General features: G+C 39.0%; 2 protein-coding genes and 1 non-coding gene across 4 annotated transcripts; 2 read left to right on the top strand and 1 right to left on the bottom strand.

Annotated features, from left to right (window-relative positions):
* Positions 1–15,267: 15,267 nt before the first annotated feature.
* On the bottom strand, positions 15,268–52,630 carry MIOS (meiosis regulator for oocyte development). The gene is made up of 12 exons (XM_070424321.1): positions 52,510–52,630; positions 51,345–51,493; positions 41,925–43,266; positions 41,498–41,596; positions 33,203–33,457; positions 29,574–29,743; positions 26,279–26,344; positions 24,862–25,020; positions 21,330–21,482; positions 19,897–20,101; positions 16,309–16,438; positions 15,268–15,501 (listed from the first exon to the last, which is right to left on the bottom strand). Exons 3-12 carry the CDS (start codon positions 43,216–43,218, stop codon positions 15,405–15,407), a joined length of 2,628 nt encoding a protein of 875 aa, XP_070280422.1. The 5' UTR covers positions 43,219–43,266; positions 51,345–51,493; positions 52,510–52,630; the 3' UTR covers positions 15,268–15,404.
* LOC139017071 (U6 spliceosomal RNA) lies at positions 32,039–32,145 on the top strand. Its single transcript, XR_011472760.1, has one exon. It is a non-coding gene; the product is annotated as a U6 spliceosomal RNA (small nuclear RNA).
* Positions 52,631–59,036: 6,406 nt separating the features above from the next.
* COL28A1 (collagen type XXVIII alpha 1 chain) lies at positions 59,037–202,127 on the top strand. 2 transcript variants are annotated; one of them, XM_070425131.1, is made up of 35 exons: positions 59,037–59,223; positions 66,185–66,344; positions 67,245–67,801; positions 75,887–75,907; positions 77,753–77,809; positions 79,284–79,337; positions 81,210–81,251; positions 84,935–84,961; positions 89,515–89,559; positions 92,967–93,011; positions 94,065–94,118; positions 108,983–109,051; positions 110,132–110,200; positions 115,356–115,424; positions 118,148–118,216; positions 121,416–121,484; positions 125,526–125,594; positions 126,623–126,691; positions 128,325–128,396; positions 129,134–129,202; positions 131,443–131,514; positions 136,711–136,779; positions 137,409–137,477; positions 140,100–140,168; positions 140,826–140,894; positions 153,402–153,470; positions 155,464–155,532; positions 179,445–179,513; positions 180,025–180,105; positions 180,195–180,230; positions 185,872–185,908; positions 187,998–188,546; positions 190,066–190,223; positions 199,483–199,684; positions 201,428–202,127. In XM_070425131.1, exons 2-35 carry the CDS (start codon positions 66,221–66,223, stop codon positions 201,598–201,600), a joined length of 3,441 nt encoding a protein of 1,146 aa, XP_070281232.1. In that variant the 5' UTR covers positions 59,037–59,223; positions 66,185–66,220; the 3' UTR covers positions 201,601–202,127. The 2 variants fall into 2 exon arrangements, with proteins under 2 accessions (XP_070281232.1, XP_070281231.1); XM_070425130.1 differs by lacking the exon at positions 59,037–59,223 and adding an exon at positions 62,280–62,365.
* Positions 202,128–239,288: the final 37,161 nt, after the last annotated feature.

Here is a 239,288-nt window from a genome sequence, read left to right as displayed (position 1 = left end):
TTAGTCTTCTCCACTAAGGAGAGGTCCTTATAAAGAACTTATAGTTAAAAATCTATCCAATCAAGGCAGAGAGGAGAGGGAATGAAAGTTTGACCATAACGTGAAGTGGCAAAGAATAAGAGGCAAGGAGTTCAGGGTAAATTATATTGGATTCCATGGGACACAGTGATTGATAGAAGGAGCTTAGACTAAGAACCAAGGATGAGGTCAATTTGTGAGGAGGCAATAAATTCACTTCAATACAAATTTATGTAGTTGATAGGCCCTTTAGTGAAGATGTGCAAAAGGCATTGGAAATATAGGACCAGATAGAGATTTGAGAGACACCATGCCTAAAATATTTTAAGATCTATCAATTCCTTCTCTACACTTTCAAAAGCTGAAACCAAAAAGCTTTTTCCCAAATTTGGGACAAAACTCATTTGGCAGCAAAACCTGACTAAGAATGTAATGGGGCTACTTACAGTCTTTATATCACTTACTGTAAGCGCTCATGCTTCACTGAAGAAATAATATATTTGATTAGAGGGTAGGGCTCTTCAGGGGAAGCTATTATATAACATATGGTAGATCTATGACCTTTATAAAATCCAAAAATTCTGAATTCAGAAGCAAGTCTGGCCCCAAGCATTTCAAGGGAGGTATTGTATTTCCAAATCAAGGGACAGCACAAGGAGAGAAAGCCATAGAACTGGGGGATGAAAGGGGGGTCTGCACACATACGGAACAGCAGTGGGAGAGTGACTGAGCCAGGAGAAACTAGTTGGCGCCTGATACCTAGTAAGCACTCAATAGGTATTTGTTGACTGAAAGAATATCATGAAAGTCAAGGAAGGAGAGTTTCAAAGAGTAGCCAATAATGCAGAAAGCTGAAATAACCATTGGAAATAAGGACTGAGGGTAAAACACTGACATTTGTAACATATATCACATTTATAAAAAGGATTAGGCTATGAAAATGAAAAGGTAAATGAAAAAGGAGATGACAACTGACAAAAACACTCAATAGGAAATATAATAAGACATTAAATTTTGCTCCACGTGTTCTTGGGAAGCTAGGAGAAAGAAAGAACAAGAATAGGCCATAGAATTTTAATAGCCTTAAATTCATTAGGGCAATCAAGCCTTTCCCTAATATTATATTCTAAAAGCAATATCACACAGAATCTAATGTAACAGATGATGAACTACAAATGGTTGTCTTCAGTAGTAATTTTAGAGATGTTCTTCAAATGATAATTTTTATTTTCATCTGACAAAGACAACATTAAAATAACTCTGAAAGCATCTCTTCATTGGGTAAGTTCTTTGATAAACTAGTATTATTACTAAATTTATCAAATTTCAAGATTGTCTTTTAAGGTGTTAATTTAACATGTATGAAGACACTCAACAAACATTTTGTGTCAGGTCCTGGGCTAATTATTAGAGATACATATAAACAAAGTCCCTGCTCTCTGAAAATATCAATCTATGGAAGTTTAGCATAGCCTCTACAGATGTCTCAACTCAGATTTAACATTTAATTACTCTAAAGTTTTGAAGAAATCCTCCTTAAGAACAACCAAATTCTGGAGGCTCTATTTAGTGAAACTTCAATTTGGTTCTCTTCCTTATTTAATTCACATAGAATTTTATTCTGATCTGTTGCTGAAAGGAAAATAATAATCCTGGTACCACAAGTTATTCTTCCTATAAAGGTAATGTTAAGTCTAGAATACTCATAAAGCATATGTTTTAAGTTACTTTCTAATTGTGATGTTGGTTTGAGGTAAGCCACTATGTTCTTCATGACCCCATTTGACCTACAGCATAGGGTTTTGAGCTGGCTAATTAAGACCAGAGGTGTAGACTATGAACAATTTATAGTGTAATATCTTCATCTTGACAGTGAGGATGAAACTTGTTAGCACACCATTGTTCCTTCTTTACATATTATAGAAAGTCAACAGCAGGGCATGATATTCTGTAGCATTTCCTCATGTTCTTAGATATTTTGACTGAAAATAGTGGCTTTCACATATGAAAAAAAAAGCTTTCAACATGATTATTTTTGTAGGTGAGCAGGTAAAGAACAACAATCTCTGTGGATTCCATAGAATGTGATATTCATGATGAAACTTTGTAACAGTTCTCAAAAAAACTAGTATAAGTTGGGAGAAAGAAAAATATATGAGCTTTGTAATAGTTCTGGGTAATACCATAGATGACACTGAGACTTAATTAGCCCCTCTTTTTAAAAGACTGTTTTTCACAGGCATTTGAACTATAACCAAGGAAAGTTAAGCCAATTATTTTGGCCATTAAGAATCTCTCACCATAAAATGTTGTGTTAAGGTTTATTTAATAACTAGAGGCCCAATGCACAAAATTTGTGCAAGGGGCTTGGCCCTAGCAGCCCCAGCAGCTTGCCTCAGCCCTCACAGCCCTGGCTTCGTCCGGAAGGTTATCCGGAAGGACTTTCGGAAGGACATCCGGAAGGTCGTTTGGCTGTCTGGTCTAATTAGCATATTATGCTTTTATTATTATAGATAGTAGGTTTAAATGAATGGTTTCATTGAAAAACCTTAGTATCATATCACCTGAATCTTTAAAGATAATGAGCAAGAAGAAATTCTTCAACTGAATAATCACTAATTAAAAAGCTAGATAATTTAATATTATTTTACTATAGATATGTATTTTTAAATAAATGTTATTTAGATGTTAACACTAATTTTCATTGATTCAACTCCACTTCATATTCAATTATTTAAAGCCATACTGCATCAAATAAATGTAGCATTACCCTACAGAAAATCAGCCACTGTCACATTTCATTTAAACTTTACATTTTTCTTTAGCTTTTGAGAAGCTAAACATTGGGCTTCGTGAGAGAATACATTTCTCTTTAAGAGATGCATCTATTCTTTTAAGTGATCAGGATCCCATTGAGTCAATTATTTCTTCCATATGGCTCAGAAATGTTATGCCGTTAGTTGGTCATGTATTTGACCTTTTATGAGAGGCAGACAGTGGACCAGGGGCTACGTCATTTTGGAATCTCCTCAAAAATGACTAAATGTTTTCCAGATGAACATTCTGTAGACCAAGGAAGGAGCAAGGAATTAGAAATCATTGCTTCCAAACCAGGATATTTGTAGACTTCTTCTTTTGGAACCTATTGACCTAGAATTGACCCACTCAACAATTTCCTTCACTCTCAGTAGTTATGATTAAGTCATGTAAATAACTGAAGATGAGATATATTTATTTCTACCCCACTTATTTTCAAAAAAAAAAGAAGAAGATGAATTTAAGACAGCTGCAAAGGCTTTTATCCTTTCCGTTTTCTCATCAGAAATTCATAAAATGTGACTTTTCCAAATGTAAACTTGAGTTACCAGTGGAGGTAGAATGGTACAGTCAGTTGATTACTGACATTGTCACAGGAACCTTAATCTGCTAAAATTGCACTAGTATTTACCTGCTTTATCCCTTCTTAAGAAAAACTTTCAAATAACGTTTCAAGATGAATAAAATATGTTCTGTGTTGCTTTTCTTCCTTTCCCTTCTATTTTACAAGCTAAACCTATATGAGGTGAAAATTTAAGAATATATTTTAAACAATTCAGGGAAAATGCATTATCAGTATATTGGACTCAAAAACTACACCAAAGATAATGTACACAAAAATAATGCTTCCCTGTTTAATCTATGACTCAAGTTGATTCTTTCAGCACTTGTTTAAAGGAAAAATAGGCCAAAGAAATATTTGTAAATTCATCTACAATAATTGGTAAAAGATACTTGTTACATATACATCTATGTAATGTATTTGATGATTCTTTAATCAAAGCTTGAAAGGATTATAAGGCACCATATGCTTCCAGATCTGATTCCCTAAACAATCTGGAGTACATGACATTTGGCTTCTAATAATTTAAAAATAAGATCTAGAGATAAATCATCTGATAAATTATCTCATTGGAAATGAGGTTAGGAAACTGCAGGGGTTGGGTAATATGATGCATAAAGACAGCCATTTGCAGCAACAGAACACAGGGAATTATCTAAAATACATGTCAGATATGAATGATTTGAATTGATGCACTTGAACTTTAAAAATTTTTATGACTTAAAGTCATTAAGTCAATGTCATTTAGAAACAGTTATACTGCCTTCTATGTTCTAAACAGATTCTAAACACAGCTTCACGTGGCTTGTGATCACAAGATCTGGTTACAAATAGCAATAATTGTTGCAAAGCAAATTCCATGGTGGCACAGAAAAAACACCCCCTCTTCCAGCAGAGGGGAGAGTGGATTAGCTCACTCATATATAGCCTGCAGGTTATGTAATGAAGATTACAGACTTCAAAATGAAAAAGGGATGTATGCTAAAGTAAAAAAACTATTTCATAGACAGGAAAAACTTATTGAGGAGAAACTTCTAAAGCACTGAAGGGAAATTTTAGGTGCAAATATTTAAGTGTTTATGGGCTATGAAAACTGTTACTAAGATACGAATTTATTAATTTCCGTAATATTTAAGAATGTACCCAAGCAAATAAGTTTTATGCAGATAGGCCTTGGATATATTACAATATACATTGCACAATAATAGTGTATAACAAAAGGTACAAATTTATACAATATTATGTATTATATATTAAATGTGTATATACTACATATATAATTGTAACAATATGCTACAATTATATGTAATATATTACAACCTAAAAACTAGTAATTTCTATTTAGCTGGATTCAGCACACAGATGAAAGTATTACTGTTCATTTTAACCCACACATTTTATTTATTGATTGATTGATTTGAGAGAGAGAGAGAGAGAGAGATTGCAAAACATTGATTTGTTGTTCCACTTATTTATACATTCATTGGTTGTTTCTTGTATGTGCCCAGACCGGGGATCGAACCCACAACCTTGGTGTATCAGGGTGATGCTACAACTAAATGAGCTACTGGGCCAAGGCAACCCACACATTTTAGTGAGAAGTGGCCAGAGCATACCAAATTCAAACTACTTCAGGAACATTTTCATATAAGTAACCCTAGAAGGTTGCCACACACATGCATGATTATTACAACAGAGATTCCTACAATACATACCTATGATAAAGTTTAATATATAAATGATGCACAGTAAGAGATTAACAATAACTAATATTAAATAAAACAATTATCACAATATACTGTGATAAAAGCTATGTGCATGTAGTCTCTCTCATTCTCTAAGTATCTTAAGGTACTGTACTCACCCTTCCTCTTGTGATGGATAAGAGATGATAAAACTCTACATGATGAGATGAAGTAAGGCAAGAGACCCAGTCACTGGGACGTAGCGCTAGGCTACTATTGGCTGATGATACATCAGGAGGAGGACCATGTGCTTCTAGTGATCCTGGATCATCAAGCCATCAAGCTTGACAGTGGGTAACTGAAACCATAGAAAGTAAAACTGCGGATAAGGAGGGGACCACTGCAACTTTTAACTCCACAATTCCCCCTTTATAATATATTGGACAGATATACTTACTCACAAGTACCCAAAGATGTACATGCAAAGATGCTCACTGCAGCATTGTTGGTGAAAATACCCTAAATGTCTATCAATGGGCGGACATACACATATAATAACATACCATTCAGTGTTTTTTGTTTTGTTTTTTAAAGTAGGTGTATATGGGCTAAGGAGGAAAACTCTACAAGACACATATTTTAGGTGAGGGAAAAAATCAAGGAGAATTTATATAATATGACCTTAACCATGCAAAAATAGAAAGGCAAATATTGACAGACAGATAGATGCATATGGACTTTAAGACAGTTTCCCATGGGAAGTGAAGATTGGAATTTTGGGAAGTAGAACATAGAGTTGGGTGGAGGGGATTTAATGAAGCAAAGGTCTGGGGCATTTACTTGCATTTTATACACTTTGTTAACTTTTGATTTTTTTAGCATAACCCTGCATTATTTTTATAATAAAACACTAGCTTTAAAAATCATTGAAAATTCATATTTTATACATTGTACTAACAAGGGAAAATGAATCTGGTCCTGCTTACCTGTCAAGGAAACAGAAGAGCACTAAACTTCAGTCAAGAAACCTGACATCTAATTCAAGTTTAGTCCACAGCCACCGCCCTAAATGAACCTGAAGTTTCCTTCCAGTTCTAACAATTCGTGATGTTAAATATTTCATAAGTCACTTTCCAAGTCAGTGGTCAGCAAACAGCTGAACGTCGACCAGTTGGTATTTGCTGGCTGGAATACTCTGCTGCAAAGGGTTCTGAGGGGAAGTGGGTAATTGATAAGCGCCTGTGTCAGGGTAAGGAAGGTGCTCCCACCAGATCAAGAACATCTTGATCTAACCTGCTCCTTTCATAACTGAAAATAATTACTTGCCAATGGAGAATTTTAACACATAAAGGAAGTTTGTTATTGATCTACTTGTAGAGCTCTTGCTCCATGTGTGGTGTTTTGTTGTGTGTTTTTTTGTTTTGTTTTGTTTTGTTTTTTCATATCCTTGCAGTGTTTCCTCTTACCATAACCATATTCTGCCCACTTTTCAAAATACAGGTCTCACTTACCTACACCAATCATAGTTGGGTAAAAATGTTCTCTGTAGCAGTCCTCAAAGCAGCCTTTTCTAGCTTAAAGTATATGCAAACCAGGAAGAGATGAAAATTCGCAATATCATCACTAACAACTTCACTACTAGAATCTGGAAAGAATCTTAACCAAATACAAGGCAGAAGCAGCTGGACAGAAAAAAACCTAGGATGCTCCATTTCATCGCATTACCAGTCAGCTCTAAAGAAAACAATCGGGTGACCAGCAGGATGTAGTTCAGGTGGCTGTCTCAGTTCAGAGGTAGATAAAACAGCTGGTCCCAGGAAATTCTGAGGGAGCTGAGACAGGAAACAGTAACAGAAAATGTAAGCGGGGCGGACAAAATATGCCATGCTGGAAGACAAAAGTGGATGAGGAGGGAGTTTAAGTGCAGTCATGTTGAGAACCCCCAGAATGGAATCCCAGGAGCAGGGAGAGATGCTGAAACAGACGTTGTAAATGCCATCATTTTCCTGGGGTGTATCACTTCACAAAATTATAATCTGCCACTTTTTTTGTAGGCCTGTGTAGGCTCTCATTCTTTGCCATCTGCTTTAGAAATGCAGCCCATATCACCAAGACATCTAAATGATGATGTTATTACCTCACTCTCACATCTTGCTGAATAAGAACTTTTATTTCAATGTATCTGAGTATCATTTGTCAATCAAGATCTTCTAACACTTAGAATCTAACTGCTCTCCAGTAGGATTAATTCTGGCCTTTCAAAAAATGTCTAACTCTACCCTTTTACTGTTTCTCTAAAGGCAATAAGTTGGCAACTTCATTTTCACCATTGCTTGCAAGTTGTACAAATTCATAAATTTACATTTCATGCTAACATGACAGTGATTAATAAAGAGACTGGGAAGTTTGAACATCTTAGTAGGTTGTAGAAAAACAAGAATAACTTCACTCCCGTGCCTTCCATACTTCCTTCCTCAACTTAAGGCTTTCTGATGCTGGCCGACAAGAAAAAACGTAACCTTACCAGGAGTGACTAAGAGGAGATTATTTTGTGTTATTTTTAATGCCATAACTTAATTCTTTTATTTAAATGCTAATAGACTGCCCTAGCACAACCTTCTAGTGGCAGAATCAATTTCAGTAATGATGCTGATGGCTGCAATATGATCAACTGAAGCCTCCACCATTTGCTATGAAAGGAGTGGAAATGATGGGCAGTTCATTAATCATTTATCCCAAAGATGAATGTGTTCAGTTGCTGATAGGGGGCCGTAGGTGAATGCTGCCAAAATGAGAAATGTCAATTGTCAGGCCTCGTGCATAATGGTGGAGCTATTTTTAAGCGTCTTTGAAGATTAAAGTTATGCTCTTTTTCCCTACAGTCCCATCACATATGCTTGGCAATTTAGTTCTACGAGAATTCATTTTCACCCTGCTCAGATGTCTCTGCTTAAGCAAATATACACCATTCAAAGGCTAGCATATTTCAAAAGTTACTTAGAAATCTGTAGAATTCCACATATTGGGAGTGAACTTTAAAAGAATAGAGAAGTAAAAGAGGCAAACCTGGGAAGTTACTGGACAACTTTTAGGCTAATTTCCCCCACAGGGTATGTTTGACTAGCAAGGATGATACATGTTCTTAATTTCTCAGGTCTCCAGAAGAAACAGGCATAGTCTCTAATTTCCTGTAACATTTTCTGAAGACAGAGATAACACAATTAAATAGACCTAAAAATTATTCATATACCGAATTAAGTGAACAATGTTACCAAAAGAGTAGTCCAAATGACTTTGAGAATCTGTCCCAGATTAGTTATCTCCAATTTGTGTCTGATCCTTCCAGGGGAAAATAATGTGTCCTGCCTAGAGGAATATTCTCTTTGGAAGCCAGCAGCATTTTATTCACTGAATTATCTTTTCAACAAGAATTGAATGTATTTCAGAAATCTGTCTTTAAAAGAAATGGCAATTTGTCCTAAGAATCACAACTAACTATACATTCCATTTTTGAGAACTAGAGGGAAAAAGTCAGAAGAGAAAATGGATTATTTCTGCAAGTGATACAGGGTGTCCCAAAACAATGTATACACACTTTAACAGCTGATATCTCAATTGATGTTTCTTTCTTTTCAGATTTAACCCATTGGAATTAATAACTATTCAAAATGTGCATACATTTTTTGGGACACCCTATACTTCTCCCATATTTATCAAGTTGCTGAATATTTTGCTCCATAACTTATACATCTTCATCTATTAGGGGAACATTTATGTAAAGATACACACCCTTACTGTATAAATATTAAGGATACCTGCTTAATGTATACAAATTTCCAAATGACAGAGAAAAATTTTTTACATAATTAGGTAGCACAGGAACTTTGTACCATTCAAATTTTTATTATGAAATAATCAGTTATCAAATTACTTGCTTCTAAAAAGGGTATTTCGTTTTACCATGTTTGAGAGTGGCAACTGCTTTAAATGGTTATCAGCAAAATATGGGGCTGCAAGGTGATAGAAATCTGAATAAACATGGATTTTCACATTTGCTACTTCAAGCTCCAGGCTTTCTTGCATATACCCATCCCCCACATAAGTATCCATGTATAAATGGAGCTAATACTCTCTAAATAAAAATATGTAAGACCCAAATTTGCATGAATTCTTATAAAAATGCCTGTTTCATGAGACATTAATCCCTTTAAATGCTCTTCCAGACTACCCTGTCTTTGACATTATAGTTTAAGAGCCCAACTAATTAGATTTCTATATCTGGATTTCAAGTTATGAAATTATGTTAAGGCAACATGTTTTTCATAAATTGAATGATAAAAGACTATATCACTGAATTACTATTATTGCTGCTATATCTTACATTACATTAATTATCCTTTAATACTAAAGTTACCTTTTTAACAGAGTATTTCAAAACACTGCACTCTTAATAGATCAGCAAGAAAATTACATTTTTGAAAAATATATGGACAGCATCTACTTCCTCAAATTATTTCTAATTAGAAAATAATTTTTTAAAGTCTAAAATTAGAAATTTTTGGCCTGCAGAGACAAGATGCTAAAATGATACTATTTCAGTTAATTATATTATCATGGACAGATTTGAGTCTGATGAGAACTATGTGCTTATGAACCTCTTCCATTAGACATACGTCTCCTCCAGGGCAACTATGATGCCATCAGTCTTTGAAATCGTAATTTTTAAGTGTCAGGCCCCCTAGGATGCAAATAGTGGTTTGCTAAATGCTTGGACATGCATGAATGTTCAGAATTCAATGCTTAAACATAAGTAACATTAAATTATTAGAAACTAGAGACCCAGTGCACAAAATTCATGCACTCGGGGTGGGGCGGGAGGTGGAGGATGTCCCTCAGCCCAGCCTGCACCCTCTCGCAGTCCGTGAGCCCTCGGGGGATGTCCGGCTGACAGCTTAGGTCCACTCTAACCTAAGCTGTCAGTCAGACATCCTTAGCACTGCTGCAGAAACAGGAGAGGCTCCTGCCACCACTGCTGTGCTTGCCAGCAGTGAGCCCGGCTTCTGGCTGAACAGTGCTCCCCCTGTGGGAGTACACTGACCACCAGGGGGCAGCTCCTGCATTGAGCACCTGCCCTCTGGTGGTCAGTGTGTGCCATTTGGTCGATTTGCATATTACCCTTTTATTATATAGGATAAGTTGAGTAAAAGGCACTTTGAATCAAACTGGACAATAGTCGACTAAATTCTAAACACAGGACAGGTTTCTTGCCACAGGATTTAATAATGCTCTTTGTGAATGAAGGGTATTGTATTTGTTATACATGTTGTAGTGTATCAGCTTTCTTGCCTTTTAAATGTTTATGGCATTTTTGATATACTAAATCCAAGGACTTGATAAAGAAGCAAGGGTGTGCCTTGTTTCACTTTCCTCTTTTGCACTTCTATATGCAGACTGAGGTAACAAAGGATTCTTGTTTTACTCCTTTCTCTAGCAGGAAGAATTCTAGAATTAGGCATGAGCCAGCTATTTTAGATAGTAAAATAGAAAGGAAAAAAAAAATTTCTTGCATGATAAAAATGCAATCTCAAAAACAAATTAAGTCAGATGATAGCTAGTCCTATCTCCAAAAAAAATATATATATATACCATAATTTATCCAGATTTGGAAAAACAAACTCTTGGGAAATTCCCACTTCTGAGACAAATGTAGGTCCTTCATTTAAATTATACTAGAGGCCCGGTGCACAGATTTGTGTATCAGTGGGGTCCCTTGGCCTGGCCTGTGCCCTCTCACAATCTGGGATCCTTGGGGGATGTCAGACTGCCTGTTTTGGCCCGATCCCCACCTGATCCCTGCAGGCCAGGCCAAGGAACCCCACCGGTGCATTGGGCCTTTAGTCCTACTAGTCTACACTAATAAAAGAGAAACATGGTAATTAGCGTACGACCGCTACCCTTCCCTTTGGCTAATCAGCATATCCTTATGCAAATCAACTGCCAACTAAGATGGCGGTTAACCGCCAACAAAGATGGCGGTTAACCGCCAACAAAGATGGCGGCTAATTCGCATACGCCCAATGATGGGGGGCGAAAGGGGAAGGACTGAAGAAAGGTGATCCGCAACCCAGGCGGCAGGCAAGAGCTAGGGGGTGGGCAAAGGCAGCCTTTCCCCACCCCCCAGCCGGTGATCGCCATTGGAAAGACGGGCAGCAAACCCGACCCCAGGGGCCAGGGTTGCCGGCTGGCCTGCGCCCAGGATCGCCATGGCATAGGAGGGCGGGAGGGCACAGGTGCAGGCCAGGTGGCAACCCCAGACCCCACTGGGGCTGGGGTTGTGGGCTGGCCTGCACAGAGCGATCCCCATGGTGATCAGAGGGCGTGAGGGCCCGGGCGCACACCTGACTGTGTGGTCTGAGTTTGCTGCTGCTTATAAACCGAGAAAAAGTTGTAAAATGAAGTACTAATCTCTAGGGTTTAGGTCAGACCAAGGAGTAGTGCCACTCAGCCAGAAGCTGGCTCATGGCTGGCCAGTGGGGAGGTGGTGGCAGGAGCCTCTCCCACCTCCATGGCAGCATTAAGAATGTCTAACTAACAGTTTAGGCCCGATCCCTTGGGGGCCTAAGCCTTTAGTCGGACATCCCCCGAGGGCTCGCTGGCTACCAGAAGGATGTCTGACTGCAAGCTTAAGCCTGATTCCCCGGGGAGTGGGCCTAAGTCAACAGGTGGACAACCCCCAAGGGGTCCTGGACTGCAAATGGGCGCAGGCCGGGCTGAGGGACGCACCCCCCCCCCCCCCCACCGAGTGCACAAATTTTGTGCACCGGGCCTCTAGTATATAATAAAAGCCTAATATGCAAATTGTCCCCTTGACTGGGAGTTCGACTGCTCGCTATGACATGCGCTGACCACCAGGGAGCGGCACAGAACATGGTAGGCTTTGGTGATGTAGTGCTGGCAGTGGGTAGCAGTGGAGGCACTGCCGGTCCTGACGGGAGCAGGATTGCAGTGGGATGGTGGAGCAGGTGAGCAAGCAGCACCAGGCCAAGGCAAGTGTGAGCGGGGCCCAATTGCCCCACATGCGGTGACCAGTGGCGGCGGCAGGGGGCGGGACCACCGGCTCCCAGGTGCTGAGGGAGCCAGGCGGGGGCCTGATGACTCAGGCAGAGGAGGGTGCATGGGGGCCCAGGTGCTGCCCAGGGCCCAGAGGTCAGCTGGGACCTACTCTTCCATGCCAGACACTCGTGCTTCCATTGCCAGCCAGGCCTAGGGACTTCACCCATGCACGAATTTTGTGCACCGGGCCTCTAGTATGCATATAAGATCTTTGGTTAATTTCTTCCTGCCCTCTCCCCTCTCCCCTTCCCTCTGAGATTCATCGGTCCATTCCACATTTCCATGCCTGTGTATTGAGCATCTGCCCCCTGGTGGTCAGTGCACGTCATAGCTACCAGTCAAACAGTCCCTTAGGCTTTTATACAGAAAGAATTCAGTTAAAAAGTACTGACATAGCCCTAGCTGGTTTGGCTCAGTGGATAGAGCGTCAGCCTGCGAACTGAAAGGTCCCAGGTTCGATTCCAGTCAAGGGCACATGCCCGGGTTGTGGGCTCGATCCCCAGTGGGGGACTTGCAGGAGGCAGCCGGTCCATGATTCTCTCTCATCATGAATGTTTCTCTCTCTCTCTCCCTCTTCCTTCCTCTCTGAAATCAATAAAAATATATTTTTAAAAAGTACTAACATACAAATAACCAATAAAGATTAAAGTTACAATGACTATTAATCATTACATTTTATGGAGCACTTACTATGTGACAGGGATAAAGCACTTCATGTTTATTTCATCACCTAACAGTCCCATCCCTATGAAATAGGTATTTCTGTACCTTACTTTTAACATATGAGGAAATTGAAGTTCAAAGCAGTCAAGTCACTTGGCCAAAATATTAAGGTTAATATTATCATTTAAATTTCAAAGCCCATACTTTTAATATTTATAGTCAAATGAGTAACTGGAATTAAATTTAGTCATGCAATTAAATGCAAAGCTATATTCTTTGTAACTCAATAATACTTACCATGTGTAGCACTGACAATGGAAAATTACTTTTTGAATAGATGATTTTAAAGAATAATCACTCTGAAAAGCATATTAAACTGAAAAACAGGGCCTAAAAACAGTTACTTCTAAGATTAAAACTGTCATCAAATTAAGTTGATATTACTTTCCTGAATTACTTGTAGAAATCATAATTTCTAGATTAGACATGTTGACTTTAACCCAGATTTATTGAATTAAAAAAAACATTTTTATTAAACAATTCTATTGAACATATCTATGTAAAATATCTTGTTGAGTTTATAAATACAAATATCAGTGACCTAGTAATAAAAACAGAAAAATAATTTAAATCTATTTTCATGGTCCACATACACTGATACCAAAACAAACATAAGAGGCATCTTGTATGAACATTTGGGCTTTGCAGAAAATATCAGGAAATTGACACACAGACACAAATGATCTTAAAAATGTCACCCTATATAACAAGATTATTTATATAGTAGACTTTGTTATATTTACAAAAATTATAAATTAGATATAACCCTATTCTAAATATACATTCAATAATTTTATCTTGAGCTACAAAAAGTTGAAATATATAAGATAGTCTGACATTATTTAAAGCTGACTTTTCATAGTTGGGACACAGTAAACTTGAAAGGGACAATGCAATTGAAGCAATTTTTCAAAAGACTGTGTTAGTAAAATGAAATCTGGAAGATTTACTCAAGACTGAAAAAGGCCCCTTAAAAGGAATCTTCGTTAAAAAAAAAAAAAAAAAAAAATATATATATATATATATATATATATATATATATATATATGTGTGTGTGTGTGTGTGTGTGTGTGTATTTAGTTATTCCCAGTTCTCTCATTTTAAAAGAAGATTGTCATCATCTAGGTGAGACAGATATGCAATGTTTTCCTACAAAGGAGACTTTTGTATCATATCTAAAAGTAAAAAGATATTTTAATCCCCTTTTATTATTTAGGTCACACTTCAAACTAATCTAATAGATCTTAGTTTCATCAGGTAAAACTGCTAACATGAAAGCTCTTAAAATTCAAGGTAAAATTCTCCAAAACCCATACAATAATTAAGTTTTAGGGTTACTTCTTTTTATTTTTGAATACACTTTCAATTATAAAAGTCAGATCAGTCCTTTGAATATTCAGATGACAGAGAAGTAGCTACAATTCCTTTATATTTCTCTTCCATCTAGCTGTGAGAAGGGGAAAAAATAAATTTAAAATAAAGACCCTGAATTGGCCCAAATATACTTACTTTTAGAAACGTACATGTAAAGTAATATTGTCTCCAAAGTGACCTTGTTTCTCTCAACATCTCCCAGTTTACCTTAGAAAAAACAGAGTCTTCTAAAACAGGAGGGAATATGACAGCAGGACATACTGACAGATTGCTGAGTGGTTGATCACATATAATCTTGCAGACTTTGTGTTCAGTAAAATGCTCCCAAATGATGAGCATAAGATGAATTAATAGGGAGAGAAATCTTTAAAGGCAAATCAGGACACTGATAAGCAAAAACTGAAAATTTTATAACATGTTCCTCTGAAATGATGCAATTTTTTATCTTCAGAAGAGAAAATTTGTAAGATACAGTCTTAATTTTGGCTTCTCTAGGAAGAAAATAATGGTCTGTGCCAAAAGATTTCTTACTTTAAAATGAAAGTGCAAGGAAAAAAAACTCCTTGGGGGGAGGGGGTAATTACATATTTAAGTTGATAAAATTTATTCTCCAGTGTAGGGTAGAAGCTCTCCAATTCTAAATGTAAAAATCCAACGTTTAATTTTATCTGAAAGGAAACTAGGCATGGATGAGCTTAAACTATCATCTGAGTCAGTGAAATGATCATGTTATTCTCTTTTCAAAGTGTACTAATTTTACTGGAAGATAACTACTTTTAGCTCGGAAGATATAGGTTCAAGGTCTGTTCTTGGTTATTCCAGAAAACTCTGCATTTTTATAATTTCAACAAAACCCTAGAAAGTTGTTCCAAAATAAACTTTTTCAACCTACTCAACAGAATTCATGAATACTCTGATATCCATTTCAGCAGTATTTGTCTCTGTGAAGCACATCAAAATCACCCAGACATCAAATTGCTGATTTGATAGAATGATTTATTTTTCCATTATAGGAAAGTCATGAGTGACTTGTTCTGAGGTATGTTTTTGCGCTATGAAGGTCATCTATTAGAAAGCTCCACACTTGAAGGTTCTTCTGTAGGTGGTAACATTTACGGCTGGACAGTCTCTGCAGGCACCAGATTCCCTGTCGTATCCAACTGCATACATTTACACGTGCATGCAGACACAGGACACTCTGCATGGTCCCTAAAAGAATAGATCAAATAACAGTTAAAAATCTAAATTATTAATATACAGATATATACATACATAGGTACATATGTACATTTCTTTTTCTATATACCTACCTATGTCTATAATGCAATTTTTCAAAATGGCACTTGGGAAAATATAGTAATTCAAATCCAAAGACAAAAACACATTAAAAGCATTAAATTAGAAATTTATGCCACGCTGATCATGGGGAGAAAGTTACTAAAAACTTGAATGGCTTTGTTTTCTAAATATACAACAAAAGATCCATTTGCAGTTATGAAGGTGAAGGGATGTGCTCAAGTTTAAATTAAAGCCAGTGTGACAAGGTGAGTGTAACAGCTACAGCAATATAGAAGAGCGGAAGGCCACTAGCACTGCTCAGTGTAAAAAGTAAATATGGTCTTGAAAATCTCCATTGCATGAGGTACTTACTACATAACAAGCTTGTTTAGAAGATTAAGTGATATCTTTCATTTAATTTATAATTCAATTACATATTATATATAGTAGGATCTTCAGTTAACTGTGAAAAACTGTAAACATATCCTCTCCCCAAATAAAGTAAAATAATGCTATTCAAACACTTAAGCCATACATCATATTTAAACTATTATGTTTAATTTTATAGTATAAGATTACAAAGGATATCTAATAATAGAAATGATGACTCCTTTGTTAACTCGGGTGACAGGAAAGAACAAATTCATCCTTTAGCTGTATAAACCTGAAGTATTTAAAAGGCCATCGGCTTTATCTCCTCTAACTCCAAGCCTATTAAAGAAGTAATGTGATTATTACCTGAACCAACTAAGCATATGTCCAGCATGCCCACCATGCCTGCAATTGTGACACCATGTAAACCAGTTGTTAAACTGAGCTAATTTTTTGTCCTTGCTCAAGTCTACTTTTTCATCTGATTTGGCTCCTCCTATGGGTTAAAGAAAATGATCTTCAATAACTAAATCACAATATTAATTCAAATTTTCTTAAAAGGTATTTCAGAAGCTATGTCAAAATACAAATCATGTATCATACTGAAATAGTAATTTTAATGCTAGGATCTAGTTATATTGAAAAGATACTAAGTAACAGAAGTTTCTTTACATCTTTCATAGCTAATAAAACACTTGAAAAACATAAGGTATCAAACCCACTAAGAAGCAATCTGAATTAACAATTTTAGAGAAATAACTGGTAGCTTAAAAATCTTCCCACAAAAAAAATCACCAAGCCCAATTTACCTGGTGTACCAGTTAATAATGCGGATTTTATAATCAAAGAAAACACAATAATTTCAAGAGAAACATCAAAAGTGCTTATTCCAAGCAATGTCCATTGCTAGCTACACATTTCCCTGATCTTTCAGATAATTTGTGGATACCATGCCAATAGAACTTTTCTTGTTTTGAGACAAACCATTCAGAGACCCAATTTTCCAATTCTTCGTACGTTTTGAAGTGCTACTCAGAAAGTGTGTGTGCCATCGATTGGAACAAGTGGTAATCTGAAGGAGCAAGATCTGGTGAATACAGCGGGTGGGTTAATACTTCCCAGGCAAGATCTTTTAACGTGTCTTTAACTGGTTTTGCAGTGTGTAATGGTGCGTCATCATGAAGCAAAATTACTTTGCCGTGTCTTCTGGCACATTCTGGTCGTTTCACGATCAAAGCATGGTTCAAAAAGATTATTTGTTGTCGGTAGCGATCAGTATTAACAGTTTCAACTGGTTTTAGAGGCTCATAATACACCATACCTTCCTGATCCCACCAAACGTAGAGCATTGTCTTCTTTCCGAAGCAAGTTAGCCTTGCAGTCAATGTTGATGGTTGACCTGGATTAACCATGATTTTGTGCATTTGGGATTCTCAAAATAAATCCACTTTTCATCGCCAGTCACAATTCGATGCAAAAAAGACTTTCTTTCGTGCTGTTGAAGCAACATTTTATTGATGACTTTTCGGTTTTCCATTTGTCTTTTGTTCAGTTGAAGTGGCACCCATTTTCCTTCCGTTAAAATCTTTCCCATTGCTTGTAAACAATCGGAAATTGTTTGCTGAGCAACGTTTAATCTTTCTGCAAGTTGTTTTTGAGTTTGACACGCATCTTCATCCAACAATGCTTGTAATTGTTGGTCTTCAAACTTTTTCGGTTGACCTGGACGTTATCTTTCACATCGAAATCATCACTTTCAAAGCGTTTAAACCAGTGTTCTCAAGTATCTTGAGATGGAGCATGTTCACCATAAGCTTCCCGAAGTATACAATAACTTTCAGCAGCACTTTTCTTCAAAATAAAGTAATGAATTAAAATTTCCCGCAAATGCTCTTTTTTTGGCACGAAATTGCAAAAGTGTAAAAATATCTAAAATGTTAACACCTTCAGCAAATTAGACATATGAAGTTTTGAAGCTTGCTGTCAATACAACAAAACAGCATACATATCAAATCGCATATATATCAACATATGTGTAACTCCATCAACTGAAAAAAATCCACATTATTAACCAGTACACCTGTAAAAGAGAGTTGTACTAAACATTGAAGGAGCACGTAATTTTTACCTATACAAACTCTGTCAAAGAATAGGAAAAGAGAGGAAATCTCCCAAAGCACTCTATGAAGCTGGTATATTAGTAACTTTGCTAACAGAATCAGGCAAAAATAATATAAGAAAGGAAGATTAAAGACCAATCTCTCTCCTGAACAGAACATAAAAATCCTAAGTAGAACATTAGCAAACAGTATTATCACTTCTACTTATAGGTAAGTACACCAGAGGAACTTTGTACATGCTAAACAAAGACATATGCAGGAATGTTCATAGCAGCATTGTTCATAATAGTAAAAATTTGGAAACAAACAACATGTCTATACGAAGCTGAGTGGAAAAATGGTGCTATAGTCATTAATGGAATATGAAACAGGAATGAAAAAAAAATATAGCTACATTCATCAGCATAATAGACACTAAAAAACATACACGCAAACAAACCCCAATGTTGAGCAAAAAAGCCAAGTCAAAGGATATAATCCATAATTCATTTGTACGGAATTTAAGACACAGACAAAACATACATGTGATAAAACCACACAGACATGCTAGAGATTGAATTAACACAATTTAGGATAGTGGTTACCTCTAGGGAGGAGGAAAGAGGTGAGACTGGGCAGGGAGAAATAATCAAAGGCACTAGTATAGAAATGTCATCTTAAGTAGGGTAGAAGACGCATTGATGTTTGATTTATCACAGTACATGATATATACACTGCTATCTGTGTTGCAGTGCACAGTACGTTTTATTTTCTATTTATATAGTATTAGGGCCATAAAAAAGTGAAGAACATGCAATGTATAAAATGAAAATCCTAGATTAAAATTTAAATTGAAACAAGTGCATTTGAAAACATTACATATTGTCTTTATTTGTTTAAAAAAGGCATAAATTGAAAAATAATTACTCAGCCAATGATACCAGCAAATCTCTTTCACAGATGTTAATGTAACAATAAAGCAGACTACTTAAAATGAATCAGCTGCAGACTAGAATTACAAAATTTCATAACTATAAAGGATCTCCCCATCCAACACTTTATATAAAAAAGAGCTAACATAACTCTCAATTTCACACACTGAATGTCAGAGCTGTAACAAAAACAGGCATTCTGACATCATATCCAGTTCTTTATTCATTATTCATTATACCAGTGCGCCAAATATTAAAATGTTTTTAATTGAAATTTTTGCCATAGTATCATAATCAAGTTATATGAATAGCTGGAATATTTCTAGCCACTGGGTACATTATATTCAATTATCTACTCTTCTCAAATTTTTTTCTGTATGTTACCATAGCAGTAAACAACAATCCTAATATTTCTAACCATACATATAATACTTGCTAGGTAAGTGATAAATATTGCAGAAACAGCACTAAATCCTACAAGTAAAGGGATTTTACTTTTAGATTAATACTTCACGTATTTCACAGGTAGACTCTGAAGATGAAATAAGAGGAAATGTGCAAGTGCTTTGAGACTATCAAAAACTCTTTATGCATAAAAGGTAGTTATTAGTACATGAGGGCACACTGACTTTTAAATATACTACTTGAGGAAACCCCTCTTAGAAAGAGTGACAAGAAAATGAAATAACATTACTTAATATTTAAGCTCTTTTCACTTCAAATTGGCTAGAATTTGTGAGATTACCTGAGATATCCTGGACATAGATTTTATTTTTAATGTATAGATTTCATAAACCATAGGGAACAAAAGCCAGCAAGTGGCTTGCTCTTAGAAAATCAAGCTAGTATGTCTTTTATTTACATTAGATCAATTATGGAAGAACAATTTCAGCTCAGAAGAGAATATTGGAGAATTGTCATACCAGGACAGCTGGAAACAGGTGTTCCCATATTAATGAGACAAAGCGCACATCGAGGGAGGGGTTTTCGACAGCCAGGGCAACTTGTGACTTTAGATTTCGTTGGCGAGCCACTGACCCCATACTGACTAAAACCTCTGCCCTGATGAGGCACAGTTGAACAACTGTAGGAGATAGACTTGCCACAGAAATTGCAACTCACAAACACCTGGAAAACAAACAAAAGAAGTTAAAGTATAATGCAAACTTTATAAATAAAAAATTCAAAGTTTGATTCTAACAAATTAAAATAATTTTTAAACATTATTTTGAATTATAAAATAATTTATCAGCTAAGTTTGACTAACTCTTATTTAAGATTTCCACTTAGCAACTACATTGAGTACTTTCTGTTACCTTTGTTTAGTTATATTCTCCTAATGCCACTGTTATACTATATACAGAAAAACTTGGCAACATTAGATCCCAACATTTTAGAAATAATGATGACTTTAGAGTTCACATTAAATTCCAATATTTTAGAAATAATAGGGACTGAGAGACATTAAAAACGACTTCTGATCCAAAGTTCCATGATATAATCTCTTGTACAAAATTTTCTTATGAAGAAAACACTCATTTCCTAAGGTAGGAAGAAATTAAGGATCCTATAATGGTAAATAGTTAAAACTTGAGAATAATAGCAATAGTAACCGTCCATTCTGCTTTAAATTGAACTCCTACGTTCTTAACACTTATCATACAGATCAGTAACAAGTATTATTACGTAATGCCATTTTACTAATACTCAGGTTGTTTTAATAGCAGCACTAATTTCTCAGCTTTCTAAAATAAGAGAACAGCACCATCCAGTGCTCACATTGAGGATATACCTGATATTTAATGTCTGAACTTAGTGTATCTTATGTCATGTTTATGAGATAATTCATTTCATGTTTTTTAAACTAATGCTAAAAGAAAAAATTTAAAATTTCCATGTGCAATCAGACCTACAGCTATATATGTATATACTGTTAAAAAAAACCCTGCCTTATTACATATAAATAGTGCCGAAAAATAATACATAAATGGAATTTATAAGACCATAGAGTAGTTTAGATTCTGAAAGGGTTTATTAGAATATACTGGAAAACCTCAGACTGCCCTAGGATTAATTAGTTTTGCTTAAGATCCTCTAGGCCTGCTGTGGTTTGCTCTATCTCACACTAAAACTCAAGCCACTGAGGTGATTGTTAGAAAGTGGAAGGACCAAGACAAGGGAGATCAAGGACAAACTGTAGTTCAGCGTGAACTCAATATAGGCAAAAGAATGAGCTAATAATAATTTATTAAATTGAATTCTAAATGTAGCCTGTATAATATGCTATAAACACTTCTAGTTTTGGCTAGACTATGAGGTAGATGTTATTTGATTCTCTCCAAAGCAATGTACTTACCTGTGCTAAAGGCTTGGAACTGGGATCCAACTTACTCCGGTGAATATCAAATTCAGCTCGTTTGTGCCAAAACCTCCAGGCATCTAATAAATTTCTGTAATTCTCAATCCAGTACTGAACTCTTTCATCTTTAAGAACATCTAAAGGAGAACCCTAAAAAGAAAGAGTGAATTATTTGTTGTTTAAAAATTTCCTGGCTAAACCAGAAGATTCTTGGTAACATGTGAGTACAAGTCACACAGAAGAAATAGGCCTCCTTCTGCCAAAAGCTGACTCCTAATGAGGACAGAGATAAAATAATTATTGGAACCTCCATTAATTTACTTTAAGCTGGTCTCGACTAATGACAGAAATATATAATGTAGATATCATTAGACTGGCCAGGGAAGGGTAAAAAGTTTAAAAGCCCAAAAGCAAACAATTCACCTTCCTGGTTAAATGCAGTAAAAAGTGATGTGAATACTCTCTGTCCCAACAATCAAAACTTCTTGGTTCACAAAATTTGTTTACTGTCTGATCCAAATACACATCAAAGCCACTTAATCAGATATAAAATAATACTGAGCCTAGTGCTTCATATCTAGCAATGTACTGTGAACTGAGATTCTATTTTGTATGCCTATTTATCTGAAAGTTAAACCTGCCTATTCTCTCTCTTACCCTCAATTAAAACATACATTACCTTAAAAATTAAAAAGAAAAAAAAAAGGCCAAAAATGTTCTTAGTTCTTATGCCCCTAAGACATAGTACAAAGCAACAATTTCTTTCCCTTAAATTTACTTTAGATTTTTTTCTCATTAGTAATTTCAATTTCTTGCCAGTAAGTCTCTTCCTAAAGCTTTGTTTTCCCTGGCAGCTGTCACATTCCACATTTCACCTATCGTTGCTTTGTTTTCATGAATACTTACAGGCCTGTCCAACATGCATCTCCTTAACTGACAAAGAAAGGAGACTATGTCTCTGCCCCCAGTGATGCTCGGGCATCAATGTGAAGCCCAGTTTTCCTGATTCTATTTGGGAGCCAGATAGACAACTAAACTGTTAGATCTTAGCATGCATCTTACTTATGGAAAATGGAAAGATACCTGTAACACCTAATAAAGACAATCTATCTTTACACATTCCATTAAAATAGAGCATATCTTTCACCTATTAATTAGGTAGTAATTTCCATTACCAGAGTTCATTTAGCCAAAGGAAAATTGTTAGTTGACAATTTCATTTCTTAAAAAAGTAAACATCTATTCTAGTCTTAATTATGACCAACTAGCTAGAACTAAGTACTAAAGTAGAATAAAAGCCCTGTTTTGTGTGTTGTTGTTTTTTAAAGAAATCTTCATACCCGCCTCTTGTCTCTTCCATGGCAGTAAGGATAAACTAAGAAAATTTGGTCAATTCATATTCAGTAAGTGTTCTCTAGATTGCCCCCATAAAACCTAAAATCAAACTCTGACAAAATCTGCAAGGGAACAGTTCAGTGATTAAGTCTGACCAAATCAGAAGAGCGGGCAGAATACACTGGGCTTTCCACAGATCCATAGTAGCAAAATGTAAGACCAAAGTGAGCAGCAAGTAACTTGAACTTCCAAAAGTATTAACAAAAATTCTTCAGGAAAAGGTAAAAGAACCCAGAACTTTATAATGTACTGTACATATCATGCAATATTAAATTAAAAATCACCTGACATATACACAGGTAAATGTGATTCAATGTCAAAGAAAAAGGCAGTCAATAGAAACTAAACCTAAAAAATTCCATATTTTAGAGTTAGCTGACATACAGTTATTAGACACGTCTAAAGACTTAAAGAAGCCGAACCGGTTTGGCTCAGTGGATAGAGCGTCGGCCTGCGGACTCAAGGGTCCCAGGTTCGATTCCGGTCAAGGGCATGTACCTTGGTTGCGGGCACATCCCCAGTGGGAGGTGTGCAGGAGGCAGCTTATCGATGTTTCTCTCTCATCAATGTTTCTAACTCTCTATTCCTCTCCCTTCTTCTCTGTAAAAAAATCAATAAAATATATTTAAAAAAAAAAAAAAGACTTAAAGAAAAATAGTGTTTTATTAAGTGAATAGATAAGGATCTGGGCTGAAAAATGTAAACTATACAACAAGATTCTAGAACGAAAAAGTACAATAACTGAAATTAAGTATTCCCTGGAAAACTTAACATCAGAAAGTGACAGACAATGAGTACATGAATATAATTTATCCAATTTGAATAGCAGAGAAAAAAATCTGGAAGAAAAAGAACCTCAGATACATATAGGGTAATACTAAATGATTTAATATATGTATAATAGAGTCCAAGAGAAAAGAATGAGATTGAGGCTGCAAAATATGCCTGAAAACTTCCCAAATTTGATGAAAAACACTGACTTGCAGATTCAAGAAGCTCAACAAGCCACAAGCAGGAAAAAAAGAACCACATTAGGCATTAAGGTTAAACTGCTAAAAATAAAAAAGAAAACCTTGAAAACAACTCAAGGAAAAGATAAAAAATTACACAGGGGACAATAGGTAATAGCTGACTCGTCATCAGAAATAATGGGAGGCCAGAAGACTATGAAGCCATGTCTTTAAAGTGTTGAAAGGAAAACAAGAATAAAAAGGTCATTTAAACTGAGAGAATCTGTCTCCAGTATTTCTGTACTCTAAGAAATGCTAAAGAGAAGACCAAAGGAAAGGAACACCAGATAAAATTTGGATCTATTGGTCTAAACCACAGGTGGGGAACCTTTTTTATGTCAAGGGCCATTTGGATATTTATAACATCATTTGAGGGCCATACAAAATTATCAACTTAAAAATTAGCCTGCTATATTTGGTCAAACATTTAATTTGTCACTCCTAATGCCTTGGCAGGACCAGACCACCTGATCTCACAAGCCTTATACGCCAGTGGGCAAGATGTTCCCTAGCCCTGATCTAAACAGTACCAGGAATGGTAAATAAGTAATAAATAAATATACAAGCCCATGTTTTTGTTCTTCACATAATTTACACAAATGACAACTAACTGTTCAAAGCAAAAATTATAACACTCAAAGTTGGAGCTTATAACATATGTAGAAGTAAAATATATAACAAAGGACAAAGAAGGGTGTATAAGCAGAATTACACTGCTGTAACAATTGTGACATGTGAAATATGAAGCAAAGCATAAAGTGTTAGATGTGAGGTATGAAAAAGAAAGGGTGAAGCAGGAAGTCTGAATATTAGGGATGACATGTGAAGTATGAGGAGGTAAAATGTTCACTAATGAGTTAAGGATGTACATTGTTAGACCTAGAGCAACTAGGTCTAAGAGAGAGAGAGAGAGAGAGAGAGAGAGAATATGAAAAGGGACTTTGCTAAAAAGCCACTAGATGAAATAAAGTGGGACACTGAAATATTCAATTAGCCTAAGAGAAGGCAGGAAAGGAATAGAAAACAAAAGGAAGAAGAAAACCAAACAAACGGAAAATAAACAGCATGATGGTAGACTTGCTACCATCTTTTCCTTAAGACAGATGCTGCCACACTGCACTAACCTGTAACATGCAGTAACTTGCTGTTTGGACATCTCCAGTCCTATCGACGTAACTCTCCATTAAGTCCACTCCATCTTTAGTAAGGCCTGTAAGCAGAATTCCTTCCAAATTTCCAGCCTCTTTCATTTCATTGGTCAACTTTTCGATGTATCTATTTAACTGGAAAATTCAAAGTGAATTTTCTGAAGCAATCCATTTTACTATATCTCTTGTCCTTTAAAACTTCTACATTGTGGAACGATTTTATTCTTAATAGAAAATATTGTAAAACAAAAGCCCCTGCAAACATCTAGATGTATGATCTCTAAGTCTTCGCATCTAATATAAATTACAATTCAGCGTTCATGATCATTTAATTTTTTTTAAAAAAAGGGAAGGCATTTCTGTGTTTGATAATCCTATATAATAAAAGGCTAATATGCAAATCAACTGAACGGGGGAACTACCGGTCGCTATGACGCACACTGACCATTAGGGGGCAGACGCTCAATGCAGGACCTGCCCCCTGGTGGTCAGTGCACTCCCACAGGGGGAGTGCCACTCAGCCAGAAGCCCTGAGTCCAGCTCATGGCTGGCAAGTGCAGCAGTGGTGGCAGGAGCCTCTCCCGCCTCCATGGCAGCGCTAAGGCTGTCCAACTGCCAGCTTAGTGGGGAGGGGGCCTAAGCCGCCAGTCAGACATCCCCCAAAGACTCCTGGACTGTGAGAGGGCGCAGGCCAGGCTGAGGGATCCCCCCCCCCCCCCGAGTGCATGAATTTCATGCACCGGGCCTCTAATTATTCTATAAAGAGTATAGGTCTACTGTTATAAATTTAAAGAGAACTGTCCTTATTATTCTGCAAAGTTCTTGCTGCCTATTATAGTAGGATGCAATAGAATCATAGAATCTTGGTGGAAAGAGACCTTCAAGATTATAAAAAATAACCATCTCTTGTAAGGTCTTCGCAGACTTCATTCCTCCCCAAACTCTAGTCAAGATTTCTCTATATTTCCTCAGCACTTTTTTCATTATTATAGCACTTAGCACATTGTAAGACTAGCCATATATGTATTTCTCACTATATATAGCATATGTATTCAGTACCTACTTTACTGCATTAGGAAACAGAGGGATCCCTTTATAGCATCCCTAGGAGGTGAGTTTAACATCTTTATCTACTGACCAATCTCAATCCCCAAAACAGGAATAAACTAAAATATTAAGTCAGCATTATTTTAAAAAGTAAATTTACTTATAACATACATTTAAAATATTTTAATCTAATAAAGAGATTATTTACTTTGCAGAAGAATTTACACACACACACACACACACACATATATATCTAACTCACATATATATTTATAAAGATCAATTTCTCAATCCAGTAACAATAAATATTAATCACTTCAAACATGGAATTAAATCTAGTTCTTACCTGACTATCACTAAGGAATTTACAAGCAAATGCCACTCTGTCACGGACAGCAACTTTGTTTTCATACTGAAAAGAAGAGAAAAAGCAAGGAGTTACTTGTAGGTGCTATGAGTTTTAAATATTCGAAGACTAAGTATTTTATATACATAAAATATAATTATATTTTCAAAGATATTAATAAGTTATTGTGTATATATTGACAGAACCACTGATCCCCTAAAATGCCTTTTTAAAATATATGTTTTATTGATTTTTTTAGAGAGGAAGGGAGAGGGAGAGGGATAGCGAGTTAGAAACATCAATGAGAGAGAAACATCGATTCAGCTGCCTCTTGCACGCCCCCTACTGGGGATGTGCCCGCAACCCAGGTACATGCCCTTGACTGGAATCGAACCTGGGACCCTGGAGTCCGCAGGCCGACGCTCTATCCGCTGAGCCAAACCAGCTAGGGCCTAAAGTGCCTTTTTAAAAATAAAAATAATTTTTTCAATTATGGTTGATACTCAATATTGTATTAGTGTTAGGTGTATGGCATAGTGGTTAAACATTTATATACTTTATGAAGTGATCCCCCATAAGTCTAATTACCCACCTGACACCGTACATGGTTATTCCAATATTATTGAGTGTATTTCCTATGCTTTACTTTACATCCCCATGACGATTTTGTAATTATCAATTGTTACTTCATTAATCTCTTCAGTTTTTTCATCCAGTTCCCCAAGCACCTCCCATATGGCGACCATCAGTTTGTTCTCTATATGTAAGAGTGTTTATTTTGTTTTTTAGATTCCATATGAAAGCAAAATCATATGGCAGTTATCTGACTTATTTCATCTAAGATGACTTACTTAATATAACTCTCAAGAAATGCTCTGCTAAAGTTACTGTCTTATGAAGTAAAAATTTATCTCTTAAATATTGATCAATTCAGTTAAAAAAATTCTAGTTCAGTCTTATAAATCTCCAGCAGAATATAAACAATGATGTACAGTTTGTCAAGTTTAAGATGCCATGTATTCCTTCCATCACAGAAACTAGTTTGGGGGAAACCAACAAGTCTAGGAAATCTGTGAATTACCAGTGAATATACTAATATGAATATACTAGGACAGATTTAGAAAAAAAAAATCAACACATATTTCTAAATACAAAATGATAAGTTTTAAAACATACCTTTATAAATAAACACACACAATTTTGTGCCTATAGTAAAATACTATTAGGTGGTTTGTGTCAAAATTTTCAGAGGCATAGGATAAATACTTAAATTTGTGTGAACTTGTCAACACTGTAAAACAATATTTTGAAAAATGCTTACTATGACTGAGGTACAATTAATTTTGTGTTAAGTGAAAAATTGCTTAAAGGTGGAAAAAACCCTATTTCCATTAAAGTCATTCATTCTATGAATTATAGTTTTCCTCCTTTAAACAAAACACCACTTCAGTCGATACATATCTTAATACATTTTCGCAAATATAAAGTATTTTCAAGGGTTCTGCCCTAAAGAGGGGAACATGTTTGATACAAGCTGGATGTAACTTTTAGTTTCAGTTTCATGTGTTAAAATTTTTTTTTTTTTAATATATTTTATTGGTTTTTTACAGAGAGGAAGGGAGAGAGATAGAGAGTTAGAAACATCGATGGGAGAGAGACATCGATCAGCTGCCTCCTGCACATCTCCCACTGGGGATGTGCCCGCAACCCAGGTACATGCCCTTGACCGGAATCGAACCCGGGACCTTTCAGTCCGCAGGCCGACGCTCTATCCACTGAGCCAAATCGGTTTCGGCGTGTTAAAATTTTTTATCTGAAAAGAGTTATAAATATTATCTGTCCCACTTTACAGTTGAGACAAAACTAAAATCCCTAAAGTTAAGGTAAGTGTAGCAGAGCAAAAATTCAGACCTTTATCTTTTGATTTCCCAAGTCAGTACCTTTTACTAGATTACTGCAACTTAACAATTTTTAAAAAGAAAAACATTAATTATAATTATTTACACATTAAATATAATTAGGTACACTCTTGAAATAGTTTGGAAAGATGATACTCAAGGTAAAATACCCCTACCTAATAAACCAAATTTAGCTATATGAAAAGAAGGATCTTTATAATAGGTTACTTAATTTAAAATACAGAATTTAATATTTAAACAATATACTTCTCTATCAATTCAAAATTTGAACAATCCATTTCTTTTTCTAGTCCTTATCACTCTCCAGTACTTCCTGAAAGTATCATTTTATTTCTTCCAGATGCAAAATTTAAAGTCTTCTATTTAACAAAAAAGAGTACTAATAGTAAAAACAAAAAGAACCCCAATATGCTCTCGGATATTAACCTGAGTTATCAGAAAAGTCCAATTGCAAATTATTTAAAATAATGGACAAAATCTATAAACTAAGGAACTGCCAAAATGGATACTAACATTTATTAAAATTTTCATTGAGACCTCAATAAAATACATGATTTTATAAATTTTTAGGGAATAACATTTAAATCAATTATTCAAGCAATGTGTATTTTATAAAAAATGCTATAATGTCAAAAAGAAATAAACTTTCATGTCAGCAAGCTCTTCTTGGTGCTAGAAAGAAGCCCAACAGAACAAAGAAAGTTGTGGTACTGATGTGAAGTTTAAAACTCAAAAACTAAACTGATAAGCAAATCTCACTTTATTCTTTCTTTCTCAACATTGTGATAAAGAACCTATGTGGTTATTGTGGTCATAGGTGGTTAAAGCAGAGGAGGAAAAAAAAATAGCAATGAAAAGATCAAATAATGAAAAAATGAAATAGCCACTGTAAGTAGTGTGATCATATAATTTATCTTCTAAACTAGAACATGTCTGAGAATGACAAATACTAAGTCAGATAAGATGCGGTCATCTGGATCATGTGTTGATCATGTGTTGGTTCACTTAACAAAAATGAGAAACATACACACACTTTTAAAAATTATATTTCAATATAAAATTTATGTTTATATAGTTGTAGAGTTCTGGAGCTCAGTTCTTAAGCTAAAGGATAAAATTCTATTCCTTCTATGTCTGTAAATTATATTACTAAAATTATTTTAAAAATCAAGTTTAGTTTGCTATCAGCTAACTCTAGGTTGGCAGTCACATTCAAGAATAGCTGCTCCAAAGATGTTTAAGATATTTTATTTTAAATAATAGAAAATGCATCAAACTGTAACAGTATTTTTATGCAAGACATTTGAAAATTTTATCAAGCTAGATAAAAACTCCTATCTTAAAAAGAGAGCCTTATGAAACAGAAATTAGCTTACCAATACTCCATCATAAGATCCCGCTTCACTTGTCAGAAATGCAAACATGACACACAGATATGGGTTGTTTAATTGTAATCGTAGAGTGCTGCACATTTCTCTCCAAAGGGAGTTCTTCTCATCAGTATAACCCGATAAAGCCATTGCTACCACATTGAGATTCAGATCACCTGCATATTAAAAACAACCAGCTAATCAAAGTGATCTAAAGCTTAATACTGCCTTCTTTTAGTTCTTAAACCATAAACAAATAAAGGTCAGAGATTGAATTTTATATGCAAAAAAATAAGCTCACTAGAATAAGGGTTTTGATTCAGGCTGGAAAATTTGAAAAGAACTACAAGCAAAAATTTCCATTCTTTTTTTTTTTTTTTTTAATATATTTTATTGATTTCTTACAGAGAGGAAAGGAGAGAGATAGAGAGTTAGAAACATCGATGAGAGAGAAACATCAACCAGCTGCCTCCTGCACATCTCCTACTGGGGATGTGCCCGTAACCCAGGTACATGCCCTTGACTGGAATCGAACCTGGGACCTTTCATTCCGCAGGCCGACGCTCTATCCACTGAGCCAAACCGGTTTCAGCGAAAAAAATTTCCATTCTTATAAAACTTTTGTCCATATTGCAAATCCTATGAACGACAAGTACCTCTTAATTTTCAAGTCCTCATACCAGGCAGGTTCCTATAACGTATGTTACTACTCAGGAACTAACTGAAAAAAAAGTGAAGCCACCCTACCATTTCAAAGCATTGATAGTAAATATTACTATATCTTGGGACTGTAATTCTCAAAATAATTTTGTTCTCCTATTCCAGTGATAGCGAACCTTTTGAGCTCGGCCTGTCAGCATTTTGAAAAACCCTAACTTAACTCTGGTGCCGTGTCACATATAGAAATTTTTTGATATTTGCAACCATAATAAAACAAAGATTTATATTTTTGATATTTATTTTATATATTTAAATGCCATTTAACAAAGAAAAATCAACCAAAAAAATGAGTTTGCGTGTCACCTCTGATACGCGTGTCATAGGTTCGCCATCACTGTCCTATTCCTAAATACATAATGCATATATTTATGTTTTAACTACAAGGTAATAAAAACCAATATTTCAGCATTCTTATTATAGTATTATACTTTTAAATTTTCTAGGGCAAAACTATCAGTATTACCACATTTGAAAAAAAAGCATTTGTTACAAACACTCTTTTAAACATTTATTCTTGGAATTTATGTGGCTGCTGATAAGCTGCTAACCTAGAAGTCAACCCTATGGCTGTCTAGACTTCTAACAAGTTTAGCATCAAAAGAGAAAACTAAATTGACCTTTAACTTTTACTCAAGTATTTTTACATTTATCATAGCAGTTTTGTTTTCTGATCCTAATTATTTTCTTTCTTTTTCAAATAAAACAGGATTTCCCACCTTATGTCCTTAATAGCCTTGTTCTTAATTTCTATAATCACTTTCCTCAAGTACTTTGTGCTTGCTCTCTGCCTACTATTTAAAGACTTTAATAATTAATACCAAAAAAAGGGAATATCTTCTTTGAATCCTGCTTAGAACAAATTATTTCCAAATGGAAAGGAATATTAGATTCAGAGCAATCTTTCCTTTAGTTCTTAACTAAAATATTAAAATCACTAGAATGAAATTTTCCCCTACTGTTAGTAGGGGTGTTCAAATCTACCAATATTCCACATGATAGGAAAGTATCATGCTCTCAGGTCACAGCAAAATTCTAATTAGAAATGGCTTTAAATGTCAATTGTTTCCCCCATCACCAAGTCTTCTTTTATTGATTGATTGATTTAGAAAGGAGAGAGATAGAGAGAAAGAAACAAGGATTTATTGTTCCATTTACTCATGCATTCATTGGTTGCCTTTTGCATGTGCCCCGAACAGGGATTGAACCTGCAACTTTGGTGCATAAGGATGATGCTCTAACCAACCGAGCTACCTGGCCAGGGCATCACATGTCTTTTATTGCAAATTCAAATGGGGAAGACTTATAACAAGAATGAAGAAATAGATGCCAATCTGAACAAAACATTAGCTTTTTCAACTTTTAGTGTGCAAGTAAATATATTACAGTTAATTTCATGTTTTTCTCTCTGGTACAACAAAACTGTAAAGGTTTCTAAGTGGACCAGCAAACAGAAATTAAGTTTTCTGACTACTCAGAAATAATTTGCCAAGTATATTAAAAATCAGTAGCTATATACATTCTGGGCATTTTCAAGTGATATGAAAACTGATAAGAAAAAAACTGAATTTTTGGGCCCTAGTTGGGTAGCTCAGTTAGTTAGAGTTGCCCTAATATACTAAGGTTGTGGGTTCAATCCCTGTTCTGGGCACATATAGGAATCAACCAATGAATGCATAAATAAGTTGAACAATAAATCAGTATCTGTCAGTCTCTCTTTCTCTTCCCCTCTAAAAATATTAAAATAAAATTATGTGCTCACTTCGGCAGCACATATACTAAAATTGGAATGATACAGAGAAGATTAGCATGGCCCCTATGCAAGGATGACATGCAAAAATTAAAATAAAATTAATCAATAAAAATAGTTTAAAGAGAAAAACTGAATTTCTGGATTAAGATTTCTTTCTCTAAGTATTCCTTTGCAAAATATTAAACTAAAACTTTATCACATTTCACTGTTTATTCCTTTCTAAAAAATATTAAGTGGGAATTATGTTTAAATCATCAGACTCAAGTAGAAAAACTTCTGCAAATCAAAAATGTCATTTTTATAAGAATCTACAGTCTAACTAAAAATGTGTAGAGTTTCCTAAAAGTCAACCAATAACTATTCAAAAAATAAAGTCTATATATATAAAACCCTAAGCAACCAGTCAACCGAACAACCAGACAACTGGCCGGTTGCTATGACACACACTGACCACCAGGGGACAGACGCTCAACGCAGGAGCTGCCCCCTGGTGGTCAGTGTGTCCACACAGCGGGAGTGCCGCTCAGCTGACCGACAGGCACCAGATGCCAGGCTCACGGCTGGTGAGCGCAGCTGCAGTGGCGCTAGCCTCTCCCACCTCTGCGGCAGCGCTACCAAGCGGCAGCAGGCGCAGTGGGGCTGGGATGAATGGGAGAGGTACAACGCCAGGCCCAGGCTCGGGCTCCTCCCTGGCTGCCTGCCGTTTCACACAGTACTACATCCCCCGAGGGGTCCCAGATTGCGAGAGAGCACAGGCCAGGCTGAGGGACCCCACCAGTGCACAAATCCATGCACTGGGCCTCTAATATAAAATAAAATACACTCAAATGTTCACCATAAAAATGCTTGCAAACTAAAGTAGTCTTAATCTCCAAGAAAATACATTTTTAAACTGTACTTGAGCTATTTTTAAAAGAAAAAACTTTGAAAATGGACACATTTGAGCATTCCTTAAAGGACAATTAAGACACATTTTCTTTTTTACAGACTTAAACCAAGGCATAAATAAAAGGGAAGAGCTAATGTTTATAGATACAGTACTGTGCTAATTTCTCTTTCAAAAAAATTTACACGAAAATATTAACTGATTAATGTTTTGAAAGTTGTATCTTTTTTTAAAAAAGGAATCTATGAACTGCAAGTACCGTAGAATATAACCCAATACCTTTTTCTGAAGATGCCCCTTCATTCAGGATTTGGATTGCTCGTCGAATATCCAAGTTGAACAATGCCACAGCAGCGGCTCTCTCCCATTCCCCTTCTTGTACCAGGGAGTTCAAAAATGGCCCTACATCTACATCTGTTCCTTTCTTAATCCACCCACAAAGCTGTAAAGCTAAGATTCTTTCTTCATTCAAATTCTGTATATCAGTTTGCTTATCCAATCCACTCCAATTATGTCTGGTGTTTTCCACCATTCCTAAAACGAGAAACATTTTTATATTAATTGCTTTATTATTTATTATTTTTAGTGACTTTATTGAGGTTACATTGATTAATAAAATTACTTAGGTTCAAGGTGTTCAATTCTATAATACATTATCTGCATCTTGCACTGTGTTCACCACGCCATGTCATGTCTCTTTCCACACCATTTATACCCCCTTCACACCCTCTTTTACCTCCCCCGCTCTCATTTCCCTCTGTTAATAACCATATTGTTGTCTATTTATGAGATTCTTTGTGTTGTTTTTTTAATGTATTTTATTGAGTTTTTACAGAGAGGAAGGGAGAAGAATAGAGAGTTAGAAACATCAATGAGAGAGAAACATCAACCAGCTGCCTCCTGTACACTCCCAACTCTAACTAACTGAGCTACCCAACTAGGGCCTGCAACCAAGGTACATGCCCTTGACCGGAATCGAACCTGGGACCCTTCAGTCCGCAGGCTGACACTCTATCCACTGAGCCAAACTGGTTAGGGCGGTTTTTGTGTTTTTATTCTTCCTTGAAATATATTGTCAGTTTTACAGATAAATATTTCAACATCAGATTTTGAATATTCAATTTCTCAGCCATAATTTGATAGCATAAATATAAAATATGCCACAAAGAAAACATACTTTAAATATTGCTAAGTGCAACAGCATCTTGAATTATCAAAAAGAGCTTTTGGAATAAGAGTCATTGCTTGATAGTCTAAGCTGAGTCACTGCTTCAGAGAAGCCTCCCTGGTCAACTAATGTAAAATAGGGTGCCATCTGCTATTATCTTACTTACCACTGTTTTCTCTATTTCCTTTAGCACTAACATAAGCTCTCCTCTTTTTTAAAAAAATTCATTTTTTAGTCTCTTTTCTTATTAGAACAAGAGCTCCAAAAGAGCAGGCATTTTGTCTGTTTTATTTGAAAGGTATCCCTGGTGCTTGAGTTCCAACAGATGCTCACCATCTATGCCTCCTCCCCTGGTTTCTGTCTGTCTCTCTTTCTATGTATATACATATACATTTACATTTACATTTACATATACATATGTATAGATATGGAAAAATGAGATCATAAACATCAAAGTATTTTGAAAGTTTAAGGTAAGTACTAAAGCTAAAATACGATAAGAATGATTTGAAGTCCTCCTTCCCTTTAAATCAGAAGACTTTATATTCTCATTCTCTTTTCATGAGAAATCTAAATAAACTCTTGTAGCATTATTTAAATTGCAATCAAGGTTGTTGATCCTATGATACTTGGTACCAAATAAAGGTTAAATAAATGAATAGAAAATTTAAGGACTCTATTAATTGCAACTCAAATTCTTCAATGTTCTAGAAAGTTTTACCACCAAACTTCATGAAGAAGTCCCAAGATGAGTTATTTGTAAAATTTTTAAAATTTAAAAAATAGTTAACTAATACACTTGAAATTACTTATTTTTAACCTTACTATTGGGAACTATTGTCAGTATAGGTCAAGGAGTTAGAGGAAAGAAGACTTCTGAAAAGAGAACTCCTGCCCATTGAAATGAGGAAAGCATTCTGCTCCATTAGCAACCATGATGGAAGTCATATGAGACAAAAAATCACTTTTAGCTTTAAAAAGTGAAATTTTAAAAACTATGAGAAAATTTTGAATAATTAAATAAAATAAAATAGGTTACTTTTCCAAATTTATATTGTTTAGATAGAATGTAAATTTCAGGTAAAACAAACTGCAAATGTACTAAGGTATTTATTTTCATATTGCCCCTATAAATTTTGGATTACATGATGATATTTAATAAATGGTAAAATAACAATTTTAAACAAGTGAACAAAAAGCGGCCATTTATTTTTCAAATGATTTCTCAATTTCTTAGAGTTCTTATTTTACACAACTTTTGTCATGAAATAGAGATCAATATATATGAATCCAAAGAGTTCACTGCTAGAAGGTGGAAAAGTGTGTCATGTATTTTGGCTGCTCAAAGATGTTCTTACTGCTCGATAACTATGCTATAAGTAATTAGGGATATCAAATAAGCAATGTGATATTGTGGATTTTTAAGAATATAGTCATATTATGATTTTTAACATGTGTGGATTTAATATCCAGTAAACAAATATGAACTTTATTACTGAATGAAATAAATTTGTATGTGAACTTTTTAAAAATGAATTTCAAATATATGATTTTAACATCTCACTGAAAAAATTAAAATCTAGTTATGCATGTTATGCAATTCTAAATGATGAAATTCTATCCCCCAAATTTGAGATTGCCATATACTATCTAATAACAGACAAACATGGTAATTAACCGTACCTCTGACACGCTTCCCATTGGCTAATCAGGGCGATATGCAAATTAACTGCCAACCAAGATGGCGGCCAGCAGCCAGGCAGCTGAAGTGAACAGGAGGCTTGCTTGCTCCAGTGAAGGAGGAAGCCAAGGTTCCCCGCCTGCCGCTGCTGGGCTCTGAGTTGCACTCTAAGCAACTATGTTGCAATTATAGAAGCGAAACAAAACCCAGAAATCTGATTTCAGCCATCAGAGCTGGAGCAACCAGGACCGAAACAATGTTGCAATTATAGAACCCAAACAAACCCTAGATTCCTGCTTTCAGCAGCCGAGGCCTCAAGCTGGAGCCGGCCTCAGAGCTAAAGCTGGCTCTCAGCTCCAGTGACAGCCATAGAAGGTAAATAAATCCCAGAATAAAAGAAAAAAAGAAAAAAAGGAGAGGTTGGGAGCTTCAGTCGCCCGCCAGCCTGAAAACGGCCCTCAGCCCCTCACCCAGACTGGCCAGGCACCCCAGTGGGGACCCCCACACTGAAGGGGGTGTGACCAGCTGCAAACAACCATCATCCCCTCATCCAGGCTGGCCAGGAACCCCAGTGGGGACCTCCACTCTGAAGGGGGTGCGACCAGCTGCAAACAGCCATCAGCCCCTCACCAAGGCTGGCCAGGCACCCAAGCGGGACCCCCACCCTGATCCGGGACACCCTTCAGGGCAAACCAGCCGGCCCCCACGCGTGCACCAGGCCTCTATTCTATATAGTAAAAGGGTAATATGCAAACTGACCCTAACAGCAGAAAGACTGGGAATGACTGGTCACTATGACACACACTGACCACCAGGGGACAGATGCTCAATGCAGGAGCTGCCCTCTGGTGGTCAGGGCACTCTCACATGGGGAGCTCTGCTCAGCCACAAGCCAGGCTGACGGCTGCCAGTACAGCGGTGGTGGTGGGAGCCTCTCCTGTCTCCTCAGCAGCGCTAAGGATGTCCGAATGCAGTTTAGGCCTGCTCCCCGCTGGCAAGTGGACATCCCCCGAGGGCTGCCGGGCTGCCAGAGGGATGTCTGACTGCCAGTTTAGGCCCGATCCCCCGGGGAGCAGGCCTAAACCAGCAGGTGGACATCCCCTGAGGGGTCCCAGACTGCGAGAGGGCACAGGCCGGGCTGAGGGACCCCTCCCCCCTACAGTGCACAAATTTTTGTGCATCGGGCCTCTAGTATATGAATAATAGAATCAACATTTTATTGACGGTTGCAAGAGAAACAAGTTCACTTAAACATTAAAAAACATTTTTTAAAAATTTGTTTCAAGTCCTAGACAGTTTGGCTCAGTGGATAGAGCATCGGCCTGCAGACAGAGGGGTCCCAGGTTCGATTCCGGCCAAGGGTGCATGCCTGGGTTGCGGGCTCGATCCCCAGTCGGGGCGTGCAGAAGGCAGCCAATCAATGATTCTCTCTCATCATTGATGTTTCTATCTCTCTCTCCCTCTTCCTTCCTCTCTGAAATCAATAAAGAAATATATTTTAAAAAAGAAAATGTGTTTCAAATACTACACCAGCAATAAGACACTTTGCTATTTGTACATATTAATATGTTGCACTTTTACACCTATATAAAAACAAAGAAGTAAAATTATGCAGTATTTTTAAGCACATTTTGTTGTTAAAAACACTAAATCCTAGCTATTTTACCCTTTCAAGTAATTCTGAATAGGTAAGTTCTCTAGATCAGTTTTCATCATGTTGGATGAAAAGCTGACCGAAATTTATTACACAATTTTCTATCTTAAAAGGAAGAAATTATACCTATTGAGAACACTGTAAAAACTGCTCTACAAGACTGTACAAGACATTCCCTCGGAGCATGCATTCTTGTCATATTGTTGATTTCAATACTTAGTCCGTCCAATAAACTAGCCTCTTTGATCCTTTGCTTCCTTATCTCCAGTGGTCAACACCTCCAAGATTTTACCCACTTTCATGGACACTCTTCAAATTGTCCTCCAAAAGAGCCAATTTTTTTTTTTTTATCACCCAAGGATATATTTTAATTGATTTGATTTTTAGAAGAGAGGGAAAGGGAGAGAGAAACATCGACTGGTTGCCTCTTGTATGCACCCGGACTGGGGATAAAAGCGCAACTTAGGTATGTGCCCTGATCAGGAATCAAACCTGTGACCTTCCAGTGCATGGGACAATGCTCCAAACAACTGAGCCATCTGGCCAGGGCCAAAAGAGCCATTGTCTAACCCAGCCGTGGGCAAACTACGCCGGATCAGTTTGAAATGAATAAAACTAAAAAAAAAAAAAAAAAAGACCGTACCCTTTTATGTAATGATGTTTACTTTGAATTTATATTAGTTCACACAAACACTCTTTCCATGCTTTTGTTCCGGCCCTCCGGCCCAGTTTAAGAGCCCATTGTGGCCCTGGAGTCAAAAAGTTTGCCCACCCCTGGTCTAACCACAACCTCAAAGTCTTCTGAAAATCTAATTTCCTATGCTTCAACCTCATACTCTCTTGACCACTCATAGTTTTACAGTCTTTTTCTCCCATTTTCCTCTCTATCCAAGCTAGATTCCAAGGGTCAACAATTGAGTCGTTCTCTTAATTCTCTTGCCACACTGCCCTTTATTCTTTCCTCTGGTAAAACATTTCTCCACAATCTTCCCATGTTTCTCAAGACAACTCTCTCTGCTCTTCTCCCCATCTTCTCTAGACAACCTTCTTGCTCTTTTTCAACAAGCAAACCTACTATATTGAAAAAACAGGAGTCATCAGGTAGCAAAGCCCTCAGCTCTTGTCATTGAACCTTAAACAAACTGCGTACCTTTCCCCTTTCCCTCTGGCTAATATGGAGGTGTACATACTCATATCTAAAGCTTTGGATCTCTTTCTCACCCATTCCTAGAAATTTTGCTCTTCACCTCCTTATCTCCTCATCTTCAACCTCTTTCTTTGGGTTTTTTTCCCATCAGCATTTAAACATACTTAAATGAAGCCCATGTTCAAAACAAAAACAAAGCAATACAAAAGTCCTCTTTGACCCCAAATTCACCTGCTGCTACTACTACTACTGTATATATTTTTATCCTCCTTCATCTAGTCAAATTTCTTGAATTATGTAAAATGGATGACTTTACTTCTTCAACCTAATCTAAATTTCTTGCCCCCTGGATATCTCCATCTAACTATCTCGATTCAATTTATTCCTAAATAAAATTCTTACTCTTCTCAAATACGCTCTTCCTATGTGATTCCTATATAATTAATGAATACCAGTATTAAACCAGTTTCCTAAGCTAACTATGTTATCTTTTCACTTTTCCTTCTCCTCCATCCCCTTTATCCAATTAATCATTAAATTGTGTCCCAATCTCTAATTTATCCACATTTCTCTAGCTCCTCTGCCACTAACCTTGGTAAGAACACCATCATATCTTTCCTGATTACTGTGGCTTCTCTGAGGTCCCTACCATCAATCTTGATCCTCTTCAATTCATTCCTCACAGTGACAGCTATAAAACACAATCTAATTGTCACTATTCTTTAAAATATTTCCTTGGTTTCCCCTTGTTACAGGATAAATCTCCCTAAATTATTACCATGAGTTACCCATTGCTTACTTTTCTAATATCCATTCTTTCTTCACTTTCTCTCACATGCTCTGTTCCAGCAATACCTGCATATGCTATGCTCCTTCGCCTTGGGGCTCAGGCATATGCTGCTCCCTGACTGGACTTTGTCTTTGCCTTTACCTCCTCCAGGAAACCTTCTCAACACCTACAAACAGATCAGGAATTCTATATATAATTGACTGTTCTTCTTCATGTTATAACTGCCTGTTTTAGCTATCTTGTTCAGTATCCATAACTGATATCTTGTTCATAATTATGTCTCCAGTTCCTAGAACAATTCTTAGCACATAGTGAACAAGTAATAAATATTTGCTGAATGAGTGAATAAATTTACCTCATATTGTAGTAAGAATTCAAGTAACATGGAGAAAGCAATTGGCATGATGTCTAATTCATAGTAAGCACTAAATATATTTGCCACCAAAGTTTAAATATAGCTGTGTTATAATAAATTTGATTAAATTATGGTGGGCAAGATGGCTCAATGTATAGATTATGTGTTAAATTATTAACACAGAATGGTATTTTATTAATACAATGGTATTAGAGATACCATTAGAGAATGGAGTATGGCCAGATAAAAGATTGAAACCTAGGAATGCTATCTTTGACAGTCATTTCTCTACTACTTTTGGGTTGTACAAACAAAAACATATAAGCCAAACCAAACAAAAAGCTGAAGGTCTAGTCTAGCAATGAGGAAATCTTTCCAAAGGTAGTTGTTGTTTTTTTTTTTTTTTTTAGTTTGGGTAAAGACCACTTGACTTAAATCATGATACTCAGTTTGTCTCTACTGTACCAAAACCACAGATATTCCACCTTCCCTCTTGCTTTTCCTCAGAGGTAGTTGGGTGGGTTTTCCCTAAACATATCAAAATATATCAAAAACAATAATAAACCTCAGAGTAACTGAGAATGCAATGTGGCCTGATCTACTTTTTAGATAAAATACTAAAAATTTTATAAACTCCATGTTTAATTCTTTGCAGGAGTAGTTCTAAAACCATGAACCTCGGTATTCAGGTTCATTGACAGGGGTAATACAGTATATCTGTCCTTTTACTTATATTAATAAAAAGTGGAAGTTTTAAATTGAAGTCACTCATTTTATTATTTATAATAAAAATTACTTTTTTGGTGGAGAGCTAATGAGGAAGAGAAAGGGGCATCAATGTGAGAGGAAACGGCAATCGGTTGCCTTCCGTACACTCCCCAACCAGGGATCAAACCCACAACCCAGGCATGTGGCCTGTCCAGCAATCTAACCTTCCTGGCAACCTTTCAGCACACGTGACAATGCTCAATCACCTGAGCCACTCCAGCTGGACTGAACTAAAGTTGACAGTCCTTTTAAAAATTATAACAGTTTAATCAAAATACTTAACCTACTCTTAAAAATAGCACTTTACTTAGTATTATTTTTATACTATTGAAAGTCGTATTAAAATCCAAGTTGGATTTATTACTTCTGCTAACACTCTGACTAAATAATGTGAACTTTTCTAGCAGCTTGAATTAGGCCCAAATGTGATTGCTAACAAAAGCTAGACATGGAATCCTCATTTGGCGAGATGATTGTAGTATAACCTACAGTTTAATTTCAATAAAAACATTAAAGAAGTCAGTAGAAAAAAATAGTAAGTTTGGCTCTTTTGTCTTCTTTATTTTATTCTTCAATAGTCTATCAATTTCAATCCTATAGTAATTCACACATTCAATCAGCAAGGACTATTTCAGGTAAGGGTCCTTTAAGTAAGGCCATACTTGGTGTCAATTACATATAGACCTTGCCATTAGATAGCTAAGTGAAAGTAAGCAACAAAATAAAAAGGGGGCTTCTTCAATGAGAAATTTAGTTTTTATAAACGCAAAGTAGTATAATAAAATTTTAACTAACAACCAGGATCCTATAAATCATCTAATATAATACCTCTAAAAATGGGTCTTCATAAAAAACAACAATTATGTATTTAAGTCAACAATTTACAAAAATATTTACTCAAAACCCAAGAGAAAAAAAAAGTATTTATTTATACTATCCTAAAGTACACAAATGGGGAAATATAAAAGCACAAAAATTATGAACATATTGCAGAAAATAGAATTTTCTTACCCAAAGATGATTTTACAATTGATTTAATTCCTGCATAAACCAATGATCCTTTGTTGCCTGGAGATTTCTGGTCCATATCTTCTGTATACTGCTTCATGAGTATTTAAATGCATAGGAAATACTAGTAATAATACATAATAAAATATCTCAAAGCTAAATTTATTTTGATTTGAAGCCAATTCATAATAGGCGTCAGAGCAAGCAAGGTGGTTTTACTCTATTATGGAGTTATACTTTCTTCCTCCTACACAATCTGCAAAGCAGTATTTCAAGTTCTACAGTTTTAAACAATTTTAGTTTGTAATTTTAGCATTATATAACTTGTATTTGCATATAAAACATTCAGTATATTTATAGACTGACCTTTCAATAAACTTCAAGAACATTTCTACCTGATTCATCTCAAAATTCTTAACACAAAGGATATAGTGCAGAGTATACCAGAGTGACTTGAGCTGTGGATCTTCATTTCCAGCTAAAATATGGTTTCTCCACACTTGTTCTGTATCAAGTCCGTACCTTGATAAAGCCCGAAGGCGCATCTTCGTTGCTATATCTTTTTCTAAAGAATTAGCATTTTCTTCTTCTGTACATTCATACAAATGACGACCACAAGCCCACATTAAAGATGTAATTGGGCTCCAGGCAAGAGATATCCTTTCAAAAACAGTGAAGTCAGACATTGTTCGGTTGGGAGTTACAACTATCATTCGATTTTGACTTGTCGGATGCCAAGCAAAGGAAGCAATGTAATTGTCACAAGGTTGCACACTTCTTTCAATTATTGTGGGTTCAGTTTCATCCCCAATGGGAGTGGGTGTGTGTTGCATATCATATAATCTAATAATATTACTATCCCTTGTTAAAGTGGCAAGCAGACCAGTCCTAGTTGGACACCATGCAACTTTTGTTAAGGGTTTTGGTTGCTCAGTCAGAGTCAAAACTGGCTTCTCAAATTTCCTAAGATCCCATATTGCAACCTGACCTTCATAGAAGGAAGCAACACGATCATGGAAGTATGGGTCTACTGTCACCCCCTGAACAGCTTTTGTATTTACAAACATCTTTTGGCTTGTATTCCGAAGATCAAATATGGCTAGGTTACGATGCATACCAGCAAGGAGAAGTTTCTGGTCCCGTGGAAGCCAACAAAGAGAGAGACAAGCATCATTCTGTCCTAATTCATAAAGTGGTTTTGTTACTAATAATGTTGTTTCAGTTTCACCTGCTGAAAGTCTCACTTTTTCCATGGGGACTATATCAGGAGTATATTTGCTGCAGATATCCCAAATCAGCACTGAAAAATCAGCTCTATGTTTATCTAGACCAGCAGCAAGCCAGTTACTATCCAATGGATTCCATGCAAGGGTATTGCATTGTCGTGCATGTTTTGGAACAAATTCTTTTCCTATCAAATCTCTGAACTTTGAGTTGTGATCTTGACCAAGACTTGTAAGTACAACTCGACCATTTGCTTGTCCAACTGCTAGGAGACATTCAGGATCATAATTGAGATACCAAGCAACACATTTCATATAGGGTGTATCTGAATTTATTGATAGCAAAGTAGCCGCAGAGTCTTCGGATAAACGTAAAGATCCAGCTTTGAGTTCCGAATTCACAGTAGATTCCACATGATAAAGGCTCAGTTCTGAGTCACATACAACAAATCTATCAACCTGGTGTGGTGCCCACAATATATCAGGTTTGGTACCGCTCATGTTTATTGATGTGCTCAAAGTGTCCAGTCAGGTCCATTCACTGAATATCTGTTTAAAAATGAAAAGTTTAAATGTTAACAAAATATAATTCTAAGTTGAAAAAACTATTCAGAAAGTCAGGAAATACAGGTACTCTGTTTTTAAATGTATATATAGTTCTTCTATCTGCTATGAATCCAAGATAATATTTAATGATAAAAGGGGGGGGGGGGGGGGACTTCCTCCAATAAGATGACTGGTAAAAATCTGAGCACTCCACTCTGGCTTTATTTCCCAAGATCAATTATCTTAATTTCACTGTTACTAGTACCTTCAATTTAACCTCAGGGTTAAAATAACTTCAGTGTGGTGAGAAATTAATAAGTATCATCTAGTTGAAGGGGGTAACATTTTAAGGAGTTATAAATCATGTTTAGATCAGTACTATCCATTTGTACTTTCTGCAATGATAGAAATGTTCTAAGTCTGTACTGTTCAATATGGTAGCTACTAGCTACATGTGAGCCACTGAGCCCAAGAAATATGACTAGTAAAAATTTTAAATTTTATTTAATTTTAATTAATCTATATATATAAAAGCCTAAGCAACCGGTCGACCGGCCAGTAACTATGGGGCAGACGCTCAATGCAGGAGCAGAAACCATAGGCATGGAAACATGGAACAGACTGATGAATCTCAGAGGGGAGAGGGGACGGGGGAGGGCGGGAAGAGATTAACCAAAGATCTTATAAATTATGTATACTAAAGGCCTAGTGCACTGATTCGTGCACCAGTGGGGTCCCTAGGACTGGCCTGCGGGGATCGGGCCAAAACTGGCTCGATCCCCCAAGGGATCCCAGATTGTGAGAGGGCACAAGCCAGGCCGAGGGACCCCACTGGTGCACATCTGTGCACCGGGCCTCTGGTTTTAATATAAATGGCCACCATGATGCAGATTTAAAGTGCAATGCCACTAGTAAGACACAGGTCTCTTCCTCAACTTTCAACAAGAAGCAGCCCTACTGCAGAATAAACACTGGAATGTATTGAATAGAATTGAGTTCTATTCCTAGCTCTAACATATGTATATTAGCTATAAGCCTTAGAAAGGCCTTTGTGTTTGGGTCCTTTACAATATACACCTATACAATATAAGAGATGGTTTAGTTTAGGGTTTCTCAAACTTCAGTCATTCATGTACCACCTGTGTGGTTATTTAATAGTTTTCTTTAAATTGGCACATTTTAAAATCTGAAAATTTATTTTAACCTCATCATAAGGTTCATGAATTATAGGTATGATATTGCTAAGTATATTTTTCCTAACATACATTAAAATAAACATATAACTATTCAAAATACTTAACTGGCCCTAGCAAGTGTTGCTCAATGATTTGGGCATCGTCTGTGCACCAGCAATTGAAGGTTCAATTCTTGGTCACGGGCACATGTCCGAGTTGTGGCTCAATTCTTGATAGAGGGCATGCAGGAGGCAGCCAATCAATGTTGTGCTCTCACACCAATGTTTCTCTCTTTCTCTTTCTCTCTCTCCTCTCCTCTCTCTCTCTCTCCCTCCCTCCCTCCCCCTCTAAAAATCAATAAACTATTCTTTTTATCTTTTAATATATTTTTATTGATTTCAGAGAGAAAGGAAGAGGTAGAGATAGAAATATCAATGTTGACAGAGAATCATTGATCGGCTGCCTCCTGCAGGCCCCCTCCTGGGGACCGAGCCCGCAACCCAGGCATGTGCCCCTGACCGGAATCAAACCCGGGGGCCCTTCAGTCCGTGGGCTGATGCTCTGTCCACTGAGCCAAACCGGCTAGGGCTAAACTATTCTTAAAAAATTAAAAAATACTTGACTATGTTTTACCTAAAATCATCCTGTTTATGACCAGTAGTACACAAATTGCACTTTGGGAAACTGAATTAAGTAATCACTAGAGGCATTTTCAGTTTTCATTTCTATAAACTTTATCAAAATGAGATTTTTAAAAAGATATTCTAGTATCTTAAGCACAAACTAAAAATAGCTATGTTAAAATAATAGTTTAGTAATAAAAGCTACTTACACAAATATAAATGTCTGCTTCTAACCAAATCTGGCTAGAGCAAATTATAGTCTGGATTAAAAATGAAGACAATCTTCATTACAATTGGTATCTTTACATTCATGTCAGTTCTTAAAGGGTGAAGCTACAGTTCATTCATATCTCTAGATATAGAGCCTGGCACAGACTCCTAATAAAGATATACTAAATAAATTCAACTCAAACGTACTTGCTTTACTTTTTGATCTTGTAAAAGTTTCAGTCAGAAATTGTCAGTCTAAAATTTCAATAGACTCAAAATTTAGATGACTGGGAAAAACACTTTTGAGAATTTGTATGTTGGCTTATTTCCTTCCTTAACAGATCTGAAGCCCAAGATCAATCATTTCAATTACATTCCTGTCTGCATCCTCTATTTCTTCACTTCTGTGCCAGTTTGAGTTTGCCTTCAACCTTAGACCAACCCAATTATTACTGTCCTCTTCCCTCCACTCAGCTGCTGAGTGCCAAAGTTCTGCAGACTGACCCCATAAGAAATTAAGGTATACAACAATGTCTAGCTTGTGGTGTTGGTTCAGCAATTGCTTTATTCACTTTTCTTCTCTGGCTTTCATCAAATTCATCTTCATACAGTATCACAGTGATCTTTTAAAAATACAAACCTAAGCAGGTTATCCAACCCTTGCTTAAAACTCTATAATGGTTTCTAAATGCTTTTACTAGAACTCCAAATATTCAACATAATTTTTAAAACCCCACATGCTTTGACCTCTATCTATTGCTCTGGCCTCAATGTACACCATTCTCTTTGAATGTTCTAGCTACATGGTCTTTCTAGAATATAAACAGCCCCTCCATTCTTTTATTTTCATATATATATATATATATATATTTTATTGATTTCAGAGAGGGAGAGGGAGAGAGAAACATCAATGATGAGAGAGAATCATTGATCCGCTGTCTCCTACACACCCCCTACTGGGGATCAAGCCTGCAACACGGGCATGTGCCCTGACCGGGAATTGAACAGTGACCTCAACCACTGAGCCATGCTGGCCAGGCAAGCCCCTCCATTCTTCCTTTTCTTCTTGGCCAAATTAACACTTGCTCAAGCTTGACATCAACCATCCGCTATCCCACCACAGTCTACGTCAGGTTTCTTAGATACTTTCATTGAAGAGTATTCCTTCCCTTTATATCACCCCCTCTGACTCTTCTACTAGATTATAAACGCCACTAGAGGCCCGGTGCACGAGATTCGTGCATTGGTGGGGGGCATGGCCTGTGGGGATCGGCCCCCCGTGGGAGCACACTAACCACCAGGGGGCAGCTCCTGCGTTGAGCGTCTGCCCCCTGGTGGTCAGTGTGCATCATAGTGACTGGTCAACCAGTTGTTCCACCATTCGGTTGCTGGGCTTTTATTATATCGGATAAGAGCAGGTAAAATATCTTCTGCTCTCCATTTGTACCTCTAGTACCCAACACAGAACTAGGCCCTTACTAGATACAGTGGGACCTTGACTTACGAGTGTCCCGACTAACGAGTTTTTTGAGATACCAGCTGTCTCTCGGCCGATTTTTTGCATTGAGTTGACAGAGTAATTTGAGTTAACGAGCTCCTTAATGAGCTCCTTAACAAGCTCGGTCTCGGAACGAATTAAACTCACACGTCCAAGGCCCCACTATACTTAATTACTTGTTAAATGAATGTACTTGTTAAATGCTCCCTCTTGCTATCTCCAAGTTTTACCAATCTCCTCATCTTTCTACCTATTACCCTTCCAAGAAGCTGGCTCCAGCCAAAAGCAAAGTGTCCACTGTTATAACTGTTCCAATGATGGGCAGGAGCCCACAAATAGCCACCTGAAGAGAGGATCACTCTAATACACTGTCTTTCATTTATGCTGTAAATATTTATTAGGCAATTTCTATGTTCTACACACTGTTCTAAATGCTATGAACACATTACTGAACAAGGACAGATAAGGTGTCTGGCTGCTATAGACTGGATTGTGTCTCCCCAATATTCACATGCTGAAGCCCTAACCCCCCCATGAGACAGAGCTTTGAAAGAGGTGGTTAAGGTTAAATTAGGTCATAAAGGTGGAGCCCTGGTCTAATTGGTGCTCTTATATGAGAAAGAGATACCAAAACTCTCTCCCCACCATGTGAGGACACAGCAAGAAGGCAGCTTTCTGCAAGTCAAGAAGAGAGCTCTTATCTGAACTGGACCACACTGGCACCCTGATCTCAGATTTCCAGTCTCCAAAACTGTGAAAAAAGTTATTTCTGTTGTTTAAACCATTCAGTCTACGGTATTTTGTTATGACAGCCCAAGCAGACTGCATTCTAGTGCTGAAGTTATGTCCAATCTTAAAGAGAATTTAAAAATTTAGGAATGAGAAGGAAGAGAAGCACCTCATGTAATAAATAGTAGAGGAGAGAACCAAGATGGCGGCATAGGTTAACGACGAAGTTTGCTGCCTCGAACAACCACTTCAAAAATACAACTAAAAGATGGAACGGACATCATCCAGAACCACAGGAAGGCTGGCTGAGGAGAGATTCTACAACTAGAAGGAAAGAGAAATCCATACCGAGACTCAGAGGAGGCGCAGTGCAGAGGTGAAATACTAAGGTGCGGACTGCATGTGGACCGTGCCGGCGGCGCAGGGCGCGGCTGTTGTTTTCAATCGGGAGGGAGTTTCAGACTCTGAGCTCCAGATCTGGGCGAGTCTCTAGGGACCCAGACTCAAACGGGAGAAGCGGGAAGGCAGCTTTCTCTCCAAGGTTTGCAGCAGTTGCAGAGCCACTGGGGACGGAACTGAGAGCAGCCATAACTGCTCGCTCCGACCGCCCTGTAGATCCCCTGGGACCCGCCCCGCCCAAGCCCTGCACAGAGGCATTTGCCAGATAGCCTCAGGCAAAGGCTAGATTAGCACCGCCCTAGAGATTCAGCACAGAAGCTCTCCCACTGCAGACACAGCTGACTCTTATAGCCAGTTAGCCTGGAGGTCAATTCACCCCTAGTATTGCCGACAACAATTAAGGCTTAACTACAACAAGACTGCGTACAAAGACCACAAGGGGGTGCACCAAGAAAGCATAAAAAATGCAGAGACAAGAAAAAAACATGACAGAAATGAAGGATATAGAGCTAAAAAACGCACTTTTGAGGGCTTTCAATAATTTGCTAGAAACTGCCGATAAACTTGATGAGAGCCTCAAGAAATCTAATAAGACCCTCGATGTTGTGATAAAGAACCAACTAGAAATTAAGCATACACTGACTGAAATAAAGAATATTATACAGACTCCCAACAGCAGACCAGAGGAGCGCAAGAATCAAGTCAAAGATTTGAAATGCGAAGAAGCAAAAAACACCCAAACGGAAAAGCAAAATGAAAACAGAATCCGAAAATACGAAGATAGTGTAAGGAGCCTCTGGGACAGCTTCAAACGTACCAACATCAGAATTATAGGGGTACCAGAAGATGAGAGAGAGCAAGATATTGAAAACCTATTTGAAGAAATAATGACAGAAAACTTCCCCCACCTGGTGAAAGAAATGGACTTACAGGTCCAAGAAGCGCAGAGAACCCCAAACAAAAGGAATCCAAAGAGGACCACACCAAGACACATCATCATTAAAATGCCAAGAGCAAAAGACAAAGAGAGAATCTTAAAAGCAGCAAGAGAAAGAAACTCAGTTACCTACAAGGGAATACCCATACGACTATCAGCTGATTTCTCAACAGAAACTTTGCAGGCCAGAAGGGAATGGCAAGAAATATTCAAAGTGATGAATACCAAGAATCTACAACCAAGATTACTTTACCCAGCAAAGCTATCATTCAGAATTGAAGGTCAGATAAAGAGCTTTACAGATAAGGAAAAGCTAAAGGAGTTCATCACCACTAAACCAGTATTATATGAAATGCTGAAAGGTATCCTTTAAGAAGAGGAAGAAGAAGAAAAAGGTAAAGATACAAATTATGAACAACAAACATACATCTATCAACAAGTGAATCTAAGAATCAAGTGAATAAATAATCTGATGTACAGAATGAACTGGTGATTATAATGAATCAGGGACATAGAAAGGGAATGGACTGACTATTCTTGGGGGGGAAAGGGGAGTGGGAGATACGGGAAGAGACTGGACAAAAATCATGCACCTATGGATGAGGACAGTGGGTGGGGACTGAGGGCGGAGGGTGGGGTGGGACCTGGGAGGAGGGGAGTTATGGGGGGAAAAAAAAGAGGAACAAATGTAATCTGAACAATAAAGATTTAATTAAAAAAATAAAAAATAAATAAAAAAATAAATAGTAACTAAGACAACAAAAAGAAGGAACAGATACTGGCAAGAAATGGTTCATACTCATGCCTTAACAGAGGAAACCTCTAAATTGGAGGTAGCCTGAGATCTGACCCATCTCCCTATCTTACTAAAAAATAGTTGCTTAAATAAGCATATTTTTATCCACACCTCTGTCCCACAACCATACTCTTTATATCAGGGGTGAGGACTGTCCAGCCTGTGGGCTGCATAAGACCCGAGGAATCATCTGGGCTGGCCCTGCCAAGGCATTCATTAGGGGTGAGTTAATTAAATGTTTGACCAAATACAGCAGGCTAATTTTTAAGTTGATTAATTGTGCAGCCTGAGAATGATGTTATAAATATCCACATATCCTTGGCAGAAAAAAGCTTCCCCACTGCTGCTTTACATGAATGATAAATGGTAAGAAAACTTAATGCCACATGGAAAAATCCATCCTAAACAACAAATAGAAAGTATTACTATATTTTAAAAACTATTTGATTTACACGGCACTCAATGGAGAATCATCAGGATTTCTTTGATGTTATGCATGTAAAATACAGTATCATCCACAAAATCTGATTACAGTAACTCATACAGAATCAAAGAACTTGAGAGAGACTAGCAAACCCTTCTCATTTCAGACAGAAGTAAAGTGAAAACCAGATGTTTTGGTTCTTGTCCAACACCTCCCAACTCCCATTCTAGATTACTGCATAGAGAAAAAAAATCAGCTACATCATTTGCAGAGCCCGACCCAAATTGAAAATACAGCCGCCACCCCCCCTTGTTAAAAAATTAAGGTGACAGCCCTTCTAAATGATGGGCCTCATGTGACTCACTGGTTGCATACCATAAAACTGGCCCTGAGCAGAGAAGTACATCTAAAAGCACCCTCTTGCCGAAACCGGTTTGGCTCAGTGGATAGAGCGTCGGCTTGCGGACTGAAAGGTCCCAGGTTCGATTCCGGTTAAGGGCATGTACCTGGGTTGCGGGCACATCCCCAGTAGGAGATGTGCAGGAGGCAGCTGATCGATGTTTCTCTCTCATCGATGTTTCTGACTCTCTATCTCTCTCCCTTCCCCTCTGTAAAAAATCAATAAAATATATTAAAAAAATAAAAATAAAAAATAAAATAAAAGCACCCTCTTAAAAAATGTCTTTCTTTATAATCCAATACACAATATATATGGAATCTGGCTCATGAGCATAAATATGGCTCATATTCATAGGAATATGGTGGAGAACCAAGAAAACTGAACCTGAGGTCAGAAGACCTCCAGCCCACTCACTAGGTGAACCTATGACACGCGTGTCAGAGGTGACATGTGAACTCATTTTTTTGGTTGATTTTTCTTTGTTAAATGGCATTTAAATATATAAAATAAATATCAAAAATATAAGTCTTTGTTTTACTATGGTTGCAAATATCAAAAAATTTCTATATGTGACACGGCACCAGAGTTAAATTAGGGTTTTTCAAAATGCTGACACGCTGAGCTCAAAAGGTTCGCCATCACTGAGCTAGACCCTAACAAGTCCTTTAATATTCCAAGACTATCAAATGGAGACAGAACCTAGCCTATCTCCATCTCACAAAGTTGTGACAATCAAACTGACTTCTGCACATCACACAGACGATGTATCACTATGAGTCCCTTACACATCCCTAGAATTTAATGTTTTGAAGTGTTGGAGACATTGAAAAATTGGGGGCATAAGGGGTGGTGGAATCTGCAATAATTACAGCTGATAGTTAGATCCTCACCTTCCAGTTTAACAAGTCAAGCGCTCACTTCCCATCAGGGGTGTCTGAGCGAAGGAAAGCCATGTCGCTTCTGTGTCCCTCAGCAGAAGACCGATAGCAGGATTGTGCAACAGAAACATAGTGTGAATCATAGTTTTCTAGTAGCCACACTGAAAAATAAAAAGAAATAGATGAGATTAAATTTAATAATGGACTGACTATTCTTGGGGGGGGAAGGGGTGTGGGGGATGCGGGAAGAGACTGGACAATAATTGTGCACCTATGGATGAGGACAGTGGGTGGGGAGTGAGGGCGGAGGGGGGGGTGGAAACTGGGTCGAGGGGAGTTATGGGGGGAAAAAAGAGGAACCAATGTAATAATCTGAACAATAAAGATTTAATTTTAAAAAAATTTAATAATGTTTAAGTATTATCCTTTTCAATGTGTAATCAACGTAAACATTATTGAGACTTTTTCTGTTTGGGTACCAGCTTGGAAAGCCAATGTGTATTTCACACTAACAGCCTATTTCAACCGCACGTGGCTACTGGACTGTGGTCTGTAATACTAAGCGTACAAGGTAGCCAATCACGCTTTCACATGCATTTTTTTTTTGTCGTTTTCTACTTTTCTGACTATGACCAAAAAAACAACAGTAGCAGTTTCAATAAATTCCAACCACCTCCATCTTCTAGGCCCTATAGGCACTTGTATCTATATGCAAATTGCCCTTCAAGTTAGGCAAAAGGCCATCATTTGCTGGGCCGATTCGGTGGAATTTTCACGACTCCTACACGCCGAGAACAGAACTGACCGGGGATAGACGACAACCAGCGCAGGGCTGGTCGCGATTCCGGGGAGACCGGGAGTCCGAGGGCGGCTCCCACGCTCCGGCACCTGGCGGATCCTCGGGTCCTCGGCGAGGACGCAGTTCCGCACAAACCCGCCGCCGCCGAGGCTGCAGCGCGGCCCCAGCGCCGGGAAGCCCCTGCGGGAGCTCGGGCGGCCCGCCACCCCGAGGCGCCCTCCGAAGCCCCGCGCGGTTCCCGCAGCGCGAACCCGGCTCCCAGCGCCCGGGCCCCGAGGAGGCCCCCGGTCCGCCCCCGCCCGGCCTTTCACGGCGCCCCTGATCCCTCGACTCTGGCCTTCCTTTCGGGAGAACGAGACCCAGCCGGGCCGCACTCACCGACTTAGGAGACCGCGCGGGCGCCGCACAGCCGCCTCCAGCCTGGTGGCCGCGCTCCCGCCGCGGGAGCCACCCCCGACACGGGCAAGATGGCGGCGCGGCCCGTAACGTGGGCCCACCAGCCAGGACCCACGACCCCACAGCCGCGCCTCCGCGACGCGCGGCCACGCCTCGGGCTCGGAAGGGGAGTTCCCGGCCCACGAGCTCCGCCCCTTCACGAGCCCGGGAGTCGGCCCGCCCCGGAGCGGGGGGAGGGGGGAACTTCTCGGGAGACCACGCCCCCAGCGCACTAGTCCGCTCCTGCTGGCCCCGCCCCCAGCACATTGGTCCGCTCTTGGAGGCCCCGCCCCCAGCGCACTGGTCCGCTCCTGCTGGCCCCGCCCCCAGCACATTGGTCCGCTCCTGCAGGCCCCGCCTTCAGCGCCCGGATTCGCTCCTGCTGGCCCCGCCCCAATCTCTGGGGCGGGCTCCTGGCCAGGGACCTGGGCAGCTTCTCAGAATCACTGTTATTGTTTTAAGCACTTCATATGCTTTAGTTAATTTGGTATGTTAAAATTTTCATTAAAAATTTAAGTCGATCGATGTATGAGAAAGGCCCAGGTATTTCGTTCACGATTTATTCTCTCATTTTCTCATTCCACAACCAAATCTGCCTATGGTGTAGCTGGCACCAATGCTGGGGACTCCAGAATGAACCAAAAGACATGGTCTCACAGGAAGCAGGCAGAGTGATGCCTCTTTGCGGCTAAAACAGTGCTCCACGGGAGGGGCGCCCCCTTAATTTTGGGGAGTCAGGAACGTTTCTTTGAGGCCCACTCTGTTGAGAAATGAAGGATGAGTGTGGGGTTAGCCAGGAAAGGGAACAGGATTGGGTTTGGAAGAGAAGAGTCTTCTTGGGTGAAGGAAGAGCAAGTGCAAGGTCAGGGGGAGGGCAAAGCCATGGGGTAGCAGTGCAGTATGGATGTATGAGTAGAGGAGTGGGGAGAGATTAGTATGCTGTATCAGAAAGGCATTTGGAAACCAGGTCAGTGAATTTGGATGGACTTTTTCCTAAAAGCATTGGTGAAGTCATTTCATTGAAGGTTTCTAACCAGGCCAGTGGTGTGATCAGTTTGGGGGAGAAAAGGGAGAGGGACAGGGTTAGTATCCCAATGAGAGATGATGGTAACCCAGCCTACCAGTCATGTGCAGAGTGGGGATAGAGAGAATTGTGTGACCTGAGGAATGTTTACAAAGTGGGATGATTGACTGAGTGAGGGAGAGTTTTCTAGATTTCTGGCTCCCCCATTACAGCAAATGGTGCTGCACCAGTGTGACAAATCTTACATAGGTTTTCTTCAGATTTCTGGCAATCTTTGCTTGTCTGTTCATGCTTAAAAATGGATGGTGTCAGGCTACTGGTGATTGATGTAAAAGAGCTTAGTTCTGATGACCTTCAAGGAAGAACATTCTGTGGAGTACGTGACTGTCTAATCCCAGCTCCCTTTACTTCCACATGTAAAAATCAGTTTTACCTGAGAGCAAGTTTCGCTCTTAGGCATCAAGAGGAAATTGTGGTCCTGTAAACATTTGACATGGCTTAGGTAATCGTTTTACAAAGGTTGAAGATGAGATCTGAGATATTTAATAGACATATATTTTTTAATATATATAACTTTTTATTGATTGAATTTTTTTTTTAGAGAACGAGAGAGAGAAACACTAATTTAGGCATTTATTGGTTGTTTCTTGTATTTGCCCTGACCGGAGATTGAATCCGCATCCTTGATGTATCAGGATGATGCTCTAACCAGCTGAACTACCTGACCAGGGGCAAGAACTGAGATGTTTTAAAATAGTGTTTTTCAAAAGTATTCTAGCATACTCCCAAATTATATAAGTCAATGCACTTATTCATGCATTTGGGGGATTACATCTAATGTTGTCATAAGAAACTTACATAGCTGCCAAGGTTATGATTTTTAATACATTTTTTATTGTTGACACAATTAGCGATGTCCCCTATATCTCCCCACTTTTTCTTCCTCCTCTCTGCCTGTGCCCTGCCCAGGCCTTCACCTCATTATTGTCTGTGTCAATGGCTATGCATATATGCACATATATTCTGGGTTTTTTGGTATCCTCACTCGAGGATATTTTTTTCCCCATTGATTTTTAGAGAGTGAAAGGGAGTGAGGAGAGAGAGAAACATTGATGTGAGAGAGACACATCTATTGGTTGCCTCCCACATGTGCCCTCACCAGGGCTCAAACCTGCAACCGAGGTTCATGCCCTTTACTGGGAATCAAACAGGCCACCCTTCGGTGCCTGTGCTGATGCTCTATCTACTGAGCAACACTGGCTAGAGCTGCATTCATATTCTTTGATCAATCTCTCCCCCTCCTCCCCACCTTCCTCTGTTGCATCCAACAAAACTTAAATACTTTAATGATGGTTTCTAACTATTTTCATTTTTAAATTTTGTGAGTAAGCTATTCTTTAGTTACAGGGAATTCTATATTATTCTATTTTTTCTTCTTGAACTTTTATATCCGTCCTACTTACTCCCACTGGATTATTTGTTTGTTCGATAACAAACAACTAAAGAGCATATACTATGTGCCAGATACTTTACAAGATAGTTCACTTAACACTCCAAGGTTGGGTGCCCTGAGAACCATATTCTAAGATGGAGATTAGGATTAGGATACTTATTAAGAAATGTTCTTGGGATCAACACCTGCAGAAGGTGGGAGAAAGATGCAGGATTGGATGGAGTGAGAAGCTGAGCTGTGATTCAGAGTCAACAAAGGCCTCAGCCAATTCTTGGGAAACTTTAGAACTGGACTGGCCCTTCAGAGATGTCTTGAGTTGGGACAAGAGTTCCAGGCCTTTATACTACCGACTGATGTGGATATGCCATGATGTGAGCTGTCCCTAGAAGGAAATGGGACTTTGAATGAGGCCATTTTCTCAGGCAAGGCAATCCCTAAAGAAGGCTGACAAATGTTCGTCCATTTTTACTGAACAGGTAGAGTTAATGTGTTAAAAGTTCTATGCATGCCCTAACCCTGTGGTCGGCAAACCGCGGCTCGCGAACCACATGCGGCTCTTTGGCCCCTTGAGTGTGGCTCTTCCACAAAATACCACGTGCGGGCGCGCATGTACAGTGCGATTGAAACTTTGTGGCCCATGCACAGAAGTCAGTATTTTGTGGAAGAGCCACACTCAAGGGGCCAAAGAGCCGCATGTGGCTTGCGAGCCGCAGTTTGCCGAGCCGCAGTTTGCTAACCACTGCCCTAACCGGTTTGGCTCAGTGGATGGAGTGTTGGCCTGAGGACTGAAGGATCCTGGGTTCAGTTCTGGTCAGGGGCACATGCCTGGGTTGCAGGGTCCGTCCCCAGTGGGGGGCGTGCAGGAGGCAGCCGATCAATGATTCTCATCATTGATGATTCTCTCTCTCTCCCTCTCCCTCCCCCTCTGAAATCAATAAAAATATATTTTTTAAAAAGTTCTATGCATGTGTGACCTCATCTTCATGATACCTACTATTCATAATGCAAGGATTGGAGGTAGTGAGGGTCACCCTTTGCAGCTGGAAGACTGGTGAGAAAGCCCAAAGTCTATATATGGATGGAAGCACCAGGAAGCATGGTGGGGGTTGCAGCTCCAAGTCACAATCAGCTTTACTTATTTTCGTCTCCATGTCTTTAACTGCTGTGTAGACCTGTTCAGTAAAAATGGACCAGTGGGTGTTAGACTATCACCCTCACCATTCAAGAGAAATCAAACTCCTCCTCCTGTGGGGATAAGCGAATAAGGGGAGGATTAAGTACCAAAAGTTATACACTAGCAGAAGTGTCATATACACTAACAGGGCATCATATTTGTTAAAGAAAATGGAAATGTCAATCAACATTCCTGTTGGAACTACAGTCATTCATCAGTTGCAATCATTGGTTTACTAAGGATACAAGAATTTGGCAAAAATCTATGAAAGTGTTCTGTGAGAATCAATAGAGGATAATGTATATTTTGTTATTACTTGTACACTACATACCCCTTTCTATCAGTAGCATTTATAATAAACTTATGGACACATAATCACACACACTTTTTTTTTTTTTTCAGAGAGCCAATTGTTAAATACTTTTCAGAAAACCGCTGGGTACTGTCCTTCATTTCCTTCCCTTTTCTAGGCCAATTAACTGCTTCCTAAGTATTTCTCAAAATTATTCACTTCTTTCCAATCCCACTGCTGGTCTTGAGAGCCTTATTGGCTCTCTTTGGCATTTTAGTAAGGTTCCTGGTAGGTCTCTCAGTCTCTAGGCTTGCTTTCCTGGAATTAATTCTTCACAAAGTCACCAGAGTGAGTTTTCTAATATGAAAATGTAATCATGTCACTCCTCTGCTTAAAATTGTTTCATGCTTCCTCATTGCCCTCAAGATAAGTTCCAAGCCTTTTAACATGGCATAAACTTAGTTACTCTCTGGTGCCTGCACTTCCAACCTCTGTGGCACAGTATGGGCTGGTGCCCTCTCTGCAGGTCTTATTTATAGGTAGTATCACACTGCACTGCCATTGCCTTTTTTGTCTAATACTTTATTATTAAAATTTTCAAACATACAGAAAAGTTGACAGCAAATACCAGCACCTTGATTCTGCAATTAACATTGGACATATAATTGACATATCTTCCCTATCATATATTTATTCATCTACCCATCTCGCTACCCATCTTCTTTTATAATGCATTGCAAAGTAAGTTGCAGACACAAGTACAATTGGCTCCCAAACACTGCAGCATGGTACCATCAACTAGAGTTTGATATTTGATTACCTAAAAACATTTTTTTGGGTAAAATTTGCCATTGCCTTTTACTTGCCTATCTCCTCCACTGGGTTGAAGAGACTGGATCTTATTTTATTTGTTTTCTATCCAATGCCTCTCCATAGTAGAAACTAAATTAATGTTTATTAAATGAATGATTTTCAGATTACATCAGATGTTACTTCATTTCTTGATTCATATATAAAAGTAGTTTTGTCACCCCATTGATTTATCTCATTATTTTCCTACCCTGAGAATTTGCAGAAAGCAACTTACACTCTACCTGTTCAGAGGCAATTAGGAATTTTAATCTGTCAGTGATCATAGACAAGACACCATGTCTTTCTACAAAGTCCCACAAGGTGGTGCCCAAATATCTTTTTTCAAACAATAGTTCCAGACTACCCAATGTCAGTTCTCACTGATTTGTTATATCTGGCATTTCTGAATTTGATCACTTAGTATAATAGAAAATATATACTTAAATAAATGTTATATATATTAAGTAAAATTATACATGTGTAATTTCAAAATCTATAGTTCTGGATATAAACAATGAACCATGATTCTAATAGTACCTTATATTAGTGTAGGGGTTTATGTCATTAAAAGATTTTTAGCCTGGCCAGCGTGGCTGAAATAAAAGCCATATTTTTCAGACATAAGTTGTTGGCCACAGACCAACAATTGTTGTTCTCCTGCTCTGGTACAAACCTGGATGGTACAAAGGCTTAGCTTCTTCCTGCGGTATTTAGGAATAATGAAAGATGGCCAACTGACTCACAAACATCTAAACTTTATTCCCTCACTGACCCCTGGTATGACCTTCGGATGGGTCACAACATCTGCCCTCTATTTTGCTATCTGTGAAATGGACAAATCAAACAAAAGTGGTATCTAAGTTTCCCTCCAGTCCTGAGATTCAATGCTACCATTTGTCCCCAATACAAGAAAAGGTTAAATACCATCTAGTGGGCAATCAAATAAAGCACTAAGATAGAGCACAAAACTTTCTATTACCTGAAAGTAAAGCCAACTAAAAAAAAAAAAGAAAGAAAGTACTTTCCTCAATAAAAGTAGAATTCGGTCCAAGCTTAAATAGATCTAATCTTTCTCTTTTGGACAACTCAGCATGAAAAACCTGACTGCTCTATCCACTGACTGAAAATAATAATTTAAAAAAAAAAATCGAACATTCAAACCTATGACAGAACAAAACCTATCCACTTTCAGATATTTCTTAGAAAGGAAAACTGTAATTTTTTTCCAGAGGGCACTCTGTCTTTTTAGGATAAAATTATTTGCTCTTAGTAAAGAATAAATAACGCAGAATAAAATATCAATTATGAAGGAAAATCTTAGAGAAAGATTTTACTAGTCATAAGATTGGTACAATGGAAATTACCCTGTCACTGTGATTTAGGGTGTTGCATATGTGGCACAATTTTTCAAGCCCAGGACCAAGTGCCAAACAATGAAGCAAGACATATCAGGGAGTAAACAATACAGAACTAACTGAGTAGAAGGAATGCGGAAGAGCCAACTCCATCAGAATTTGGTGAGGGGTGGAGCACTGGAGTCACGCTGCTCCAGACTTAAGCAATGCCACATTTTCTATATTTGATTCCCAATGACAAGTTCCACTTCCCTATTGTCTTTGAATGCTTTTCATCCTTTCCTAAGTTCATAAATAAGACCAATAGCATTTTGGTGTTTCTTTAATTTCCTTAAGAATGACATGAGAGAATGTCCAAGTTATACTCTTAAAGACAAGAAGGATAATAAATCCCAGAAACTTCAGAGCTTTGGGGCAAATGTTATAAATTCCACTACACCAAGATTTTATACTGGAAAAAAACAAAAAACAAAACAGAAGAGGACTTCTGACAGCAAACCAAACTAGGTAAGAGGCTTCATTTTCTTCTCACTTCTTGATAAGGTTCTTTTCTATTCTCTAAAGGCAGTATGGGAAGTGGGTGAATTGGAAGAAAGACTGTGAAACATTTCACTGTACCTTGATCTCAGTCTAGACCTATGTGATACAAGTTGAAACTGACATGTTACTAGCCTTTTATTTGTTTCTGCAACATTGTGCAGATAAAACCTGCTATTATATACAAGTTATCCTAAACCTTGATTCCTTTTAAATGATCCTAGGACCCCCAAATACCATCACTACTGAAATGGAGATCTTGGCACTGGTCCCCAAACAAATAAAGCCAATATAGCCCTGGCCTGTATTTAGAACATCGGTCCTTACACTGAAGAGTCTCGGGTTTGATTCCCAGTCAAGGGCAGGTTACCTGGTTGCAGGTTCAATCCCCCGAGGCAATCAAAAATGTGTCTCTCTCACATCAATGTTTTGATGTCTCTCTCTCTCTCTCTCTCTCTCTCTCTCCCTTCCGTTTTCCTCCCTTCCACTCTCTCTAAAATTCCATGGAAATAATATTCTTGGGTGAGGATTAACAAAAATAAACAAAATTTAACTTAAAAATAAAGCCAATATAGATTCTACTTAGGTAGAGTATTAACATTTTTTTTTAATTGAAAAGGATTTGCTGTTTAGCAGTGCTCTGGAGGAGAGCAATCTGGTGTATCATGGTTCTCAAGTGAACAATGAACACTAAAAAATTACTTCCAATAATCATTCATTCAACATGTATTCATGGGGTGCTTACTCTAATCCATCTCCAGGAGTAACCGTAAAAATAGTGTACTATCTGCCTTCTATAAAGCCATGCCTCAGACCAATTGTCCAAAGAACATGGACTCCACCCAAGTTGTCTTTCTTTAGTCATCAATGCTACCCATGCTCTCTTAATTGGTCTGTGCATGCCGAATTGCACACTAATTCAAGATCATCCATTAAGATTAAGATTTTAGTCTTTAGCTTAATGTACCATTTCTCTAGGTGCAAAGCTAATTGCCAGATATAAATCGATAGAACACAAGATTTTCTTTTGTGTTATCTACCCAATTTAGTGCCCATTGGTACACCTGACAACTAGAGGTGGAAAACCTTGGGTTTAGGTGATCCTATTTGATGGATGAGCAGGCAGGACTCCAACCCTCCATCCATCAGATAAAAAGCAGAAGGGCTTTCTTCCATTCCGCCCCCACAGGGGTCACCTGTTTCCTTCTTAGAGGCACTATTCTTCTTCAAGTTGTTAAACTACTTCATGAAAAGTTAAACTACCTTCTGAAAAATGTCACTTCTTTATAGCATGATTCTTATCTCACAAAAGTGCAAAATGTGGCTATTGTCCACAGGCCATTTAAAATCTATATGTGACCCTAGCTGGTTTGGTTCAGTGGGTAGAGCGTCAGCCTGGGGACTGAAGGGTCTTAGGTTTGATTCTGGTCAAGTCAAGGGCATATGCCCTGGTTGCGGGCTCGATCCCCAGTAGTGGGTGTGCAGGAGGCAGCTGATCAATGCTTCTCTCTCATTATTGATGTGTCTATCTCTCTCTCCCTCTCCCTTCCTTTCTGAAATCAATAATATATATGAAAGTATATAAAAAATAAAATCTATATGTGTAAATATATAAATATATATGTTTGCTTCCTGGGAAATCCCATTTTACTTCTGCAATGCACCTACTGTTCCTTCTTTCTATTACCAAAGCCCCACAAAACTCCCTTCCTTTCTTAAGAACTGCTTTGTGGTGAGGAGATGATGAAAGCCCAAGCATTCACCTGGACACTTAATTTAATGATGCAAGAGTGGTTATAAGTGAGTCTCAGGGGTCAGGTAGTCCCCAGTTAAGATCCCATTCTGGCATTCTCTAGTATTAGTATAACAGTGGGCAAGTGGCCGAACTCCTTTCTACTTCAACATCCTCATCTGCAAAAGTGAATTCTTAGAGTACTTACTATAGGTAGGTGGTTGTGTTTTTGGAGGTCTAGATGCCATAATGTGTGTCAAGCACTTAGCATGGTACCTCGCTTGGTAAAGTGTTCATGCAATGGAAACCATTGTTACAATAAGCAGATGCATACATGCTAACATGTATTCCTAAGAAAGCTGATTTAAAAGAATTATAGCACGAACGATTATATTGCTTTCTCTAGTCATCTTGCTAATCTCTATCTCTGAGACTGTCCTAGAGAAGCCTCCCTGTTAGTTGTGTAGGGGTCAAGTGGCCTCTTGGCTCATATTTTGTACAACAAACATTGTTAAATGTTCATTGTTGATAAACATCGACTTAATATGGGCTGTAACCATAAGGTGGAAAATAGGAAAAAGGGAGAATGGAACCACTGCAGGGACCACCTTTCCTGGATAGAAACCTCAGAATACTGACCCTTGTAAACCTACATCTTATTTTACAGTTTGAAAGGATCTTGATCAATAATTAAATGCACTGCCTCCTTTTATAAGTGGGAAACTGAGGTCCCAATGTTACAGAGAGAACCCAGGACTAAATTTAGGTCGCTCTTCCACACTATATTGTGCAAACCTTTTATTATGAAAACTTTCAAAAATCAGAAATATAGAAAGATTGGAATAATGAGCTTGTACATGTTCATCATCCAGTTTCAATCATTATCAACCCATTGCCTCTCTTGGAAAACACTGCAGTTTTGCATCTGAATCAAGAGTCATTTATAATCCTTCACAAAGCTGTTTAGAACTACTATCTAACAGAGCACATACCCCAGGCAAAGAAATGTAAAAATAGAAAGTGAAGAACATAGCATAAGAAACGAAGGCAGACTCAGTAAGTGCCTAAAATGTAAAAAATTTTCTCAAGCTGTTTTTAAAACAGTCTGGAAAACATAGATTTGTTCCGAAAGGACACTGTTCCTTTAAATTACTTACTGATCCCACCCAAATCTTGCACCCTGGCCAAATGCCTGACCACTCTTGCTTTAACTTAGTCTAATAAACATGAATAAAAGATTGCAAAAGATCCAAAGCAAGGACCATTTTTATTTTCCACAGAACAGAGATATATTCACTAGCCAATTCTATCCCCAACGATGGTCCTTGCTTTGGCCTTTCCGTAACCAGTCTTTAGTTCCTGTTTGACAAACTTTATAAGGTAAGACATAACTGCTTTCTTTTAATCACTTGTAATCAGAGAGGACCACTGTGGAACTGTGGAAGATTAAATTGTTTACATACTTACAATGTGAAGAAAGCTTATCAAAAAATTTTATCCTCTGCTATTACTTTAAATCAATTATTAGAAAAATATGACTAATTATAAAATTTTAAAATGTAGAAATTTATCATTTATTTAAAGTTATTTAAAAATTAATTTTTAATGTACATTCTACTGCATAGCAAAATAATAATGTTAATATCTTTGGGGTATCTTCTTCTTAATTTGGAACATGTTTTTATAATTAAGTATTAACTGCAGAATACTTTAAAACTTGGCAAGTATGGCAATTTGAACAAAGTATTTATACATCATTTTATTTTTAGATAGAAACAAATGAGATGCACTGTGAATAAAATTGTTAAACTCTGCTGAAAGATAATTTCATTTATGAAAAGTATAAAATATAAAGTCTCTTGGAGTTATTGATCCTAATAGTTACTATCAAAATTTTAGGCAAAAATATGGCATTTGGTTAAGTTTAATCTTTTTTCTGCATTTATAAAATTTAGCCAATAGTAAACATAGAGGTTTATATTTCTTTCACTTAATAATGGCATCCTCCCCACCCCGAAACCTGTTTTACTTGTATGTGATATTTAAATGAGAGAAAGATGGGAATTATTAAAAATGGAAGCAAAATAAAACATGGTAAATATTAGAAATAAATGGGCTTTTAAGATGCCAAACTAATAAAGATTTCAGAAAGGCAGGAAAAAAAAAAAAAACTAAAAAAAGAAAAGTGGAGAGATATAAGCATGTCCTATGGCCAATATCAGAAAACAGAAAGGAACACCAGACTTTGGTTTGGGGGAGCTAAATAAAAAATGTTAAAGCAAATAGTAATAAAATATGAGACATTGTGATTATTACTAATGATTAAGTTACATTAGTGGACAATGTCTATCAGAGGTTCAGGTAGGAATTCATGATTATATTCCAAGAAAACTATGAACAGGTGCTTAGTTTTGGAGAAAGATAAGTCTTAATTTAAAGCCAGCATTTTCAAAGCCCAAAATGAGGCCTACAAATGAGAAAAAAAGTGGTCTTCTTCTCCTGATGCCACATGGTTATAACCTTTAGGTTTTTGAAGAGTCATCTTGATCATTGATCATGTAGCTTTAAAATCTCTCTCTTGTTCTCAATGAGAGTAAGTTCTCAGTTTATGAGAAGTTCCTTCTGGTATAGGCTCAACAAAAAGAAAAGTCATATGTAATACCAGGGACATGGTGTTATTCCTTTCCCCCTAAAATGCAATAGCAGCTATGTTTTGCTACATAGCTGTATCCTTACATTAATCTTCAGAATTAAATTTGAACATCCTTTTGTATTCTTCTCATTGGTTAGCAAGGGGATGTCCTCTGTATATTCTAGCTCCTTAGCACAGCGGTTCTCAACCTGTGGGTCGCAACCCCTTTGGGGGTTGATCGACCCTTTCACAGGGGTCGCCTAAGACCATCGGAAAACACATACATAATTACATACTGTTTTTGTGATTAATCACTATGCTTTAATTATGTTCAATTTGTAACAATGAAAATACATCCTGCATATCAAATATTTACATTACGATTCATAACAGTACCAAAATTACAATTATGAAGTAGCAACGAAAATAATTTTATGGTTGGGGGTCACCACAACATGAGGAACTGTATTAAAGGGTCGCGGCATTAGGAAGGTTGAGAACCACTGCCTTAGTACAATTCTTGTTCTTTCCTTTAACACCCACCTGTCTTCACACCTTAGCATCCCTGGTCTAAAGAGTAATTGACCTTCAGTCAATTGCACTTGATGTACTTGCTAGCAGGATGTTTGGCCCTATTGATACAAAGTCAGCTTAATAAACTTCCTGCTATATTATCCTATTTGAGAAACAGACTATGGCATGAGCCATTCATTGGTTCATTCCCAACCCAACAGTTTTGCTTTCCTTGGCATTTCTTCATCTGGCAGGTATGAAAGATTTTCAGTCACTCATCTCATTCTTCACTGCTTTTGCATCTATTTCTACCCCCTACTCAGAGCCTGGAAAAATCATGTTCATGATTTCCCAGTTCCCATTCCCTCAAGGCAAGGTGCCAAAGAAGGAAAATGTGATTCCTTTCCCAGAACTTCTGAAGTCAATATAATTTAAGCAGGCATTCTGAAACCTTGGCTCAGAATAAGCTTTCTTATCCATTCTTGGGTATACTGAGCTAGCCACACGTGAATCTTTTCTTACCAGGCAAGAGTGTGAATTTAAAGTTATTTCATGTATAGCTGGGCATACTGAGTGATGGAAATGACTGAAGACTTTAATACAGGCTTGGACTTTTTTTTATGTTATTAACTAGACTTTGTAATATTTTAATTGTCAAAATAAAGTCTCAGGCAAAGTCTCTCTCAAATAACCAGAATCCAAAATGCCATTGATATGAAAGGAACAAAGATGAAAAAACAGACCCATCTCATGGACTTCCAGAACCTATGAGATCTGGAAGTGTGAACACAGTCAGCCTATACTCTGCATTTTCTTAGACTTGGAACAGGGCAATGTATTTTAAATGTTAGGTACTGCTTAGGTGCAGGGAACAGAGCAGGGTGTTGGGGTCCAACCCCAGCAGGTCCAGGGGTTCCCAAAAGTGTGGACGGAGTCGGCAAAGAAGGAATGACACGGAGACAGCGTTCAGTTGATCAGCAGCCTAGCCAGGATCTCTGGCCACAATCTCCAGCCAAGTTCTGTCCAGGATCTCCAGCCAGGTTCTGTTTAGGATCTCCAACCAGGTTCTGTTTAGGATCTCCAGCCAGGTTCTCCAGGTTCTCCAGCCAAGTTCTGTCCAGGATCTCCAGCCAGGTTCTGTAGCCAGGTTCTGACCAGGTTCTCTTGCCATGATCTCTCGCTAGGTTCTCCAGGTTCTCCAGCCAGGTTCTATCCAGGTTCTCCTGCCATGTTCTGTCTAGGTTCTCCAGCCAAGTTCTGTAGCCAGGTTCTGTCCAGGATCTTTTGCCATGTTCTCTCGCTAGGTTCTGTCTCTAGGTTCGGTCAGGCTTGGACTTTTTATTGTTAATCTACCCAGAAAAATAGTTTCACATGGCTGTTCAGAAGGGGTGCTTCCTGATTTCGAGTCCCATTTCGGTCCATTAGCTGGAAGAACAGCTGCACAAATCTATTTTTGCTCTCATATTCTTTTGATTTATTGGATATGCAGTTGTGGTCCAACTTGGAACTCTAGTGGAGATACAGTTTCCAAAACAAGAGTAGAAAAGAGAAAAGTCAACCTAATTTTTGACTTGACCTCTGAACTCACTGAAGTTGTGAGTACACATAGTAAGACTGAAATATGGTGGTTCTCTACAGCCCAGAAAAATATCAGGCTGATCAGGGATTAGTTATAATGAAAATGAATGAAACAACCATGTGACAGTCTGAATGTGGAAATGTCAAAGCAGACCCTGTGATTAAACCAAAATGGTACAGAAATGTGTTAAATGGCTCTCCCAACTTCCTGCTTCCCATAATAAAACGGGAAATTCAAACTACTTAGATGTAACTCTTTGATTGATAGTAATATTTACTAATAAATGTTTGGTTATAGTGCCATGATTTATTTGGCTTAGAAACTTTTAAAATCTCAATGTGCATATTCTTCTATAAATATGAATGAAAACTCTTTTCTCCATTCACATGCCAGTTTTCAATTCTGCTGGAGTGGAATTAAAAATAGTAAGCATTATATTTTATTATAGTATTTACAACTGATTTTTCTATTAAAGGTGCTACAAGCAGATGATTTTTCACCATCTACCAAAATGTGGAACAGACATTTTGTCTTTTATCTCCTGATTTTGCCAGCTTTTATGAGTCAAACCATTTATGGACAAAGAAAGAAAGGATCAAAGCCCAATTTACTTGCAAGGAGAAATGATCTCCAGGGTAAAAAAAAAAAGTTTTATTTTTGTTTTTAATGATTAGTTTTAGCCTGTTCAAACACTAACATGCATTTTCACCAGTAGCATTTGATGCAAATAACAAACTATATATATGTGCATACATGTGACTTTCTACTTTGATATGATTATATTATGATAGTGAGATACCTTACATACTTACAGGGCATACTTATAAACATCAGAGTTTTTAAAGCACTTGTACATTTATTATCTCGTTTAAGCCCCACAGTAATCTTATAAAATAGGCATGAGAGAGAATGCCACTTTCATCTTACGGATAAAGAACTGCGGCCCAGAGAGGCCAAGTGGTACACCCAAGGCCATAGGCAAATTAACTAGTCAGAGCGACTAAGATTCAGTCTTAAATTCCCTGCTTTTAAGTTTCTTTCTCCCTTCCTGTAGCTACAGTGTAAGGTGTATACTTTCTCTCTTAATTTCAAAAAGTTAAAAAAAACAACAACACTCCAAAACTCAAAAGCAAGAAGGGGCCTCATTAATATGAAACACACCCGAGAAAAAGGTAGAGTATTATTTACTTATAGACAACTTTGCCCAATGTTTGTTGAATTTGTAAACTATGATGCACTTTCCCCCCTCCCATTTTAAGCAGGTTTCACTTTGGGTAGATGCTCAGAATGTATGGTACTTTTAAAATGATTGCTTTAGATTTGCATGATTTTACAAGAGAAAAGGAATATATAGACTTGCAAAGAGATTTAGTTCTTCACACCTGAAGCCCTATCTATAAGGTGCCTCTCTTTTACACTTCTCTCTCCACTCAAAAATAAACAACACACAACATATCAGCTCAGGGCTTTTCTTATGTAAAATTGTTTCATGAGTAGGTACAAGCATTTTGCCTAACCTATTTATTCTATTTCAGACTCCACTTGCTTCATAGATGTTGTCTTCATCGTGGACAGCTCTGAAAGTTCTAAAATTGTTCTCTTTGACAAACAGAAAGATTTTGTGGCTAGCTTGAGCGACGAGCTTTTCCAATTGACCCCAGGTCGCTCCTTGAAATATGACATCAAACTGGCAGCTCTTCAGTTTAGCAGCTCTGTCCAAATCGACCCACCTTTTTCTTCTTGGAAGGATCTACAGACTTTTAAGCAGAGGGTCAAGTCTATGAATTTCATCGGGCAAGGTACTTTCTCTTATTATGCCATCTCCAATGGCACTAGGCTACTTAAGAGAGAAGGACGTAAAGGTGGTGTGAAAGTAGCTTTGCTGATGACTGATGGCATTGACCATCCAAAGAGTCCAGATGTTCAAAGTATTTCTGACGAAGCCAGAACTGAAGGAATATTATTTATCACCATTGGACTTTCTACTGTAGTCAATGAAGCCAAACTGCGTTTGATATCTGGGGATTCATCTAGTGAACCCATTCTCCTGTTGAGTGATCCAGCCCTTGTAGATAAAATTCGGGATCGCCTGGTAGGTATCTCATGGGTTGGTTTTATAGACATGCATCCCATTGTAATAATAATATTCTAATTATAAATTCTGTAAGAACAGATACTGGATCAAAAAAATGAAAGGAAAAAAAAACCACTTTGGAAATGCAAAGAAGAATCTTTCCAAAGTCTCTCTCTCTACTTCTTCGATAGTTCACACCAGATACACTGGGAAGTACCAGGCTCATTCTCTGGAGCTGCATTCCTCACTCTATTGCTAGCCAATGCTGGGCATTTGAGGATTAGTTTCCAATCATACACCTCAGGCTCCTGTTTATACATCCTGGGCTCATTGAACACTGCTGACTTATATTTAATTTGAGGTCAACTCATGGTCTGCTATATTTGTATTCAGTTGACCTTTTCCCTTTCCACATGTGCAGAAATACTTTGTCTCAACTATTGACATATTATGCTCAGAGTTCATAGACTCCCAATGAAAAAAACAACAATTCCTTGTTTCTTAGGTGGTAACAATGTCACCCAATGTAAAATCACCTACCACCTGCAGTCAGCCAACAGTTTCTCCCATCAGATCAATGAGTCCCTCTTTATTGATCTAATTGGCTGTGTTGATGCTTTCTTCTTTGTCGGTTGCTCAGTGTGTGTAAGAACCTTTCCTTGCTGCTTGGTGGAACATAAGGCAAAGCAATCAAAACAAAATCGCTCTTCACCATATTTCTCAATGAAAACACTCCTGGAGAAAACATGGTTGATTTGTTGTGTTAAAAATTTGATTTTCTTTTTTTTTAAATAATTAAATCTTTATTGTTCAGATTATTACATTTGTTCCTCTTTTTTCCCCCCATAACTCCCCTCCTCCCAGTTCCCACCCCACCCTCCACCCTCACTCCCCACCCACTGTCCTCATCCATAGGTGCATGATTTTTGTCCAGTCTCTTCCCACATTCCCCACACCCCTTTCTCCCCCAAGCATAGTCAGTCCATTCCCTTTCTATGTCCCTGATTCTATTATAATTACCAGTTCATTCTGTACATCAGATTATTTATTCACTTGATTCTTAGATTCACTTGTTGATAGATGCATGTTTGTTGTTCATAATTTGTATCTTTACCTTTTTCTTCTTCTTCCTCTTCTTAAAGGATACCTTTCAGCATTTCATATAATACTGGTTTGGTGGTGATGAACTCCTTTAGCTTTTCCTTATCTGTGAAGCTCTTTATCTGACCTTCAATTCTGAATGATAGCTTTGCTGGATAAAGTACTCTTGGTTGTAGGTTCTTGGTATTCATCACTTTAAATATTTCTTGCCACTCCCTTCTGGCCTGCAAAGTTTCTGTTGAGAAATCAGCTGACAATCTTATGGGTACTCCCTTGTAGGTAACTAACTGTTTTTCTCTTGCTGCTTTTAAGATTCTCTCTTTGTCTTTTGCTCTTGGCATTATAATGATGATGTGTCTTGGTGTGGTCCTCTTTGGATTCCTTTTGTTTGGGGTTCTCTGCACTTCCTGGACTTGTAAATCTATTTCTTTCACCAAGTAGGGGAAGTTTTCTGTCATTATTTCTTCAAATAGGTTTTCAATATCTTGCTCTCTCTCATCTTCTGGCACCCCTATCATTCTGATGTTGGTATGCTTGTAGCTGTCCCAGAGGCTCCTTACACTATCTTCACACTTTCGGATTCTTTTTTCATTTTGCTTTTCCGGTTGGGTGTTTTTTGTTTCCTCGCATTTCAAATCTTTGACTTGATTCTTGCGCTCCTCTGGTATGCTGTTGGGAGTCTGTATAATATTCTTTATTTCAGTCAGTGTATGCTTACTTTCTAGTTGGTCCTTTATCACACCATCAAGGGTCTCGTTAGATTTCCTGTACATCTCATCAAGTTTATCGACAGCCTCTAGAAGCCTCTTGAGAGACCTCAAAAGTGTGGTTTTGAATTCTATATCCAGTAGCCTGCTTTCCTCCGGTTCTGTCCTTTGTGGCCTGTTTCTTTGTCTTGGCATTTTTTTATGCTTCACTGTGTGGATAGAGTGGCTTTCCGTGTTAAGTGTCCCAATTACCTGAGGTAGACACTCTTGGTGCACCCCCTTGTGGTCTCTGTGAGCAGTCTTGTTGTAGTCAAGCCTTGATTGTTGTAGGTAATTACTATTTGACCTCCAGGCCAACTGGCTGTGAGAATCAGCTGTGTTTGCAGTGGGAGAACTTCTGTCCTCTAGGGAGGTGCTAATCTAGCCTTTGCCTGAGGCTATCCGGCAAATGGCTCTGTGCAGGGCTTGGGCGGGGCGGGTCCCACGGGATCAACAGGGTGGAGGAGGGAGCAGTTATGGCTGCTCTCAGTCCGTCCCCAGGGGCTCTGCCTCTCTGTCACAGCAACCGTTGCAAACCTCGGAGGGACCGAAGCCAGACAGTCCGCTTCTCCCGTTTGAGTCTGAGTCCCTAGAGACTCGCCCGGATCTGGAGCTCAGAGTCTGAGGCTCCCTCCAGATTGAAACAGTCAACCGCGCCCTCAGCCACCAGCCCGCGCTGCGCGCACTCCACACCTTAGTATTTTACTTCAGCACTGCGCCTCCTCTGATTCTCGGTTCCTCCTAGTTGTAGAACTTCCACTCAGCCAGCCTTCCTGTGGTTCTGGATGATGTCCATTCCGTCTTTTAGTTGTATTTTTGAAGTGGTTGTTCGAGGCAGCAAACTCCAGCGTTAACCTATGCCGCCATCTTGGTTTCGTGATTTTCTTAAAAAGATTAATTTTCTTTCGTTCATTGCAAGACAAATATATCCTTCAGGGACTGAGCATTTCATATGGCTGTTTTGTGTAGGTTGGGAAAGAACTGAGGATCCATTTCAGAGATTGTTTTTCCCCTTTGTCCCTTCCTCCACTCTTTCCCCCCCAACATTACTCTTCATTTTTCACTCAGCTGTTTTCCGCATGAAACCCTGAGTTTTTCTCATCTAAATGATAGTTATCATATCTTGAGTACTCTGTGTTAGGCATTGTTCTGAGCACTTTACATGTTTTATCTTATTCAATGTTTACAACAATCTTGTGATGTAGAAACTATTATCATCATTTTATCATTGAAAATGTAAGGCCAGGCAAAGACCCCAGAATCTGCATGTTCAACCCTGTAAAATCTTGTGAGAGGGGAAATAGTAGCTTGGGGTGAATGCTTACTCTGAGCTGCTCTTTTGTATGGAAGCAAACTGTGCAGGGTGCCTGGCTAACTGCCTAGTCCATCTTGTGCTGTAGTTTAAGGAGTCCTCACCAGGGAACGGAGAACAGAAGGCTCCCACATGTGCAGGAGAGAACCCTGAGGTTGTGATAATGACTTGCCTGTGGCTGACTGTAGAAGATGCAGGACAGGATCCTTGTTTGGCCAGATGTGAAGGCTGGGGAGGCTCATATTCCACCAGACACATCCTACCAAGAGCTCCTGCCCAACCAGGAACACAGGCTCTTGGCAGCAGACTCCATGTAGTACTGTTTGCTCGTTTCTGGGGAAACTAAAATGTGACCAAGCATGCTAATGACTCTGCTCTTCCTTAGCATCCTGGGATTTCAGCCTGTTTGTTCAGATGGAAGCTCTGTGAACAAGCTGCTTCTTAGAAGGAGAGGCCTCTTTCCAAACACTTCCAGAATCCGAAGGCCTTATCAGGCTCTTCAAAGAAAGATATACCAAGTTCCAATGTTTCCAATTGCCACTTCTAGGAAGCAGAACTTGTCTTTTCATCAGACCATTGGCAAAATTCCTCATCTAATCTATTTCTATTACATGATTAGCTGAATTTTTATACTTTTTATTTTGAAATAATTATGAAGTTGACTTTTAAAAATAAATTAACTAGGTATAATTTCTGTACAAAACTGCATTGACTTGAAGTGCACAATGCCATGAGTTTTGATAGATGTATATACCCGGGAAACCACCAACACAAGTAGGATATAGAACATTTCTAGCACCCCCAGAGTTTTCTCATGCATCTTTGCAATACATTCTTCCCTCATCCTTGAGCTACTACTGACATTGACTTCTCACTCTAGGTTAGTGTACACATTCTAGAAGTTTACATAAATAAACTCATTCAGTGTGTACCCTTTTGGTAGCAGGCTTCTTATTCCCAGCATAATGATTTAAAAATTCATCTGGGTTGTTTTTTGTATCAGCACTTTATTCCTTTTTATTGCAGAGTAGACTTTAGTTGAATTTATGGACACCCGCACGTGGTATTTTGTGGAAGAGCCACACTATGGCTCCTATGAGTGTCCACTATGAGTAGATTTTGCAGGAGCCAAGAAAATTCAGGAAATCATTGCACATTCTTAACACCTCTAGTAGAAAATGTCATGTAAGAACCCCATGAAAACATTTCAGTTCTGAATCACCCAAGAGAGGTCAATGATTTTTAAATTGAAATTATTTTTATTGCTGTTTTATTATGATTTACATAACAGTATTGAAACCTACGGGACTCAACCCGATCTCCTGGATATATTACTTGGTCCTTTAGAAGAGAAAGAAAGATGTGGAGATTAAAAAAAATTATTTACTCTATCATCTTTGATGTTAAATTTTCAAAAAGTCTTTATGGGAATAAAGCTTGTGACACATTGGTCTCTTTCTCTGAAGATTAAGAAAACCTCCAGTTTAGTGTATCCCTTCTTTACACACCAGAAAGAGATCAACTTGATAATTGTTCTGTCATTTTTAGAATTCTATGCTTTATTAATTTATTAATTATAGTCCATTTCCCAGTTTTTGAAGGAGTCCTCTCTTTAGAGCAGCCGTGGGCAAACTACCGCCCGCGGGCCGGATCCGGCCCGTTTGAAATGAATAAAACTAAAAAAAAAGACCGTACCCTTTTATGTAATGATGTTTACTTTGAATTTATATTAGTTCACACAAACACTCCATCCATGCTTTTGTTCCGGTCCTTCGGTCCAGTTTAAGAACCCATTGTGGCCCTCGAGTCAAAAAGTTTGCCCACCCCTGCTTTAGAGCCTTATTTCTGTTCTCTGTTTAAGGTTTTGCATTTTGCTAAAGTCACAAATAGTTCTTGTCATAGAGTTTGTAATCCTTGCGACTAAGTTCTTTATTTTCATCCTATTTGGTGTTGTGTTATAACTTCTGCAGCTCCCTCACATTTCCTCTCTCCCCTTCTCATAGCAATGATGCCATAGTCATTCACAAAACTGGCAATTCCATTCTAGCCTTCTCCTTAACACATACATGCCATCACAAAACTCTGACTTCATTAATACTTTTGCTCTAGTGAGGACTTTTATCTATTTACCCTTTTCATTTAAATTACAGTATCCACATAGACCAGTGGTCGGCAAACTGCGGCTCTCGAGCCACATGTGGCTCTTTGGCCCCTTGAGTGTGGCTCTTCCACAAAATACCACGTGCGGGTGCACATGTACAGTGCGATTGAAACTTCGTGGCCCATGCACAGAAGTCGCTATTTTGTGGAAGAGTCACACTCAAGGGTCCCATGTGGCTCGCTAGCCGCAGTTTGCCAACCACTGATAGACCTTAATTGACCTTCCCTCTGGCTTTAACCATATTCTCCACACAGCCCACCGCTCAGCCTCAGTGAAAGCTCCCACTATGCCCCAAGGCCTCCAGCTCTGCCCTGTGGGCTTCTCTGTCCACTCTTTTTAAAATGTCCTTCCTCACTGCTTCTTTTGTCTTATTGCCCACACTAGTCTTTATGACTTTTTCCTCATAAACTTTGACATATAGAACAGCATTCCATCAAAGAGTTGATCCTCTGCATTCCTCCCTTCAAAATTATCCAGAAAATCCACCGATTCCAAGAATCTATCTTGTTACCGTGCCCCCCTCCACCCCCCAATCCAGGATCTCCTTCCCACGTTGCTTGCCCTGAGCTATCTGTTCTCTGTCACTGGGGCTTAAGACTATAAGTGCCCTTAGGGATGGAGCTTTGTTCATTGTTTGAAATTGTTTGAAACAGTCCTATCTATTGTGCAGTTTTGGGTCCACTTTTGTTTCCATAGAAATATAAATCCCAACAAACACAAAATCAAATGAGTTCCCAAAATAATTAGTTGTATTGTTATGGTTTTCATCCTCATAGCACACATTTTTAGATAGTAATATGGCAAAGTGGAAATTAAATTTTCAAAGGAAGAGCTAGAAAAGTGTAAAATTACACATCAGGCACAGTAGCACCTAAATTCATGAGTTTAAAATTGAGAAGGACATTGCTTATTATAAAGTGACAAAACTTTAAATTTTTATTTATTTCACTAGTTCTCAAATATTACAATTTGACTTGTATTTCTTTTCCTTCTCTCTCTCCCAGAGGAAATCAAGCTTATGACATGTTTTAGATATTTTCATAATTTGGATCACATTGCATTTTCACTCAATGTTTCTGAAAAAACTTTTATGTTGAAATATGGAGATCCAGGACATTCATTTTAGCTGCTGAATAGTATTTCATTTATTGATCCATTCCACGAATGACGGATATTTTCATTATTTCCAATTTTTCACTATTAAAACCAGTGAATGTAAGAATTTCTCTAGGGTATGTCTAGAAAAGTTGTCAGGACAACAGGTGGAAACAAGGACTTGTCCTGGGCAGCCTAGCGGTAAACCAGGCACATCTTTAGCTTTCTAGACACAGTCGGAAGTTCCCGAAAGGGAACTGAGACTGTAATCGTTTCTAAGTTCCCATTTCTCCACATGACCTGCTGGGTCTTACAGGTACATCTTTAAGACATTGTCTGCTTTCAGCCTGGATTGACACAGGCTAGTATTTTAAAATCATTGGGTTGAGAAGGGATTTAAAAAGGGGAGAAAGAAGCCCATAGGTGAAACCCTGAATTTTGTATGGATCTGTGGAAAGAATTTTACGGCTTCCAAGACCGTAAAATGGTCAAACTTTCTCATTTTATATATGTTGGAAATGACCTGGAAGGCTTATATGACTTGCCCAAGGCCACATGAGTAGCTAATCATGGGAACAGAATGAAAACACTGGATGCCACTTAATGCCCTACCTAATTTTTCTTTCCATTAAATTGAGCCACTTAAAGCATTTTGCTGTGTCTCCCCTCTCTCTATACTATTAGTTTGCATGGAAATAAAAATAAAGTAAAAACAAAACTATAGGGATGTGGAGTCCTCCATAAAAGTACAACTCTGACATATCTTTAACTTCCTCATTACATCCTTCAGTTTTAATATTTTGCAACAAATATTCTAGTGCTTTTACTTTCGTTTTCTATTTTATCATATGTATGTTATCCCTTCTGATTCAGTCATAAGGCATTAATTTGATACATAATACCTACCTTAAGAAAGCAACAATTCTATCTGTAAACATAGGTTAATTTCCCCCCAGGGTTTGACTTCAGACATGGCCTTCAGTGCACTTGTTAGATAACACCCTAATTTCTCTAAAATTAGGAATTTAAAGTAATTTTGAAAAATATTTTGGCTAACTAGTGTCTGTGTGGGTAAGTGTGAAGTAACACTGAACTTAGGTGGCTCAGCCCAAATGTGTGACCCTGGACAAGTCACAACGCTGCAGACCAAGTTTCCTTATTACAAAATGAGAGGTTCAACATGATTGACTTCTAAGGCTCACTCATCAATATTTCATGAAGTCATAACCCTATAACTACTGTTTTAATACTTCCAAACAAATGCATATATATATAAGGATGGAAAAATAAAAAAAGAGAAAATACACAATTATATATTCTGCCTAAGTCTTTGTAACTAAAAGTAAGAAATTTCTCATTATGACTGATTAAACTTGTAGCCAAATTAAGCTTTCAGCCAGATCATAGAGATGATAAAGGAAATCAAAGATAAGCATAGGGTGCAATGGGATGGTCTTAGATAACAAAATAGCTTTAATGTTAGTTCTCTTCATGTCTCTTACTGTTATGTGGCTCAGAGTATTCCTTGGGTGGTTGGCTGGTAGGGTTTATTGCTTTCACAAGGTTAAAAAGGCTGAATTGCTATTCCTTGCAGAAATTGCATATCCCATAGGGAATAATTAAGACTAATGAGAAGTTGGAAGCAGAACCATGAATTGAGTTAATGTTTCATTCTTTTTCCCTCCTAGGACATCTTGTTTGAAAAGAAGGTAAGAACCACATTCTTTGAATTACTCCAAAAGCTCACATTATCAAATCAGCATTATAATTCACATTTGGAGATAGGTGTGACTAAAAAATGCTTACCTATATTTAAAAAGAGCCACTCTATTTCTAGGCCACCATCTAATTTCTTTTAGGCCACCATATCCACTGCAGGTTGGAAAATTAGAAAAAAAATTTAATGTGATTTTAGAGACTGATTTTAGAAATTAATGATAACCAAATGACATAGTTTTTGCTTAGTTTGATATGACTTCTTTTATTCTAAGCATGTCTCCGACACCAACTACTCGGGGTATGGGGTGGGGGAGTCCTTCATTTTGGGAGGTGTGCCTGTAATGGGCAGGGGCAGGGAGAGTGTTCCTGGCTAAGAGACAGAGTGCAGAGTTGCCCCCTGCTGCCTGTTGATTGACTTTAAGCTCATTTTTCCTGACAGTGGCAGAGGAAGCTGGTCCATATTGGTTGGATAGGAAATTACTTAGCACAGAGATGACCATCAGCTGTACTGAACATGTGTTTCTTAACATTAAAAAGTTTGGAACGTCTGAACTTTGTTCAATAAACTGCTTATTTTAGGGTGGGGGGTAAAAAAGGACACATATGTAATACCCTTTGTAATGCTTTAAGCAATAAAAAATAAAAAACATGAGTCAAGGTAAAAAAAAATAAAATAAAATAAACTGCTTATTTAACATCAGAAAATTTACATGTAATCCTATATAATAAAGAGCTAATATGCTAATTAGACCAAACAGCAGAACAACTGTCCGGACAATCTTCTGGACGCAGCCAAGGGCTGGCTGAGGCAGGCAGGGCTGTGAGGGCTGGTCGAACCCCTTGCTCAAATTTTGTGCATCCAGCCTCTAGTATTGCATAAAATAACAGGAGTGAACCAAACCTTGTAGAGCATATTTCACTGAATTATACATGTTTAGATAAACCATTTTTATGTGCCATTAAGACAAGAAAACACTCTGGTAATTAAACTATGATATAGTGCCTTCTTAATTATGATTTTTCATTTTATACTTATGAGTATAAAAGAGTCCTTTTAGATTTTAGATATAGATTTTTAGACCCTATATTGCTTTTGTACATACATATATGAAAATATATAAGCAAGATAAATTGGTTATCTCTAAAATTTCTTCACATTCAGAGTCTAAATCTGCTGAATCACTTTTTGTCTGGGAGTCATTGATGTACTAGTTTTTCTATAAAATACTGGTGTCCGTTCCGTCAAAAGCACTGGCGATCCAGAATTTCTTGCGTGCTGCAGTAGTGCTTCTGGAGTTTTCTTCCATTTCGATCTGTAAGTTGAAGTGCTAATGCAGAAAATAGCAATTTCATCATGTCCGAGCTCTCTCTGATTTCAGAGATGCTATCATGAGGAAAAATGTGCATCTTAGAATTGATTAGATATGGTTTAAGTCAAATGTTTTCCTTTGCTGAGTAAAGGACTCTTTGATATTTGTATATTATTGAGCTCTGATGTGTTATATAATAGAGAAATAGCAGAAATTCCAAGAGTCCACTGAAAATGTTTATCCTTCCCATTTTTAAACTAGCAACTAGATGTCATATATATATATGAAGAGATAGGTGGTCTCTTCAATTTAACTAAGGCAATGTTTAATAATACTTTAGCTTATTCAATTATGTTCTTATGAGGTCTGAATTTTCCTAGAAGAATTTATTAGGAAGAGCAAAATCTCCATAAACTTGTAAGATAAAATCCCTTCAAGGGAGTGTTTCATTTATTAATGTACTGAATGAGATTTGAAATGCTCTGTTTCACTATGTGTTAATATTGTATTTTATTAATGATTTAGTGTGAACCCAAGATTTGTAAATGTGAGAAGGGCGAGCCAGGCGAGCCAGGCCTTCCGGTGAGTATATTTCTCCTTTGAGCTTTGGGTTAAGTCAGGAAGTCCTAGCAATGATCACTCTACTCACACTTGAAAATACCAGGACTATTCTGTGCTGTTGAAAAGCAGTTGCGTGCAAAAAGCAGCAAAAAAGGAAATGTTTTTTCTCTCTTTTGTTCCTACAGGGATACCTTCTGTCCTTAGGAATAAGCCTGGGATTTTACTGACCTGAACTAAGATTTAAAGTGATTAAATTGTTCCCCCAAATGTTATTTCAGCATCACTTCTTATGTGGCAATTGGGGCCAGAATTTCTCAATACTGAAGTGAAAATATAAAAAGATCACTCAAACACTCAGTGCTTTAGGCAAAGCTTTGTTTGTTCCACCTGGAAACAAGCGACACAGACCTCTTTGTCTTTACACTCATCTAAGAGCAATGCCGCATGGCCTTGTGTGGAGGAAGCCCAGGTCAGGGAGCCTTGGGGAATAGAGTGAATTCTGTGACATGGAATAGCATTATGATGACTGGAGATGCTGAACATTTCTCTAATAGCAGATCATCCGATAGCATCTATGCTTCCTTTTCAGTATTTCCTTTATTTGATTCCAAACCTTAATGTTCAGAAGCACAGTAGAGATATTTCACAAAAGTGCATGGATAAAATGTTTGAACTAACACTTGTATTTGAGGATGGGAAGGGAAATGCGTGCTGTGAACTTTTTAGCCTATGACACATGTTACCTTGAGACTTGAGTCCTAAGCTTATACGTTTTCAACCCTTCTTCCCAATCAAGGCATTAGAAAGTGGGGATGTTTGTCTTTTTTACTTTAAAATACAAAGTTTGATACATTACATGATAATGTGACGGCCAGTAGAAGCTGACTTTAGCCAAAGCAAAGGCTTAAATTTCCCTTCCTATAAAGTCTTGGTTTATACTTATCACACCAAGGGATTACCAGTGGAAGGTTTACTTGTGATATTCAATTATGTTTTAGAATGAACAGTAGCAAAACTTGCCATAACTGAGCTAACCTGACAATTTCAGTCAATCAATATTGTTAGAAGAGATAGTCCCATGTTGTAGTAAGGATAAAGAACTGTGTCATCAACATTCATTGGGTGCCCCCAAAACCAGTTCTCAGAAAAGTGAGCTTTTTGATGATTTGAGAATAAGAAGATGAAGCACCTTTCTGGAATAAGATTTGGAGAATTCTCTTCTTCCATCTTTGGAGATTGTCTTTCGGATATCAAGGAGAGAGAGACATTATCCTTTTTTGGGTAATCTAGCGAACCAGCCTATTCAAGACAGTGCAGCTTTCCTGGTATATAGGAAAGAAGAGAATAGAGTTGACTCTCTTCTTGACAGGTCAAGTATTTGTTTTTTACAATCTTCCCTCATTTTATTGGATGAAGCTGATCAGAAATTACTGTAAGGTTTAAGAAACTAACAGGATGGCTGTTCAATATAATCTTTTTTTCTGTTTGCCTTTAGGGTACCCATGGAAACCAGGGTATCAAAGGTGAGCGAGGACCAAAAGGAAACCCGGTAAATGAATGAACAGCTTTTCTTTAAATCAGTGTGTCTTCTTCTAACTTTATTTCTAGAACAAAAATTAAGAAAAATTGAGAGCATTGCAGTATATGTCAATGCCAAAAATCTGATGATTTCTGTGAAAAACACAAAATGTTCATTTCCTACATTAGCTATCTGGTTTTTGTTAGCTTGCATTTATGAATTCTGAGTAACAAATGGCCGTTTTAGTCAAAACATCTAGGAAACCTTGGAACCCAACAAATAGAAGCTTGTAATTAAATAGTGATGTCCCATATTAATGAGTACAATGTCCATGAATTATTAAGACATGTTCCAAGTCAGATTGGCATAGACATTTATGTTTTTATGGATTCACTTTGTAGATAACTGATCTACAATAATAATAGAAAAAACACCAAATTTTCTTTCACACTTCAGGCATTTTCTCAAATCTTATCTTTGTGTACCCATCAAAAAGTATAGATTAATTATTTTTAATGATCTGTTCTGATCATTGTTGGGATGATGGTGTTCCAACTTTTAGAGTGACTGAAGGTATCACAAAACAGAGATTAGTAGATATAACTATGTGAAAATTTAAGGCTAAATTATGCATAATGAACATAATGATTAAAATAAAAAGGAAAACATATATGGAAATGTTTTTACCAAATAGAATGGACATTGGGTTAATTTCTGTAGTACATAAAGACAATGACATGAATAAGAAAATATCAAACTTCTAATAATTAATTGGTCAAAGGACACAAATAATTTCCAAGAGAGGAAATAAAACCAGTAAATAAAGAAATAGAAAAACATTTGATTTTACTATATAAGTGAATGAAATTTAAAATAGAGATACTGAGGTACCCTTTAATACAAATAATTCACACTGTAGACACTTTGGCATTCGGGGTTGTTGGGTTATATTTTGAGGCAGGGAAGAGATCAATTTTCTAGTTCACATAATTTGGTTTAGTCTGTGTTTCAAATTTTTAAAAAAATTTCTTTTTTTATAACAGTTAACACAGCAGTATTAAAATCATAATAACTAGTGATAGCAATATGGTGGTGAAACTAGTTTGCTCTTCATTTCAAAGGTAATGTGGCACATTGTGGAAAGCAATTAGGCACTACATAAGAGGCATTGAATATTAAAGTATTTAACCCGATGATTTATTTCTGAGAATATACTTAGGGAGATAATGAAAAATATAGTAAGTTAAATGCATGAAAGTATTTTTGTCAATTGCATGTTTGTCAAAGAAAGGGAATGTAAAGCATCTTTGTAATACACACACACACACATACACACACACACACACACACACACACCCCTACACTCACCTTACTAGTATATGGGTTCAAATTGCCATTATGTCTTCTTTGTGTTTTGTTTTGTTAAATACCTGTTATAAGTCTATGTTCACATTTCATTTATTTGGCTTGTAATTTTGTGCCACAATATATATTTTCCTAAGCCTTACTGAAATCAAGCAATCACTCTTTAGGACATTTTGGAAAACATTCCAAAGCCCTTTGGAGAAAAGCCAAAGTGGCTGGCTCCTAGTTGGTACAATGCTATATTTGAGAACAATAGCTGTGTTGTTAAACTGGGATGCACGACTTGGCCTTAGCTGTGAAAAATGTACCTGGATTCTGCACCCTCTCCATCTGGCTTCACTTCAAAGGGCTAAAGCTATCTGAGCTGCTATTTTCTTCCCTAGACTGCATGATGAAAATGTCAATGGGAAAGGCCAAAGAATTCTCCCCCCACTGGCTTGTCTTGCTAATCTGGGAATTCTGAATAACGCATTTTATTGAGCAATCAGTCCCTCTGCATGGCTGTGCAATTCTGACTGACTTTTTTGTTTGTCACAGGGTGATGCTCAAAAAGGGGAACCTGGAGAAAGAGGCCCAGGGGTATGTACACAACTGGATTGCCTTCGTAAGGAAGTAATCCCAGGGTGCTAAGATTCTGTAATTGACCATTTTTACCCCTGGAGTGCAAGTGCAAAAATGACTTATATCTACGGGTACTAGTGATGTCTCACACAAGCAATCAGACAGATGATGAGAGGAGTGGTCAACCACGTGACATTCCCTGACACTAAATTGGACACCTGTGAAAGGCTCAAATAAGAAAAATATTTTGCTTTACTTCTTGTATTGTTTTTTCAATAAAGAGAAAATTAAAATTCTGGAACTATCATGAAAAATAATTACAGAAAAATGTTTCATTAGCATTTGGGTTAGAATTGCAATAGTGTAGCAAATAGCAGAGAAGTATACAGTGAACAAAAGGAGGCCATGATAATTCTCTCCTCTCCATGTATCCTTGAGTGAAAGCCTAGAGGTTTTAAAAACTGCTGTCTTCATTTTTTAAATTAACTTTTTGAAAGAATCTGATAGACAGTTTAAAAATTTCAATGGAAATCCGTTCAGAAATTTCTGTTATTTATTCAGGAAACATTTCTTAATTATCTTCCTTATATAAAGCATGCTTACTAAGTGAAAATAAAATTAAGACAAAGCACTTATATTTTTGAAATATTTATTATCTCAGAGGAGAGATAAGATTTGAAATAGCTACTACATGAAGCAGAGTGTCAAAATATTGTGAAAATTGCATGCACAAAGTATTATGGGAATTCAGAAATTGGAGTTGTCAGGGCAGATTTTATGGGATGACCCCCAAAGGGTGTAGTATTGTGACAGGAAAAGACAGAATAGGAAGGTGGAAGGGACAGGCATTCCAGATGGAGCGGGCCTTGAGCAGCAGCCAGAGGGAAGGCAGTGTGTTGGGAAATGGTGAGATAGGGTGCCTGAAGAGTGGGTGCTCTATGCCGGATGTAAGGTCTCGGCTTTGCTAGGTGATGGGCACTTCCCCTGAAATTTTAGATGAGGCATATGACCCAAGACTGTGTATTTGGAAGATTAGTCTGGCATGGCTCTAAAAGAGAAATTTAAGTGGGAATAAGCAGAAGGAAGAAGCACTTAGAAGGTTTGTTGTTACAGCCTAGATGAGAAATAACAGGGAACTGGCTAGAGCTGCTCTGGAGGATATGAAAGCCACCAGCCACCTGTACTTACTGAGCAGCTGAAACATGGCCAGCCCGAATTGTGGCGTGCTTTAGAAATAAAGTACACACCAAGTTTGGATGACTTTGTAACCCCAAAATAGATGTAAATGATCTCATTGATATTCTTTATACGATTACATGGGGAAATGACAGTGTTTTGGACCTATTGGGATAAATAAAATATATTATTAAAAATTAATTTCACCTGTTCATTTTTTTATGTGGCTATCACTAAATTTAAACATATGGGGCTCCCATTTGGAGCTCACATTCTATTGCACAGAACTGGGCTACAATGATGACAAAGTAGAAAGGAAGAGGACATTGTGAGAACCATGAAAGGAAAGAAATGATAAGATGTGGGGATTCACTCTAACTCACATATTCAGCAAATATTTATTGAGCACCTTCTATGTGTTGGGCCCTCTTTTAGGTGCTGGAGATACAGGAGTGAGCAAGACAGACAGTCCCTGCTGCACAGAGTGTCCTAGCAGGGGGAGGCAATAAATAGGCAAACGAATGAAAAGAATTTCAGTCAGTGAGAAGTGCTGTGGGAATATGAAACAAGGGATGTTCTGGGCAGAAAGAGCAGCAGAGACAAAGGCTCTGAGGTGGGAACAATCTGGGCCGACTCAGTAAATGGAAAGAAGCCAGACTTGATGAAGGGGGTGGGAGGCGAGGCCACAGAGGCAAGCAGAGGCTAGATCACATAGCGCCTTGTTGGCCTGGGTCAGGAGAGTGGATGTAAAATAGTGCAGTGGAAGCTGTTGGATAATTTTCACTGGTTGGATTAAAGGAATGTAAGGGGGGAGTAGAAAGAAAAGATGATTATAAAATTTTGATACTGTGTGATTTGAAATATGATGATACCATTAATAGAAATAGGAAAGTCAGAACAATTTTGGCAGAGACCCACAAGTGCAGTTTTGGATATTTTAAAACTAATAATTAAGATGCCATGAAAAGCCTGGTCGGTGTGGCTCAGTGGTTGAGCATCTACCTGTGAACCAGGAGGTTAGGGTTTGATTCCTGGTCAGGGCACTTGCCCAGGTTGTGGGCTCAATCGCCAGTAGGGGGCGTGCAGGAGGCAGCTGATCAATGATTCTCTCTCATCATTGATATTTCTATCCATCTTTCCCTCTCTCTTCATCTCTGAAATTTAAAAAAAAAATGCCTTGAAAGGAAGGAAGGAAGGAAGAAAACTGATAGTAACCAAATAATAAAATGAACCAGAGATTTCAGAAAGAAAAAACAAAACAAAACTGAATTGGTTCCTTCTAAAATGCAGTCTTAATTCTTTTAACATAAAATAATGACAGAATTTGAACTATGGTTGTATGATGTAAGGGGTGGAAAGCACCCCAAGTTCCCTAAGATTAGAAGTCTAGCTTTTTTAGTGCTGCTAACACGAATTATTTTAATAAAGACCCTAATTTAACTGTTTATACGTGAGCCTTCATTTTAAGCACCATCCCCAAAATTAAGCGACTTATGTGAATTCATATTCCCCAAAATGAATTAAATTGCAGCAACAATATCTTGGATTAGTTCCACTTTTATCTTCTATCTCTCGGTGACCACTCATTTGACCAAGAAGCGTTCTTTCCTCCTTGAAGTTTTCCTTTTTACTTTTGTAACGAAGTCACACACAGAACAAAATGTTGTAGGCTGACTTACATGTAACTGCAAGAATAGTTTTCTATGCCACTAGTTTCTACAGCCCATTTAAAATCAGTCTTACAAGTCCATTTTCATACTTGAAAACTACAGTTGTATGAAGAAGACATGAAATCCTATGTGAAAAAGACTTGCTGTTGCATAAAGTTGGTAACTTCCAGTCCCTTTTTTATTCACCATTGTTTTACTTAAGGAGCTTATGGGCAGTGACACATGGAGAGGGCTGTGCAGGGTTCCCAAGAGGAGCAAAGGAGCCCCTTATTTAGCATGAGATAAAACTTAGTAAATCAAAGCTCACTGTCTCATTAGGGTAGAAAAAGGAACCATTCATTTCCTTGATGTTTATATTCTAGACTGAATGTGAAAGAGGGACCATAAAGAATATAAACATTTATGCACATTTTAAAGGACATTCATTATTCCAGCTCGTTCTCAAAGCCAATTTCTCTACTAGTCCCTGTGAAAAATTCTCAGTTGTGATTGCTCATAGTTCGTTTAAAAGTCAATATAACAGTTTGAAAGGACCCTTGCAGGTCTTCACTTGTACAATGAGTTTCAGTGTCTAGTCTCTTCTTCAGCTTCAGGCCAAAGGGCAAGAATTTGGGTTTGAAAAAATACCTGGAACTGAGAGTAAATGTAATACATGGAAAATTAGTTTCTCTTCTCTTTAGTAAATGCACAGTCCCTAAGTGCAAAGAGAAATATCCTAGGTCTATACGGTCTTATTTTCCAAGACTTTACAGAGGTGTTTTATTGTATGTTATAAATGAAAAACATAAAGTGCTTCCTCTAACTAAGCCTTCTAATATCATATTTCATTTTTTCTTTTTCTTTTTTTTAAATTAGGGAATTCCTGGGTACAAGGGTGAGAAGGTAAGTTTGTAATAGCAAATAGACCAGATTCCAGAAACATCACTGCATTGATGTACTGAATAAAACTTCCTTTCCTTTATTTTTGTAAGTCGGGATTTCCTAACTATGTTGACACAAAAACCTATATAATAAAAGGCTAATGTGCAAATCGACCTAACAGTGGAATGACGGGTCGCTATGATGCGCACTGACCACCAGGGGGCAGACGCTCAACATAGGAGCTGCCCCCTAGTGGCTCAGGCAGAAGTTGGGCTCACAGCTGCTTAGTGTAGCAGTGGTGGCGGGAGCCTTTCCCACCTCCACGGCAGCACTAAGAATGTCTGACTGCCAGCTTGTTTATTTCTTTTGAATCAGTCTGTTAACTTCTTTTGAACTAGTTTGATCAGTTCCCTAACCTGTAATTTGCAAATAATCTACCAACCCATTCCTTTCGTGTGTTTGTCTCTCCCCCCCAGACATCCCCCAAGGGTTCCCAGACTGCGAAAGGGCACAAGCAGGGCTGAGGGATCTACCCCCTCTCTGCCCCCCAGTGCATGAATTTCGTGTACCAGGCCTCTAGTAATAATATAACTTAAGATCTGGGTGTGTATTATAAGGGGTGGGAGGCACCTGAGATTAGTATGTAGTCTCTCTGAGCTCTGCAGACATGAACAGAGAATCCCAATTTAACAGCCATGCAGCACAGGTATGCAGATGAAAAGTGTCCACATACAAACTGATGCAGAAATACTGCAATTAGTTTGTTCCTTTGCTGCTTAACTTCCTATAAAACCTAGGCACCTAGCCCTCCTATAGGAGAAAGATGACTTATGTTTGTTAAGCAGTGAAGAACCACTGACTTTGGTTAGGCATCTGGGTAGAGACTGTAGCAGAGAGTAAATTTGACAAACAAACACACGAAAGTATTGGGTTGGTAGACTATTTGCAAATTACAGGTTAGGGAACTGATCACACTAGTTCAAAAGAAGTTAACAGACTGATTCAAAAGAAACAAACAAGTTGGACTGGGGCTCAGGAACCTTTGAGAGTGTTCAATGGTTCATTAATAAGTCTGCCACTGTTCCATTATTGGACCAGCTCTCAGATCTGGGCAAGCGGCCTGCACTTCAGAGGCCCTGCTCTGGGTCTCCTGTGCCCCCACTCCTAACCCTCAAAGCCAGGATTTGCAGGGCAAGAGGTCTTTGCCCCCACGGCCTAGGTCAGTGATGGCGAACCTATGACACGCATGTCAGAGGTGACATGCGAACTCATTGTTTTGGTTGATTTTCCTTTGTTAAATAGCATTTCAATATATAAAATAAATATAAAAATATAAATCTTTGTTTTACTATGGTTGCAAATATCAAAAAATTTCTATATGTGACACGGCACCAGAGTTATGTTAGGGTTTTTCAAAATGCTGACACGCTGAGCTCAAAAGGTTCGCCATCACTGGCCTAGGTCATGCTTTGGTAACCAAGACCCCAAAAGTCCTTGCAAAGTGGTCAGAGCTGTTTGCTAGAATAGGAGGGAGCCTTGGAGGCAGCTTTGTGCTATGTGGGCATCTTCGTGTACATACACTTTTAGCATCTTTTGCTGCGGAAGGAACTGGATGTGGGAAGTGAAGTGGGGGCTAGGCTCTAGGCTGGGGCTGTACTCCTGCATGGACCTCTTGAGGAATCCCCAAAATTCTATGATTTAAAATGTCTTTTGAAGGCTTATTTGTCAAGAAAAGAAGCTAGAACATGACTAGTTTATTAGCTTGATTTATAACTTCCAACTATTTAGATACATCGTATGTGGGCCTCTGCTTGTCCTCATCCCTGAGCTCTGCAAATATTAGGGGTAAACCTTCATACAGGAAAATAAATATATCCCCAAGGACTGGAAACGTTAGGCCTAAAAGAGGAAGAGTGTAAGAAATGCCGTGATTTTGCCCTTAGCCATAAGAACCTGGAAACTCAACCTCTTGGAGTGTCTATTTCATCATCCAAATGGAACTGGGCTAATCCAGGCCTCCCTAATTTTCAGACGCTCAAACGAAATAATGGATGTGATAATAAATTGTTTGCTTGTTGCTGGTCTGTAAATGTAAGGTGCTATCAGGAAGAGACAGGAAATAAATGATAATGTGGGAAAGTTTAAAAAGTTCCATGATTACAAAATTGTCCCATATGTAGTTGTGAAAAATTATGATTTACACAATGAGCTATCAACACCAGGAAGATTATGTATGTTATATAAGATAATATTCATTTAGACTTCTGGGGAATTATAGATTCACTGGAGGAGTTTGCATTTGGAAAATACAAGCTGTCAGAGCACAGCGACCCTGACCCATCGACATTCAAACCAGAATTTCAGCAGGAGCAGTGGCATCAGAAGCCAGAGGCTGGGGACAGAGCTAATCTGTTTGCAGCTTTCTGAAGCACTTTCTCTCTGGAACTGTGTCATGTGGCCATTCCACGGGGACTAATGAGCCCAGCAAAAAAGAAAACGCCTTTGCAGAGGCAAATAACATGAATACAATATTTTAATTGATGGAAATCTGCACCCCTCTCCCCCCAACAAATGCTGTTCCCCAGGACCCTATAGCGAACAAATCTGTCTGGAATTTGAATGTGAATGTGAATTCTGGCCAAAATACTTTGGAGTGTATTTATGGTACTTTTCTGTTTGATATTTTGCTGGTTGACTCATTTTCTTCCCATCCAACATTATTAAATTAATTGCCTTCTAATAGATTCTTCAAGAGTGATTTTCCATTTGCATTCAGAAGTAAATGTCCGACTTGTCCTAAGAGAGGGCTCAGTTTTTCCTGGGTCAGTTTGACTCACATGAAAAGATTAGAGAGAGAATAGATTGCTTTTGAACAGAGGCATAGCTGGACCTAAGAATCGTGCCTTCCTCTTTCCTACTCCAGTGCCAGCATTACCCCAGGCAGCACCCTAGGCAGAAGTGTGGAGTGAGTGGGAAGGAACCTACAGACCATGGCAGTGAGCTTTGTTCAGCTTTGGGTGGCTAATGGAGAACATGGACCTGAGGGTCTAACGGACTCAGCTTGTGGTCATGGAGAAGTTCCTTAATCCCTCTGAGCCTCATTTTCCTTATCTGTGAATGGAGACATATCTCCCTGGCAAGGCTGGTGTGGGGATTAACAACAATATAAAGGCTTTGGCACATACTGTGCATCCATAGTTGCTGGTTACCCTTCTTGGAGCAGCCACTGTTCAAAGTGTGGTGGGCAGGCTGGCTGTCAATCTGTGAACTGTTTGTGGCTATTTTGTGGAAAGATGAAGTTTCCACCAAAATATAAATCCAATAGACCACTAAGCACACTGTTTAGTTCAGCTGACATTTATTTTTCATAGCAAGACTTCCCTGATGAAGGAAGCAGGGCACTGAAGTCCATGTTAGTGCAAGTCCCTTATGTCATTGTGCAGTGGCACTTTGAGTAGCACACTTAGAGCAGCACATAGAAAACAAAGCAGCAGCAGAAGCAGAAACTAGTAGCGAGGGCACTGGACTAGGAGTCATGGGCTAGCATGTGTATTCAAGTACATCTCCAATTGAGTTGCCTTATCTTAAAAATATGAATTGGTCTGCGGCTCAGAATATATATATATGAAAGCTCTTTGAAATTCTAACTTTAGTTGTTATCCCAATAGACTCTTTTGCATTTTGGTTCAACTATTAGAAGTCTTAGAAGTCCTGAGCAAGTTACTTAACCTTTTTGAATCACAAAATTTCATACTGTAAAATTGGGCTAAAAATATCTACCTCAGACAGTTGGTGTCAGATGAACTAAAGCTAATTTCTAAAATACCATTAATAATAAACTGTGAAACATAATTTATATGTTAGTTTTTTCATTAATATTCTAGGAAAGGCAGGACGGTGGAGAATGATGATGGAAAATGCATAGCGTGCTGGCCACCTTGCCCCGCTCTCTCGCTCTCACAGCAGACCTTGCTCATCCATCATGGCTCCTTTCCCTACCAAGTCATGACATGGTCTCAGGACCCTTCCCTCACACTCTCTAGGCAAAAGCTACTACTCGATCAAAGTTGGTACTGGGGCCAGAGCATGGTGTTGTGGAAACACAGCCCTGAGTCTGGGTAGACCTGGATTCTGATCTTGATTCTTCTTCCTAGCTCTATGATGGAGAGAAGTTATCTCACAGAGCTAAGTTTCCTCATCTATAAAATGAGAATTCTAAAACTGATCTCATTGGCCTGTACTATGGATTCAGTTAAGTCACACATGCCAAGGGCATATAATATATGGTAGATGCTCAGTAAACCTTAGCTTTTCTTTTAATTTCATCCATCTCTCAAAAATGTTAAGCCTCATTAAGTGGTATTAGTGATTTGATTTTGTCAAGTTAAAGATGACTCATGGATAAAATTTTTCATAGTTCAATGCCCAAACAACCTACAGGATTGAGGATAAAACTGGGTATAATCCATCAGAGTGCTTATGTCATAAGATTCTGCTGGGAAAATCCTTAAGAGGAAAATCATAACACTGAATAACTACAAATGTCTTCTTATTTTATTTTATTTCTTTTTTAGGGTGTACGTGGAGACTGTGGTAAACCAGGAATAAAAGGTGACAAAGTAAGGAACATGTTTATAAAATGCTAACAGCTGCGATCCTTTGGGGCTGGTTTCCTTAGGAAGGAATTCCTGTTTCTATGAGTCTGTTTTTGTTTATTTGTTTGTTTTGTTTGAACAGAGGCCAAAGGGATGGTTACCAGAAGGGAGAGAGTGGGGGATGGGTGTAAAGGGAAAGGGGAAGATAGTCAACAGTATTGTGATGAGTTTACATGGTGACAGATGATTACTAGAATTAATGGAGTGATCACATTGTAAGGTGTAAAAATGTTGACTTACTACATTGTACACCTGAAACTAATATGACCAATCTATTCCAACTATACTTATTAAAAAACAACAACAATTGAACGATTAAAAAATTACAAAAGAAAATTTCTGGGATGCATTATGTCAACCTCACTGCTGGAGTTGGAGATCATTGGCTCAATTTTCAGATCAGTCAAACATGAAGCAAAAAATAAAGCCATACCCCCAAATGCCTTTCTTATGGACCATTAAGTCTTTGCTCTGTGGTACCCTAACCTTTGAGGCCAAGCCTACTGAGTGTTGTAGTGGAAAGAATAATTTAACCAGCAAATAGTCAATTCAAGCTCCAATTGGGAACAAGTAGAACTGTTTTCCAGTTGTAAACACTGAGAACAAGCACTTTCCAAAGCAGAGCAAAGAACTCTGTGAAATAAGTTAATAAAATAGTTATAAATAATGAGGCAGAAGCAGACACAGATAGGGGTTTGAAATTTGGAAAATGCAGCAAACCACGGACAATTGAATAGGTACTTATCTTTCATTAAAACATAAATATGGATAAAGTATATAAGTTGGAGACAATATTAAATATGTTAAAGAGTTCCTTAATGGGCCAGAAATGCATAGAGAGTGCATTTAAAATCCTATATAATAAAAGGCTAATATGCAAATCGACCGAATGGCGGAACAACCAGTCGCCATGATGCATATTGACCACCAGGGGGAAGACGCTCAATGCAGGAGCTGCCCCCTTGTGGTCAGTACACTCCCAGAGGGGGAGCATCACTCAGCCAGAAACCAGGCTCACGACTGGCAAGCGCAGTGGTGGTGGGAGCCTCTCCTGCTTCTGTGGCAGTGCTAAGGATGTCCAACTGCTAGCTTAGGCCGGTTTCCCGTGGGGAGCGGGCCTAAGTAATCAGTCAGACATCCCCCGAGGACTCCTGGACTGTGAGAGGGTGCAGGCCGGGCTGAGGGATTACCCTCCCCCCCCCCTCCAGTGCATGACTTTCATGCACTGGGCCTCTAGTATAATAATAAAAGGTCAAAAAAGCACATAGTAAAGTAGTTTTCATTGCAGTTAAGAACTATTAAGAACATGCCATTAAGATACCAAACTCAATATATATATTTTAATTATGGCAGAAAGTCAAGGAGAGAGAATGAGGCAGAAGGTGAAAAGAAAAGGATAGGATAATGGCAGTGGCACATGTAACTAAACACTTTAAATAGCTTGAGACTTCCTGAAAGCTTTTGAAAATGCTGGAGAGTGAAAGGTCAGATGGATCTGAAAAATGTAGGCTTGGTAATTATCTCTGGGCAAAATGGAAAGTATAATAATGAGTGGATTCTTCCTGGAGGATAACTAATAATGGGAGATGAACCTGGACTCAGAAATACAGAATAAAGGACACATATAGAAGAAAACAAAAATGAAAGTTAAATAATAACTGGGAAAACTATTTGAAATAAAAATGATTGATAAAGAGTTAATATCATATTTCATTTACTAAGATGCCAAGGATTGTTAAATGCCCTATTATATTTTGTGCCAAAAAGAAAGAAAAAAAAATACTTCCAATTATAAAGATGCAATTGATTGTAAGATGTATCCCAATGTCAGAGATGTGAAAATTTGAAAAATGCATGTCTAGATGTCAATGGAACACAGTGTCCCGATATGAAGAATTCACATAATTCATAAGTAAAATGTATAAAGAATCAGAAAATCAAACAGAAAATAAAAATGGCTAATAAATGAAAAATTATCCAATGCATTGCAATCAGATAAGTAAACTTAAAATATTATTTTACCTACCAAATTAGCAAACACTAAAGTAATATATACTCAGAGTTGATGGGGATTTTATAAGATGAAGATATGCTTTCTCTACTCAGGTAGTGAAAATGCAAACCTGAACAAACTTTATGGATAAAAGTCTCATATTTTCTCCCCATAAAAAGTGTGAGAGGCAAGAGAGAGTTGAGAGAGAATTGTAAATGTGCTTATTGTCTATCTCTGCATCAGGCATCCTTTCTAGGAAATTATCCTTAGGAATGAGTCAGAAGTTGGACAATATGTACTGGTATATACAAACATGTTCATGATAGCATTATTTAAATAGTAATAATCAAAATGAATTTAATGTCCACATTAGGGAAATTACTAAGTAAATCATGATTGATTTATATTCTTTTTAAAAAATATATTTTTATCTATTTCAGAGAGGAAGGGAGAGGGAGAGAGAGATAGAAACATCAATGATGAGAATCACTGATCAACTGCCTCTTGCACACCCTCTCCTGGGGATAGAGCCAGCAACCTGGGATGTGCCCTTGACCGAAATCGAACCCAGGATTCTTCAGTCTGCAGGCTGATGCTTTATCCACTGAGCCAAACTGGCTAGGGCTGATTTATATTCTTGAATATTATTCACATTATGAAGAGTTCTTAATAACATGAAAAAATATTTTTGATAAAACAGAAGGTGAAATAAATAAGACATAAAATTGTATATATACTCTGATAAAATTATTTGAAGAAAAATCTATTGGGAATAAAATTGGATGAAAATATGTTAATATCAGTGTGAAGGGACACATACACAACAAAAGCAGAAAAAAGTTGAAATCTGAAAAAAAAGAGATTAGACTATATTTTACTTTAATAAAAATAAACCTTTAAGGGGTTTTTAAGTTATGGAACATACTGAAATATTTTCTGTTAGAAGAGTGTTGAGTACAAACAGTGTTTTGCCAAGTTTCATGTCTTGAAGATGGGAGAAACTAGACATTGGAGAAACTCACTAAATTAATTTAACAGCCATTACCTTGTTGAAAAAAACCCACAATATTCTACCAAGCTTACTGCTTTCTAAAGAATCTTAAGAAATCATTTACTTTGATAAAAATATCAATATATAGGCCAAGAACTTACATCTAAAATTATGTTTTCATGGAGTTTGTTTGCTAAAGGACAATGTGACCTCCATTTGACTTGTTAATTAGGATCATTTCGTTAACAATGAACATGTTGGTTTTAATGTTTGGATAACCAGGGAAGACTGGCTCTTACAGAGAACATATGCCCTCTCTTCCACCTAAAGTCATTGCACTTTGAAGATGGATATTTAGAGTGACTTACCATCAATTTTATTCCACAGGGATCCCCCGGGCCATATGGATCAAAAGGACCCAGAGGACCTCAGGTAAGGAGGCTAATACCAAATCTAAGTCTACACTAGAATCACCTAAGGTGCTTTTTAAAATCCCTTTGCTCACTTGCACCCTCTACCAATTCAATCAGAATGGCTGGAATTGGAGCTAGGCTTCAATATTTTTAAAGATCCCCAAGCGATTTCAATGTGCAACCAAGTTTTGGAAACCACTACCTTAATGTTTTATTAACCAATTCAGGCTCCCTAAAGATAGGTACCAGCAGGGGAGTCTATTTAATGACTAGTTGAAGGGATAAAAGTTTAAAAATTAGCATCTAGGAAGACGGATAAAATAAAAGTAGTTAAAAACAAAGTGTAACTGTTTTTTGCAGTGCTACTATAATATAGTAGGAGGAGCTATGCATTTTCTCTAAATTAAGTATTTGTATTGTTTTGCCACTATAAGTAGTTGATGCTCAATAACATGCAATGATTCTTTAAGGCATTTATTTAGGTATAGATTTCAAAAATAATATGGCTGATGTTTTTTCTAGTCAGTGAACTTGCCTCATCTACAGTTATAATAGGGGGATGGTATGTGTGTGAAGAGTTAATTTCAGTATTTCAAAAAGTCTATTGAAAATTATACTTTTACCCAAGATTTTCTAGCCAATATCTAGTTAACCATCAACTCCTTTGTTTTAACCTGGAATTGTGTCAGGGTAGGATAGTCACTCTAGCTATCACAGGGTCATTGGAAGTTGCAACTTTCAGTTATATATGCCTTAGATATATTTTTAAAAAGCTGTTTATTTGAAATCTTTCAAAAAAGAGGTCCAGGTCAGGAATAAGGTTGGAAACACAGGTTTAGAAAACCAACCTCTCATTAATAAATGTTTCTCTCAGCTGAAGTACTATTTTAGAAGATACTGATTTGACATGAAGAATTTCACCTCATTCCATTTCTCAATTCCATGTAATTACAACTTAACTGAGTTATAGTCTGAATTCTAACTCTGGGATCTCTAGGGACCTGAACAAATGATTCATTCCTGATGGGCCTTTTGTACACAGAACTAATTCTTGGTTTTCATCTTGGAGCAGGGCATTAGTGGACCTCCAGGGGACCCAGGCCCGAAAGGATTTCAAGGCAATAAGGTAATCCTATTCCTGGGTTAAAGACAAGCAGAGTGTCTTTCTCCTAGTGAGCCATGGTAATGCATTTTTTATTAGGCAGAAGTCAATGTACTCTTTGAGGAAGTATCTTTGGAAATACAAAATAACTGCAGGGGTATGCACCGAATCATGTTCAAGTACACGTAGGAAGTCATTGACATAGTTTTATAATTTATTATTATATTATTCAAAGGAGCATTGTTAAAAATAAGCCATTAGAATCTTTGCAGTGTTTCCTTTTTTACTTCTGCCATTTAGTTATTATATGGCTCACTAGAAACTGATAAGTAGTAACAAGTAACTCAACTCAAATGCCTACTACGCACATATAATTCCAACTCAATATACAGCTTATAAAGGAAGAGATTTTACAGCTGTTATACCAAAAGAAATCAAGCTTTTTTTTTTTTTTTTGGTGTTTTTTTAAACAGGGCCACACCATGCTTGTAATGTCATTCCACAGAAAATCAGGCAAGATAAATAGGGAAGGGTTGAATAAGAGCCAAGCAGAACCAAAAGATGCTATAAGAAGGATCTTTAAGAGACTCTTTATAAGGCTCTGTTTTCTAATGAGCACACCATTGATTTGCTGAAAGCAAGCCTTTTAGTTCCTTTTTAATTCTTCTCAGTGCTTAGTAAATTTCACGGATATAGTAAGTACCCAATAAATGGAATTGAGTTAGTGACTGGAGATCCGTGGAATTTATGGCGGTAATAACAGAGAAGGTGCAGTCCCCAACAGACCCTAGATAAAACCAATATTTTAAAAGTACTATTAAATTTAAGTTGTGGGGAGTAGTTGAGCTACTTGAGTGTTCTTTTTTCAGAGGAAAGGGAGTGACAAGTATAGTGATTTAATGAGATAATGGCAGTGTGTGATTCCCCAGGCCACTTTTAATTGACAAATTAAAATAGAATGGGCTTCTCAGCAGGAGCGTGCTCAAACTTCATCAAGGGGAAGTGTCTTCTCCAGTCCTTGCCTATGATTAATTCTCTCTGGGGGAAAGAAATGGCTCCTTGGAATATTGAGTAGAAGGTTTTTATAAAATTGCTTTGGCTGTAGGTAAAATCCTGCAGCAAGAAAAAAAATATATTTTGACAGTTTATGCTTATTTCTAGGATTCTTTTTTACCTAAGATGATAATTTTCACATGTTTGTGAGAGGCTTTAAATCAGGGGTCAGGGCTGGAATTTGCAACAGTAATAGAATTACAGAATTTTTGAGCCACAAGGAATATTAGAGATCATACTGGCCCAAAGTTTTCATTTTTGAAAATGGGAAGCAAAGTCTGGAGATCATATGGCTGGCTTGAGGCAGAGGCAAAGCCAGGTCATCAGCTGTGAGGGGCACCGGGAGGAAGTGGTGGGCTGGGAGCAGGCATGTGGCTTTGGGAGATGGTTGGTGGCAATCCATAAAAAGGTGCCCATTTGATCACATCTTGTTGTGTCTCCTACAATTACTACTTAGGTTTTCCTTTTTAAATAAATTCATTTCAACAAAATTTAGCTTTTCATTCCAACCATGCATTAATTCTTTGAAAGAATAAATAAATAAAGAGTCAAGTATTTGGGAGAACTTGTAAAGTTCTGACATAAAAACATTTCATGCTTGACTTTCACAACAATGTCATAAAAGGAGTGTTGGTTCAAAGTATTTGAGGACTTTATCAATTTTCCAAGGGTGTCTCTTAACATTTCTTTTAATTGTGGTAAAAGATATATAACATAAAATTGCCACTTTAATGTTCATCACAAATTTCACTGCCAGGTGAACACAGTTCATTGTCACTTGAAAAGATGGCAATTTCTAAAGCATGTTCAAAGTTGTTGGCAGGAAGTAAGGTGAGAATGAGCTATATTTTTCCTTCTAGCTATATTTCTGGTCACAAATGTAGTGGTCTCTTGATGTTATTACCAATTTCCACTTCTCTTTGGATCTGTCAACCAGAGATGCATGTCACATTGATTTTGTTAGTTTTTAAATTTTATACATGTATAAGTGTATCGTATTAATAGTCAGGTTTCATGGAATAGTTTCATTTCCCATCCCAGAATGTACTTCTAAATCTTACAGACTTAAACTATTTTATCCTCAATCTAAAAATAATGTTATGTTTTACAGTAACATTTCATCCATTACCATTTTATTACAAAATGTTAAGAAATTGCTATTGCAATTTTTGCAAAAAAAAAGCCCTTAAAATCCAGTAATTTTGTATTTTCTAATGGGCAGAGAGAGGATTATTTATTTGAGAGCTTCTATAATAATAGATAACACTTATTTACTGATTATTTTCTATGGACAGATAAAGTTCTAAATTCTCATTTAACATAATACCACCTTTTGAGGCAAGACAGCTTAGGAACAGATTAGGCACAAAGAGTTTAAGCAACGGGTCCAAGTCTACACAGTGAGTAAGGGACAGAGTCAGGATTCAAACCCAGCCAGTCTGCTCTTAACCACCATATTATATTTATCCCCTTAGGAAAATTGCTCAATTTCCAGAATAGTCAACCTGAGGCCAATGAATTTCTTTAGGACAGTATGGAATATGCATGTGTGTCCAGTTCTAATGTACTCTGGCTGGAAATAACAGTCTGTTAAGGGGTGCCTCCCTACTTGGTTATAATATTAATCTGGAAATGAAGGAAAAGAAGGAAGAGAATTGTGTGGGGGAACCCCCCCCCCCCCCAGCAATGCGCTCTTTCAAATACTTGGTTTCTTACAAGACCTTAAAATAGATACCTTTAGATCTGCAACATTTATGAATATTCCCTGAAAGTTTCTAGGTAGGGCCTGCCTGTGCCTTTAAATTTATGAATGGTCTCTCTCAGGAACTACAATCTTGTTCTATTGCTCTTGTATTTGGATTTTCTTCATCAGAGGGTTTGCAGTCAAGGTGGCCAAAGAACAAAAGGGGAAAAAAATAGCGTGTGATAAATAATAATTTAAAAAAAGTGATTCTGGCCTTGTTTCACAAATCATTTCTGTCATTAATATTTTCCACATGTAATGTAGCTCCTATGTTGCCCTGAATACCCTTGTTTCCTTAGCAACAAAACATTGCTGTTCCTCACAATGAAACCTTGGCTCTAAGGCACCTCAGCCTGGCTCCCATAGATGAGGGTCACGCAGTGGCATTCATAAGGAGAACATGCCATTCATCTAGAGACGGATGGGCTGTTTTCCTTATGAATGCCAAGATACTTATCCTAGGACGGGACTGAGAGTGTAGCTGTGCTTTCTCAGTAAAAGCTGAGTGCCTGCTTCCACGGGCTGCAGTGGTGGTTCGGGTTGCAATCACATCCGGCCATGGAATGGACCCTCTAATAACTGGAAAGACTGGCTCAAGACTGGCAGGCCTTTCAAATCACAGAGAACAAATTACCAACATTAGTTTCGAACAAGTAAAAAGAGCATGGTGGGTGTGCAAGCCCACATTAGGTAATTTTTGCCATTTCTTGGTGTTTTTCTGAGGTAATTCTGAAAAGAGTATTTTTTTTCTCAAGTCTCATGCAAATTTGCTCTTTCCAAGACCCTCTTTGTGCCTCTGAAGGAGGGACAGCTCTCTGTGGCTTGACCAGGACACAGGTTGTGAGGTGTTGGAGTCTCCTAGTGCCAGTGCTTCAGTGCTAAGGACAAAGGACACTAGGAAATAGCCCTGATGTATTTTCCCAAGACAAAGTACTGAGTGTTAATGCCCAAACAATTAAAAATATCATGATCTATTATATGTTAATTTATCTCAATAGATGAATTGCATCCCTTCTAACCTCTTCCATTGTTTTATTCTTGGATGTCCCTATATTTCCTGCAGGGTTTTCTTTCCCCTAAGTGTTTTCCTCTTGTGCTATACTGATATAAGCAACTCAAAGTCCTTTCATGTATGAAGCTTGGTCTTACCTTACGTTCAGCTTCAGTGATATGTTAAGAAAACCCATAAAGAAATGTCACCCGTTTGGTCCAATTGAATAAAGTGGATATGGTCAGGGTAAATAATCTCCAGTGAATCAAACATCCACCATCCATCAAAAATGAACAAAGGGCCTAGTATTACTGAAAAAACAGAACCTATGTTTCAAGAGGAGTGATGAGGGCAAAATAGGCACCCAGAACACACCAAAGTTCTGCACCACACCATGGTTCTTAGACACCCCCTTCCTCCTTATCCACTCTGCCCAGCTGCCATTGTTTTGATCCCATATTTGGTGGTTCCCAAGCACTGTAGATATGTTTCAAGTAGCTGGTATTTTTATGAAGTTAAGTAATAGCTAAATATACAGATTCTAAAATTAAAACCGTAAGCCTAGTAAACATCCCTATACAACATCCTATTTCCTTCAAAATACTCTATGAAAAGAGGTCATTGTAAAAAAGAAGGCTATTTTGCTTGGTAGTTCAGTTTGTTCATTAAATTTCAAATATGAGTGAAATCATATGGTACTTGTCTTTTTCTGACTGGCTTACTCAGAGAGCAGGCAGACAGCTCTGGGGTGTGTGTGTGTGTGTGTGTGTGTGTGTGTGTGTGTGTATGTGTGTGTGTGTATGTTGGGGGGGTGTTGTTGGTGGTACTGGAGGGATTGATCAAAAAGAAGAAAGAGAGAGAACTCATGGATAATAGTGTGGTGATTGTTTGGGGAAGGGGGGAAGGGGAAGAGGGCATAGAGAAAATAAATGGTGATGGGGAAAAATAAATTAAAAAATGTATTTGAAAACGTTTGCATCTAAAAATGAAAAATAAATAAAAAGAGGGCTACTCATCAACCTTTACGAATGCATGCAGATAATTTTGATAGCTGGCAGTATGCTAATCAAGTTTTCTTTGAGCTTCCATGTGTTATACCTTTAAACATTGCCAGCCTTCTGTCAGATATAAACCATTGAGAGGAGAATCAGACAGATATGTGTGGGCCCACAACTCTTGTAAAGAAAAAGCTAAAGCAGAAGATCCAGTGTTAGGTCAGGAGCACAGAGATAAAAAAAAAAATCATATGCATACTCACACACATTTAAGATAAGCAAAAAATAAGTATTCACTGACTGAATGAGTGAAAGGCTTTCAATGGAATGAGTTGTCAACAGTAGCATACTGCAGGCAAGTCAAACAGGCAAGAGCCGAAGGAGTCAATTAGTTTGTCAATTTTGAGGTTACCAGAAACTTTCGAGAGAGCAGTTTCAATAGAGAGATTGAAGACGATGATGGATTGTGGAAGGAATCAGAGAGAAGGGTGCAGTAGCAAGGAATTTTGGCCATTTTTCTGAAATATTTGGAGAATAAAGACAAATGGAACAGTGGTTGACATAAACCATCAAAAGTATCTTGAGCATTAAATAATCTGTTATTTATACTTCCACCTTCCATTCAGAGTAGCATGAGGACTTGGAACTTAATTTTATTTTATAGTTCATATATACAACCTAGATTGTTTTTTATAAAACAATATTTTCATTAGAGCACAATGTCAATATTTAAGAACAGAAAAATAATTAATGAAGATCTAATAGTTTTAAAAGTATATTGTTGTTTTGGTAATTATTTAAATACATGATTTGACTCAAAGTTAGCTTAGTAGATTTATAGGTCAACCTACTAAACATAACTAATATTTCAATTGTGGTTTGGAAGTAGTTCAATGCCGCAAATATGAACAACTGTGAAGAATTTTAAACCTTCTCCTTATTCCAGTTTTCACACAACTCAAAAACCTAACAATTTCCTAACATTATGATGTTGCTTTCAACCACTAAAAAATCATGATTTGCGACAGGTTATAATCCCTTATAACTCCATGGGAAGTAAATCAGTTGAAACATATGTGGATGTCAACAATTCCTAGTGCTGTACAGAATAATAAATCAAACAGAAAACTTTCTTTTTAAGTCCATAGCTCTCCTAACCGAGGGACTGTATTCTTGGCTTCATGTAAGGTGTTTTAAGTGCAAGGAACTGGAACATGTCAGCTTTCCAGTTGTCCAAAAACAATAATGGGCCCTCTGGCTCAGGCTAACAACTTTGAACAAGGCTGTGACGGCTCAGTGTAGAGCATTGCCACAGGAAGAATCCCTTTTACAATTTCAATGATAGATATCTGTTTAATGAAGAATCAGAACCAAGCTGCCAAACTATGTGAATGTTTTTCCTTCAGAGATGGCAAAGTCTAAATGCTATTTCTGCCCTGGGCCCTATAATTAAAAGGAAAGGATAAGTAATCCAGCGATTCTTGTGGAAAGGGCTTTGTCCTACATGCACATCTGGATATCAGGACTCTCAGTTAGCTTGTTAACTCACTTGACATGAGACAACTGACAGTGACAACGTGAGGTGGCTGCCAGAACATGTGGGACGCCAGCCAATGGCTTCAAGGTAGCTGATTTTCATTCCCAAATCTCTGATGCATGTGGTTCTCAGCAGACGGCCTATCTTGTGTGGGAATGTGTGTGCAGGTGTGTATGCAGAGACTGCTAAGGCGAAAACTCTGACAGATAGAGAAACCAAAATGCTGCCAATAGTTCCCACAAAGGTGCTGATCTATCCCATGTGCCCAGTCAAGCTGGCACTAATGTGAAATAGAATCAGCTACTGCAATATCCTCAGAGAGATGTCGGAATTTTAAAAATGAATAAAATCAGTGTCCTTCATGAATTCAAGTAAGTTGCAATAGTAACACTGCAACAGAGAAAATTAAGTTTATTCCAAGGATAAGGTACAATATACATAATATTTATCATTTTAACAATTTGTAAGTGTACGTTCAGTGGTATTAAATACATTACCACTGTGTAAACCCAAAACTTTTCCATCATCCCAACATGAACTTTGTACCCTTTAAACAATAACTCTCCTTGTCTCCCCTTGTCCCCAGTCTCCAAGGCAAGTTTTTAAGAAGCATATTACACTGTCATATGAACCCATCTCCTCATAAATTGATTTTTTTTTTTTTTTTTTTTTTTTTTAAATATATTTTATTGATTTTTTTACAGAGAGGAAGGGAGAAAGATAGAGAGAGTTAGAAACATTGATGAGAGAGAAACATCAATCAGCTGCCTCCTGCACATCTCCTACTGGGGATGTGCCCGCAACCCAGGTACATGCCCTTGACCGGAATCGAACCTGGGACCTTTCAGTCCGCAGGCCGATGCTCTATCCACTGAGCCAAGCCGGTTTCGGCATAAATTGATTTTTTCTTCTCTGATATATGGAGAGGGCACAGTCGAATATTTTCCAGCTACTTATTTTGTTCTGGAGAAGTCCAAATAGTGGCCACCAGACCTGTGATTCTTAGAAGCTCTCCGGATGGGTTGTTGACTGCACCTTCTTTTTAGGGCAAATTACACACAATGCCTTAGACTTTCTGTGTGATAAATTATGACTTTCCAATCAAATCGAACCATATGAATTGCCATTTTTGTAGATTAAACGTGGTTGAATGTTGTCAATTTCACATGGTTTAACCCAGCTGTGAGCAAACTACGGCCCGTGGGCCGGATCCGGCCTGTTTGAAATGAATAAAACTAAAAAAAAAAAAAGACCGTACCCTTTAATGTAATGATGTTTACTTTGAATTTATATTAGTTCACACAAACACTCCATCCATGCTTTTGTTCCGGCCCTCCGGTCCAGTTTAAGAACCCATTGTGGCCCTCGAGTCAAAAAGTTTGCCCACCCCTGGACCTAATGGCATTAAAGAAAATGAGTTAAGCGTTACTAAAATCTGGTGCAATAGTATAGTTGCAATTATATTATTCACCAATTCTTTGTTATTATGAAGTTTTTTCTTCTTTGGAGGCGATAAGTAGGTGGAGTGTATGAACTGTGGTCTTTTCTCTTAGTAGAAGGTATTTTAAAAAGACTGCAATTAGAGATTTGAATAATGGTGGTTCCAAACTCAGTATAGGCAGTTAATAATCAGTTTATATATGTAGGAATTATATTGTGTGATCACAGTATCGCCAATTATAATTTACATTACCTTTACCACTAATTCAGTGACGACACTGATCCAGGTAAACATGGAGGGTTCCTGAAATTACATGTGAGTCAGCTTGTATAAAAGTGTATTTCCTCTTGGCTTATACTGTATTTCAAGATCCTTGGTCTTCATAGGATGGATCTTCAACTATGGATGGATCGAAACTATCTGACTTTTGTGTTTTTCTTCCTATAACAAAGACATGAATTTAGTCTTTGATAAGATGAATTTTTAAATACTTTAAGAATTGAAAAGTCTCAAGGGGCAGTTTGCATGGTGGTTAGAGAACTGGCTCTAAAACCAGACTGCTGGGGTTCAAATTCAGCCTGCTGTTGTATTAGCTCTGTGACTTGGGCCAGTTACTGTTCTGCCCCATGCCTCAGTTTTCTCATCCATGTAATGGGTTACTAATAGTACCTACCTCTTAAAGTTGTTTTGAGGCTTATATGAGTTAAAATATGTGACGCACCTAGGGTAGCACTTGTTACATAGTAAGTGCCATATATGTTGTCAATAATTACTCAGCAGTTAAGAACTTTGAAGACCCCTCTTATTATTAATGCAGAATAAGTCTAGCTTGATATGTGTTCTAAAAATATGCCCCTTATACATAATGCTTTCTCTCAAACAAGAGAAATTAGGGACTAAAAATAGAGCTTAATTTAGAAAGTATTTGATAAATATTAGTTTCCTACCCTGCTTTTCCTTCTTTCCAAAAAAGGGGCCTTTCTTGACTTTTCCCCAAGTCTTTGTATAGAGCCATCATGTCCCTGAGTTTTAGCAAAGAGTGTATCTTGGCCATACTTGAACCATTTTGCACTTGCAAAATGCTCATCCATCATTTTGTTCCAGTTGGAAACTATGAGAATATTTGTCCCAATACTTAAAATATTAAAGTTGGTGCTACACAAAGCTGGAAAATAATAGAAAGCAGTTGCTAAAGCATCCTTGTAATGTTAAGAAAAGGTCAAGGTCTGATTAAATTGTTCATAATTGTATTATTCAAAAAATGGAGAAGTTCTATTTTCAAAAATGTCCAAGAGTTTTGGGCAATCATTCATTATTTATTAACTTAGGAAAAGAAAGAATGCTGGTTAGAGTCAGTGCCAGGAAATAGGAGTGTTGGGTTTCTCTAGTTGGACTATCCGTCCAGCTTAGGCCACCTATTAGAATTTCATTACTCCTTCAGCTGAAAAAAATATGAATTGTCTCTGATAAGTATGAAAGAGAAACTGCTTAAAAGGTACTTGATATCGCTATGGTTGAAACCTGAGTAAACTAAGGGCAACTCCAGAGGAGCATTTCCAGTCTCCCAGCTCCCCAGCCTAGACTAGCTCCCCTGATTTGTTCACCTCCCGCAGCTAGTACAGCACCCGATCCCTAGCTGCTGCTCAGTAAATGCTGCATGGATGGTTGAGGGAATGATATCAACTGGCTGAGCACTGGAAATATGAAACTGAGCAAGATCACATGATGTCCTCCCCATAGTCTAGGGGGACACATATTAACTAAATGCAAAGTTGCCATTATAAAGAGGGCTCAGTAAAAAGAGGGAAATGGTGCTATCAGTACCATTTCTATCATAGGGATTTCACCCAATCAGAGAAGCCTTCTCTGAAACTATACTGCTTAAGATAAGAGCTGAAGGATGAATCAGGATTGACTAGGAAAATGCAGAGGTAAGAACATCCCAGGTAGATAAAATAGTGCGTGCAAAGATGCTGTGGCAGAAAGGAACGCGGCAAGTACAAGGAACTACAAAGGTCCGTGCTGCTGGGGTGGCATGTGATGAATCAACTAATAACAGATGGGACTGGAAAGGCCACAGGAACATACTGTACAGGAGTTCACAAGCCTTGTAAGGAGCGCTGTCTTTACCCCAAGAGGGAAGGGAAAGGCTTTGAAGGGTTTTACTCAGATTAAAATGAAAATGAAAATGAACATGAAAAGATTGCTCTGGCAGCAATGTGGGGGAGGAGGAAGACATTGGAGTGTGCTGAAATGGACACATGGAGAGTACTAAGGGATTAGTTGTAATCTGAGCAAAAGATGTTATTAATTTGGGGTAGACTGTAAAAATATGATAGAGAATCAAAGAGATGGATGGATTTGACAGAGACTTAGGAGGCATATTGATAGGCACTGGTGATGCATTGCATACAGTGGATAAGGGAGAGCGAGGTGCCCTTAGGTTCTAGCTTGACCCCTGCAGGGATTGGGGTACCCTTTCCTGAGACAAAGAATGCCGGGAGATTATAAGATCCACAAGTGGAAGATTATGAATTAGTTTTTGGAAATATGAGTTCCTTTTAAAATTCTCTTTTCCCTGACTTCCTTTATACTGTGCTTCCACTCCCACATCACCTAAATGTTGGTACTCTCCATGGTTCTGACCTGAACCTACAGCCTCTTTAATCACTCTAACCTTGTGCTGTCCAATACATTGGTGATATATGGCTACTGGGCACTTGAAATGTGGCTCAAGCAAAATAGGATGTGCCATAAGTGTTAAATACATATCGGATTTCAAAGACATAGCATTAATAATAATGAAAAATAAAAGTGAAATAAGCCAGTCAGTGAAAGAAAAATACCTTACGATCTCACTCATTTATGGATAATAAAGAACATTATAAACTGATAAACAAAAATAGATACAGAGGCAGAGGAGCATCAAATAGACTGTCAAACTACAGCAGGAATGCTGGGAGGATGGGGGGGGAGGTAAGAGATCAACTGAAGGACCTGTATGCATGCATATAAGTATAACCAATGGACGCAAGACACTGGGGGGTGGGGAGGGGGTGAGGGCATGTGCTGGGGGGTAGGGTATGCTGGGGGAAGGTCAATGGGGGGAAAAAGGGAGACATGTACTACTATTTGTAATACTTTAAACAATAAAATAAAAATTTTTAAAAAATAATATTTTAAAAATAGTGATTACTAGAGGCCCTGTGCATGAAATTCATGCACTGGAGGCGGGGTGTCCCTCAGCCTGGCCTGCACCCCTCTCGCAGTCTGGGACCCCTCAGGGGATGTCTACCTGCCAGCTTAGGCCCGTTCCCTGCAGGGATCGAGCCTAAGCTAGCAGTCGGACATCCCTCTCACAGTCCAGGACCCCTCGCTTCTTACCGCCTGCCTGCTTGCTGCTCCTTAGTGCTGCCACTGAGGTGGGAGAGGCTCCCACCACCGCCGCTGCACTTGCCAGCCGTGAGCCCGGCTTCTGGCTGAGTGGCGCTCCCCCTGTGGAAAGGCACTGACCACCAGGGGCAGCTCCTGCATTGAAAAGTTTGGGTTTAGTAAAATATATTATTACTTTCCTAATGTGGCTTCTAGAAAATTCAAAATCACATGTGTGGCCCACTGTGTGTTTTTAGTGGGCAGCATGGCTCCAGGCAGTGACCCTTATATTACCTCATTCCTCTCCTCTTGAGTCCACAGAACTGTTTACTGCCCCCATAACATTTCAAATCGTTTTATGTCTCATATGCTTTCCTTTTCCTGAACTTTTGTTCCCTCTTTCCTACCAGCTAAGATATGATTCCTACTTCTTTGTTCAGAGCACATATCACCTCTACCAAATGAAATTGTCCTACTTCCTTAAGGCAGAATTAAACATTTCTGCCTTGGAGTCGTACATGCTCTGTTAGTTTCTTTATTATATCTAATTTACATGCATGTATCTTTTTTTATGTTCATTTTTCTGTCCAGCCAGATTGTAAGTGTCTGAAAAGTGCAGGTGAGATCTGATTTATGTCTGCAATTATGTAACCAGTACTTGGCATCAGTTTGCTGTGCAAGGAAATCCTGATGAATAACAATTGAGTCTACACATATTAAACAGCTACCATGTGACGGTCATGACTTAGATGTCTTACAGACAATATCTTGAATCCTCTGAATAACCCTGTAAGGAAGATATAATTATCCTCATTTTGCATATGAGGATCTTATGAAAATGAAAACTCAAACTGTTAGTAAATTATAGACCTAGGATTCAACTGCAGTGAATGACTCCAAAGCTATAGTTTTCCCTGTGATTTCTTACATGCTGAAAAATAGATTAAAAAGTAGAAATTATATTCCTATACCATAATGTGGAAAAATACCTATTTCCTAGGGTTTTTAGAAGATTAAATGAAATAATGTATATAAAGTATCAGGACAGTGCTTGGAAATAGCTGGTTTAATTAATCATTGGCTTCCTTCAATCTTGAGGTCCACAATATAGAGGTCCTTAATTTCTGAGGAGGACCGAAGTGGTCTACCTAACTTCTGTGGTGCCCCTACACATGCTGACACACATTCACGTTCATATGGAGGTCACGGGAAACAGCCCCTCTGGGGCCACAACTCTTACCCAGTCCTCTTTGTGCATGCCTCTGATGGTAAAAGAAAGTGAAGTAGAGAAACTTTAAGTAATTCTTGGGGCATTCAATCTGTGCGTGCGCGCGCGCATGCACGTCTTTGGTGAGGTTTGGGATAAGAATAATAGCAGAAAAGGAATCAAGCCTGGTGTCTTACTAGGGCTATATTGCCTTGGCAAATTCCCAGAAAATCATTCCGAGTAGAATGTCGACTCTCCTCTTCTTGCTCTGCCTCACCCAGCTATGGTACTTTACAATCAGGACCACTTTTTTTTTTTAAAGCACCTCAGGAATCTTTGTAGGAAAGGGAAAAGGGAAGTATGAAAAGGTAAATACTGGTATTCATTGTAGGGAAATACTGGTCTGCAGGTCCTATGTTGAAATGCTAGCTCCTGATGAATATTAATTGAGTATACACGTATTAAACAGTTATCATGTGACTGGTGAGAGGAAATGTGAATATATGTTGCTATGGGGTTGTCTGTGTTCAGGTAAGGGAAAACAATCCCTTTGTAAGCTTCAGATCCTCATAATTTCCCCCAAAAAGCAATAATAAGAAATTTCTGTTGCTATTGGTAGTTGACTAAGACTAAAAGGGGATCTTGGGCTCAAGAGTAAGACAGTTACTTCTCCTCTTGATTCTCCTGATTTACACATTTCAAGGTAACAACTGAACTGATGCCTTGTGCATAGCCAGAGGAAACATTTGTTTTAGATCAAACATATAGGCAAGTACTAAGTAGGTTATATATTCTCTTCCAAATATATAATATGTATTACATATAAAATATGTAAGAATCTAACCCATAACAGGTCCAAATTATATATAAAAAAGGACAGGGAATAAATAGAATAAGAGAACTTAGGGCTTATTATAACTATTATCATTATCATTTTATTAGTGTGTTTACCTTTCAAACTAGTGTCCTTTGAGTTGAGGGACTATGTCTTAAACATCTCTGTATTTATTTTGTTACCCTCCATATAGAAGTAGTTGGTGTTCATTTACTGAGTAATGGAGAGTCACCATATGCAGTATAATTGCAAGGAGATTCCAATTTGAATGGACAGCACATGAAATTGTAAGGAAAAGGTTCTTTGAAGTGAAAATTTGGATTCCTTAGGAAATGGAATCTTCTCTAGCAGCTAAATCAAACTTTAAGATTAAGAGAACAACTTCAAGTTGAGGGATAAGTTTTAGTCTGATATTAGATAGATAGAAATTCCATGGCCAAGAACATGTCAAAATAACAATGGCAATTACCTGGCTGCTCCAGAAAATTTGATCGATATAGACAAATAAGTGCAACCTTGAATTTGAGAGTGGGAGATTGGAGTTGATTTATCTGCCAGACTGACTTGTACTCAAACGGATGAACAGAAGGTACTTTTAAACTCAACCCACTCAAATGCAAAGCATCAGAAACTCTAATAATCAACCGATTCTGAGGTAAGCTCTCTGGGACTCAGGTTCCTCGCTGGTGCATTGTATGATATTCAATGAGCTTGATGTTCTCATTCAGTTCTATAAGGACTGAATTTGATGCCATGCCTGCTACATGGTAGACAGCATTCATTGAAAATGCTCTCGCTTCTAGTAACAGACATCCTGACTAATAGTGACTTGAATCATAAGCACTCTTTTTGTTGAGTAAACAGAATGTTTGAAGGTAGGTAGTCCAGGGTGGAATCAGTAGCTTAGTGAGATTCTCCAGCAGCCAGGCAGGCTCTTTGAAGTTTTTGCTGCGTCCTCTTCATCATCTGAGAGATCATTGCCTTCTGGCTACAAGACAGCTAGTACAGCTCCAAGCAGGGATGAAGAGTCAGGGGCAAATGGTTCTCTTTGCATTCAGTAAGATCCCTACACCTGTCAGAATCAGCCAAACGACCAACCTAGACTAACCAGTGGCAAAGGGAAAGGAGATTCTAGACTTGCATTGGACCAATTATCATTCATCCTACACCCCAGAAGGCAAAGAATAGGTGCCTAAGACCTGAACAGCTCAGAGTTCTAACAGCAGGGAAGGAAAGAGGAGAGAGGATGGATATTGTGTAGAAAATAAAATGTGTCTTCCAGAAACACTTACTAAAGATTTATTGAATGTAAAAGTGAGGCTGCATTATGACTTTCATAGATCCTAAAAACTTTGCTTTTATGGGTTTATTCCTCAAAAAAAGTAAAAATAGTGTTTTAGAACTGAGTTAAGATAAAGACACATAAAATCCAGACTGAATTGTTATGTATTCATTCTTATGTTTAATTCTGATTTTACAAATAAAAATTGAAACATTTTTGTTGGCCCTAAATCATGTATCTACTATGCCTAGTGGATAATTCCACCCTGGGTTTATGTTGTGTTTTCAACTGACTTAGAAACACTAGAGGGAAGTGACTGTCTACTAGGTGTCATTATTGCCCTCAAAGCCCCCATCACATCCCTATGAATCTAAAAGCTGCTCAACAAATGTTACCGAGTTGAGCTAACATATCACCATTTCTTCCTCTAGGGTGAGCCAGGTCCTCCTGGTCCTTATGGTTCTCCGGGAGCCCCTGGTATTGGACAGCAAGGTATTAAGGTAAAGATCCGTGTCTCTTTGACCATTGATGATTTTTGAATTTATTGTAGGGCCTGGGGAGCTGTGATTTAAACTCTGCTCAGCCTTGCCCTCACGGTACAAGGAGGCTGCTTGCAGAAGTTACAGTCTGGATGCTTGGACACTGAGTGCCATGCTCAGGGTCAGTTACCACTGAATCACCAGTGTATTTTGTTATTTGGTTGGAGGGAAAATTTGCTAGTCTCCAAATACCCACTCTCTGGCCAGTGTACATCTGGTTCTGTTGATTCTTTATGGACTTTAAATGTTAACATGCAAAATGTTACTGGGATGTGAAACACCTTAATAGATAAACTACCACCTGCTCACAGTAAATAAGCCGACAGGGGCAGAAACCAGAAGAACCATGACACTGAAAAGTATATGTTGTCAGGAAGGTTAGTCGGGGACTAGAAGGAACTAGAACACCAGCACTGTGTCCTCTGCATCCTGCAGGATTAATAGAGTTTATTTTAAATGGATTTTCTCTGTCATTGGGACAAAAAGACATTGATGCAGGACTAAAACAGATAGCAGTACAAAACAGTGCACTTTGAATGTAAACAATGTCCCCATGGATGGCACGTACACAATAGCACTTGAGACTTCAGGGGAGGTGGAGTTTATGTCGGTGCAGTTATTGGAGAAGGATTCTGAAGGAGATCAAGTGTGAAACGGAACTGAGAGGAGAGGTGACATGGGGGAGAGTGAGGACAGGGTGGGGGAGGGCAGCACGCCAGGATGGTGGGGAAGGGGCAGGAGTGGCATGAACATTGTCATCTCAGTCACCGAAAGGCATCACACACAGTCCATCCTGCCAATGGTTTCTGAAAGCGGAACGTGCCCTATTGCATTTAGACAAGAAGGGATGCTGAACATTTTAAGGTAATTTGTTCACTTACATTCAAGCCATTCCTCCTCCTCCAGATTATGTTTTATCTTTTTTATGAGAAAAGTTTGACTGTTTTGCTATTTATCTTTGTTAAACTCTTGAGAGTATTTTGTGCTGTTTCTTGTTTATGTAAAAGCTCAAGCTTTCATTTGATCATTTCTTTCTCTTAGGGGGAGAGAGGCCAGGAAGGAAGAACAGGGGCTCCGGGACCGATTGGCGTTGGCGAGCCAGGCCAGCCAGTAAGTAGCCAGAAATTCTAGATGGAATAGGAAGGACAAATATAGTTGTTACATCTTCCCTCTGGCTAGAAAAATGGTTCAACTAATCCATCTTGTATCTTTTGGACAAACAAATGATAGTAAATATGCAAGAACCAGATACAAGGTCATTTTTCATAATTAAAATAGGGAAGCACGTGCGCACACATACAGACAGTAGGTTTACAGTGGTTCATATGGAAAATAGTACAATGATTAATAAGTAATAATACAAGAATAAACTCTGTTTTGCATACTCACAACTGTAAACCTACTTTTGCCCCACTCTGTATGTATATGATATGTACAACTGCTCTCTCTTACTGTAATCTCTTACAAGATTTGTCAGCTTGTTCAAGAATTATGTGTCGAAATTTCCTAGGAGATACGAGATCTGGATTCAGGCCTAATGCCTGTAATTTACTTTCCTGTAACCATGAGAAACTCACCAACAATGAGGACTTCTCATTACCTAATCTGTGAGTGTGCTCTAAAGCTGGTATGAAGGATGGTAGACAGGCCAGACCTGTGTTATCTGTAGTTTTTACCTCATGTAACTTTGAAGTTTTTATTGTTGGAAAAGAAAAATAATACTTCTGTCAAAAGAGATCTAAAGAGGAAATGAATAAAACATGACCATTCTAGCATAAAAAGCTCCTTAATTTTTCAAGTAATCATTCCCCTAGGAAAGAAAGTGGCTGACTCACTGGGGTACAAATGAAAACATGGTTGGTGTCCCAATTTGGTTTTGCATGGCATAGCACCTCACGTGTAAGTAGTAACAGAAACGTGCTTCCGGGTTGCAGGCTGTGAGTGGAATGGGAGCATATTGTTTGAGGGTTAGGCTTTTCACTAATGTCTGTGCACACATTCAAAAAAGAACACATCTCAATGAGGAAAGATATACTGCACTGATTATCTAGAGACCAGTGATCAAGTCTCAGTTTCTGCTAACTAGGTAGTGCCCTTAAAGGTAAACCCCTGGGAGAGAAGAAATCAGCTTTCTTGCAGACACTGCTGGTTCTTCACTGGAGAGGCTGCAAGTGTAGAAAACTGGAGGGCCATCAGCTAGAAAGAAAGACACAGGCTCATGTAGATCGCCATGTGTTCTGGGAGTACAGCAGAGAATCTGGGCTTTAAAAAAACTGGAGCAAATAAGAATTTTTTCATAATACTCTGAATAAGTGGGAATAAAAATTAGCTACATAAATACATTTTTAAAAATGAGCTGCTAAAAATAACAGAGAAGGATTTAGTAAACTTCCACCAGATAGACAAATCTTAACATTTTGCTACACTTGCTTTAGATTTTCTTGCAAAGACATAAAACATTATGGGTACAGTCAAGTTCACATAATCTCTTCCAGAAAATAGAAGAGGAAAGAACACTTCCTAACTTATTTTACAAGGCCAGTTTTCTCTCAATACCAACACAAGACAATGACAACACATAAAAAGAAAGCTATAGAACAACATTCCTCAGGAATATAGACACAAACATCCTACCAAAATATTGGCGAGTAGAATTCAGCAATATATAAAAAGAATTGTACAGCAGCATCATATGAGGTTCATTCCTGGATGCAAGACTGATTTAATAATTGAAAAGTAATCATAATAGTACATTGTACTATAGGCTAAAAATTACATTATCATATAAAAAAGAAACAGGAAAGCATTCAACAAAATTCAAAATTCAAAACCCTCATAAGCCCTGATAAAAACTCTCAGAAACTAGGAATAAAAGGGAATTTCTGTGATACAAAAAACTACAGCTAACATATATTCAGTGGTGAAGTGGTAAAACCAAAAACAAGAGAAAGATTTCTGCTTTCACCAATCTTATTCAATGTAGTATTAGAAGTCCTAGCCAGAACAATAGGCAAGAAGAGGAAATAAAAGGCATAGATTTCAAAAAGAACTAAAGCTGTCCCTATTTGCAGATGACATAATGGTCTTCATAGAAAATCTCCAGAAATCTATACCAAACCTCCTAGAACTAATAATTGAACTAATAATTGAGGTCATGGGATACAAGCTGGACATGCAAAATCAATTTTATTTCTATGGTCTAGTAACAAATACAGAAACTACCAGCTTTAATTTTTGATTACCACTTGTTTTGTGCTGGTCTCAGAGGTGACTGATTCATGAAAAATAAATTGATTCAGAATCTCAGGTGATCTGTTTGTTTTCTGTGCAAGGTTATTTCGAGCGCTATCAGTAAAAGGAAAATACTCCCTGAAGTAGAACTGTAATTACTTTGAAGTCAAAAATAAAGTACATGGCATGTGTGAATATTATAGACAATTATTATTATTATTATTTAAGATATTTACCTTTAATGCTTGCAATGTATATTATAACCACTTTGTTTATTGTCCACACTATTTAGATTAAGGAAAGTAAGAAAATAATGGGTAATTATACTTTATCTTGCTAATGTTTCAAATAAAGCATTTCACTGACTAGACTGTGTTAACCGATAATTAGGTTCCTCCATTATATTTTTTCATTAGAGGTGTTCATTAGACACCAAATAAGTACGCCATAGTTGTAATTGATTTTCATGGCCTTTGAAAAGGATACTGAGTTTTTTATAGAAGCATTTCTGTCCTTTAAAAATGTTCCATTGGTGCTGTCTTCATAAATTAAAAATATAGTTAATCTAACCCAGTACCTGCTCTTTCTCTTCTGAGGTTAACAATCATCTCCTATCCTGACCACTCAACTAGAAAACTTGAGAATGTAGTGGTGGTGTGGAATACTACCCTGACGGTTTGCAGTAACCGAACCTTGGCTCTCTGTATTTTTAAATGCTCCTAAGTGATTGCTCACTAGCATTTGCTCTCTTTTCTCAGCAGTTTGGAACATATGGCTCCTAAAAGCCGCCATTATTTTCACTTTCACCTTAGTTGAGGCATTCTAGAAATGCAGAAGGAAAGGGTCCGCATTTGTTCTGTGCAGCGTGCCTCTCTCCGTACTTAATGTCACCCATTCATGCGGAGAATACCTTCTTTGTCAAAATGTCCATAAAAGGACAGTCTTAGCAACTGCAGCATTCAAGAAAAATAATTTTGATAGTGCTAGCAGATATTTATTGAGTGCTTCATTTGTAGAAGCTTTAAATCTCTCTGACTTAGTCCTTACAGTAATATTGAGATTGAGGTAGGTACTGTTGCTACCACCATTGTGATGAGTTTGCTGAGCTCTAGAGAGAGGAACTTATTTGTGTAAGGTCACACTGCCAATACTACCTAGCAGAGCTGGCACTTGAACCTCAGTCCAAAGGACACCAGAATCTGCTTTTAATGATCATGCAAGACTCTAAACTCCATGAGACAGAAAGCAGGTTGGTCTGATCCTCTTAGAACCTAGCATGGAGCCTTGCACCTGTTAGGCATTTGGTAAATATTTGTCGAATGAAAGAAAAAAATGGAATAAACTTGAAAATAGACTTATTTAGCATTTAATGTATATTGTGATATTTTTATATATCATATCATTGGGGAACATGATAATCAGTCAATATATTTTCTTGTCATAGTGTGTGATGTTAGACATTGTTTAGTTTACAATCCAGTTTTCATGTCATATTTATTTCCCCTTAGTTAATTACTCTAACATTAGAATAAGCTGTCATGAATATTAATGCTTTAAGAACTTGGATTGCTAAAAACTAGGTTTTCCCAGAAACATAACAATTTAAATGGAATTAAATGTTAGCTTTTTATTTTAATTAAAGTCTTTACTAAATTGGCTATGCATAAATATTAAAGAAGACTGTCTTTAAAAATATATCATATTGGGGGGGGGGGAATATATCATATATGGTGTGGCTCAGTGGTTGAATGTTGGCCTATGAACCAGAAGGTCATGGTTCAATTCCCGTTCAGGACATATGCCCCAGTTGCGGGCTCGATCCCCAATGTGGGGCGTGCAGGAGGCAGCCGATCAATGATTCTTTCTGTCTTTATCTCTCCCCCCTCTCCCTCTGAAATTAATAAAAATATATTTTAAAAACATAAAAAACAAATACTGATATACAATTCTTATAAGCTTTGCTATAAGCTTTTTTTCTTACAAATCCATAACGGTGCTCAGTCACTGATTAGCATAATGCTCCATCCTGGTTCTGCTTCCAGGCTTTACCAGAAAGCATCTCTTAAATGACCCTGGATGACTGTGTATCCAGCTCCAAGGTCGGTCAGAGGAGCTCTTATTCTGTCTCAGGTTTACTTCCCTGGCAAGTGAGCCCTAATTATCTTTTTAGAGTCATTCAAGGGAAAGCTCCAGTCTGGGCTTCTAAGATTCCTGTTGTTAGTCTCTGTTCTACTTTTTGGCCTGCTGGCTAAGAAGACCGAGTGGGAAAATGTGTAGCCTTTTAAAATTCCTGGTGTTTAAGTGAGTGCATTACTGTTGTTTTTTATTATTCGGTGAGTAACTTTCCAGTCAGTCCACGTCAATGCCTGAAACTGTTGTTTTTCTTATGTGAGAAGTTCGCACCTTTCCTAGTGCCTTTCTGAGCAACGGTTACATGGACTTCTTAATTTTAATCATTGAGATTGAAAATCATGCTTTCCTTGATCCAGATTTCTATGCACACATAAATCTCCAGTGGATTCAACTAGTTCTTGAAAGATTTCAAGTTTGAGTCCAAATTTATGAGGATAAAAATTAAAATATATGTAAACAGAATTCAGTATTTTAACCAGCTGTGCAGTGATTTCTTCACAGTCCCCCCCATGCAACTCTGAAATTACTCTGCATCCGTTTCCAGCCATGCAGTCCTCGAAGTTAGCCTTTCCTCATCGGGTTTATTTTCTGTACTTTATTCTAACACATCACTTAATTTCCATTTCCCACTAATTTGAGGACACCGGAATAGATAATCAGATGCCAACCAAGTGGAACAAGTATTTAATACGATGGGAATATTATTTTTCACAACTATAATTCTCCTGATTATTATGAAGCTTACTAAAAGGATTCTTACTAATGACTTTAATAGGACTACATCATGCCCATGTGAACTGAAATATAACCATTTTTTCCCCGTCCTCTCCTCCCTTCCCTTTCCCCTCCTCCCATGATCCTCCTCTTTTCTTTATTCTTCATTCCCTTTTATCCCATCCAGGGTGCCCGTGGTCCCGAGGGAATGCCAGGAGAGAGGGGCTTACCGGGAGAAGGCTTCCCAGGACCAAAGGTAACAAGACCTTCTGTACTAGGAAAAGTGCTTTGTCTTGCATGGTCATGAATTACAAATTTTAAAAACTGTGTCTAATTATCAGAAGTCAAGTATTTTCCTGACCAACTTCACCTTATTAAATGAAGGAATATGTAAATTTCCCCTTACAATGAAACGACAGTGAATTTTGCAATCATAAATGAGTCGTTGACAGACTTCTACTTTATATAATTATTGCGTGTGAACTTAGAAAAATCTCTTGGACTGGAGTCATTAAAGCACAGTGATAGCCTCTTTACGACCGGTAGTTGAGTTACAGTGTGTAGCTATGACGAAGCTTTACTCTCAGCTTTGTTTTTGTGAAACGTAGACAAGAAACCAATTTGTAACAGCATTGCCTTTAGTATAATAAAAAAGGAATTAGCTTATTACTATAAGGAGCAAAATGGTATGAAAAACCAATCTTTTACCTGGCAATTGAGAATTTAAACATCTCCACTGCTTCCCATATATCATTCTTGGAGCTCAAGTTCCTCTAGACCAGGGGTTGGCAAATTTTTTCTTTCAAGGCCAGGCAGTAAATGTTTTAGGCTTTGTGAGCCATATGGTATGTGTTGCAGCTACTTAACTCTGTTGTTGTAGCATGCAAGCAGCCATAAACAATGTAGTTTAAATGAATGAGTGTGGCTGTGTTCCAGTAAAGCTATATTTTACAAAACACAGGCAGAGAGCTGGAGTTGGCCATTGGGCTTTAGTTTGCTGATCCCTTGTCTAGGCTGTTTACTCAAAATCTGTGGCACCTTTGCCAAAGGCCACATGGGAAATCATGGGAAATGATTTTCCAAGATACTTTGGGTGGCATCAACAAAATTTGAGAGTAAGTAAGGATAAATTTTGGAGTCTTTTTCCTTCTTTTCTAAAGCCTTTCCCCCAAACACATGTGCATGCGCACACACTGCCCAGAGAAGCACACATTCTTTTCTAAGCGACTAAGACCTTCCACGGTATTCAGTCAGGTCCCTAGGTTCTGACCTCCTCAGTATTGCTGCACGCTCTAAAACTACATCTCATTCTTAGCCTCTCCTGTCTTGATCAATATTCAATGACCTATGAGGAAACCATATTTCAGCTAGAGGGAAATTAATTAGCTACAACAAATAATTCATACTAAGTTTTGAGAGACTGCTGGGTTGAATTTTCAGAGAGGCCCCTTTTAACTAACACATTTTAACTTGTCATAATAAATGAAAATGATATGTTAGGTAAAGGGGACTTTAGTCATGCCCTTGACTAACCAATATGTCACTATCAGATATAGAGGCTAGCAATTTAGCACTACATTTCAGAATGATTTATAATACATAGTTTCTTGAATTATTTTTTGTTATATAGTAAATTTTTATATATGGGTAGCCCAAACAACCTGGAAAACTTAAATAGCCAGAATTACTTCTCTTTATAATCTATTTTTTTTACTATCTCTATATATAAAAGGCTAAGTGCCTGGCCAGTAGCTATGATGTGCACTGACCACCAGGGGGCAGCTCAACGCAGGAGCTGCCGAGCTGTGATGACTTGGCAGCTGCAATTCTCGGGTGACATACCCAGAACCAGAGAGGAGGGAGCCTGATTCTGGGATGCATCACCTGAGAACTGCCCTCTTGCAATCGGGGACCTCTCAGGGGATGTCAGAGAGCCAGTTTTGGCCCGATCCTCACAGGCCAGGCCGAGGGACCCCAGGGCATCTAGTAAAGAAATAAATGAGAAATAAATATGTGAAACACTACGAAGCATACAGGAGGGCATGTCTTAGTGACAAGTTCAACTGCATGATATAAAGATACACTCTTGCTCATAGTAACCCACACAGTGCATTGCCCTCTATCTCTTCAAACAAATAACCCACTATATTCAGGGTTGTTTTAGGGTCGGCTGTATGTAATTATGTTCTGTGGAAATGACCAGAAGAACCCACTTTTCAGACTACTTTATTCCCCAATCAGCAGGACCAAAGGGAGTTTTCTATATGTGCTCCTTGGGGCTGCTTACCATGATGTAGGACTTAAGTGATTATACCATGAATACATAGAGACACAAAGGATATTTTCCTGTTTTCTATGTTTCTTGCAAATGTCCTTTGATTTTACTCACAGTTCAAATAAATTCATGAGATGAATACTATTTTTGATTGCTTATATGGTTTATTTTTCATACCAATGCAGTGTGATAACTTCATTGATATTACATTACATAGGTCATGTGATTCAATCCAAGAAGATTTTACATTAATTATTTTAAAACTAAATTTTCAATGAATGTGTATGAATTCTGATATAAAACATTTAATAATTTAACCATAGCAAGTATTAGTTCATATACTAATGTGAGGGACACATTTCCATTGTGTGACGGGTATAGTTAAAGCACTGTTGAGGAGACAGAGGACTGACTCAGCGAGTTGTACTCTGTGATTGATTAGGTTCCTCATCCCCAGATATTTCTGACTATTTTGGGAATAGAGCTCTTTTCCAACCTTACCGGTATTTCATATGTGTTCTGCTTGGACAGAGTACCTCTTATTTAAGAGTTAAGACTAATTTTTTTTTGCAAGTTACAAATCTTGGTGTCAGTTAGAATTACCCACTTGCAGTGAGCTGTAAATTTGGTTGCTTTGAATGCTTTAACTGTTTTAAAATTCTGATTTTTAATAGTGCACCGATGTCGCTCTCATATATTTTCAGGGTGAAAAAGGTTCTGAAGGTCCAATTGGCCCACAAGGACTACAAGGCCTGTCAATCAAAGGGGACAAGGTAATACATATAGGATATAGGATGGAAGAGAGCCAGTAAAATTGTTTTTAAAAATGTTTGTTATGTATGTACATTTATAAACTGTATACAACCTGACAACCACACCATACAGGTGTCAACTTAGTTGTAAATCAAGTATATGCAAGGTATATTATTGTAGAGATGAATTATTATCTGGAAATTCCCATGTTATATATTTATAGTAATGTCTCATTTATTTGGGTTCTGACTTCCAGTATCCCTATCGTCAGCCAAGCAGCTTTGAAGCCAAACATTAGCAGAATAGACCTCTACTTAGTTAAGAAAATAGCTGTTGAAACATGACTTGACCTCATTACAGAAGCGATATCTAACCTTAGGCTCCCACTAAAAAATATTACTTTAAAAGGAGGCTGAAAGAAGATAACTCATTTAAGAAAACTAGCATTGATGTTCTCCAGCAAGGACCAACAGGAATCCACCTATAATTGAACAAATTTAGGTTTATTGATTCTGCTGTGAGAGAGGCCACATACCGTGGGAACCTATCACAACTCAGTAAGATGAGAGATTTTTTTTCATAGAATTTGGGTTTATATATTAGGTGGCTTGGGCGAGTGTCTAAGAAAGTATGAATTGGCTCTGAACTGGATGCTCTCAGGAAGTGGGGGTAATTTTAAATTTGGGCATTTTAATGAATCTTACCTAGGAAGAGAGAAAGATGGAGCCAGGCTAGTTGCAATTGGTAAAGAAGTAGCAGTTATCTGTTTCAGTCAGTATAGGTCTAGGACAGGGATGGCGAACCTTTTGAGCTTGGCGTGTCAGCATTTTGAAAAACCCTAACTTAACTCTGGTGCCGTGTCACATATAGAAATTTTTTGATATTTGCAACCATAGTAAAACAAAGACTTACATTTTTGATATTTATTTTATATATTTAAATGCCATTTAACAAAGAAAAATTAACCAAAAAAAATGAGTTCGCATGTCACCTCTGACACGTGTGTCATAGGTTCGCCATCACTGGCTAGGAGGATGTTTGATCCCTTTTGAGAAATTTGGACATTGTTTTTTTTGTTTTGTTTCTGTCTGTGCTCAGACATGACTATGGAGAAGTTTTGCTTCACCACAGAGAATGGCTATGTCTGACACTGGTGTTCTGGAAAATTATGTTCAACCCTGCGGCCTACCTGCCATTGCCTTCTTCTCACTAGTTACTTGTCTTCTTTAAAATAGCCACAAATTATATCCAGATTAGAAGTAGGGATGAGGCCAGTGATAGAAGCTACTGGAGGCTGATAATGTCCTAAATACAGTGGGAAGGGAATGATGACAGAGAATGGGAGATATAAAAATACACAAAAAAACAGAGACCTCATGTCAATTTGGAGTCATTTATATGTCAACCTCTAAGCATATCATTATATTATATATTATATTAGAATAATGATTGATATTCAAGATTACCTTAAGTGTGTTTCAATCTTGAAGTACTTATTTCTTTTATTTACTGGTAGCCATCTCTTCTGGGAATCTGTGTTTAAATAGTAGAGATAGTGGGAAATAGTGAGTTATACAAATTTTAGATGCAGTACAACTCTTGGTTGTAACTTCAGCTCCAAAATACTCTAAAAATATGTAAGATGCGCTTTCTTCCTTTGGAGCAGTGAAAATTGAGTACAATAGAATCATGTTTTAGGAGTTCAATAAGTTAACTTTTTTAGGTTTCATTGACATTGCATTTTTATTTTTACACCTGGAGTTCATGCAAAGAAAACACATGGAAATATCAGGACATTATCACAGAGTAATTGCAAAGCCATCATCTGCTATCCTCTTACCAAATCAAACCGTCTTCCTTTTCTCTTCCCTTTCTTCCTTTTCTATCCTTTTATATATATTAGATTCAGAGACTTGGTGCCTCTGTTTCAAGTGATAAGATAAACACCTCTATGTTAAGGGCTCTCAAATACATAAATTGATACGAAACAAGGAAGTAGTTTTGATATAGATTTTAAGTGTCTATAGCAATGCACAGGAAAGGATCTCTCTTTTGGGTATACTGAATATTTGCAGAATAGTGGTTATGAGTTGGGTTTTGTAGTCAGAGAGAGTAGACTTGAATCTTGCGACTGAATGGGGTGTACTTAACCTCATCAGGAAAATGGGGATGTCTACCTTCAGAGGGTTGTTGTGAGGATTAAATGAGATACAGAATGAAAAGCATTTAGCGCAATGCCTGCCACATGACAGGCAATCAAGTTATGAATCAGAATAATCCAGTTCTGAATTAGAACTGAACTCCATTACATTTTCCTTCCTTGATACTTATTTAGACTGGGATTTATACAGAGTGAAACACTGAGAAGCATATCCCAGGGCATGTTTTAGCGACAGGTTCAACGGACTTTGTAATAGTATAAACAGTATAATCTAATGATGTACTTTTGTTCATAAAAATATATTTATTTATCCCAGCATTGGCCAAATAAATGTGGGGCTGGCTGCCTGTTTTTGTAAATAAAGTATTATTAGAACACAGGTACGCCTGTTCATTTATGTGTCATCTATGGCTGCTTTCACACTAACCAAGCAGCATTCATTAGTCACGAAAGAGACCTTATTATGCCTTCACACATAAAATATTTGTTGAAAGACACAAAGGATAGATAAATGATATTCTTCTTAATGATAACATTTATTTTGTTTCCCAAATTTATTTCATGGAGGGGAGAGGTAATGTTCTTTAATTTTGTTGTGTTTAACTTAGAGAATTTCTTAATTTTCAAAATGCATTTTAAAAGGATTAGGAGGGAAAAGGTATTTAGAGATTTTTACAATATTTTGCTTCAATTTATTTCTCAAATCCTGTTTTCCTTGGACTCTATGAATTTTATACTTTTAAACATTTCTGTTATGAGCCTAACAGAAAGTGTGTCATTTTAATAACCATTCAGGAACTTTTGATTTTTATGAGAAAAAATGACTGATAAATATAAACTGGTGCAAATTCTCACCAATTCAGACTAAATAGTAAAACATAATTAACTATTTTGACAAGTTTGAACTAAACTGTTTAAAAGGAGTTTGCTAACTTTCCATGTTGAACTTTTTTAAGGATATAAAAATAGATTTGAATCCAACGTAATTCCAGATTAGCAAAGTATGAAAGAATTAAGTTTCATTTTATTGTTATATTTCTGATTTATTTTCTATACAGGGGGACTTGGGACCTGTGGGACCCCAAGGACCAATGGGCATCCCCGGAGTTGGGAGTCAAGGGGAACAGGTAATCAATGCTCTTGCCCTTTCCTGGCCCAATGCTGGAGTTCATCGAAGGCCAGTCCTGCAAACACCAATGAGTGTACTTGATAGTTAAATTGCAATGAAATTCACACCCAAAGTGAATATAGGAAAGGATAAGATGGTTTGTGAGATCTTATTAGAACTTCCAAACTTAAAAAATAGTGAATTTCTTGATGCTGTAACTTTTAACCTTAAAACCTAATTAATAGGATAGGAGTTTTTGGATAATAGTTTGTATTTTTAGTATCCCTCGGGAGCAATAGTTTATTTACCTGTTGCTTTGTGTGTTTATTCCCCACCCCCTTGCAGCTTTGTGAGTGATTAAATTGCACTCTCTCTTAATGCCAGTATGTAGTACTTCCACCCCCTAGCCATGAACCAATCTTTAAAATGTTAAATTTAAAACAAGATCCAGAATCAGAGGTAATGACTTGATTTTAAGGGGCACCATTCCTGAATAGACACAAGCCACAAACGGAGTTTATAAATGACACTTGGCCCCTGTTGGTCAGAATAAAGAAAAGATGTGTTAGCTTGTCTTTACATTCATGACTGAAATTGCTTCCAAAATCTTCTGACCAGAACTACTGGGAAAGCTGGATAATCTTGTTAGATCTGAATAATATGAAGATAATATAACAGTCCTATCTAGAGTTGTTCTTGACCGTATGCTTTTACCTACATTATCTCATTGAATTAAGTAACCAATATATCCAAATTTATGCTGAACATCCTTCTGCTTAAAAAATGGCAAATCAGTTTGGTTAAAATTTAGAGTTAAGGTTTGAATTATTCTACTACCTAGAGAATGAATAGTGCTTCTTTTATATAAGATAGTGGGAGAAGAAAAGGATTTTAAAAATGAGATAATTCCAAAGCTTCTTCTTGACATTAATTCTGAGTTATTTCTGACTGTCTTCTAATTATTGAGTATATGTTTATTGTTGCTAATCCAAGCAACAGCAAAGTTGGATTTACTCCTTTTTCCATTTCCTTTTCCTTGGTAGAGGTCCTAGTGTAGTACATTAGGAGGGTTAAGGTGCAAGAGAAGCCAAGATAAATCTATAAATAAATGCTTAGAAAATATTTAAGAGCTGTACATTTTGACTCCATAGGGGTTGACTGTGTGACCAGGCATTCTCAGGCTTTGTAGTTTATTTGTTTACCTTCTAATCCCAGAAGTGGCTGGACAGTGCTGCCACATCCTGGGTCTTGTGGTGCTCCTGGTGCTGAGTCACCACCATCAGGCTGAAAAATGAGGTTCAAAGAAAGACAAGTCTTTCCAGATGGCCTGGAAGTTCTGGACCTCCCACCTGCAGCTTCCTGTTGCCTTTAATATTGGTTCTTCCTGGAGGTTGTTTTCCTTTATCTTAAAAAAGCCCTCAGACCTCCTCAACCTCTTTGGTTTTCTCATTCCCTTCTGTTCTTTTCCAATAGAAAACAATTTTTAAGGTAGAAAGGTCCACATGGAGCTAAGCCCTACTGGGTAGGAGATGGAATAGAATGTGCTCTTTGTAAATTACTCTGAGCAAGAAACAAATTTGTTTATCCTTTGATCTAAACTCTACTTAACTTTAACCTTAATTCATGCCGTTATTCATTTTTCTTCTTATCCTTAATTTAACATGTTTATCCATTGAATTCCTGTAATTATTAGATCTTTCTATTTTCCATATAGAAATGCATTTTCCCATTCATCTGTTTATGAGGGAACTTCTGTTTCCATTTCCAGCAACTAGCATATAATATCCCTCAAGTGGCCTGCAGATTTTCATTAAATATTTGCAGACTTGACAATATCAAATTTTTATAAAACAGAGTAGAATCTAAATAACCATATATACATGTATATGCGCATATAGGCACATCCCTTGGAAATTTTTTGGTTCTTTGTCCCATTGCATGCTACTTGTGGACTACTGAAAAAGTTAAGAAGAATTCTTTCTTATAAAGGCTCAATATCTTAAAACTTGGCTTTCTTAAATTGTTTAGACTGCTTCATCTTCATCAACCAGAGAAAGGGAATACTAATTGTACTTTTTAAAATGAGCAAGCAGTTGTATGATATAGTTAGAGAAAGGACATAACATTTTCAATAAAATAATCATTTCTGTAACCATTATATGCACTGCCATGGTTTGTGGGGTGCAAGCAAAACAAAATCTTAGTTTTTTCTCTCATCATCCCTTTAAACTTTTTTTCATTAGGGGAAGATTTTTCTTTGTTTTACCACAGAAAGAAATTATCACCAGGCTATAGACTTTTCTTATCACTTTTAAGTTAATAGAAAGTTTTAGGGTTGCTCTAAGTTACAAATCACAGTTTTAATTGTACAATAAAAACTATCTAGTCGATGTATAAATCCTCCTTTCAATCTTTCCTCATCTGGTCTGAGCTGCATGGAGATCCTGTGGTCCATGGGAAGGTATCTGCTTCTCCCCCCTCCCGGCTGAGTCAAGGCTGGAGGAGAGGTTCAGTACAGAAATTCTTTCTTGACTGCTCCATTGTCAGACGGCTTTGGGTCCTCTGGTCTTGGCAGATTTTGATTTTGACACCCTTTCTTGTGGGGATCCGGCACTGGCCCCTGCTTTTGCTCCTCCTAGGACATGGGTGAAGGACTCTCTTCCTCCAGGATTTCTCCCATCAGCCTCTGCTTTTCTGGAGGTTTACTCTATACCGACTCTTTCTGTTGGAGTTCTGTTACTCTTTTAGACACTTTTGGACAGTTCTCAAAACAGCTCCAGGTCTACTCTGGTCCACAGAAAAAACTCACATGGCCTTTGCACAAGGCCTGATGCTCAGGCTGATCCCACACCAGCTCTTTCTGGACTATCACAGTCCACTTTAGCTTTCTTAGACACGAGTCAGACGCTGGCCCTTGTGAGTAAAATAGGTGAAGGGATTAAGCAAAACAAAACTCATAGAGACAGACAATAGTATGGTGATTACCAGAGAGAAAGGGGGCTGAAAAAAGGGGGAGGGGGAAGGTAGAAGAGAGTAAAAGGGGGATAAATGGTGATGTAAGGAGACTTGACTTTGGGTGGTGAACACATAATAGAATATACAGATGATGTATTATAGAATTGTAACTTATAGAACTTTATTAACCAATATATTCAATCAAAAGAGGGCTCTTAAAAAATAAAATTCAGTCACTTTTTTTTGTTTGTTTAAAAAAATATCAAGATCTTCAAGTGGTTACCCCCTTTCTCGAATGGGGTACCGAACAAAGCAACTTAAACCCCTCTCATCTTCTCCAAAGAAAAAATTTCATGACTCCTTTCTCCAGGGAACTTTATAAATGCTGTCTCCTTCCCCCTTTTATACCTACAACATGAGGGAGAGTCAGATGTTTGAACATGTATCAGTTTAGTGTCTGCTGCCTATCGCTTCTTACAACCTAGGTCAAACCTTCATTTTAACATCTTGATAAATACCAATTGGTACAGCTGGTTTGCTAGCATGTGACTGAGATGTGAAATGGGTTAACAAGATGAATAGTTACTGCTCTTCTTTAGAACTCCAAGCTGGCGTAGTGGCTCTGCTCATCAGGGCGTCAGGCTTCTTCATTATTGTCCGCCTGCCATCCTGAGGGTGCGCTTTCTTCCTCCATGGGAAAAACACCATGTCTTCACTTCATCCACTGGAAAACGGATGTAGGGGAGGAGGAGGCATGCTTCTACCTTTAGCATGGACCGGAAATTACACACATCCCTTCCATTCCCGTTCCATTGGCCAGAACCCAGTCACATGGCAACACCTGGCTGCCACAGGGACTGGGAAACATGGTCTTTATTCCAGGCAGTCATGTGGGCCAGCTGAAATTTCTCTTACCATGGGAGAAGGGAGAATGCATTTCATGATTCACCTAGCAGCCTCTGCTATCCCATTCAACCAATATTTACTATTATTAGTAATTCATTATGGGACATGAACTAAACTCATTTTAGAGGATTGGAAACTCTTACCCACATTTCTTCTTAATTTCACTAATACTATTAAATTTTTTATTTTTATTTTAAAGGGAATCCAAGGCCCTATTGGTCCCCCTGGTCCTCAAGGACCCCCAGGACAGGGCTCACCTGGTTCCAAGGTAACTTTCTCAATGAGAAAGGAGTTTCATATGTCTATAAATATACTGGCTGTTTTTGGGGCAGTGAGCAGGCATTTGGAAGGCAGCAGATGAAATGCACTTAAAAGTCAGAGATCTCTACTTAATGTAAAATCTACTGATAATCCTAATGGTGTAGAAAATGTAATATATATATTCCTTATGCTCTTAGAAGCTTTATTTAAACAATCTTCATTTATTGTTTTCTTTGTTACTTTTACTTATGAGACCCTATTCTAGCATCTCAAGCAGTAATATCAGTAGGAACTACCTGTGGTTACATGCCTCTTTGGACTGACTCATTTTTATTCTCACCAGCACTTCCACAGTAGGTCTAACCGCTAAAACAGTTAGTTAAAGATATGGAGTCAGAAATGACCCAACAAATAAACATTTTCTATAAACAGGAATCAAATTATCTCCTAAATTAGAACTATTATTTATCCCTGGGGAAAGGTATGATACCCATTTCTAATTAGCTGTCCTTAATGTTGCTTCAAAAAATCATTAATCATTGTTAAATAAATAAAATACGTCTCTGAGAGGTCTCACCTTCAAGCCCACTCCTTAGCGATGCCCATGTGAGAAGCAGCTCAATAGACTGCTGTTACTGTCCTTGAGATGCCTGATTCGGGGCACATCATCAGAAGCTCAGGTTGTTCTCTCTGGTTATGATACTGCTTTTGATCATCGGTCATCTTGACTTTTCATGTGTCAATTTTATTTGTTCTAGAATATAACTATCATTTCCAGGGACTCTTTATGGGGGTGGGGGGGGGTGGGGGTCCTTACAATCAATTTTGAGTATGTTACATAGCCTATACTTTAAGCCAGATCTTTCCACAGTCCAAATGTGGTGGGGTAAAGTATATATATGAATTGAGCACATGAAGCTCAGTGTTCTCTTATTTTGTTGATATAAGACAACTCTTAGGAGACCAAAGAAGGAGTATGTTGTTTTTATTTTGCTGCCTTAGTCAAATACTCTTCAAATATTCTTTCCTTATTAGGGAGAAATAGGCCTGCTAGGACCTCCAGGCCCTAGAGGACCAGTGGGGATTGGAGTACAAGGTCCAAAGGTGAGTTGACCGTGCTGCTCAGAAGCATTTAGATGATTTATGTGATATTATGTAAAGTTTCATTTATATTCAAATGAAATATAGATCATGCATGTGTCATCTAACTGTTCCTTTCTTTACCAGTGTAGAGTGTTTATTCAGAAAAGGGTCTGATGCTCAGTATAACTTTTATTGTTAAAGAAAAACCAAAATAGGTTTATTGTAATGACTGCTGCTTGTTTTATTTATTTACTTATTCATTTATTAGCAGCACAGACTCTATTTTGGCACAGAGTGATTCTTTAGAACATTATTGCCTGCCATATTATAAAACAAAGCACCTAGTAGTTAGGATTTCAGTAAAGGCTACTTCCCTTTCTTTGTTTTATGATTTCCTAAGCAATCCATTCCCTAAATCTAAAGTATGCTCAGCCCACTTCTGTTACCCAGTAATTTTATATGACAACATGCTATTTGTTTCCCTTACTTTTACATAACTCTTATCTCAACTTGCATATTTTTTGAATTTAAGGTGACCCTTGAACAATGTGAAACATAAAGGTGTGGACTCCCTACAAAAACTTTTGACTTCCCCTAAAGCAAGTTGTCCCTTGGTATCTGTGGTGGTAATGGTTCCAAGACCTCCATAGACATCAAATTTTTGGAGATTTAAGTGCCTTATATAAAATAACATAGAAGAATGCATACAGTTAGCTGTCCACATACATGGATTCCCAATCATAGAATAATTTCACTGTACTTTTTTTTCAGTAGCTTTTTTAGTTTGGTTTAGTTGAAATGCCCCTCAATTATCTTTAATATATTTTGCTTGTAATAAATGTAGTAAGGACACTTTTATACTGTTTGAAATGGCATGTGTTTTCTCTGAATATATTAAAAAACTTATTCTTAATCATAAATTAACTTGAAAGCAAGTAGAACTGTTGAGCATTAGAGCTGGAAGTTAAGTTCCCAATTTTTTCATGTCACTTTTATATTTGTTTCTCAGGATTGCTGTAACAAAGTACCACAAACTGTGTGGCTTAAAACAATAGGATTTATTGTCTCATAGTTCTGGGGACTAGAAAAAATAATCAAAGTGTGTGCAGGGCCATCCCTCCTCCAAAACCTGTAGGGAAGAATCCGTCTTTGCTTCTTCTTAGCTTGTGGTGGCCAACCCTTGGCATCCCTTGGCTTGTAGCTACATCACTCTAATCTTTGCCGCTGTTGCCACACGGTATTCTCCCTATGTGTCTTATCTTCACATGGCGTTTTCCTCTTTTTATAAGGACACCAGTCATACTGGATTAGGGCCCACGCTAACGACCGCATCTTAACTTGATCGCATCTGGAAAGACCCTATTTCTGAAAAAGGTCACATTCACAAGTACCACGGGTTAGGACTTCAATGTATCTTTTTTGGGGTCAATTCAACCAATAACAAACAACATAATCCAAAACTGAGACCCAGAGAGGTTAAGTAATTTGCCCAAGGTCAAACAGTTTGATTATTAGTAATTACTATTTAGACTTCTCAGCTTAGAGGCTTTTCTCAGACACTATAAGATATATCTATCTAATTGCAGGTACTGCAAAATGGGGGTGCATGATAAACATGAACTCCTGGGAAATAAAATCTTTGCTTATCCACCAGGGGGAGCCAGGCTCAACAGGGCTCCCAGGACTGCCAGGCGTGCCAGGGGAAGATGGAGCTGCTGGGAAGAAGGTAACTACGTTTCCATATTACCCAGGGTAAAAACTACTGAACCACACTATACCTTGGTCCTACAGGACCTCAAATTAAACCATCCAGGACAAACTTAGTCTTAAAAAACAACAACAAGCCACAAGTCTAAATTTCCTTGTTCACTGACTCCAGAGAGAAAGAGAGCACGAAGCCAAAAGAAAAGTAGTGTTTCACACCTTCTGCCTTCTCTCAGTGTTTTGGACATGGCATTCTCCAATGACCTAGTCTTTCTGGGATTCCTAGAAAGCACTTTCATTTAAACTTAGAGAAGAACACCTTTTTTTTTCCCCTCTAAAAGAAGCATCTGCAAATGTATTCAGTAAGTAAGGCCATTATAAAGATTTCCTAAAGCACTTTGAGTAGACATGTGAAATACTCATTTTGCAATATAAATAGTGAAAAACAGCAGATGGGAAGGCTGAAGATCTTCCTTGTTTTCTTAAAAAAACACAAACCACCAAATGTGAATGATGAGGCAAAAGAAATTAGCGAATAAATTGGCCTTTTTCATATTTCCAACTGCTCTGAGCTAAACTAGAGTTTGATATTAATTAATTCAAGTTGGTAAATTTCCAAATTAATTGAGAGTAGAGTTAAGGTCGGGCCTGCTTTGGAGGGTCTCAGCAGAGAACCCACTGGCCATGAGAAGAGACAAGGTGGGCTGATATATACTGTCTACAAAGGGTCAGCTAAGACATCAGTATCATTTCCTTCAGGGAGAAGCGGGGCTTCCAGGAACAAGAGGCCCAGAGGGAGCACCTGGAAAAGGACAACCTGGCTCCAAGGTATGGAACTGACAGTGCCGGGGAAGCAGATTGCCTGTGTTCTGGTCCTGACACTAAGGAGCCAACTTAGGAAAAACCTGATTGTTATTCTTGCTGTCAAATGTGTTTACTTCTGGTTTAAAGTTATGGATACTAGCCTGTGAGCTCTGGAAGAAAGCAAATATGTATTATTCATTTTTATTTCCTAACATCTATTATAAGACCCAGCTTATATAAAGAGTTCAACACAGGTTTTTCTTAATAAATAGCCAGACTGAATTTAAAAACACATAGGAAGGGAAAAGTAGGCTTGAGATACACCCTTGAGACCTGAAAGCCCATAAATTTTTTTTATTTATGGAGTTTCACACAGTAATAAGAAATATCACCTTATTAAGTGGCAATTTTACTTTCACAACACGGAATAAATTTATTTCACACATTGTAGAAATGCTAGTGAATGCCATCTTTATATGTCATGACAAGAATATCTAAATTCATCAGTAGGACCATTAGTGGCATAACCCACAGCTCTAAGGTGCCAGATGTCCCTGCAGTTTTTATGTAGAGTCACCAATGCCCATATAAAGCTTTTGAAGAATTCAATATGAGGGAAGTACAGTGGGGCCTTGACTTATGAGTTTAATTCGTTCCGGGACGGAGCTCGTAACTCAAATTACTCGTATGTCAAATCATTAACGTGAACGAGTGAGACACGTGATGCTGGGCTGATGTTGTGGCGTTCACTGTGATGTTCGCTGCGCTAACTAGCGGTGGGGTATCTGAAGCTGGCTCGTAACCCGAATTTTAGCTCACAACTCAAAGCAAAAAATTGGCGGAGAGATGGCTCATTTCTCGAAAAACTCGTTAGTCGGGACACTCGTAAGTCAAGGCTCCACTGTAAAAGTAAAATCTGTACACTTATTAGTACTCTATTTATAATTGTATTAAAATAGTAAATGATTGCTTAAGAAGTTTATGTCTTGAAAAAATACTGGCTAAAATTGAGTCCTTACCCTTAAATGTGAGAATTTGAAATTTAAATATATTTGTAGAATTTCAAACAATCTTATTTATTGACTTACCAGATTATAAGATCTTTGGGGGAGAGGGGAAAGGAGATGTGGACAGAGAATATCTTTTTAATTAACATCATTCAAAAATACTTATAGAAATTCTTGCCTACTAACATTCAAGAGAACGAATGTATTCTAGAATGCACTTTTGGAACATAGACCTTTGACTTAATAACTGAAGCTGTAAGAATGAATGATATCTGGGAGAAACAGAGCTGAGGTTTGAATTTCATGCTGTACAGTAGCTGGAGAAAGAATATTGAGAGCAGGACAAAGATAAGCAGAAGAGTTACCATGTTAGGGAAACCAAGGAGAAAGGGTTTCAAAGGGTGGCACATGCCACCCCCCAAGCAAGGAGAAGGTGCATTGGAAAGAGAGGCCACTGGATTTGTGGTGTTGAGGTGATCTGTGGCTTATGGAAGGCTATAGGAGAAGAAATGCTGGGAGGTTTCTGAATGAAGATGAAACAGTTCTTCTGGGGGAGCGACAGTGGGCAACCAGGCTGGGGAACAGTAGTAGCCAGTTTCTAGCTCTGCTCCAGGTTCATGCCCATATATCTTTCTACCAACAGAACTATACTCCCTATGGAGAAATAAATGGGGCTGAATTTGAAAAATATCTCATTTTATGTTTTAAAGCGGAAATAGCATGGAAGCTGAAGAACCACCTGTTAATAGGCCAAGGGTGCAAAAGAACTGTGAATTCAAAGGTCCCCAAAGAAGGACACTGAACTTAGATTTTTTTTATTAAATCATATTGAATAAATGGTGAAGACTGAACAATTCTGAAGTACCCAATACGTTCAAGAACATCAACAAAACCTGTGTGACTGAGCTGGGCTTGGGGCACATCACTTTAACATTGGCATTAGTTAAGAATGTGGCCCTGGCCGGTTTGGCTCACTGGGTAGACCATCAGCCTGGGGACTGAAGGGTCCCAGGTTCGATTCCGGTCAAGGGCATGTACCTTGGTTGCAGGTACATCCCCAGTAGGGGGTGTGCAGGAGACAGGTGATCGACGTTTCTCTCTCATCGATGTTTCTAACTCTGTATCCCTCTCCCTTCCTCTCTGTAAAAAAATCAATAAAATATATATATTTTTAAAAAGAATGTGGCCCTGATATGGTTGCTATATGATTGAGGAGGGTTTGTTAATACAACTATATTCTTCTAATTACTTTGTCAGGGTGATGAAGGAAAGAAAGGGAGCAAAGGAAATCAAGGACAGAGGGGATTTCCGGGACCCGAAGGGCCAAAGGTAAGGTTTTTATACTCTGACTTTTGCTTTGGAGAGCTTGTAATTGTGTCTGGTTTTAATAGAATATTAGATTTCTACTGCAAATTTGATTTCCAATTTCCTCCTCAACAAATACAACCCAAAAACTCCTAAATGCAAAAGGCTTTAGGAAATATACTATTCCAGACCGCAATAGAATGGAATAAGGGGATTGCATAAAATATGTACTCTTCATTGGAATATTTATGCTTCTAAGAGAGAACCTGCAGTCCTCTCTACTAACAATCAAATATTCAGAAGTTGTGATAAAGTTAGGAGGTACCAATTTTCTGGCATCTTGTTTTGCTGAACAACTTACAAGGTCCTAGACTGAGAGGCAGTGCAGAGGGGATGACGAGCGGGGCTACAGAAGGCAGGAGGGTGGGATTCTTATCCTGCCCCTCCCCAGAAGCTTCCGGGCCAATTGTTTCAACCACAGAAAAAAAGTAATAATAGCATCTATTTCACAGGGTTGTTGGGAAGACTAAAATCGTTAATAAAATGCTCAGCACAGTTCCTGGCACATAGTGAGAGTTCAATAATGCAGTTATTTAGAGAGCAAAATCAATACTGTGAAATGTGAAATAAGGAGAGACTTATTCCTGATAAACTATCCAGGACAGGAAGCTGAGGGAGAAGTAAAGGAAATTGTGAGGCAAGCAATTAGGTATGTGTTCTGACTTAGCAAGAGAGAATATTGAGATCATTTGGATGTGTCGGGAAACAGAAATGGCAAACCTAAAAGAGTTCAGGCCTCTAGGAAGATGCTAATTGTAAAAAGAGATAAGGACCAGACTATTAAAGAACAACTAAAAAAAAAAAGGTACTCGCATGATGAGAGCAGGTACAAAACAAAGCATCCCTCGTAGACCAGTGATGCTTTTTTTAAAAAATTTTATTATTGCGAATATTACAGATGGCTCCCACATTCTTCCCTTTGCCACCCTCCACCCATTTCCCATCCCCACACAGCCTTCACCTGTCTATTGTTTGTGTCAATGAGCTATGCATATATGCTTATAAATTCTTTGGTTAATCTCTTCCTGCCTTCCTTCCTGCCTTCCCTGTGAGATCATCAGTCAGTTTTATGCTTCCATGTCTGTGGTCCTCTCTTGTTTGTCAATTTATTTTGTTCCTTAGAATCCACATAATAGTGAGATCATGTGATTTTTGTCTTTCTCTGACTGGCTTATTTCATTTAGCATAATATTGTCCAGGTCCATCCATGCTGTCTCAAAGGGTAAGAGAGCCTTCATTTTCACAGCTGCCTATTGTTTCATTGGGCAAATGTATCACAGCTTTTTTATCCACTCATATACTGATGGGGACTTGGGCTGTTTCCAGATCTTGTCTATTGTAAGTAATGCTACTATGAACATAGGGGTGCCCATATTTTTTCTGATTGGTTTTTCCATTTTTTTAAGTATATATTCCTAGAAGTGGGGTCACTGGGTCCATTTTTAATTTTTTGAGGAACCTCTACACTATTTTCCATAGTGGCTGCACTAGTCTGCATTCCCACCAGTAGTGTACTAGGGTTCCCTTTCCTCCACATCCTCACCAGCACTTGTCATTTGTTAATTTGTTGATGGTAGCCATTCTGACAAGTGTGAGGTGACACTTCATTGTCGTTTTAATTTGTATCTCTCTGATGATTAGTGATGTTGAACATTTTTTCATATGTCTGTTTGCCATCTGTATGTCCTTTTTGGAGAAATGGTTATTCAGGTGCTTTGACCATTTTTTAATTGGGTTGTCTTCCTCCTGCTGAGTTGTATGAGTTCTTTGTATATTTTGGAAATTAACCCCTTATTATTGGCAAATATGTTCTCCCATAAAATGGGCTCCCTTTACATTTTGAGGATGGTTTCTTTATATCAAACTATACTACAAAGCCACTGTAATCAAAACAGCCTTGTATTGGCACAAGAACAAGCATATAGATCAATGGAACAGAACAGAGACCCCCAAATCAACCAATACCATTATGGTCAATTACTATTTAACAAAGAAGGCAAGAGCATACCGTGGAGTAAAGATAGTTTCTTTAATAAATGGTGTTGGGAAAACTGGACAGGTACATGCTAAAAAATGAAACTAGACCACCAATTTACACCAAACACAAGAATAAACTCAATATGCATAAAATACTTAAATGTACATTATGAAACCATAAAAATCCTAGAAGAAAATATAGGCAGTAAAATCACAGACATCTCACGTAGCAGAATATTCACTGATACATCTCCCAGGGCAAGAGAAACAAAAGAGAAAAAAGACAAATGGGACTACATCAACCCAAAAAGCTTTGCACAGCAATAGACCAGTGTCCCTCAGAATCCCCCAAAGAGCTTGTTACAAATCCATATTTCTTAGCACCATGCCCAGAGATCTAAGTAGGTGAAGGGGCACCAGTAATATGATTTTCTTACATAAGTGCCTTCTACTGCAGGTAGTTCAGGCAGCACATGATGAGAAATCCCACTTCATAAGAAATGTGTTATATTACTATTAATAACAGTGACTACTCTTTATGTCTGTTACTCTTATTCAAAGTGAATATTTTTCTGTATTTTTAAATAAAGCTCTTTTTTGACGAAGAACTGCTATATTTGAAAGCACAATCAAATCTTAATACAGGGTCTTTAAAAATGTATACCTTCTAGGTATATAATTATGTATTTAAAAGTACAGTAATTGGTCTCTTAAAAAAAAAGTCGAGTAGATTAAATCTGGAAGCATAATTTTGCCCTGGTCTTAGTGAAAAATTTAACAGGTTAATGTTTTATTTCTTTGCCATAGGACTGAACTGGGTGGTTATCTGTTGCCAGAATCCTGGTGTGTCATGTGTCATTGCCTTGTAGCTTTGGAATTAAGGGTGGGCACATACATGCATTGGCATAATCTGGGCCCCCGTAGGCCAGTGTGCTCAGCTGTCCAACATTTTAGGGACTGAGCAGGAGGCCTCAGCTGTGGCTCAGGGCAGGAGTCATTCATTACCAGTGACTCTCCCAAAGGAGGCAGGAGATCAAATGGTCAGTTCATGATCTTAGAATAGTTCATTTTTTAAGGCAGGAGGAAGCAAACTTTTTTTTCTTTTATTAAATCCTCATGGAGGATATGCTTACTGATTTTAGAGAGAAAGGTAGGGGAAGGGAGGGAGAATGCGGGGTGGGGAGAGGGAGAGGGAGAATAGGGAAGATAGGGGGAGAGAGGGAGAATCATAGATGTGAGAGAAAACATTCATTGGTTGCCTCCTATATGTGCCCCACTGGGGATCGAACCCACGACCTAGGTATGTCCTCTGACCGGGAATTGAACTCACAGTTACTATATGGGACAATGCTCCAACTGCACTGGCCAGGGCAGGAGGAGGCAAATTTTTTGGTAGATGTATAGGTAGTAAATATTATAGGCTTTGCAGGCCAAGGAGAAAAACTGAATATATTATATACACTATTTTTAAACAGTCATTTAAAAATGTGAAAGCCATTTTTAGCCCCTGGCTGTACAAAGCCAGATGGCAGGTGGGATTTGGCCCACAGGTTGCAGTTTGCTGCACCTGTTCTATATCAGCAGTTTCTAAACTGTTTGATTATGCATCTCTATAGTAAAAAAAAATATTGCCCATACTCCAATATAGTTTTATTTTAATTATAATTTTAATTCATAAACTATCATATTAATGTCATAGGTTTATCTAAATAATTGAAAATTTAAAAGATGAGATAAAAATATATAGTGTAGTCCTAATATTATCTTCTAATAATGCCAAATGGGTCATTTTAAACACCTTGTACGGATTGTGCACTCTCTTTTAATGATAATTGCTTTGCATAGTGTGTTTTGGGGAGGTAATGATACCTACATCAGAATCACCAGAGGTGCCTCATAAAAATTCATATTCCTGGATCTATTGAATTCATATTGAGCCCCTAGATCTATTGAATTAAAATATCTGTGACTGATCATCAGTAGACAACCAGATAAAGAAGATGTGGAATATACATACAATGGAATATTACTCAGCCATTACAAAGAATGAAATCTCACCATTTGTGTCAGCATGGATGAATGTAGAGGGTATTATGCTAACTGAAATAAGTCAGACAGGTAAAGACAAATACCATATGATTTCACTTATATGTGAAATTTAAAAATAAAATAAATAAACAAAATAGAAACAGACTCATAGATATAGAGAACTGACTGATGGTGGGTAGATGGGAGGTGGGTTGGAGGGCTGGGTGAAAATGGTGAAGGGATAAAGAAGTACAAATTGGCAGTTACAAAACAGCCACGGGGATGTAAAGAACAGCATAGGGAATACAGTCAACAGTATTGTAATAACTATGTATGGTGCCAGTTGGGTACTAAAGTTATTGGGGCAACAGTTTATAAATTTATAAATATTTAACCACTATGCTGTACATCTCAAACTAATATAATATTGAATGTCAACTGGAGTTGGGAAAATTTTTTTAAAAATATCTCTGGGACTGAAACCCTGGATTCTATATTTTTCCAAATTCCACTGGTGATGGGGAATTTGGTGGGACAAAGATACTGCTTGCTATTTCAAACTGAGTCATTATTGAGACTCAATATTGAGATACCAAATATTATTGATAAATGTTTTAATTTTTCTATTTGAAAATAATTTTTTATCATAAGCTCTCTACTTCTAAGATGGGATATGAGACAACTTACAATGGAAGACTGACATACTATGGGCAACATAATAAAACAACAAAGGAAAAAGTTATAAACTATAAGAAACATTATTCATTGACCAAGTATACCCCAAAACTTATGCTGAAGATAATTGTTATAATTGAACAAATATTTTTCTCTGACTTCCCTGGTCTAGGACAAAAGGGAAGCACCATAAAGTGTATAATTTTTATTAGCTAATCAAAGAATGCACAAGAGATAAAAATTTTCCTAATACTCAGGAATTAGTTGAGTACATTTATGAAAGGCAGTGAAATCTTAATCATAAATAACTTTAGTCGTGGTTTAACAAAGATGTAAAAATATTTCACATTGGTCTGTAAAATAGACAGGTCATGCTTTTTTAAAATGCTTTGAACACATTTCTATGTTTTTCCTAATATAATTCCTGTATATAGTTTTTTTTTTGCTTGAAATGTAATAAGCATTTTTCTCTGCTTTTAGGGTGAGCCAGGGGTTATGGGCCCTGTTGGGATTCCTGGAGCATCAATTCCTGGACCAGCTGGACCAAAGGTATGCATTCTTGGGAATATATTTTTTTCTTTTTTCTTAGACAATTGGGAAGGAGGGGGCGGGATTCATGATACCAGTCAGTTAGAATTTTAGTTTTGGAAGAACCCAAGCTATTATGTAGTTCAACCCTGATATATCACAATTAAGCAAACTGAAGGCCAGCAGCAAATATAAGATTAGAAACCAGATTTCTGTTCCTGGTCTTGAACTTGTCACTTTACCTGGAATTACCTCCCCCAAATTCTAGACCTTAGAGCAGGTAAAAATTTACTGCATTTATTCAGAAGAATCTTCTAAGATTTATAATCAGGAAGTGTGACAGAAAAGAAATCTACTCAGATTTGAGAGCATCCCTAGACATTCTCACAGCCTAAACATTTGTGTCAAGTTAGCCACCTCTTATTTCAGTGGCCTTTCTCTAAACCAGCTTAGCAGTTTTTACTGACAGCTTTTATTTACTTAGGATATGAAATTCCCCTCCAGTATATTAGAAGAATGTTCTCTCTCAAGATCTGATAGTGGTAAATTAGGCCCTTTACAAACCACTTTTTTTTGCCCCCTGCCATTGTGGTTTCTCAAGCAACCTAACGTCTGAAACTCATTTCAAATTCATTATTTGAAATGTCCAGGGAGATAGAGGAGGACCTGGAGTGCCTGGATTTAAAGGAGAACCTGGCATTGCTATTCGAGGACCAAAGGTAGGCTTTATTTATGTTCTTTTATTTTTATTTTTTCTGTATGTGAGAGAATGAAAGTAGATTTAACGTATCATAAGTTGATGATGGAGATGGTTCTACTTCCAGGATGTTGTTGAACTCAAATATAAGAATACACTATTCCCTGTAGTAAAAAAACAACTCAACAGTTCATTTATTTTTCATAAATGCAGAGGATCATTTATTTTTCCTAAGTGTCATCCATCTTTCTGAGTTATTTTAGACGAAAATGCAAATAATTATAGAAGACGGCTTTAAGTAGTCATTTCTATTTTTCCATGGCAGCAAAGCCCAGAACTGCAGCAATATTTAACATTCCAAATGGCAACAAGCACATCCCTGTGTTCATACAGGCTTCAGGGCTCCACAATCAGCACTCAGTAAATGAGTAGCATGTTATGTAGCTTTGAAGCTGGCTTCAGTTCTATCAAATTGTCTCTTCTAGACAAAAGGGTTCAAGTACTAACATCAGTGATTTTCAAACTTCAAAAAAAAAAAGTGTGTGTGTGTGTGTATGTGTATGTGTAATTTCAGAGAGGAAGGGAGTGGGAGAGAGAGATAGAAACATTAATGATAAGAATAATTGATTGGCTGCCTCCTGACTGGGAATCAAACCATAACCTCCTGGATCATAGGTTGATATTCAACTACTGAACCACACTGGCTAGGCCAAAAAAACAAAACTTAGAACCATCTTTGAAATATAATGCAAAACCTATTATATACTGATATAAATTGTAGGGGTTCTTTCTGAAGGTCAAGGAGGATCCTGGCATCATTTTTCTTAATCACGTTAGCAGTCATCCTTGCTAGGGTGACAATCTTCTGGTTTATTGGGGACAGAGGAAGTTCCAGGGATGTGGGAGGTTCAAGCTGAAACAGAGAGTCCCAGACAAACCAGAACAAGATGATAACCTTACTTCCCAGACTTTGAGGCACATGGGAACCCAAGTTATGTACAACTCCAGGAGAAAATCCAAATTTCATAATTAAAACTATAGATACGACCTTGATCAAGAACATTTGGGTGATCATTTTTATACTCTTTGATAACTTCCTGGACCTGTGTATTCCTAGGTTTATGATTTATAGTTGCTTCTCTCTACTTATTCCTTACCATAGAAATGAAGTCCAATTAAATATGCAGCTAGGGTTTATAAGCCCCACCTTATTTTCTACTGATGATCATTGGACATTATTGGTGCTAGTATTTTTGGTGCTAGTAAAGTTATTGCCTCCTCACTCCAAGCATTTTCAAATCCCTTGTCCTCTAAAAATGCTTTTTCTGTCCTTCTTCCCTAATACATGGGTCTTTAAGCATTTGGGGGGTTAAATGCCTGATGGAAATTTTGTCACATTAATTCAGTTTTTGTGTATTACTTCAGAGAACTCCCAGATCCCCCCGCCCCCGAAAGCCCATTTTAAAACATCAGATTAAGACTTCTGCTCTGATTTATGTTGAATGAGAGACACTTCAAATTGAATCACTTTGCACAACATTTTCTTGAATCCAGTGCAAAGAGGCCAAGTGGCAATACTCCATCGAAAAGTTTGTTGTGAGGAGTCCAAAATAAAAACCTGAGAAGGAGCACTTCTCTTCTCACCATCTCCTGATATTCCTGTGAACATTAGAAGTAACAAGCTAACTAAAATGTTTGCAGAAGAGAAGATAAAGTTCTCTAGGAAAAAAAAATGTTTGTAAACTATTAATGTTTTAATGTCCCCCCACCCCCCAGTGTGGGTGCCAGAGGCTAAATGACAACAGCTGCTGACAATTTGTTATAGGCTTGGCATGTCTAAAGAAAAACTGAAAGCGAATTTTCATTCCAATTTTCTGTCAACTTAACCAGGGAGCAGTTATTGCTTTTTGTTGTGGGCCTGCTCCTTGTGTAAGCATGGAGAGAAACAGACATCTTATTTTGGGAAATATCCCATGTGGATGCTTAAAGCTTTAACCTTAATTTAAACACAATTGGAATAGCATAATAGATTGCTTCTGAGAAGTGACCAGTTTCCTGTAGTTGGAGATACACCAAAGCTCACCTCTCCAGAGACCCTGCCCTTGCTCTCTGTCATACAGCTGTATGCAGTCATCTCGGATTTCTGTGGATGGAAAATAGTAAATTCAGTTTTAATACGTGACCACATGTGTTCTGAACATGATCATTCTTAAGAAGGTTAATCATGTAAAAACAGTCTCTTAGATTTAATAGGAAAAAACAGTTATTGCATGAGTGGGGGGTGGAGGGCAATGGGGGGATAAGGACACATATGTAATACCTTAATCAATAAAAAAACATAAAAACAGTTGTTGCATTCATGGTTTTCAAAACACTTTTAACTTTCTATAGAGCACTCAGTAATGGTTCATATATATTATCTCCTACATGCATTTCATGATTCCCTCCACATACAAGGAGTAAGACTTATGAAGAGATAATGAGTTACCATATGTGATAGGATTTCCTTCTAAACATTTCCAAATCATCCCTCTTGCACATATAAAATCTACTTTTGGCATATTGAGTTGGTAGTGTGCTCACGTTTTACCAGGTGTCCCGCAGTTTAGTCTTATGATATCACCTGGTGTTGGAATTTATCCAGGGTGCCCAAGGCCCGAGAGGACCAGTGGGTGCTCCAGGACTCAAAGGCGATGGCTATCCTGGCGTGGCTGTAAGTTTGGGCATTGCTTTTATTTCCTTCCTTCTTCCCTGCCTTCCCTTCCTTTCTCCTTGTTTCCTTCTTCTTGCCCTCCCTTCATCATTCCTTTCTCTCTCTCCCCCTTTTTTCCTCCATCTGCCCTCCCTTCCCTTCCTTCTTCCTTCCTTCTCCTCCTCCCTCCCTCTTTTTCTTTTCTTTTGGTTTCTTTTTTCTTTTCTTTTCTTTCTTTTTTCTTTTCTTCTTTCTTCCTTCTCTTTTCTTCTCTTCTCTTCTTCTTCTTCTTCTTCTTCTTCTTCTTCTTCTTCTTCTCCTCCTCCTCCTCCTCCTCCTCCTCCTCCTCCTCCTCCTCCTCCTCCTCTTCCTCCTTCTCCTCCTCCTCCTCCTCCTCCTCCTCCTCCTCCCTACTTCCTTCCTTCCTTCCTTCCTTCCTTCCTTCCTTCCTTCTCTTTTCTCTTCTCCTTCTCCTTCTCCTTCTTCTTTCTTCCTTCTCATTTCTTCTTCTTCTTCTTCTTCTTCTTCTTCTTCTTCTTCTTCTTCTTCTTCTTCTTCTTCTTCCTCTCTCTCTCTCTCTCTCTCTCTCTCTCTCTCTCTCTCTCTCTCTCCCTTTCTTTCTTTCTTTCAAATACTGCAAACAAAGTTGCTCACTCTCTCCCTTATCATGCCATCTAGGGACCTCGAGGATTACCAGGACCCCCGGGACCAATGGGTTTACGTGGAGTGGGAGACACTGGAGCAAAGGTGAGATTTTAAAGTAGGTAACATGGTAGCTTCTAGAGGGACATGATTTTGGTATTTTTTTTTATCAGGCATGATAGAAGAGTAGGGGTATCTAAAGAATTGATAAAGTTATTAATCCTCATCCATGGACTTCCTGGGGGCCTTGCACTAATTTGAAGAGGTAGCTTAATGTTATGGTTTTTCTCTTGCTTTCCTTGTGGCAATCCTCACGTCCCTTTGCTTTGTCTTCCTGCACCGAGATCAGTCGGTCCAGAGCCCTCTTTGCTTTCCTAGGTGCCCTCATCCAGTTCCATGGCTTTAACCACTAGCCACGTGCCAATGACATCCCGATTTCTATTTTCCCTGCTCTAAGCTCTGGTCTCACACCTCTGGTTTCTTCCACACAGCTCCTCTCAGATTTCTCAGTCTCTCCAACCTGACATCCAAATAGAACCTTTGCTTTTCACCCCGTAAGGTTGTAAATGGCACTCCCATGCACCCCACGCTGATGTGATGACACCTGAGTCGTTCTTGGTCCCTTCCTTTTCCCCTCCTTCCTCCACGTTGAGCCCCATGGTAAATCCTGTCAGTCCTACCTTCAAAACATATCTTGACTCTGGCTGGTTTTCTCCTGCTGCTTCCACCTGGGAAGACTGCCTGGGCTATTAAAATAGCCTCTTCACTGGTCTTCCCTCTTTACTCTGGCCTTCTATTACCTAGTGGGCAGAGGGCTCTTTTACAACCTTAAATCAGATCCGATCTCTTTCCTTCTCAAAAAACACTCTGGTGGCTTCTCTTTGTGCTGAGAACAAGCTCCAGCCACTTTCCATGGCCTATGAGGCCCTTCACGACCTGACCGCAGCTCCTGCCCCTTCCTCTCTTGCTGCCAACGCCACCTCCCCACCCCCACCCCAAGCCACACTACACACTGCTTCAGGTCATCCCTGCTTCCAGACCTTGGTTCTGTCAGGATGGCTCACCTCCCTCACCACCCATTCAAAAGCAATAATCTTTCTCTCCCCTCCCTTCCTCCCTCCCTCCTCATCACTATCATATCCCTTTGTGTATTTCCTACATAGCAGGTATCACTTTGTGAAATCATCTTGCTCATTGCCTGCCTTGCATACCCCAGAAAAGTAAGTTTTCTGAATGCAAGCTCTTTGTTTTGTCCCCTGCTAAATTCCCCGCCCCAGAACTAGGTGTGCCACCCAATAGGAGCTTTATAACATGTTGAATGAATGAATGATCAATATTACCCCAAAGAGAGCATTTTTTCCTTAGAATACACCAACTCAGTATTTTTTTTTTAGTTGTGATACCAGTTTATTCCTGGGAGGATGTCCGGGCAGCATCCACTTACTCTGCCGCCATTTTCAATTTCCTTAAAATCGTTTTTCTTGAAATATTAATGTTTATTACATGTAACATTATATTTGAAACTATTTTTCTTGAAATATTGTTTATTATTATATTTAAAATAGTTTTTCTTGAAAACAACTCAGTTTTTTTTAATGCGTCCAGGTCATGAGGGAGAGATGTTGTAAGTGCTCAATGTTTTGCCTTTTTTGCGGGGGGGGGGGGTCTCTGCCCCATCACTTAGGAGTGACCACACCTTGAGACTGCTTCTGTGTGAGGAATGAGGCAGGCGTTCTCTTGTCCTCTCCCGGTAGAATGAGAGATTGAAGACCCATGGCACTAAGTATCCTGTCCCAAGGAGATCTGTCTGTCAGGGTGATCATGAGAGTCCAGGAGAGGCTTGTCTGAAAGTGCCTGTTAGACTGTGCAGAGCAGACACCCCTAGGTGCTTTGATCAGGATCTGGCTTGGTCAGACTAAGGACTGACTCCGATCCTCTACACACCTCGGCAGTGCCAGGGACCTTACTGAGTTTAGGTATTGTAGTATTTTTTTTTCTTTAAGGCAAAGTATCTGTCAAATGTTAAAATGTAAACATTGAAAGAGAAAAGAAAATTTTTTTGTTTTTATACCACATATTCCTTTAGTTAGAGAAATAGAAGCTTATTCCTATTTATAGTGAGGCATGAGATAAAATTTGTTTGTATTCCAATGGAATTGTATGATCATTTACATTTCCAGAATAGATTATTGCAAAGATTTTATGTAAGTATATATTGATTATGTTAACTATGCTATTACATTACTATCTTACTGTGAGCAATAATAATTAGGCACAGATAGAGAACATTTAAAAATTTGATTCCTGTGAATGTTCACTGTCAGATTATTTAACATGTAGACTAAAACATTTACTAAATGATTTCATATATGGCTTTTTTCTAAGTCCCTTGTATTTATTTCCATATACATTTCAAGGGTGGAAAATCAAGGAAAACACTGTTCTTTCTAAATTTTATCCTGCCTATTTTTTGTAACAGTCAACATGTTGCCAGAAGCTGTATCTTAAGTGAAACAGTATCTCTGTGAGCCCAGAAGGGGGGCTGAGTGGAAGCAGCAGCCTATAGCTCACTTCCAGCTGAAGGGAGAAGAGAGCATCAGCCAGGACCTGCCTTTCTCCACCCACCTCCCTCTCTGCTGCCTTTTCCTTCTCTCTGCTACCTGTTTCTGTCGATGTGGGGGAAATTAAGTTATCCTGGCAAACTAGCCCTGGAGGGCCATGTCAGGAGCGTAAGCTAGTCTTAGAATCCAAGGACTTGGATCAATCATTTGAAAATACAGGAAATTTTAAAGGCAAACATCAGCTTTTTATAACTTTCAAAACCATCTCTCCTCTTTTAAAGAAGCCTTCACATCTCTATGTGGCCTTTTCTCTTTTTTTTTTTTAAAGAAAACTTGGATGCACGCGCACGCACACATGAACAGAAGCTGGGGTGAGGGCATGAGTGGGAGGATGGGGGTAACGTGGGGATAAGGACACATATGTAATAACTTAATCAATAAAAAAATAAAAAATAAAAACAAATAAAAAGAAATAAAAATGTAAAGAAAAGCAAGAGAAAAAAAAAAGAAAGAAAAATATTCAGAGAAGTCTAATTCCCATTTAACTTTGTCCTTCTGGGTTGGCAGAGTGAAGGTGAAACTTTCAAACTACTTACAGTTGTTAGTGGTAGCAGAAGTACAGGACTTAAGTGTGTGCAAAATTTCTCTCTTTCCATTTTGACTTTTAAAATGGCAGAGAAATCATATGTGTGTGTAGTTGTATAGACATATATAGCTGATACGTTTTTCATTAAAACTCTGTGTAGTCACCTTAAAGTACTGGCCTTAGGGCATTAACTTATAAAACAAATGTGTTTGGAAATGAGGAAACCATTAAGGTTGACTATTAATTTATGGTGGGCTTTTGTGATATTTGGTTAAGGTCACACATGTTTAGCATATGACACAGACATTTGAATCAAAGCTTCTATGTTTCAAAACATATAAAAGCCAGGCCCTGACTTCTTGCACCCTTGTGGTGCTCCAGGGCAAATTCCTTATGACATCAGTGGCTATAGCACTTCTATATACATTACCTTGAATTTAATCCAAGTTTTGACAAGGGCTTCTGAGAGATTTCTAAAATTCTTGTAAAAATTACAACGTTCAAGGTAAAAGCAGATATAGTTTTAAAATCCATGTTGGAAACATGCCCTGAAGAGGAACAGACAATTGGTTTCTTGCTAAGTGGGATGCACTCATCCAGTGCCCTTACTCCTGGACCCACATTCCCTGCTCCTCTATGGGGAAGTCAAGTTCAAAGGTCCTATGTAACACTGCCTTCATTTCTGTACTGGACCCTAGAGACTAGAAGGACCCTTTGTGATTTGGGAACAATCATTATGTAAATCTCATTTCCCTTTGAGAAACTCAGATAACTCCCCCTCCCCATTTTTTACCCCCAAGGACTATTGAGGTGCATACTGTCCCAGGGTGATCACTGACATCTCTCAGGGTAAGAGTTTGTTCTTGGCCTCTTAGAAGAGGAGTGGCTCTCCGGAGCTCCATAAAGGCAGGTGCATCCCCCCATGTCCCTCTCTGAGCTCTTTCAGCCCCTTCAGTGTGCTAGTTCCTCACAGAGAAAGCATGGTCCTCTGGGGGCGCTGAGGTCAGGCCAGTTCTTGCACAGAGCAGATCTGGCATTGGGGGCCCTCAAAGGACCTCTTACCCATCGAGTGGTTGGAATAAGGTCTGTGGGCAGAAAGATTTGTTGGGTTGTTGTTATTATTATTGTATATTACCTAAAAATTACATATTAATACTATCTAAATATTTCCATAATATTGTGACATTTTTAAACAACCCACTTATTTTATAGATGAGGAAATCAAGAACCATAAAGACTGAACAATTGGCCCCTTTGCAATATAAACAGTTTTGATACTATATTGTGTTTGTGTATGAGAGGGACACTATGAATATGGATGAATGGATGAAAGACTAAATGGATGAAGAAATCAGAGCAGAAAGAATGGCTTGGCCTGATCTACAGGTGCTCAGTCCCCAGAGCTGTCCATCTTCTGACTATCACGCCACCATGTAGTGTTCAGTTGGATTGTTTCTCTTTCCAGTCTAGCTTTTCCATCGTCATGACTTAAATGATGTAAACATTAAAGGGAAGCATAAACCTAAACCCCAAAGAGTTAAACATTTTTCAAAAGCTTTAAATGTTTAACTATTGTAAATGCATGCTTTATTTGACAAAAGTGGCCCATAGTCATAAATTAAAATGCAAGTCTATGTGAAATTCCACTGAGTACCATTATTCTAAAAATGTTCCCAGCATCTGAATCGCTCCTCTGTTCTCTGCAATGGCTCACATATGTGCATACCACCAACAGGCAGTGGCGGAACAGAGAAGCGATTCACACAGAGCTGCATTCGGAATTTGTAGATTCCATCGGCAGACATGGAGTGGACAAGGAACTCCATTTTGAACAGTGTCTGACAAGGAGGGCTGCTCTAGGACACTGACTTCGTGATAATGAAGTTAAGGGTCCACGATTCCAAATTGGAGTCGAAGAAACCCACCTCCCAGAACTTGACTGCAAAATTGCTACAGGCAGAACAATCAGCTCGAAAAAAACAGGACTAATTAAAGCCAGAGACATATCAAATTTAAATGCCAGACGATTTGACCTTTAGATTTCAGCAAAGGTCACATTCAAGCCAGGAAAACTTGACTAGGTGACTTTTCAAGGTTACTTCCCCATTCAGTTCTATATATGATTGCTAAAATCAGAGCTGCACTCCAGGCGATGTTATAATTTTCAGTATTGCTTTTCTCTCTGCTGTTTCCCTAGCTCTGCATTTCTCTCCCCAAGAGTACACACTTACGTTCCCTTCAGCCCTGGAGACACATGCTAAGTCTTCTTAACATTCTCCACCCATGCCACCATCAATATATTTTTATTTTTCGTCATGCAGACTGGAGGAAATTTCCCCTAGTGGAAAATTATATTGAATATCAGTACAAGAGAGCCTTTTCTCCTCTATGTCATTAGGGGATAGTATCAATGTTTCTATTTTCAAGGTTTCAAACTCAGCTAAATAAGACTTTCCCTCTCCAATGAGATTCTTGGCACAGGAGAATCATTTGCTCATCTTTAATGAGGTGATTTTGAGAAAAGGAAGAGACAATCAACAACAAATCTTCTAAATCCTAAAGCAAGTTTTTAAAATTATTATGGGCATTGACTTACTGCTGCTTTGGAGTACTGAATTTCTAGAAGATAAGTTGATTTGAAGAATTGAAATTATTTTAAATATTCTGAAATTCAAATCTGGGAAAAGACACTAAAGGAAATGTTATGTTGATTTGAATGTGGGTTTTTTTCTAGCATCTTCTTAATCATTTTCTCATCCTCTTGATATTTGTGCTGGTAATCGTTACTGTCTCCCTTTTCAGCGTGTGTCAGTGAGAAGTGACTGAGGGATATGACAATGGCCAGTCAATAATCAATACACATGGTCAAAGTCTGGGTTGTTTGTCCATAAGCTTAGAAGAAGGACTCTAAAATTTTCAATGACATTGTGGCAATACAAGTGAGATATTCAAGAGTTACTAGACCATTGCATATGTTCATTACATCATTCAGTCCAGAATGGTACTTATGTTTGTGGTAGTTGGAGCTTAGTAGTTAGATCTTAATGTTATTTAAAAGCCAGAAAGAAAGAAACATGAAGCAGCTGCTAATCATGGCTTTGACTTCTACCTTATTTTAAAACTCAAGCATTCCTTATTTTCATCATTTAGTAGAATCTTCAGTGTACCATTCCTTGAAAAATTCTCAAGAAACTAATTCTTTTCACAGTAAATCTAATTTGTTTTTTATTGTCCCCAAAGTAAACAATAAAAGCACAAAATCTCCTTTAGAACAACTGCAACTTGCTTCTACAGTCTTCTCAAAGAGTGACAGGGATTTAATTGACACAGATGGAGAAAAAATGATGAAAACCTTATTAAGCTGTGTGGGGAACAGGGAGGGAGAGATAGTCTAATGGGCAATTTTGTTTGTACGAGCACTATCTTCTCAAATGTTATATTTCAGTCTTATAAAATATAACAGACTGTCTCCTTATCACTACTCTGCTTGAGACCTCTGCCACTTGTTAGCTGTGTGACCATAGCAAGTCATTTAATCTCAGTGAGACTTAGCCTCCTCATCTTTGATTTGGGATAAGGATGTCTACTTCACAGGGTTATTCTGAGAAATTAATAGAATTGTGTCTATAAAACATTTTTATAAATTCTAACCTACTAAAGTAGTAGAAGTAAAAGGAGTAGTAATAACAGTCATAGTATGCATTTTCCTGCCAAATCAAGTATATTGCAATTGGATAAAAAGAGAGAATAAGAATTTGTGTGGGCAGGAAATCTGGAATGAGACCAATTAAAACATTGGGGTAAACCACAAATTGAGGAATGGCAATGGAGGGAAAATGGAAAGGGAAGCCTCAGACAGCTGGGTACTTGTGCAGATTGTGTGGGCCTCTTAGGAATCTTATAATCAGGATATTTTCCTTCTTCTCCTTGAGAGAGTGTGATGGACTCAATGTAGGGAAAGAACTTTCACAGCCACATAGCCATGTGTTTGCATTAAGTGGCAGCTGGAGGAAAGTCCATGGAGAAGTTAGCATATTTCATCCAGCCCCAGCCGAAGATGAGAGATGAACTCTGGAGTCAAACCTTGGTTTGAATTGCCTCTGGCTGCATGGTTTTGGACAAATCATGTATTTATATCATTTTCCTTATTTGTAAATTGGAGTAAGTTCATGTTCATAGGATCACATAAGACAATGAATGAAAAGTACCTGCCATGTAATGAACTTAATACATTTTAATTATTATTTATTTTATTATTAATCATAATAGTTTTAAGATGAACCAAAGCAAAGATTTACCAATGAGAAAATGAATAATCATGATAGTGCTTTCACTTTTTTCTTTTAAAAAGTAAAAGATTCAGTAAAGTGATTACTAGAATTATTATAATATTATGTATGATTTTAAAGGGGTTGAAATTAATCACTCTGCAAGGTTATGCTCTAAGTAAAACCTTCACAAAATCATTTGTTAAGTTCACATATACAAGTACTGCAGATGGTCCTAAACTTGACCATTTCCTGTCAAAATGAAAGGAGTGTCTCGTCTAGAATCCCTTTTGTGGGCCAAACGGAAGCTGTAAGCAACCTAATAGTTGTTCTTTTTTGAGAGAGTGGAAGTGGCAAGGAGGGGTAGGACTTAAGCTATGGTCTTATGAAATTGATGGGTGTAGCTACAAATGCCAATTCCACGATTTGCTTCTGGTTTACTCCTTGTCTCCTAATGCAAGGGCTCCCTCTGCAGGTTCCAACAACCCTCGGGTTCTGCATGGGAAGCTAAGTCCAGCTATGCAAGTGCCTCTTGCAATTCTTTTTACTTGTGAGTGTTGGCTGTACCCACTGACAACAAAACTGAAATGTCATGGTAAACACACTCCTTCGGTTCCACGGGTGCTGCACTGTGGTGTAACTGCTGCTATTAAGTGTGAAGTGAGTCCTAACCACACTCCTCTTACACACATGCACCTCGCTGTGTGTTGTAGGCTAGCATGGGCACGCGGCACACAGAACAAACGGCAGGATGCATTTTAAATACCCCACGCAGTAGAAAGACACACCTCTGTGGACTCACACAGCCCATTAAATGCCTGATATTCCCATCAATTGAAAAGTATGGTACATACATATATCAAGGAATGACCCTGGTCCTATGTTGCTGACCAACTCTAACATCTGCAGTTTGTGTTTCAATTTGATTTAAGGTCTATCAGTCTCATAAAAGCCTCTTTTAGACTTTGTTCACATAAAGATACAAAAGAATACTTTGATAGATAAAACAGCGATATGTCAACAATTATATGAATAAGAATGGACTTGTTCAAGGTAAACATTTCAGTACCACATATAACATGGGACCACACCCTTATAAAGCTCATTTGCCAAAATTCAAGTATAAAAAGGGCAATAATGTGCCCACAGGGTCAGCTATGCTATTGCATTCAGTCCCAGACATTTTAAAATATATTTTATTAATTTTTTTACGGAGAGGAAGGGAGAGGGATGGAGAGTTAGAAACATTAATGAGAGAGAAACATCGGCCAGCTGCCTCCTGCACATCTCCTACTGGGGATGTGACCTCAACCAAGGTACATGCCCTTAACTGGTCGAACCTGAGAACTTTCAGTCCGCAGGCCGACGCTCTATCCACTGAGCCAAACCGGTTAGGGCCAGCCCCAGGCATTTTTAAATGGTGAGGGTTATGGGGAACTAAATAAGAGAACAAAAGAATAACAATAATAAACTTGATGAGAGTGGTCTAAGGTAAACTCACAACTTCAACTATTTTTCCCACTTGGTTTCCCATCTGGGATGTGTGTGTGTGTGTATGTTTATGTGTGTGTTAGTATGATAAATACAATTTGAGACAGCAGTGTTTACTCAAATCCATCACAAGAAAAGTATCATGAATTAAATAGAGTGTCAAATTCTTTCCTAAAAGAAATACTACTTTATTAACAATCTGTATCTGCCTTCTTCCTCTTCCTCTTTGCCCACCCTTCTATCTTTAAAATCTTTTTTTCTTCTCCCGATTAGGAATGAACATCACAGTAACCTTTTCTTACCCTCACTGGTGAGATATTTATGAGGTATTATTCATGGATTTTATAAAGATATTATCAAAAAACATTATGAAAATTATTAAGCACATACAAAAACAGAAACACTAGTAAATTCTCATTTACCTATCACACTTCTTCAACAATTGCCAACCTGTGGTCAACCTTTATCTGTATCCCCCATTCCTCACTTCTCCTCTTTGCACTGCATTCTCCCAGCAAATCCCAGACATCACCCATATAGAGCGTTAGCATTTGTCTCTCTAATATAAGAGCTATTTAAAAACAAACCAACAACACATTCCTGCTATACCATTAGCAAAACTAAAAAATATTAATAGCAATTACATAGTATCATCCAATTTCTAACATTAAACTTTCCCAGTTTGTCTTATAAATTTATGATAGTTTTTTTTGTTTGAATTGAAATCCAAACAATGTCCACACATTGCATTTGAATTTGCATCTCTTTTTAAAATCAAAGGTTACATATCTTTCATTTTTTCTTTTCACTTTCTTAGTGGATGGTGTCTTTGTCCTTGAGGATTTTGCTGATGGTATCCTTATGGTGTTGTTCAACATGTTTCTCCATCCTCTCTTGCTTTTGTTTGTTTGTTTGTTTGTTTGTTTTTGGTAGTTAGATTTAGACACCTGCCAGAATCAGATTCGGCTTTCCTTAGCTAGAATACTTCATAGGTGGGGCCATATAGTCCCATTGTATCACATCAGGGGTCTAATCTCATCATGGAAGCGTAGAGATAAAGAGAAACATGAGAGAGGAATTCATTGTATCTGGGTGGGGTTGAGAGTGACCAGGCAAAGAAGACCATTATTTTTTGACAAAACATTTAGTGATTCTGGATAAAATCTACTTAACTATGTTTACTACTTAACTACTTAATTGTGCTCTGTTTTGCCAGAGAGACACTAATGTAGCAAGTGTGTGAATCAGTCAGGTGTAGTTGGAGACCTTCACTGCGTGAATTTATAGACAGTCCCTTTAAAGGTACTTCAGAGGTACTCCAGAAAAGAGAGATGATAGAAATGTAGGTAAACCAAGACAATACATAAAATGTATGTATTGTATTCTTGGAACTCTTGATGATCAGAGTGATCATTTAAGTGAGGAGAAACTTGGGGCCACTCAAATGTGGGAGTCAGGAGAGAGGTATCTATCTACATATAAAAGGCTAATATGCTAAGTGTTTGACTGTCCGACCAGTTTCTACGACACTCACTGACTACCAGGGGCAGACGCTCAACACTGGAGCTGCCCCCTGGTGGTCAGCCTCCCTCGGCCCCTCCCCCCAACCAACCTCCCGCAGCTCTGGTTGCTGGTCAGGCTGAGGGACCCACCCGTGTACAAATTCGTGCACCAGGCCTCTAGTTAAAGAGATAATAGTACCAATGGTCTCAAAAGCAGTTAAGTAGTAACAGAAAGAGATAGAGACTGGAGACCAGAATCATGAAAGTGGTATGGAAGCAAAAGGAAAATATGTAATATAAAAATAGAGAGGAAAAGAATCAAGTCAGTAATAAAGTATCATTTAAAGTTTTCCTCACTCTTTTAAGGCTTGTTTCCTCTAGAAGTATTTTAAGGCTTGTAAGTAAAAAGTAAAGGATAAGCTGTTTTTCTAAATAAACAATTTCATCATTTCTTGAAATCTATGAATTTTGCACTGTTGAAAGCTATAAAGTATTTAGCTCCTAACAGGACATGGACAAAACAAGACCCAGAGCAAAGCGCTTGGGAGATCTAGCTTCAAAGCCTGGCTTTAGTCCTTTTTTTAAAAAAAAAACAAAAATAACTTTATTGACACATTTAATATATCATAGAATTTCTTATTCCTAGTGTACAATTCAATGACTGTTTAGCAAATTTAGCAAGTTGTACAGCCATTACCATAAATCAGTTTTTGAACATTTTCTTCCCCTAGTGAGATCCCTCATGCCCATTTATAGTTAATCCTATCCCTGGCCCTAGGCAACCACTGATTTACTGTCTCTATAGATTTGTCTTTTCTGGACATTTTACATAAATGAAATCAAACAATATGTCTGGCTTCTTTGACTGCAAATAATGTTTTAGGGTTCATCCATGCCAAAGCATGCATCTGTAGCTCATTCTTCCTTATTGCTGAATATCCCACACTTTGTCTATCCATTTACCAGTTGATTGACATTTAGGTTGTTTCCAGTTTTGAACTGTTATGAATAATTCTGCTAAGAGCATTTGTATGTACGTCCTGGTATGGACATATGTTTTCATTTTCCTTGGGTGTTTACCTAGGAGCGAAATTACTAGATCATAAGGTACATTTATGTTGAACTTTTAAAGAAATTGACTGCCAAACTGTTCTCTAAAGTGGCTGTACCAGCAAAATATGAGAGTTCCTATTTTTCCAAATCCTCCTAATTCTGCCTCTTAATAGTTGTGCAGCCTTGAGCAAACTTTGGTTTCCTCTTTAGCAAAATGAGTGGCATAGAATGTTAACATTTGCTAAGTGCCTACTCTATGCTAGACTCTGTGATAGGAGCACTCACATTCTTAGTCTCACCTCATTTTCCTCCCCATGAAATGTAGAGATGATTTTCTGTGTATCTGATGAATTTACTGAGGCCCAGAGGAGGTAGGTAAGTTAGTCATCACTGTGATACACAATGGTTGAAATACTAAATTATATCAAATAACATATATGAAGAGGCCTAGTAAAGTGTTAGGCACATAGAAGGTGGCTAATGAAGAGATTTTTATTTCTCTGCTTCTTCCCATCATCATTCACGTCTCTGATAAGTCTAACCACAGGGCCTGACTTACCCTAACCAGGTCTCACCATCTTTCTGATGATAGTCACCTGTTATGAACCTGTCACTCTTTGGAGAATCTGAAAAGCCTTTATAGAATTTATCCGGCAGTCACAGCCTCCCTAGAGGCAGAAGCATCACAGAGCCAATTCCAACCCAAATAGCATAATCTTTGCTGCGCAAATGAGAGCAACTAGTTTAGGATGGGTTATGTCTTTCCACGATAGCTTTTATTTGTGTCTCTTTTCACAATGGAAGTAAATTTTTTTCCGAATCCCAGAGAAGGGGGTTCTGGGGAAAAAGTATATATTAAGGTTGCCAAGCAGTTAATTGACTTGATTGCTTTGAAATGGACCCTGTTGGCTTGAAGATTGAATAAAGAGCAATAAGAAATGAAATCAAAGGGAGATAACACTCCCTTTGTCAAGTTTAGGAAAGTGATGTGGGTTAAATGGACTCAATAATTTAGACAAATTCAAGGGTGTGGAATTTTAAAATATGTATTTTTTGAATATGAAAATTTATGTGACGTATAGTTATTATTTTAACTATACAGCATAAAGTGTTTTTAAATACCAGTAACTTGTCATTCATTGTCTTTTCAGGGAGATCCAGGCGTCAGAGGACCTCCGGGCCCCGCTGGGCCTCGGGGCTTAGGAACCCAAGGGCCCAAGGTGAGTCGTCAGGTCTGCGCTCTGTGTGAGGGTCAGGTACCGTTAATGGCAACCGAGTGAACATTAACTTCAGAGTAAGTGCTCATCTTGGTGTCTGCTCATTTTTTCTTGATTACTGATGAAAAGTCTTCTTTTCGCATATCATGTGAACTTTCAGTAAATAGAACATTTAAGTTTATAAAGCTATTCTCTTCCCCCAAAGAAATTAGTAAGCCAGGCTCTCTTAAGAAAGTGGGTGCAAAGTCCTCAAAATATTTCTAGGCTCGTTGGAGGCTGTGCCATTATTCAGAAGCACATCTTTACTTTGGCCAGAGGTGCTTCAGGTGGCCTTTTAACAGGACGCCAGCCAATGTATCTATTGTGCATATGTGTGTAGGACACTGTCAGAACCTTAGTGCAAGGGTCTAGGTTTACTGTCTCCATGGAAGGTAACAGAAACTTCCTTTGGCTCCCTTTGCTCTCATTTCTATTTCTCTTCCTTTTGCCACCTTCCATTTGGTGATCATTCATCTGTTTATTATTTTAATCCAGTGTTTCTCAAGGAGAGAGATTTTGTCCTCCCCTCTGCACCACAGGGGGACATTTGGGATCATTTGGGGGCGGTGGGGGGGGGGGGTCACAACCGGAGGAGGATTGTTATTGGCATCTAGTGGGTAGAGGACAGAGATGCTGCTAAATGTGCTGCAGTGCACAAGACAGCCTCTCATAGTAAAGAATTATCCAGCTCAAAATGTCAATAGTGCTCATTCATTTGCTCAACAAATGTTATTTATTTATTCAAAAAGTGAGGTAGAGAATGAGCAGGCATGTTTATAGGGAAAACAGGTATCAGTAAGCCACCCAGCAGAAATTCAGATTTCAAATAGATGTATCTATGCCCAAAATGCAAGGAAGTGAATTAGAATTCTGTTATCAGAGAGAAAAGCAGAGAGGCTTTATGAATCAAAGTTACTAAGGATCTCAGAATTACTAAGATTCTTTATCCTTTTTTTTTTCTTGTCCATCAACTACATTTGGGCAGTGGGCTATTTTTAACCTCATAGTTCACTTTATGTGGGTGAAGATTGCATCCAAGATGTCAGCTATTGTTATTGGGTCTATTTTTTTCTTCAGTGTCATCTTTCTGTTTAAATTTTCTTTCTTTCCTTTTTCTTTTTCTTTTTCTTTTTTTTTTTTTTTTGCAATGAGCTGGTATTCCTCTTATAATTAGAAAAAATATAGCTTTTTTTTCATACTGGAAAGAAAAAGTCTGACTTATACAGTAACTTACATTAACCTGGTATTTCTACAAAGCTTATTCCATCGAATAATAATTTGGGAACTTCTGGTGTAGTTAAACTAATCTCTCTATTGTGGGACTTCTTAGTGGCTTTAATATTTTAATATGTGGTAGAGATCTCCAAGGGAGGCACATACCGTGGTGTAGAACATTTTCCAATCTCAGTTGGCCACAGAAATTTTTCCTTAAGAAATAGGGGATCCACTTATATTATAAGGAATACACACTGGGAAATCATGCATTTTTTGCTTCATTTACATATTATCTCAAAAATTCAACACTTATCACATTAATATCCACTGATTCTTTACCTAAACCCTGGTGAATGAGCATTCCATATTGAAATGGAGCAGTAGATGGCAAGGCTACACAGAACAGTGTGTGTGAGTGGTCCTCTCACCCCTGGTGTCTAGGGGTTGGGGATAGGGCAGCTAAAGGAGCCCACGCTGACGAAGCTACAGGGCCAGCACTTCTGCTTACACCAAGCAGCTCTGTCTTAAGTCTTCATTTATATTTGGATTATATGTACGATTTTTGCAAAGGATTGTGTGGCTTAAAAAGGTTAGAAAATCACTGCTATATATAAAACATGATATAGCTTATGGGCAGCATGGATGAAGGTCCTGATCAGACTGAAGTAAGAACAGAGCCACGAGTAATAATACATTGTTTCTCCCTGAATCTTCTTACACTTGTCTGATTTCTCTCCAACAGGGTGATATTGGGCAGAAAGGTTTGCCTGGCCCTCCCGGCCCCCCTGGCTATGGATTACAAGGAATTAAAGTAAGTGAAGCTGATTGCACTGGAGTCCCATCTCAGTCTACTAAGGTGATGGAGAAAAGACACTGTGGACAATATAAAATATGACTGTTATGAAATGAAGTTAATATCAGCTTAGACATTAAAATTGTATATAGTAGTTAAAGACACCATCCAGCCATGTAAAAATGGCCTAAGTGCGTTGTTTCATGAGTGCTAACCGTAACATAAAGTGCTTGGTGAAAAATTTAACTGCTGCAGTGACTGGTTGTGCGACTGCTGTGGCATCCCTGGTCCTGGGAAACCCTGAACACATGACGGTTCCACTCCCTTCCGCACCGCAGCAGCCTCTGGTCATTCCTGTGCAGTCCCCGCTGTGGCCTGCTGGCCCTGCGCTGCAGGGGCGCGCCAGCTCCCAAAGGCCTCAGAGCTTTTTCTCAACTGCAAATGTCTATTGATTGTATGGATTGATGGAGGGCTGTGGCTCTTTGGTCTCAAAAGGGCCTTGGTGTTTTAGATTCACAGCAGAGGTCAGGGGGTTATATGATGCCACGATCTTGGTCCCATGTGAGCCTGCAGAACTGACCTTTTCCCTAGATATGGACTCTAGATATGCCAGTACTTCCCCAGGTTATGTCATAAGGGACGAGGGATGGGGCTGGGTCTTGAGAGAAGTCCTTAATATGCCCATTAGTCCTTGAGGGGCCAGGCCTTTACAGGGGCCAGGAGGAATCTACTGAGAGGGTGGGCCATTCTGGTTAAAAAGCCAAGTATGGGGACAGACAGAAATCTTTATTTCTACTCAGGAATCATTCCAGTTTCCCTCTCCCCCATCTTCCAGTTAGTTCCAGTGTTCTTTCTGCCCCAGTTTCCACATCTGAGTAATGGGGATAATGACAGTACTATGGTATTTCCTAAAGTTGATGTGATGCATAAATGAGACAGTATGTATAATGTACTTAACACAGGCTTGGCACATGGTTGCATATGCAGTAAATGTTGTAGTTACTCACATTGTTACTCTTTCCTGCTTCTCTTCCCTTTCCACTAGTACTTGTATTTCCCAGGATGAAAGTCCAGAACTCTGACATTCACGTGACTTAATGCTCTAAAACATAAAATATCAGTTGCATGAATTAGTGTAGGCATGGCTTCAGTATCCAAAAAGACCCAACATGTACAATGTCTCAAACAATAGAGCTTTCTGTTCACATAATAGGCCATGTAGGTGTTCCTGGTTAGTGGTCAATTTTCTTCCACATAAAATTTCAGAGAACCTTATCTTCTATTTATGGTTTCTCCATCTGCTGGGCCTACTTACCACTTACTCCCAGCAAGCAGAAAGAGAGAGCGTGTAAGAGGCACACTTGCTTCTTAAACATCTTGGCTAAGAGGTGACAGACATCACCTCTGACCACATTTTATTGGTGGGAACTAGTCTCACGGAAAGGGAGTATCACTCTGTGCCAAGAAAGAAGGGAACCAGAGGTTTGGTGAAGAGCTGGCGTTTACTGCCACAAATAATTTAACCTGTTTAGAGGTAAGATGAAAAAGTTACTTGTTGTTCTGAAGTATGTTGGTGGTTCCAGAAGAGAACAGGAAACAAGAGGGGTCTCCATGACAACTTCCAAGGTACTTCGTCACTCTCCTGATAGTGGGGACACAGTGACTTGGACTTTAAGAACTGGGGTTGGCCCTATCAGGTCTTTAATCCTATCTTGAAAAGAAAACCTTAGAGCCTTGGCATCTTCTTATTCATTTCAACCAGCATCAGGAGCGCCAGTGGGTGATTTAGAAATTGTTTTGAGTAGACGGGCTGAGTACCAGGTAAGTAGCTGGACAGGGCTTGTGGTTGAGTGGGACCAGGACATTTCCCTTTTTGACTATCAAGTCAGGGTCAGAGGATGAGGGACCCTGAAGCCTGGTAGAGAGCTAGCTGTGGTTCCAAGGCTGGGGGAGGTGGGCATGGCAGCAGAGGAGGGAGGCAGAGCTGGCGTGAGGAGCCCTGCATAGACTCAAGATAAGGAGGACCCAGCAAGGAGGCTCCTGTGGGGAGTAAGAGAGGGTGGGAATCCAAGGGGATTACTTGGGATGCCAGTGTTTGAGACCAGCAGGGCTGTGGTGGTGGGTTTTTAAAGTTTTATCTTTCAATTACAGTTTACATTCAATATTATTTTGTATTAATTTCAGGTGTTCAGCATGCTGACATTTTAAATTGTTCTGACTTTTTCTCTCCCCTTCCTTTCTTCATGTTTTCCTCTCACCCTCGTGCCTACTTCCCACCTACTCATAAATGTTATATGTTTATTCCTTTTCACTCTTGTAACAGACATTGTCCATATAAAACCAAGTTGAGTGAAGGACTTAGATAAATTCCTCTTAGATTCTGCTACCATCTTGATGGTATTTCCCATGAATTTCACTGTTGAAAACTTACGAAAGGTATTTTCTTTTCCCACCCATCAATGCTTAGTTAGACATTTCTAGTATACATTTTCTTCCTTCTCCTTTCAGCAAGGGAAGAGATACCTTTACTACTCAGAACTTTGAGCTCAGGGAAAGAAGTAGGGCCATAATACATTCTCGAAGTTTCATGCGTTATCTTCTTCGAGCCTCACCAGCCTGTGGGGTAGGCTCTAGGAAACAGGGCACAGAGCTGTTACATAAGTATCCAGGGTCACTCACAGCTACCTCTCCAGGCAGCCTCCCTGAAGAAATCACATGTTGGGTAGTAAATGTCAGAGAGAAGATGATCAGCTTGAGACTTTCAAAAGGAAATGCCACTCAAAATTTTTATTTGCACGTTGGAATTAAAAGTTGGCCCTTCAAGATAAGAGACATATGCAGTGAGGTCTCTTTTCCTGATAATCTAGATTGTTTAAGAGAAAGAAGTATGGAAGAGCACTTCTTTTCCCCTGAGTGCAGTTCTGTCAGAAGGCAGGGTTGGACTTAGCGACCTTTTGAAATCGATTGAGAGGCACAAGACCAGGAATTACAGCCGGATCTGGGCTGGCATGTGGAGCTGGCCCGGGTGAGGCTGTAATCACCCCTTCAACGGCTTATCAGGTCCTTTCTGGTTTGGCTCCTTTGTACTGCAAACCTCTGTGACGAGTCAGTGAGTAGCCAGCCAGCACATCTGTTTTTATTGCTTTTCCAAATACTGTAAGAACTTTACAATTATTGGCTTTTTATTAGTAGTGCCTTTGCTTATCTAGCTCCAGGTGGGAAATGAGGTAAATTACCTGTTCAAGGTCACTCAGAAAATCCCTAAAGAAGCAAAAGTTATGCAGTTTTCTGGGTATGTTGTGGCTCAAACGGTCAGGCTATGATAAAGATAGCCCAGTATACTTTTTCTTTTATTTTATGAAAAATTCTCAAATCATACATTTTTCAGAAATGCTTTGCACATTATCAGAGCCCAACCATAGGCCCAAAGTGTGTGCATTCTGCCTTATAGGGGAAAGCCAAACAGTGAGAAGAGCCCAAGTACTGAAATGGAGAGAAACAGGCAGAAAAATTACCTGCCTCTGAGACAGAGAGAGGGAATTAGGAGGAAAAAGAAAGAATAGGAAATGGGTTATGATGACTTTTTAAAAAATGTTTTCATTTATTTTAGAGACAGAGAGAGATAGAAACTTTTGATTTGCTGCCTCCTGCAAGCCCCCTACTGGGGATCTAGCTCACAACCCAGGCATGTGGCCTGACTGGGAATCAAACTGGTGACCTCTTGGTTCATGGGTTGATGCTCAACCACTGAGCCACACCAGCCAGGCATAATGACTTTTTAAAGACACTGTAGTTAGTAATGCTTTTGTTCTTACACTCTTCTATTACCTGAAATTAATGTACTTATTGTCTTTGGTTAAATTTTACTGGTGTTCTACTTCCATCCTTTTATTTCTTAAAAGATTATTTTTCTAAGTATAGAATTCTAGGTACACAGTTTTCCCTTTCAGTACATGGAAGATTTTCCTGTCATTTAGTCTCCATTACTTTTCTTGAGAAGTTGCTATTCCTTTGGTGATAATTTGCCCTTTTCTCTGGTTTTTAATGCTTTCCCTTTTTTAAAATTTTATTTTATCGTTGACAGTATCACAGATGTCTCCCATTTTCTCCCTGTCTGTGTCCATGGGTTGTACATATATGCATCAATGTTCTTTGGTTAATCTCTTCCTGCCCCCCCCCTCGCCCCCCGCTGTCCCCCCACTCCCGCACTGAGATCTGTTATTCTGTTCCATGAATCCATACCTCTGGGCCTATTTTGTTCATCAGTTTATTTTGTTCTTCAGATTCCACTTCTAAGTGAGATCATGTGATATTTGTCTTTCTCTAACTGGCTTATTTTGCTTTGCATAACCGTCTCCAGGTCCATCCAGGATGCATTTAGATGTAGATTTCATTTTATTTATCTTTTTAAGATAAATAAAATGTATTTTTGTTAATTGTTTTTGGGAAATTCTCTGCCTTATCTTTACAATAAGTAACTGGAAGTAATCTGCCCTAGTTTCCCCATGTCACACCCTCTCTGTCTTTCTGGAACTGCAATTAGTTAAACGTTTTTTATTGTTGCATATCTGTCCTTTCATATTTTCACTGTTGTCTTTCTGAGTCACAGTACATCTAAGATTTTTCCAGTACACTTTTCAGTTTGCTAAATCTTTTTTCAGCTGTGTCAAATTTATTGTTTAGTCAGTCCATTTAATTTCTAGCTTCAATTATATTTTTCATTTCTAGATGTTCTTTTTTAGCTTTTAGAATCCACATAATCATTCTATATAGAGTTTTCTTTCAGAAAAATAAATTCAGATAATTTCCCTTCCTTGTTTAAAAAGCTTCTAAAGTTTTCCTGTAATATTAAAAAAATTAAAACAAAGAAAGAAAAAAGAGAAAAAGCTCTAAAGGCTGTATCTTATCTGGACATTGCCCACCTCTTTGACTTTTTCTTGCATCTCTCTTTTTTCCCCACAGTGGTTTTAAAATTAAATTTATTGGGTTTTAAAATTAAATTAAATTTATAGCCGATATCAATCGGCTATATCACTCAATACAATCATGGCACCATGGTTTTCTTTCTGACATTCCTGCTGTAGGGCCTTTGCACTATTGTTTCTCCTATTTGAGCATTTCACATAGCTGGCTCTTTCTCTTCATAACTCTTAGCTCGGATTATGTCTTTAGAGAGAGACCATCCCTAACCACACCATTCCAACCCTATCCCATTCTCAATCATTCCATTATACTGTCCTGTTTTATTGCTTTCATAGCACTATCACCATATGAAAATACTAGAGGCCTGGTGCATGAATTTGTGCATGGGTGGGGTCCCTCGGCCTGGCTGGCAATCAGGGCCAATCAGGGCCATTTTGCCCAGTCCCGATCGGGTCGGCCGGCCGCGGGAGGTTGGCTGTGGGAGTGCACTGACCACCAGCGGGCAGCTCCTGCATTGAGCATCTGTCCTCTGGTGGTCAGCGAGCGTCATAGCGACCTGTCAACTTAGGCTTTTATATATAGAGATTTGTTTCTTTGTTTACTTGTTTATTATCTGCCTTCTCCTGGTGGAAAAAAATAGTTTTTGAGAGCAATGGCTTTGTGACTTTTATCCATCTCTAATTTCCTAGCATCTAGCAGAGTGTCTGACATATAGTGGGCACTTAACAAATATTTGTTTAATAAATAAACAACGTAAGGACTAATTGAATGAATGCATGGAGGTTGGTGAATGATGGTAAAGTTCCACCTGTAACCATATTGTTGACCCACAAAATGATTCATGTAATTCAATAAACAAGTATTGAATTTCATCATTAAGAGAACTCTAAATCTGCGAAATAACTTTTTCCCTAAATTCTAGTGTTTAGTAGCAATGTACCTTATTCTTACAGGTTGGTATATTTAGCTGACCTAAGAGGTCTTAGAAGTGTTAGATCTGGTTTTCTTGAAAGTATATCTTTGTGATTAACTATTACTACATTACAGCAGGATCACAATGAATGCTATAAAAGTAAACATACTTATATGATATAAATAAACCAGAGGATATTATATCTGATGTTTCTTTTATATGCTCAGTGGATTCTGCCCAGTGATAATCAGTGTTTATATACAAAAATTATTGATTGAGCTGATCTAGGTTTTACTTTTAAAGACTCATATTAATATATTAAAATAGTCTCTGAGATATAAAGGACAGCATAGGGAATATAGAAAAATATATTGTAATAATTATGTTTGTTGCTAGGTAGGTACTAGAGTAGACTTATCAGCGGGATCACTTCATAAGCTTTATAAATATCTAACCAGGAGGCTGTACAACTGAAACTAATATAATATTGAATGTCAACTGTAATTGAAAAATAAGAAAATTAAAATTAAAAAAGAACTAAGGGGAAGGAAACATAACCCATCATTGCCTGTCACCAGATCAGCCCCTCATTATGTAATATCATTACATGTTCCATGGTCCTCGTAAGTTAATAATTAAATTAGAAATAAATGAGAGACGCAGTGCTACCCAGTTGTTAGATTTTTACAACTTTGTGGTTTTAACCAGGAACTTTAAGCCTTGGAAATGGACGGATTTTCTTGTGAGTTCATATTTGTAGAGACAACATTTAAAGAGTAGTACCAACACATTATCAATTCCTATTCATTGGGGTAAAGAGAATGAGCTTTTATAAGCCTTTTTTCTTCTTCTGGCATATGCAATTATAACTTTAAACAGTAGCTCTTAAATTTCAAAGTGGAAAACAGATTTCTAATCCATTAGAATATTAGTCTTCTGAAAGTTCTCCAACAGGCTTCTGTTGGTTTTTAAATGAAATATGATGAGTCAATAGCTCCCATTGTGATTATTATACCAGTTTTAGAAAGAAATAAATCTTCCATGGACCTCAATCTGTCCTTCCTTCTTTAATTACCTTACTGTGGTGATTTCCTGCAGTAAACACATTTGCTGTTTTTTCTTGCTGTGTGTATACATAAAAGATAGTGCACACAGACTCTGCCAAGATTGTGATGAATAATGCTAATATGTCTTTCAATATAGAATCTGTTTTTGTTCTGCCTGTACAGAAAATAAGTTTATATTGAAGTTTTAAAATCAGAACTTCTTTCTGCTCAAAATTAAGGGTACTGACCCCAATATTCAGTCTTAGCTAGTTATATAAAATTTTAGTTTGGCAATTCATTCATTATGTATTTAATGAGCATATGTAAATATGCCAGGCTCTGTTCTAGGTGCTTGGGATGTATCATGAGCAAAAGAAACAAAGATTTCTGTCTTTATGGAAGTTGCATTCAATTGGCAATAAATATAATAGGTACATTATATTATATGTTTGAAGATGAAAACTGCTATGGCTGAAACAGGAGAGCAGGGTAAGGGTGTGATGAAATTTTAAGAGGGAAGGCCTCATGAGATAATAACATATGAGCAGAGACTTGGAGGAGCGGAGGGAATGATCCTTGTGGATTTCTGAGGGAAGAACAGTTCAGGCAGAGAGAGAAGCTCATACAAAGGCAATTTGATAGCAGGAGGATGCCTGGCACGTTCACCTAAGAGCAAAGAGCCTTGTGTGCTGCAGATGAGGTCAGGGAAGTAACGGCAGTGAGGTTGGAGGAGGGCCAGTTCAGGCATAGCTGTATAGGCACTTGTAAGGACTTTGGCTTTTACTCAGATTAAAGTGGGGAGCTATTTTCTGGGTTGTATCCCACAGTGTGATATGGTCTGATTTACTTTTTAAAAGAATAACTGTGACTGCTGGGCTAGGACCAGGATTGAACGAAGAGGCTATTCAGGAACCCAGGCAATTACAAGTGGCATTTGAAAATCCAAGTTTTATAATCTAGTTCACATAAATTTAACTCCCTAGGAAAGGGTTTATATCTAGTGACCTGTGTCTAAAAACAGAAACATATAACAGAAAACACTCTGACAAAATTGGTGCCAGATACATAAATCTGATTGCAGGTCTACCCAGTGAATTTCAAGCTATTGAACCACACTGAATTATATTCTATATCTGGACTGTAGTACATAAATAAAAAACCCTAACCCTAGATTCAGTTTTCATTATGCATTTGGAGAAAACAAAGGTGGAATTTTCCTCTCTCTCTTTGCCTTTCTCCTTTTCCTCTCTCCTCAATCTATGATAATTATATGTTGAGACATTATAGGTGAAATTATGTGGTTTACGACATACACATATGACAGAAGTACCACTTGTTATTACCTGACTTGCCTGCCAAATTCCAGTAAAATAAGTGTCTGCCTGCTATTGGACATTAGAAAACTTTCTGGTATCTACTTCTCAATAAGCTAAACCCTTATCGATAGTAAAGATGTAGATGTAAATATATTTCAGAAACTCTACTTGATAATTTAAAAAAACTTTATATATTTTGATATCAAGAAAATACATCTAAAGTGTCTTTAAATGCACCCAAAGAGATCAGCTTCAAAAATTAGCAAGGCCCCATTTGATCTGGACACCTTCTCAACCCCTCAGCTCTCAACAATCCAGTCATTCTGAAAGTCTTTCAGTTTCCTGTGAAAGCCGAGTTTCCTGATGCTTTAGCCTATGCTGTTCCCTCTTCTCAGATAAGTCCTTCTCACCCCCCACTGCCACCGGTTCCCTCTTACTCATATGTCAGGGCTCATATTACGTAGGTTTCCTCCAGAAGCCTTCCCTGGTCTCCTTAAACCTGTGTTTCCTTTGTGCTTTCATGGCACACTGAATAATAACTCCTTTCATAGACCTTTGCACATGATATGGTAAGTGTTTGCTTTCTTATCTAAACACCAAACTCTGTGAGATATATGAGATTAGCAGATGTCTTGTGTTTATTTTTTGTTTCCTGTGAACCTTAACACATGCCTTGCATGTGTCTGGTATCCAATAAAAATGAATGAGTCCTGTCTATAGGACTCATTCACTTAGTATTTACTATCTTTCAGAGCATTCATTCAACAAATATTAGTCAGCAACTACCATGTGCTGGGCACAGTGCTAAGTGCTGGGGATAGAAGTGACTATAATGGCTAAAGCACCTATACACGGAGATTAGATTCTGTGGAGTTTCCATTTACATTCCTTTAGGTCCAGTTAGTAAAAAAATAAAATCAAACATACAGTGGAGGAGAAGAAAATAGGGATCTGTGGGTTGAGACTTTTGGTTCTTTACCTTGTAAAGGATAAGATGGCTTTGTGTAATATTTTGACCAGATATTTCTTTTACTCTGAGTGAAAGCTACAAGTCTACATAGTCTGATTATCTAAACATCTTTATAAAGCAATTTGCTTTCCATCTGAGACATCTGCTACATACATTCTCTCACATGTGACCTGAGTAGTGTAATGTCTTTGTGTTGAAAGTATTGGATAAAGTGGTATATGTCATGGAATTTGGAACCAGTAAGATTGAATCCATGTATCACAAATCAATATTATCCCATTGCTTCTGAGCCATAGAATATCCTATATAATAAAAAGGCTAATGTTCAAATTGTCCCCTCGGGAGTTCCACTGGGAGACTGGCAGTTCATTTGCTTGCTATGTGAGCTGACCACCCGGGGGCAGCCCAGAACATGGCAGGCGACCAGCGGTGGTGCGCTGGTGGCGAGGGAAGGAGGAGGCAGGGAGGCCCGGAACCTGATCGGCCCTGATTGCTGGCCAGGCCTAGAGACCCTACCTGTGCTCGAATTTCGTGCACCAGGCCTCTAGTATATTTATAATTTACCACTTCTCATTGTATAAGATAATGTCATTGCAATCAGTCCTGGCAAGAGAAAACAAACTGTCCTCAAGTTTAACCCTGGTTACTTTGCTGATGAAATCATGAACTGGAACTAAATAAAATCAGCCAATGTAAAAAAGTTTCCCAGAGTAACCAACTGTGTTGATGTAGATTCTAAAGTATAAATTAAAGGAACAAGAGACTTTGGGCAATGCTTCTCCCACTGGGAGAATCCTTTTACCACCTGCTTTCACTTTCATTGTCAAAAATACTCCTTATTGGCTATATTCTTTGTCCTTTAAAAAAATTATTGTTAAAAATATTACAGATGTCCCCTTTTTTCCCCACTGACCCCCTTCACCCTACCACAGCTCCTCCCTTCCACCCCCCCCGCCACCCCACAAGGCCTTCATTGCACTATTCTACATTCCATGCTACATGTTAAAAAGTGGGATAGAAGCGCAGTGGGTAGCAGAAAATTTGGTGGTACTTAATTAGGGATTTGGCATACTTGAAGAATGCAGAGTCACCAGGTGAAAGGGCTTTGTACAAAGAAGTAACCTGACATAAATCATGTTTTAAAAGGATGGTTCTGGCAGTATGTAGCAAGTAGACTGTGGGGCACAAAGGCAAATAAAAAGTTGACATAGCCCTGGCTGGTTTGGCTCAGTGGATAGAGCGTCAGCCTGCAGACTGAAGCGTTCCAGGTTCGATTGTAGCCAAAGGCACATACCTGGGTTGTGGGCTCGATCCCCCAGTGGGGTGCATGTAGGAGGCAGCCAATCAATGATTCTCATCATTGATGTTTCTATCTCTCTCCTTCTCCCTTCCTCTCTGAAATGAATAAAAATATGTTTTAAAAAAAGTTGACATAGAAAGATATTGCCAAAGTGCAGGTGAGAGATGGTAATGGTTTAAACCAGGATGATAATGGTGGAAATGGTAAGGGGTGGTTGGATTCTGGATTGGATGTCAGGTGTTTGATGGAGTTAAGATACTAGGATTTTGGGGCTAACCAACTAGAAGGATGGAGTTGCCATTTTCTGAGATAGGAGAGTCTAAAGGAAAATGGGGGATGGGTTAGGTGTGCAAGAAATCAGTACATAATCTGAAATTTAGATTTGGACAGTGTAAAGCTAAACCTTCAGTGAAGATATCAAGTAGGAATTTGGGAACAGAAACCTAGAGAACAGGAGATACAAATTTAACAATATATAGATAGTATTTAAAGTTTTATTGTGGATGAGAACATGTGGGGAGTGAATGTAGACAGAGAAGAAAAGGGATCTGAAGAATGGGCCCTGGGCCCTCTCCATTTGGAGGATTTTATGATGAAGAGGCCATAGCAAAGGAGCCTGGGAAATAGTAGCCAGTGGGGTGGAAAACCAAGAGGAAGTAGTTCCTAGAAGCAAGGGAAGAAAGTGTTTGAAGGAGGAGGGCATGGTCTATTACTTTCAATGCTGCTGATTAGAGGAGAGCTAAAAAGTGGTCATTAGACTTGACATCATGAAAGTCATTGGTGACCTTGACAAGAGCTATGTACACACACACACACATACACACACACACACAAATATACATTCGTGCATACACACACACATTCACACCCACAGAATAAAACCTATGAAAAAGTCTTAACAATTGATGAGTCTGGGTGAAAGAACTATGGGAAATATTTATATTATTGCTATTCTGTGAGTTTAAAAACTTTTTTCAATAAAGGTTTTTAAAAAGAGTCGAAAGGAAGTGAAGACAGAACATCCAGGCAGCACTTTTGAAAAGGAGAACATGGAAATGGAAAAATGGAATGATAGGTGAGATTAAGGGAGTTTTTATTTAAGATGGAAGACATTACGGCATCATGTAGGCCGATGGGAAAGATTTAGTAAACAAAAAAAATAGTCAGATGCCAAAGAAAGGAGTTGCTAGAGGCATGCCCTTGATCTTTTGAATGAGAAGGGGCTTCTACTAACACCTCTCCTGTCCAACACAAGAGTCTGTTCTACAACATTCTCATGGGCACCTGGCTACCCAGACTCTCCGTGGACACTCCAGGGAGTGGAAGCTTTTTTTTCTTTCATGTATGTTTTTTAATAACCTTGTAACAAATTCAAGAAGCTCTGTTACTTTTTAAAATGAAAATAATGCATACTTGTATTACATCTAAATACCTCATAATCATGCAAAGTTGTGAAAGTCTCCTCTCTCCTTCAGTCCTACCCTTTAGAGGCTGTCCCTATTTGAAGTGTGGTGTGTAGCTTTCATATTTTCAATAGATGTGTAAACGTGCACATATATAGCATGACAGCCTTCAAAATCATTCCATGCAGAATTTCCCCAACTTCCCACCCCACTCCACCTCCAGTTAATAGAGCATGAATAGCCCTCCAAATCAATACATAAAAAATGTACTATGTTTTTAACAGCCATGTAGTAATCCATAATGTGGATGTATCATAATTTATATACTTCCCTTCCTTAAATAATGCTGCAGAGAACATTCTTGTATTTCCTACACTTGTAGTAGTGTTTCCATTTCATGGTGTTTTAAAAGGCTTACTCTATAGCTATAATTGGTAGACTTTCCTTCTTTATATAGAACTGAAATCTGCCTACCTGTGAATTTTTCTGCTGCTACTAATCCTTTGATGTGGTTTTCTACTTTACTTTGAACATGAGTCTAGGCTTATAAAAATTTGTAAATACTATTTCATTATACATATATTTGTCTCTTTAACTATTAAATTTAAACTCATGTTTTCTTGCTTGAAGCAAGTATGATGCAATTAAAACCTGAGCTAACTGTTAATAACTGAATTTTCTTGAAAGATATGTTTTTATAGGAGACTGTAACTTTGTGGATCTTTTTACATTTTTTAAATCCTCAGAAATGCCAACTTTATCTGTGTTATATAGTATTTCAAGGCCAACTCCTAATGTCGTTAAGCAGTTTATGAAGACAGTCCAAAAGGGTGTTGCAGGAAAAATCAAGAGGAAAGTTTCCATTATGAGTGCTCTGCCCCTCTGAATGAGCATTTGAATTGTCAGGAACAGTTCCTATAGTGTTAAGTTGGAAGTCATGAGAAAGGAAAACAGGGCATATAAGTGCCTGAGGTTGAAGACTGCCTATAGAAACTATTAATGATAAGACTTTACTACACTTTTATTTTCCCCAGCTTTTTAAAATTAATTAAATTTCTTTATTTTATTAAAAATATACTTGAATATATGTATCATTTTTTTAAACAAATGTATTATTTTCAACTATTGTTTTTATTTTTTATTGTGGTAGAAACACTTAACATGAGATCTACCCACTTAAACTTTTAAGTGTACAGCACAGTATTGTCCACTGGAGGCATTAGGTTGTTCAGAAGATCTCTAGAACTCACTCGTCTTGCATAACTAATACATTATACCCGCTGAACAACTTCTCATTTTCCCCTCCAACCTCATTCTACTCTGCTTCTATGAGTTTGACTACTTTAGTTATCTCACCTGAGTGCAGTCATGTAGTATTTGTTGTCCTGTGACTGGCTGATCTCACTTGGCACTACTATGTTCACTCAGCACTATTCACAATAGCCAAGATGTGGAAACAACCTCGTTGCCCATTGAGGGATGAGTGGATTAAGAAAATGTGGTAAACCTGCACAATAGAATATTATCCAGCTCCCCAAAAGAAGGATATTCTGCTATATGGGAGAACATGGATCAACCTAGAAGACATTGTGCTAAGGGAAATAAGCCTGTCATACTTGTATTTAAGGAAGTCCTAGAACTTTATAAATATTACTTCTTTAATACTCATAGCATATCCAGAAAGAGACCCAGAGAAGAGCTAATGCTGTGAATTCTGGAGAAAGGCATTCTCTGAGAGGGCAATTACTTGTGAGTCCTTTTTGTGCTTTTAATTCCTGACAGAGCATAACCAGCTTATAGAATGCTATAGTCCCTTCGTAGCGATAATCCTTTTTGACAGGTGATAAAACTTACAAGAACAACACAGAGGTATATATCTTGTAATTCACATCTCAAATACAAGAATTGTAAAAGCAATATATTTTCATTATGGCTTTTAGATGTGTCAACCATGTCCCCTGAATTTCTACATGGGAGGGGCAGCAGTTGAAGTATCCGGATGGCTGGGGGCCTGATCTGGGAGAGTGTGGGCACAGCAGGCGCTCTGCTTACAGTGGGTGGGAGGTCACCAGAATGGTTGAAGGAGATCCTAGGATGAAAGGTGAGGGCAATCCACCCCGTGGTCTGTTCTTTGGTTGCACTTCACAAGTTAACAGGCCTCACCAAATCTACTAACAGGAAGTAACTTAGGCCTAAGGGAAGACCTGGCTGAATGTCACAATGGAATATTCTTTTTGATATAATTGAACATGTAGCATGTAGCCTAACCCAGTTTGCCTTTCCCCAGCCTTCATACCTCAATGTGTGACAGTTGAGACACATGCATTGTGACAGCTGGAGCTGCTGCCTTCTGCTTATGGATATGGCTGTCTGTTGTACTCTCCTATCCATCGTAACAGAAAAGACTCCCACCATACATTCCTTCAAGGTGTTTCTCAAGTCTGTAAACACCCATGCCTGGGTAATTCTAATTGGAATCTTCCATTTGGCTACAAGTCCAAGGACGCATGATATATATTTTGGCATATTTGGAATTTATAGGATTTTTTTCCATATAAAATAACATTTACAGATTCCAGATATGAAGGCCTGTGTATCTTTGAGAGCCATTATTCAGTCAATTAAGTCAGACAGAGGAGGCTTTGCCTTTCACTGCCTTTGGGGCCCATTCTTGTGTGTTGATGAACTGATGTATGGGAAGGGAAAGAGTAATTGAAAAGCATACAACATTTCATGGAATCCTTTCATTCGGTGAATTTGTACACAGGGATTGAATATTGCGCTAGGAGTCCCTGAAGCAGGAGGCCCTTCTCCTGACACTGTGGTAGCAGCTCTGGCCAGGCAGATCGGCACCTCCCACTGTCCTCGCACCCTTGTGGCAATGCAGCCAGCAGAACACTTCTTAAATGAGTCACAGCCATTTCCTAACTGGTGGTAAAGCCTCTACCTGCTTTGTGCAGCAGTCTCTGAGGCCAGTGCCACGGGAGCTGTTAATAAAGTGGACCTGGGTTCAGCTCCAGACTCTAGGACAGAGGACCTGATTATAAACACCTCTTTCAGTGGACCCACATCATGAAATCTCGGCTGGCACTTTCCCATGTGTCTCTATCCTGTTACCTCTTTTCAGCATCGATCCCCAAAAGCTTATCATGAAATTTGTCTTGTGTGAGCCAAAGAAGCACCTCTGTACCTGTGGAGGTTTGTGAGGCTAAATTAGACAGTGTTTAGGGTACATTGTCTCTAGTGAACTTCTACTGAAATAATAGCCAGCCTCCACATCTACTCTCTCTAGCTTCGTATGATATGCAGGGCCCTGAAATAGGAACCTCAGGAGGTAGAAAGAGAAATAAGACAAAGTGCCTCTACTTGGGGAGTTTAAGATAAATAGGACAGGAAGAACAAGAGCATCCACACCTACAGGAGAGGTGGGGTTGATACAGGGGCATTACTCTTGGTGGGGCAACGCAATTCAGGGAAAGCCTCTTGGATGGGTTTGGTGGCTGGGACTTGGCAAAATTCCAAGCCTGGAAGACTGAGATATGAGTGAAAGAGGGAAAGCCAGGAAGAGAAGTAGATGTGGCTGCATAGAATTTCTGTATCTGATAGATTTGGTTCTGAAATGGCTAACAAGTGGAAAGGTCTAGAAAGCAGGCATAAGTTAGGCCTGGAGCTTAGGGACTGGGATAAGACTGCGATGTACAGACAGCCAGCAAAGGGAACATTCTCCTGTCTCTAGCAGAGGCAGCTGCCATAAAGCCAACCTTGTCACTTTCTATTTATCATTTGTTATGCAAGCATATTCAAATGCCATGCAAGATATTCATGAAATTTGGCGGGTTTTACAGAAGGCTATTTAGGCCGAAGGGAAGGACAAGATTTATATAACTAAATCCAACTGGTAAAGTTCCTAGAAGCCATGCTAGTCTTTGCACTGTGATCTATCAATGGATCTCATACTAGCATGTATACTACTAAGGATCATTTTATTACCAGACAACAGGACTAAATTCTGTGAGTTGGACAGCAAATCATAACAGTGAGCATGTGTCCACAAAGCAATCAAATAGTCCACGAGGTGGCTCTGCTGCTAAGATTATTTGCAAATATTTGTGTGCTACTTGCTCAATTGGTTTATTATGTGAAGTAGATATAAACAGAAAAATGAAAGCAGGGACTAAATGTTTAAGAAAAATGATAGGGGAAAATATGCCCAAATCGAGCACTTCTGGCTATGACTGTTGTGAGCTAAGCTTGGTCAATTTGGACATTTACAATTTTCCAGATTCTTTTTTCATGCCATCAGTAGCCTCTGAAGATTAAGAGTCAGTAGGAGTTACCTTCTAGAAAACCTGGCTATTAGGTGGCATGTTTTATTTAAAGCAAGTGTCAGGCAGGATTCTACCCTATATTCAGCTACTTATTAACATGCATACCAAAAAAACATGTAGTGAAAGTTTGGTCCAAGTTCCAAATCTTCATCTTTTTAAGCACTCTGATAAGCACTTTGCATAAAATGATCACTCTGAGGCAAATATAACAATATTCTCATACTGGGACCAGTTAAACTGTCAGGTCAGGCGAAGGGGTTCTTCACGATGGGGTGAGAACAGGAGGCACCTATTCTGAATGAGTTGTCGAATTAGGCTGCTCTACCAAAACTATCTGTCTGGTGGGCCCACCCCATTCACACAAGAGGTGAGGTACTGTACATTTCTAGCCACCACGTGTCTTGAATCCCTCTTATTTCCCCAAGGATAAATTGTTTTTATCGTCCCTCTGGAGCAAATTGAGATAGTAATAGTTGAGGCACATGTCTTTGAAGTGTGAACCATTGATTATAGTACTTCAAATGTTAAGTCAGCACTCTTAGAGTGTAATTAAATTAACTTGCACACACACATATTAATGATACTGTCTAAACTGAAACATATTAAGGTAAATTACAGAAAATATAACAATTTTCTTACTCTGTTCATGAATAGATTAAAAAGAACACACTGTCAGGGGCTAGATAATGTCCCCAGAGATGGCCATGTCCAAATCACTCGATTAGCTGATTGACTGGACAAGCATCAGACTGGCCTAGTCCCCATTAGCAGAACGTTAACTTATCAAAATGGAATATTAGTTTAGAATAATTCAATTCCACAAAGGAAAGGATTTTAGGAAACTGGGAGTTCTTGATTGATTTTCAGGTCAGAGATGAGGAAACCGACTGGCTTCCACTCTAGGGCAAGGTAGAAGTGAGAAATAAAATCAGCAGAGCCTTTGGGGGAACTGTCAGTTTTGCATTTGGAAGAGAATTACTGTTCAAAGCATGGCTGTGAAATCAGCTACAATTCAAGGTGACTGGAAAGAATTGCTAAAGCCTCAGCTTTATCATTTATATACTCTTTTCCAGGGTCTTGTAGAAATTGAGTAAGAACATGTCTAGCTCTGTTATTACCTGGCTCAGTCCTTCACACGTCGGCACACAATACGTGGCAGTTGCTAGTTACAAGGGGAGATTATTATGATCATAACTTCAGGGAGGAGATAAAGTCCAAAATGCCAGACCATCCAGTTGTTCTAAGGGTCTCTGGGTCACCGTCATCTATGTGTCCAATGATGTGTACTCCATAGGCCACTTGGAAAATACCATTTTCCTTTTAAAGTGAACAAGCTGTGCCCACGAAGCATAATAATCCTTTTCAATACAGAATGGTTCCTGGATTCCAGGCCAAATACTGTGACTGTTCAAGGCAGGTCACTGAGATTTGCTGACTACCATTTACCCACTGAATCAACATCTTAGTACAACACTGGCTTCTTTCTTCAAGCTGGCAGCAGGCTGACTGGATAACCGTTGACTTCCTACTTTCAAGCTTTGTAATTCCCCTGGCTTCTAATTAGCAATACACTAATCACCATCAGAAACAAAGAAAGGCAAACAAGAGGAGAAGCTGAAGAAGGAATGGTAAATTGATTTATTCTAGGATGTCTTGGGAGACCCTACTAAATGATAGGATGGGTTTAGACGTTTAATATGTTTGCACAATTGCATCCTGCAAAGAAAATTCAGGGAAAAAGTAAAATACTTCCTCATCTCATAGCTTCTACTGCAAGAGCTCACCACCTAGAATGTTCCAGCTGACCTATGACTGAAGGTTAGCCAGAAGTTTCCTTTGTTTTCAGTAAGTAACCAGGCCTCTGCAGTTTCTCAGACAAGATTATAAATCTTGATAGAGAAGAAACCTAGGCTTCTGGCTGAGCTAGAAATACTGGAGATACCTTTTCTAATTTTGACTTTAGCCCTTTTTCTTTTAGCAAAAAAAAAAAAGAAAAGTGTTAAGGTAGAAAGCAGCTCAACAGTAAAAGGAAAAGGGTATAAAGATATATAAAAAAATAGAATGGTGAAGTATTTTTACTGAAGTGAGCCCGAATTTGGGCCAAAATCTCATTTAGGTATCATAATTAGGTTTTATTTCTTACCATCCACATTTTAGGCTGAGCCAATAAGCAAGTGCTGAAATCCTAGAAGACATCTTTAAGTTGCAGATATGATATTCCTTTAACCCTAAATACTTTAGTACTTTTCATACAATAAGCATGTTCTTTTATGTAACACAGTAAAATTAAAACCATCAGAAAATTATTACAGTCATGTGTTGCTTAATGATGGCTATGTGTTCTAAGAAATATATCATTGGGTGATTATATCACTGTGGGAATACCACAGAGTGCACTTACAGAAACCTAGATGGTATAGCCTACTATACACCTAGGCTACATGGCATAGCCTATTGCTCCTAGGCTACAAACCTGTACAGCACATTACTCTACTGTATACTGTAGGTAATTATAACACAATGGTAAGTATTTATGTATCAAAACATCTACATATAAAAAAAGTCCTGTATAAATATGATATAAAGGCACCTGTATAGGGCACTTAACATGAATGTAGCTTGCTGGACTGGAAGCTGCTCTTGGTGAGTCAGTGAGTGAGTGGTAAGTGAATGTGAAGGTCTAGGACAGTGATGGCGAACCTATGACACGCGTGTCAGAGTTGACACACGAACTCATTTTTTTGGTTGATTTTTCTTTGTTAAATGGCATTTAAATATATAAAATAAATATCAAGAATATAAGTCTTTGTTTTACTATGGTTGCAAATATCAAAAAAATTCTATATGTGACACGGCACCAGAGTTAAGTTAGGGTTTTTCAAAATGCTGACACGCCGAGCTCAAAAGGTTCGCCATCACTGGTCTAGGACATTACTGTCCACAACTGTAGACTTTATAAACTCTGCCCCACAAGCCCTCTTCCTGCTTCCTTCTAAGAGGGTCAGAAATAGAACAGCAAAGCTGTCAATGCTACTCCATGAACAGGGGTATGGGCTGGGATGATTGAAAATAGTGAGGAGAAACTGGGTGTATTTGGTGTAGATCACCCTAACAGTGACTGTCAGCAGGGAGTGAAATGTGGCCTGAGGATCAGTAGGAATAAGAAATCAAGACGGAGACATGAAGGATCATAGGGGCCTGTCATGGCCATGTGGTCTGGTTATTGATGTTGGAGCCGTGGTCAGATTAAGGAACTTTGTGGTAATCATAATAAAGAGGGTACTTAACACGGAGAGGGGGTAGAACTGAGGACTCAATATTTGAGATAGGAAATTTGTTTTTGGTTCCATTGACCCCATCTGGGACAAAGAGCTCTCTCTGGCATGGAATGGATGGAAGAAATAACACTTATGAATGCTTTACATCCTTACAACCCAAAAATATTTCCAAAATACAGGGACGGGCTCTACATGACCACAGAAAGCTTTTACCACAGTGTCAGTGGCACTTAATTCTCATTAAGGTAGCTCTTGTGGATCTGTGTTCTTGTACAGGATCAACAAGATTTTACATGGTCTCATCACACTAGACCTGGAGGGCTGTAGCACCCTCTGAATATATAGCGCTGGGAGGACAGGCTCCTCACACTGAAATGGGTCAGTAGCTGACTGCTTGGGATGTAATCTGTGCACCCAAAACTAAGGTGCAGTGAGTGAGAGGGAGTCTATTCCCCAAACCCCACAGATATTGCTCCCAAGAGAGAAAAAAGTCCTCCTGAACAACACATCCTTCCGTTTCTTACAGGAAATTCAGCTCCATTAGAATCTTATGGGACCACCACCAAATGTGCGGTCCGTCGTTGACTGAAACATCGCTTAGTGGTGCATGGACTGTGTTGATCTATCGCTAGTTAATCTATAGACCTTATTCAGTTTGCCAATTGTTCTGTTAATTCTTTTTAATTGAAAAAAATTCATTTTTTAGCAAAGGATTAAATACAGAAAATGCGCCCTTTTAAGTACATACAGTTCCATGAGTTCCAGCAAATGCTTAGGGGACCTCTAATGGTCTGGGCTGAGGATGGTTTCCCCAACCCTCCCCGAGGAATAAGACATCTCTAAAGGACTTGGCCCAGGATGCATATCTGCAGGTTTTATTCTATTTTCTTCTCCCAGCTGCCACGGGTTGTCATCTGTGCCCTGAAAATGACAGTGTTTGCTGTGCTTACCCCAGGAGCTTAAGATTTTTGTCCCATACGAGAGCTTTGTGCTTTTCCCTGGAGGACAGCTGCTGCCCTCTGCTCCGTCTGCACCACTGGGAGCTTCAGGACCTGCCCTGCCTCAGTCTTTCTCTTGAGCATTGGCGAGGTTCCCAGAGAAAAGCCTGCGAGGGGATATGAATTTCCCTTGTGCCTGAAGCTCCTAGGGGTTCTCCCCTCTTACACTAGCTACATTCAGCCTTTAGCAATTTGTTAAAAATGTTAGTTGCATTCGTCTTAGCAGGGTGTGTGACAGCTGGTGTTTCCAGCAGGAAATGAGTGGCAGTGTCCTACCTCTCCCTGGAGGAGTCTGTGTCCTTAGACTTAGAGTTAGTTGGTTGCCTTGCAAACACAGCTCTATGACAGATTCGTGGAAAGTTGTGATTTCATAGATTCATTAGCATTTTCTGTTATTTTAAGAATGAAAGTGGCCTATTTCCGGTTTTCTACCTCCTAACTAGAAGACAGACATCTATTTTATATTTTTTGATCATCTGTGAATTTTACCTTACTGAGAAAACATTTGGAAAGAAAAACTATTATTTCCTGACATATCAATAATGAAAAAAAATCTATTAAAATAGTCAGGTAGTTGGGCATTCTCCTTGGAAAGTTCTCTCCCAGAGAACAGGCGATCATATGAAAAATTAAAAAGATTGTGTCTTTAAACAGGAAAGATCCAAGAGTAAGAAGCTGGCTGACATTTAGATGTAATTATACCTTCAGATAGACAGGTTCTTTCCTGCAGTTGCTTCTGACTCATGCAGAAATCATTGTATGTCATTTTCCTGACCCTTGTAAGGAAAAAAAATCTGATTGGATAGCATTCACCTCTGCAGAGCTGAGGCATGGACTTACTTGCTAAAGGCTTTTAGCTAGAGAGTCTGCTCTGAAAATTATATAAAGCCTGAAAGTATTTTGAAGGTGAACTGGTGATTAAACAGCGGAGAAAGGCCTCTATTATAGGAAAACCCAGCTGCCTGGAATAGTTGCAGTGTTCACAATCCTATATAATAAAAGGGTAATATGCAAATTGACCCTAACTATGGAATGACCAGGAATGACTGGTCACTATGATGTGCACTGACCACCAGGGAGCAGACGCTCAATGCAGGAGCTGCCCCGTGGTGGTCAGTGCACTCCCACAGGGGGAGTTCCGCTCAGCCACAAGCCTGGCTGACATCTGTCCTACTGCAGCTTGTTGGACATCCCCCAAGGGTTCCTGGGCTGCCAGAGGGATGTCTGACTGCCAGCTTAGGCCCGATGCCCTGGGGAGCGGGCCTAAGCTGGCAGGTGGACATCCCCTGAGGGGTCCTGGACTGCGAGAGGGCACAGGTCGGCCTGAGGGACACCCTCCGAATGCATGGATTTTCATGCACCGGGCCTCTAGTTATATATAAAATGTCTATACTATGAAGTAATGCAAAATAAATTCCTGAACATGATGCTGATCCTAACATGATAATTGGCTACTGGGAGGTTTTCCCCTCGAGGCACCTCAATGAAGCCACAGCAGCTTTTAACTTTGTTAGGAAGTTGTGTCATTTCTTGAAAGCAGCTAGTCAGTCATAAACATTTATTGAACATTTTCCATATCAGCTACTGTAGGAATCTGAAAGATTGTAAAAGAAATAATTATGCTGAATAATTGCCAGAGAGTATTGATTCCTTTCTGGACCTACTTTGGCTAAATATAGAATTCCCAGTGAAAATTCACCGTCACACAACAATCCCAGCTCCTGTGACTGTCACACTATTCTGGCCTTTGGGGTGGGGACAAAGCCAAGCATAGGTGTCTTTTAGTGTTCTCCCATGAACCTCTAGTCTCCCTTACACTTAGCTAGGAACCCTCTTGACCCCTCGACCAGTGGCCTCATGCATCTACTTGACAACCCCAAACTACCTTGTAACCAGGTACATGGTTAAATGAAGAAGTCCTCAGTCACCTACACACACACACACACACACACACACACACACACACAGAACCTGAGAAAACTAATTTATGCCAAAGTATCATTTACTGATACATCTTTGTTATGGGGATAGCTTTCTTATACTTAAAAATTTTTTTTCTTTAATTAGAAGAGAGAATGGGAGACTCAGGAAGGTATCCTTCCACTGTCCTTCATACCAGTCTGTGGGCTGGCCAATTTGTCTGTATGTAGAGTGATGCATATCAGTTTCACAGACAGGTTTCCTCTCTCCTTTGGGAAATGGGACTGGTTTCATGGGGGTTTCAAGAGTATCCGTACTATTTCATTTTTTAATATAATGGTGTGTAGATGAATGTTTATCTTTTTCCCTGTGAATTGTGCGTGTCTACAATATTTCATTATAACATTTTAAAAAAAGGATTTTATTGACTTTAAAAGCTTGAAAGCTCCTGCATGAACTAGAAAAGGAGGCTCAGGAATACTGATACTTAAAGTCACACTGGTCTCCAACAGTATGGTCATTACCAGAGTGAAAGGGGGTTGGGGGAGGTAAAATAGAGTAAAGCAGGAATAATTGGTGGTGAAGGAGACTTGACTTAGGATGGCGAGCACACAATACAATATGCAGATGATGTATTATAGAATTGTGCCCCTGAAACCTATATAATTTTATTAACCAATGTCACCCCAATAAATTCAATTTAAAAAGAGTTACAGCAGTCTCCAAGCAAGCCTCTGTGGCCCTTTTCAGGAGTGGCTTCTAGAGCCCATCCTGCCTCCTGGGGTTGTGGCTCTCAAGTCTCTGCAAGCCTATAACAAAATGCATATTTGACCACTACCCCCCCACCTTGATTCTCATTTAGTTGGTCTTTTTATTAAGCATGCCAGTGATCCTAGTGTAATACCTTTGAGAAAGATGCTGAAGGTAAGCAAGCAAATCAGATCCCAGGAGCCCATGGTCCTTCAGACCTTTGCCACAGACTCATGGCTATTAATGGTCTAGAGCAGTGGTTCTCAACCTTCTGGCCCTTTAAATACAGTTCCTCATGTTGTGACACAACCATAAAATTATTTTCGTTGCTACTTCATAATTGTAATGTTGCTACTATTATGAATTGGAATGTAAATATCTGATATGCAGGATGATCTTAGGCAACCGCTGTGAAAGGGTCGTTTGACTGCCAAAGGGGTCGCGACTCACAGGTTGAGAACCGCTGGTCTAGAGAGAAGTACAGGTTGCATATAGGATCCAAGCAGCATCAGTATGATGACTCTTCTCATTAGTGATTATTGCTGTGTCATGATCAACATCATGAAAACGCTTTAAACCTGGGTGATTTAAGTGGAGGGGCAGGTAGGGAAGCAGGAGATAATGTTAAAATATGCTGGGAAAATTGAAAATTTAAAAACAACTCCTGAAATGTAGACATTGTAATTTTTCAAATTAAGGAGCACTAAATTTAGATAAATAGATCCATGTTGTTAAAATTATCAGGGAAAATGAACAGGAACATCCCTTTCTCATATTGTGTGCAGGGGGAGCAAGGACCTCAAGGCTTTCCAGGACCAAAGGGCATGGCAGGCCGTGGCTTCCCAGGCCAGAAGGTAAGCATTTCAGACCTTAAAAAATCTCAACTGCTTAACTTGAACTTGAAGAGCTCTCATATACTTGTTACTCTTCTCCTTACAAATTCTCAGAGGGAAAAATCCATTTGAAAGTAAATCCTTATGTATTTCCTTTCCTAACTTACAAACATGTTTACTTTATAAAATCTCATTTCCTTCATTTCTTAAAAGCCAGCTGATAAAAGAATAAACCCTTGCAGCATAGCATGTAGAAGATACTAGATAACTCAGGTGTAAAATTATATAATAGCTGGTCTCCAGAGGCCAGTGAGCTGAGCCAATGGTATCTCAAGGTCTCCTCACTTTGAGAGCTCTGGTTCATGATGAATTAGATTATGGTATCTGGGGGGTGGGGAGGTGTGTGTAAATAAAATGCCCCCATTTTTCTCCTATCAGGCATCTGTAGTTATAAATAAACAGAATTTCAGAGTTTTTATTATTTGGATTTAATATTCACATTCTAAACTTCTCTTTTCACTATATTTTAAAGGGAGAGCACGGAGAACGGGGCGATGTGGGGAAAAAAGGCAATAAAGGGGAAATTGGAGAGCCCGGATCACCAGGAACACAGGCAAGAAGTGATTTTTAAAGTCTTACTGTAATTATATAGGTTAACTACGTAGTTCCTATGTTGACTCTTATTCTTCTTCTACTAAGCAGGGGTTACAAGGACCAAAAGGAGAGCAAGGCCTTACAGTGAGTACCGATCCTAGAGGCTAATTGAGGGTTTGTGCTTGCAAAATTATTACATTCAGGTTTTAGCTTTAGAACGATGAGTTCTTTTGATGCAGAGTTCCCATTGCTGTTTAAATGACAGCACTGCTAACAACCCCAGTGTTGACATAGATGCACGAGGTAACTGAATCTGAATGTGAAGGAGAAATATCACCCAGCAACCCTCACCTGGCCTCGTGATGGAGACCTGTGACTGCTCCCCCCCGATCCCTGGTAGATGAATGTCAAGAAAGATAGCTGTTTACAAGAAGCCAAAGGACCAAATGACTTTTCATTATACACGATCCTTCACATTTCAGAACAGGGGCTCTTTTTTCCTTCGCCAATTTCTTTAGGAAGTGCTCTGAGAAGAAGGGCAGTCACAGTATTTTTATGTACTGATTCACGAATTCAAATATTTGTGAAGCATCTACAAACTGTTCCCTACTCGTCTCCCTATACCACTGAAACAGAAAAGCAAGTCTTTAAACTCCCACAGGGTGGAAACATTCCAGAATTTTTTACAGCAAAGTCTAACTCTTCCTTTCTGAATTGAAAGCCCCATATCTTCTGGAGTAGAGAAGAAATAGGGACTTCCTCTTTTTTTCCTTTTTGATTTTTTTTTTTTTTTTGGTGGATCATGGTCTGGGGATGCTGATCCTAGGTACTGTGCTGGGAAAAACCAGGTGTGATGGGGGTGGGAGCTCTGGTAGTAAAGGTGAGAGATGAGAGCTGGTTATGTGACAAACAGAACTGCACTTGTGTTTTTTTTTATGGCCCATCTGCCTTTATCTCGTTGTTCTTCCTCACCACAAGTCAGCCCCCTCTCTTTCCCAAGATGTCTATGGTGGGTGAAACAGCTGCATATGCAGCAATTCCTCCCCAAAAGTAGCAGGGGAGAGTGTATGGAAAATGCCCAGAGGAATGGTCCCCATAGGTTTATACCTCCCTCCTGTTCCAACATGGGGAGGGGAACTGGTTTCCTTCATCCATTCATTTGTTCATTCATTTCACCAACATGTCTTGGGTGTGTACTTCAGGTCAGGCTCTGAGAGAGACATGGGGAGAATAGCAGAGAATAAGAGACTATATCTCTGGACTCAAGGAGCTCACAGCCCGGTAGAGAGAAAGACAGACAAAGAATGTTCATCTAAAGTTTGGTAAATGCTGTGATAGAAGTAGGTATGTGGGTCCAGAGCAGACAAAATGATCTATGATGATGTTTGCATGCAAGATGGGTTTTTATCTCTTAAACAGAAGGTTTTTAAATAAGAGGCAGAGATCTTATAAATGGAGATATGATTCTTCTGACTTTGACTTTCTGGAGTCTAGAAAAAGGGACTAGCAGGAAGGGATGAGTGAAAAAAGAGAGGATTTGTATTCAATAAAAATCTGGAATGTGACCTGGACCATGTTAGGCTCCTTCATATCAGTAGCATCCTTACCCAGGACTGTAGGTGCCTGGGGCCCATGCTTTAGAGGCCCACCTCTGGACCTCCAGCCCTTCTCTAGCTACAATATTTCCCCCAGGGGAGGAGTCCTTATGGCCAACGGGCGCAACCACCCTGAGCACTTGCCTCCTCTGTACTACACTCTGGATACACAGGATCCCAGAATTGCTTGCCCACATGGCCCCGTTGGAGAGCTGACGGCACTGGCCTATATGCATGGGCCCACCCAAGAGGGGATTTGAACAGAGCTTGGAAGTGAGGACTGTGTTCACCCCATGAATGCTAGCCATGCCCCTTGCAGCTTAGGACTAGTGAAGATGGGGTGCAAGAAGGGGTCATACTATGGGCCACAACCCTCTCTTGCCCAAGACTCCACATTTCCACATGTCAGCTCCACGAGGAAGGTAGTAGTATTATCTCCCTTTACATGAAGACATGCTAAGTCAGACAGAAAGCTTGAGCAGTATGCCCGAAGTCATCTTGCTAGCAAGCAGCAGAGCCCTTATAGCCAGATAGGCCTGTCTGATGTCAAATGCAGTCTGCTCCCCCATGATAGCTGTTCTTGGCAGGCCCCTTTCCTCTCCCCGCCCCTATTCTCTCCTGATCAAATATATTCCCAAACAGGTATCAGTTGCCTAGTCATTAGAGACTAACAAACTCTCTTTTAAGGGGCTGATACCATTGATGGAATTCAATGTTTTCATCTTTATGCCAAATTGCTTCAACAAGACTGTTTCTCTGCTTGTTCCTTGCCCGAGCTGGTTTGGCTCAGTGGATAGAGCATTGGCTTGCAGACTGAAGGGCCCAGGTTTGATTCCAGTCAAGGGCACATGCCCAGGTTGTGGGCTCCATCCCCAGTGGGGGTGTGCAGGAGACAGACAATGATTCTCTCTCATCATTGATGTTTTTATCTCTCCCTCACCTTTCCTCTCTGAAATCAATAAAAATATATATATTTTTAAAATGATACATATATTTATTTAAAAAATTATATATATTATTTTTTAAAAATCCTCACATCCCATCCTAATCTGGTCAGAGTCTTACTCCCTGGACCACAGTTTCACCCCCACTCTCCCACCCCTGGAATTTCCTGCAGACCAACATCGTTCCTTGGTCCATCTAAGAGCATAGTACTTACTAAAGTATTTGTTTGTCTGCTTCTTACTTGACTGTGAATCTTTTGAGGGGTATAAATTTGATGCCTTCATCATTGGCAACAAATAATCAAAGTAGTTATTAGCAATTTTAGTGGAAGGGATGAAACTATTCCAGTCACGTAAAAGCAAAGAAATGAGAAAAAATTGATATACACATATGATTACTTAAAGCATTTCAGACCTGGTTATCCAATAAAAGCCCACTGAAAATAATTAAAATGCAATTTTGATATAAAAATTATTCTTACAAGTAAATAAAAGAAAAATATTCTAACAAAAAAAATGGACAAAGACTATATAAAGACTGTGCACAGAGAACACAACTTGGAAACATGTGTATAAATAAAATTTAGCCTCACTAATAATTGAAGAAGTATAATTTAAAACAATGAAGAAGAGATAAACCAAAGGACATATATACTTATATGCATAGCCCATAGACAAGTGCAATAGGGTAGTGAAGACCTACGGAGTGGGGGGTATGAAGGGGCTGGGAGGAGGGGGATAGGAGGCAGATAAAAGGGAGAAAATGGGAGATATCTGTAATACTAACAATAAAAATATATTAAAAATAAATAAAACAATGAGATAGTTTGCTCTATTAAATGCCAAAGATTATGCAATAATAATAGCCAGTATTGTCTGTCTAAAATAAACAGGTTTTCTTCTATACTCTGTTAGAGTTGTCATCACTACAACTTTTCTGCAGGGCAATTTGGCAGAATGCATCAAGAGCCTTAAAATGGCCATGCATTTGATGTCAGTAATCACGTAATATGGAAATTAACTATGATATCACTTTAAATGAAAAACTATAATTATAAAACTTGGTATATAGTATTCATTTATAAAAAATTAAACATAAATATATACATTTCCCCTTTCTAGACCCATTCTAATTTCAGATTTCTTAAATGCCTCAGTAAATGTAAAAAAGCAAGACAAGGCCTGAAAAAAAATAACTGTTGACTTTCTCATTTTTATATAATTTTATTAATATTGTATTGGGAGTTCTTTTAAAATAGCCACTTGGAATCATTGGCTTCTACTTAAATTATAGTGTAAAAATATTAAATTTAAATGCCCTGAATATTCCCCATACATGTTTCTGTTAAGTCATGTCACCAGCAATGTCACCTTCTCCCCAATTCTGTCATTATAGATTTTTTTCTTTAAAACTTTACTTTGCACCCTAACCGGTTTGGCTCAGTGGATAGAGCGTCAGCCTGTGGACTGAACGGTCCCGGGTTCGTTTCCAGTCAAGGGCATGTACCTTGGTTGTGGGCACATCCCCAGTGGGAGGTGTGCAGGAGGCAGCTGATGGATGTTTCTCTCCCATCGATGTTTCTAACTCTATCTCTCTCCCTTCCTCTCTGTAAAAAAATCAATAAAATATATTTAAAAAAATAAAACTTTACTTTGCAACTGTTAAATTTTATCTTCTTAGATTAGGTCCATCGCTCCTTCCTGCTGAGATTTTCTGGGCTCCTGTTTCTTTCATCTATGAGTTAATCATCACTGTCAGCTCCTGTCTTTGTCTTTGGCAAATGTACAATCCTGCCTTTTCTAGTCTCATCTCAGTTATCTGAAATCATGCTACTCAGGGCGGGGCCTCAGCAGGTTTACTTCTGGTACCCAGCTCCCACTGGGCCCTTCTGAGGGAGCTGCTGGGCAGCAGGACCGGGAAGCAGCATTCAGAACACTGGGACATTTCGTGAAAGCGTCAAAGAGAGTATTAGGAAACAGGAGAGGGGACTTGCACAATTGGGGAGTGGTGCAGAAAAAGAGGAGGGGATACAGCATAGAATATACTGTTTTTTGGCCCTGGTGTTTGTCTTGGCTGCTCAGTACTTGTGGGTTAAATCATGTAACTGTTTGCATGCATGGCTCACACCACTGTAGGTAGTACCAGTGGTGCCCCTTATCCACAGGGAATATGTCCCAACCCGCCCCCGCCTCCCCCCGCCCCTGCCCCAGTGGGTGCCTGAAACTACAGCTAGAACCCTATATATACTATGTTTTTTCCCTATACATACCTATGATATAGCTTAATTTATAAATTAGACATAGTAAGAGATTAACAATAAAACTAATAATAAAATATAACAATTATAACAATCTACTGTAATAAAATTTATGTGAATGTGATCTCTTTCTATCAAAATATCTTATTTTACAGATAAAAGATTCACTCTTATTGTAGGTCTTAGTCACCTCAACTTAGGATTTTTTTTCCCTGATTAAGTGGAGAATTTTTACCTTTTTCACTTAAAGGACGTAGTTTCTGGTTTCTCTTTGGCATATCCAAATTTGCAGTATCACTACTCTTGTGCTTTGGGGCCATAGTAAGTAAAATAAGAGTTGACAGTCAATTTGACAACCAAGATGGCTACTGAGTGACTAATGTTTGGGATGGGGGGCAGGGAGGAGGGGTGTGGGGAAACCATATACAAAGTGGATACTCAGGGAATAGGGATGAATCACACCTCGGGCGGGATGGAATGGGACAGCACGAGATTTCATCTTGCTCCTCAGAACAGCGCACAGTTTAAAACTTATGACTTGTTTATTTCTGGAATTTTCTATTTAATATTTTCAAACTGCAGTTGACTGCAGGTAACTGAAACCATGGAAGGTAAAACCATGGGTGGGGGTGGGGAGTTCTTTTCGAGACCAGACGCTGTGGGAAGAGCTGTGTGTATATCCTGTTAAATCCATCCACAGCCCTAAGACACAGATACTGTTAAATTACCTAATGCCCAAGGTCATACAGCTAATAAATGCTGGAGCCACAATTTGAATTCCGAAAGTCTGAGGTATTACATTACACAACTCACACACATTTAGTTATGATACATTACAACCAACTTTTAACCTCTGTGCTACTTATTTTCTGGAGTGGAAGCATTAAATCAAATGACCCAATGCTGATTGTAATAAGACTTATCTTTTATGACTATAGGAAAAATATTATGGTCATACTATTAATACATATTCTTTTTTTTCCTCCAGAAAGAAGAAGTTATCAAACTTATTGTTGAAATATGTGGTAAGATTTGACTATTAAAAAAAACACACCTTTAAAGTACCAATCCTGCTGTGTTCTGTGTTGGTCAAGAGATAATGTGTTCACCAGAAGATGTATATTGTGTAACTCATGAGAATGTTTGAAGCTCATTTGAAAAGTCAGTAGGAAACTGAAAGGAAGCATTGAGAGGGGCAGTGGGAATCCTAATTTAAGAAAAGAAAGTAATCTTCCTGTTGATTAAGAAGTGTGAGACCTGCCTGGAGTCAGTGGGTAGCCAGGCATTCTGTAAGCCCAGTGTCATTTATCTTCAGGAGACATTTATCTGAGCTTGGGAAGAAGAAAGCAATGAAGGAAATATGACCACAGGGGCCTAACTGGTATCTGAGTCCAGCCTGGCTGGTGATGATCATGTCTGTGTTTTTCCTGAAGCAAGTCTTTCTGAATTGAGATTTGAGCACTATTTCTAGAGTGCATTCCCCCCAAAAGGCAGGAAGACAGTCAGGAGGTCCTCTTGCTTCACAACTATTTTTAAATACCTCTACATGTTTAGTCAAATACATTAGACTTAAAATAGAGTTACCAGAGAGAGGAAGTAAAGCGGTTAGCCCAAAGGCAAGAGATTAATGGAATAATACAGACAAGCGAATCTTCTGTGTTTAAACAGGACAGGTGCAGGAATATCACTGTTCTTCCATACAGAGACCCCAGAACTGGCTTGTCACCCCAAAATCTTCTGGACTTTAATAACCAACCTGGGACTCTACATGTTGTGGTGACAGGCCAATTTAGACACAATTTCTGAGTTCTAGAAGCTCTGTAAAAATTGCAACTTTCCTCATGATTTTTTGTGGTAGGATTGTTGGGCAATAGGAGGATGAATAAACCAATGGATCCCTGATAATTCTTAATGCCTGGGGACTCTGGCAACTGCCCTGAATGATAAACCCTAAATAGAAGTTGTTTATTGGCTAGCATTCTCATTACCCTCAAAAGGTTTCATAGTATGGTATGAATGGATGGATGGCCTCATCGATAAGATGGGAGCCACTTTAGTGGACATGGTGGGCAACTAGAAACATAAACTAGAGTAGCTCTTCTTTTTTTTTATTAACCACATCAATGTGTTTATTTTTTTAACTAGAGGCCCGGTGCATGAGATTCGTGCACTGGAGGGAGGGAGGGTCCCTCAGCCCTGTCTGCACTCTCTCGCAGTCCGGGAGCCCGCAGGGGATGTCAAACTCATGGCTTAGGCGCGCTCCTCCTGCCACCACTGCTGCACTTGCCAGCCATGAGCCCAGCTTCTGGCTGAGCGGCGCTCCCCCTGTGGGAGTGCACTGACCACCAGTGGGTAGCTCCTGCATTGAGCATCTGCCCCCTGGTGGTCAGTGCACATCATAGCGACTGGTCATTCTGCCCTTCGGTCGATTTGCATATTAGCCTTTTATTATATAGGATATTTATTAAATTGATTGGGGTGACATTGGTCAACATAAACATATAGGTTTAACATGTAGGCTTCTATGTTATAAGAGCTGTATATTGCACTGTGTGTCCTCCACCCAAAGTGAACAATTCTTGTGTACAATTAAAAGCCCTAATACTTCCCCCATGATTAAAATTTTTCATCACATTACTTTACCCATTGGCCATGCCAATGAGCTAATCTCTGTTTTCATGTAAGGATGAGGTTGAAGACTGAAATATTAGCTTTCAGATTCAGATTAAATACAAATGGTGGAATGACAAATTTAGGAGAGTGTGATCTCTTAGGGAGGGGGGGATGTAATCAGGAAGGCAGACACAGAGGATGCTGACTCTTAAAAACATTTTAGTTTTTAATCTGAGAAACTGGAACATAGTACTTATTATTTTATCATCTACAGTGTTTTATGTGTTTTTTTAAAAAATGAATTATTCTTTTCAAAGAGTCAGGTATAGAAACCAGATGGGAAACCAGTTGTCAGCTGTGTCCACAGTCACAGGAAAGGAAATAATCCAGGTCTCGGGTTCACCTGTGCCCATTCCTCCCCACCCCCACCAACCTGCTATGAATCAGTGATGTTTAGAGTTTCATTTCTACAATGTCTCTGTCTCGACATTCATCTTTTAGGTTGTGGGCCCAAATGTGAAGAGACTCCGCTAGACCTGCTGTTTGTGATTGACAGCTCAGAAAGTGTGGGGCCCAACAACTTCGAGATCATCAAAAATTTTGTGAAGACTCTGACTGACCAGGTGGCTCTGGACCTTGCCACAGTCCACATAGGCATCATCAACTATAGCCATAAGGTGGAGAAGGTGGCTCCTTTGATGGAGTTCTCCAGCAAGAATGACTTCAAGCTGGCTGTGGACAACATGCAGTACCTTGGGGAAGGCACCTATACGGCCACAGCTCTCGATGAAGCCAACCAAATGTTTAAAGCTGCAAGGCCAGGTGTAAAGAAAGTGGCCTTGGTCATCACTGATGGGCAGACAGATACCCGAGATAAAAAGAATCTGACAGAGGTGGTGAAGAATGCCAGGGACACCAAAGTGGAAATATTTGTGATAGGGGTGGTAAAGAAAAATGACCCCAACTTCAAAATGTTCTACAAAGAAATGATTCTAATTGCTAATGATAGCAATCATGTTTATCAGTTTGATGATTTCATTACTCTACAAGGTAAGACTCAGCTCCAGGGGAAAGGCACTTATGCTGTTCTTCCAAGTACCATGTCACTGGATTATCTTGAGAAAACATGGAAATTGGGAGGCTAGTGAGACTCGTGCAAACATTAAGTTGTAACACACACACTCCAGAAGGTTAAAACACTTAGTACCATCCCATTTCGAGAGTATAATCCCTTGTCTTTATTCATTAGTGACAAGTGCTGAGTTAGTTGGTCTTGGAATTAACTTGGGTATCTATGGTTGAGGGACATGGATGAAAAGAAAGAACAGAACTTGGGGGTATTGCTAAGATTAATGTTCAAAAAGTTACCTAACCTGAATAAAAGATGGAGCAAGCCAGCAGCAAGGCAGACAATAACCTTAGAATCAAAATTAATTAAGAAATACATGATGAATGAGAAAAAAATTATAGTAATCTAAAGAGAAGAGAGACACAAGGGGTTATTCTAGTTTAATCTCTGCTCTTACGAAAATGGATAATAGGTAAACAAGTTGATGTCAGGACTATCTTACAGAACACCATTTTGAATATTCAATCAGTGCTAATGAGCTAGGTTTCCCTATGCTCCTTTACCCTTTCACATGAACTGAGGTCTCTTAATGAGGCAATCTAAGACCCTGTCTCACCTATGGTTGAAGGATGATCAGTATTGCTTTACAATGAAACATGTTCCAACTATTTGGAAACTGATCATTCATTCCGGCAGGACCCCCACCTGGCAAGATTGGGAAGGAAGAAAATTTTATGCTTAATGTGTTTGCAGGCTTCGGTTTAGCACCATCCTTCCTTCTCCACACCCTGGAAGTGGGGCCTGACATGGGCTAGCACAGACCCTTCTTGTGTAGCATAGACCCTGCTCCCAGCCCACTCTGGGGACCAGCACGGCTGGCCCTAATGATAGCATACCAGACTTACACCTCCCCATAGTCTAGTTTTCCTTTTCTTCAGACCTTTCTAACCTGGGGTCCCAAATCCTTGACACCCAGTTGGATGAATAATGGGTTTGTTTGATATATTCAATCTCACTGGGCTGTTCATATGTTAGAATGACCAGAAGTATTACACATTTCAGAGACAAGTTCTATTTTTAATAATTGAGGAGCTTTATCATCTAAACCCAAGGGTTAGTAATGTGTTCCAGCCAGAGAGGGATATATTTGGGGGCTGGCTGGCCTTATGCTACTCTTAACCACCCATTAAACTTAGGAAGGGTGAGACTTGCCCCTTCCATGGAGTAGTTCATGGTTAATTGATGCTTTTGATAAGCAAGCATTTAAGTCATCCTTTTGCTTATTTGCCCTCCTTCATATTTTATTACATTTAATTAAATTATTTTAGATGGCCTCTCATAGATGATGTAAAAATGTTTTAAAACGTAGTTCACCTAGCAGCTGACTTCATGTGATGGGAAAGACTGTTTATTTTAAGGAGAATGCAGATCTCTTTAAACAGGGTTTGAGTAATGTTCCATTGCTCCTAAGATGTCTCTTTTCTACTTCTCTTTTAAAAGACACCCTGAAGCAAACACTGTTCAAAAAACATTGTCAGGATTTTGACTCCTACCTCAATAAAGTTTTGGGTTCATTGCCACTTCAACCTGGATTTGGGCTGTCAGGGGAAGAACTCGGTGTTTCCACTCCAGAGCCCCAGAAAGAACTGTCTGAATCAGTAAGTAACTGTCCTGCTTAATTTGCGAGCTTAACATTGTGTTTTCTGTCTGTTTGACATCAAAGAACATCTTGCTTTGCACTGCCAAGAATCAGCTGAGGTGTGTGTATTTTCCAGTTCTTGGCCCTAAATATTAGCTCTTTGTCTCCAGATTTCTAGTTCTGAAATAGCTCTGGGGCTTGTGAGCATGAATATGAGATTTCTAAATATTTCTATATTTTATTATTATTTATTAAATGTTGCAAATAATATTTTTATATTAGACCCCTGCCACCACCAAAGCCATAACAGGTACTAGAACAGATGAATACTATACGATTTGAATCACCCACTTGCCATGCTTTGCAGATCCTTTCATACCAGGTCACAACTCTTTCTTGTCTGTCTGTGTATCCACTGCCCATTTTGCACCCTCTCAGGTTTCTTCAAAGTGTAAAATATTCAACCTGCCACTATGCCCCAATCCAGGCCACATTCTTAGCTCATTTCTTATGATCAGAGCAGGGACTGGGAGGGAAGCTATGCAGGCATATGGTGAAAGGTAGATGTTCTGTTTCATAGCAACAGAAAGAACTACCTCCCAGATGTATTGAGACAAATGTGACTGTAATAACTATCTTCTGGGCACTAACCTCAGCCAATCAGGTTATGAGCAATTATTAGGTTCTTTTAGGTCAAAACTGGAGAGCCTCCCATAATTACTGGCCAGTGGGTGTTGTAGACTCTTCCCCACTAAGTCACAACAAAGCAGACCCTGACTCATTTTTACTACACAAATGGACATCCTCTAGCAAGCAGGCACATGGCTGCCATGACCCTGTTCCGTAAGCTCCATGGAGTCCCCATCCTGCCCTTTTATGAAGGCTTCGTGGACATGGGAGATTCATTATGAGCAAGTGCAACAATATTCTAGCATCAGGATTCAGCTGTCCAGTTGGACTAAGGCCTTGAGAAAGGCCTGGGTCCAGATCAGTAGGTGGACCCAGGACCATTTAGGAATCAGGTCTAGGAAGCCATTCCTACGGGGACAGAATCTAGGACTCCCTAGATTTTTATACTCTGTTCAAAAAAAGGGGCAGAAAGGTTCTAGTGTGTTTCTATTTGATTAAATACTAACCATGTCTGAGGTGGGTAATTTCAGTTAGGGCAACAGACTGCCCTGGGATTGTTGACTGAAATGAACATATACATTCTTACCACCTGGTTTATATCAGGGGTCAGCAAACTCTTTCTGTAAAAGGCAATACAGTAAGTCTTTTTGGCTTTTCAGGCCATTTGATCTCTGTTGCAATTACTCAACTCTGTCTTTGAAGTACAAAAGCACCACAGCTAGTACTTAATGAATAAATATGGCTGTGTTTGGATAAAGCTTATTTCCAAAGCAGATGAAGACTCTGACTTGGCCCCAGGGGTTGCTGACCCTGGTCTTTACTGAGCATTGTAAAGTAAATTACAGACATTAATGTACACAGTCTATGACTTTGTCCCTCCCCTAGTCGATCCATGTCCCTTTCTAAAACCTTCCTAAAAAGAGCCTGCTCAGGTTTCATCCAGCAAGTGGTGCTTAAACTGAGCTCACCTTGTGATTAATGAATTTCAGTAGCATGTATTGATCACCTACTGCTGTAGCTGGTGGTGATTCTTAAGACACAGTTCCTGGCTGGCAGGTGTGACTCAGTTGGTTGGAGTGTCATACCATACACCAAAAGGTGGTGGGTTCGATTCCTGGTCAGGGCACATATTCAGGTTGTACGTTTGATCCCAGGTCAGGATGCATGTGGGAAGCAAATGATCAATGTGTGTGTGTGTCTCTCTCTCTCTCTCTCCCCCTCCCCTCTCTCTCCCTCTCAAATTAAGTAAATAAATAAAGACACAGTTCTTGCCTAAGAGAAGTCCAGGCTCTATCAGTGAATGGATTACATATAGGAGGTAGTAAGAACTTTAGCAGAGCTATGGATGAACCACAAGAGATGGTACAATTAATTTCAGGGCAAAGTCATGGAGGACTTTATAGAGGAGGTGGCATTGAGCTGAGTTTTAAGAATAAGCAGGAGTTTTTCACAGTAGAAGGCTACCTCCAGCAGAGGGAACATGTAGGCAAAGGGGGATACCAAGGGCCAGAGTACTTCAATAAATTAGTACAAGTTAAGTCTAACTGGAGCCTAAAGTGTGTGTGGCAGAATGGTGAGAGTTAAATCTGGATAAATAAGTTGAGGACCAATTATAAATGGCTTTCTCTGTTAAGCTAAGGAGTTTAAACTGAATCCATAGGCCAGGCAGCCAGGAGAAAGCAGAGAAGTTTTGAAAGCAAGGGTCATAAGATCATATTTGGTTCACGGGAGGAATAACCCTGATTGCAGTGTGAAAGATAAATAGGAAGAGGCAGGAGAGACGGAGACTGAGATATGAGTCTAGGTGAGAGATAATGAGAGCAGTGGGAATGAAAGGAGGCATGGATTGAATAGCCATTTCTGGGGTAGAATGAACAGGATTTAGTGATTGTGTGGATTAGAGGTTAGGCAGAGAGAGCGATTTGGGGATGACAGTTGGATTTCTAGCTCGGAGATGGGGTGAAATGAAATACCATCCCCAGAGATGGAGAATACAGGAGCTAGGATGGGGTTTTTTGAAGGCAAATAATGAGCTTAGTTTGCACCAGGTAAGGTAGAGGTGCCTGAGGGAAATCCAAGGCAGTTATAACACAGAATGAAGCACAGCAAGACCCTATGCCTCATATCATGACTCAGGAAGTCTGATGGCCCGAGAGACAAGTAATATTAATGGATTGTGACAGTAGAATCATTCTAGTAGCTGGGAAGGGGATGGCATACGAAGAGTACATCCAAAGTAGTTTGGATTTAAAACACCTAGAGCTGCACAGAAGAAAACTCAGCATCATCTAGGTCTCTCTAGGGTGCCTGTGGCTGAGATAATGGGATCTCACAATGAACTTGGGTTTCTTAGATAGCCCACTTTCACCCAGGCTCTTTGCAGAAACACCAAGGCAAGACTGTGGGATTCCTATACAGAGCGATTCCACAGCAAACCAGTGATGAAATGACCAGCTAGTATAGGAAGAGACTCTCTGGGGAGCTCCTGCACCGTGTGGAGTGGGCGAGCTGTGATTCTCCACTTTCCCTCTGATATTGTCCTGAGATATATATATATCTCAATGCTAGCCTTAAGTCTAGGGTGCAGGATCTGCATCTTCATGGAGGAAATGTATATTCTGCATCAATGTAAATTATAGAAAACTAACACAGCAGGCTGACTTTGCTGGCTGTCCCACCCTCTCTTTGTCCTTCCTTGCTTTTAGTGAGACCCTATCCCTGGTCTACACCCCTTTTTCTCCCCTCCTGTCATGATCACACAAGCTGCTCAGAGACCTCCATCGCAGTTTTCACTCCTGATGTTTCTCCTATCTCTTACTTGCCTTTCCCCACTACTCTCCCTCATCTGTACTCCACTTTGAGATCTGTCTAAAGGTCACTCTGATAGTTAGGCTCTACTGGCAGTTTTTTCAAGAGCTAGAGTCCTAACTGGTTTGTCTCAGTGGATAGTGTGTCAGCCTGTGGACTGAAGGGCCCTAGGTCCAATTCCAGTCAAGGGCACATGCCTGGGTTGTGGGCTCAATTCCTGGTGGGGGGCATGCAGGAAGCAGCTGTCAATGATTCTCTCTCATCATTGATATTTCTCTCTCTCCCTTCCTCTCTGACATCAATTTAAAAAAATAAAAAGCTGGAGCCCTGGGCAGGTTCTGACTTCATACTGAAATTAGATGTGGTCTTTAATCCTAAAACCTGACCCCAGGCTCTGTCCTCAACTCTGACGGCACAGCTTTTAGTCCCTACCTGTGCTCTGAAGCCCATTCCCTTCTCTTCCAAGACAGGGCTTTGCTTCACTGTGGTGCTCATTCCTGCCAATATTTCTCACTTCTGCCCTAAAGTAAATTCCCTAACCCTCTCATAGTTCACATGTCCCTCGTTCTACTATCCTATCTCTTTTTATAATAGAATTATTCTATAGGCCTGTCTCTTCTTTCTCTCTCTCTCTCTCTCTCTCTCTCTCTCTCACACACACACACACACACACACACACACACACACACACACATTCTCCTTCCCTCTCACTCTGGCTCTCACTTTCAACTTCTTTTGTAAAAGTATATTATTAGAACAGTAAGAAGCATATACGGGCCAATGCTACTTCCTCTGATATGGCACTGAAACTCTGCTGAAAAGCCACCACCAATCTCCTAATTGTCAAATCCTATTGCCATCTTCTAACTTCTCTCCTCTTTCACATATAACACCATGCTACTCATTTCTTTGATTTTGAGGGTTCTCTCTCTCCTTGTTCTCCTCTCATCCTTCTGAGCACTCTCTCTTAATTGCTTTCGGGGTTTCTCTCTTTCTTTACCTCTTAAATACTTAACCCTCAATTCTTCTGAGGTCTATCCTTAGCCTGCCTCTCTTCTTGTTCCACATTCTCTTTCTCAGTTCCAAAACCAACAACTCTCAATCCAGGCTCTTCTCCTGGGCCCCAGATGGACATTTTTAGTCCCTGCACACGTTAGACTATGTTCACCGTGCTGCTGCTCATTTCCTTCCCAGGGCTATGGTCCCACCAACCAGGCAGGCACCTGACAAGAAATTGTCTCACCACTTCTTGTCTCTATTAATAATATGGCCTCAAAATACTGATCCCATCTTTTTTAAAAAATACATTTCATTGATTTTATTACAGAGAGGGAGGGAGAGGGATAGAGAGTTAGAAACATCGATGAGAGAAACATCAATCAGCTGCCTCCTGCACACCCCCCACTGGGGATGTGCCCGCAACCAAGGTACATGCCCTTGGCCGGAATCGAACCTGGGACCATTGAGCCCGCAGGCCGACGCTCTATCCACTGAGCCAAACTGGTCAGGGCACACTGATCCCATCTTGCTGTTCTATATCTTCTTCAGTTTATCCATTACTTGTTGACAGTATAATTTTATTTATTTTTTTATCTTATAAAAATAACATCATTGAATTCTTTTTCTCCTATATAATTCCATTTGTGCTGAATTTTCTATAAAATCTCTAATAACATGGCATACATTTTAACAGCAGATTAGGAAAAAATAACATAATAGTTCAGTACATCTATATTTTTCTCCTAATGTTGTAGGTTGCTCAACATATTATACTCACTACTAGATGAAGTAGCCCATTCAAAAAAAAAAATAGACTTTCCAAACTTGGGACTGGAGTTTTCCTGTCTCCATTGACAGGAAAATTGATTTCCTGAAATTAGACTTACTTATTTATAAGTGGCCTTGACTAGGCATATATACAGATATATTATAATTTATTTTTATAAAATTCAATTAACACTCATTGTGGTGGTAAAAAAAAAACACTTCAATTCTTTTGGATAAAATCCTGCTTAATGACTAATTTTTAGCATTAAAAATTACTTCATGCTTACTACATGAAGTTGTGTAAGCATCCTATATTCCTAATAGACTTATTACCCTTAGAATATAAGATGCTCCTATCCCATGGAGGAGAGGAAAAAAATATTACAAACTGACCTAGGAGAAATATCCCACACCTGAAAATCGGGAAATGTGGTATTCTCAGTGCTGAAGCTAAATACTTATTTTCTTGGCTCAAAAATTTATATTTTCTATTTTAATATTTCAGAGATTGGGGTGCATCTAGTTAGTGTGTTGTGGTCTTCTTTTTAAATACTTAAAATTGATAGTGTATCGCACAGAGACCAACAAATTAAAAATAAAATCTGATATCCGCCTGACACTGGGTGAATCACCTATTTCTTAAGGGTTCTGTTTCCTCATTTATAAAATAAGGGATTGTTTCCAGAATATTCTTCCTTTAGTAAAATTATATTATTAGAATAGTAAAAAGCATATATTGGCCAATGCACACTTACCGGGCATTATATTAATGCATGTGAGGCTTTAAACAGAATGAAATCCTGCAGTTTACCCTCTAGGGAGGCTGCAGATGATGGGGGAGATGCAGCCCAAACTAAAGGTATTCTTGACAGTCCTCCACAACCTTAAATGCAAATAAAAAGCATTCAATTTAAGTACTACTTGAGAGCTGAGAGTCCTGGCCAAAAAAAAGTTATCACCTGGGAAGAGTCAATCAAGGTCAGAAGCCAGAGAAGCCAGGCACCTTGAAGGCTCTGGCAGCTGAGCAGCTGGCAAACGCAGACAGAATCCCCACAGCCACCCGGGAGGAACGTGGACCGGCACTGCTGGGAAAAGCTAAGCCTGAACACATGGGCTAATGCAGATGATCATCTGCATTCATCCAGAGAAGTCATGAGCTCAGAGTCGAAGAGCTTGTCTGTGATAAATGCAAAATTCTGGGTAATGAATTATGAGAGAAATGTTTGGAAATCAGAGACCAGATGGCCTTTTGGAATTCTTAGTAATCCTGCTTTAGGGCATACATTCATATTCCTAGGATGCTGCTCCAAATCTGTTTTCCTCCCCTTAAAGATCTGCCCTAACCCTGAAAGGGACTGACCATAACACATCTGCTTGTGCAGCTGCACGGAGCAGCCCTGGACTCCAGGTGTTGGCCCTTCACGCCCCGCTACGCTCCTCCTCTGTCTTCTTACTGTGCTGACACCAGTTGTCTCCTCCAAGGCAAGCCAGTGTGGTGGGAGTAGAAATGTGTGGAGCTGGTAGGCAGGCTTTTGTTTTTAGGTTTATAAAAAGAACAGAGAACATATATAACAAACATCTGAGTTCCCACCACCAATATGTAACCATTATTTCCATTTAATCACTCATTCTTGCTGCAAATAAAGTTAAAGTCGTCACTTGTTTTCTCTTTCTCCTCCTCCTCTCTCCAGGGGAACCACTACCACGAATTTGGTGTGTATTTTAACAGTAAAGTTTGGGGCTGTTTAAATTCCACTTTTACAACTGGAAGTTCTGTTAGGGTCTAAGCTTTTCTGATTTTCAAATGATGATATTAAAGCCTAGAAGAATTAAATAATTAATCCAAATACACCCCCCCCCTTTTCTTTCCCTCTCCCTCTCCCATTCTGAATTTATCCAGCAGTCACCATTTGCTCATCTATGCTATGAAAAATTTAAGAAAATAAAAGAAGAAAAGGAAGGGAGGAAAAGGGAAAGATAAACATGGCATGGCTTAATTTCTCTGAGCAGGAAAGTGATATTTACACATGTGAAACAGGAAATGATGCGACAGTATAGGATTAAAGGTTAACGTCCATATGATGAGGGCCAAGTATGGAACATTAGCAGGTACTGTGCACCATCTGGAAGAGGACCGTTAGTACTGACTGGGTTGTTGGGAAAGGTTCTGCAGGTGGGGTCCACGGTGGGAGGGTTCACTTTGATCCTGATGCAGAATGAAGAAGAGGAAGGGATGAAAGAAAGGTCATAGCAAGATGTGCTGGGAATAGTGGAAGACAAGCTTATGAAATCATCAAAGTGTGGAGGAGACAGATTGTGGCAGTGCCATGTATCAGATGAACAAATTTTTACCTATAAATTGGTAATTGTCTCTTTTTTCAACCATAACATCTAATAAATGGTGATAGCTTAATAAAAGACACTCAATAGTGAGAAGGCAAATTGGTAAAACTTTTTTGAAGAGGACTTTGTCTCAGAAGCTCAAATATGAGTGTTCTTAAACCAGCAATCAGCCATGTGCTTTTGAATAGAAAAAGAACAAATTAAATGTTTTTAAAAGGCCATTATAATTACATATATTTTGTATTTAAAATGGTATATAGTCGTAGTAAAACATATGGAACCAGGATATATTAGAATTTAAAAAACATAGAAAACCAAACACACAGTATATATTTGTTTAAAAAATATATATGCACATAGGAAAAAGACTGGGGGAAAATACACCTGTATATCAGCAACGATTATTTCTGGGAGGCGGAATCACTCACTTGTGATTTCTCTTTCCTTCTTTTTGTTTGTTCAGATTTTCCAAAATCCCTTCCATGAACATGTTTGCTTTTGTAATAAGGAAGAAAATTATAAAATGGCAAACCATAACAAGTATGTTTTTGTTGAGAGAATCTGAATCTCACAGAGCCAAAAAATCTAATTATCCTCATTTATGAAAAATAAATTAATTTCACTGGTTCTAAGAACATGAGATGTGATATTCTGGTGGTCATAAGTCCCAAATGGTGATGTGATTGAAAAAGAAAACACACACTCCTAAAAGTGTAAGGGGTAAAGAATAACTTAGGGGGCCTTAAGGCTTGAATATGGTAATAATTTAAAGACTCAGTTAATTCCTTTAAGAAAACCATGCTGCCACATGCACTTCTTCAAAGGAATATTCTCGCCTGACAGATAGTGTATCTGAAGTGTAGCCTCATGTCCAGTGACATTTTTATGTTTGATAAACTGCTCCTCAGGCAACTTTCTCTTTTTTCCTTGTGTGTGTGTGTGTGTGTGTGTGTGTGTGCATGTGCACGCACACGCACTTAAAATGAAATATGTGCAAACAAACAAAAACCTAACAGTATTTCTTCCCTGAAACAGGTATGTCTCAGATTTTGCCACTAGCTTACCAATAATTTTGGGGCAGTTCCTTATTCATTTGGAGCTTTAGGTTCCCCTCTAGACAATGAAGTACTGAGAAAATGTTCCTCTAGCCTTAAAATTCTCTAGCTCTATGATTATAACAAAAGTTCTCATTCAAATTGTCATATGTACACACAAGATCAATCTGAAAGAAACATGAATACCTAGTGAACCAGTTTTACCACCAATTGTACCAAAAGTTGTACAAAAGTTTGGGGCTAGTGAAAATCCACTACTGTGTTTGACTTGAGAGCCTATTTCATAGGACCGATGACTAGATCAATCCCAATGGAAATATCTGCTTTGATTTACCAGGTAGTACTTGAATCATTGTAAATATATATATATATACACCAATAACAGGATTGATTAGTGTTTCCCCCATTGTGTGTGTGTGTGTGTGTGTGTGTGTGTGTGTGTGTACTAGTATATACACATAAACCCACACAAAGTGGTAGGAAAAATCCATAATGTAAGTATTCAGGGATGCATGACATAGAAGAGGGGCTCATCTCCTGGGCTTTATTGAAAGAATTAATATTGGAGAGTTGGGGAGAAGCAGCATGCTGAACTTTCCCTTAAATATTCCCAAAAGCGAACTCACTTTTTTGACTTGATATCACTAGAAACAAAAATGTGAACTTTTTGTGTAGGTCAGTATCCTCGGAGCCCAGGACAAAGAGAATGAGCCTCCAGAGCCTACCTGGGCTGACAGCCTGGCCACCACACCTTCACCTGAGGCTGCCACCATCCAGGGGCCATTGCGCAGCCCCTCTGAGGATAGGACCATGGGTCTGGAAACTACAACTCCAAGCCCCCGTTTGAACTTACAGTGGGGAAAGCTGGTGCACAAAGGTAAGAGATACCTGCCAATCAGCTGCTGCATCTACAATGTGAAGAAGGCACAGAGAAGATGGTCTCTAAAATCTCATTTAGAGAGAATGTATTTTGATGGCAAACAGGGGGAACAGAAGATAATTTCATTTTATTATATATAGAATTAGAAAACTGGCTGGCTGTAGAACAAATTTGTAAAAGAATATTTAAAGCTCTTTAGTGTTTGTTATTACTATTTAGTATTTATTTTATTTTGTTTTTGTTAATGCTCGCCCAAGGATATTTTTCCCATTGATTTTTAGAGAGTGGAAGGGAGGAAGGGGTCTGGGGTGGGGGGAGAAAGGGAGAAAGAAACATCAATGTGAGCAATACATGGCTTGGTTGCCTCCTGCATACACTCTAATCAGTGCTGGGGATTGAACCTGCAACCCAGGTATGTGTCTTTGACCAGGAGTCAAACCTACGTGCGACCCTTTGGTGTACGGGCCAGTGCTCTATCCATTAAGCACACAGACCAGGGCTGTTATTATTTTTAATTTGAATACTTTTACAGAGGGTTGTACTCTTGTATTTGCCACAGTCCCTACCACTCCCTATTATCTTACACATAGCCCACACATACAGACATTTGAGTTTTGAACCTTAGATTGTAGAAGAAAGAAAAAAAGCTAGAATCTAAATTCATCAACATATTTTCTACGGAATTAATATCTATAGAATTAATCATTAGATACACAGTTTGTGAAGAACATGTCAGAGAGACAATATCCCTGCGTAAAAGAAGCAAAAATTGCCTTGAAAAGAAGTTACACAATATTATTTATTGTTTTTAAGAGTAAAAGTGGTAAAAATCCACTGTTCCTTTCCAATTGGTTCAGAGCGTTCATTTTGTTTTAGAAAGTAAATGACTTGAGACACACTCCAACTCTAGGGAAATGATTATGGGAGATGGGGAGAGGGCTGGCTTTGATATTGATAAATGAAGTTTATGACATATAAACCATTTCACAGAACATGAAAACAGACAGCAAATACTGTTTTGGTCTTTTTGGCCTTGGAATCACATCCTTGGTTAGGAAATATGAATCATGACACTAAGGCATACCATGACATGAAAAGGGATTTAACAAAGGATTTATGGTTGTAGCTTTGCTTTTTGACAGTGGACATATTTCTGAAATTTATTTATAAACTGACATAAAAGGTCACGTTTTTATTATGCTACAAGTGCTTCTCTTTATAAAAGAAAATTGTGGCATAAAGAGAGCCCTCTGCTTTACTTTTTTTTTTGTAACTTAAAGGGATCTTTTTTTTTTTTTTTTTTAGTAGCACAATGACACAGATTGCAGTGGTACTTTCTATGAACAAACTGGAAGGGAATGAGTATAGGAAGCCAAAATCATCTTCATTCCAAATATTAATTTGATTTTAAATCAATTCCAAAGTAAATTAGAAAGTCCTATTTTTCTCGTGTCAACTAATCCTCACAAGAATATTGTGCTTTCAGGGAAATATGAATTTTTAACGGGGTTTCATGCAGATTAAAAAAATGTATGTTTTCAAATGAATGAATATCTAATGGTGGAGTTTTGGGTGGTGGAGGAAATGTTTTGGGTATCAGGGAACCCTTCTTTAACTTAGAACAGTATTTTCTGAGTTGTGTTAGTGTGCATGGAGAATCAAGTTTATGAAGCTTTTCTTTTTCATCTTTTCAGTGAAAGAAAAACCTATAATAACACATTGCCCTTTTTTTCAACCTAGACCCTAGGTGTTTAGAAGACCTAAAGCCTGGAAACTGTGCTGAATATGTGGTCCGATGGTATTATGACCAACAGGTCAACTCTTGTGCCCGCTTTTGGTTCAGTGGCTGTAATGGCTCAGGAAATAGATTCAACAGTGAAAAGGAATGTCAAGAAATCTGCATTCAAAGATGAGCAAGGAGGTCAACCTGTAATGAGTCAAATCTACATCTCTATCAACAAGTCTAGAAAGAACCACTATAATTTCAGCATGTTCACCCAATACGAATAAAGCACCATGTTTGATTGTATACTGAGTATTTGGAATTTATAAACATAATTGAATCCTTGCATCCACACTGGGATGTAGGTGTTAACCATTTTTACAGATAAAGAAGCTGAGGCTCTGACTTTAGTAACTTGTCAATAGTCACCCAACTAACAAATGGCAGGCTGAGGGTTTGGCTTAGAGCTGTGCAAACTCAATACATAGGCCTTAGTATCTACTTCACAACCTGCAATGTGGTTCTGATTCCTGTTCCTTCCTATTCGATGTATAATGTTGGATTAAATTCCTTCCCCAGCCTAGCCCCCTATTTCTCCCTGGCCCCCTGATCCCTTCTACCCACTTCAGTCCCCCAAACCTCTCACAGCCCTGACAGTGGCAAAAAGATAGGTAGTTGGTAGGGAAGGACTAGAGTTTGGGAATCAGGAGTGATGGGAGTAGGTAGGAAGGGATGAGATCATAAAGATATCCTGCTTGAAGGAAACCTAGAAGATGAAATGGTTCTGAGATGAGAGGTATTGGGATAGGAGCTGGAGTGGTGGTTAGATTTTTGCCTTACTTGCTCTGAAACTGAGTAAGAAACCAATCTGAAATAAAATGACTTAACACAAATGGATTAACAACTGTCACTCCACACTCCTCCAACATATTTGGTAACAAACCGTTATTGTGTGTTTAAACTATATATTGAAAACAAAAAGTGTAATTTAAAGGAAGGAACTTTTCTCACCCTTCCTTTAAAATATGTAAATGTGACTTTCAACTTTAGGGGGATGGGAAAAGAAGACACTTGACAGCCAAGAACTACTTAAAACTCACATCCTCACTCTTTTTTTTTTATTGTTTAAAGTATTACATGTCTCCTTTTTTCTCTGATTACCCACCCCCTCTACTCCTACCCCCAGTGTCTGTGTCCACTGGTCATGCTAATATGCATTCACATCCTCTCTTGAGCAGGGTATTGTAAAGATAGGTCTTAGGCTGAAAAATGAGCCGCCAAATTGAAATATGACCCAACAGAGTAATAGAGAATTGGCTCTGTCATTTTATAATAATTTTTCGACATCCAGTCTAGGAAGATCAGTTCTGAGCTCAGCTCAGACAGCACTTGTATATATATCATCTCACAGCACCCTTTCTTCTTCAGGCCTGTGACCCTCATTCAAGGTCAGTGGTACAAAAAAAAAAAAATGCATTCAAGGAAGGAGGTGCTGAAGAACAGCCATCTTAGCAAAACTAATTTGGGGTAGTTTGATAAAATTTTCGATGTAATATTTAATACTACAAAAGAATATATGTGATACACTTGTAAGTAAAAATGTGATAAGATGAATATTTCACACAGAGAACGATCAAACATGACCCATTCTGTTGAAGCTTCCTGTGTAAACCTCTACCATCCTAGCTCCCTATTTTCTGCCAGGGATATTTCATCTTGAATTTTGTGTTTACCATGTCACTTTGCTATTGGCTTTTATATGTAATTTTATGTGTAAAACCACATATATCTCGATGTATCTCTAAACAATACACAGTCTTGCTTATCGTAGGACTTTATAAAAATGGTGTCATACTCTAGTTTTTGCAACTTGCTATTTTCATTCAATATTATAATTAATCCATGTCTTGCCATATTGTGTTCCTAAAAATATCTAAATGTGTTTCTAAGAATTTATTACTTAGGTTTTTTAAGCTTTACAAAATTTGTTTTATAATATATAATTCTTTGCAACTTGGTGTGCTATTACATTATAATTCATACACATTCATTTACTTTTATAGTTGTATAACATTTGTGTGAACATATCACAACATATTTAACCACTGTCCTGTCTATAGTCAATTAAATCGTTTCTATTTATTTATTTACTTTTTACCATTTCAGCAGCATTGCAATGAATGCTCCTATACATGGCTTTGCATGCACATGCAACAGTATTTTTCTAGGACCTATACCTAAAAATGAAATTGCTGGGTTGCAGAATATGTAAACATTCGAAAATAATATATCATAGCAAACCAATTTTTTCCCCAAGGTGTTTGAACCAGTTCACTATAAACTCTCACCAGTGTGCATAAGAGTTTCCATTGCTTGATATTCTTATCAACACTGAGTATTGTCAGACTTCTTTTGCTAATACTGGGTAGAAAATGGTATCTTTTTGTTGTTGTTGTTGTTATTGACAGTATTACAGTTGTCCCCCATTTTTTCACCACCCCACTATAGACCTTTACCCCAATATTGTCTGTGTCCATGGGCTATGCCTGTATGCATATAAGTTCTCTGGTTAATCTCTTCTCTCCCCACCCCCTTCCCTCTGAGATTCGTCAGTCTGTTCCATGCATCTATGTCTATAGATCTATTTTGTTCATCAGTTTATTTTGTTCATTAGATTCCACATATAAATGAGATGGGTCTTTGTCCTTTGCCTGAAACATCCTTTTCCTCCTTCTGTGATGACCAAATCCTAATACTTCAAGGACAACTTGCAGGCCTCCCTTCTCCTTTGTGGTACCTTTTCATCAGCTGGGCCATGCCCAACACTGAGGACCCAAAGCACTCGGCTTATGCCTCCTTTCTACCCTTAGTCTGAAATGACTTGCATTTAGTGGATAGCATTCATTGGTTTCCTTTTGCTGCTCTAACAAACTACTACAAATTTGGCAGCTAAGCAACACAAATGTATTACTTTATAGTTCTGTAGGTCAGAAGTCTCATGCAGGTCTCCCAGGAATAAAATCCATGTGTCAGTGGGGTTGTGTTTTTTCTGGTTTTCTTACCTTTTCCAGCTTCTAAAGCAGTGGTTCTTAAACTTGGCTGCACATTAGAATCACCTGGGGATCTTTCTAAAATCCTGATTTCTGGGCCTCATCCTCCGGAAATTCTGTTTCTTTGTTACTAATGTTGTGGCCCCACCCCATAACAAAGAAACAGAATTTCCGGAGGATGAGGCCCAGAAATCAGGATTTTAAAAAGGTTCCCAGGTGATTCTAATGTGCAGCCAAGGTTGAGAACCACTGTTCTAAAGCCTGCCCACTTTCCTTGGCTCATGGCCCCTTCCTCTGTCTTCAAAGCCAGCAATGGCAGGTTGACTGTTTCCATTGCTGCATTGCTCTGATTCTCTGACTACAGTTGGGGAGTTCTCTGCTTTCAAGGACTCATGTGATTAGATCAGGCCCACCTGGATAATCCAGGTAGTCTCCCATCTCAAAATCCTTAATCTTAATCACATCTACTTATTTCCCTTTGTGGTGTAGGCTAACTGTAGGGGACTAGGGAATGGGTATAGTTGCAACAATTATGCCCTCAATCACAGCATCTGTATTTTCTGCCAGCACTCTGATTTTAGGAGCAAAGACATGTCTTATTTATATCTGTGTACCTAGCTCCTGGCCCATAGGAAGAACTCAATACATTAAAAATATATATCAGAACTCACTTTTTTATTACATAAATAGGTAACTACTTGGAAGAAGGGAATAGAAAAATATCAGAAGAAAATCATACCATTTAAAAGGAGAATAAGAGAAAAACGATATGTTAGTGAGTAAAACTATTATTTTCTCTCATCCACTTTGAGATTCAAAATACCCCCACCCCTTCTTCCCCACCATGATTAGCAAAACAAAGAGAAAAGTAAGAGGGAGTGTTGTCTAGCTAGATAACAGATCAAAGAGGGGGACTTGAACAATCTGAAAATTAATTCTGGAAAAGAGAATGATAATTTGTTTTCCTTCACAGCTAGTTAAAAAGCCAATAGAGCTGGAGGAGATATTTGACATTTTATTCCTCTATTCTCAAAAGAAAAAAAGACAGACTATGTACAAAATGTGCTGGAAATAAGAATGTGTATCTAAAGAAGTCTCCATTTTTAATTTACACATATATATATATGTTTTAACAATGAACCCACTCTATTGAAATGTTAAAATATCTTAAGTGATCAATTCTGTCATTTTCATTCAGTTGAAACAGCTTTGACAACTGTAAGAAATGCTTTAGGGGGGAAAAAGAGGGACAAATGTAATAATCTGAACAATAAAGATTTAATAAATTTAAAAAAAAGCTCTAATCAGGGGTCTGAAGAGCATGCTAACTGTATAAAATGCCAATTAGGCTTGGTGATTTTAAACCTAATGTTTATCCTAAACACAAGAAAAAGTAAACAAGAGAATGGGAGAAAAATATTTGCAAGCAACATGTAACAGAATTGTTTCATGATTCTAATAAACCAAGAGATCCCATAAAGCAAAAAGAATAAAAAGGAAAAATGATAGAGATTGTCAATTCAAAGGAGATAACCCTATGAAGAGATGTTCAGCCTCATTAACTGCAGAGAAATGCATGCATGCTAAGTAGGTCTGGGATGAGGCTGGAACACCCACGGGGAAGTCTGCTGAGTAACCCTGGCTGAAAACCAGCAAGGAGACCTCTGCATTATGCCAACCTTAGCAGAGACTCTACTACTTGACTATTTGACTTGGAATTTTAGGTGTTCGGTTATTTATGCCCCCTTTCTCTATAAGTCTATAATTTGATGGCTTTTGTGAGTAGCAATGCAAAGATAGATTAATGCTGTTGAAGTGTCCAAGATTTCCCCCTCTCCTTACAATATCTCTTCTTATGTCACTAAAATAAGACATGTTGTAGAATGTGTGTGTGTGTGTGTGTATGATCATCAAAACAATAGCCCCAAATCATATTTCACCCATATATTTATGATACTTCGGGTTTTTTAAAAAAAAATATTGAACTCATTTGAATTTTAAAAGCATTATTTTTTACCATTTTACAAAAATTTGAAAAATTCTTCATTTAAACAGTTCATTTAAAGCCACATCAGATAGCCCAGCCTGCATGGCTCAGTGGTCAAGCATCGACTATGAGCCAGGAGGTAACAGTTCGATTCCCGGTCAGGGCAGATGCCCAGGTTGCAGGCTCAATACCCTGTGTGGAGCATACAGGAGACAGCTGATCAATGATTCACTCTCATCATTGATGTTTCTATTTCTCTCTCCCTCTCCTTTCCTCTCTGAAATCAATAAAAATATATTAAAAATTTTAAATAAAGTCACATCAGACTCTGAAAGTTAGGAATTTTTAAACCCTGATTTAATCAGGTTAAAAAATAAGGGCTCTTAAGAATCGCCAAGAATTTTCTAGTCCTATGCCTCCTGCTTATGTCCTTTATACATATACCCTAAGTGACTGGGCATTCTTAGGGTGAACATTCTGGTAGTACAATTATCCCCTAGTAGCCCATTCTTTAGACAACACCATCTGTCACTGCTACAGCTTGAGCTGGGTGTATCTTGTAGCATCCACCCTAACAAATTCCCACTCTGACTTACGGAGCCTTTTCTAACGGTTGTGCTATTATTTTAAGGCCTGAGATATGTCCTCCTTCAGGCTGCTTCTGCAGCCTCTCCTGTTTCCATGGCTCTTTTTCCATCTCAGCCTCTGATTCTGAGCATGCCCTCCATCCAGTATGTGAGGACTTTTATAGTGACTAGAGTAGGGAGAGGAGCAACCAATACATCCCTTGTTCTAAATATTCCTATTGAATACTAAAAACTGACGATGACTGCCACTTTAATAGAAGACATGGACAAATTTCCCTCTATCTTGGGAGCAAAAAGAAACTGAGGAATTACATAGTAGGGATTCTAAATGGTAAACCAGGGCTTGTGGGATGGCAAAGACAGCAAAGACGTCTCTCCCTGTTTCTCTCTGAATTTGACTAGAGCCTTCAATTGTATTTTTGTCTTTCTTTAAATTTGCCCTTAAACTCTGCACTCACAGTTTCTTAACATTATTTTTAAGTACTAACAGAATTTTCCGGTTATTTCCTTCTTAGCATATTAGTTGGTGTCTTAAGTTTATTATTTGGCTGTTTTCCCTCTCTTGCATCTTAATGAAGAGTGCCATGAATTGGGATTTTTTCTCAAATTGATTCTAGTATGTATAAATCATTGCTTAGACTGCTTTTAGCTGTTTAAAGCAAAACAAAACAGACCATGTCTCTCATGGGGGGAAAAAAAGCCACAAAAACCCCAACAACCCTTGCCTTTATGTAAGTGTCTCATCTCTAGTCTTCCAAGAAATAAATATTGGCATTTGTAGACTTTCCCTGTGGCATATTAGAAAAATATTGTTATTAGAAAAATATTGACAAATACAGTAAAATGGACTAAAATTGTGCCTCTTCAAATTTTAGAGCGTTCCCAGAGCTTTTCCCATACTAAAAGTGAGAGGCCAAATCTATCAAATTTACTTTGTAACACTCTACAGCCTCATGACAAACGATCTGTATTCCACTTCTCTGTGAATGGTGCAATCACTCAGTGACTTTGGCCTCTGTGAGACATCCCAAACACTTTCCTCTCCCTCACTCCCCATATGCAATTGCTCAGTGCATCTGGCCTTTTTTCTTCCTGTTCCTCTTGGAACTGAGTCTGTCATTTCTTCCAAATTGGCCTCCATGTGGAGTTATGGTAAAGGTGACCCAATCATCCTCCTCTTTGAAATGCTTTAGGCACTCTCCACCTTCTTCAAGATGCAGAGTACACTTTTCAGTAATGTAAGTAAACTTACATATCTATTTATCCCTGTTCAGACCCTTAGACTTGTATTTCAATTCAGCTACTCAGCCATTTGCTACTTTAAGAGCACCATTCATTTCTTTTTGGATTTCCCCTTCCCTCCTTCTCTCTCTTCCTTACTTCTTCACTTAGCATGGTGGAAGTCATTCCCTATCAGTAGATAAAGAGCTAAGTCTTTTTTAAGACCTTCATCACTGTTCAATTTAACCAATTCATTTTTTGTTGTGCCTTTAAATGTTTCCAATGTTTTGTTATTATGACCAAAGCTTCATTGAACATCCTTGTATACATTAGTCTCTGTGTAGGTATACCTATAGGAGATATTCATAAAGGAAAACTGTAAGGACAAAGGAAACATACTTTTGATAAGTATTTCAAAGTGCCCTCCTTAAGGTTTATAGCAATTTACATTCCCCCAACTTGGGAGCATTCCTGCTTTTTCACTTCCTCACCATCACTGAGTGTCGTTAATTAATTAATTTTTGCTCATCTAATGGTTGAAAATGAAATCTCACCTAAGTTTTAATCTCTGTTTCTCTTTCATTTTTTCATTTCTTTATATTATAAAATATTTTATATATACAAAATTATGTTATATATCACTAGGTTTTCAAGTAAAATAATCATATAAAAGCCTGTGTATCTACCACCCAGCTAAAGAAATAGATTATTACCAATATCACTGAAGCCCCCTCTAAGTTGACCTTTCAAACAGACAAAGCCAAAACCAACTTGAAAATAAGCAGTCATGGTGATTTGGATGACCCAAGAATATGCTATATGAGTTTCCATAAATTACCATGACCAACAATGTGCTGTGTGGATCCTAGACATTACTGTACCTAAGGATGTGCATGAATCCCTAGAGGTCACTCTTGGATACAGTTCAAAACAGGATAATCTGGGCAGCCAATCCAGTATGAACTCTAAGTAGTTAACACAGAAGTACTAGAACTCTGTGGGAGCCTAACTCAACCCTGTGGCTCATAGGGATGCAAAGTCAAGTTCTAAACATCGCCAGAACTCTCATCCAGCAGAACTTGGATCTTCCACCTGGTGTTCTGCTTCTTAGCTGCTGCTCAGGATGCCAAATGTAAAATCTGGGTGTGGTTAGGGAAGGTGTTCCTTTGGAATTATGTCAAAAATCAGGAATGCCTGAGTCTTGCTCCAAACTCCACCCCCTGTGTCCGCAGGAATATGCACAGAAAACAACAGCAAAGGAAAGCAAAGCTCCACAGAATTTTCTATACTTGAGTCAGTGCCAGGGCTGAGTGCTATGGAAAGCATGGCTAAATCATGGAGCATCTTTTAGTTCAGGGGTGGGCAAACTTTTTGACTCGAGGGCCACAATGGGTTCTTAAACTGGACCGGAGGGCAGGAACAAAAGCATGGATGGAGTGTTTGTGTGAACTAATATAAATTCAAAGTACACATCATTACATAAAAGGGTACGGTCTTTTTTTTTTAGTTTTATTCATTTCAAACGGGCCGGATTCGGCCTGTGGGCCTTAGTTTGCCCACGGCTGTTTAGTTGCAGGTTAGTTCATCCTAAACAGTTCCTTACCAAGTGCTATCTAGCACATTCCTTTCATGAGTTGGGGAAGTAAGCAGAGAAAGACATTCATTCATTCATTCATTCATACAGCAGTTCCTGCCTACTATGTGCCAGGTACCATCTCTGCATTTATGAAGCTTATTTTATAGTGGAAGAAACACAAAGGAGTCACATAAATATTATATTGAAATTAATCTATGAAATATGATGATGTGCTAGGTACTATGAAAAAGGTCCATTATGCTAGCAGAACACATAGTAGAGAAAATATAGGATATTGGATGGTATTATTTGATTTTCTGAACTATCAAATATAAATAGTCATGAACATTAAAAGCCTTGAGTTGGTTGCTGGTTTTATATGTATACATTCTTTAGTTTTCATTTCTTCAATAGAAAAAAAAAAATCTTTGTTTTCCTTCTAATTCAAACAACATTGTATGGTCTTTCATAGGGAGGGCTTTTTTTATTTTTCAGATTCTCATCATTTTAAAAAGAAAAACTCTTTACTAAATATTTGTGCTTATTAAAAAAAAATTTTTTTTTAAGTAACCTCTTTAAAAGTAGAGACTTTTGTTCCTGGCAGTAGGCAGGGCTGCTTAGTTTGGGCAAATCTTCCTGCTAAAAACCATGAAATTGTTGAAAAAAGAAGAAATTTCTTAAAAGCATCACACTGCTAATGTGTTATTGGGGGATAACAAGGCTAAAATCTCCCAGGAAATGGGAAATTAGAGATGTTAGTAGAACGGGAGCTGATTTTGCCACACATACTTGTTGTTTCAGAATGTCTTAAACTTCAGCTTTGGTAGCTTCTGAGGATGCAAGGGACAAAATTTAAAGCTGTAAACACATGAGATGGGAGTTCAATAGGAGGGAGATAATGACTACAAAGGGACATAAAGGAGCTGTAAGGGAAATACAAATATTTCATATTTAAAGATATAGTAGTAATCTCAAATTAGATGAACAAAATTAATTTAAAGATCTAGGAAGCTGATGAACCCCAAGCAGGATAAATACAAAGAAAAACACACCCAGCCACAGCACAGGCAAACTGCTGAAAGCCAAAAACGAAAGGAAAATCTTGAAAGCAACAAAAGAAAACTGTCATGTTCCATACAGGGGAACAACAATATGATTAACAACTGGCATTGTCACAACGTTTCAAAGAGTTGAAAGATAATACCTGTCCATATAGATGCAATAGAAATAATCTATAAGATTACAAATGTATCTGATTTTAACAAGCTAAGAAAAAATTCATTTTTTTAATTTAATATGTGCTACTTCCTAACTACCCAGAAAGTGGTCAGATTTGGTGAAAAAATAGCATGGTGACTTACATGTGGTCATTAAATAATGCACCTTTAAAAAAAATAGAAATCAAATCATAAAAGAAACAGCAGTTTTTTTAAAGAAAATGAGTCTATGAGATCTCCCAGGAAGTACTATGAAGCGGGGAGAGTAGTGTCCCAGGACATGTTTCCCAGCTAAACAGCAATGCTAAAGGGTTGGAAATCCAAGAGAAACCTGCAAAGGATCCTCAGAGTGAGAGGCCTGATAGTCAAAAGTGTGGTGTCTAAGCCCAAAAACCAAAGCGGAAGCGTCAATGGTGACAAATGCTACTAAGAAGTTTGGTAAGATTCATATCAAAAGCACCCGTTGGATTTAACAACAGGATGGTGGTCATGGAGATTCTGATAAAAACACCCACAGAAGACTGTGAATTTAGGGCTGGAGCAGGACTGCGGTAGAGGAGAGAATGAGAAGAAATGTAGAATGGTCTGGCAAGTAGCTAGGTGGGAATTAAGAGAAAAAAGATTAGATGGTAGCTTAAGAGGGTATATGGGTGTATGAATACAAAACCCCTAAAACAAAATTGCTTTGCACAACAAAATTAAGTTTATCTTAAAACTGCATAGGGTGACACCCACCCTGCTTCTGCAGAGGAGGTGGGGGCATAGCAGCTCATTGCCACATAAAGTGCCCAGATTCACCCTGCCTTGGACAGATGCATCCGGCTGTCGCAGACCAATGCTGGCGGACACCGGCATCATCCCACCAAGTCCCTAGCTCTGATGCAAGGCTCCTGAAGCATCCTTCTAATTACGATTCCCAGGAGATGTGCCTACGGGGAGAGATGGAACTGATTATGCATTTCTTATTTGCCTAGTATAAAACAGAAGGGACGGCAGTTTCTTTATTTCAGTGATTTCTTAAAGACTTGAGCTAATGTAATTCCTCTGAGGAACTGGGACAACAAAACGTAGGAAGAGCAGCACAGAGGATTTGCCCTGGAGTCATATTTCAAACTGATGGTTAATGTGCAGAAGTCATCTGCATGCAATAAAACATTGAATTTCAGAATATATAAAGAATGTGTGAAGGCTATTTTAAAAAGCCAGAACATGTCTTACACCAACCTTTCCCCCCCTACATGCAGAATCTGGGGCTGTTTTGTAGTTTTGTTAAATTGTATATGCCTCAGGCTCTGTTTTTTAATAATCCCATTTCCCTTGGAATTTTCACTCTGAACCATTCTAGGATCTAATGGTACACTGGAATTTTAAGCAATGAGGATAATTGAGAAACTTAGGTTCCTTTTGCCTCCCCCAATACTTCAGAAAGCAATTACAGACATGTCTGGCGCCATCTAAAACCCAGAGCTCTCCACACTGAGCAGAATGCAGAATTTCTCAACCTTTGTGTCTTGGCCAGAGAAAATGAATGAGGCATATGCCTTGGAGCAAAGAAAAATATGAAAATAGAAGTGGTGGGAGGCTTCTGAGTTGGAGCAGGGAAGCCTCTCTCAGATCTGGAAGGGATAAAACTGATGATAGCTTTCTTTACTCCCATGACTAGGTCTAGACAACAGGACTAGAAAACAAAAGGTGCTATCTGTCTCTAGAACTGGACATTTCAAAATATATATGTTTTTATTGATTTCAGAGAGGAAGGGAGAGTGAGAGATAGGAACATCAATGATGAGAGAGAATCATTGACCAGCTGCCTTCTGCATGCCTCCTACTGGGGATTGAGCCCACAGCCCAGGCATGTGCCAATGCTCAACCACCAAGCCACATCGGCCAGGCTAAAACTGGACATTTTTGAAAGTTCCATTCCAAGGTCTCTGTCCATGAGCCCATCTTTCTACCCCCAGCCCTCCCCCCTGCCACTCCCGATATCCCTTCCCTATTACTGATGCCAACACCAGGAAGGAAGACCTGTCAGCCCACTGTCAAATGCTCATAATTTCAGGAGGTATGTTTGCTAGCATGCCCATTCCTAGAATGCACTTCTTGCTGACAGTGGCTTCTCAGCAGTGCTAGGATAAAGACTGAATTGAAAGTCTGGGCTTAACACCTTGTGGCTCTGAGGAACTGGTACCAGAGCTGCATAATTAAACCCCAGTGCCATGGTGAGAAAGGAGGTTTTTCTCTTGGTCTCAGTGACATAGACCTGCACATTGTCCACTCCATCACCAGACAAAGCTCAATCAACTACAGATAAAGTCTACTTAACCGCCCTAACCAGTTTGGCTCAGTGGATAGAGCATCAGCCTTCGGACTGAAGGGTCCCAGGTTCGATTCCGGGCAAGGGCATGTACCTTGGTTTCGGGCACATCCCAGTAGGGGGTGTGCAGGAGGCAGCTGATCGATGTTTCTCTCTCATCGATGTTTCTAACTCTCTATCCTTCTCCCTCCTCTCTGTAAAAAAATCAATAAAACATATTAAAAAAAAAAGTCTACTTAACCTGGAGCTTACTTCCAGAAACAAAAAGATGAATACTGTATGACTCCACTTATACAATGTACTTAAAGTGGTCAAAATCTTAAAGACATAAAGCATAGTGGTGGTTCCCAGGGGCTGGAGGCTGGAAAATTTATTATTTAATAGGTATAGTTTCAGATTTACAAGATGAAAAGAGATATGGGGATGGGGAGTGGCAATGGCTGCACAACAATGTAAATGTATTTAATACCACTGAACCATATAGTTAAAAATGGTTAAGATGGCTAAATTATGTTATGTGTATTTTAACACTAGAGGTCCAGTGCACAAAATTTGTGTGGGTAGGGTCCCTAGTGGCCGCCAGCTGGGGCCTTCCTCCCCTGGTTGCCAGCTGCCATCCAGGGCCTTCCTTCCCAGGCTGCTGGCTGCCGGCCAGGGCCTTCCTTTGTTTTTCGGTGCCCCCTGGTGGTCAGCGGATGTCATAGGAAGCGATCGAACTCCCAGTCTCCTGGTTGAACTACTGAGAGGACACTTTGCATATTAGGCATATATATATATATATATATATATATATATATATATATATATATATATATATATTAGAGGCCTGGGACCCCTCGGGAGATAACGACCTGCTGGCTTAGGCCTGCTCCCGGATGGCAGAGGGCACGCCCAATCCCTAGGTGCAGCCCCTGGTCAGGCTCAGAGCAGGGCCGAATGGGGAGTTGGGGCGCCGCCCCCTGTCATGCACAGAGCAGGGCGGATCCGGGAGGTTGCGATGCCACCCTCAGTCACGCTCAGGGTAGGGCCGATTGGGGGGTTGGGGCACCGCCCCCTGTCACACTCAAGGGAGGGTCAATGGGGAGGTTGCTGCAATTTCCCTGCAATTCCCCAGGGAACCACTGGTCCATTCTCTGCAAATCACTGGGGGAAAGGAGTCCAACCAAGGGGAAGATGGGCACATGTACAGTAAAGTCAGAGCGATGTAGGAAAGGTGCTGGGGAATAAGTCTAGCCTGGGGAACAAAGATAATTGGCTAGGAGGACAGAGTCATTACAAGTGCACAAAATTGTAAAGGCTTAATTGGTAAAGCTCCTAGTTATAATGCCAAGACAGACTTCTTGCTCTCTTGTTCTTGCTTTGTTCCTGCTTCCTTGCACTCGCTTGCTCCATGACCCGCACGTACCTCCATGGCCATGTGGCCCTAGAAGCCACATGCAATGGACTACAGCTGGGAACGCAAGCTAAGCAAGCCAGATGCTGGACTGGACTGTGCTTTGATATGGATCGAAGACTCTGGGCAGTGGCTTTACCTATAGCTCTGCAGAAGATAAGATGGGATTATTTTCCATGGTGGAACGGAGGGAGATGGGACCTTGAGGGGAACTCTCTTAATGTGACCTCATCAAGGAAGCTTTCCATGATAACTCATCTTCCTGTGGGGGCCTCAGGAAATTCTCCTTCCTGCAGCACCCCAAGAATCCCACTTCTACCAGCAACAGGTGGGGCCACAGAAGGCTCCCCATTGATCACAATATGATCACACTGGATCTCATTTTCATCCACCGACCTTCTTTTAGGGGGAAGAGCAAATGCACTACACTTAATTTACTGATTAGCTAGAAAAGCAAAAGTAGAATTTAATCAGAGGGGCATATCCAAACAAGTAGCAATGTCCTTCCCCGACACACATCATTATTCAGTCAATAATTAAATTTTTATTGAATGCTGACTATATGTAGAGTATTGAATTTGGTGTGGTTAGGGCTCAAAAATAAGTAAAAAAACATTGTTTCCCCACTGAACCTACTTACTAAAGGAGTAAGTTTAAGTTCACATATGGACAGCAAATCAATTACAATAATATTACATAAAACTATCATTGTGAGGGAATGTCAGATGTTACCTAAAAAAACTTTTCTTATAATGTAAACTTTTTCATCCAATACTAAAATTTTATTCTAACCTTAAAAATTGGAGTTTTTATAAAGGTTTCTTATTAAGAAAATCCAAAATATTTTCTTATTAAAATCCTAGTTTTATGCATCTTTATTTATAACTCCAAGGTTGACTTATTTGAACCATTTGGGAAATACCTTAGGGAGTGGCAGATGAACGAGACCTAGACCTCTAGTCTTAAGACTTACATCCTAAAAGTTCATGTTTCTTTTCATAAATCTTATAGAAGTTTATCATTTACTAGTCATAACTGAGTCCAAGGCCTTCATTTTACAAATGCCAGAACTCAGTTCCTGGATGTGGAATGATTTGCTCCCAGTTACTTAGGATAGCTACTTTAGCTAGTTACTCTGGCTAGTCCCGTGGCTAGTTATATAGTAAAGTTACTACTCAAAACCAGTTCTTTTAATTTCAAGGAATGTGTTGCTATTGCTCTAACCATCCCCAAGTTGTTGCTCAGGGTGTCTAGAAATGGGGTAGCTGGCCTGTGAGGAGTCATTGGCACACAGCCCACTTCCAAAGGCTGATCCAGGTCTGGTCCAATTCATGGTGCTATCTGTTCATTCTGTGGTATGTTAAGGCCTCTGAATCTAACTGTGAAGTAACAGTAATTTTTCAGCCTTTCTGGCTTGGGGTCATTCCTAGGTCACAGGTATTCAGAAGGGTGGGCCAGCTATGGGTCAGATCTGTGCATTTGGTTGACTCTGCGCAGCCCAGTTACTATCACAGAAACTCAACCTCTTTTCCGCACAGGGCATATAAGAAATACATTAGCAATAGTGAGTCAGTCAGCAGTAGCTACTCGAAGAACTGTTTATGGACTATTAATAGAGTGTCTCTTAAAGTTGAGTTGAAACTGAAGAGCTATTCAAGGAGTTCTCAACCCAAGTGTCTTTGAATTTTAAACCTAGACTTGATCAAACTTCTACCTCCCTTCTCCACAATCTCCAGATAGGTCCTCGCCAGTCCTCTGTGCTCTAGTGGCAGACTGTAATTTAAGAAGAATCCAAAACAAGTTTCAGTAGAATTTATACCCATGTCCATGCATAATGCTATGAGTACTAATTTACAATTACCACTATTATTTGTAAAATGCCAACTCCTCTTTGTATTAATACCAAATCTCACCTGCAATTTTTATAGCATAATTTCTTCTAATTCAGCAGTAACCCCAGGAACCTTAGAATTAGCCTAGAGGTCTGCACTCCAGTGCCAGGGAGGGAAACTGATACTGATACTTTGGGAACCCAAAGGCCTTAGTATGTATTAGCATAGTTGGCAAGGGTGGGCAAGGGTGGCCCATGTTAACCTAAAAATAAAAAGCCAAAGTAGGAGGCAAAAGGCATTTATTTGAGATTAAAAAAAGACAGCTATTCAGAAAGCACTGATTCAGGCAGAAACCCAAATAGTGTTCCGATTAGGGGGTGAAGGCAGGAATTTTTATGAGAAAGGGAAGGGGAATAATTACGTGAATAAAAGGAAAGAATTTCTATTGGGGTTAATATGTCAAGAAAGTACTTTCTACAGGTGCAGATAAGCTCAGCTATTCTTTAGCTATTCATGGCGGTGCCACTTCTAAAGAATGTCTTTAATTTTCAGTTGGATAATCAGGATGTCTGCTTTCCTTCAGACTGGGCCAAAGCAGCAATGTGTTTCTGTTTCTCTTTAATTGTATTTCAAACAATGCAATGCTGCTCTGGCCCCGACCAAAGGTTATTTTGCTCAGTTCAAACATTCCAAAGGTGTGAGGAGTAAGATGTGCAAGGAAGTTCCTATTTAAAATGGCTCCACTTATGTCAACTTTTCATGCCCACTAAGCATTTTGCACCTTCCACCAGGCTACAGCGTAGGGGGCCAAATTTTTCAGCCTTCGTGTGTGGGGTATGTTGGGTGTTCCCTGAGAAGGCACGTCCTATCAGAGACAGGGCGTTACCATAGAACAGAGCAGGTCTAATCCCCTGTAATTCACAAACTCATTACCAGTGTTTGTCTCTGTTCGGTGTGGGGCTGGTCTTCAAGTGAGTCCAGCACTGATTGTGTTGATCTACTCACTGCTCAGGGCACTGCTCGGGCCCTGGGTCTTTGTCTTCCACCAGGAGACCCCCTGTACAGAGGTCTATGAGGGCCTTTTGTGCTCACATGACCCAGAATCCAGCTCTCCAGCTCTCAGCCCAGTGCCCTTTCCACACTGCCTCTATGCACCACGCTGCCATTCACAGTTACTTCAGTGACCCAAATGAGAAGAGAATAAAATGACTCCTGAGCTTGGCAAGCAGGAACCAGAGCCCTCCAGAGCCATCAAAACATTTGTTTCACAATATCATATATAGTCAATACACTGAAATGCTTATTACACCCATTCTCTCATCACAAAAGGACATTTGTGCTTCTGTGGTGGAGTTTGGATTTTTAAAAATTTTATCTATGTGGCTTCCTATTCCCAGTTCCCTCCTATTCCCTCCTATTATAAGGGCATATACTTAAGTCTTCTCCAATTCTTCTCAGAAAAAAACAAAACACAAAACCCAAACACTACCAGCTTGGAATCCCTGCTTCCTCTTGCATCCTACAGGAAAGACCTATCTCTGAGTCATAATCTCCCTTCTCTCCCTATACACAGGGAAGTGGTCTATCAACCACCCGCTGGCTTGGCTCCTAGCCTTGTAAAGAGCAAGACAGCCATGCTTGCTTCTGCTGAAGATGTTTCTCTTTCATTCTATTATTAGTTAGGCTCTATCAGATAGCACAGAAGAAGCTCGCAGGTGTGATTCAGACAACAGTCTGTTCCAATCTCAGCACTTCTGAGGCCAGGATGTCCAGAAAACAGGAGGGAGAACAGAGACCTTGCCATTCGAGATACAGATGTTGTGCTGGTGATTCAAAGGTGATGCTATCTCCTCATCTATTTCAATGGCTGTTTGAGTATGCTTTTGTTCAAGTTGAAATCATAAAGCAATTAGTGGTATTTGAAGAGTGACTGTGAAGAAATGAGGCTGCTTTCACAGGCCATGGGTCCTCACACATTCTTTTTACATGTGTGAAATGAAGGTCACAGCTTAGAACTACTTTTCATGCCTGCCTTGGGAATTCTAGAATATCAAGGCCAGCTGCGAGTCCAGTTTGCATGAGGACATACTCAGACTCCTGGGAGAAAAGGCAGAAGCAACTTTAGGTCTGGTGGTTGGATTCCTGTGGGTGGGGTGACTCAACTGGGCAGAGAATGCATCTCAGGCAGTCTCCAAGTCTTTCTCACAGGGAACCAGGGGCCAGTTAAACAGCAGAGATGGGGAAGGAGGGGTCAGAGGTCATTAGGAAAAGCTGAGGGTCAAAAGACAGAAACAGCATCCACAAATGGTCATTATCAAGGATAACAGTCAGGTCCACAGAGTCTAAGGTTAGAATCACAGTACATCAGACTGAAAACAGGAAGGGAATAAGTGAGGATAATTGCTGCTGTAACTCCAGGGTATCAGCTGTTAGAGGGGAAAGTAGAAGGTGCCACTCAAAGAAATCAGAGCACAACACAGAAAGCTATGTTCTATGTGGCTTCTGGTAATGACCTTCAAATGCTCTCTGGCCTGGATTCTAGGACATTCTTGCCAAGTAAAATTTCTCTAATCATGAGGGAAAATCCCCAGCACTCCTTGTTCCCGGATAGTCTTTGCAGCAGCAAGACAACAAGCGGCAGCAACGTGAGAAGGGGAATTAGGAGTAGACAGATGACATCAGGTGCTGCTGGGTGGTCATTAACAATGACAATAACATACCCTCAGCACGAAAGACACAATGGCCACTGAGAGAAATCAAGTACCTTCTGGGTGGGGATGAAATCAATGCATGCTCCCTGCAGCCCTGAATTCCCCCCCGAAAATGTGGTTTTTGCAACACCACAGAAGAGGCTGAGGGAGGGATTCCTCAGTCTCCTGCAATCACTCTCCATTCTCTCCCGTCCAGATCCAACACAATACATTGTCTTACAGCTGCCATTGTGGGCTTTGATCATGTATAAAAATTACATCAAGCTGCTCTCCTACCATGAAAACCTGTGGTTTCTCACAACCTACACAACAGGAGGGCTCTGGCTCCTGCCTGCCAAGCTCAGCCTTTCCCACCTCTTCCTTGTCAGTTCCCATGCACTCCAGCCTCACTGCCCTCTTTCGGTCTCTCCACAGCAAGGCTCTTTCCCATCTCAGAGCATCTGTTCTTGCTGTTCCCTCAACCTAAGGTCCTTCCTCCAGCTCTTTGCATGGCTGGTTTCTGTCCTCACGTCCCCGATTTCAGCGCCAGTGCTCTTCCCTGACCTCCCTGTCAGTCACCCTTCCCCCAGGGACTTCCTGACACTCACAATGTTTATTTGTTTGCTTCCTAGGATCTCTTCTGAGGGAAAGTACCAGAATCCAGCATAGTGTCTTGTGCAAATGTATTGGCACCACAATATATTTGTATAAGTAGAATGGATTCATGAAAGAATTCTTAGTTAGAAGGTGGGGGGTGGAAGAAAGAGCAGGTCTATGCTTTGTGAAGGGATTCTGAGTCATCACCACCTCATTCTTCATCCCTTTTGCTATTCCCAACTTTGCTCCTTGGCTCTAGGCCAGTGATGGTGAACCTTTTGAGCTCGGCGTGTCAGCATTTTGAAAAACCCTAACTTAACTCTGGTGCCGTGTCACATATAAAAATTTTTTGATATTTGCAACCATAGTAAAACAAAGACTTATATTTTTGATATTTATTTTATATATTCAAATGCCATTTAACAAAGAAAAATCAACCAAAAAAATGAGTTTGCGTGTCACCCCTGACACACGTGTCATAGGTTCACCATCACTGCTCTAGGCCCTTTTTCTATTATTGGAGCCAGTTAAGGTACCAGAAGAGACAGCAGCAGCCGCAGGTGCCAGCTTCAAGCACAGATGGAGCAGGTCTCAAGGTGCTGCGATATGAAGGAACTGGAAACTGCTCCCTGACTCTAAAATACCTATTCCATCTACTTGCCATGGTGTCTTTTTTTTTTTAATTGAGAAACAATTGACATCACATTGTCTGAAATCCTTCCATGTGCAGTCATGCCTTTCAGTTAACTCACTGCCTCCTTTTTCCAATTGTAAACAGCTCTGGGCAGGGGGACACAAAAAATTGCCACCAGCTCCCTGCCATTAACTGCACAGAGCACTGTCAGCTGCTGGCTCCCAGGGGCCACGTGATCCTAACTGGGACCGAAGCAGAACCAGGTGACTCCACTTTGCCTGAAATGGACAGTTCCAAGAGGCCACCACTCCTACCCTAACAACAAGAACGAGACTGATGAGGTACAAAATCATCCCTTACAAACAAAACAGTTGAAGCAAGTGGTGAATAGAATGCAAATGATGCCCAGCCCCAGCTCAACTCCAGATTAGACTGACTGGGCCCCAAACTAGCGTCCAAGCTGCCAGCCAACTTGACGGGTTTAGCCTCATCTGCCTACTCCTGTGGAGAGGAGCGTCCTCCTCCACAGGTGTAGGAACTACAGGATTAGATCGGATATTAGCCCTGAACCTGCCCAACCTGCCTCACAGGGGAATAACCAAGATGGACAGAGATAAAGGATGTAATCTTTCCTGAGTTATGCAAATATAAGCCTTGACATTGACCTCAGCAGTTCTGCTCAGGGACTGTTCCTTCCTCTGCCTCTCAAATTACTTTGAAAAGTTTCACCATCAACAAAATGAAAAGACAACCCACTGAATGGGAGAATGTATTTGCCAATGATACATCTGATAAGGAGTTAATATCCAAAATGTGTAAAGGACTTATAAAATTCAACACCATATAAACAAACAAACAAACAATCCAATTAAAAATGGGCAAGGGACCTGAATAGACACTCCTTCAAAGAGGACATACAGATGGCCAAATGACATATGAAAAGACACTCAACATCACTAATTATCAGAGAAATGCAAACTAAATCCACATGAGATATCACCTCATACTTCTCAGAACAGCTATCATCAATAAATCAACAAATGACAAGTGTTGGTGAGGATGTGGAGAAAATGGAACCCTTTGCACCATTGATAGGAATGCAGTCTGGTGTAGCCACTGTGGAAAGCATTATGGAGTTTCCTCAAAGATTAAAAACAAAACTGCTTTATGACCCAGCGATTCCACTTCTGGAAATATAACCAAAGACACCCAAAACACTAATTCTAAAGAATATATGCACCCCTATGTTCATTGCAACATATTTATTTATAATAGCCAAGATTTAGAAGCAGCCTGAGTGTCCATCAGATGAGTGGTTAAAAAACTGTGGCACATTTACACAATGGGCTACTACTCAGCTGGAAAAAATAGAATATCTTACCCTTTGCAACAGCATGGATGGACCTGGAGAGTATTATGCTAAGTGAAATAAGCTAGTCAGAGAAAGAGAAGTACCATATGATTTCACTCATATGTGGAATCTAATAAACAAAATAAACTAATAAACAAAATAGAAACAGACTCATAGATACAGAGAACAGACTGACAGATGTCTGGGGGGCGTGGGGGGAGGGCGCGAGGAGAGGGACTGGTTGAAAAAGGGAAGGGATTAAGAAAAAAACCAAAAAACCTCATAGACAGATAACAGCATGGTGATTACCTGAGGGAAAGGGGATCGGGAGGAGGTAGGCGAGGGTTAAGGGGGCTAAATGGTGATGGAAGGAGGCTTGACTTGGGGTAGTGAACACACTCTACAATGTACGGATAATGCATTAGAGAATTGTACCCCTGGAACCTATATAATGTTATTAACCAATATCACCCCAATAAATTCAATAAAAATAAATTAATTTTAAAAAAGAAAACCCCCAGGATGCACAGCACTCTTGGAACAGCACTTGGTATGCTGGCATTTCAGGTGTCAGTGTTTATAGAGGACACTTGGAAAATGATTGTTTTGAGAGGTAACACTTTTCCCCTCCTGTTCTCAGGCTTCTCATCTCTCCCTTGCCCCACCCACCTCTTTCTCTCTCTCTCTCCCCTCCCCATGGGTTCCAAAGTCAGCCCCACTGACCTGAGGCAGCAGCATGGGTCTTGAGCAGGAAGTCAGTTCCAATCCAAGTCCACCAACACAAAACTGCCCACTGTCTGGGAGCGTGGTGGCTTCTGCCGGCACCCCTAGCAGCCTTACTGAACCACACCTGTGCAAATCACCCAGCCTTTTGACACAGGTGTTTTGACTTTGAATGCAAATCTGGGCATCGGGTTTAGTTTTCATTTATACCTGAACATTTTCCTCTTGTTTTTCTTGCTTTACAGGGCTTGGATTTCAAGCCACTAAAAGACATGATGCTTTCTATTTTCATAAAGGTCTGTCAGGGTTTATTTTTATTGTTGCCCCTGCATTCTTTCCCACAGCCTTGATCTAGTCCTGGTCCCAGAGAGGCACTGCATTCACATTTGCTTCAAGTAGCATGATCAGTACAGCTCTCTGATACCTAAGAAAAAATTAATTCTGAAGAAAAAATATAGAGACAGAAAAAAGGGGTGGAGGTTGACCTTTCTAACACACCCATTTTACAGATAAGGAAAGGGAAGTCTGAAGACTGCTCAGTTGATTTGGCCAAAGGCACAGGGCTAGCAAGATGGACCTCCTAGAACCATGGCCTGTGCCTCCAGCGCCACATTATTTCCACTGGGTAGGATGCTAGGACTGCTTTGGCAGGGAGAGCCATGGGAACAGACACTGAAGCCAGCTGAGTTAGTCCACTTTATTTACTTTTTATTTATTTATTTTTCAAATGGGAACATTTTTTATTTTAAGAAAAATGATTTAAAATATAATAATGTTACATGCAATACACATTAATATGTTAAGAAAAACGATCTGAAATATATTAATACATGCCATAGAGTTAGTCCACTTTAAAAACTTTCCCCAAATCCTTATTCTATGCCTTCTGTTTGTCCTTAATTGACTGGACTTGTGTCATATGATTATTTCTGGCTTCAGAGGAGGTAGACACATTACCACCCTGGATAATATTGAGGTTCTGTGAGTAAGAGAGAGGAAAACATCTTCAATGGGCAAACCAGCAGCCTTCCTAAACGGGGAGGGGTGGCACCAGGTGCACCCAGGGATCCTTCCTATTCTATCACATGGGAAGATACAAGGACGAAGCAGCCACATGCAGGGGAAATCCTTCAGGCCTCATTTTACTTGATCTCTAGGCGCTCCCTCCTTGTTAAGCCCCTAGCTTTTCTTTGGCTTCCAGGAATTCATATGCTGGTTTCCTCCTCTGACTCTGGCCTTGGCCTCTAACACTACGGTGTCGGGTGAATTTCCCGCCAAAATATAAGATGGCGGTTCGCATACGCAGGTAGGTATCTTTGTGAACGGCAAACAAACAAATATTTGGTAATACGCAGTTACAATCGGCCCGAGTTTACACGTTTCCCGCACTCCACCGCAAATCTATATGAACCGAGTTAAGACAGCTCCCTCGGAGTACGCGCAATTCACGCGAGCCGACTTAACTCGTTTCCCGCAATCCAAGTGCTAATATAGGAGAGACCTGGGGCTGAGGCCGCAGATGACTTTGCAATCTAGTCTTCTCTCTGGAGGTCTCAGCCAGCCTCTGACATTATATATTCTTTCTATGCTAAGGACTCCCCAGTTTTTATCTCTAGCCCTGTCCTCAACCTTCTAGTCTCATCTGTCTTGCCTGAAATCTCCACGGAGATGTTTAAGAGGCCTCTCAGGACTAACAGGTCCAAAGCAAACTTTTGTATTCAGCCCCCAAAACTGATTTCTCCCCCAGTGTTCTCCATCTCCCTAATAACACCATTCACATGTCCATGCCCAAAGACTCAGTGTCATCCTCAACTCCTCTCACCCCAATGCCAAACCTTCGAATTGCTTCTGGAATCTAACCACCTCTCCCCAAGGCCAGGCTGCATTCCCGGTCCAAACCACTATTAGATCAGCTCCTGCCAGGTCCATGCAATTGCCTCTTAACTGAACTCCTTGTGTGATGGGTAATCTTATGTGTCCACTTGACTAGGTGATGGGGATGCCCAGACATTCGGTTAAACGTTTCCTGGGTGTGTCTATGAGGGTGTTTCTAGATGAGAGTGACGTTTGAATTGATAGACTGAATACAGCAGATTTCCCTTCCCAATGAGGGTGGATTTCATCCAGTTCACTGGACCCTGAATAGAATACAGAAGGCTAAGTGAGGGAGAATTCACTCTCTGGGCCTCATGGTCTTTGAGCTGGGGCATCGGTCTTCTCCTGACTTTGGACTCTCCAGCTTGCAATTATGGATCTGTCAATTCTCAGCTTCCATAACCATGCAAGCCAGTTCCTTATAATTCATAAATAAGTAAGTCCATAAATTCTATTGGTTCTGTTTCTCTGAAGAACCAGATTAATACACCTTGCTTTCATTCCTTCCTTTTAAAAAAAAATATCTTTATTGTTGAAAGTTTTACAGTTATCGCCCCCTTTTTCCCTCACTGACCCCCTCTTCCCCACTCCTGGCTCCTCCCCAGGCCTTCACTGCACTATTGTCTGTCTCAACATAAGTTCTGCATATAAGTTCTTTGGTTAATCTTTTCTCCCCGTCCCCCCGCCCGCCCCCCCCCCCCCCAGCCCTTCCCTCTGAAAATCCTCAGTCTGTTGCATAATTCCATGTCTCTGGCTCTATTTTTGTTTGTCAGTTTATTTTGTTCATTAGATTCCACATATAAGTTAGATCATGTATTTCGCTGATTGACTTATTTCACTTAGTATAAAACTCTCTAGGTCTCTCCATGTTGACTCAAAGGGTAATAGATCCTTCTTTTTTATAACTGCATAGTGTGCCATTGTGTAAATGTACCATGGTGTTTAATCCACTCATCTACTGGTGTGCACTTGGGCTGTTTCCAGATCTTAGCTATTGTAAATAACACTGTTAGGAACATAAGGGTGCATATATTCATTCCTTCTTTTCCATAGTTAGTTCTTCACACTGCAGCCAGAGTGAGCCTTTAAAATATAAGTCAGGCTATATCCTTTTGCTCAAAACTAGCCAATGGCTTATAGTCTCTCACCACATCTCTATTCTTTCCCTCACTCATTTTTCTCCAGTCACATCGGCCAGCTTGCTCTTTATTACACACACTGAGCACTTGCTGCTGCAAAGCCTTTGCACTAGCTGTTCCCTATTCTTGAAATGCTTTGCCCTCAGACCTCCATATTGGTCATTTGTCCAATTAATTCAGATCTCTGCTCCAATGTGGTTTCTTCAGCGAGGTCATCCCTGCTAGACTGGTCCTCATCATTCTTCACCCTCTTATTAGTCCTTATTTTATTTTCATAGCACCTATTACTGCCTAGTATTACAGTATATATTGATTTATATATTATTTGTCTGTCTTCTCCATGAGAATGTAAAAGCAGGGATTTAGTTTTGTACAACACTACTTTATCCCCAGTGCTTGCTTGTGTAGTAGATTGCAATGAATGGAATATCTATGCCCACCGCCCCCTCCCCCCCCAATATCATATGGCGACGCTCGGTAATAGTATTAGAATGGGGGGCCTTTGGGTATAATTAGGTCATGATGGTGAAGCTTTCCTGAATGGGATTGGCATCTCTTAACCTCTTTCAACCAGGTGAGGATACAAGAAGATAGTGTGAACCAGGAAGCAGGTTGGCATCCTGATCTTAGACTCCTAGCCTCAGAACTGTGAAAAATAAATGTTTATTGTTTAAACCACTCCGTCTATGGTAATTTGTCCTAGCAGCGTGAACTGGCTAAGATTAGATACTCAGTAAAGATTCGTTGAGTGAATGAATTAATTCATATTAGGGGGAAAAAACCCAAACCCTTTAGAAGACACAGCCATAATATGGCTTTTGAGTCTTTGTTAGGGAGGCTTATATGGGCTTTAGAACATTATTCTTTAGCCTACATAGAAATTCCAAGTGATAGGTGGATCAAGTTGGCAATAACCTAATAAGAATCCTCTGATGAAAGACATAATGTGGCCTATTTATGTTAATACAAATTCCTTCCGTCTTATAATAACCACTGCTGACTTCCAACAATATAATCCCTATCCAGCGGGAAATGGAAATTCTGAAAAAAGGAATGTAAAGGTGTTGCTCTATCTTCCAAATGGCAGAGAAAATGTAACACAAGTATGAGCCCAAGAAACATGAGAAAGGATCCTGTTCTAATCCACAGAGGCTGCTGCTGATCTCAAATATTAGTAACTGACTGGCTTCCTAACATCAGACCCCCTCAAGCAGGAAGGATAAGGATACCATGGGCTTTCTGACCAAGTTGCTTCTTGAATGGAGATACCAGGTGATTGTAAGAAGAGTACACATATAGAGTGGGAATCAGTGTATGCATGTGGCCAAGTGACAAAAAAGAGCAATTAGCCTGATGTGCATCGTTTCAGAAAGGTCAGTAATCCAGAGCATGTCAGTGAAAAAAAAAAAAAATGACAGTGAAAAAAATGCTTAAGTGTAAGTGGAAAGTGCTAGGAGAAAAGTTACAAAAGATTCCTGTTGCCCTGGCTGGTGTGCTCAGTGGTTAGAGTGTTGGCCTGCACACCGAAGGTTGCAGGTTTGATACCTGCCCTGGTCATGGCACATGCAGGAGACAACCAATCCATATGTCTCTTTAACATCAATGTTTCTCTCTCTCTCTCTCTCTCTCTCTCTCTCTCTCTCTCTCTCATTTAGTCAAAGGACATCACTTCTCAGTCTCTCTTCCTGCCATTGCCTTACCCCTCCTCCTCAAGCCCTAATCTTAATGATGAAAGCTCCCAGGAAAAGAAATCTAAGAAGTCTCTAAGCTTCCACAAACCTCAGCTTTCCACCCTTCTACATGTCCCCTTAGAGACAATGGAGCACAGAACCTGTTATGAGCAGGGATGCGGTAGAGAAGATAAGAAAAAAAGAAAATTATGGAGAGGATAAAAATTATACAATTAATTCACCAAAATATTTCCAACCAAGTCTTGTTCTGCTCTGTTTTCTCAGTGCTTAACCAGTAGGGTGCTCCCTTATAAGGTGAGATCAAGGCACATTTCCTAGGAAGTATGAAATGCTGGCATGTGCTCTCACACAAGGTGGTCTTAGATGTCAATCTCAGTGTGAATAAAGTTCCAAGCAGGATGGTAAGAAGGAAACCTTCTTTTAAATAACCCCTCTTTACTCCTGAGGTCTGTGAATTAATCTACTAATCTATCTAGTTTGAAGCTTTCTCTTTGGTTGGATGCACAGGCATTAGATAATAAAATAATTAGGCATGAGTTGATTAAGTGCACAGGTAATGGGGCTTAAATGTTTCTTTTACGCTTTCTTTTCAGCTCGCCTGGCTAGATGCCATTGGTTCAGGATGGGACTTATTTATGAAGAGGCAGTTTATAGCATCATCTGTTTGTGTGACCCAAGGACTTCAAAACTTTCACCCCAAAGAACAAAATTTTTTTCTCTATTGACCTGTCATTGCTATCTGAAATTCTATTAGTTAACCATCTGGGATAGCTAATGTGTCCTTTTAAAAATGCAAATATTAACCTTGGGAAAGAGAACACTTATGTGATGTCATTTTATCTGATTGCTTTTAATTTGAAAGGAGCAGCTAATACTCTGACTCCACTGATGCCCTGGGTAATGTAGACAATGATTACTGAGAACACAGTGTGCAGCTAATATTTCCCAGTCTTCACATGCCTGGGGCTATTAAATAAGGGCACTTTTTTTTAAAGCACCCATAATTCAAAGACACAGAATATTTATCCCTTAAATTTGAGAAATTCAATTTTCCCTATGAGTTTACCTGCTCAAAATAACCTCTGGAGGAATGCTTACATGTATGACCAATATTATTGGTGAAGAATGGAGCAAAAGCAGAAAGACTAGAAGTGAAAATACTGGCTAAAAAACAATTGCAAAGGAAATGAGTACTAAAATATTAGCAACCTTTCAGAGATGAGGGATTTATAAACCCAGGAATAGGAAAGAGGAAAAAATAACCAGAACCACCATCAAAATAGGAAAGCATTTTTGCTGATCGTGGAAAGTGGAAGTAGTAAGGTATGGGGTTTAACCATAGGTTTTGTTTTAAATTTGTCTAGCTTGAACAGGGAAGAGATGATTAACAGGCAGGTGGAAATGCATATCTGAAGCTCATAAGAGGAATCAATGCTGACTTAATTATGAATAAATTAAAAAACACACACACACATAGAGCATAAAGAGGGAAAGGGAACAATGACAGGAGTAGAAGCTAGATTACAAGAAATTAATGCATGTGGGTGAAGAGGTTGTGAGTTATCCTTTCAAAAAGTGTGATGATAAAAAGCAAGTGCATTGGTAAGGTGGTTCACTGGGAAAGAAATGTCAAAGGGAGGAAGGATTGCACTAGGAAGAGGAGAACTTGATTGTGTAATTAGTAGAGGGGAAGAAGCAATGAAGAGGGAGAGACCAAGCATACAAAAAAGATGAAGAATGGCTATAAAGTATTAAGATGAGTTCAAGGTCATAGACTAAATAATTATTCTTACAAAGTAGATGTTTCACCTCTTTCTCCCAAGAAAGATGAGTGAAGATAGGGTCAAGATACAGTATGTGAGGCCTTGGGCAAACATTTTCTGCAAGGTCCATGTCTATATAAACAAATTGATTTTAAAATGTCTTACAAAATCCATGGGATCATGTGAGGTATCATTATTAATCTATCAATGGATATTTAGAATAATGTCAGAGAAGAAGTTTCTCTTTGTTTGTTTGTTATCCAATCAGCACCATGAAGATCCTTTGTAATATCTCTCCCTGTTCAGATCCAGGAACCATCTCTTTTGGCTCTCTGTTGCCAAATGCACCATTCCTGGCCAATTTCCTATAATGCTATAGCTCTTCAGAACCTGTTAGTATTGAAACAATATAGATATTCTGGCCTTGCAAGATCAATACTATTAATGAATTCTATTGGTGAAGAATGGTTCCTTAATACCATTGACTTATTGATGCTTGTTGCATAATTACTCATGATATGGCATCATCCATTATGCTGTCCATGAATGTTGTCTTCCAATGGCTCGCTCAAAGTTTGTGAGCATGTTTTATTGATGATGATGACAACCCAACATGGTCATTTTTCTGGCCATGTTAAATTTAACATTTGGTATTTTATAGCATAAATGTAGAACAACCTGTCTTCCAACCATGTCTTCTCTTGAACTCTTTAGGCTATAATCCAGTGATGGTGAACCTTTTGAGCTCGGCGTGTCAGCATTTTGAAAAACCCTAACTTAACTCTGGTGCCGTGTCACATATAGAAATTTTTTGATATTTGCAACCATAGTAAAACAAAGACTTATATTTTTGATATTTATTTTATATATTTAAATGCCATTTAATAAAGAAAAATCAACCAAAAAATGAGTTCGCGTGTTACCTCTGACATGCGTGTCATAGGTTCACCATCACTGCTATAATCACTGCATTTCTAGAATGTGATCTCTTTCCCCCTCATCCTTCTCTCCCCCTCATCTTCCTCTGCCCCTCATCTTCCTCTCTTCCTCAACTTCCTCTCCCTTCATCTTCCTGGGTGAGGGGCTGATGGATGCTTGCAGGCTGGCCACAGCCCCTTCAGTGTAGGGGTCCCAACTGGGGTGCCTGGCCATCCTGGGTGAGGGGCTGAGGGCCATTTGCAGGCTAGCCACAGCCCCTTCAGGGTGGGGGGTCCTGATGGGGTGCCTGGCCAGTCTGGGTGAGGGGCTGAGGGCCGTTTTCAGGCTGGCTAAGCCCCCCAGTGGGGACCCTCCCCCCATGAGGGTATGGCCAGCCTGGGTGAGGGGCTGATGGCTGTTTGCAGGCTGGCCACAACCCCCAGCCACCCAAGCTCCCAGTGGAGGCTGGCTGGAAGCAGGTATCTGGGATTTATTTAGCTTCTATAATTGAAACTTTGTTGCCATGAGCGGAGACCACAGCCAGCTCAGAGCAGGTGGGAAGCTTGGCTTCCTCCATCGCCCAGGCACCAAGCCTCCTGCTTGCTCCAGCTCCATGGCTTCCAGCCGCCATCTTGGTTGGGTTAATTTGCATATAGTCGCTCTGATTGGCTGGTGGGCATGGCTTAGGGCATAGTGAAGGTACAGTCAATTAGCATCTTTGTCTTTTATTAGTGTAGATTAGGGTGCTCCTAAGCTGGCCTTTGCTAAAAATGTCCCCTCTACTTCCTCTCGCTGGCCTCTCTCTCTGGCCCTCTTCCTCCTCACCAAAAAGCTGGCCTCTCTCTCCATAAGGCAGAGGGTTTTCCAGCCGTACCAAAAGGAGGGATAAAGAACTCTACTTCTCTACATGGACACAGAGCAGTCCAAGTAAGACCCCAGAGGTTTCAAATAGTGTGCAAGTTGGGGAATTATGATGTGTTCCAACCATAAAGTGAAAGAAAGGATGGAAGGAGATTAAGTTGGAGAAAGAGGTCCCAGGCTGTTCTCACATGGAAGTCATTACAAAGCCTCTCTTTCCCACACTCCCTCTTCACTCCCTTTCACCAGGTTCACCTATTTGCTTTAAAATAACCCCTCAATTGAAAATTGAAAACAATTCAGGCCTTAGTCAGGATTTTCACCTGTATCCTGCCAAATAGGAAACCATTTGGCAGACTTAATTAAATGAGTGGTCAGAGCAGGTTTTCTTTTTAAGTTTATTCTTGCTGCTGCATTGAGAATGGTCTGAGAAGGAATGGACAAGAAAGATTTGGACAGAGCAGTCAGGTGGTGATAGGTAAGAGAGATCATGGTGAACTGAAGTGGTGGTAGCAATAATATAGAAGGAGTATTGGACAGGTGTGGAAAGTATTTCTAATGTAGAATTGATAGGTCTTGCTGATGGGTTGAATGATCGTTTACCCTCTCTGCATCCACCCCCTTGGGCATTTAACTTTGAAGTGTCCTCTGCCTCTGTCTCTGGACTTGACCATGTGCCTGGCTTTGGGTAATAGAATGAAGCAGAAGTGCAAGTATGGTGCTTCTAAATCTACAACTTGAGAGGCCTTGCTCTTTCTTGTGTTTCTGTCATCCTCATGAGGACATTCCTGAGGGAGCCTACTGGCATGGAACAGATACGTGGCAGAGACTTGAAGTGCCCAGTCAGCCCAGTTGAGACTCATCTAGATCAGTGGTCGGCAAACTCATTAGTCAACAGAGCCAAATATCAACTGTACAATGATTGAAATTTCTTTTGAGAGCCAAATTTTTTAAACTTAAACTATATAGGTAGGTATATTGTTATTGACTTAATTAGGGTACTCCTAAGGCTTAGGAAGAGCCACACTCAAGGGGCCAAAGAGCCGCATGTGGCTCACGAGCCACAGTTTGCCTACCACGGCCCTAGTGCCATGGTGGCAAGCACACAGGAAAAGAACAGTTGCCACCAACTCCCACCTTCCTGTGCTGTAGACTGGAAGAAGAATTATAGTTAGAAGACTGGTGGGTTGGAGCCAACATGTGGGCTCACACGAGTGACTGAAGGCCAAGGGTCAGCGATAAATTTTCAAAACTCCAAGTGCCACATGTAGCTATGCCTCTGTGAGTGTAACTAAGAGACCCTTTACACAGAAGGTAAAGGTTGAAGTAGAAATGCTGCAACCCTTTTTAATATCTTTCCCAGGGCCATGATAATACACATCTCTCACCTCATATGAGGCATTATATAGACAGCTTTTTTTTTTTAATGAAAACATTTAAAAAATGAAAACATTTAAAAGAACCAAGGGCTATTTTTAAACAAAGAGGGATTTCTGATAGGAAATTTGCAGACATGACATCTCCTGTTTTTAGTAGAAATGTGGTTGTCTCTAAGAGGCTTGTACCTTGCTTATGAACGATCTATATATATAAAAACCTAAGCGACCGTCTGACCATTTGACCGACCAGTAACTATGACATGCAATGACCACAAAGGGGCAGACGCTCAACACAGGAGCTGAGGAGCTGTGGTGACTTGGCAGCTGCAGTTCTCTGGTGATGCACCTGGAACCAGAGAGGAGGGAGCCTGACTCCAGGGTGTGTCACCCAAGAATTGCCCTGTTGCAATCCAGGACCCCTCGGGGGATGTCGGAGAGCTGGTTTCGGCCTGATCCTTGCAGGCCAGGCTGAGGGACCCCAACTACTAGAGGGACCCCGCTCACTCCACAGAGGCCCTTCCTGCCCTGGTGCCACCCCAGGTGTGTCCAGCTGGGAAGGGACCGTGGGAGGTTGGCTCCAGGGCATGTCCAGCCTGTCTTGTCCAGTCCTGCCCTGCAGGCCACCTTCATATCAATTTCCTTTCAATGTGCATGAATCTATGCACTGGGCCTCTAGTAGACAATAATCAGCTAATGTCATCTATTTCCCAGAGAAAAAGAAGATTGCTAAAAGTTGGGTCAAGGAGTCTCTGACTCCATAGAGGGATCTTTCTGAAGGATTTTCATAATGGTGTGTGCATGGGCAATGTAAGATATTCCTACAAACTGACAGATTTTGCAAAGGGTTGCCTTAATGGAGGGCATAGGATGAGTAAATACAAAGCTAGAGTTTCTGGGAGGAAAGAAAGAAATGCTATAACAGGGACAGATCGCAAGCAGAGATCTGATTCAAAGAACCATTTCAAAACCACTATTGACATCAGACCCTAAACATTTTTAAAATAAATTTTTATCCTAAATCTCTACAGTGAATAGGTATGTTTACATTCATGAAAATAAGTTACTTAAAACTCAGAAGAAAGCAGAGTATCTCCTATAATAATAAAAGCATAATATGCTAATTAGACCAGACATCCTTCTGGACGACCTTCTGGACGAAGCCGGGGCTGCGAGGGAAGCCCGGGTCCTGGGTGCCTGCCAGTGGCCGGAGGGAGGCCCAGGTCCCGGGTGCCAGAGGGAAGCCAGTGCCGGTAGCCGGAGGAAGGAAGGCCTACTCTTGCATGAATTTTGTGCATCAGGCTTCTAGTATTCAGATAAGTGCCAAAGCTAAACCCTAACCTAACCTGTCAGTAACTTACAGTCTCTAATTTTGTTCCTAAGTTAAGAATCAGTTTTTTGAGCAAATATTCAAGGCTACCATCATAAATATAGAGTATTAACATTTTATTAAGCCAAAAGTAAATTCCAACAAATAAAACCCCCAACATTTTTTTTAGGAATAGAGAGTCTTAGGCTGTCTCCTCTGTCACCCTGGAGGCACACAGTTTAGACAGGAAAGAAAAAATCCTGCCCACACTCATCATTCATGGTCTTGGTTTTAAACTGCTTTCTTTCTCATTCTTGTCAACTTGGTCCATCAAGCTTTCAATACCTTAGGCCATAGAAATTGCTTCCTTTTTCCCCTCTCTATTTCTCTTGATGTGACTGTGGCTGTATTCAACTTTCTGGGTAAGATCATTAGTTCTTCTTAAAATAGTAATTGCCTCTGGCTGTGCCAGGTAAACATGTATTCTTCCTCGGTGCTGGGCAATGTGGGTGGCACTGCCACTGGGCTCCCTTGTGAACAAGAGACATCTGGGCAGTAACCAACATACCTTTTGTTTGAAGAAACTGTCCCTTGGGAATTGCAGATGGGCAAACAATTCATACCAAAAATATTGCTTTGGCAAACAACAAAAATATTCCTTGGGCTAGAATACAACCAGAGATGGCATGCAATCCTGGGCAGTGTGCATCTTTGGAAAGGAAATGAATTTAAAAACCACTTAGTTGGTAATGGAAAAGTCACACCAGCAAATACCTATACACATTATTGTCTCCTTCAATAGGAAGTTGCTTTGCCCACAGCCTTGCTTCTTAAGTGGCCATGATTGGATGACTTTGCCCTACTCTCTTGGTCATGGCTGACTGGCAAAGAGTGAATGTCCCACCTGAGCCTCATTCCAAGTTTGGCCAGGCCCCAAATGATAAGTTGAGTGTATTCATTTTCAAAGGTTGTCATAGCAAATTACCAAAAACAGAGTGGCTTAAATAAAACAGAAATTTATTCTGAGGTCAGGGGTCTGAAATCAGACTCCAAAGGCTCTAGAAAAATCCCTTCCTTTTGCTGTGTCTGGTGGTTGCCAACAATCTGTTTTGCTCCTTAATTTCTAGTTGCAAAACTCCAATCTCTGCCTCTGTTGTCACATGGCTTTCTCCTTGTGCATCTTTTTGTCTGTGTCCAAATTTGACCTCTTCTTTTAAGGACATCAGTCATATTGGATTTCAGGCCACTCTAATAGAGTATGACCTCATATTAACTTGATTACATCTGCAAATATTCTATTTATAAACTAGAGGCCCAATGCACAAAATTCGTGCAAGAGGCTCGGCCCTCGCAGCCCCAGCTTCATCCAGAATGTCATCTGGACGGTCATCTGGAACGTCATCCAGATGGTCATTCTACTATTCTAATTAGCATATTAGCTCTTTATTATATAGGATAAGGTCACATCCACAGGTACTGGGAGTCAAGACTTGAATATATCCTTTTGGGACACAATTCAACCCCCAAACACTGGGCAAATCATAGTTTTTATCTTAGGACTGTGAACTAAGAGACACGCAGGACTAACCAGTTGATAGTGAAGTTCAAAGTAAAACACCATGATGAGTATGAATCAGGGTCATGGCAGCCAAAATCTATGTACAAACAAGAGTTATTTGGAGCAGAACAGAGGCAAGGTGGAGGCTGAGGGAACTGGAGGAGAGGGAGGAGACTGGAGCAGCCACAGAGGGGATGGAGCTCCCAGAATGCTCGGGTTGGTTTCTGAAGTTGCCTGTACTCTCTGGACTTTCACCTCCAGTCCCCCCAGCTGTCCATTAACCCGCATCTTTTAAAGACAACTATTTTAACAATTTGTTCCTTGAAACTGCTTGAGCTAAGAGAGGAAAAAGTCCAAGAAGAGTCTTTGTAGAGGTGAGGGAACAGAGGCTCTGAGAGATGTGGTGGCTCCGACTGGGTTCTGCCCTCAGCATGCATGGCCTTCTTCTGAGGCCAGTTCCCTTTTGTGCTCTGGATTCCCAGGGCACCTCTCTGGAAGAGGCACAATTATCCAGGCCACCAGGAACATGTGATTTGTCTTTTAAGGTGACCCTGAAAGCACAATAATGGCACAATAGCTGCCTTTCAGTTTCTATCCTGGACTTCAGATTCCAGGCCAGTTCCTGGGTGCACACTCAGATAGGCTAGGGTATGCGGTTGCTGTTTACCCTCTCCATCAACCTCACAAACGTTCAAACGGAAGCTGGCACAGGGCCTGGAATAAGCCAGAATGACTTGGCAAAGAGTGGCCCTTTTCACTTTCAACCTGGATCCCCCTGACCAAGTCTTTCTCCTAGCTGACATAGAACAGATCACTCCATAATTTCCTAACAGTAGTAGAAATCCAAATATCACAGACTCTGAAAGGAAGAGGGAGAAGGGAGAGGAGGCGGGGAGGGGAGGGGAGGGGAAAGGAGGGAAGGGAAGAAAAGGGGAGGGAATCGGAGGGAAGGGGAGAGGCAGGGAAGAGAGGAGAAAGGATTTAGTCTGGGATATTACATTCTACTTCACTTGTTCCCTGCTTTCAGCAACCCCCAATACAAAGTTTTGTGTAAGCATAAACTAATTTGTCATTCCAGGAATAATACAATACATACTTGTTAAGCACTTCTTCATAAAGCTCTCAACTGTGAATGTCTGAATGACTGATAAGTTTTGTTTATTTTAAATTTAAATATCAGTTAAGAGGAGAACCAGTTTGAAAGAGAAGTGGCTTCCGGTTTTGTTACTCTGCTAAACCATGGAGCTCTGAGCAAGGCTTTGATCTGAAAGTGAGAATGTGGACATAGGGGGACCCTCATTCATTCACTGACCCATGACTCCCTTGGGACTGACCTGGCTGTCCCCTTGAATGTAGAGGTTATAGAGAAAGGGAGGAAATTTACTCAGTTTGAGTGGCAGCCATCTGTCGGAATGTGTAGGAATGTACTACAGATTATCTCATTTAATCCTCAGAATCACATTAAAAAGTAGGTTTAACAAAAAAAGGGGGACATCTGTAATATTTTCAACAATAAAGATAAATTAAAGAAAAAAAAAGAATATGTGAGCTCAGATGACTGGGGGAGTAGAGCACAGAGGGCAGAAGGGTGCACTCTGGGGTCAGGTAGCCTTATCGTGGTCCAACTCTACCACTTACCTGAGAACAAGTGACTTAACCTCTCAGTACCCTTTTACTGAAAAATAAATAATAGTATCTGCGTCATAGGATTCTCAGTAAAACTAAATAAAATAATACCTGCAAATCGCTAATGAGCATGTCTGCATATGGTCAGAACTCAATAAATGTTGATTGCTTAAGTTACTATTACTGCTACTTGTTCTGTTAAATTAAAAAGGAAACAGAGGCTGAAGGAAGACTGCATCATTGTATGATCTTAAAGAAACACAGGACAAAAGGATGAACTGGAGCTTTTGATTCCAGACCTCTGCCAGGTGACAGTAAAATCCCTAACTCCCCCATCCATATGAAAATCAACCCCAGTACAAAACATTTCATGTTAGGTGATGGTATATGCTTCCTCAAAATTATGTAAAAAGTCACTTTTTTTTAAAGTTCTTTTTCATTTTCTTTTTAATGTTCTGTCTTCTTGGGGGAGGTGTCTGTTTATGGCCTCTACCAATTAAAAAAAAAGTTTAATGAATGAGGAACAAGAGAATCAGAGACATCAAGATTTCCAGTACTTGAATTTCTGGTTGAGCAGGAAATACTGGGAGGTCAATATCACTCTGAATTTTTTATTTTGATCGACCTTTTTCCTTTGAAGGGACAAGGAAGTGAAATGAAGAAGGAGGAGGAGGTAGTGTAGCTTTAAGATACAAAATATTTACAAGACAATAATAATGTAGAAAAATATCTGTTTAACATTACATCAAAAAAGCCAGAGGCAGGCCGGTTCAGTGTGGCTCGGTTGATTGGGCATTACTCAGTGTAACAAGGTGTCTGGAAACTTTAGCAGGGGCCCCAAGTTTCGAGGACCAAAGAGGAAGAGCCAAGTGGTCCCTCTGGGTAGTGTGTTGCCTACGCAGAGCGGGTCAAGAGAACGTGAAATGGTTTGGCCAGCATTGGCCAATCACCCACCTCCAGACTAAGATAGAGAAGGTGAGAACCATGGGGAGGTTGAAGAGCCTCCTGTGAGGGTTTCTTTGCAGGGAGGGATGGGTGTGTTCCTCAAAATGGGTGCTTCCTCCTTACTTTAAGCTAATGAGAGGAGCTTAGGGAAAACCACATTTGGAGATTTGAACTTGTCTGGATGTTTGAGAGTCAATGGAACCATCATCTGCCTCCTGCCTGGGAAGCCAAAGCCAGGAGGCTGTGGTGGGAGCTGGCCCTGCCTGGAAGAGCTGCAGCAGCCAGGGAGATGGTTGCCTAGGAACAGCCTTTCAGTCTGGCAGGACAGGAATGACTGTGGGCTGGGGACCATGGAACAGCAGCTGGGTTTGCTCATTCTGAGAGGAACCCCCATGCAAAAAGGCAACCTGGTGGAAGGCTGGGGGCTGGGGAATGATTCTAACAATTGAATGAGCCTCTATCTGGGAACCTGGAGCTAAATGGGAACTCACAAGCAGACCACTGAAAAAGGTATCACTTGTTACCAAAAACTGTCAGGTGAGAGACTTGTCAGTGATGGGGGATCTCCACAGAACCCCCAGGAGAGCAGGCTGGCCCTGGCTTTCATCCTGCCCCAGGGGCACGGATAATGATTACAGCCGTGCCCTTCAAGTTAACTATTCTGTGCCTTCCTTCTCTGGTGCTCTGTCCACAGAGAGCCCCAAACATATCCAAATGGTGGGGAGAAGTAGAACAAACACTGAAGAAATAACCTAAAACTAAAGTACGCCCCTGTCTGCATATTTCTCAGCCTGAAGTAGGCCTGACCCAGGAAAGGGGAAGTTTTAAATTAGAAGGGGCTTTTATTTTTATTTTTAATTAAATATTGTTGAAGATATTAAATATGTTCCTCCCCGCACCCGCCATTGACCCTTTCTAGCCTGCCCCTGCCCCCTGCCCCAAGCCTTCAACACTATTATCTGTGTCCATGGGTTATGCATATACACATATCCACCAGTTCTTTGGTTGATCTCTTCCCACCCACCCACCCACCCACCTCCACAGAAGGGGCTTTTAAGTTTCACTATTACTCTGGACTGGGCATTGTTTTTTTTGGACAAGTTTTTAGTCGTTATTCACCTTAGTTCATAAAAACTGTACATGTTTTAAACAAAATAGAAACAGACTCATAGCTGTCAGAGGGGAGGGGATGGGGGTTAAAAAAGGTGAAGGGATTAAGCAGAAAAATAAAAACTCAAAGAAAATGTACTTATTTTAAAGATCCTATAAACAAAGTGACTACCAACTTAGGTAGGCCATAAGTCACCCTTCTCCGTGTGGTATTTTTCTAAGGCAGTATTTCTTATAGGAATCTGATTGATCACACAGTAGTTATAAGAATGTCAGATTTAATGATATATGCAATCTTAAGATAGTATATAATGTAAAAAACATACATGCTAAACATTAGCCATGTGAACAGATGCATGGAGTAGGAAGAGTATGTGACAGGAAGTTGGGGGTTCCTTTATGATCGGTTGAGTGCATATGCACAGTGAAACTGCCTTTTCCCCTCCATTCCAGTAACTAAGTGTCACTACTAACAGACACAGGTATTCTACACACACCTGAACACACAAGGATGAGTTTGGCCTGCTATGTATACATG

This window comes from Myotis yumanensis, unplaced genomic scaffold, assembly GCF_028538775.1.
Source record: "Myotis yumanensis isolate MYYU_CA2020_CCGP unplaced genomic scaffold, mMyoYum1.0.hap1 SCAF_9, whole genome shotgun sequence".
Classification (NCBI taxonomy): domain Eukaryota; kingdom Metazoa; phylum Chordata; class Mammalia; order Chiroptera; family Vespertilionidae; genus Myotis; species Myotis yumanensis.
Note: the sequence above shows the minus strand (reverse complement) of the source record. Positions and strands in the feature narration are given on the sequence as shown.

Bases quoted from the DNA above. Each gene is read 5' to 3' on its own strand.
- COL28A1 (XM_070425131.1), top strand. From the start codon at position 66,221: ATGTGGAACAGACATTTTGTCTTTTATCTCCTGATTTTGCCAGCTTTT. The intron at 67,802-75,886 runs GTAGGTATCTCA...TTTCCCTCCTAG, and splicing joins ATAAAATTCGGGATCGCCTG to GACATCTTGTTTGAAAAGAA. The intron at 118,217-121,415 runs GTAATACATATA...TTTTCTATACAG, and splicing joins TGTCAATCAAAGGGGACAAG to GGGGACTTGGGACCTGTGGG.
- MIOS (XM_070424321.1), bottom strand. From the start codon at position 43,218: ATGAGCGGTACCAAACCTGATATATTGTGGGCACCACACCAGGTTGAT. The intron at 33,458-41,497 runs GTAAGAAAATTC...TTCTCGTTTTAG, and splicing joins AATTGTAAAATCATCTTTGG to GAATGGTGGAAAACACCAGA. The intron at 21,483-24,861 runs GTTAGTGCAGTG...CTTTCTTTTTAG, and splicing joins CAAGTTACTGCATGTTACAG to GGTTCTCCTTTAGATGTTCT.